At 42.0% G+C, this 288,358-nt stretch overlaps 3 protein-coding genes across 11 annotated transcripts; 1 reads left to right on the top strand and 2 right to left on the bottom strand.

The window, feature by feature from the left end:
* The first annotated feature begins 17,497 nt into the window (after positions 1 to 17,497).
* LOC144681912 (uncharacterized) lies at positions 17,498 to 33,572 on the top strand. 6 transcript variants are annotated; one of them, XM_078544058.1, is made up of 7 exons: positions 17,498 to 17,724; positions 18,864 to 18,941; positions 19,049 to 19,102; positions 20,408 to 20,467; positions 27,545 to 27,603; positions 29,821 to 29,944; positions 30,737 to 33,572. In XM_078544058.1, the coding sequence occupies exons 1-7, from the start codon at positions 17,551 to 17,553 to the stop codon at positions 30,761 to 30,763; spliced, it is 576 nt and encodes a 191-aa protein (XP_078400184.1). In that variant the 5' UTR covers positions 17,498 to 17,550; the 3' UTR covers positions 30,764 to 33,572. The 6 variants fall into 6 exon arrangements, with proteins under 6 accessions (XP_078400184.1, XP_078400187.1, XP_078400183.1 ...); XM_078544061.1 differs by having other exon boundaries at positions 19,046 to 19,102; positions 29,917 to 29,944; XM_078544057.1 differs by having other exon boundaries at positions 19,046 to 19,102.
* A 5,512-nt stretch (positions 33,573 to 39,084) lies between these two features.
* Positions 39,085 to 104,974, bottom strand: pdpr (pyruvate dehydrogenase phosphatase regulatory subunit). The gene is made up of 18 exons (XM_078544051.1): positions 104,857 to 104,974; positions 102,792 to 103,097; positions 100,677 to 100,810; positions 98,496 to 98,577; positions 88,113 to 88,276; positions 82,693 to 82,814; positions 81,279 to 81,396; positions 79,492 to 79,641; positions 77,664 to 77,856; positions 76,034 to 76,158; positions 75,012 to 75,167; positions 69,473 to 69,606; positions 58,567 to 58,715; positions 56,336 to 56,448; positions 46,308 to 46,402; positions 44,975 to 45,064; positions 41,674 to 41,856; positions 39,085 to 41,184 (listed from the first exon to the last, which is right to left on the bottom strand). Exons 2-18 carry the CDS (start codon positions 103,052 to 103,054, stop codon positions 40,780 to 40,782), a joined length of 2,676 nt encoding a protein of 891 aa, XP_078400177.1. The 5' UTR covers positions 103,055 to 103,097; positions 104,857 to 104,974; the 3' UTR covers positions 39,085 to 40,779.
* A 10,244-nt stretch (positions 104,975 to 115,218) lies between these two features.
* glg1a (golgi glycoprotein 1a) lies at positions 115,219 to 283,545 on the bottom strand. 4 transcript variants are annotated; one of them, XM_078544055.1, is made up of 29 exons: positions 283,409 to 283,545; positions 283,113 to 283,238; positions 282,235 to 282,470; positions 188,355 to 188,387; positions 186,944 to 187,030; positions 185,635 to 185,850; positions 171,594 to 171,779; positions 165,477 to 165,548; positions 160,361 to 160,544; positions 159,475 to 159,689; positions 158,592 to 158,713; positions 157,571 to 157,672; positions 156,056 to 156,209; positions 150,593 to 150,730; positions 149,848 to 149,934; positions 146,113 to 146,175; positions 145,781 to 145,894; positions 140,716 to 140,804; positions 138,428 to 138,545; positions 137,638 to 137,730; positions 133,119 to 133,256; positions 126,037 to 126,160; positions 124,189 to 124,346; positions 123,045 to 123,146; positions 122,811 to 122,918; positions 120,117 to 120,237; positions 118,096 to 118,202; positions 117,316 to 117,479; positions 115,219 to 117,207 (listed from the first exon to the last, which is right to left on the bottom strand). In XM_078544055.1, the coding sequence occupies exons 3-29, from the start codon at positions 282,400 to 282,402 to the stop codon at positions 117,138 to 117,140; spliced, it is 3,333 nt and encodes a 1,110-aa protein (XP_078400181.1). In that variant the 5' UTR covers positions 282,403 to 282,470; positions 283,113 to 283,238; positions 283,409 to 283,545; the 3' UTR covers positions 115,219 to 117,137. The 4 variants fall into 4 exon arrangements, with proteins under 4 accessions (XP_078400181.1, XP_078400182.1, XP_078400178.1 ...); XM_078544056.1 differs by having other exon boundaries at positions 282,235 to 282,416; XM_078544052.1 differs by lacking the exons at positions 282,235 to 282,470; positions 283,113 to 283,238; positions 283,409 to 283,545 and adding an exon at positions 255,824 to 256,277 and having other exon boundaries at positions 124,204 to 124,346.
* Positions 283,546 to 288,358: the final 4,813 nt, after the last annotated feature.

Below are 288,358 nucleotides of genomic sequence, written 5' to 3'. Positions count from 1 at the left end.
CTCAGCTGATGTGGTGGAATTTGTCACATTTGTCACATGTGAGCAGTTTTCAGAACAGGTTGTTGGATGTGGGGTTGGTCTGAAGCCTCCTCAATGAGATGGAAGCTCTTAATAAAAAGATTTTTATTTTCAGCTTTGTAGTTATGGAGCATCAACCAGGCAAGGGAAAAACCTCTGAGAAGGGCTGCGTAATTATAATAATGAATTAACAGTGGTCTATTGAGTGCCTATTTGTTTATGACAGATGAGGAGAAAGTTCTTCACTGAAAGGGTTGGGAATCTTCAGAATTCTCTACCCCAGAGGGTTGTGGATGCTCCGTCGTTGAATACAGATAGATTTTTGGTCACGGAATCAAGGGATATGGCAAGTGGAGTGATCAAACAAGCTCTATGGGCCATATGGTCTACTTCTGCTTCTATTTCTTATGAGTGGGGCAGCAGTGGGCAGGGGAGCACCAACAGCATGAGGCTGTGATAGGACACAGACAAGGAGGCTCATAGGGGCAATAAGGCAGGCTAATGTTCAAAGGCCCACCTTGAAGGGTCTACAAACAAAAGCTTAGCTACATGGAGGTACTAGAACACCAGTGTCTCCAAAGACTGTCTGACAAGACAGGTGGTCACTGGAACTCTGGAGGAGTAGAGGCCACTGATGTGATGACCATCCATTGCCTGTGAAGGTGACTGTAGCACTCAATATTCTTGCATCAGGCTTGTTCCAGGGATCACCTGGAGACATTTGAGATCTGTCAGGAGCCTTTCACTGCATCAAGCAGGTAACCAAATGCTTTGTTCCAGAGAGCACCAATGCTGAGAGGGCTATCGTATTTGGGGTCATGGCGAGATTCCCTCAGGTCCAAGGGGTTACAGAGTCATGCATATGGCCAGCAAAGCAGCCAGGCACATTTGATAATGGGAAGGAATTACACTCATTCAATTTTCAAATTATCTGCGACCATTGTAAGAGGATCCTCAAGGTGTTCCTGGGAAGCTGCCATGACTCATCCACCCTGGGACAGTCCCAAGTGTCTCAACTCTTTACTCCACCCAAATGCTTTTGGATGGATCCTGGGTGACTAGGAATAGCCACTGAAAACATGGCTGCTTACACCTATGCAGAAACCTAACACAAAGGCAGAGGAAACACTGCAAATTGGGCTTCTGAAAATGTGGTTCTGATGATTAGTAATATCTGGGGGAGCCCTGGCAATACATCCTATCAAAGGTTTCCTGAAATGTAGTGGTCTGCTGCTCCCTGGCACTCCAGAGAGAAGTTGCATTGGAAACAGAAACTACATTGAGTGCATCATCTCCTCCAAGGATGAACAGAATATGCATCAAGACCAAACAGTCAACAGCTATGCACCTGCGAGGCTGATGACCATGGCTATTGACATGCATGTAAGAGAAATATGCAACTCCCTCATTCTCACACCGTTCACCTGAGATTCTCTCTAATGCCACTGGACATAGAGATAGGTGTCCCTCTGGAAGCCATGGTGGCATGTCATTGAAATGCCTGAAGCATGACACTAGCCCCATGAGAACATTCCAAGTCCTATACTCACCATCAGTCTGCATTCAGTACTCACCATTTCGTGTCCTCCATCTCGATGCCTCAACATCCAATCAGAGCCCAGTGGGGTAGAAATAAACAGACGAGCCATGTAAGTATGCATTTTGACTGATTTTTAAGGTGCATAAGTACTAACACAGTGGCATTCAGTAACAACATGTCGCTCAATGACACCCCAAGTGTTATTAGGTACCTTCACACAAAAGCATCTGAGTGCCACTACATTGTATCAGTAGTAACTGATGCAGAGGCAGGCTGCTGCCCTTGCTGCACCAGCACAAAATACCCACAACAGATGACTTGTGGCTAGCTGAGCCCTAAAGGTCCAGCATAAACTGTGCCGCCTGCATCTGTGCAGGAGTGGCTTCTGTCCTTGGGTCCACATGGAGCCTTCATCTCACTGTCAAGAGTCTGAGATTCCAAGAGCCCTCATAACCTTCAGGCATATGTTCTTCAACCTTTTCAAGATCCACCTGCACTCCCTTGCCTACCTGGTGTTGGATAACTCCTAGCAACTGGTCCATGTGTCTCTAGGCCAACTTTCCCACCCAGCACTCATCATGAGGCCATACTGTGGAAGCTGAGGTATACCTCTGGCATCCACGCAGTGGTCTGATAAATGCAGCTCTCAATGAGGGTCATTGTTCATTGAGAGATTAATGTCATGCACTCAAAGGCCAGAGACATGGAGCCATTCAGGCATTGATGGACTCCTCCATTGCCCACACTGGAGTGACAGCCTGTCAGAACTTGTACAGATGTCCATACATTTTATGCTGCTGCTCCAGTATCAGATGCTTCACTGATGACCCCTGAGGCTCAGCATTTGCTGAGCAATGCGGGACCTATCTTCAAACTTCTGATGAGATTTGATTGGAGTTGACACTGCCTCCATCATCTGCTCCAGTTTGTGTGCTGTGCTCAACAGCTGGTGCCATCCACTCTAAATGCATGTCAATGCCCACCGATGTGAGACTATCTGCACTGGTGAGAGGTTCCACTGGAATGATGTGACATGGCTCCTCCTCTATCTCATGGGTCAGATGACATCAGTGGCACCTCATCGCTATTGGCTCTGGGAGAGAAGAGTGATGATAACAATTTCCTCCTCCTGCCTGTCCTTGATATGTAGCTTCCTGTGGTCATCAAGCACCACGGAGGTGCCAGTACAAACACTAGTGAGAATTTTTGATGCCCAGTACCATCCTTTTTTTTTTTCATTTCCAATGGGCTCCATGCCCATCTTGCCCTCTGGTGGACTGGCCTACTGCAACCTATCCAATTTCCATCACTTCCTCCTCCCATCTGCATGACTAGAGCAATGAGTCAGGGAGATAGTGTTATAGTGGTTATGTCAGTGAATTAGTAATCCAGAGGCCCAGGCTAATGCTCTGGGAACACGGGTTAAAATCCTACCACAGCAGCTGGTGGATTTTTAAAAATCCAGTTAATGAATAAATCTGGAATATAAAGCTAGTCTCAGTAATGGTGCTATGAATCTATTATAAGTTGTTGTAAAAATCCAAATGGCTCACTAATATACTTTAGGGGAGGAAATCTGCCATCCTTACCAGCCCTGACAAGGTCATTTACTAGGACATTTACAGGACAGCACCCATGTTTGTGCGACCACACAGCAGCTACTGACTTCCTCATTTACCTCCAACCATGCCTTCATTGGATTTGCTGGTTTCCTCCTCCCAACCACTGGAAACAGAACATCTCACAGCCTGCAGGAAAACCTCTGAGATGGCTGGGAATTCTGCTGTGAGTAACTCACCACCTGACTCCCCAAAGCCTGTCCACCATCTAGTAGACACAAGTCTGGAATGTGACGGAATACTTTCCGCTTGCCTAGATGAGTGCAGCTCCAACAACACTCTAAGCTGAACACCATCCAAGACAAAGCAGCCCACTTGATTGGCACCCCATCCACCACCTTAAACATTCACTTCCTCCAGCACCGAGACAGTGGCAGCAGTGTGCACCATCTACAAGATGCCCTGCTGCAACTCATCAATGCTCTTTCGACAGCACCTGCCAAACCCATAACCTCTACCACCGAGAAGGACAAAGGCAGAAAATGCATAGGAACACCACCACCACAAGTTTCCCTCCAAGTCACACGCCATCCTGACTTGGAAATATATTGCCGTTCCTTCACTGTTGCTGGGTCAAAATCCTGGAACTCCCTTCTTAACAGCACTGTGGGTATACCTATATCACATGGACTGCAGTGGTTCAAGAAAGCAGCTCACTGCCACCTTAAGGGCAATTAGGGATGGGCAATAAATGCTCACCTAGTCAGCAACACCCAAAAGAATTAGAGGCTGAATGAAATGTGGAGCTGCCCTCCCCCTCACTACAACCATTCCTTCACAGGCTCACTTCTGCTGCACCCCTTCCACCTATATGAATGCTGCAGACTGGCTTTTAAACATGGTGCCAGCAAACTACCAGACGGCACTACCTCCTGCATGTTGCCTGACATTGGCCATCAGGGGGTTTGGAGGGGCGCGGGCAGGTGCATAGCTGATTGCTGCCCGCGATCGGCTGCGCGCCGCCATTTCACATGGGCAGGCCAATTAAGGCCCACCCAGTGTGACATGCTCCCTGTGCAGGCTGAGTTGGCCTATGCTCGTTCATGCATGCGCGAGAGAGCGCAGAAATCTCTGAGGTGCAGAGCTGCTTCGGAGATCAGTTTGATTTTGGAAAGTTTTAATAAAGGAAAAAATTAAGATGTTCCCTCATGTGACAATTAATTTTATGACAAATTTTTATTAAACTTTTAAAAACCTTCATGAAGCCTCACCCCGCCAGTGGATGAGGTTTCATGATAAATGTGAAGGCTGCCTGGGCTCTTTGCCTGCCAACCTTAAGGTTGGATGAGCAGCTCATTTAATTAGTTTTAAAATGGCTTTGATAGACAGCGGAGTCGGCTGCATGCCCACCGAACTGAAGATCTGAATGAGGCGCGGTGACGGGATGCACGCCCAACGTCACTGTTATTTTACGCATCGGCAAGTGGGGCAGTTGATGGGGAAGATTTTGCCCCATTGCTCTCTCTGGCATCTGCCTGAAGCAGACTCAGACTGTCCCTAACCTTGGTGTCATGTTTGGCCCTGAGGTGAGCTTTCAATCACATATCCAGACAATCATTAAAACCTTCTATTTCCATTGCTATATCATTGCCTGACTCCATCCAACCTCAGCTCAACTGCTGATGAAACCTTCATGCATGCCTTTGTTATCCCTGGACTTGTTTATTCCAGTGTATTCCTGGATGGCCTCCCACTTTCTAACCTCTGTAAACTTAATCATCCAAAAATCTAGGATACTGCCCATATCCTAACTTCTAACTACCAAATCCCGTTCACCCAGGGAAGCAGTACCTAAATTTCAAAATTCTCCAAACTTCATTCATACCTCATATTAAAATTCTCATCCCTGTTTTCAAATTCCTCCATGGCCTCGCCCCTGTCTATCTCTAATCATCTCCAGCCCCAGCCCCTTCCATGATGCCTGCACTCCTCTAATTCTGGCCTCTTGAACATCCCTGATTTGATTGCTTCATAAATGGTGATTGAGCTTTCAGCTGCTAAAGCCCTAAGCTCTGAAATTCCCTCTGTAAATCTCCATCTCACTTTCCTCCTTTAAGTTAACTCCTTGAAATCTACATTTAAAATCAGAAAATGCTGGAAACACTCAGCAGGTCGGGCAGCATCTGTGGAGAGAAGCAGAGTTAATGTATCAGACCTGAAACTTTAATTCTGTTTTTCAACACAGGTGCTGCCTGGCCTGCTGAGCATTTCCAGCATTTTCTGATTTTATTTCAAGTTTCCAGCATCTGCAGTATTTTGCTTTCATATTAGTGTCCTTTAAAATCTAGCTATTTGACCAAGCTTTTGGTTGCTGACCCTAATGTCGCCTTGTGTGTGTTGGTATCATATTTTGTTTTATAATGATCCACTGCACTTTGAGATGGTTTATTCTACACTATAAAAACACATTGTTGGTATTGGTTTATCCCAAATTACATCCAATTTAATCATGTTATGGTTGCTATTGCTTAGAGGTGTTACTACCTTTTCTAAGCTAGGCATTGCAAGTTTTAGGTGTGCCTTGCATATTGTCCATAACAACAATGTTGGTCATTTTTAAGTTACCCGAGATCCTTTGCTTATGAATGTGTTCATACTGCCTGTTATCCAGCTTCACAATAGTGTGCCCCAGGGTGCATCAATAGTGACCCCTTGTGATTTGGATTGGATATTCATGTATCTCACACATTAGTTTCTCCAATCTTTTTGAAGGCAGTCTGAGAAATGTTTGGTAAAATGAGACCAGATAGGAATACTTAATTTGCTTTAGTTCACTGGCAGAAAATGAATAACAGTCAAAGCAAATTCCAATTAGCTGGTTCTGATGAAGAGTCATACGGACTCGAAACGTTAATTGTGTTCCTCTCAGCAGATGCTGTCAGACCTGCTGAGTTTTTCCAGCTAGTTTTGTTTCAGATTTCCAGCATCCACAGTATTTTGCTTTTATCCAATTAGCATCATTGGACTTGTCTCAAAAACATGGAAGAAGGTAATAAACTATGTGCCCTATCCTTGTTTGTGGACAGACTGACTTGTTTTTGATGTCATCTAGCTTTCTAGGCAACTTCTAACTGCAAGCACTGATCTCCTACACATTTGTTTCCATCTCATGGCTGTTTATTTAAAACTTTATTGCCCCAACTATAAATTTGCTTTGTTTCCCTGTTAATTCTGATCCCAGGAAGCATAAGGCCGGTTTCTCTTCTATCTCCCCATGCAAGTATTCACCACTAACCCTGTGAGCAAATTAGACAAAAGAACCATGCTGCTGAACCTCAGAAGTATGCCTTTACTATCCTATTTCCCAGACCTCATTTTTATGGCCTCTCTGAGGAAAAACTACCAAGTTAGTAATTCTGTCTTGTACTGTTCCCCTTTGTTCCCCCGCAACAACTGGGCTGAGACCACCTGAAGCTTTCACTTGTGTTCCACTTAGATTTCACTCAAGACTATTACAGCCAAAAATAGTAAATTAGCTAGATTGCCTCTGAACATTCAGATATCCAGTGGAGCACAATAGAGGCAATATAGGGAGAAACAATATGAGGCACTGCAATGAAGTTTAAATAAATAACTGGTTGTGGGATGAAACCACTCTCAAACCATGTGAAAATGGCCTAGAGGATTTCAATGCAAGAGCCAAGGAGATGTTTTCTGGTAGAAACAATATCAAGATCTGAAATGCATTTGCTCCAATATAACAAGCTTGTGGTGTATTCTATTTAATAGGGTCTCCCTTTTGTTCTTTTAATTGTTGCTTAAAACCTGCATCGGGACACTCTTCTGATTTTTAAAATTAATTTGCAGTAACCTTGAAAAATGAGTTGGCCTTTCAGTAACAAATGTCCAATTAACTGCAGAAACTAACTACTAAAAAGCAAAAACACATCTGTTTAATGTCATACATAAACCAAGAATAATCAGTTGTCTTTTTTGTTTAGTGTTGTTTTGACATTAAAATAAAGTTTATTGCTTGGGGGAAAATGGAGAGGCAGACTGATAACTGAGGGGTGTGAACCTGAAAGAAGTAACAAACTGCATGCAAACAGACTTAAAATAGAACTGTATCACTTGACTTCTATGTGACATCTACCTTGAGTTTGACTAGAAGATAATCTGTTCCCTTCCATTTTTAATAGATGAAGTCTATGGGCTGTTTAAAGCATCTGGAAGCAACCCTGCTATAAATTTAATGTAAGTAGGAAAAAGCTTGGTGATATGAAAACATTTCAATGAAGAAACAACCAATTTATAAAATACAATGTTAAATAGGAAAGGAGGGAAAGCTGACTCCACGGTAACTAACATTGTACACTTTGATGAAATAGCAAGCAACACAAGTCATCCTAAAGGGAATAAGGAGAGAGGAGTGGAAAAAGATGGTAAAGGAAGGATAACTGGATTGTCATGCCTCTGTCCATGTCATAATGGATGCAGGGGATTAAATGATAAGTGGAACATGATTCCAGTGTTCCTACCCCATTGCCAGCCTGAAGGATTTTTAAGGCCCCAGGATAAGAGTGGATAGCGAGCCCACATGCAGCAATCCCATCCTTCCCTATTCCATTACAGGGGTGGGGCATTTTAGAACCCTCCACCCCACTACTATTTCCATGGAATTGGGCCTGTTCTTTTCAAGGGACTTGGATCACTACTCCCTGAAGTGCTGTGAACTTTGTGAGAAGTCTGTAATGGAGACAGGAACCTTTTGACAGATGTTTAAAAGGTCTTGCCAACTTCAACTGGCATAGTAAGTGATCATAGAATTCTGCCCTTAAAAGGGTAAATGACCATTTAATTGACCATCATTGTGAAGGTGTCCTCATGCACTAACATACTTTATCCAGTGGATAAAATCTTCTGCTTTCAACAATATCTGACTTTAATGTCATTTTGACATGTGCTTTCATATTTCCATTGATTTAAAGTTCAGAGATTTGTTAAGCCTTTGAAGCACTCTTCCAGTATCCACTATGTGCAGAACTCATGAGCCCTCTAATAACACTGGAAGTCTTTGAAATGCCCATGAGACTGTCAAAATTAACAAATCGGCATTCAAAAACTGTTTCAAACACACAATCCTCTCAGCAGTTCATAGCTGTCAATAAAACAAAGAGCAGTCTCCTTTACAGCTGTGTAACCAACTGCCACGGAGCTGAATTGGGGGCTTGGATCTCAGCCAAGCTTTCATTACGGGATTCCATCTCACAACTGTATAAACAAAGGCTCTAGAGCTTAGTACATTGAAATCTTTGGAGCAGGCTGAAAGGATGGCCATCTCTCTCAACAGATATCTGACTTCTTTTATTGACAGGTCAGCCACCTGGTCAGCCTGCTTCAAAGGTTCCGAAGTCCAAGTGAACAAGGGTGGGCCTGTTGGCCTCGGCATCCACCTGCCTCAGATGTGCTTCCAGAGGCAGCAGCCCCAACTCCAGCCTATCTCCATCACCCCGTGCTGAAAATAGCGTGGGCATGCACTGCCATGCAAGAGGTGGGGGATCATAAGGTCAGGAAATGGCCTGACTCGCAATTTCTGCCTCACGGATGAAAATCTGGACCAAAGTCTTTGCCAATGTTTCTAGCAAAGTATTATTCTTCAGATAAGACTGAGATCAAAATGGTACATTTGGTTAGACACTGCCCTTTCAGCTTTGTGGCCTGGCTTTGAACCTAGCTAGTTCTTGCTAGCTATCTCAAACATGTTCTTAAAGGGCATGAACACACATTGCAAAACTACCCACAATTCAGCACATGTTGGACTAAATCAACTGTCTCACTTGAGGGCAGGATTATGGTTGAAGGAGACAAAAGAAATGACACTAGCTCAGTAGGGAGTGGTCTACCAAATAAGACAGGTTTTTAAAGTGCTTATTTGTCCTGCGCAAAGCCAAACAAAAGTAGGCAGAAACTTTTCTGCTAGGTCTCTGATTTCATTGCTATGCTGCACTGCTCCTCCATATAAATGTAAGAGATCCCACCACACTACTTCAAAGAAGAGCAGGGGAGTTCTTCCCTGTATCTTGGCCAAAAGGTTAGTTGGTCATTTATCTCATTGCTGTTTGTGGGATCGTGCTGTAGGGAAACAGCAGCCAATTTTCACACATCACAACAATGACTACCTCTTCAATAGCACTGTAAAACATTATTGGGAAATCTCTGGCTGTGAAAGGCAATATAAAAATGCAAATTCTTGTACATTTTTTGGTTTCACTTTTCATCCTCAGAACATAAATAGAGAAATTATCATGTGCTCAATGTTAAAATGGGCCAGAAACGGCCTCTGACCAGAATCTAACATAACCAACACTGAGTCCCCTCCCCACCTTCTGTCTCTGGTGCTTTCGGGTGGACTGCTGAATTGGAGCATTCCAGTTGAGATGAGCTTTGAGGGTCAACTATTAGACAAAGAAGGTCAGGTTTGTCACACTCTTGATTGTATCAGCTTGTCACAAGTTATGACTAAACTTCCTGGAAGCAATTTGCAAAGAACCCTGGAAATCTGCATGTGCACAGCTCACTAGAAACATAATGAAATTAAAGGCAAAAGTTAACCACCACCATCCACCTATTAGCTGCTGAATGAATCCACTACCATCTCTTTCTAACAGCAGCCTTCCGCTCTGAACTTGTAACTGTGAAGCAGGACACTAAATAGACAGATATCAGAGATGCTGCTAGACACAATAACACTTAACAGGCATTAGCATATTAAAATCATCTTGTATTACACTGTAAAGTCTTTTTTGTTCTGATGTATATCAGCCAGCCCAAGTTATTTAGTGTAGAATCATAGAATGATACAGCACAAGAGGTTGTCATTCAGCTCATTGGGCCTCTGTCATCTCTTTGAAAGAACTATCCAATTAGCCCCACTCACCTGCCCCTCTCATATTTTTCCATTTCAAGTATTTATCCAATGTCTTCTGAAAATTATTATTGGATCTGTTTCCCACACCCTTTCAAACAGTGCATTCCAGATCATCATAACTCACTGCATAAAACATTGTGTCCTTGTGCTGTCCATGGTTCTTTTGCCAATTACTTCAAATCTGTGTCCTTTGGTCACTGACCCTTCTGCGAGTGGAAACAGTTTCTCCCTATTTACACTATCAAAACACTTCATGATTTTGAACATCATTATCAAATCTCCCCTTCTCCCTCAAGGAGAACAATTTCAATTTCTCTAGACTTTTGATGTAACTTCAGCCCTGGTACCATTCAAGTAAATCTCCTCTGCAACCTCTCTAATTCCTTGACCTCCTTCCTAAATTGTGGTGCCCAGAATTGGCCAAAGTATGTCGGCCGAGGCCTAACCAGTATTTGGCATAACCTTCCGTGCTATTGTAGAGTCCGCCTCTATTTATTTATCAAGGATCCTGTATCTTTTTAACAGCCTTCTCAACACCTTCAAAGTATCCTTACCCCGTGGTCTCTCTATTCTTGCAGTCCCTTTTGAATTGTACCATTTAATTAATATTGCAACCCCCATAATCCTATCAAAATGTATCACTTCACACTTCTCTGCATTTTAAATTTTATCTGTCATGTATCTGCCCATTTCACCAGTCTGTCTTCCTCAAGTCTATTTCTATCCAGTAGAGATTAAAGCAATAAATTGGAAAGAGCAAATTGAGGAAATGAGGATGGAACTGAAGATGGTAAACTGGGAGAAGATCTTGAAAAACAAAAGATATCAAAACCAAGGAATATTTAGAAATATAACCAACAGAATTTAAGAGAAAAACATTCCGCTAAAAGCCAAAACTAAGCAAGCTAGTTACTGAGCACCATAGGTGAGTAAAAATCTAAAGGAAATGATATCCTACAATTATTTAGATACTAATGGAGATGAGAACAAAAGGCAATATGAAGTTAGAGAGAAGTTAAAAAACCATCAGGACTGCAAAGAGAAATTACAAAAATCAAGGAATATGAAAACAAATGTTAGACACATAAATAACAAAAGAAAAAGTAAATTAGAGATAAGGGGGTGGGGGGAGGAGAGGGAGAGGGAGAGGGAGACGGAGAGGCCCAATCGGGTCCATGCTGCCATTTTACGCAGGTGGGCCAATTAAGGTCCACCCAACGTACTTCACGACTCCTGTGCACAGCAGAAGTAGGCGGTGGGTGGTGGGCGTGTGGCGGCAGGCACACTCAGGCTGCCAGGTCCAAAGGCAACCCGTCGGCCTGCATAAAGGAAGGCCCTGGCAGCCTTGAAAAGCTGCTCCCAATGGCTGGGCGAAAGGCTGTGCAGTGGGGCAATGAAGTTCATGCAAGTCCAGAGGGTAGCCCATCGGGATGGGCCAGGCTGGAGGGTAGGGTAGGGTGGGGGGTCAGTGTGCCCCTCATTTTTTAAATAACTGCCTTGCTGTCCTCCTCAGAGGTGGCAGCACGGCAGGAGGTGCTGGTTCCTCATGATGGGAGGATGAGGAGGAGCTCCCCCCCCCACAATGATGAAACGTGCCCGGGAGAACGTAGTGAGCTCCCGTGACGTGGTGTGGTGCACCTGGATCCAGCATCACAAGCACTTCAATGACTTGTTGCACTCTGGCAGGGTGAGTACCATGTTGGCATTGGTCATTTAACCCAGCAAGTTGGCTTTCCCCCACCACCCCACTCCTTTCTCTCTCCGCCACCCCCCCCCCGCCCCCCCACAAAGTCTGAGTGTAGTGACTGCGTTGAATCATTGATGGCATTCGTCCTTTGCTGGGTGGGCAAGCAGATACTGCCCATGCTGAAGTCAGCCCGAGAGGGTGATGAAGAGATGTGTTTTGCCCCTGCAGCATGTGTTACCCTGAGTCCCACATGACTGTTTTGGGGGCAACCTGGAGGAGCTGCACCTCGGTGCTGTGCTTGAACTGCAGGACATGTCCAAGTCAGGGTGATGACATGCTGGGAGGGGAGCTTCAAGGTGGCGTGGCAACAGACCATCTGCTGCGCTCTGTGCTCCACATGCATGCACCTCCTTGCTATGGAAGTATATACTGTGTGGTGCCTAATGTGATGTAGGCAGCATGTGTCCAAGGGGGTGGGGAACTGGCCTAGCATCTTTGAGTGTTCGGCAGCAGCGGGGTGAGGAGGCACTGGAGCCCTGATATGCCCCACTCTGGTTGGGGTGGGCCGTGCACGAAACGAGTTCATGTGCAATTTGCACTAATCAATGTTCATCTCATTTTCAGGAGAAGAATGCTTATAACACGGCAGAGTGTGCAAGGACTGACGGCGGGAAGGTGCAGTTAGCCATTCTTAGCTGCTTCGAGCAGGAAGCCCTGGATTTGGAGAGGTGCCATGCGCCCAGGTCCATTGGTGTCGATGATGCTGGGATGCCACGGGCAGGTATGTTTGCCCAGCAGTGAGGTCACCATTGTTCTCCCAACAGCCATGGCAGTGCTGAATGTTAACTGATTTAATTTTGCAACATAGCTTGACCATTGCTTATGGAAGGATGATCGCATAATGATCCAGGGGACAGGGATGCACTTTGTCATTGTCTCCACATTAACTGATCCATTGTCCTTGTTCTTCCTTTCAGCATCATCGAAGCAGGGCCGGGAGGAGGAGGAGGAGCAGCAGAGGCCCCCTCACACCTGAGGGGCCAGAAGTCTCACCAGCATCTCACCATCTCTGCGAGGCAGGCACCAGTGCAGATACTAGCACCTCAGTGGGAATTTGAACATCGGCTAGTGTCCCAGGGCACAGTGGTGAGGGTACTTCACAGTCGCTGGAGAAGCTGGCAGAGACAGAGTGCACATGGCTCCAGCAGTTGGAGGACTGCTGGGGACCAGGCACATGCTCAGTTGGTGCCTGATTATGTGCCTCTGGAGTCGTCCATGACACAGCAAGGGCAGGAAATGCAGCATGAGGCTATGCTTGGCTTGGTCTCCGTGGTGGAGGAGTCTATGCAGACAATCACCGAAGCAATGAGCCACACGTCCAAGTGCCATGCGTCCTCCATGGAGAGAGTGGTGACTCTTGTGGAGAGGCTTCCTGGGGATGCGCTCTGACCAGCAAGCCCTCATGAGCATTGACCTCTGCTGGTCATTTCCAGTGTGGGAGATGGTCTGGGCATCAAGTTTCCCAGCTTGGTGCCCATCCATCCACGGTGAGCAGGGAGTTCTGAAGCGACCTCACATCGGTGCAGCAGCTGCCTGTTGTCTCTGCAAGTACCACTCAGGGCCCTCTGGAAGAGGGCAGCAGCTCCTCTGCCTCTCTCTCGTAGTGACCGGAGCAGCCGGTGAGGCTGCAACGACTGAGGAACTGGCAGCTGTGGAACTAGCAGCTCCCTCCCAGGCAGGGCCAGCACAGGTTCCATGCGCCAGAGGATGATCACCAAGGTAATTGAGGCCAACAGGACAGCAGGGTCAGCAGGCTGTCTCAGATGCCACTCTGAGCGGTAGGGCAGCACCAAGATGCAGCACCCGGAAACGAAAACATAAGGCACCTTAGGCACACCACAGGTTTTCACTGATGCTTTTTTTGTTGGCCCGAGATGAGGTCCTTGTGATTTTTTCTGATTTGTAACACTATTGTCTTTTTTTTTTGCATAACTTTGTTTGTTTGCTTGACATATTAAATTCATATGTCCTCATGGCTGAAGGTGCCTCTTTTTCTTCTGCATGTGGATGGTTTCCAAAAATGTAGAGTGCTTTGTTGGACATTCAGCTTTATTAACAAGGCCCTTAGTTACTGTTCCTAACCTGGCAGATTTTGCACTTAGGTGTCGAGTATGGAGCCTACAGCCCAGGCTTGTCCTGGAGTTCCATATGTGATGTGCTAGCTAAAGGTTCGTTGGATTAAAGCCTCCCGGGTGTCCCTCCCTCCCTCCCTAGAGTATGCCCAGGTCAGCATCTACCCCCTCAGCATTTCCTTGTGCGTGCTCATCCTCGGACTCACTGCTGGACTCATCGTGTGCAGCCGCAGCCACTGCGTTAACATCTTCATCGTCCACTGCATCGGTCCTCCCAAAGGTGGCTCCCCTGGAGGCTGAATGTGTGCACTCCTGGCCTCCTCCCCACTTCTAGCCCTCCCTTCCACTGAGGAGCTGCCTCCAGTGGTCAGTTCAGCTCCCATTCCCAGGCTAAGGGAAGGCTTCCTGAAACCTGCAGACCCAGAAAAGATTACTCGCTGCAGTGTGTTGACCTGAAGGTTGAGTCCAGTCAAAGCAGTAGAATGCATTTTGAAGTACTGTAGATAACACAGGCAAGTTTCAATAACTTTGAAAAAGAAATACTTGACAGTGCACACTCACGACCCCAGTGAGTCCTCTTATCCCGTGGATGAGATTTATACAAATCTCGCCTGCCCGTTGCACCCATGCGCTGACACGGGTGCCAAAAAATGGCATCGACTGGGGAGTCAAGGGCCTTAAGTGGCCCGTTAATGGCGGACGCGCATCGGACATTGCGCACACACCTGCCCAACGAAATGGCGCGCAGTGATGGGACGCTTGCCTGACATCACCTTGAGTCCTTTTACACGCGGACACGCGGGGCCCGCCCCCGCACACCAATGGGAAAATTCTGCCCATAATTTACATTAATGATTTTGACTAAGGCACAAAACTCTATCAAAAGTTGAAGATGATACAAATGTGGGGGTTACAGATAAGAGCAGCAATGCAACATAGCACAAGATGACATTTGAAAACCTCCAAACAGGTAAGCAGCGAATGAACTTTAGCATGGATAAATTTTGATTTGGGCGGTGGGGGGAAAGAAATTACTTACACCTTAGAAAATTAGCTGAATAAGGAGAAAAGTAAATGGAGCAAGGGATATATAGAACAAATCAGTAAAGGTAGCATCACAGACTTGCATTTATATAGCGCTTGTCACAATCACCAGACGTCTATTTTACAGCCAATTAAGTACTTTTGAAGTCTGGGCATTGTTATGTATTAAATACAGCAGCCAAATATGTGCACAGCAAACTCCCACAAACTACAATGTGATAATGACCAGGTAATCTGTTTTTTTTGTGACAGTGATTGAGGTCACGAGGGATAACTCTCCTGCTCTAATTTGAAATAGTGCCATGGGATCTTTTGCATCCAGCCAAGTGGGCAAATGGGACCTAGGTTTAACATCTTATCTGAAAGATAGCACCTCTGACAGTGCAGTACTCCTTCAAAACTGTACTGCACTGGAATGTCAGCTTTTTTTTTGTACTCGAGGATCAGCAGAGCAAAGATGCTAACAAAGAACTGCAACTTTATTTCAAGGGGTATAGCATTCAAATGTATGAAAGCATGTTTCACTCATATAAGAACTGTATACAGTTCTGGTCTCCATCCTATAAAAAGGACAGAATTACTGGAGAAAGTGCAAAATAGATTTACAGGGGTGTTGCCAGAATTGAGAGATTACAACTTTCAGGAAAATTAAATAGGTAAGGTTTTTTCCTTTAGACCGAAGGTTTAGGGGTAACTTGATTGTTAAAATTGCATGCGAAGTAGGGTAAATGTAGTAAAATGTATACACTTATAGGACACTCCAAAACTAAGGATCATAAATACAAGTTAGTAATAAATCCAAGGGAAATAGGAGAAATTTCTTTATGCAAAATTGTTAAAATGTGGAACTCACAACCACAGTGCTTGAGGCAAGTAGCTGACATGCTTTCAAAAGGAATCTAGATAAGTACATGAGAGAAAAGGAATAGAAAGATCTGCTGAAAGGCTGCGCTGAGGTAGATGGATTGGGAGGAGTCTCATGTGGAGCATAGATCCCAGCACAAAACATTTGGGTCAAATAGCCTGTTTCTGTGCTGTATATTTTAAGCAATTCTGTTACTTTAACAAGCTCAGAAATGAAGCTGGTGTAGCAATGGGAAACGTAGCAAGTTTGCATACAAAACCCAGCATTAATGACTATAAAATTCTGGGGCAATATTTAACGACTTATACTTAGTGTACATCTCCTTCCATTCATGCACTTAAACTTTGCAAAGGTACTGGTGATGTTTGTTTGTACTTATAGCTGACCTATTCTTACAGGAATCATGACACACACACTGGCCACTGTGTCCTCCAGGAGATGATAGGAGAAATGGGCAGCATGGAAGAAGTTTATAGGCGATTGGAGAAACAAAACAACCAACTGGTTAGTACTGGAAAAAAATTATATGGAGGAAGCAGCCTGGGACAATGAGATCAGACAAGAGGCTGACCTGGGCACAGTGTGTAGATACTGAGGTCTGGAGCAGTGGGACCATACATAAAACAAGAGACGATAAACAAAAATGCTGGAAAAACTCAGCAGGTCTAACAGCATCTGTGGAAAGACAGAGTTAATGTTTCAATATTTTGAGTCCGTATGACTTCTTCAGAGTCATATGGACAAAGTCATACAGACTCAAAACGTTAATCTTTCTCTCAACAGATGCCATTAAACCTGCTGAGTTTTTCTTGCATTTTTGTTTCAGATTTCCAGCATCTGTAGTATTTTGCCTTTATAAAAAAAACTTGAGGGGAGTGAAACCTTGTACACATGGAAAGGATGCCAGGACAGTAGGACTGTATAAACAGCCAACACATCTGGCACAGTGGGATCAGGTTCAAACAACAAGGGTGCTTGGTATAATTGAAACTGTGTACAGAGGGAGTAGGACTATAACGACTGAGCAGTGAGTTAGATAGGGGAGCTGATTGGAAGTTTTGAATCTTGATAATTGTAGAATCTTACAGCACAAAAGAAGGCCATTCAGCCCATAATGCACAATCCAGCTTTTTGAAAGAGCTATACAATCCAACTATATATCCAACTTTCTTTTGAAAGTTACTATTGAACCTGCTTCCACCACCCCCTCAGACAATTCCGGATCAGGACAACCACTGTGTAAATAAAAGTCCACAACTCCCTCCTGATTATTTTACCAAAGCACAAAAATTTAGCAGAAAAGTAAAATTTAATCCTTCCACTTATTGGCCGAACAGACCCTATCCCTTATTACTTTGTCGCAGTTGCAATACTTCATTGGTGCCAATCCATTATTTGGTGCTGATGCATAGAAAGCACAAACAACTCTAGTATGAACTCAGGATTAAGGATATAATACTGAGCTCCATTCAGATTCGCCTACTGTAAATTTGTAACATAATTTTAGGGAAGTTGTATCGTAAAGATTTCCAATCCTGAGCGCGCCCATAGATCACTAAAGAGAGGAGACCCCGTTAACTGAAGCATTAAGCAAAATGCTTAATTTGCGCTGTTAGGTCTGTGTTGAATACATTTGGAGCTATTCGCTCTTGTGTATAACACACGGGGGGCTGTCAGCACCGTTTGCTCTATGTATAATACACCGACAATGCATCACGTGCAATTTGGATTATGCATTATACAGTGCGAGTTGTTGGTGCTACGCGGTTTTTATATAATGCCCTGGACCCTCTTTGATCTGTGTATATCAGGAGCTGTCATCATTCGATCTGTGTATTATAAACCGGGAGCTGTTGGTGCTGTTCGGTCTGTACATAATGTTTGTTTAAATTCACGACAGGAGCAGCAAAAGGAGAGACTCCTTTTCCAGTTCAGGTTTTATGAACAGGAGGTAAATGATTTTTTTTCTGTTTTCTATCCTCTGTACTCTATTGCTCTCACTGTCTCATGGTTATCTCTTACCTACAGTTTATCCTGTCCACACATTCTCCCTGCATAGTGCATTCTGTGCTTGCACTCCCCAAAGTGTGCCCTGTTGGCATTTATGATTGCATTTATAGAGAATTTGTGGTGTGTTATGTGAGAAATGTGTTCTGTGTCTCCGACAACTAAACAAATCAACTTTCACTTGCATTGTCTTTCGAGGAGGCCCACTGGATACATCAACATACCCATTGCAGTTCAATAGAATGTCTGCAACACCACTTCCTCTTCATTACCAGTGGCCACACGTAACACACCCTCTTTAATGTTTTCTGTAGAACAGCCTGTTTAGTCACTGCATGATTTTAAATGTTGTTCAATCTGAAGCGGCGATCACCAGTCAGAAACAATGCCTCCAATATTTACTTGGAAGGAATTTCCATTCCAGGAGATGAGTTCTGGTTCGGAATCCAGAAATTCGTTCCCTTGAATTGTGTTTTAACTCCACAGACTGTTTTTTTAAAAAAAACAGCTTCCCCACGCATAAGGAACATGTGACTCGCTTGCCCCCCTGCCCTCGGGCAAGGGACACGCCAGAAGATGTTGCAGTCCAAGAGCGGATAGGCTTCCTGTTGCTTGGGGTAGAGATCACAGGAGGCGGCAGAGGGGTGGTTTGGAGATTGAGTGGTTGCAGTGAAATCTGGGCAGAGTCGGGGTGCTCAGAGGTGAGCCTGGAGTCAGGGATGGGGGGAGTCCGATCACGTGGACTGGGAAACAGATTTGTTTCGATCAAGGACTCCTGTTGGCTCACAAGAAGTGCTGGCAAGGCAATTACTTACTGAGTCCTTGCCTCCCTTTAGCTACTTGGTTTCCCGAAGTTCAGGAAGACCAGCCGGACAAATGTTAAAAGATGGTTGAATTAGAATCTGAGGCATGCAACCAACTTACTTGCTTTCTGAGAACGGGGTTGTCACCTATCCTTCTATTCCACCCCTGTTAAAGGCAGAAGTGAATGGGTTCAACACAGATTGGGTTCTGGTTTGAGTATTTTAACATCCTATCAAACTCAAACCCACCCAAATATTTGTCACTCTTGTTTTAAAACAGATAGAGAAACTAGAGAGTCAGAGATGTCAGCAGGAACACATTGTCGAGGATATGAATAGTAGGGCAAAGTTCCTTCGTGTGAGTTGCATTTCACTGTGACAAATAGAGAGAGTAAATATAGCAGTAGCATTCAGTGTTATTACAGCAATGTTTATTTAAAAATTACTCCTGGTGTTTTACAGAAGGTGCTAGATGAAGTCAGAATATTATCTACAGACAGGGATCACATCATAACTGTGGTAAAATGCCTCTAATCTTTCCTCCGGGTACACATTTCAGTAATAGACCAAGTCCAGACAAAACAAACTACTCATTCAAACTGCCTGCTCTGGTCACTCAATTGCGGAGGTGGAAAAGAAAAATAGATTGAACGTCCAATTATGGGCTCAAGTGTTCAAATGAACAATTCTGCCTGGCTAAGAGTTTCGGGATAACAATGTTATTCCATCCACCTGGGGACGCACAGTTCTAGTCTCTCAACCTGTCGACAGATTCTACTCCAAACTGGAACTGGCAAATCCAGTGGCACCACACAAGGCCCCTGGAAACAGTTTATGTCCATTGCCACTCGAACAAGGCAACTCAAGGATCGATTTCTTAGGCAGCTGATGGTTAGAGAGCTGTGTGGTCTGCTTCAGTTTTATAATTTTAAAAGTGCCTTAAGTTGCACATGAGCACACTGAGTAAGCATGTAGATCATAGAATGGTTACAGCATAGAAGGAGGCTACGCAGCCTGTTGTCTGTGCCAGTTTTGTACAGAGCAATTCATTGATCTCCCACTCCCCCACATTTTCCCCATAGCCCTGTAAATTTGTTGATCAGAGGGCATAACTCTCTGACCATACCAGGCACTTCTAGTTCAGGTTTAGCAGGATTTAAATGCTGATTAGAACTCCATCTATACGATTTCGTCAGGTCAAAATATACATTAGATGCAGGGCTAAACTCCAGCTATTGTGCTCCTAAAACAGGTATTAGCCTGAATCACAGAAGAATACCTCTCTTTCAGCAATATAACTTCTCATTTCCTACAGTAATTAACCAAGTACCAGGTTAGTCTGAACTGTAGCTAAATGCGTTCTATCAAATTACAATCACTTAATTGGGGTTGACACTGTCCCAAACTCAGTCTGTTATCTCAGACATACTTTTAGAAAAATCGTTAGCCGTTATCCAATGCATGTTCCAACTCTCCTAAATCAGGGTTAGGCCACAGGTTACCATTGAGTCTCCATGTAAAGTTTAAATCCACATTCCCATTAATTTGCATTGATCTCTAATTGCTTACAATAACATGGTCTGACAGGATTTATCCATTACACTATTGAGCTAAATGCATTAACAGCCTTTTCCAAACCTCTAAGCCTAAAGTGAGATTAAAACAGAATATTACTAGAAATAGAATCAAGCTCCATGGGATTTGAGGGACAGGATGCTGGAGCTCAGGACCACCTCGTTTTCAGTGTGGACAACCTTGTCCTAAACCCTCCTACTCTTCAGAATTTTTTTCTCTGCACTATATTGACATTTCTTTTTCCTACAGAAAAACCTGTACATTGATCAGCTGATGAACACACTTGAGATGATGTTGGAATCAAACTTGGTAGGTCAGGCCTTAATTATTCAGGCATTCGGGTTAGAATTCAACAATCCTCTAACTACATGGAATCCCAGTAGATACTAACACTTTTTTTAAAAAGTGCTTTAACAGGTTTCAAAGACACTCAGTCTGCTTTAGTGACATACAATGGCTGTAGAACTACAGGAATGATAGATGTGACTAAGAATATAGGAGCAATCAAACCCACTGTTTCTAAATTAGTGTCATTACCAGAGTAGAGTTGGTGAAGCAGATAATTCAAAGGCGACCTGTTGGAATAAGGCCAGTAACATTCCATCTTATACAGGAATGAAGTGAGATGGTGAATAGCCAGGTTCAGATCTTCAAAGAATTACTCACACAAGCAAATTGTCTGTTTTGAGCACTGTGCTTGGTCCATGTACACTAAGAGACAATTGATCTTACTTCTGACTGATAACTGGTACTACTTGCCACACAAGAGGTTATTACACATAACTAGCAGAGATCCACAAAACATTGGCAGTCAAATTAGTATCTTTATTGCAACAGTACTTATTTTAATACAGGATTTCTAGTTGCTTATTCATTCACTAAAGTCTTTAACAGAATTAACTTCTCACTGGACAAAGCTACATAAGAACTAGAAACAGGAGTAGGCAATTCAGCCCCTCGAGCCTGCCCTGCCATTCGATACGATCATGACTGATCTCATTTTGGCCTCAACTCCAATTTGTCTTGTGTGTAAAAACAGGCTCAGGAATATAAATACAAATTTTGTTCAGAGTCTGGCCTTGTGACTTGTTTAGAGTCATAGAATTGTGACAGTCCAATTGGAACTGGTTTTTTTCCCAGAGTTGAAAGGCAAGAAAAGCTTGCATTTATATGGCCCTTTTCACAACCACTGGGTATCTCAAAGCACTTTACAGCCAATGAAGGATTTTTTGAAATGTAGTCACTATTATAATGTAGGAAGTACGGCAGCCAATTTGCACTCCACTCCCACAAACAATGTGATAATGGCCAGATAACTTGTTTGTGCAATGTTGATTTGAGGGATAAATATTCTTCAATGTAGTGCTATGAGATCTTTTACATCAACCCAAGGGTTTATATCTGATGGGCTCAATATTATTTGAGGAATTCTATTTCCTAGAAATCTGCCTGTTATAATTTCAGCATCTATCACTGAAGAAAATAGCTTCCTAACTACCAATCTTGTTCCATGACAATGAAATAAAGTTTCATAGTTACATTATAACTGCTCCTTCCTTGACTTTTAAGTTTGTGCTGTGGAAAACCCATTGGAATTAGACTGTAGAAACTCTGGAGGTAGACTGTTAATATTCTTCATCCATAGACTAAATGCTGATGTATTATTTTAGCTCACCTGACAGCTTTTCTAAAACTTTTTTCAGTCAAATCTAATGAGTTTTCCTTTTTAGCACAGAATAGCTGTTGTGTATGTTGTGTTAAACAATTGTCCCCATCATTTCACCACACTTAACCAATTCTATCATCTCATCCATCTTTCCCATGTCCTCCCCATCCCAATCCTTCCAACCCTCCTATGGGGCTCCCCTTACTTTTCACTGTTTCTGTTCTACACCAAACCACCCCCCACACCCCCCCCCCACCACCCCCACCCCCTGCCAAATACCCTACCACCAACCTTTGGAAGCCACTTTTTTTTTAAATTCATTCATGGGATGTGGGTGTCACTGGCTATACAGCATTTATTGCCCATCCCCAATTGCCCTTGAAAAACTGGTGGTGAGCTGCCTTCTTGAACCACTGGAGACCAGGTACACTCACAGTTCTATTAGGGAGAGAGTTCCAGAACTTGGACCCTGCAACAGTGAAGGAATGGTGATATATTTACAAGTCAGGATGGTGAGTGGCTTGGAGGGGAACTTCCGGGTGGTAGTGTTCCCATGTGTCTGTTGCCGTTGTCCTTCTAGATGGCAGCGGTCATGGGTTTGGAAGGTGCTGTCCGAGGAGCCTTGGCAAGTTCCTGCAGTGCATCTTGTAGATGGTACACATTGCTGCCACTGTGCGTCAGTGGTGGAGGGAATGAATGTTTGTTTGTGAATGGGGTGCCAATCAAGCAGGCTGCTTTGTCCTGGGTGGTGTTGAGTTTCTTGTGGTGTTGGAGCTGCACTCAACATGGAAAGTGGAGAGTATTCCATCACACTCCTGACCTGTGCCTTGTAGATGGTGGACTGGCTTTGGGAGTCAAGAGGTGAGTTACTCGCCCCAGGATTCCTAGCCTCTGACCTGCTCTTGTAGCCACAGTATTTATATGGCTAGTTCAGTTCAGTTTCTGGTGTCACGCATTTCAGTCCTCTGCAGACCCATGTACCTCCGCAAGTTCTAGGCACCACACTCATCAAATGAACCCCCTAGACCCTTAAGCTAACCAATCAAAGCATTCCAGACAAACAAAAACCAATGATTATTATTATAGATTAGAACTTATGGTATTGGGGATAATACATTAGCATAGATGTAAGATTGTTTTCTGTCCATTAATTAGCGAGTAAGAATAAATGGGTTATTTTTGGATTGGCAGGCTGTAACCAGCGAGATACTACAAGTATCAGTGCTTGAGCTTCTGCAATTTACAATCCATATCAATAGCTTATATAAGGGGCCTGAGCAATGTATCCAAGTTTGCCAGCGATAAAGAGCAAGGTGGAAAAATAAGCTGTAAGGAGGAAGCAAAGGGATATCAGACAGGTTGAGAGAGTGAGCAAGAACATGGCAGATGGACTATAATATGGGGAAGTGCAAAGTTAGCCACTTTGGAGGGAAAAAAGCAAATATTTTTTGAATGGTGAGAGACTGGGAACCATTGGTATTCAAAAGGAGTTGGGTCCATGAATCACAGAAAATTAACAAGCAAATTCAGCAAGCGATTAGGAACGCAAATTGTGTTAGCCTTTATTACAAAGGGAATGGAGTATAGGAGTGAAGAAATCTTACAGCAATTGTAAAAGGTGACCACACATAGTTAAGGAGACCAGAACTGTACACTACTCTAAGAAAGGGTGTACTTGCCCAAGCGGGAGCTTTTCTTGAGATGAGGGGATTGTCCTATGAGGAAAGAGTGAATAAATATTGCCTAGAATTTAGAAGAATGAGAGGTAATCTCGTTGCAACATAAATTAAGGGACTTGATCGGATAGATCATGGAAAGGACATTTCCCCAGCTGGGAGGCCTAGAACTAGGGGTGACAGTCTCAGAATAATGGTTGGCCATGTAGGACTAAAATTAGGAGAAATTTTGTTCATCAAAGGATGTGGATCTTTGGAATTCCGTACCCTAGAGGACTGTGGGTTCACAATTGTTGAGTATATGCAAGGCAAAAATTGATAAATATTTGGATACTCAAGGAATTAATAGATAGGGGATATTGTGGAAAGGTGAAGTGTAGGTAGATCATCAGCCATGATCGTATTGAATGGCAGAGGAGGCTTGAAGGGCCAAATGGCTTACTTCTAACCTAGATCATTCAGCAACCTGTCAGACTAGAGATGCAGCATCTATTGGCACACGTCTCGCCTGCAGTCAGATGCTCATGTTGCTGCTGAAGAGCTCCTTTCTAGTCTACCTGCGAACAACTCAGGGTCTGGATCATTTTCTTTTTTACTCCTGATTGCAGGGACATAGTTCCTGTTTTTCCAAAAGCTCTGCTCACACCCAAAATCCTCCAGCTCCATTTTAGTTACTTGCTTAGTTGGAACAGAACTCAGGGAAGGGTTAAAAAGTGAGCGATCTGATGCAGAGGCCCAATGAGTGCAGCTCCACAATTGGAGACAAGCCCAGACTACCTGATAGGCCATCACGTACCTGTTTCTCCACTCTGACTCACTTCTCAAACACTATTGTTCCGCTTGCTTCTCCATGCCTTTGGATTCCTGAATATTATTTAATGGAGAGAGACTGCAGAATGCTCTGGTAGAGAGGGATCTAAGTGTCCTTGTACATTAAATCACACAAAAGTTAGCGTGCAGGGACAGCAAGCAATTGGGAAGGCAAATGAAGGTTGAGCTTTATTGCAAAGGGGTGGAGTATAAAAGTACAGAAATCTTGTTACAACTGTACAGGGCATTGATGAGACAACACATGGAGTACTGTGTAGAGTTTTGCTCTCCTAGAGGAATATACTTGCCTTAGAGAAGGTTCATTAGGCTGATTCCTGGCATGAAGGAGTTGTCTTATGAGGAAAGGTTGATCAGGTTTGGCCTATAGTCATTGGGGTTCAGAAAAATGAGAGGTGATCTTATTGAAACATAAAAGATTCTGCAAGGACTTGACAGGATAGAAGCTGACAGATGTTTACCTGTGTGGGGGAAAATCAGTTTCAAAATAAGGGGTCCCCCGTTTAAGACAGAGATGGAGGAATTTCTTCTCTTAGAATGTCATTCATCTTTGGAATTCACTATCTCAGAGCAGTGGAGGCTGCATCGTTGAATAGATTCAAGGCTGAGTTAGACAGATTTTTGATCTACAAGGGAGATAAGGGTTCTGGGAGACAGACCAGGAAAGTGGAATTAAAGCCACAATCAGGCTCGGGGGCCAAATGGCCCACCCCTAATTCTTATGGGGTAGCAATGTCTCCGTAGCATCTGACACAGCCAACTTCAAACTCATCTGCATCAACAGATCCAGCATTTCTCTTGTAAAGGTCGATCCCCTCTTCTTACTGGTTATGTTGCCAAGGGCCATCACTGCAAGAGATTTTACATTTAAGTTGACAAGATCCAGCTTTACTTCTCCATCACCTACCACCAATGCAAGACTGCCTACAATTCAACATTGATAAGACCATATGCTATCCCTGTTTAGCTCTCATCAAAAACTCCACATTTTGGCACTTAACTTGATCGTGTGAAACTCTGTTTTGTGTGACCCCAAGCTGAGCTTCAAACTCCAGATCTTAATCAATTTCTTCACTGCCTTTTTCTACCTCTGAAACATTGGATGCCTTGGATCTGCCACTAAAACATTTATCTACGACTCTCATACTCCAATGATCTCCCTGCCAGGCTCTGAGGTTTAACCTTTCACAACTCGAACATTCACAATTGCAACCCTATCTTTGGCAGCCCTCTTTGGCTTCCAATCTCTCCACACAGGAATTTCAAAATCTTTCTCATTTAAAAGCCCTTCCATAGCTTACACTTGTAGCTGTGGTCTCTTTTGCATCCCATTCTGGCACAGTCTTCAGCTAATGCAGCTCCACACTATGGTATGTTTCCAAATCTCATCACCTTGCTACCTCTCCTTCAAAACACACCTTATTAAAATTCACCTCTTCCATACTGTAGGGATGGACATAAAAGATCCTTGGAAAAGTGTCCTAGCCAATATTTAGCCCTCAACCACCATCACCAAAGAAAATTCCCTGATCATTTATCTCATTGCTGTAGGTGGGACCTTACAGTGTGCAAACTGGCTGCGTTATGGCATGGCATATAGTAAATGTTGAGCTGCCCAAATCCCAGAGTGAAACTTGAAACAGCTGCCAAAAAGGTTTTTGCAATTTGTATAGTATGAGAGGTTCTGAAATCAAGAAATGATGTCCCCGACTAGTGATTATTTTATAATGAAGTAAATATTTATTAAAAGAATAAAGGGAAAAACACAATTACACTTAAACACAAGAATGGTTTTACACAGTAAATAGAACTTTAAAACAGTTCCACAAGATCTTAACTACCCTCAGAGCTAACCTTTCCCTTTTCTGTTCAGCAACTATCCTTAGATTCTAAAATCTATAGAATTCTAGTAATTTTTACCACACATTGCCCTTTTCCTTGGGATGTCCTCTGAGTCCAACAGCAACTGGGTCTTCAGGTCTGGCCTTGTTCACACTGTCTTCTGGGAGACCTGACCAGCTACCCTGCTGTCTTCTGAGCAATCTGGCCAGCTACCCTCAACTAGGCATCAGTATTTTGTTAAATGCATTCCTTCCTTTTGATCTCTCTATTGTCCCAACCAGTCTCTTCAATTCTGGTAAGAAAGCATTTCTGATTAAACTCGTTTTGTTACCCTAGTTCTTGGACTTGTAAAAACAAACTTACATATCTTTACCTTACACCTTTTACAGCCTGCATATTTTACAGCTTTTGAATTAAAACAGCTCAATTCAAAAACAGCTCCTGCTATTGCTTTATGCAAAACTCTGACTGAAGTTCCTCTTGGTTCATTAATATATCAAAACCACTTCTTACTGTTGGTTTTAAACACTTGTAGTCACTCTGGCTCTTAATCCAATTACCATATTTACACCTGCAACAGCCTGTCTTCCACTACATAAGAAATATGACAGGGTTATTAACAGAAAAAAATACAATTTCTTTGTTTTCTTGACACATTTTGACCACACTTCAAAACTGGCTGTGATGTACTTTGGGACATTGAGGTCTTGAAAGGTGCTATATAAATGTAAGTTTTCTTTATTTCTTAAATCTTGCGCTCAGTCACCACTCCTGATCTAACTCCTACTATTGTCTGGCTGGTTGCTTTTGCTGTCAGGCATGTGAGAATGTTGCATTATATTAAAGTTGATAAACAAATGCAAGTTGTAATAGAGAGAAAATAGTAGGATTGGTTTTGAGAGGCCAAGGAGGAGGGACCTAGACGAATGAGACCTGGAGGAATTATTGGTGGGGAGTGAAGGCCTTTTAACATCCGAGGGGGCCAGGATTGGAAAGAAGAGGGAGACATGGAGGGAAGGAAAGCAAGAAAGAAATTATGATCCTGGGTGCAACTTCCAACAGGCAGAAATTAAGAGAGATCATGCTCTGTAACTAGAAACAAGCAGAGATGATAAAATCCCTCTCCATCTACCAACATACAGTCCCTCACCGAAAAGGCCTTAAGTCATGCCTTTCTGGGCTACAGAACTTCATCCCATCAATCACCTAACCAGTTCCCAACCCCAGAAGGAATCAACACTGGGGGGAAATGAATTAATAAGCTTCACCTAGGGTTAAACAGGTCACTATTCCGCAGTGGCTCATTTTTCAAACGGATGCTCTTTGCCCTGATCTACAGCAGTATTGATTTTATTTCTACAACTTTTCCCATAGCACCTAAAAGATGAATGCACTCATTTGCAGAATGAACTGAACAGTTTGGAAATGGCACAGTGAGTATCTTAACTCATAGCCAAAGCACAACTTCAGGCTACAAAACACCATTTACGTCCTTTTTATGTTGAACAAAACAAACTCATTAAATTGCATTGTACTGGTTATCACCATTTCTAGTCCAATTGAGTGCTTACTCATTGCTGCAATATTAAGAATTCATCATAATGACATAAAAGGCATCAATAAAATCACTCAGCAAATACATAAATAGAGTGCATAATAATGCAAGAGCTGAGTTGCATGAATTACAGTGGTAAATCTGCTTCAGGAAATAATTATACTGCTAAAGCAAGGGTGCTGAGCCAAGTGTGCAGTAACCTAGACATTATCCCTTATTTAGAAAATTCTCCAGTGCACTGCTCACTCTCATCAATTCCGTATGTGTCACCATAATATTCTCAAATATTCACCTGTTGAATCTGATCTACTCAAGTGTTAAAATAAGGGGTTGGGTACATCTGTGTTACAGTTAGAGTGTGTGGCATTTAAGAGTTAAAGTGGAAGTTACAGGGTTCACTAGTGGTTCTCAAACTATTTAAATTGAAGGATCCCTTTTCAAATGGATAAGTAATCACAGACATCCCCCATCTAAATGGATTTATTAGTACATTAAGGGTGTGTTATAACACTTTGCAGTATATATTACTTCTTTCTCACCTTCCCAATTAAACTCTAAGTCTCCCTTTTAACACCTTCTGCTTGTTTGCTGAGAAATTTACAACCCCTTTAGCAGTAATAGAAACTACAAAATTATTTTCCAAATAAAATGCATTCTTTTTCATTCAATCTCCACAAAGAACTTTTGTCAGACCACACCCTGAGAAAAGCACTATGGGTATTGCCAAATGGGAGCTAGCTTAAGACAGAAAGCACTTTAAAAGAAAGTTTGTTTCTAAGGTTCTCAAACTATTTTCCTGCACTGAACTGGGAAGCTAGATGTTATGTAAAGCACACTGTGTGCTTACACAGCAATTACCAATATGAGTGGTTATTATATTACCAAGAGTTGTACTTCGATGCACCTTCCAGTGCTGTATTGCATTAACACAATGATAAAATATTTGAGAGCGTAGGAGATGGGAGCAGGAGAACAAATTCACAAGCACTTAGCCATTTTTCTTCATCTTCCCCCATAAAATACTACCAGATCCCAATATGGTCACATCCTAGGTTCTTCCCCCACCGAAGTTCCACATCCTACCATTTAATCTTCTCATCTCCCAGATTCCCTACTACAATACTCGCCACCCTGTCTGAATCCACAATGGCTTATCAGTGCACCCAACCTGCTACTCCTCTCTACCCCAGAACCCAACATCCTACCCACTGCTCCCAAATCTCACCATCCATTTCCTATTGCTCCCAGATGCCTCACATCACTACAGGTTCTGCCTCTCTTTCATTCTTAATTTTCCCTGAGATTTCCAAACCAGTACGTCTGCAACCTACTTCTCTAATGTTCCTTTACCCAAGACCATCCTCCCAGAACTGCTATGCCTAGCAGCCCCTTTCCCCAAATCCAGATCCTAAAACCTGCTCCCCCCTCTATTCCTTGGACTCCTTATCTAGTACCTCCAGATGCCAATATCTGTCTGCTCCTGCCATTCTCTTCCCTCCCAACACTACCAAATAAACTGCTTATCCCCCTGCATTTTCAAACATCTTCCCTGCCATATTTGTGTATTGTCCTTCAAATAACAAAAAATAGAATTGAATACATAAGTAAACAAAGATGCGATTTCCACAGAAATATGGGCATAGTCATAATACAATTGAAAATGTTAGTTTTCTCATAACACTTTGTAATAAAAGTGAATTATTCAATTACAAGTCAGTGTTAGTTTTATTTTGCTCATTAGTAAAAGATCTGACTGACCATTAGCGATGCCATCGGTGAGCAGCTCTTACATGTAAGTTAAAGTCTTGTAGCTAACACACAGACATTATATTTCAAAACATCAAAAAAGCCAAACATGTCCTGAGAGTTTTACTGATCTTGAGGAAGAGCTCTATGTACAAGCAGTCGACACTCTTCTATGGAGAATGAAGTTTTAAGGGGACACACCACTTTATACACAGCTCCATCTCAGCAGCAGAATAATTTATTGTGCTTTCCATGGCATTAAATATTTCTATGTAAACCAGTATATCCTCCAATGACTGTGATCAACATCATACGAGATGCACTTTTTTCTTAATTTATTCTATTTTAGTCAGAAAGAACCAGAGCAATTCGCAGAGACTAACAAAGTGCAGCCAGAAACACCAAGTGCTTCCCCCATCCCCTTTTGTTTCTCGTTCCTTCACAGAAACAAAGCCAAAGCATCAAAGAACAGGGTGAGTGAGTCGCCTCAAACTCAACATTAGTACTGGGCAATGGTTTTAAAGAGAAATTAGAATAATCTTCCTTAAGATCCTTTGCCAAATTAATCTGGGCTAGTTATCAAGAAATGTGAGCATCAATAGCACTGCCTTCGACAATAATTTAACAACATTTAACTGACTTTATTCAATACTGGTGTTGAGTCGCCATCTGCAGATTCTGTAAGAAACCCTGAACAAATAATGTGATTATTTGACTTTTTTAGAACGTAGACCAAAAATCAATTTTCCCTATCTCTTGAAGACATTGACTTGTACTGAGCAAGCTCCACAGGCATTCTCCAGTATTTCGTGTAAGTGCCTATTATTGTGAATCTTGACAGTAAGCATTGGCAAGCTATTTGACCTTGGTAGGATTTGCAGCAGAGGGTGTGATCCTCGCCTGACATTCATATTATGCAGGCTTTCATCAGAGGTTGCCAGTCAGTAATTAGGAACATAGAAACAGCAGTAAGGCCATTCAGCCCCTACAACCTGTTTCATCATCCAATTACTGGAAATCTTGGTCAATCTGCAAATCCTGAATCTGGTACAGTGACTGACTGAAATCAGCTCAAAGAAACAGGTGGGAGATCAAACCTGGAATCTTCCTGGTCTGTCTTAATCATTAAGTAAACTCTCAGGCATCTGGAGAGCCAAGTTTGGAGGCTTTCAGACCAATTAAATATAGCAACAAACAGAAGCATGTCCCTTTATAACACTGCTAGACTCTTGGGGTATTGACCATGTGCTCTTTTTCACTTGCAGAAAGCTCTCAGTTTGAAGTGCAAATGAAGATCAAAGAGGAGGAAGAGATGCCTGTTTTATTTTATTTTCCTTTCTATCCATTATTCTGTATTTTAAAATTTTTAAACCATGTTTCCTTTTCCCCTGAAGACTTGTGTGCGTGGGTTTTTCTACACACCTGGGTCTGTTTGGCACCTGTTTTTTTGTTTAAAAAGGAATTCTATCATTTAAAAAAAAATCAGTCCATTTTTTCAACCCTTTGAGTTTATTCACATGCCCTCCCACTGAAGGCTACAGTTGTGCCATAAGTACTTTATTTACTTGATACAGTTGGTATTTGAGCTTCACAGAGCCAGTGCAAACAAGATGGACCTATTTCCTATGTTCCTACCAGTGGTTTCTGTTTATCCCTGTCAAGATGAGAGAACTGTGTCAGAAGGGCACATTGCCCATGGAGCCACTCCTCCAAATAGATCACATGCAGTCTGCAATAATGGGGCTCCACTCAGCATGGTGAACATCAACGGGTGGTAGAACCTCAAGATGGGGTACCAGTCATCCTCAAATCACAGCACATAAGAGGACAGAAAGAGAATCCACTCAAGAGGCCAGTGATCGTTTGGAAATATTTTCTACTTCAAAGTCAAACAAAAAAGGTTATAGGTGTTTTTCACATTCACTTCATAGAAATATGATAAAATGTGTCACTGGAGTAGTGACTACCACTAAATCAATGTAAATATTATGCAATTTTTTTGAAACTTGCATTTTAATCACTTTTGTACACACTGCCATGATAAGCTGATTCATTGCTCTCATTTAAAATCACTTGTGTACAACACCAATGCTCAGGGCTTGACCATATGTACATGAAGAAAGCCCCTCGCATCCAAGCAAAAACAGGGTTAAAAGCTAATTGCTGTAGGTACAGGCAGGTCGAGTCCATTTCACATGTGAGATATCCATTACACCTTTCTCCTGAAGTCTCCATTTACTTCAATCTAACCAAATACCGTTCATCTGGGATTAAACTGTATGGTACTTTGACACACCATTTACACTGCACTGCAAGACTGTACATACAATTTATCAATATTAGCTGGACCCATTGCCTGAAAAAAGGATTGAAGGAATTGCTTAGAGGGTCACTAGGTGATACCTAGAAACAGGAACTCACCCCCACCCCACCACTCGCTCTGTCTCAGATGGGAGGAAAAATATTAAGTAATCTTTGAAATTACTTTTCCTCCTGGTGACCTGGAGTGGAACTGAAAAAGGGGTTAGGGGGTTCCACGGCACACAGTAAAATAAGTTGTATAATTCTTCTTTAGTACAGGATGCTGGGCAGCCACATCTTTACCAGCACACAGGTGCAGATAGATCCTCTGCCAGGGCAAAATAAACCCATAATATTTATTTTTTGTAAATTCTCTCTATTGGAAGCAGTTAAGCTGGAAATACATACCTCCTAGATGTTAACCGAGACAGTGTGTCAGTAGCAGGTGGTAGCAGGTTATTCAGTAATAAAGGTGTCAAAGCTCAGGATGCTATTGTCCTCAACTACTATCTGCACATTCCCTTTCCAACAGGAGTCTTGGGACAGCGAGCAGGACCAGTACCCTTCCTCGAGTTCTAGGAATTTGAGGTCAACTGTAGATTGACCCAAAGTCAGCTAATTCAACATAGCAGAGCGCAATCTGAGCGCTTCCTGGTCAGTATGACCTGGTTCCTCGCCCTGCAGTACATTTATCCACTGTCCATTGGAGGACAGTAAGTCAGCTTTATCAAGTGAGTCAATGGAATAGAAATAATCCAGACTGTTTGTGCACAGTATTCCAATGATGTGCACTGTTTCCTAAATTACACATCAGTGCAGTGGAGTCCTCAATGTATGTACTTAGAGCCCCAGAGGTGTTGGGGGGGGATTATGCCCTCGAGTACTGTCTCAGATTATAACAGATTTCCTGTAGATTCCACCTCCAGTGAATTGCCCAACTCAGCAGTGTCAAAGGGTAAGTACACAAGCAGATAATTGGCATTTCCTTGCAGCACAAAGGAAGAGAGAAATCAACACTGACTAGGATTAGATTACCTGCCTCCCAGCTGGATAATAACTGTATTTTGGTAGCTGCAAAAGTTAATCAAAATTAAATGGGAATTTTCCTTGAACTATAAACATTTCCTGCCTCTCAATTGTATTTAATATTCTGGAGTTTTCATGAGACCAATGAGAATATTTCACTTCTCAATCTCTCTTGTAATATCCATTGCTAAAATCAAAGCTATCATTTTTCTAACAAACAACTGGAAATCATGCAGTTCAATAGATATTCAGCCAGTCAGAATAACAACCAGCAAGTAGCAAAGGTTGGAATCTGTCCATAATCAAAATGTTCCTTTTGAATCACTAGATCAAACCTGCCCACTTTATCAAGCTGCATTGGGAGGGACAAAATATGAGACCTCCTGAGAGTTTTTGCCAAATCAAGTGACATGGGATAAAATTAGTATTTGTAAATTTGGAATGACCACAAATTCGACACTGAGACCTGTGCCCAATTCTGCAAACTGCCCTCCCAATTAATGTAGCTCCCCATCAAATATGCCTGCAAGTTTGCATCATACAATTACAGTAAACATCTGCACATTGCAGTGAATGAACACCCTCATCTGGTTAGCCCGAGATGCAAGCATGACTCATTTTTTCAGTTTTATACTTGGGCATAATCTGATCATGGGGTGAGATTCCTCTTTATTCCTTGTAATGTTATTAATCATTCCTGTGGAATGGCTTCCATGTGATACCAAGCTACCTGTGTGACTTACTGTAATGAATAGCCATCATGCTAACTGGAAACCCTGGCACTTTCTTCTGCTAAGAATTTTCACCCTTACAAGAGCCACACAAGCCCTGCGGTCTCTCTCAACCTGCACTTCTGTTCAATTTGCACCTCACGCTCGACAATGGCAGTAGCATAAACAAGCAGAATTAGCACGGAAATAAAACAAGGGCAATTATGGATGGGCAATATATGCTGGCCTAGCCAGCGATGCCCACATTCCATGAATGAATAAAAAAAACTCAACTGCAAGTGAACCAGATGGAAGGTGGTGTCAGTCCTTGAGTGCTCTCTCAGATATCCAAGTGGGCATTGTAATATCCACTTGCCTTGACCAAGCTAGGGCTGGCAGTGCAGTAATGTTCAGTGTTGGTCAGGATCACTGCTGTTGATGCAAATGACACAGGATGATGGAAGAGCTTCACAACCAAGAAATGTAATGCAAGATGAACTCATGCGAGATGCCAGATCCCTGATGACGACAGATGTGTCCTTTACTTCAGGAAAGTCTTGAGAGCAAATTCTTTATCTTAAGGATGTATGAAGGTTTATGACTTTCTGAGCTGTAAGCATACAGATGGTCAGCTCTGAAACGAGTAACCAGGCATGACTACACTGCAATTTGAGGAGGAGTTTCAACGTCTATTTTTTTTTGCACAGCAAATTGTTACAACCTGCAACATCTTCCTGAAAGGTTGGTGGAAGCAGGTTCAATCGTAACTTTCAAAAGGAAACTGGATAAATAGTTGAAGAGTAAACATTTCCAGGGCTATGGGGAAAGAGCAGGGGAACAGGACTGCTTCTGTACTGTATCATTCTACTCTATGATCTGGGAGTAAGTACAGGAACTGCACAAGACAAAGCCAACATGGGCAGTGCCTCAGCCAACTGCTCTAGCAACTCGGGCACCTTTAACAGAAGAGTCAATAGTGAGGTCTATGTCCTTCACTAGACAATGGATTAATGTCAGATAATATAAACCACAGAAGCTACTGGACTGTCATAAAAGCCTCACTAGTATCCTCACGGAAGGGAATCTGTTAACCCTACATGACCTCGTCTACACATACCTCCAGTCCCACATTGTATGGCTGACATTTAATGGCCAGAAACCAAATATCTGGGTTCACATAAGCAATGAAAAGTTCTTAAATTTGACCCTTCGTTTTGAAAAGTCCTTGAATTTCAATTTTTCAACCTTGAAAATGCTTCTCATTGACGGTTCAAAGCTTGACAGGGTTGAAAAAGAAAAATGAAAACAAAACTTGCACTAAAATTGCATTTGATTTGATGCGTTGAAAATCTCACCAGCAGCAGTCCAAGCATGCTGAAGCAGAAGGGCTGTACTCACCAATCACAATGATGCTAAAATGCAAGGCAAGGTGGGCAAGCGTGCTATATAAAAGATAACGTAATGCAATCTTTGATTCTCTTCTTTGCTTACCTGAGTGTTCATCTGTTCATTTGTTTAAGCAAACTTGCAGTGAATGCCACTGCTTATTGAAAATGATTTATTCATCAAAACATCCATTTGTTTGATGCAATCAATAGATTCCCGGAGTGCTGTGATTTGGGGATTTACGTTTAGAAAATCAAATGGGATTGGGAGAGAGGGATCAACTGCAAAAAACAGTGGAGCAGGACTAATAGGAGTCAACAAAATTGAATTGGAGCAGCAGGGGTAGAAATAATGACAAAAAAATGAGAATAAGTATGAACTGGAGGGAAGGGGAGTGGGACAATTGGGATGGAGGAGGTGTGATACAAATGAGATCGGGACAGGGCATGAGTGACATAAACAGGTAAAATAACAGGGGGGAGTGTGTTTACTAAAATAGGACAGGACTACAAAGTCAATTGCATGTAAGATTCTAAGTGGCAATTTGCAACAAGAGTTATTACTACATTATTAAGGTCATTATGGCCATGCCAGCATTTAAATGACAAAAATTATAGACATTAACATAAATGACGTGGTTTGCAACTACATCCTGCACTTCAAGCAAACAATGTTCAATGTTTACTTTTGTTTCAAGTCAACCACACATTTTGTGATCGCACGGGGACTCTCATTCTGCTGACACCGCATGATGCAAAACAGAAATGTTGCTACATTTAATCTAAATTGGGTGGAATTTCCTCAAAGTAATGAAGCACATAAATTTGTATCATGTAGGAATGGAAATTCAGGGTGTATTTCTTCTCATAATTTTTTTCCCCCCCAATCCCTCTTGAAATGAATATACAAGACAATGCTGAAAAGACAGGCATGTTGTGAAAGCTTCTCGTCTTGCACTTGTCAGGAAAAATGCAAGAATGCCAAATTTCAACTGATTACAACAATTTATACCACTGGAGGAAAGGGTGCTGAGTGGCTGATACGTTGCTATGGTGAAAACAATGGGGAACTATAGGCTCCCCAAGCTCCCAGGTAATTCAAAAAGGGAGCAAGGCTTGAACAAATTCCTTTTGTTTGTAAAGAACAGGTCCCTGCATACGAATGCATGTCATTTCTAGCAACTGTAAATGAGCCACATTATGAATTCAACTGATCATGTTAAATTGGTTGTTCATGTAGTTATTAGCACTTTGAGGATTGTTCAGCAAGTGCTGCCCAATTGCAGAATTATATCTAACAGCAGACGTTTTGCTTTTTGTTCTAAGTACAGTCCCTATACCGCCCATTACGAACAACCAAAGGAACCATTCTGAATACCACACAACTGAGCAATGTGTATGAATTTTAGTGCTGTGCAATACCAAGTATGTAGACTGTACATCCCAGTGATTAGCTGATTGAATCAACAGCATGTACCTTCGCTTAAATGAGTTAAATATAGAGCTCCAAGGGCTGAGCGCAACAATGTTCAAGGTCCAGGACAAAATTGAGGTCGAAATCAAAAAGCTGGAATTTGGGACTCGTCGTGTGGTGGAAAACAACACTGAAATATTTCCAATTCTAAATGAATTCCTGACAACTAACAAGTTAAACTTGCAGTGCAGCATGAAAAGGTGATATCAAGCAACATATCACTGAACTGGCACAGATCCAGATGGATAACACAAAGAGCTGGGTTCGTTACCCTTTATCAAATTTCTCTGTAATTCCCATGTTACAAGAAGAGCTGATCATAAAAGAACAAGTAAACCTCCTTGACATGGCAACTAATGGCACACTCAAGATTTGAGTTCCAACAAAAGCACTTGGCAGATTTTTGCATCCAAATACAAACAGAGTGTCCTCAGCTGCCAGACAGAGCTGTTAAGGCTTTTATGCCATTCACCACAATATACCTTTATGAAAGAGCACTTTCAGCATTCACTGGAATTAAATCAAAATATTGTCACCATGTTTTTAGTATTGAAAAGAGTTTGCGCCTAAAACCGTCACTCATTTTTCCCAATGTCATGCGCTAATACTCCAACAATCAAGCTCATCAATCACGTTAATGATAAGTGAAAAAATTATTAAACATATGTTTACCTGTAATGTGTAATTATAATAATCTATGAAATGTATGGTCATTGGATGGGTCGTTAAAAAAGAAACTGCCAGTAGGAGTACGCACAAAGTTGGCAAATCTGAATAAGAGTATGCAACCAAAAACATTTGTAAAGCACTGCTGCAAGGAATAGAGTTGATATATTTTTCCCAGAGTATACGGCAGATCAGGCATACAAAGCTGTCTGATGCTGTCAAGTTACTCCTCAGCTCCAGGGCATCGCTGCAGGAGTTCCTCAGGGTTGTGTCCTCGGCCCAACCATCTTCAGCTGTTTCATCAATGATCTTCCTTCCACCATAAGGTCAGAAGTGGGGATGTTCACTGATGATTGCACAATGTTCAATACCATTCACGGACTGCTTGAGTGTCTGAGGAGTCATGTCCAAATGCAGAAAGGCTTGGACAATATCCAGGCTTGGGTTGACAAGTGACAAGTAACATTTGCATTGCACAAGTGCCAGGCAATGACCATCTCCAACAAGAGAGAATCCAACCATTGGCCCTTGACGTTCAGGGGCATTACCATCGCTGATTCCCCACTATCAACTTCCTAGTGGTGGGTGGGGGGGGGGGGGGGGGGGGGGGGGTTACCATTGACCAGAAACTGGACTAGCCATATAAATACTGTGGTTACAGGAGGTCAGAGGCTAGGAATCCTGTGATGAGAAACTCATCTCCTGACTCCCCAAAGCCAGTCCACCATCCACAAGGCACAAGTCAGGAGTGTGATGGAATACTCTCCACTTGCCTGGATTAGTGCAGCTCCCACAACACTCAAGAAGCTTGACACCATCAAGAACAAAGCAGCCCACTTGATTGGCACCACATCCTCAACATTCAATCCCTCCACCACCAACGCACAGTAGCAGCAGTGTGTACCATCTGCAAAATGCACCGTAGAAACTCACCAAGGTTCCTCAGGCAGCACCTTCCAAACCCATGACCGCTACCATCTAGAAGGACAAGGGCAGTAGATAGATAGGAACACCATCACCTGTAAGTTCCCCTCCAAGCCACACACCATCCTGACTTGGAAATATATCGCCATTCCTTCACTGTCGCTGGGTAAAATTCCTGGAACTCCCTCACTAACAGCACTGTGGATGTACCTACACCACATGGGCTGCAGTGGTTCAAGAAAGCAGCTCACCACCACCTGCTCAAGGGCAACTAGGGATGGGCAATAAATGCTGGCCCAGCCAGCGAAGCCCACATCCCGTGAATGAATAAAAACAAAAAAAAATCACATGGCCAAGCTAGTTCAGAAAGAGGATTTTCATATAAATAAGTTGAAGCAGAAAACTTGAAGGAAAAATCCATTATAGCACAACATGGTCTGTGATCATGTGAATTTTGTAGGTGTGACCAATGTAAAAGCTAGCAAGAAATTACTTGCTTTTGTAGCATCTGGAAGAGAAATCTAGGAGCACATTTGGAGCATAACAGACAAAAGAAGAGGTGTGAAGGAGAAATGCTGAAAAGAAAATCCCAAGTGGAAGGAATTGCATAATTTAAAGTAGAAACAGATTTCAGACGATATAAATGTTTTGATTATGTCAGCAGACAGTCTTAGTGAGAAGCTGAACGTACAGGCAAACTAACATTCAGCATTCATTCGAACTCCTTAAGGAGAACCACCAAAAAGAAACAGCAGGAGTTAGACAAGCTAGAGCAAGAATTAAATGACAAACTGCAAGAATTGAAAAAGCAATCTCATTTGGTGAGTGTTATGCTTAGTTCATTGCAAAGGCAATTCAGAGGGGCTTAAACAAAGGCTGAGGTCTTAACCGCTTACATGACAATTTACCAACCAGCTTAATATCAAGTACTGGATTGAAATGCTATCATAATGCAAGACATTGCCATGGCACTGAAAATGTAAAATCTACAATAAAGAGGGATAAATAAAATTGGATGATAAGAAATAACAGCTAAGTGAAGTGCCAGGCAGACACACATAAATCATTGCTTTATCTATTTTTGTCTTGTATGTATGTCATTGGGAATAAGCATTTAAACATAGCTTAAATGTACCATATTTATTTGAAACTGAGGATTTTGCCATATGTAGGTTGTTTGAACATATTACCTCATGACTGAAATTTTGCAAGGGAAAGAACATTTCGTACTTGACTATCCTTTCAATAGCATGAGTCAGGACAATCCAGATCTCTACTGATTGCATAAGCTAAATTGGCCATAGAAGTTTCCATGACTCTGGTAAAAAAAAAAGGAAAAGCTCTGTTGATCATCAAGGGAGAAGGTTGGCCATTTCAAGTCCACAGATACATTTTCTGACTGTTCAAGGATCTTCATGACTTGAAAGAGTAAATGTAAATTTTCTACAACTCACCCTAAGATGGTTGAATACATATGCTCCATATCAGGCCATTTTGCCCCGAGATAAGTCCTTGAAAATGAAAAATTTACTCAAAAAGTCCTCGAATTTGAACAGACTGAGCTTGTACAATATGGATGGCCAATAAATGCAGTCTTGCCAGTGTTGCTCACAACCCACAAACACAAAGGGAGGATCCTGATTTTCTCCATTCACACCTGACATAGCCCTTGGACACCTTAATCTGCCATACCACAGTTGGGATTGGCTAACACGTTTCAGATGAGAGATGCTCTTGGACTGTATTACAGCGCACTATGAAGTGACTCACTTGAAGAGCAAGTGCAGATTCATTGTATGCAGCCTAAATGCAGATGGGGTTAATGATACAAGCAGGTTGAACCACACAGATGGGACAGGCTCAATGGATCAGCTTTTTCTTTCTATCCTTCACTGTATATTTAGAAATGGCTATTTTGAAGGAAGGTAGTCTAATTTTAATAGAAATAATATCACTGAGCTGTGTTAAACAGTGGCCCATCTCTCCCTTCCAAAACAGCTGTGTGACTATGGGAAAAGTCATTTTCATCTACTTCCTCCTCCTACAAATTCATCACAAAACTGTCATTCTAGCTCATCTTCAAATTGTTATGCAACAAATAATTTTAAAAATTACCTTTATATTTATTGCCTTTAATCACTTCAGGGTGAATATAAGAAACATTCCACTCTGAATGGGTGGAATGTTGACTGGGTTAATAAGCAAGTCAGCTAAATACTACTGTCGTGCTCTTAGAATTTCCCTTTAACAATACCCTTGTAATCAAGCTCTGATAAAAAATCGTGAAGAGGCACTGCAGACTTAGCAGGATCTTAGCCTAGAGTTTCAGGCTGCTTTCACACATTTGGCTCCTGGAAGCTCGATAAAAACTACACTGCTGGCATTATTCTGCAGGGAAAACAAGAGAAGAGAAAGAACATTTTGAATCAGGGTACTTAATTCAGTGTTTCGCTTCCAAATTGGAGGTGTGGTTAAGTACTCCTCAAACTGTGCCCACTATTCCAGAGTGCCTGTGCCATCAGTAAAGGATAGGCCTGGGCGCTAGAAGAGAGAGAAGACTATAAGGTACAGACAACTCTGAATTCTACTCTCAAAACGACACTCGCTTTTCCTCAGAACAAAGAGCAGCATGTTCCACTCAAACGCTTGCGCGCACGCGCGCACACACACACACACACACACACACACACACAGAGGGATCGAAGAAATTAGCTTTGCACACCAACACTGGTATAATGGGCTTCAGCCTCCCCCACTCTCCTTCCTGGGCAGTGCATGACTGACCCATTGCCACCTTGAACTCAAAGGTGCTGCTGTGGCTCTTACTTCCCCTGAAAGCTGCTTAGTTCCATCTCATCCTTCCTCCTCTTCTGTGTAAACAGGGAACTGAATGGGTAAAGTTTGGCCTTTGCCCTGAAGCGCTGTCCAGCAATCTCAATCTCATAGTCGCCACGATTGATGAAGTCTGGGGTCACCACCAGTTTGGCTCCAGTGTCTTCATCATACTGGTGAACGAAGCCCAAGCAGACGTGGCGGGCCAGCGTGTAACTGTAAGCACTACTGGTTGTCATGCCAACATAGTGGCCATTCCTGTAGATAGGCTCTCCCCACCAAGGCCAAAGGTCAAGGTCAGTGTCATGATCATCCAGGATAAACATGGTGAACCGACGGCAAACTCCCTCCTGTCTTTGGTGCAACAGAGCTTCACGGCCAATAAAATCAGTCCCCTACAATTAAACAGAAAGGATGTTAATTCAGAAATACAGAAAACACAGAGACACAATATGAGCAGCACCACTCTCTGTCCCATAGTAGCACATGTGACAGATAGATTTCAGAGCTATCTGTGTTTTATCGCCCCCTGCCCCATTTAAATCAATTCAGATGAGTCTGGCAAGTAGGTCACATTCAGTCACACACTAAGACACAGGGCTCCTTTCCAACCTCTCAGGTTATCTCACATCCCTCTCCACTGGGCTCTTCCAATGTCCTCTTCCCTCTCTCTTTGCCAGTAAAGAGGACATAAGGTGAATCAGCAATCTCTTGTGACATAAGCTGAGCTGAAATAGCACAAAACTAGATCATTGGTGGGTAGACAGGATAGCTAGATACACACACACACATTCACTCCACTTAACCTCACAAAATTAAGAGTATATTCTGACATTTATTTCATGTGAAGTCTTTCCAATTGAACTCCAGACACAGATTGGTACCTTGTCAAACTTGACTCGAAATTCACGACCACACTCCAGTGGTGTTGAAAACGTGTCCAGGTCTTGACCCCAAAATGCAAAGAACTTTTCGATCCGCAGGCTGCGCAGTGCATAGTACCCAGCATTCCGGATTCCATACTTCTGCCCCACATTCATAATTTCATTGTAGACGTGAAGTGCATACTGAAAAATGGAATAGCCGAGTCAGAGACATGACTGCTCAACCACCAGACTGGCTACTGCAGAGTCTCCTGAAGGTATTTAAGTTTGCTGGAGTACAGTTCTATAGCAGGCAGTCATTTCCAGTGTTTCACCCAAGTGGATGTCAATGTGTGTGAACCTGGACAACCAGTGAAGGCAGGTTATTCAAAAACAGTAGAGTCCAATCCTGAGGGCCCCTAATGTAAACACACATCTATTTACCAGCAAGATTCACTGGAGATCAGTCAGGTGCAGAAGTCCGGGCTGATTTTTAACCACTCTCTAGCCCAAGGCACTGAATCCAAGAACAGCTGTGCCTCTATTGCTAGCTCAGAGGAGATTAATATAGCACAGGCTGGGATTGAACTGCTCCACATGGTTCAATGTTTTGCCCACTAAACCATTTTCATGCTGTTTGCTAAATTTGCTAAACATAAATCTACATTCTCATTATGTCCACACTGAGATAGCCCTAGACACCTTCTAGTCTCTCCAAACAAATCCAATTGAAAAGCTGTACACTTAACTGGGTTAGTCATAGCGTGATAGCTTTAGAGGGAGCAGAATTATTAAAATGCATCCAGGAGAGCTTTTTAAGCCAGTACGTAGAAGGTCCAGTAAGAGAGAGGGCGGTCCTGGGCTTAATTTTAGGGAATAAAGCCAGGTAAGTGGTAGTGGTATCAGTGGGGGGGGGGGTGCATTTTGCAGATAGTGATCATAACTCCATTAGATTCAAGGTTGTTATGGAAAAGGACAAGGATGAGCCAGAAGTCAGAGCTCTAAATTGGGGGAAGGCTGATTTTAATAAGATCAGATATGATTTAGCCAGAGTGGACTGGGAGCAGCTACTTTTAGATAAATCTGCGTCACAGCAGTGGGACTCATTCAAGAAGGAAATAGGGAGAGTATAGGGCCAACATATTCCAGTAAAGACAAAGGGTGGGAACAACAAATCCAGGGAACCCTGGATGTCGAGGGATATACAGGATTGGATAAAGAGAAAAAGGGAGACTTATTGCAGATACAGAGGGCTCAAAACATTGGAAGCCCTAGAGGAGTATAGAATGTGTAGAGGGGAACTTAAAAAGAAAATTAGGAGAGCAAAAAGGGGGCATGAAAAAACATTGGCGGTAAAATAAAGGAAAATCCAAAGTTATCTTACAAGGACATTAAGAGTAAGAGGATAACCAGGGAAACAGTAGGGCCCATTAAGGACCATTGCGGTAATTTGTGTGTGGAGCTGGAAGAGGAGGTAGGGTTCTAAATGAATATTTTGTGTCGGTCTTCACAAATGATAGGAACGACGTGGGTATGGAAATCAGGCAGAAGGACTGTGATACAGTTTTTAAAATTAGCATAAAAAGTGAGGAGGTTTGAAGTGGTCTGGCAGGCTTAAAAGTAGATAAATCTTCAGGCCCGGATGAAATGTATCCCAGGATGTTGAGTGAGGCGAGGGAGGAGATAGCAGGGACGCTGGCAATAATTTTCAATACCTCTCTGGCTACAGAAGAGATGCCAGAGGACTGGAGGACAGCCAATGTGGCACTGTTATTCAAGAAGGGAGGAAGGAATGAACCAGGGAATTACAGGCCAGTCAGTCTAACCTCAGTGGTGGGGAAACTATTGGAAACAATTCTGAGGGGGAGAATTAATCTACACTTGGAGAGGCAGGGATTAATCAAGGACAGTCAGCATGGCTTTGTTAAGGGAAGGTCATGTCTGACCAATTTGACTGAATTTTTCGAAGAGGTGACCAGGTGTGTGGATGAGGGCAATGCATTTGACGTAGTCTACTTGGACTTCAGCAAGGCTTTTGATAAGGTCCCGCATGGGAGACTGATAATTGCCTCAACCAGAAGGCAGCCATTGACGGTAAGAGCCCATGGGATCCAAGGCGATTTGGCAAATTGGATCCAGAATTGGCTGAGTGGCAGGAAGCAGAGGGTGATGGTCGAGGGGTGTTTTTGTGACTGGATGCCTGTGTCCAATGGGGTTCAACAGTGATCGGTGTTGGGTTCCTTGTTGTTTGTGGTATATATAAATGATTTAGACTTGAATGTAGGAGGGTTGATCAGTAAATTCATGGATGACATGAAAATTGGTGGGGTGGTAAATAGTGAGGAGGATAGCCTTAGATTACAGGAGGATATAGACGGGCTGGTCAGATGGGCTGATCAGTGGCAAATGGAATTTAATCCGGATAAGTGTGAGGTGATGCACTTGGGCAGGACAGACAAGGTACGGGAATACACGATAAATGGTAGGGCCCTGGGAAGTACCAAGAATCAGAGGGACCTGGGTGTGCATGTCCACCGGTCCCTTAAGGTAGCGGGACAGGTAGATAAGGTGGTTAAGAAGGCATATGGGATACTTGCCTTTATTAGCCGAGGCATAGAATATAAGAGCAGGGAGGTTATGCTGGAACTGTATAAAACACTGGTTAGGCCACAGCTAGAGTATTGCGTGCAGTTCTGGAATCCACATTATAGGAAGGATGTGATTGCACTAGAGAGAGTGCAGAGGAGATTTACCAGGATGTTGCCTGAGCTGGAGTGTTTTAGTTTTGAGGAGAGATTGGAGAGACTGGGGTTATTTTCCCTGGAGCAGAGGAGATTTGACAGGGCACATGATTGAGGTGTATAAAATTATGAGTGGCATAGATAGGGTAGACAGGAAGGAACTTTTCCCCCTTGGTTGAGGGATCAATAACCAGGGGGCATAGATTTAAGGTAAGAGGCAGGAGGTTAGAGGGGATGTGAGGAAGAATTTTTTTCACCCAGAGGGTGGTGAGAATCTGGAACTCACTGCCTGAAAGGGTGGTAGAGGCAGAAACCCTCATAACATTTAAGTAGTATTTGGATGTGCACTTGCGATGCCATTGCATACAAGGCTATGGGCCTAGTGCTGGAAAATGGGGTTAGAATAGTTAGGTACTTGTTTGACCAGCGCAGACCCGAAGGGCCTTTGTGCTGCAGACCTCTATGACTTAGGCAGTTATCAGACATTTATTATAATGGGGAATTTCAGATAACCAAAACAAAAACTAACATAAAAGTGCTTGTCACCCAATCTATCAACTAAACTTCAGTGCGGTACTCACCTCGATCGGGATGTACAACATGAAGCCAGGCTCTCCTGTATGTGTCATGCTCATCACCTGGATACCATTAGCGTAACCCACACTCATCTCCTGTTAATTGGAGGCACATAGTAAATATCAACACAACCAGCTTGCTGTGCAACCCATTAAAACACACAATTAGTATACATGCAGTACATTCTACTCCCTCTCTTCCGCTGTAAACACATACATACACTTGCCTCAGTAAATGAACATAAATACATGCCCCCCCTCACCCCCCGATAAGTATCTTCACTCACACCCACCCCATAATATCAGTGATATCCTTCTTCAGTTTAGTACAGTAGATTTGAATGCCGCAGGATCTGAGCAGCTGTTTGATGTCTATGTAATTCCAGTAGTGGGTAGAAGTTAATGTAGCTGGTTTGATCTAATAGAGGGGCTGGGACAGGTTGATTTCTAGCACCACCTTTGCTTTCTCTCAGTGGAAACCAAGAAATGGCTATTCTTCTGTGAAGAAACAGAAAATGGCGTGTGAAAAGAGTGGATGAGAGGCAGAGAAAATGGTGAAGAAGCTGTCCCTCACCCAACTGCTGCCTTCTGGTTGAGGCAATTGGTTCTGTCACCATCAAGTTGGGCTTTGCAGGTCCTGTTCCTGTTGCAAGTGGCTCTTGGAGACCCAGCACTGCACAAGTTATGTGATAAGACAGCTGCTGTCCTAGCCAGTCTTAGCTTCTGGATCTCAAGAAGTAGAAATCCCAGTATTGCTGTGCTTAGCAGGAATAAGAATCCACAATAACGCAAAGAGATTCTTCTCTTGTCCCCCAAAGCAATAAATAGCCGCATTCCGTCCTTGGACTGGGGTTTGGGGCAGTGGTGGCAGGGGACTGCAGCAACACATCAGATAGTAAGATCAAGCTGGACAGGAACATGGCAACTGCAGGTGCCTTGGGGAATCACTGGAAATTAACAAAACACTATATTAAGAGCGTAGAGGTAAATTTGGGAAGATGCTGTGCTACTTCCATTGAAATAAGCATCCACAACCAAACAGAGAACAAGGGTGAAGACGCCTCTTTCTCAAATCATCACTGTGAATCAAGGAGAAAGCTGATGAGTATTGGCGTGATCAGTTGAACAATGTATTAAGGAGGTAGATGTGAAATACAGACCAGTCTTATGCAGTCACTGCATATCTGACAAGTACTGGGATAACACAATAATTAACAAATCTCAGAGGACCATTTGAAGTTGGCACCAATTTCATTCCAAATGCGTAAGGTACACAATTATTACAGGCTGTTATGTGCTGACACACAACATGTGCTGACAATACAATTCTGTAACCCACCTTACAGAATAACGACGGGAAATGATCTGGAGTCATTGGCACATAAGATAATTCGGAAAGGACATCCATTGCACGGGGGCCAATCAAATTCAATGCTAGAGAAAAAGAAAAGCAAAGGGTTTTCAGACATTATACCGCTCGATTCTCCCCGAGCTAACACCCCAAAACCCACACCACATCTCAATGGTTCCTAATTCACCCCTCTCAATCTGTGCAAGCAAGGCTATCAACCTGAAGCGTTAGATATGCCTGACAAATATCTACATGCAATTTATGCCTTGATGGATCTTTTCCATCAGAATTTCATGCAATGTGGAATGAATAAAGAAATGCCAATAATTCTGGTTATTGGAAACCAATAATCTCAGGACATCGCTGCAGGAGTTCATCATGGGTGTGATCTAGGCCCAACCATCTTCAGCTGCTTCATCAATGACTTTCCCTCTATCATAAGGTCAGAAACGGGGATGCTCATTGATGATTGAACAATGTTCAGCACCATTTGCAACTCTTCAGATACTGAAGCAACATGTATTCACTTGCAACAAATCCTGGACAATATTCAGGTTTAGATTTATAAGTGGCAAGTAATGTTCACCCCACACAAGTACCAGACATTCACCATCTCCAACAAGAGAGAATCTAACCATCTCCCCTAGACAATCAAAGGCATTGCCATTTTCGAATCCTCCACCATCAACATCTGGGGAGCCACCATGACCAGAAACTGAACTGGACAAGCCATATAAATAGTGTGGCTTCAAGAGGTCAGAGGCTGGGAATTCTGTAGCAAATAACTCTCAAAGCACAAGTCAGGAGTGTGACAGAATACTCTCCACTTGCCTGGGTGTGGCTCCAACAGCATTCAAGAAGCTCAACACCCATCAAGACAAAGAAGCCTGCTTGACTAGCACCCCATCCACCACCTTAAACATTGACTTCTTCCACCACCAACATACAGTGACAGCAATGTGCACCATCTTTTCCCAACAGCACTGTGGGTGTACCAGATGGACTGCAATGGTTCAACAAGGCAGCTCACCACCACCTTCTCGAAAGCAATGAGGGATGGGCCACAAATGCTAGCCTTGCCAGCAACACTCCCATCCCATGAAATGAAAGGCGATTGAATGGTTCTATCGTTGAATATGTAAATGAGGTGTCTCCCAATAGTGGCATGAATTCACTCTCTGATTACCCCATCGTAAAGTGAATGCAGTCAATGAGTTTGAAGGGTACAGATTGCCAACCTTCTCTATAACTCAAGGGAGAGCTCGCAGCTTTGCCTTCTGGGCATTAGTGAGCTCACGTAGGACACCAACTCAGTTTCACCTGTGTACAATTGAGACATTTTGACTTTGAAAAGGGTACAGAGGAAGGCAACTAAACTGACACTGGGAATAGGCACCTGACCTGTGAGAAGCGATTAAGGAATCTAGGAATACTCTCACTGGTGAAAACGTATCACAGGAAGACCTTACCGAAGTTTTCAAGATTCTAAGGAGTGCAAATCATCCAGCTGGAATAACTGTTTTTATTGTCAAACTGTAGCTAAGGATCACAAAATGGTGATCAGAAATGGTAACGTGAATAGTTTAAATATAATTTCTTCACACAAACAGCAATGCAAGTGTGGACAACACTGTGCAGGGATGTAACAGAAGTCAATGGTGTTGGCAACTTTGAGAGGAATTGTAAGTGAAGGAAGAGAGTAAAGTGTTCTCAGTGGCTAGCTGTACACCAAGGCGTTTCCAATCCTATATATTCCAAACTTCTAAATCCAATATTATGATCACACGGATGCGTCCTACAGGACAAGTAGATAATATCCAAGTAGAATTGCCGAACAGTAAATTCAGCAAACCTGTAGCTATTTAAATTTATAGAGCCCCCATTGAGGGATCTGATTGTTTTTTCAATAATTGCAGAGCTTTTGGCTTCACTATTGAGGGGCTTAGATAGGGTAGACAGGGAAGACCTGTTTTGCCTGGCTGAGATGTCAATTACATAGATTTAAAGTGATTGGTAGAAGGATTAGAGGCAACATAAGGGAAAACATTTTCACCCAGTGGGTGGTAGGTGTCTGGAATTCACTGTCCAAATTAGTGGTTGAGGCTGAAATGCTCTACTCATTTAAAAGGTACTTGGATCTGCACCTTAAGTGCTGTAACCTGTAAAGCTTCAGAACAGGGGCTGGAAAGCGGAATTAAAATGAGTGACTAGTTTCTTATATTCTCTTTTTTGGCCATTGCAGACAAAATGGGCTGAAAGACCTCTTTCTGTGCTGTAACTTTTCTAAGGTTCTATTCTATTCAGAAGTTAATTTCACATACCATGTGAAAAAACACTTGTTAATACATGTCATAAATTTTCCTTTTACTAGTTAGAACCGGTATCCCTTTAGCCTATTGTTAAGGGTTTAGGGTCTTTTAGGATAAATACTCTATGCAGTAGATGGTACCAATCACTCCTGAAGCTGATCTGAACACATTACATTTAGGGGTGTGATTACACTGCCCAATATGTAATCATGCAATAGCATAACCCAGGGTTGTAACCTTGTGATCTGAACTAGATAGCCTTGTATTTCACATGTCTGCTTCATAAAACTTTTCAAAGGTACACTTCGCAAAAAACGTGGGGCCAAGTCTTCCAGTCCACGGATCGAAGGAGACGGGACATACAACTTAGCTGAGCGTTGGGACCGTGGAAGTCCTGACGTGCGGACCTCTGTGGAAACTGCCTGGGAAGTTTCAACTTCTGATGGGCAATTCCCCTGCTCCTCAGGACTCTGTGAATGTTTCCGACTCTGAGTTAGAGTCGGAGACTTCAGGCAGATCCACAGTACTTACCCGAATAATTACACAGAAAATTGTTAAGACAGATTAAAACCTGGTCTAACTCCTGGGTAACTACAAAACTGGCCCCATCTTACCTCCTCGACCCACAGTGCCCTCTCGACACCCACCCCCCAACTCCGACTGCCCACCTCCCCGCCCACGTTCGCCCACCCACATTCACTTTTTTACGTAGCAAATTGTAATATCCAGAACTCGCTGCCTAACAGAATGGTAGAGGCAGAGACAATGAATGATTTCAAAAGGAAACTGGATGAGAATTTGAGGGAAATAAACTTGCAGGGCTGTGGTATAGAGGGAGGTAATGGGATTGACTGGATTGCTCTCCAGAGCCAGCATGGATTTGATGAGTCAAAAGACCTCCTCCTTTGCCATAATAACCCACCCACATCATTCACCAACATTCACTGACTAACATTCAGACTGGACATTTAAATTACTATACGGTAATTAGTGCCTTAAAAAGGGGTCTTGTTTTTCCATGACTCTGTGATCCAGTGGAGTTCTCCAAGGATGCTGCACTGTGTATTTCTGGGACAGCCAGGTTCAGAAGGCTCTGGTAGAAATGCGGAGCAGTGTCAGATCGGGGAAATGTCTGGATGCCACAGCAATCCAATGATGACTGCTGCTCCTCGGAAAATCCAGGCCATGGTAAATTGAAGCCAGATACTAATCATTCAGCAGTTCATTTCACAGGAAATAAGGGTAGAAATTGCAGAGGTACTGGATATGGGGGGTTGTGGCAGAAGATTGGAGAATTGAAATGTTCAAAAAAAAGGGTGCAAGGATAAACTCAGCAACTACAGGCCACTCAATTTAACCTCGGTGGTGGGAAAACTTTTGGAAACAATAATCCAGGACGTTAACAGTCACTTGGACAAGTGTGGATTGATTAAGAAAAGCCAGCAATTTATTAAAGGCAAATTCTCTTTAACCAACTTGATTGAGTTTTTTTGATGAAGTAACAGAGGATTGATGAGGATAATACAGTTGATGTGGTGTATATGGACTTCCAAAAGACATTTTATAAAGTGCCAGCAAAGTTGAAGCTCATGGTAAAAAGGTACAGTGGCACCATGGATATGATGTTGACTGAGGGGCAGGAAGTAGAAGGTAGTTGTGAACGGTTGTTTTTTTTTAGACTGGAAAAAGGTATATAATGGAGTTCCCCAGGAGTCAGTATTAGCACTGCTGCTTTTCTTGATCTATATAAATGACCTAGACTTGTGTGTGTAGAGTACAATTTCAAAAACTGATGACACAAAACTTGAAAGTGTGGTGAATTGTGAGAAGGATAGTGGTAGACTTTAAGAGAACAAAGGCAGAATTGGTGGAATGGGTGGGTACATGACAGATGAAAATTCAATGCAGAGAAGCGTGCAGTGATACGTTTTGGTAGGAAGAAAAGGGAGAGGTATATTAACTAAAGGACACAATTCTAAATGGGGTGCAGGAACAGAGAGGTCTGAGGTATATGTACACAAATTGCTGAAGGTGACAGGGCAGGTCAAGAAAGTGGTCAAAAAGGCATTTGGGGTCCTGGACTTTACAAATAGAGACATAGAGTACAACAGCTAGGAAGTTATGAAGAATTTTTATAAAGCACTAGTTTGGCCTTGGAGTATTGTGCCCAATTTTGGGCACACTTTAGGCAGGTTTGAAGACTTCAGAGAGGGTGCAGAAAGATTTACAAGAATGTTTCTGGGGATGCTAAAAGGTTAGTTAAGGAAAAAGTGAGACCTATCAGAGATGAAGATGGAAACTTGTGCGTAGATGCAGAGGCTGTGGGAAGGGTTTTGAATGAATATTTTGTCTCCATGTTTACAAAGGAAAGGGAGGACGTAGATATAGTAGTCCAGGAGGAACACTGCGAGATATTGGACGGGATAGTCATAAAGAGAGAGGAAGTACTCGAAGGGTTGAAATCCTTGAAAGTTGATAAGTCACCAGGGCCAGATGGATTGTTTCCGAGGCTGCTGAAGGAAGTCAGGGAGGAGATAGCAGATGCTCTGAGGATGATTTTCCAATCTTCACTAGATACAGGGGAGGTACCAAAGGACTGGAAAAATGTAAACTTAGTTCCATTGTTTAAAAAGGGATCAAAGGAAATGCCAAACAATTATAGGCCAGTTAGTCTTACATCGGTGGTGAGCAAATTAGTAGAATCAATCCTGAAAGATAGGATTAACTGTCATGTGGAAAGGCATGGACTAGTCAGGGATGGTCAGCATGGATTTGTTAAAGGAAGGTCTTGCCTCACAAATTTGGTTGAATTCTTTGAGGAAGTGACAAGAAGGGTTGATGAAGGTAGTGCAGTGGATGTTGTGTACGTGGATTTTAGCAAGGCATTTGACAAGGTCCCACATGGCAGATTGGTCAGGAAAGTAAAAGCCCATGGGATTCAGGGTAATGTGGCAAACTGGATAAAGGGTTGGCTTTGTAACAGGAAACAAAGGGTAATGGTCGATGGATGCCGTTGAGAATGGAAAGTTGTCTCAAGTGTTGTTCCACAGGGCTCGGTGTTGGGACCCTTGCTGTTTGTGTTATATATTAGCGATTTGGATGTGAATGTGGTGGGGGGGGCACGATTGGGAAATTTGCAGATGACACAAAGATTGGCCGAGTAGTGGATAGTGTAGAGGATAGCCATCATCTCCAAAACGATATAGATGGGTTGGTGGAGTGGGCAGTAAAGTGGCAGATGGATTTTAACATAGAGAAGCGTGAGGTCATACATTTAGGGAGGTCAAACAGTTACAGGGATTACAAAATAAATGGGAATATACTAAGAGGGGTAGATGAAGTGAGAGATCTTGGCATACAAGTACACAGGTCCCTGAAGGCAGCAGTTCAAGTAGACAAGGTTGTAAAGAAGGCATATGGAATGCTCTCCTTCACTGGCAGAGGTATAGAATATAAAAGTAAAGATATAATGTTGGAATTGTATAAAACACTGGTGAGGCCACAACTGGGGTATTGTATGCAGTTCTGGTCACTACATTACAAGAAGGACGTAATAGCTCTGGAGAGAGTGCAAAGGAGGTTTACAAGAATGTTGCCAGGGTTAGAAAAGTGTAGCTACGAGAAGAGATTGGATAGGTTGGGGTTATTTTCCTTACAACAAAGAAGGCTGAGAGGCGACTTGTTTGAGGTGTACAAAATTATGAGGGGAATAGATAGAGTGGACATGATAAAATTGTCCCACGGAACTCATTTCTCGCTATCTTGACTCCCTTCTCTCTCCCCTTGTCCAGTCCCTTCCCACCTACATCCGTGATTCCTCTGACACCTTACGTCACATCAACAATTTCCAGTTCCCTGGCCCCAACCGCCTCCTCTTCACCATGGACGTCCAATCCCTCTACACCTCCATCCCCCACCAGGATGGTCTGAGGGCTCTCAGCTTCTTCCTCGAACAGAGGCCCCAACAATCCCCATCCACCACTACTCTACTCCATCTGGCTGAACTTGTTCTCACATTGAACAATTTCTCCTTTAACTCCTCTCACTTCCTCCAAATAAAAGGTGTGGCTATGGGCACCTGCATGGGCCCCAGTTATGCCTGTCTCTTTATGGGGTATGTGGAACATTCCTTGTTCCAGTCCTACTCCAACCCCCTCCCACAACTCTTTCTCCGGTACATCGATGATTACTTTGGTGCTGCTTCATGCTCTCGTCGGGACCTGGAAAAATTTATTAATTTTGCTTCCAATCTCCACCCCTCCATCATTTTCACATGGTCCATCTCTGACACTTCTCTTCCCTTCCTTGACCTCTCTGTCTCAATTTCTGGTGATAGACTGTCCACCAATATCCATTACAAGCCTACCGACTCCCACAGCTACCTCAACTACAGCTCCTCACACCCCGCTTCCTGTAAGGACTCCATCCCATTCTCTCAGTTCCTTCGCCTCCGTCGCATCTGTTCTGATAACGCTACCTTCAAAAACAGTTCCTCTGACATGTCCTCCTTCTTCCTTAACCGAGGTTTTCCACCCACAGTAGTTGACAGGGCCCTCAACAATGTCCAGCCCATCTCCCGCGCATCCGCCCTCACGCCTTCTCCTCCCTCCCAGAAACATGATAGGGTCCCCCTTGTCCTCACTTATCACCCCACCAGCCTCCGCATTCAAAGGATCATCCTCCGCCATTTCCGCTAACTCCAGCATGATGCCACCACCAAACACATCTTCCCTTCACCCCCACGGCAGCATTCCGTAGGGATCGTTCCCTCCGTGACACCCTGGTCCACTCCTCCATCACCCCCTACTCCTCAACCCCCTCCTACGGCACCTCCCCATGCGGACACCTGCGGTCTGTCCGCAAGCATAACCCAGACCTCCCTGTCGCTTGCCATTTTAACACTCCACCCTGCTCTCATGCCCACATGTCTGTCCTTGGCTTGCTGCATTGTTCCAGTGAAGCTCAACGCAAACTGGAGGAACAGCACCTCATCTTCCGACTAGGCACTTTACAGCCTTCCAGACTGAATATTGAGTTCAACAATTTTAGATCTTAAACTCCCTCCTCCATCCCCACCCCCTTTCCGTTTCTTCCCCCTCCTCCTTGTTTTTTCCAATAATTTATTTAAATTTTTCTTTTCCCAACTATTTCCATTATTTTTAATGTATTCCACTGATCATTTATCTATAGCTTTTATGCCCTTTTAGTCTTATTTCACCCCACCCCCACTAGAGCTACCTTGCTTGTCCTGCTATCCATTCTTAATTAGCACATTCTTTTAGATAATATCACCACCTTCAACACCTCTTTGTTCTTTTATCTGTGACATCTTTTGGTTATCTCCTTCTATCACTGCTTGCTTGTCCCAACAACCACACCCCCCCCAACTTAAACCAGCTTATATTTCACCCCTCTCCTATTTTTACTTAGTTCTTCTGAAGGGTCATGAGGACTCAAAACGTCAACTGTACTTTTCTCCGCCGATGCTGCCAGACCTGCTGAGTTTTTCCAGGTATTTTTTATTTTTTGTTTAGGATAAAATTGTTTCCCTTGGTGGAGAATTCTAGAACCAGGGAACGTGATTCAAGATAAGTGGCAGAAGGTGTAAGGGGGACATGAGGAAGAACTTTTTTACGCAGAGGGTAGTGGGTGTCTGGAATTCGCTGCCCAAGTTGGTGGGAGAGGCAGAAACTCTAAACTCTTTTAAAAAGTACCTGGATCTGCACCTTAAGCTGCAGGGCAATGGGCCGGGGGCAGGAAGGTGGGATTAGAAAGGGCACCTGGATGTCCTCGGGCTGGCATGGACAAGATGGGCCAAATGGCCTCCTTCTATGCTGTAACTTTTCTATGGTTTTTTGGATGAGGGACCTCAGTTACGTGTGTAGAGTGAGAGAAGCTAGGGTTGTCTTCTGTAGAGAAGGTTGACAGCAAATTTGATAGAGCTGTCCAAAATCATGAGGGGTCTAGACAGAGTAGACAGAGGGAAATTATTCCCATTAGTGGAAGGGTTGAGAGCCAGAGGACACAGGTTCAAGTAGATCTTCACTTTAAAACTATCCTAACTAACCTGCTTTCTTCTTCTGAATCTGGCCAAAGCCTGCTCTTGCAGGTTTCAGAGTTAAAACCTTGACTGGCTTTACTGCCTTTGCAGACTTGTCAAATTGCCCGTGTCGCTGTCTCTATCTCCCTGTTCACAGCCAGAAAAGGTGAGAGACTTCCTAATGGATGCAAGAAAGGCTGAGGAATTGCTTTTTATTTAAAGTCATGTTGCAATAACACCAAAGTATAGTATTTAACCACCTAGCATCTGAGCTCTTTGAAAGCCCAGTACTTAAAAGTGAAACTCCACCCCAAATAATTCCTGTGGCAACATAGTTGAAAAAATATCCTGAGATGTGGCACCTACTCTTGTCATTTAGTGAGATCATTTTCTAGAATTATCTTCTCTGTACTTTTTAATGTTTTAGATATCTCTATAAAATCACTTTACAGGCACCTCCCCTGAAGTTTCTGACCTATGACCCTAAGGATTGACAACATGACTTTTCAGTGAACTATACTCATCTCCAAAGCATATCTAGTTCTTGAATGTCTGTGTCTCTGTGCCCAGCACTGGGCATAGCACTAGAGAGGAGTCCCATTCAAGTACTACATAGTTTAAGCATTAGTTCCTCCCTGCCAACTCATCCACATAATTCAGTATTCTCTTAGATCTGCTAATTGTTGTTCTGCTCTTTCCATACAAATATGAAAAAGTAGGGAACTTTGGAATAGCAAGCCGCCTATTTGAACCTACTTCCTTAGACAGAGCTCAAGTACAAGCTGCAGCCTACAGTGCCCCATGCATTAAGTAATCCTGCTAGTAGCATTAGCAGGTTCTCAACACTTTCCAGAAAACATGGTCAAAGATAAAAAGTCAGAAATGAGTCCTCCAATGGACTTGGTCACCTAACAGTCAGTAAGGGCAGAAAACACTAAATGACATTGTACTGATGTTAAAATAGTCAATCATTAGCTATCACAAAATATGCTATGTAACAGATTCAGAATTCTTGGTGGAATCTGGAACTCTGCCTCCTGATTTCTAGGCTACTGGACAGTGTCAATATGGGGAAGCAGAAATTTAACATTTTATTACTACAGAATAAAAGTGGAACAAGAAATTATCCACAATTTGAAAAATCTGGATCGATGCCTAAAAACTGGAGCTGACAGTGTGATTCACTACTGCTAAAACACTCGAGTATAACAATAGTGTAAGTCAATTCCTGGCTCAAGTGGAGCTATTGAGGCCACAGACTCCTGTTGCCTCTGTAAATAATGTTAAACCATTCACTCCAGTGTCAAACACAATTACCAGGCTTAATTTTATTTCAAAAAGTTCTGGTAGGAAAGGCAGGTAATCAAATGAAAAAAAGACTTGTTCAAAGTTAGTTTTAACTCCCATTGTGCTGTTTAACTCTCTCTATCTCTCTTTGGTGCCAGGCACTCCATGCAGTCAGCACAATGCTGTGGAGTTCCTGAAAGCATTTCTTCCGCATGTCATAAGACTCAACAGTTTTTAAAATCAGAGCCCACCCTTGCCCACATCCTGAAAGAGCAAGTGTATAGTCAGGTGGGAAATACCTGTCCTAAAAGTAGCTCAGGATGAAAATGTGACTTATGTCTTTAGGAACAGCCAAGTATGTGACTCCAAGCTTGCAATACCTGTGTACTTCCAGGTCACGTCCTCCAGCTGCAGCTGACTGTCTTTGGGCATATGCTGTTTAAGCCAAGACCAACAGTGTACCTGTTGGTCCGTGGGGGAGATGATAAAGAAGCTGAAAATTGAACAAAAGCACATGTTAATTCCAACACAATTTACTCACCACACAGCACATAAAAGACTCAACATTACTGTGGAGAGGAGTGTCAACACAATACTTTCACTGCCCAGCTCACTCGACTCAACAGGTGTGGAGAACAGCTCCAGAACAATGAGGATTACATTTTAATTACCTCAATTACTTCCATCTTGAAAGGATCTTTTATCTGAGACTTCTCCTCTGTTGGCATTTGAATGTTCAGTCTCCATGAATATCCTTTCAAGCAGCCCTCCCCTTACTCTGTTTTATTCTGGTACAGTGCTCCCTCTGTTTGGGCAGGTCAGCAACAAACAGGAAACTAAAATTGATTTTATTGCAACACACTGCACAGAAACTCTTTGCAAAAGCAGAGACCTTTCAAAACTGGCAAAATCTCAACAAAGCTGGCAATAAATTAATGACAAATTAAAGTTTATTTAGTACATGACAAGAAAGCCAAATATAGTGAAACATTTGAAAAAAGATATACTTTACTCCTTTTTGGAGTGAGGTTTCAACTCTCCTCAAATTAGCATCTCAACTACATCAAGCCTGGTTCTATAATGTCAAGCATCACCATGTAATGGATTAGAGTGGAGTGGGACAAAATAGCAAAATTAATCTGAAGGTGCCAGCAAACGATGAGCTCAGTTCAACACAGTGTCCACAGATGACATCATCCAGCATGCCACACTGAGCAAGTCAGGCAAGTTCTGCTGAAAGTGCACAGCGAAACTTGGGGATGAGACCAACAGTCTCTGGACTTGCATCAGGCAAGTACACTAACCGTTCCAATATGTGGTTGATCTCTTAAAATCGGCTGCACCTCTGAGCAAACCAGACTGAATTTCCCATCCTTGTACATGGGAGCGTCCTGTGTCAACATTTTATTTCCCAAATCAAACAACAACTTGTATTTATATAGCATCTTTAATATAGTAAAACATTCCAAAGTGTTTCATAGAGCATTATCAAACCAAATCTGACACCGAGCCACGATATAGTCAAGCAGATGACCAAAGCTTGGCCAAAGAGGTAGGTTTAAGGAGCGTCTTAAGAAAAAAAGTTATATAGACAGAGTGTTTTAGGGAGGGAATTCCAGAGTTTTGGGGCCTTGGTAGCTGAAGGCACGGCCATCAACAGTGCAGCAATTCAAAACTGGGAATGCTAAAGATGCCAGAATTGGGAAAGCGCAGACATTGAAGGGTTGTGAGGCTGTAGTAATTACAGAGGCAGGGCAAGGCCATGAAGGGATTTGAAAACAAGGATGGAGAATTTTAAAATCAAGGCATTGCTCAACTGGGCAGTGAACACAGGGGTGACGAATGAATAGGACTTATTGTGAGTAAGGACATGGGCAGCAGAGTTTTGGGTGACTTCGAGTTTATGAATGGCAAAGTGTGGGAGGCTGGCCAGGAGTGTCTTGGAGTAGTCACGAGGCATGGATAAGAGTTTCAGCAGCAGTTGAGCTCAGCAGGAGTGGAGCCAGGGGATGTTATGGAAGTGGAAAGAGGTGGTCTCAGGGATGTGTGATTGGAAGCTCAACACAGGATCAAATATGATTCCAAGGTTACAAATGGTCTGGTTCAGCCTCAAACTGTTGCTAAGGAGAGGGATGGAGTCAGTGGTTAGGGAACAGAGCCTGTAGCAAGCACAAAGACTTTGATCTTCCTAATATTTAGTTGGAGGAAATGTTTGCTCATCTAGGCCTCGATGTCTGATACAGCAGAGTCAAGAAAGTTGGTGAAGGGGTAGAGATGGGTGCTGTCAGCATTTATGTCAAACGTAAGAACACAGGAAAGATGGACACAGATTTGGAAGCTGACTGCATGTTCAAGGAATTCGGAGAGGAAAAGCAAATTGGAGATGGTAGTTTGCACGGACAGAAGAGTCAAGGGTCATTTTTTTTGAGGATGGCAGAAGATTTGAAGGGGAAACAATCACACTTTCTGTTGAATATTCCTTCAATAAAAACTGTCACATTATACATAAAGGAAGCTGTAATGATATTCTGATGGCAGGTTTTAATTTACAATGTGCATATTCCCAGGTGAGGAACTTTAGTGGCTTCTGGGCAGACACGTGAACAAGTACCTGCGTTTGTTAAGTCGCACGACGCTGCAGTCATTCTGGTAGCCGCCCCGTTCATTCAGCATTCCTGTGTGCACAATGTGTCCCACAGGAACATCCAAGTCATTGGAGCAGAGGTGCTGCAATATCTCTAGTGCCTGGCCACCTGAGGACTTAAGCAGAGTCTGATCAGCACACAATACAAACACTGGAGAACAAACTGATTTTTAAACAGATTTTTACTGATAAGTTCCCACATTTTTAAATTTAGAATCTGATCTGTCTGAAAACTTCCAAACTTGCCGATGGATCTTAATGTTTCATAATTATCAGACCTGTGTAGCCGATCTGATCAATGTTCCCTCTAATTACCTTATGCTGTGTGCAGCCTGCTTGTTGCACTGCTGCATGGTCCCTTTAAGAATGCTGCACAGCTACACAACTTAAAGGAATGGCTTCCTGTGCGTGGCCTGCTTGTTGCCTGCTCGGTTAAGTTCTAGACTTCTGTGCAGCCATGAACCCATGCAGCTCAGAGGAAACGTTGGTCCTGATCAATGTTAGTCTCTCAACCACCAGCTCCAGAGATAGGTTAATGCAGTCTCCTCTACATCAGGAAGAGTAACTGGGAGCTTGTGCTGCGGGATCTTCCTATTCAGAAAGTAGCTGCTGCTTTTACCCACTTAATAGTCACTTCAAAGCAATTCAATGCACACGAAGGATATTCACACACTGCAGAGAGGTGGTAAAGCACTAAAGAAATGCAAGACATCCTTTCTCAGTCATGAGGTTTCGGTCTGCACACCATCAGCTGTGCTTGGAGATGGTAGCTGGTGTAGTCTGAAAATGTCACTCCAGTACACCAAAAATAAATGTTGGCATGACATAAATAAAGCCATGGCATAACTAGTAAACAGGATTACATGAAAAGGTACTCAAAGGCTTTAACTTGGTTTTTTTTTAAAAAAAGAGTGAATCTTCATACCTCGAATTTTTGTCTGGATTTGATCTTTTAAAACAAGGTTGACAATGAAGAATTTCAATTCCACTCCATGTCCCTTAGGCAAATCCACTTACCAAACTGGGCATCAAGAGAAGGGAAAGTGGATGAGTCAGGAAATGAGAGGCCAATTAATCTTACCTCTGTATTGGCAAATTTCTGACATCTATGAGATGAAATGAGCAAACACTGAGAAAGGCTATGCAGGGACAGCTAGCATGGATTTCTGAAGGGCAGGCTATGTTCAAATAAGTTAATTAATTCTCCAAGAAAATCCCAGGGTGTATAGATAAAGAGAATATGATGGATGTGTTCAGGTGGATTTTCAGAAGGCATTTGATAAGGTCCCAATTTATAAGAAATTAAGGCACAGGGTATTAAAGCGAACGTAGCTGCGTGGATTAAGACAGTCTTACCTAAAGGAAATCACTGACAAGCCACATGTGTGGCTACAAAGACATTATTAGTGCATGTGGCTAAAACACTGGTTGACAACCCCTTAGGTACATTCTCACATCCAGTTAAACCTTCCACGTGTGTAGATTTATTTAGCAACACCATTCTGTATACTAGGGAGTAAAGGCTCAATCAAAAAACACTTGCACTCTGCTTTTCATCCCACCATTTTACCAATGAACGTGCATAAAGGTGATAATAAACATTCATATACCATACCAATATGATGTCAATTGCTCATTCTTTTATTTTACTGATCATAAATGCAATTAGCCATACCTGGATTTTCAAATGGCCAATACATTGGACATCACTGCATTAAGAGATAGATGAAGGCAGCTCAGAAAGCAGTGCGTGTGTGTAAACAGATGTCTTTCAGATTGGTGGGACAGGATAGTGCTCTGTGGCAGGAACCTCATTTGTTCCCATTTTCTAAATGATTTTGTCAGACACAAGAGGAAGGATATTTGCTACTGACATCAGATTGGAGGTATGTCAAACTCATGGGGGCTACAGTCCAGCAGACAGTTCATTTGAGTGGCCAGGTGGTTTGCAGGTGCAGTTCAATTTTACAAAAAAAAAGTCAAAAGAAATATACCATGAACAGCAAAATCTTTAATAAAATGAAGGAACGGAGGGATCCAAGGTGCGATGTATATGTCTCTAAAAGGTAAGAATGCACACCAAGGGTCGTAAAGCAGCAAATACATAGGAATAGTGAAAGGTTTTGAGCAGGTAAATAGAGGTAGGTTGTTTCCTCATGACATCTGTAAAGGGGCACACATCTGTGTTATTTATATGTGTTTTCACACAGGATTATTAAAACATTGAACAATTTAGCACAAGTGTTTATTGGGGCTGACGCTGTATCATTTAAAAGGAGCTGGATAAATATTGGAAAAGGAAGATTACTAAAAGAAAAGTCAAAGAAATAGAATTGGATTATTAAGGAGCTTGAATGAGCAAAGGCCTGACAGGCCAAATGGCCACCACCTGTGCTATAATTTCTCAGGTTCTAGATCCTGGAACCCCAGTCACTTCCCATTGTGTATTGCAAATAACAGGTGCAAACTCCAGCACCTCTCTACAATCTCCACCACTGAGTGGAGGTACAACCATTTACAGTACAGGAGGTGGTAATTCAGGCCATTGAATTCATGCCGACTCCCCGCGGAGCAATCCAGTCAGTCCCATTTCCTCACTCGATCCCCATAGTCCTGTAAGTTTGTTTCCTTCATGTGCCCATCCAGTTTCCTTTTGAAATTATTGATTATTTCCGCTTCCACCACTCTAGAATCATAGAATGGTTACAGCATACAAAGGCCATTCGGTCTGCAAGCTGTATCTTCATTCAGAAGGGAGTTTTTACTTTCCATTTTACAATTAAATATGAATAAACTGTTGAGCGATTACAATTATTGACTGAGGTTTTGCATAAATTGTCAATCCCAATAATTTATGATCCTCAGTTGTCAAATGAACACCTTAGCCTTAAACATCCAGAATGTGTCACTGCAGTTTGTTCCTATTGAAGATTCCCTTCCACAAAGTTTATTTCCCAAAAGCACCAGTCATGCATTTACAATCGCGGAATAAAACAGCACAGAAAGAGGCCACTCAGCCCATCAAACCTGTTCAAGGTCTTTGGGGAAAGAGCAGGGTCATGAGATTAATTGGTTATCTGCGCCATATCAATTTTTTTCCCTTCATGTATTTATTCAATTTATTTTTGAATGTTGCTATTGAATCTACTTCCACCATTTCTTCAGTCATTTCAGATCACTATAACACATGTTTAAAAAAATGTTTCCACATGTTACTTCTGGTTTTGTCAATAAACTTAAATCTGTCCTCGAGTTACCTTCTGCCAGTGGAAACAATTGCTCCTTATTTAATCCCATCAAAACCATTAAATTTCATCTGCCACATGTCTGCCCCTTTTAAAAGTCTCTAGAACCTCCTGAAAATTGTTACTATCCTTCTCAACGTTTATTACATTTCTGAGTTTCGTATCATCAGTGAACTATGTTCTACATATGAAAAGATCTGTAGTCCTAATACCAATCCCTTAAGACCACTATATAGCCTCCGTCCAGTCTGAAAAACAACTATTCACCGCTACTATCAGCTTTCTACCCCTTAGCGAGTATTATAATCATATGGCCACTGTTCCTTTGATCCCATGGGTTTTAATTTTGGTAACAAGTCTATTTGGTACTTTATCAAAGTCTTTAGAAAGTCCATATGCACATCAACCACACTACCCTTATTAACCCTCTGTTATTGCAAAGAACCCAATCAAGTTAGTCAAACACAACTTGCCTTTAACAAATCCATGCCGACTTTCATTTATTAGCCCACACTTTTCCAAATGCCAATTAATTTAATCCCAGATTATGGCCTTGAAAGGCTTCCCCACCACCAACGTTAGGCTGACTGGCCCATAGGTTCCAGGTTTAGCCCTCTTCCCTTTTTAAACAGGAGTGTAACAAGAGCACAAGAAATAGGAGGGGTAGACCATATGGCCCATCAAGCTTGTTAAGACCATAAGACATAGGAGCACAAGTAGGCCATTCGGCCCATCGAATCTGCTCTGCCATTCAATGAGATCATGGCTGATCTGATAATCCTCAACTCCATTTTCCTGTCTTTTCCCCATAAACCTTGATTCCCTTACTGGTTAAAAATGGCTCTCTCAGCCTTGAATATACTAAATGACCCAGCCTCTACAATAAACAATTCCACAGATTCACTACCCTCTGAGAGAAGAAATTCCTCCTCATCTCCGTCTTAAATGGGCGACCCCTTACTCTGAGACTATGTCCTCTGATCCTAGACTCTCCCACAAGGGGAAACAACCTCTCAGCATCTACACTGTCAAGCCTCCTAAGAATCTTATATGTTTCAATAAGGTCACCTCTCATTCTTTTAAACTCCAATGAGTACAGGCCCAACCTACTGACCTCTCTTCATAAGAAAATCCCTCGATACTCAGGATCAACCTAGTGAACCTTTTCTGGGCTGCCTCCAATGCCAGTATATCTTTCCTTATATAAGGGGACCAAAACTGTTCACAGTATTCTAGGTGTGGTCTAACCAATGCCTTGTATAGTTTCAGCAAGACTTCCCTATTTTTATACTCCATTCCCTTTGAAATAAAGGCCAACATTCCTTTTGCCTTCCCTATTACCTGCTGAACTTGTATGCTAGCTTTTTGTGATTCATGTACGAGGACCCCCAAATCCCTGTGTGCTGCAGCTTTCTGCATTTAAATAATATTCAGCTCCTCTATTCTTCCTGCCAAAGTGCATAACCCCACATTTTCCCACATTATATTCCATCTGCCAAGTTTGTTCCACCATTCAGTACGATCGTAGCTGATTCTGGGCTTAAACACCATTTTCCCATCTGCTCTCCATATCCCTTAATTCTCTTAGACACCAAAAATCTGTCTATGCCAGCCCTAAATGTATTCAACAATAAGAGCATTCACAATCCTCTGGGTTAGAGAATTTGAAAGATTCACAACCCATTGAGTACAGTAATTTCTCCTTACCTCAGTCCTAAATGATCAATCAGCCTCTTATCCTGAGACTGTGCCCCCATGTTTTAGATTCCCCAATCTCTTAGTGCCTACCCTATCAAGCCTCTTCAGAATTTTGTAGGTTTCAATAAGATCACACCTCATTCTCCTAAACTTCAGGGAATATAAACCCAATTTTCTCAGCCTCCCATCATAGGACAACCCCCTCATCCGAGGGACCAAATCAGAGAACCTTCATTGTCCCGCCTCCAATGCATGTAAACCCTTTCTTAAATGTGGAGGCCAAAACTGCACACAGTATTCCAGATGCAGTCTCAGCGAAACCCTGTACAATTGTAGCAAGAGTTCAGTAGTTTTGTATTCCAATTACCTTGTAATAAGGGTCAAAATGCCATGTGCCTTCTTAATTGCTTGCTGCAACTGCATGCTAACTTTCTGTGTTTCTTCTATGAGCATACCCAAGTCTCTTGAACATCAACACTTACAATTTTCACATCTTTTTAAAAATATTCTGCTTTTCTATTCTTACGACCAAAGTGGCTAACTTAACACTTCCCTACATTACACTCTATCCGTGATCTTGTTGCCCTCTCACTTAACCGGTCTATAACTCTTTGCAGTCTATCTATCTTCCCCACAGCTTACCTTTCCCCTTAGCTTTGTATCATAGCAAATTAGGTACATTACTCTCCGTCTCTGCAACCAAGTCATTCATATTGATTGTAAATAGCTGACATCCCATCACTGACCCTTGCAGCACTCCGCTGTTCACTGTCTGGTAACTATGCCCACTCTCTGGTTTATATCCATTAACCAATCATCTATCCATGCTAAAATATTATCCCCAACTCCATGAGCCGTAATCTTGTCTAATAATCTTTTGTGCTGCACCTTGTCAAATGCCTTTTGGAAATCCAGGTATACTGCATCTACTGATTCCCCTTTATCTACCCTACTAGTTACATTCTCAAACAAGTCTGATAAGTTTTTCAACAGGATTTCCCTTCAGTAAAACCATGCTGACTTGGAAAAGCATAGTATGAATAGAACAAGTGCATTGTTAACAAAACAAAAACAGAATTACCTGGAAAAACTCAGCAAGTCTGGCAGCATCGGTGGAGAAGAAATCAGTTAACGTTTCGAGCCTTCACGGCCCTTCGGCAGAACTGATGCATAGTTAGGAGAGGGGTGAAATATAAGCTGGTTTAAGGTGGGGGGGGCGGGGGGCGGGGAGAGAGAAGTTGAGGGTGTGGTGATTGTGGAGATAAGCAAGCAGTGATAGGAGCAGATAACCAAAAGATGTCACAGACAAAAGGATCAAAGAGGTGTTGAAGGTGGTGATGTTTGTCTAAGAAAAGTGCTAATTAAGAATGGAAGACAGGACACTCAAAGTACAGCTCTAGTGGGGGTGGGGTGGAAAAGACTAACAAGGTTTTAGTTTTAGATTTAAAAATAATGGAAATAGGTGGGGAAAGAAAAATCTATATAAATTATTGAAAAGGGGGGGGGGGGGGGAGGGAAACGGGGTGGGGATGGGGGGAGGGGGAGTTTAAGATCTAAAGTTGTTGAATTCAATATTCAGCCCGGAAGGCTGTAAAGTGCCTAGTCGGAAGATGAGGTGCTGTTCCTCCAGTTTGCGTTGGGCTTCACTGGAACAATGCAGCAAGCCAAGGACAGACATGTGGGCAAGAGAACAGGGTGGAGTGTTAAAATGGCAAGCGACAGGGAGATTTGGGTCTTTCTTGCGGACAGACCGCAGGTGTTCTGCAAAACGGTCGCCCAGTTTACGTTTGGTCTTTCCAATGTAGAGGAGACCGCATTGGGAGCAACGAATGCAGTAGACTAAGTTAGGGGAAATGCAAGTGAAATGCTGCTTCACTTGAAAGGAGTGTTTGGGCCCTTGGACGGTGAGGAGAGAGGAAGTGAAGGGGCAGGTGTTGCATCTTCTGCGTGGGCATGGGGAGGTGCCACAGGTGGGGGTTGAGGAGTAGGGGGTGATGGAGGAGTGGACCAGGGTGTCCCAGAGGGAACGATCCCTACGGAATGCCGTCAGGGGGGGTGAAGGGAAGATGTGTTTGGTGGTGGCATCATGCTGGAGTTGGCGGAAATGGCGGAGGATGATCCTTTGAATGCGGAGGCTGGTGGGGTGATAAGTGAGGACAAGGGGGACCCTATCATGTTTCTGGGAAGGAGGAGAAGGCGTGAGGGAGGATGCGCGGGATATGGGCCGGACACGGTTGAGGGCCCTGTCAACGACCGTGGATGGAAAACCTCGGTTAAGGAAGGAGGAGGACATGTCAGAGGAGCTGTTTTTGAAGGTAGCGTCATCAGAACAGATGCGACGGAGGCGAAGGAACTGAGAGAATGGGATGGAGTCTTTACAGGAAGCGGGGTGTGAGGAGCTGTAGTTGAGGTAGCTGTGGGAGTCGGTAGGCTTGTAATGGATATTGGTGGACAGTCTATCATCAGAAATTGAGACAGAGAGGTCAAGGAAGGGAAGAGAAGTGTCAGAGATGGACCATGTGAAAATGATGGAGGGGTGGAGATTGGAAGCAAAATTAATAAATTTTTCCAGGTCCCGACGAGAGCATGAAGCAGCACCGAAGTAATCATCGATGTACCGGAGAAAGAGTTGTGGGAGGGGGCCGGAGTAGGACTGGAACAAGGAATGTTCCACATACCCCATAAAGAGACAGGCATAGCTGGGGCCCATGCGGGTACCCATAGCCACACCTTTTATTTGGAGGAAGTGAGAGGAGTTAAAGGAGAAATTGTTCAGTGTGAGAACAAGTTCAGCCAGACGGAGGAGAGTAATGGTGGATGGGGATTGTTGGGGCCTCTGTTCAAGGAAGAAGCTAAGGGCCCTCAGAACATCCTGGTGGGGGATGGAGGTGTAGAGGGATTGGACATCCATGGTGAAGAGGAAGCGGTTGGGGACAGAGAACTGGAAATTGTTGATGTGACGTAAGGTGTCAGAGGAATCACGGATGTAGGTGGGAAGGGACTGGACAAGGGGAGAGAGAAGGGAGTCAAGATAACGAGAAATGAGTTCCGTGGGGCAGGAACAGGCTGACACGATCGGTCTGCCAGGACAGTTCTGTTTGTGGATTTTGGGTAGGAGGTAGAAGCGGGCCGTCCGAAGTTGGGCGACTATGAGGTTGGAAGCTGTGGGAGGAAGATCTCCAGAGGAGATGAGGTCAGTAACAGTCCTGGAAACAATGGCTTGATGTTCTATGGTGGGGTCATGGTCCAGGGAGAGGTAGGAGGAAGTGTCTGCGAGTTGATGCTCAGCCTCCGCGAGGTAGAGGTCAATGCGCCAGACAACAACAGTACCACCCTTGTCAGTGGGTTTGATGACAATGTTGGGGTTGGACCTGAGAGAACGGAGTGCAGTAAGTTCAGAGAGAGACAGATTAGAATGGGTGAGAGGAGCAGAGAAATTGAGACGGCTAATGTCACGCCGACAGTTCTCAATGAAAAGATCAAGAGAAGGTAAGAATCCAGAAGGAGGGGTCCAAGTGGAGGGAGAATATTGGAGGTGGGTAAAAGGATCCGTTGAACGGGGAGAGGACTCCTGCCCAAAGAAGTGAGCACGGAGACGAAGACGGCGGAAGAAGAGTTCAGCATCATGCCGAGCCCGAAATTCATTGAGATGAGGGCGTAAGGGTATGAAACTAAGTCCTTTGCTGAGCACTGAATGTTCAGCATCGGAGAGGGGAAGGTCAGGGGGTATAGTGAATACGCGGCTGGGGCTGGGATTGGAAGATGGGGTGAGGACGGAGGGACAAGCAGGGGTGGAGGGTCCCAGATGGGTGTTGGTGTCGATGAGTTGTTGGAGCTTGCGTTCCTTAGCACTTGAGAGAAAGAGAAAAAGTTTCTTGTTGAGGCGACGGATGAGGCGAAGAATAAAATGAAACTGGGGGCACGCGCAGCTTTGAAAAAGGGTGCGGCGGTGCTGTTGGAGGGAGAGGTCGAGTGTGTTCATATGGCGGCGCATGGCACTGAGTGTGGATCTCAGAATGTGACGCCTTTAATCACAGATTCCAGCATTTTCCCAATAACTGATGTTTGGCTATTTGGCCTGTTTTCTCTCTCCCTCCTTTTTTGAAACACAGTGTAACATTTGCCAACTTCCAATCTAATGTGACCATTTCCAAATCTAAGGAATTTTGGAAAATCATAGCCAGCGCATCCACTATATCTTTTAAAATCCGAGGATGTACACCATCAGGTTACAGGGATTTGTCAGATTTTTGTCCCTTAAATTCCTCCTATACTTTTTCCCCTGTTGATATTAATTTCCTCAGTATAACATTTTCAATCCTCCAGGCCCAGACGATTCTTATATTAAAGGAGAATTGGAACATTGTGGTCAGAGCCTCCATAATTTTCCCTTTACTTCCCCCACTTGCTAGCATTGTATTTATTGGCAAACCATATTTCATTTTCTTCAGAAATTTTAAAGGGGAGTCTTAAATCAGCTTCTGAAATGCTATTCGCTGAAGCTGCGAGAACTTCTCATTCCCCGAAATCTCTCAATTTATATCAGCTTCATAACATTCAGTCCCATGCACTTTTGCAACTGCAGGGTATGGAATGCAATCTATTCCTCTCCTGTACAGTGGTGAATTAATTCATGTGATTGCAAGCCTTTCAACTTTCCACTGCCTCTGTGAAGCCCCACTGGAATTACCAGGCCCTCCAGAGATGTTATATCTAGACTGGTTCAACCTCACTGACATACTCAGGGCAGACTCATCTCCCTGCGCCGTCTCATCTCATCAGTCAATAGTTTGAAGCTGACCACATTTGTGAGTTACTTTATTTAAACATAACTCAGACTCAATACACTCAGTATTTGAGCTTCACAGAGCCAGCACAGGCAAGACAGGCCGAATGCCAAAGGTTTTTTTCTGTGCTGTAACCATCCTATGATTATTTGCTGCCTACTAGAGTGGTGGAAGGAAAACAACCAATGATTTCGAAAGGATGGGCACTTGAAGGAAACAAACTTGCAGGGCTACAGGGATCGACCAGGGAAATGGGACTGATTGGAATGCTCTGCAGGGGGGGGGAGGGGGCAGAATGGACTCAATGGACCGAATGGCCACTTTCTGTGCTGTAAATAACTATGACTCCACAACATTCTTCAACTTGCATTGGAAACTGTTCAGAGCAGGTACACTAGGTTGATTCCTGGGATGAAGAGGTTGCTTCATGAGGAAAGGCTCAGCAGGTTGGCCTGTATTCATTGGAATTTAGAAGAGAGGTGATCTTATTGAAACATATATGATCCTGAGGGATCATGACAGGGTAGATCTGAGAGGATGTTACCCCATCTTGGGGGAATCTAGAACCAGGAGCAGAGATTCAAAATAAGGGATCTCCTAATTAAGTCAGAGGTGAGGAGGAATTTCTTTACTCAGAGAGCAATGGAGGCTGGGTCATTTGAGTTAGACAGGTTTTGATCAACAAGGTTGTGGTCAAAAAGTTTTGACAAGGACTAAGTTTATAGGGGGCAAGCAGGAAAAAGTGGAGTTAAGGCCACAATCAGATCAATCATGATCTTATTGACCAGTGAAGGAGGTTCAAGGGGTCAAATGGCCTACTCCTGCCGCTATTTTGTGTTTTCATTTTCTCCTTCCTTCCCACAATCTCTGTGACCATTTTTATGGATTTAAACAGCAAAGGTTTCAGTAGTAGAGTAAGGGCTCTACAGTTCAGGTTCAAAACTTCCAGCTGCTCTGGATGTCGACTGCAAATTCCCATTCCCAGGTCTACTGAAAAGTGTTGCTATATCTCACTTTGCTTAGTTACACACTGACCTGTTGTAATTTTTCAGCCACTGATATATTTTAGCCTTTAAGATATTTTTTGATGGGATCAGTATTGATCCAGCTGTAGGGCAAATTCTTGCTTCAGCAGAAACTTACACTGAGTTCAAACTTGGTGAAAGATGACATATCAATGACGCAAACAGCCTCCTTGCAGCACTTGACCTCTGCTCCTACAATATCAAACCAGTCTGGTTTGTAGAAGGTCTTACTCTGGTCTAATTCCAACAAATCTGGGAAGACAAAAGGAAGAAGTTCAGAGATTGAGATTTCAGACTAATGTGGAACAGACAACTGGAGAAAGCGCACAGACAGAATCTATAGATGGATGTGGGACAGACAAGGGGAGAAGGTGTACAAACTGAGACCACAGACCAATGTGGGACAGACAACAGGAAAAAGCACAGAGACTGATGTTGGATATCAGAATCATGTTGCTCGGACCTGCAAAGAGTTAGAGGTGGTATACCTTAGGGGACAATCCTGGTTCCCATTTTTGCTCTTGGTATATATAGATGTTCTACACTTGGGTATAGACAGTGCCACCATGATATTTTCTAACAAGATAAAAACAAGAGTTTTGGCAAACAACGAGGCGGGCTACGAAGGGCTTTGGAAGAGACACAGTTTAGCCAATTGGGCAGTCAGAAGGCAGATGCAGTTTAATGCAGACTAACATGAGGTAATGTATTTTGAGAGAAAACGTGGAAAAACACCAAGGCGTGAATTAATAGAATAGAGGTTCAAACATATAATACCCAGAAGGAGTGAGAACAAGTACAGAAAACCATTAAAAATGACCAGTTGTATGCTGGGTTTTATAAAGAATGGAATAGACGACAAGAATAAAAAAGTAATGATAAATTTATACAAATCATTGGTTAGCCCAGTTAGAGTATGCAGTTTTGGGTGCTGCATAATAGAAGACCGAACCCTTAGAGAATGTAGATTCACCAGGATAATGCCAGACAATACCAAGGATGGCAACCTGCAACTATGAGGGGAGTCTTTAGATACAGGGACTATTTCCACTGGAACAGGAAAGGATAAGAGAATTTAATGCACCTAAGAGTCCTCCATTACAACAGTGGTTACACTTCAAAAGTAATCCATTGGCTGTAAAGCACTTTGAACATCCTGAAGTCATGAAAGACACTTCTTTGAGATTTAACCACATCCTCTCTGTAGAGCCAGTTGCCAGCGCGAGAGGAGCCGGGGGTTGAAAAAGAGCGCGAGGGGAGCCGGGGGTTGAAAAAGAGCGCGAGGGGAGCCGGGGGTTGAAAAAGAGCGCGAGGTGAGCCGGGGGTTGAAAAAGAGCGCGAGGGGAGCCGGGGGTTGAAAAAGAGCGCGAGGGGAGCCGGGGGTTGAAAAAGAGCGCGAGGGGAGCCGGGGGTTGAAAAAGAGCGCGAGGGGAGCCGGGGGTTGAAAAAGAGCGCGAGGGGAGCCGGGGGTTGAAAAAGAGCGCGAGGGGAGCCGGGGGTTGAAAAAGAGCGCGAGGGGAGCCGGGGGTTGAAAAAGAGCGCGAGGGGAGCCGGGGGTTGAAAAAGAGCGCGAGGGGAGCCGGGGGTTGAAAAAGAGCGCGAGGGGAGCCGGGGGTTGAAAAAGAGCGCGAGGGGAGCCGGGTGTTGAAAAAGAGCGCGAGGGGAGCCGGGGGTTGAAAAAGAGCGCGAGGGGAGCTGCGAGTTGAAAAAGAGTGCGAGGTGAGCCGCGAGTTGAAAAAGAGCACACGGAGAGCGGACCTGCGTGAGAAGGGCAGCGGCGGCAAAGAGGCCCTTCAACCTGCTTCTACCTGTCAGCGCCAAAAGTGTGACATCACATGAAAACAGGTAGGTGAATGGTGGGTATCTCTTTCGTGTCTCTTTTCATTGGCCAAGTGGTTTAAATCAGGAGACATTATTACAGCTGAAGAGTACAGTTAAGAAATTCACTTTTAAAATATTCAACACGCAATTTAATTAATTAAATAGAATAGAGAAGGTTGGGCAGGCGATGTGTTGCAGCTGTACTATGTGGGAGCTGGTGGACGCCGATGCGATCCATGGTGACCACACCTGCAGCAAGTGTTGGCTGCTAGAGGAACTTCAGCTCAGAGTTAATGAGCTGGAGTCCGAGCTGCGGACACTGCAACACATCAGGGAAGGGGGGAGTTACCTGGACACTGTGCTTCTGGAGGTAGTCACACCCCTTAGATTAATTACATCAAATTCGGACCATGGTCAGGGACAGGAGAGTGTGACTGTGAGTGAGGCAGGAATGGGGATCCAGAATTTAGCTTTGGAGGGGCCTCAGCCAGTGCCCTTGTTCAATAGGTATGAGGCTGTTGCTCCCGGTGTGGACGAGGGCACAGACTGCAGGGAGGATGAGTGAACTGACCACAGCACCGTGGTACAGAGTGCCATTCAAGTGGGGGGAGAAAATAGAAATGTAGTAGTAATAGAGGACAGCATAGTTAGGGGAATAGATACTGTTCTCTGCAGCAAAGACAGTGTCCCGAAGGCTGTGTTGCCTACCTGGTGCCAAGGTTAAGGACATGTCTTCTGGGCTGGAGAGGAACATGGAGTGGGAGGGGAAGAATCCAGTTGTCGTGGTCCATGTAGGCACCAATAACATAGGTATGAGGTTCTGCTGAGGGACTACGGGCAGCTCAGGGTTAAATTAAAAAGCAGAACCACAAAGGTAGTAATCTCTGGATTACTACCCAAGCCACGTGGAAATTGCCATAGGGTAAATAAGATTAGAGATGTAAATGTGTGGCTCAAAGATTGGTGTGCAAGAAATGGGTTCTGATTCATGGGGCACTGGCACCAGTACTGTGGAAGGAGAGAGCTGTTCCGTTGGGGCGGGCTTCATTTGAACCATGCTGGCACCAGTGTCCTGGCAAACCGTATAACTAGGGTTGAAGATAGGACTTTAAACTTATTGGTAGGGGGAGGGTTCAATTGAAGGGAAGCTTAAAAAATCAAAAAGAAACAAGAGAACAGAAACACGAGGTGCAGGGTAGTGAAGAGGCGAACAATAATCAAAGTGTGACAGGATGGGGCAGAAAATATAAGCAGCAGAAATTAGAACCAGAATTAGTAACAATGGCAAAAAGTCAAAGCTTAGGGTTCTTTATCTGAATGCACAATGCATTTCTAACAAGATAGGTGAGTTGATGGCACAAATAGAAATAAATGAATATGACTTGATAGCTATTACAGAGACATGGTTGCGGGGTGACCAAGACTGGGAACTCAATATTCAAGTGTTTTTGATGTTCTGGAAAAATAGGCAAAAAGGAAAAGGAGGTGGGGTAGCTTTGTTAATAAAGGAAGGTCAGTGCGGCGGTGAGTAGTGATATAGGTGCAATAGATCGTGATGTGAAATCAGTTTGGGTGGAAATAAGGAGTAGCAAGGGGAAGAAGTCACGGGTGGGAGTTGTCTACAGGCCCCCTAAGAGGTGCCTCAGTGTAGGACAAAGTATAATCAGAAAAAAATGGAAGCGTGTAAGAAGGCCGCTATAATTGTCATGGGTGATTTTAATCTGCATACTGACTGGACAAATCAGGGTTGGCAGGGGTAACACGGAAGACGAATTTGTTGAGTGCATCAGGAATTGTTTCTTAGAGCAATATGTTGCAGAACCTACCCGGGGGCAGGCTATTTTAGATCTAGTAATGTGTAATGAGGTAGATAATGTGTAATAAGAGATATCGCAATTAAAGATCCTCTAGGGGGTAGCGATCACAACATGGTAGAATTTCAAATTCAGTTTGAGGGCGAGCATCTCGGGTCTCAAACCAGTGTCCTCAGCTTAAAAAATGGCAATTACAGAGGTATGAAGAAAGAGTTGTCTGAAGTGGGCTGGGAAAATAGATTAAGGAGAAGGTCAGTGGATGAGCAGTGACAGACATTTAGGCAGATATTTCATAACGCTCAGAAAAATTTATCCAGGTCAAAAAGAAGGACTTGATGAGATGGATGAACCACCAGTGGTTAACAAAGTGGTCAAGGAGAGTATCCAATCAAAAACTAAGGCATAAAAAGCTGCAAAAACTAGTAGTAGGCCAGAAGATTGGGAATTTTTTTTAGGAACCAGCAGCTGATGACTAAAAAGCTAATAAAGAGGGAGAAAATTGATTATGAAAGTAAATTGGCAAGAAATATAAAAATAAACAGCAAGAGCTTCTATGGGTATATATATATATATATATATAGAAAGAGAAGCTAAAGTGAGCGTGGGACCCTTGGAGGATGCGACTGGAGAATTAATAATGGGGAACAGAAAAATGGCAGATAATTTAAACCAATATTTTGCATCGGTCTTCACGGTGGAGGACACTATAAACATCCCAAAGATATCAGATAAGTAAGGGGCTAATGGGAGGAAAGATCTTGTAACAGTCTCTATCACAAGGGACAAAGTATTTGACAAACTAATGGGACTAAAGGCAGGCATATCACCAGGACCTGATGGCCTGCATCCAAGGGTTTATAAAGAAGTGGCTGCAGAGATAGTGGAGGCATTGGTTGAAATATTCCAGAACTTCCTGGATTACAGGAGGGTGCCAGCGAATTAGAAAACTGTTAATGTCTTGCCCCTGATCAAGAAGGGAGACAAAAAGCAGGAAACTATAGGCTAGTCAGCCTAACATCTGTCGGTGGGAAAATGCTAGAGTCCATTATTAAGGAAGGAATAGCAGGACATTTAGAAAAGCTTAATGCAATCAAATAGAGTCAACTTGGTTTTGTGAAAAAGAAATCATGTTTGACAAATTTGCTAGAGCTCTTTGAGGATATAACAAGCAGAGTTGATAAAGGGGAACCGGAAGATGTAGTGTATTTGGATTTCCAGAAGGAATTCGATAAGGTGCCACATAAAAGGTCATTACACAAGATAGGAGCTCACGGTACTGGGGGTAATGTATTAGCATGGATTGAGGATTAGTTAACACACAGAAGACAGAGAGTTGGGATTAATGGCATTGGAGGCAGTTCAAAAGAGATTCACTGGGCTGATTCCTGGGATGAAAGGGTTGACTTAACAAGAACGACTTTATTCATTAGAGTTCAGAAGAATGAGGGGTGATCTTATTGAAACGTACAAGATTCTGAGGGGGCTTGACAGGGTAGATGTTGAGAAGATGTTTCTACTAGTGGGGGAATCTCAAACTAGGGGACATAGTTACAGAATAAGGGGACACTCATTTAAAACTGAGATGTGAAGGAATTTCTTCTCTTAGAGGATAGTGAATGTCTGGAATTCTCTATCCCAGAGAGTTGTGGAGGCTAGATCACTGAAAGTATTTAAAGAGGTGGTAAATAGATTTTTGAAATATCGGGAAAGTTGAGGGCTATGAGCAGCTGGCACAACAAAGGAGTTGAGGCCTGGGGCAGATCAGCCACGATCTTATTAATTGGCAGGGCAGGCTTGAGGGGCTGAATGGCCTACTCCTGCTCCTATTTCTTATGTTCTTATTTATCATAGTACAGATCTCTGAAGTCATCCTGCTCACCAAGTAACTTGCACTATTAATGGTGTAAATTTAGGTTCAAAAATTACATACAACCACCCAAAGCAACATCTGACAGCCACAATACCAACATCAGGGAGGTGCATTGCTTTGCCCACTGATGAAATGCACAAGGTATATCTCACCCTTTCCAGGCGGGACAAAGTGCTTGACTCTCTCAAAACCATGCTTTTCCATCCAACGCGCGCCTTGTGCATCCAGGCGATCGTACAGGGGAGAGGTCCTGAGCTGTCGGCCAGTCTGGAAGTCCCAACGAGGAACCTTCAGTTCATAGATTAGAGCTGCCATCAGAAAGGGAAACAAAAACTGAGCTTTTTTTCCCTAAGGTCTGCAAAGCCCTCAGCTTCTATCTGTAACCCAAGCCAGTCACAGTGGTCTGCAAAGGGGTCTGCAAAAGGATCAGACACCAGGAATTACAGCTGCTCATTTAAGTGGTTTTAAGCAGTTAACTAAGCAAAAAGGCTACAGATTATGGCCATCTTTAAAACAGCAGATAAGCTGAACAACACAGTTTAGATAAAACACTTCCATGCCTGGGGTATCAACGGCTTTTGAATTAAAAGTCATATTAACACAGGTCAAATCAAACAAAGTTGCACCGCATTACTGTGGAAAAAAACATTAGACTGGTTTTTGTGTTTATTTTCTTTCGTTTCTCCATTTCCAACATCAGTGTCAAAAACAACGTATGCAGCTAGACACTGGCAACCATGTGGGAGTCAAAAAGGATAACTGGGCACATCACACTTCACAGTGTCAGGGCAGTAAAAGGTGACTGACCCAATGTGCTCTTGTCCTTCCTCCTCGTGGGCAACGGGGCCCTGGCTGAATTTAGAAATTCATTCTGTGAGGGGCAACAGTCAAGAAACTGCATCCCTACCACCCCATTTTCCCTTAAATCTGGTAATCTCGTAATCACATCCCAGAGCCTCCAAATCAACAGAACCTCTGCCAACAACCCCCAGCCCTAAAGGAACTTCAGCAGAGACTGGAGTTTCAGTGAACATTACTGCCAGATTCCTCACCCAGCCAGTACACTGTTTTCTATATCTGATACATTTAGAGATAAAGGTCTCTTCAACACAGCATCAGGCCCAGCTCCTGCACAGTCACTGTTCCTTTACATATCAGTTCCCTGGAGACTTACGCATCACTTCCATGACGCGATGACGGAGGAATGTGCGGCTGCTTTGAAGCGCCCCAAAGCGTTTGATATCCAATGACCAGACATTTGCTGAGGGGTATCCATGCACCATCCATTCAGCCAAGTATCTAAAGAGGAAAAAAAAAAGATCTAAACAAACAAAAGCTTTCAGGAAGTGGTCACAAAAAAAACCATCAATCATACTACAGGAGCTGCAGAATCACAAGGAACAGGGATCTAACCAATCTAACATGGAAATTAATAAACGACAGTTAAGAAAGGAAACAGCTATGTTCAAGTGATCAGTAGTAACAGCATCCTGATAATCTCATCAGTGAACATCCATATCAACACCAATGAATCAAAAATTCTCTTCCATGATGATTATTTTTACTATATACACCAATGAAGGTTCTTATTGCACAAGAGCAACCTGAACATAGAGCAGCATCTCTATCTAGCCAATGCATAAAGTACTACATGTGACTGCAGGGCTCTCTAAGTCCAGCTGTTCACACTCAGAGCAGAAGATCAATGCAGGTGTCAGGACAAAACAAAAACAGAATTACCTGGAAAAACTCAGCAAGTCCGGCAGCATCGGCGGAGAAGAAATCAGTTAACGTTTCGAGCCTTCATGGCCCATCGGCAGAACTGCTGCAGTTCTGCCGAAGGGCCATGAAGGCTCGAAACGTTAACTGATTTCTTCTCCGCCGATGCTGCCAGACTTGCTGAGTTTTTCCAGGTAATTCTGTTTTTGTTTCGTTTTGGATTTCCAGGTGTCAGGACTGCGGGACGCTAATTCCACCTGTTTGTTCACGGAGGAGCAGCAGTATGTGTCACAGCCCAGTAGGTGTCGCAATCCCAACACATACTGTCCGGGAGTAAAAAGAACAGATGATCCTCAAACATGTTGGTTTGCTGAATTACATTTATGTCTGAACATTTCAGCTTATGTCCAAGTGAAGGCATCTTGGGTCACAAGCTAATCGGTGACCAACAGCTAAGCCTGAGTGAATCTAACACCATGCATTGCAGACTTTCTCCATCTGTATCAACTTTGTGAACTCAAGACATCTATAAACCACTATGCTTTAGGTTCTTCTATTTTAGCAAATCTTGGAGTGGATAATCTGGAGGGACCAACAGCCAAATGGTATCTGCTCGATAAGGTCTGTGAAACTAGAAACAGGTCATGTGTTCTCCTGTGCCAATTCCATCCTAATCTTTGAAAGCTGCTTATTATATATCAACAAAATATTCTGCAGTTTTTGACAGCGAAAAATATACAATTCACCAAGGACTGAAAACTTGACACTAAAAATTCAAACACCCAAGAGCAATTATGAAAATTTAAAATTAACTGGGCTGGGGGAGAGATGGGATATGCGCGATGAGTAAGGATACTTCCACCAATACTACATACAATTCTCTGACACACACACAAGTACTGGTTCCCACACCTGCCAATGAAGCACATGATCAGTCCATCAGTAGGAGCTAAGAGAGAATCATCCAACTTTCCTCTCTCAATGAACCCAATACCCCATCACATCTGCTCTTGCTAGGAAACGTTTCACCGTTCGCATTCGTACATTGTAACTGTGCCCCTCCCAGTGATCGGTGAGCCACTCACTTCCCAGCTCCACCTGCGAAGGATGAGCCACTGGAATTCATTCCTGCCAAAACAAAGTAGTTCTGCACAGCTGCTGACTCTCCCATGATGCACCTCATGTCAGCAGTGAAGGATTCTGGGCAGTTCACTAACTGCAGGATCTCAGTTGACTCTAGGGATGGCATCCGTCGTAGCAATGCACTCAGCAGCGGCTCTGGCAACACAGAACAGTCGCAACAATAAACTGGAGCATTCAACCACATTCATCCTTCAACATCATGTCTCTGGGTCTGATAGTTGAGACCTCCAGAGTATTTGTATTCAGTAATAATCCCATTCACTCCTCCCAGCCCCATTTCCTGGGACACCCCAACCCCCTGAATACGCTGGGGTACATCTCCAATGGCAGAGCCATTGTCAAGTTATCCACCACGCTGTCATTGGATGGTGATGAGAAGCAGGATTCCCAGACTGATCTTTCCCCTTTCTCATCCAAGTGTTCTGAGGCCAACTGAAAAGTCCCCAACCCAAATCAACTAACCCCAGCACAGATTGGGAATCAAATCTGTAATGCTTCTCAGTATCTCATCTAATGCTGATTTTACCCCGACACCTTCTGGGAGCTAAACCCTGCCTATGTTGCAGAGGGTGTATTCAGCGATTTGAAGTTGACCCATCTATGCATACATTTTGCACAAGTGCTGACACAGACTATCAGAAGCATAAACTACAGGTGAATCAATGAGAACCATACAAATGATACCCAGTTTAAATAACCTAACCACACAGAGAAGCTTAAAAAACTGGGTGCATTCACTTTAGAGATGCATAGGTGGCTTGATAGAAGCATATAAAAAGACAAGGTCATCTTCCCATAGATAGACCGGGGAAGGCTGTGGTCAGGCATCAAAGCTACACAAAAGTAGAGCTTGGTTTAAATGTTAGGCTTTCACCAGGGGATAACAGGCCATTGAAATAAGTTTCTAGATCATGTTGCAGACCTTCAAAGAATTCTGTAACAGTTCCTAGCAGAGGCAAAGGTGGCATCTAATAAAAGGCAGGTGAAATTTTAGACAATATAGCATGGTCAACATGGAGTCCAGTCTAATTTAGATCAGGGTCTGAGAGGAATTGGTACTGCATTGAGTTTTTATTCTGATTCTTTGCTTCCCAGGTTACATGGCTGCTGGTGGTAGGGAGGTGTCTAAACACAATGCTACAGGTATGACTGTATTGGGGCAGATTTGATGGAATAGATGGTCTATCTTTGCCTGTCATTTCCATATGTTCACAGCACTTACAATGCCAACATCATGTGGGATAATTGGCCCAGACATAGATACGGCACTGTCAAGTCCATATCACCATCTCTACGGGCACTTCATTATCTTGTAACTCTATGCAGCCCCTTAACAATCAATTTTAGAGATAATGCAGTCTCTACAGAGCTAAAGAGGAAAGTTGTGGCAGCAAGTGGAGGGAGCGTGTCAATGTCTTGTCTATTTATAGAAAAGTCAGGTCGTGGGTCAGCAGCAGTGAATCCAGTTAATCCCATCTCTAAGAGACTGAAAATAAAAGATTCATCTATTTGCTAATAGCTGTCACAACTTGCCATTTTCTAATGACTTTTCAATATTACCCATGTCTTTCATCTCCCATTATGTAGGCTTAGACATGCACATACACAACTATATCACCTGGCGGAGACACACACGTATTGAGATGCCCAGCTCCAGCACTGAACCAACCCCATTCAAGCTGCATTTTCCAATTTCCATTCCCTACACTTAACCGACTTCCAAACCCTGCAAGACCACCACCCACCCCCAAACTCCCCACCACCACGTACCATAGTGATCCCAGTCCTCAAGCATGCTTTGGAACTCCAGCTGGTTTCTGCCCTCCGTGAAGATAGGTTTTGGGTTCTTTTCAAAGCCCCCAGAGAGCACACCACCCTGCCAGTTGCGGACATAGATCCTACCGTCCAGATCCACGATTACTGGGAAAGGAAGGAACACAGTTCATCAGAAAGGACACAGCCCTGTGAAAGATGTGGGGAGGAAAAGATTAAGGGTTGTGCAGGTAAGAGTTCAGACAAAAGATATATCAGTGTAAGCTGCAGCCCGATAAAGACTGTACTGTTCTGCAAGGATAAATTCCTACTATTCAAGTTTTTGAGGCAGCCTGTTTGCCAGCAAGAGGCAAGTTAGTTGGTCAATATATGTAACCAAAATGTAGACCACCCCACCAACTCCCCATGAGGACTCACCCCACCCCACCCACTTCCCTGCAGAGGGATTGGCACCCCCCACAGGAAGGACTTGCCCTGTCCTCCTTCCGCAGAAGGGACTCACTAACTCCATCCCTCTCCCGAGCAAATGCCTGAAGCTGAAACAGACTGTTCGCACCTTGGCGTCATATTTGACCGCCAAGATGAACTTTCACCACATATCCATGCTGTTAATAAGACTGCTTACTTCCACCTACGTTACATTGTACGACTTCATCCCGGTCTCAGTTCATTTGCTGCTGAAACCCTCATCCGTGCCTTTGATACCCCTGGACTTGATTATTCTAACATACTCAAGGCTAGCCTCCTACATTTCACCTTCCATTAACTTGAGGTTATCCAAACCTCAATGTTAAACATCTCATTCTTGTTTTCAAATCCTTCCACGGCCTTGCCCTCCCTATCTCTATAATCTCCTCCAGCTCCACAACTTCTGAGATACCTGCAACCCTCTAACTCTTGAGCATCCCTAATTTTAATCGTTCCATCATTGCTGGCTATGCCTTCAGTTCCTTGGTTGTAAGCTCTGGAACACCCTCCCAAACCTCTCCACCTCACTTTCCTCCTGTAGGAAGTTCCTTAAAACCTCTCTTTGACCAAGCTTTTAGTCACGTGTCCTAATATTTCCTATAGAGCCTATGTGATGCACATTGGCTTGTTTTATTGCATTGAAGGTGCTATATAAATATAAGCTGCCATCGGTCTGAAGTTGACCATTAGTCAGCATGGGCAGAGTTGCTGGTGTGCATCTCATCAGTGCCTCACATGTTTAATGTGATTAATGCTTGATGCTCACATGCTTAAAGTTAGCTTCATTAACTCAAGGACACAGAGCCTTAGCTCTGCCAAACACCCCAGTCATGTGGTCACAGAAGTCAGGAGTGTTCTGGCCTGGATGGCCCAGGTAACAATCCCCAGATATAAGTGGCTACTTCATGCACATCTCTGAAAGGCTGACCACTGGAAGCACAATAGCTACTGCCTTATCTGGCCGAGCAGCAGAGGTTGTGTGGATATAAGAATTCTACTATAGGATGCAAAAAGGGATTTGCTGGGGTGGTCAAGGGAAATCAACAAAGAAAAGATCCCATGGCCTTCAATCCTATTCTCAATGAGATATTTGTCTAGGTCATCTTTAAAGCCTTTAACTGATGCTGTGTTAACTATTTTGAGTATCATTATTTGAGCTAATTTATCAGCTCCAACAAACTGAAAGCAAAAATCACATTTTCCGTAAGTATCTTCAACCCACTTCGGCAAGTACACATTGATTCATATTTAAAAACTGTGGTGTTGTAAACAAGCTGTTAATTCCAGCCAGGCATGCGTAATGTCAGTCTCCCTACCTGGCGTGTCAGGGCGCAGACCCTGCTTGAGTGGCCGTGTCACCAGGTAAAAGTGCTCACAGGGATGCAGTGGGACAGTCACAGGCTCGTCACTCATTAAGCCGAGCTCATAGGCCCACTGGCCAGAGAAGTGCGGGGGGTGGGGGGGTGCGGTGCGGTTGGGGGAGTGGGGGACGAGAGGAAGGGAGAGAGAGAGAGAGAGAGAGAGAGAGAGAAAGAAAGAAAGTTAGCTTCAGATACTAAACCCAAACACATAACACACACTTTGATTCTACACGAGTTCAACTATAAAAGCCTTGGCCAACTTACTCTGCAGATGTTAATCCCTTCACTCCCAGAGCAGTTGATGCTGAATAGTATAAATCCAAAGTGAGAAATGGAAAGAAGAAAACTGGTCCAATATCAATTTTTATAACAACCCACAAATGCTGTGTGCAAGTCATCAAATTCAAAGTTTGAAACACAGAATTGTGAAGTTTAGGCATGGGGTGAAAGAATCCAGTTTACGACTGTGTATTAGTATGAATCATCATAAAGCTGTCAGTCTTGTTCTGCAGTAGGCATCGCTGTAGGCAGCAGAATCTAATTTAATAGGGGAGGCATATTGCACCATCCACCCGAGTTACGCCAGCCTTCAGCTTTTCCTGAAGCACCTTCTCCACGCATATAATGTTTGGGATAGAGGCAAGGGGCCATCAGCTCAGGGAGGCCTCCAGACTAGCAGTTTGTAAACCCAAGGCATGTATGAGTTCCTTTTATGCTTTAACAGGTCTTCCAATGTTAAATGCACCATTTTTTGTGGTTTAAAGTGAATACATGAATTAAGAGCTTTGAGCTTCAGTATCCATCCCTAGTGAGAATTACATTGTTATCTGAAATGGAAGAATGCGCATGGTTGCAGGGAGAAGGTGGGGCAATTTCATTAAGTGCATTGCTCATTTGGAGAGCTGGCACCAACACGACAGGCTGAATGGCCTCCTTCTGTGCTATAACAATTCTGTGATTCTCTGTGAACTAACACAGAAACTACCAACCACACTGACATCTCAAATCTTCAGGCTACACCACAAAGGAACAGTATTACTGTGGGGTTCAAAACTGTAAGTGTGGAGTCAGTCAAAGATCATGGAACATCGTCGTCCATTACTTATGAGATGTAGAATATTTTCCACTGTACTCCGCTTGAAATTGAAGAGCCGCATTCAGCAGCCTTTCACAAATCAAACACACTGTTGAGATATTTATACTGCTGCGATAAGAGAATTCTCAATATTTACAAACTGGGTTGAGCTCTGCTTTTCTGAATGGCAGGGAAGGAGTGGACAGAATGGAGATCAGTAGCTTCATAATTAGTACAAATGACAGAATGCTGAGACAGTGTTCCACTGATCCATGGCCTGTCTCCGTTGCTTACCTGGCCTGCACAGTTCACAAAGTATTCACATTCTATATGCCCTCTGTCAGTTTCAATTCCAGTTACATGACCCTTCTCAACCATCACGTGATTGACACTGGTCCCTTCATATATCTGGACACCTGCAGTAAACATTTAAATAGGTCTCAGAATTCAGAAAATTACATTCAGGTAATAAATCTGTAAAAATAACTTATAAATCGCCTTTAACATAGTAAAAAATGTCTCAAGGTGCTTTACAGGAGTGTTAACAAACAAAATTTGACATTGAAGCACAAAGAGGTATTAGAACATCAAAAGCTTGATTAGAGTAGTAGGTTTGAAGAAGTGACTCGGAGAAGGAAAGACAGGTGGAGAGGTAGTGGAGGTTAGACCGGGCATTCCAGAGTTTCCCCTGATATGATCACAGCATGTATTTATAAGAGTTCCTTTAACGTAGAAAACCATCCCCAAGAACGTGAATGAGGCAAGAGGAGAACAGACCTTGAGCCCAAGAGGAACAGATTCGGAGAGGTGGCCAAAAGACTAGGTCAAAGAAATGGGTCTTAAGGAGTCATAAAAGGGGGTTTGGGGAAAAAATTAAGTTTGAGAGCAACATTCTTGAGCCCAAGATAACAATCTTAAACATAAACAAATTATCTAGGTATGAGAGCTGGCTAAGGTTTATGAGGTAAATAGGCAAAAAGGTATGTGGCAAATAAACAGTAGGAAAAATTTAAATAAATTATTTAAAAAGTTAACAAAATACATTCCATTAAAAAACAAAAAACCAGTGAGAAAGATCCATCCTACGTTAAGGACTGCATTAGTTTAAAGAAGAATATCGAAAAGAATAGTAGTAAGCTTGAGGATTGGGAAAGTTTTAGAAACTAGCAAAGAGTGGTCAAAAGCATGACGAAAAGAAAAAAAGAATAAACTAGCCAGGAATAGGAAAAAAATGGGTTACAAGAGCTTTTACAAGCATATAAAAGAAAGGAGAGAAGCTAAAGTAAATGTTGGCCCCTTACAGGCAGAGACAGGACAAATTATCATGGGAAAATAAGGAAATGGCAGAGACATTGAAAAAATATTCTGGGTCTGTCTTCACAGCAGAAGACACAAATTTCATATGAGAAAGGCAACCAAGGGGCTAACAACAGTGAGAAACTTAGAGTAATTAATATCAGCAGAGAAAATGTATTGTTAAGATATGGCGAATGGTATTTGCCAGGTTGAACAAATCCACAAGGGAAACTTGGCCACGCTATCACAACGATTTTTCAATTTATATTTGTTACGAGAAGGCTTGTGCACTGAAATAATGAGTCCACTATCACCTTTAGAGATTGTTAGGGGGAAATAAAGGAATACAGTAATGATCAAGGGACTTGACTTAAAATATCCCAGGATGCAAAACCACAATTGCTAAGTAGTTAACATTTAAAGTTCAGGTTGGGACAGACAGAATGCTGAACTTTGTACACCCTCAGGATTTGCAATCACCAGCAAGGTCCTGGGAGTTAGACTGGAGTCAGAGGATGGCAATAACATAGATTAAGTGTGCTCTTCAACAGATAGGGGAAGGACAGATGGTCCCAGCTTAGATAGGAAGGCAGGTCTCTGTCTGGGTGAAAGTAGGGTTACCTTTGTACCAGAGACCTGTCTGTTTAATGTAAACCTATATGTTGACAAGATCAGAATTTGGAGGATGTTCTTGTACGTGACTAATAATGTATAATTATGGGGAACACTTATAGCTTAGCAGAGTACTGTCTCAAGCTGCATTGAGATGGTGCCCTCCTTGCAATTGCTCGAACAAATGATCGTAACCTGTACCTGAGTCTCCTGTGGTCCGTTCATCAAAGACACCACAACAAGATTTTAAAGATTAAATTAAAACATGAACAAAAGAAGAAAAAACTTAAACACACACAAGGTTACAGTTACACAGTTATACTAGTTCCCAAAATTTCTACTTAACCAGGCTCCCAACTACACACCCCCTTTAAGGCAACAGTCCAAATAGATTCCAAATTTTTAAAGTCGTCCAGCAATATTACCACAGGCATCCACTGGACAAGGGGCTTCCGAAGGCTTTTAACACAACTTTGGTCACTGGACAGCAAACTTCTGCAGGGTGGCTAGAGGCTTTTCCCACCAGTCTGTTTCACACGGTGTACCTTTCAAGATCTCACATGGCCACACCTCACACAACCTTCCATCTTTCTTTAAATATATTTCTCTCTTTTTAATCTGTAAATCCCATTGTTTCCCCTTGTCTTTAGAAGTTACTTTTCCCAGAATATAACAATCCTTCATGTTATCATTATGGCCAGTACTTTTGGGAAAAATCAACATAATCACTTTGCCTTATTTATCTTGCCAGTTGTAAACATTTTCCATGGCCCTTTGAAAATCAAACACTTCTCCACTTTTCTAAAACTGCAAATTCCATTCACACCGCATCAACTGATTTCACCCTAGCTTTACTCACCTCCATTTCAAACGTCTGTTTTACACCAAACTCCTTTGATAATTTAAACCTTGCAGTCTAATGTCTCTAGTTTAATTAAATTAGCTACACATCCAGAACCATACACACACCCAAACATAAGCCTACTTTAAAGTATCCCATAGTAATATTAGGAAAAATGTGATAGTCCTTTGACAGTATTAGTGAAACTTAAGGAACTAAAAAGCTGACAAATCCCCAGGGCCTGATGATCTACATCCAAGGGTTCTAAAAGAGGTATCTGCAGTGATAGAGGATGCACTGGTTATGGTTTTCTGAAGTTCCCTAGACTCTAGGTCCCAGAGGATTAGAAGCTAACAAATGTAATACCAATATTCAAGAAAAGAAAGCAAGAGCAAACAGGAACCACAGGCCAGTTAGTCTGACAAAGGTCATCAGGAAAATGCTGGAATTTATTATCAAGGAAGTCTTAAGCAGCAGGAATAGGCTATTTGGTTACTTGAGCCTGCTACACCATTCAATAAGATCATGGCTAATCTGATTGAGGCCTTAACTCCACTTTCCTGCCTTCTGAACCTTTCCTCAAAAGACAACATCTTCACCTCAGGAATCAGCTGAGTGAGCATTCTTGGAACTGCGTCCAACTTAAGTAAATCTCTTCTTGAATAAGGATGCTAAACTGTACACAGTGTTCCAGGTGTGGTTTCACCAAAGCTCTGTACAGTTGTAACATGACTTCCCTATTTTTATATTCCATCCTTCTTGCAATAAAGGCCAACATTTCACTTGCCTTCCTAATTATTTGCTTCACCTGCATGTGAACTTTTTCTGATTCATGTATTAGGACACTCAGATCCCTCCTGTCTGCAGCGTTATGCAGTCTCTCTCCATTTAAATAACATTTGGCTTTTCTATTCTTCCTACCAAAGTAGACAACCTCACATTTTCCCACATTATATACCAACTGCCAAATTTTTGCCCACTCACTTAACTTATCTATATCCTTTTTCAGAATCTTAGTTCCTTCCTCACAACTTGCTTTCCTACCTATCTTTGTCATGCAGCAAATTTGGCTACAACACATACTGTCCTTTTATCCAAGTCATTAATATAAATATTAAAATGATCAGAGTCAATTTGGTCTTTATGAAAGGGAAATTGTGCTTCACAAATTTATTAGAGCTTTTTGAGGATGTAACCAGTAGGATAGATAAAGGGCAACCAGTAGATGTAAAATACTTGGATTTCCAAAAGGCAATGTAAACTGTGAAGACACAAAGAGGCTGCAAAGATAAATAGGTTAAGTGAATGGGGCAACAGGTGGCAATGGAGTATAATGTAGGCAAGTGTGAGGTTTTTCATATTGATAGTAATTTTAAAAAGAATATTTTTTTAAAAAGGCATGAAGTTTCTAAACACAGTACTATCAACAGTATTAATCTCAGTGGGGGTATGATCCCTATACCAGCTACAGTCATGGGTATCTGCAGGATGGCACCACCGAGGCAGCACCAATAACCTCTTCCCTAATCACAGAAATGACACAACTGTCTGAGTTTTAACAAGATTCCAAAATTGATTAGAGAAATTTGGGTGTACCAGTATCTGGAACACAAAGTAAGCATGCAGATACAGCAAGAAATAGGAAGGCAAATGGCATGTTGACCTTTATTGCAAAGGGATCAGAGTATAAGAATAAGGACCTTCTGCCACAGTTTGCTCTGATGAGACCACACCTGGGGTACTGTGCAGTTTTGGTCTCCATATATAAGGATATACTTGATGGATGTTGCACAGCAAGGTTCGTTAAGTTTGTTCCTGGGGCGATAGGGTTGTCCTATGAGGAGAAGCTGAGAAAATTGGGCCTACACTCTTTAGAGTTTAGAAGAATGAGTGCTGTTCTCATTTAAACATACAAGATTTTGAAGGGGCTTGACAGGGTAGGCACAGAGGCCATTTCCCATAACTGGGTAATCTAGAACATAGGGGCACAGTCTCTGAATTAGGAATCGATTATTTAGGACTGAGACGAGGAGAATTTTCTTCCCCCAAAGTGTTGTGAACCTTTGCAATTATTTACCCCAGAGGGTTGTGGATGATCCATCATTGAGTTTATTGAATGCTGGGATAGATGGTTTTTGATCTCTCAAGGAATCAAGGGGTACGGGGAGTAGGGTTGAGACAGAAGATCAACCAAAAACACACTAAATGGCAAAGCAGGCTCAAGGAGATGATTGGTCTTCTATGCTCCAACTTATGTTCTTGTGGAATTCCACAGAACGGAACCAAAGTGGCAAACAGCATGTCCGCCAAGGTGGGACAAAGAACCCTGTATCTCCAGACTCAACAGTCCATTCAAAATCCAGCATTACATCATGTGGCCAGCCTGCTGAACTCATCACCCACTACAGAGATAAAGGTGGTTTGAGGTGTTGTAAATAGCATGGTGCATGTTCACCCCCATTTGGAGAATTCATCTAAGTCCTTTCACAGGTATACAAAGTACACTGAAGTTCGTAAGGGGAAGAGGGTGTGAAGACTCTAGGTTCTACTGTATGTGAAAAGCTGTTACATTCTTCTCTTCAACGTCAACGCATCAGTCATATATATAAGGATTCATGAAACAACAATGCGGATTCTTTATTTGAAGATACTACTATATACAGATAGTTTTACTAGGAGGCTAAGTATAGTGCATCTTATCTCTATCCTGCTACTTGCCAACTGTCGACCAGTGTTGGGAATAATACATGACATCCTGTCGAGGTGTGTATTAATTGACAAAAGTGTCAGATAAACTTTCTTAAAAGGTGCATGCACATCGTATCACAAAACGAGCCAAATATCAGGGGTAGCATTTACAATCTGTTATATACAAAAGAGAACTCTTTTATGGAAGTATCATTTGATAAGTCACCATTCAAAAGTTATCAGACTGAAATGCTATTGATTTGGTGTAGAAACTCACCATTGTGTACAGCAGCTGTCACGAGTGCCTGGACAACATCCGGTGGGGAGATGACTGCATCCCCTGGGACATGCATTGCTCCCACCAGGTCATGAATATTTACCAGGGGGTGCAGCTGTGCTACTTGTTTCGGACTGATGATGTCACAAGGGATTTCCATAACCCTGATAACACATACGGAACAACACATTTAATACCTTGTGTAATACAAATCTTACAAAACACACATTTCCAAGTGGGAAAGTAAGCAAGTTGGTGTGCACTGGTGGACATGATCAATACAATTAGACAGCAGTGATGATCACAGGGCCCATCATCATGGACCATCACATCTCAATCTGAAGACTTCTGAATAATTTTCACATACATACAATTAATACAAGATGGTCACTGGTAAAACAGCCCTTTCAAATCTTCACAGTGAATCATCAGCGAACATCTCACATCTGACCTTCCTTCCATCATAAGGTCGGATGTGGGGAGGTGCGCTGATGATTGCACAATGTTCAGCATCTTTCGCAACTCCTCAGGTACTGAAGCAGAGCATGTCCAAATTCAGCAAGACCTGGACAATATCCAAGCTGGGCTGACAAGTGGCAAGTAACATTCATGCCACACAAAGTGCCAGGCAATGACCACCTCCAACAAGAGAGAAACAAACTATCACCCCTTGACATTCAATGGCACTACCATCGCTGAATCCCCCACTAACAACATCCTGGGGGTTACCATTGACCAGAAATGGAACTGGGCTAGCCACTGTTATGACCAGCTGATATTAATTGTTGCACAAGCCAAATCCCAGAGGAAAACTAGGCTTACAGGCCATACCCTTTTTGTTGTATTCTGAAAACGAGAAGGGAATGTACTGATCTCAGCAGTAAGAAGTCCAGTAACACTTGTGGGATTGAAAAAATTAAAAGTAAAAGTTTTATTAACAAGAATAAAAGAAAACTTAAGCACACAAGGTTACAGATACACTGTTAAACTTAGTCTTACAAAACATTCCCCCAAAAAGACACTCTACTTGGTCAGACCCACAAGTAAACACCTTCCAGACAACACTCCCTCACAGATGTTTAGCTATAAAAACAGTAATATTACCCAAGGCAAACTGCTGTAGCTTCAAAATAAAGGAATACCACATGACCTGCAACTCTCTTCCACTCTGCTGTGAAAATCCAAACTTCAGAATAAAACTCTTTTTTTGCAGCCCAAGGCTTTCCTGACTTAACTGGTTGGTTGATTCAAACTACATCCTCTCTCAGCCACAGCTCCAGCTATAGCTCTAGATGCTACATCTCACCGCTCCACCAGAACAGCCCAACAGCTGTGAAAATCCAAACTTCAGAATAAAACTCTTTTTTTGCAGCCCAAGGCTTTCCTGACTTAACTGGTTGGTTGATTCAAACTACATCCTCTCTCAGCCACAGCTCCAGCTATAGCTCTAGATGCTACATCTCACCGCTCCACCAGAACAGCCCAACAGCTCAAACAGCACCCTAAGCTCTCCACAAGTAACTCTAAAATACGTTTTTCCCCTTTCATCTCAGGTACCATTGTTCTCACATCTCTTTGAAACTCAAATCCTTCCAAGTACAAGAATTTTCATGTTTCCATCTTGTCTTTGCTTTCGGGTCAACAAAATATATTATGCCTACTTCTATTTACCCATGGAACTCCTGCAAGATGCAAACACGTTTCTTGTCACCTCTGATTCCACTTTGATATTTAAACAAACTCCCAACTTATCTAAAAAATGCAAATGGTAGATCTAACCTCAAACCTAACATTTCTATCCATTTCATGTTTTAAATCCCCCAGACAACTGTCTCCTATTAATCTCTGCCCAGCTTAATTAAATCATGTACACACCACACACACTCTCTTTTCATAGAATAACACAATATTACTCACAAAAAAAAATCCATTTCTCACACTACATAAATACTGTGGCTACAAGAGCAGGTCAGAGGCTAGGAATCCTGTGACGAATAACTCACCTCTCGACTCCCCAAAGCCGGTCCACCATCTACAAAGCAAGCCAGGAGTGTGAAGGAATATTCTCCACTTGCCTGATTGAGCGCAGCTCCAACAACACTGAAGAAGCTTGTCACAATCCAGGACAAAACAGCCCGTTTGACTGGCATCCTATCCACAAACATTCACTCCCTCCACCACTGGTGCATGGTAGCAGGAATGTGTACTATCTACAAGATGCACTGCAGAAACTCACCAAGGCTCCTTAGACAGCACCTTCCAAACCCACAACCACTAACATCTAGGACAAGGGCAGCAGACATGGGAACACCACCACCTGGAAGTTCCCCTCCTATCCTGACTTGGAAATATATCGCCATTCCTTTACCATCACTGGGTCAAAATCCTGGAACTCCCTCCTAATAGCACTGTGGCTGTACCTACACACATGGGCTGTAGCAGTTCAAGAAGACAGCTCACCAGCACCTTCTCAGGAGCATCCAGCTTCCGATTAAGCATTTTGCACCCTTCCGCACTTAACATTGAGTTCAACAACTTCAGATCATAAACTCTCTCCTCCATCCTCACACCTTTTTGATCCCCTTTTTTCAAATATTTATTTTTTAATTTTTATATATTTTTTCCCACCTATTTTTATTATTTTTAAAATTTATTTCCATAGTTTTATCCCTACCTTTTAGCCTATTTCGATCTTTTCTCCCGCACCGTCCCCTCCCCCCGCTAGGGCCATCTGTCACTTGCTCATTCTGCTTTCTGCTCTTTACGTCACCATTAGCACCTCCTTTAGCCAGTATCACCACCATCAACACCCCTTTGACCTTTTGTTTATGACAACTTTTGCAATCTCTCCTTTGCCTCCACTGGCCTTCTATCCAGCTTCACCTGTCCCACTCCCCTTAAACTGTATATATTTCACCACATTTTTACTTCTCTTTAGTTCTGAAGAAAAGTCATACGGACTCGAAATGTTAACTGTCTTTCTCTCCACAGATGTTGTCAGACTTGCTGAGTTTTTCCAGCAATTTTTGTTTTTGTTTCAGATTTCCAGCATCTGCAGTATTTTGCTTTTACCTTCTCAAGAGCAATTAGGGATGAGCAATAAAAACATTGCTGACCTAGCTAGCAACGCCCAAATCCTATGAATGAATTTTTAAAAAACACAACAATTTGCTGGGTTCCCAAAGTCTCCTCGAGTGGGGCATGTGATCTCAAAGCAGCTCAATAAAAATCCAGAATCTTGCTTCAAGACTGCTCTAAAGATTTCATGCTCATAAGCTAAGTAGCTTAACATGATTTCACATTTAGTCACTGCACGATGTTTGTTTTTGTACGTTGCTGTCAGTGGAAGTTATACATCGATTTCTGCTCTCTCAGCTCCCCCCACAACACACATATCACTATTGTCATGAGGGAAGACAAGTGGCTTGCTTTACTGCCATTCCGCCCACTTACCCACAAGTGCATGACAGTGGGAAACATGTGTCCACTATTCCCCTCTCCAAGGAGAAATGCGCAGCCCCAGCCAAGATTAAGAACTCAGCAGAGTGTGGGTCTTGAACCTGCATATTTGCTACTGTGTATTGGATATGCTTTTAACATAGAACATCATTGTACCAAAATAAGAGTTTTCATAAATTTGTACCTGTACCCCCCATAGATTTTGGTACACGAGTCATACATTCAAGATTAATAACCTATGACTATAGGGGAACATGACTGTAATATGTGAACATTAAAAGCCACATTCAATAATCTATTTCGAAGAACAGGGGAGTCATCCCCAGAGTCCTGGTCAGTGCTTATCCCTCAATCAACATAACAAAAACAAATAACCACCTGGTCATAATCATAATCACATTGCTTTTCATGGGAGTTTGTTGAGCATGCACTGGCTGCTGAGTTTCCCACATTACAAGAGTGGCCACACTTAAAAAAACAAAGTGCTTCATTAGCCACAAAGCTAGTGGTTGTGAAAAAGGCTACACAAGTCTTTCTTTTTCCTTTAATAGCAAGTTGCACATACATACCTTCTGACCTTTGGCACATGGCCAGGACTGGGCAAAGATTCTTATGTATTAACCAATGAACACATCTATATCAACTGAGACCTAGCAGTTTTTAACACTCATAACTTAGTTCCCACGTGGGAGTCTGGTTTGTGTGTTGCAATGTAAGCCATTTACGTACCATTTTGATTAGTTTTCAGGCCCAGCCCTGAATATCTGACTACATTAAACACTGAATACATAGCCCTGTGGAGGTGCTAATCAATTGTCATTGGCAACCCAACACATGCACTCTGTAGGACATTTTAACTCACATGTCCCTCAATAAAGCAACTACTTTATGGACAGTCAAAGAAGTCAATTAGAACAAAGAAGTCTGAAAGAATATGGGCTTTTGGAGGGTATTTTGAGGCATTTGTGAGAGTTATATGACTAAGTTTTATTCTGAAAAGCTTCTTCCTCTGAAAAACACACTTCCTTGGATTTTCTACGGACTCAAGGTTATAGGTGTGAAAGAGGTGGTACTGATGCTGCAAAAACACACATCACTAGGAAAAACAAGGGGAATCCTCTTTTCTGAATGTAGAAATATAAAAGTTTTTATAAACAGTTGAAATATAATTATAAATGCTTTTTACCCTAATTTTCATGCACTAAGCTTTGATATAGTTAGATACAGTTATCAAGATCCTGGATGTGTCACCACCATTGAAATAGAAACAAAGAACAAGGGCAGCTTGTCCTAAAGGAGCCCCAAGGCCCATGCCTGGAAACAGAAATATCAAATCATATAACCAAGTAGAATGAAAGTATTGAAGATACATGATTGGATGCATTTTTCTGTAGTTCCTATTCTTAGCGTATACCCTAGAAGGTTTGGGACATTCTCAGTTAGTAGGGCCACTGATCTGAACAGCTGTAAATACATATGGAAGTGGGAGAAATAAATTACAGGCCATGTCTACAAACCAAAGGACATTAATGTGCAGTATAATTATCATGTGTACTTTGTAAAGCCCTGCTCAAATACTGAGTGTATCAAGTCTCACTTAAGCTTAAATAAAATATGGAGTCAGCTAAAAACCATTGAACTGACAGAACAAGGATACTTCAAATTAATGGACTTCAAGTATTGTGGCCAGCCAGAAGCTGACTAACAGTTATTTATATATTTTGGTCGAAGTGGGAGCTAGGACTGTCATGGTTAGCTGCCTAGTCAGTTAAGGAAGTAAAACCTTCAAAGAGCATAGGGCATTTTGACCTACCAGCACTATTACGGAAATTTACTCAGGAAGGCAAGGTCAAATGATGTTGAGAGGGTTAGAGATAAGAAATTTGAAGAATTACTTGTGGCAGACTCAGTGTCGTTTTTAAGCAGTTTAGACCGGGGCTCATATCTAAAAGTGACAGTTAAGGGTGGCAGACTCAGTGCTGAGAGAGAAAAAATTTGTGAAGTTGTGTGACAGATTTGTCACTTTTCAGCAGTCCAGAAGGAGAGTCGTATCAAAGGCAACAGGCTGGAGCCAGTCAAGCAACTCTGGGCAAAGTTAAGTAAGATAAAAGTAGGCAGGTGCTACACTATGCAGCCCATGTTTGAGCACAACATAAGATAAAAATTCTCAGAAATATGAAAGAGGGGGAAAAAAAAAAGAATGCCAGCAGCTAGAAACCAGGAATGGTGATTTGCACTGTATGCTGATTCAATTCTAGCAGCTGAGGGAGCAGATGCAAAAGCTCTCAGAACTCAGCGAATGAAGAAAAAGGACAGGGAGTTAGGGAACTGAAATGAGCTGCTGAAACAAGAGTTCAAAATGTGAAAAATAAAGACGCTCAAAGTTGAAACCAGCACTGAAGCTGATGGAAAAAGCTGCCAGCTTCTGTGCCAAGAAAATGAAACACAAAAATTATTGAGTGAAAGGAAACTTTAAGGGTGCTGGAATTTCAGTTTGCTTGAAAATGTGTGGAGGTTTCCTTACCTTGAATGTTTAAGAATCACAGCTTTTATTTACAAGTCTCTCTTCAAAAAGTGTGTCATTTTATTTTTGTCCTCATAGGGATCAACATTTCTAAGTTGCATGAAAGTGTGAATGTGGTTAACTAAGTATGTTGATTTTAATTTAAGATTGTACAACCAGAAAACTGAATTACGTTTAATGTTAAGGATGCTGCTGTGAATTTATTTTGACTAAAATTTACTCGTGCATCTGTGAAAGGCAAAGAGCTTGTTTTATAAAAGATAAATTTCAGCCTTAAGGCTATAATTGCCTGGTAGAAATTGAATTTGTATTCTCCTTAACTGGGCTACAGTTTAAAAAAAACTGTCATTGCCTTATGCAATTTAAATTAAAGACACGGTTATATTTTAAACCAACTTGAATGTTTACAAAGCATTGTTACTGCAAGTTTGTTGATGACACAAAAGATAGACAGCAAGCAGTATAGATGGAAGCAAAAAATTAGAGATATTGATAGATTAAGTGAATGGGCTAAACTGTGTCTAATGGATTTCAAAGTAAGCAAATTAACAAAACTGTAAAGTAAATTATCTAAAAGCAAAGACAATATTAAACTGACCACACTTCAGTGTTGCCTTAGTTACTGATGGCCAATCCCAACTGTTTGTTTCATTTTTGCATTGTGCGTGTGTGGAGTGGCTGGGAGGGCGTCACTGCATTTACTCTGGGAAATGTTCCGAAATCCTGGCACAAAAGAGGATTCCTTCCCCCTGCAGCTAATTACTTGGTGTAGAAGGATCTCCACTCTCTCCCCCAACCGCTGTCCAGAGGGGAGTCTGAATACCCTAGTATGCCAGGTCACCTGTCCCCTTACAGGTTGCATGACCTCCCCATACTATTCAACTGCATCTGCAGGTGGAGGGATACTCTGCAGGGGGAAGCAGTAGTTGGAGTTCTGGATGGAAGACAGAATTGGGGGGGCGGTGGGGGAAACCATGTGATTGTATTATTCAAGTTAGAATTCTCTCTCCTCCCCCACCCAGGTACTGTTCAGATGTCAGCCGCATCATGTGCCCCTTGTTCAAGAAAGGTTACAAAGGGGAACCAGGGAATTGTAGGGCAGTTAGATAAACATTTGTTGTTGGAAAATTACTAGAATCTACAATTGAGGATAGGGTGACTGAACTCCTGGACACTTTTCAGCTGATCAGTGAGCCCCAGCATGGATTGGTAAATGGCAGGTTATGCCTGCTGAATCTGGTTGAATTTTTTGAAGAGGGGTCTAAAGTGGTGGACAGGTCAATGCACATGGATTTATTTATATGGGCTTCCAGAAGGCATTTAATAAAGTTCTTCGTAAGTGACTGTCAAGTTGAAGCTCATGAAATTGAAGGCAAATTCTTGACCAGGTTAAGAAATTTGTTGCGCGGCAGTTGATAAAGAGTACAGATAATGAGCAGGTACTCTAATTGGCAGGATGTGACTAGTGGTGTCCCGCAAGGATCTGTGTTGGGGCCTCAACTATTCAGTGTATTTATTAATTTCTTAAATTATGGGATAGAAAACCACCTATCTAAATTTGCCAATGGCACAAAGATAAGTAGTATTCTAAGAGGTGTAAGCAGAAGCATATAATTACAAGGAGGTATTGACAGAGTAAGTCAATGGTTAAGTGTGGCAAGTGGATATCCATATACCTGCAAATGTGAAGTAATCCATTTTGGGCCTAAAAAGGATAGAATAGGGTACTTTCTGAATGGTAAAAAGCCAAAAGAGTGGAGGTCCAAAAGAGGTTTTGAGTTTCAGGCACGCCATTAAAATGTCATGGACAGGTACAAAGAAAATAATCAAAAAGGTTAATGGAACACTGGCCTTAATAGCTCAAGGACTAGAATACAAGAGGGTATAAGCCATGCTTCAGTTTTACAAAGCCCTGGTCAGACAACACTTGGAGTGCCATAAGCTGTTCCAAGCCCCACAGCATAGGAAGGATGCTTTAGAGTTGGAGATAATGCAGCATAAATTTATCAAATCCAAGGGTTAAATTGTGAGGAGAGAGATTGCACAGGCTAGGGTTGCATTCTCTGCAATTTAGAAGATTTGAACAAAGTTTTCAAGATATTAAAGGGAATCTATACAGTAAGATAGAAATTTGCAGACAGATTACATTGGTTCCTTTCAGACTCAGAAAGGTAACCAATATGTCTTGGTTATGATTGACTTTTTCCAAATGAGGTTGGGCAGCAAACAGCTGATATTGAAAATCAGTTTGAGAAAAGAGATGTCTGATGGAATGAAGGGGAGGAAACATTCCACAGTACAGTATCTCAAATCTGGTTGTTCAAAAATCAAAGTTGTCAGAAAAGCAGGCATTTTTATAATGGGCTACATGTCAATTTTAATTGGGAAAAAAAAACTTACCTGGAAAATTCGGCTAGACACTGTATGGCACGGTGTGGGACCTGACCGGTTATCAGCTTGGCTGCTTTGTGCATTAGTCTATTCCCATGCTCTCAGCGAGCCTTGATCCCACCCAACCCAACTTGACCCAAACTGCCCACAGCCTGAACCACCCAACCCGAAATCTGATAGGATCAGAAATCTGGCATCGTCTCAGTCCCAAGGCTGCCAGTTTTAAGACACTACTCATCTCTCTTTTCTCCTGTTAAAGGCTGCAAGATTTCAGTGTACTGTCTCTTTAAAAAAGTGTGTGTGAATGTTTCGAAGTCGTTGGCTACGACTGTGTCCTCTGCTCCCTTTGGTAGAAGGATGTTACAAAGGTTTTGTTTAACTATAAAAGCTAACCTTTTCTTCAATCATATAGTAGTCATTTGGAAAGGCCCCTGAAGAATGAGCTCTGAATTGTCTTTAGTTAGTAAAATATTAGTCGGAATTAAATTGGATTTGGAGATTAACTAACTTATTAAATTGTAAAAACCAGATTCTTATTGTGGCCGCAATGAAGTTCTGATTGTTGTAAAAAGGTATGAGGGTCTCTAATTCCGGACACAAGGATGTCAAACAAATAATTGGCAATTTTGTGTTTCTGGTGAATGCCAAAGGCCCAGTGATTGAAGGCAATCCTGACTATCTATTCATCTTGGTGTGACTGGAATGCGTTAAAAAGGCTACTGCTTTCCAATCGTATAATAATGATCTGAAAAAAGTTAATAATGCTACTGCTAACAATTCCTGCTGTTTTTAAAACTGATTTTTAATTCATAGGGATGGATAAAAATTTAGTAACATTTTTGTGGCTCATGTTTTGAAAACAGTGCATAAGACATGCTTAAATTTATTTCAAACACTTTTTAAAAAGGTACAATGGTTAGGGAAAAAAGATAAATTAGCTTTTTTTTAAGGTTTGTAAGTTTTCTTAAGTTTACATTAAGTGATGCAATGGCACTGTTTTGAGTTTTTAAAAAAAATACCAACAACCTTTGTATTTTTTTATTCGTTCATGGGACATGGGCATTGCTGGCTAGGCCAGTATACATTGCCCATCCCTTGAGAAGGCATTGGTGAGCTGCTTTCTTGAACCACCGTGTTGTAGGAACATCCACAGTGCTGATAGGGAGGGAGTTCCACGATTTTGACCCAGCAACACTGAAGGAATGTATTGCCGAATCTAAATGTATATATTGACATTAAGTTTCTTAATTTAATTGTTTTTTCCTCATGGTGACAGAAGAAAATTATGAACTGAAAAATGAACCCTTTGGGCTCTTAAGCAGAACCACAATGGATTTTCTGTTTTTCTTTCCTTATAAACAAGGGGCTGCAGTTTCTCAGGTTACATGGAGGTTGATGAAGTAGCAAGTGAAATATCAGTTTTAAGAATTTAACTGTGGACATTGACAGCATGGTGAGATTTGGACTCAAGGCTCTGTCATTCAAAGACTTGGCCTTAACCCATTCAGGATCATTTGCTATCTTCTAAGACAGAGTGCTCAAGAAGGGAAGGTATGAAGCTACTTACAAAATAATTTTTGTTGTAAAACCACCAGGCCTGGCATTATTTGTAGAGTTACAGCACCGATGGAGGCCATTCAGCCCACTGAGTCCATACTAGCTCGCCGTGGTGTAATCCAGTCAGACCCATTACATCGTTCAATCCCCATAGCTATGCAAGTTTGTATCCTTCAAATGCCCACACAATATCATTTTGTATTCATTGATTGTTTCTGCTTCCACCACTCTAGTTGGCAGCAAGTTATCATAGAATAATCCATTTATGTGCTGTAACCATTCTATGTCTCATCTGTGCTGGCTCTGCTAAGCTCAAATACAGAGTTCTGAGTGTATCAAGTCTCACTTATGCTTAAAGTGACTGTTACAAATGTGGAGTCAGCTTCAAGCCATTGAAAAGTACAAAGGGACTTCAAATTATTTCTTACAGGCCTGCCACTGGTTTTACTTACTGTAATCGTGAGACGAGACGACGCAGGGAGATGAGTCTGTCCTGAGTATGAGCCAGTGAGATTGAACCAGTCTGGATGTAACCTGGTAAATTCAAGGAAACCTAGTTTAAGCTACACTTCTGTGCTCATTCACTTTGATGGTGCACAATTTGCAAATGTTACAACAACCCCTATGTACACACGTAAACAGAAACACTGTAACCTCTCCCATAAAAAGAAAAAATTGTAATCACACAGCAGCTTTCACAACTTCAGCACACCCCAAAGCATGTTAGAGCCAAAATACTTCTTGAGATGTAGTCACCATTGTAATGTAGGAAACTCAGCAGCCAATTTGCACACAGCAAGCTCCCACAAACAGTAATGTAATAATGATCCGATTATCTGTTTTTGCAATGTTGATTGAGGGACACATATTGGCCAGAACACTGGGAAGAACTCACTTATTCCCCTTTGAAATAGTTCCATGAGATCTCCTTGGGAAAAACAGACAGTGCCTCCTCAGTTTATATCCTCATCCTGAAGAAGGTACCTCCAGTAGCACAGCACACCTTCACTACTGCACTGTAGTTTTAGATGAGAATATTTGCTCAGGTCCCTAGAGTGGGACTTGAACCCTTAAACCTTGTGGCTCAGGGGCAACAGTGCTACCAATGAGTTACAGCTAACACCATGGGAAGGCCGGTTAAGAAAAAAAATTTAGTTCCTTTGGACTGTCTGTTCAATGGTTCCAAGCTGACTCCACGTACTCCCCACGTAAACAAGCAAACAGAAACGCTGTAACCACACCCCAGGCAAACAGAAACGCTGTAACCGCACCCCATGCAAATAGTTTTATGATCCCTGACCAGACCCCCAGGCTTTTGGTAAGATCCGGTTAGGCACCAATAACATTTTGTTTAAAGTAGTCAAAGTTCGAGATTCAAGATGCTTGTTCAGTGAATAAAGCCACAAGATTCCATGGGTTTTGAACAAACAAAAATAAACTTTACTATACGAGGTCAGAAAGATAAAACAATTTACAATATCAATCTTATACTCTAACATTCAGGGTTAATATACAAGGTACATGTGAATTAACAGGCAAATTGTGGTCGACCACACGATACTCCACACTAAATGGCAAATGCAGCCAAGACTGTGTCCATAGATTTCTCAACAACCATCCCAGATGTCAGTAACACTGCGAGTCAACCAATCTCACAGAAACCTAGGGGATCACTCCACAAGTTGCTCCAATATGGACAGCATCAACAATGGTCCACCTCGCAGGGATTCAATCTCATCTCTCGAAATTCTGTTCCCCTGGATTCCGGAGTATGCACTCGAGCCCCAACTCAAGCACAACTTCAGCACTTTGACCACACCAAACAGAACACTACTGCTCCAAAGGGGTACCATTATCCCCAAAGGCCCGCAGCACAGAGTAACCAACCTTCTGCTGCCTTCTTAGATCTTCAGTGCTTCTCCCGAGCCCTCTTCATTTAATGTCTGCTAACTGCAGCCTTTTTCCTCCTTAGAGCCTCTTTCTCTGTTCCTCTCTTTTTTTAAACTTCATTGGGACCTCTCCCAATCCCCTAACTTGGACATTTATCTTCAATGGAGCTCCATTCCTAGTCATATGGTCTGGGTTTTTGCTCTGGTTTCCATCTCTTCGTCAGGGCGCTGGGCCTGTTCTCGGCCTGAAGAGCTCAAAATGGTGAACTGCACATATGAAGCCCACTTCCAGTCTGCGCAGAAACTCCAAGGTCTTTTGGGACTTGAGAGTTCCCAGCCTCTGCTCTCGCCTTTAATGCAAGTTGGGCTTCATAACAGCAGAAACACTGCAGCCGCTCCCCACGTCAACAGAAACACTGCAGCCGCTCCCCACATCAACAGGATAAACAGAAACATTGTAACCAATTACTAAACTCTCAACAATGCCTGTCAAACCTTCCCATCTCCAAACTGACAGTTTATTATTCTCCATCATATATTAACTACATACTTACATAAATTATATTTTTGGATTTTCATGTATCACAGTTACAAAAATAATTGAAGAGCTTTGATAAGTGAAGAGGTAGTCCTGCTCACCAATTAAGATCTACTGAAGCACTCCTCCCCCACCCACCAAAAAGTATGCTGCCCATGTAACCTAACCCAAGAAAATACCAAGTAATATCAAAAGAAAGCCTTTACCTGTCTGGACACCAGTTTCTTGCGCCAATCGCCGATAAAGTTTGTTTGAATAATCAGCCATCTTTGTTTCTATGCTGATGTGCTTGACGGTGCTTACAATGCCGCCACAGAGTCGGGTAGTTCCTGCAGCCAACCTGTCAACATCAACAGAACCAAGGGAGATAGCAGAGGCGCACAGGTTGGAATTAGGTCATCTATCACAATCACCCTCCCCAACTCCCATGCTATGGCACATGCAGGAGACCACTCAAGCATGCTTATATATAACACTATCTCATGCCATTAAATCCATATCAGTTAAAACACTAATGGAATGGCTAAGTTAATAAAGAAAACACACACACACACGGTGGATAAACTTTGTTGGTTGAATAGATTCCAATTGCTCAGTTCACAGAATTAAAGATTTTCTTCAACTAACAAACATAGCAAACAATAAGAGTATATAAGGTACAACAGCACTGACTGTGAACCTAAGCCCAAGACCCAATGTCCAAATTTAATTTTCAGCTGCCCACAGGACTGAGTCCACAGCTCTAACCTCAAGTTTGAATGTGTGAAGTAAAGCTCTGAGTGCATTGCTTACGCAGCACCAAACACTGATCCATTGCAAGTTGATGCTAACAAGCCATATCTATTTAGGGCTGAACACAGAATTAACAGGCTCAAAAAATCACTGCTGCTGCTACAGTTTGGAACAACTGCGGGGTTGGTGGGGTGCGTGGAAGGCAGACTCTCACAAACCCAATGAATTCAGCAAAAAAATTATTGTGCCACCACAGCATCATTCTACTGCATACCATAAAGCCATGCACAACAATATATTGTAACTTATTTTGTTCAAAAGAAAATTTGCCTTGTGAGTTGATAAATAAATCATGTGGTATCACTGAATTATACAAACCATGAAGGTTTGACATCTGATCTGTGGTCAGTTAGATAACCTCAGACAGGACGGATCCGTGAGCAACAGAAATGACCCCACAGTGCCGCTGGATGAAGGGAGAACAAGGGGAAAATCTTGGGGGGGGAAAGAGACGGGAAGGTTGGCAGGAGAGGAGTTGGCCAGTATTCCCATTCCTCACTGTGATGCATCTCAACAGCATCCACTGAATAAAAGCAGGATGATATCCTTATGTAGTGAATTCCAAAATCTATCCTCGCACACGGGAGAATTGTAACTGAAACAAAGCATCAGCGACTGTGGGACAAAAATCACAAGGCAAAACAGGGAGGAGATTAGAAATTAAAATTCACTTAGAAAGTTGTATTGATAACATCCCCAGGCTGCAGTTCCAGACACAGAAAGGATAGGTTTGCACTTACAATCCTACCCTCATTTTAATTCATCCGCATTGTGGTAAAAGGATATAAAATTCTGCCACAATTAACTGAGTGCATGATGTACAGAGATTCTTCTGAATATCTGTTTTACTTCCAATTTTGTTCCCTTCTGTCCAAGAGGAGTACATTTCCCATAAGCACTGATCGACTTCACTTTCTTTGTACAAATAGTTATAATTCATTTTCAAGTCCAGGCCTGGAATAAATGAGTCATTTGACCACAGGAGGCATCATGAGACAGCCTCTTCCAGATGTCCCTGAATGTCCACACACACAAAACACACTTTCCACTGAAGGTCACGGGATACAGTATTAAGAATGGGTACCCATATTAATATTTTCCCTCCCTGGCAGAAATGTAGAGACTGTAGTGTCCCCATTGTCTGAAAACTTCCTGGTCAGTATGCCTTAATATGCGGTTTATTCATATACCAGAGAGACAAGCTTTGCTTAATTTCCATTGTGCTATGTTAGGTGTGCTTAAAACTTCCAGGGCTCATTTTCTTGCTACCTAAGTTGGCGTAACTACTAAGAACAGCGTAAGGTGACAACAAAATTGACCCCGCTCTTATAGAAACAATAATCCCATTACACTGAAATATCAAATTGCAGGTCAAGCAGCCTTATTTATCTTTTTCCTCTCTTTAAAAGTATCTGAATTTTTTACAGTAGTGTCATTCATCCAATATAAAGTATCAAATGCCTACACAGAACTAGACAACAAAAATATTTTTCCACATGCTTAGATAGCCATGCTCCTTTAGTGCTTACCGCCCTTGCTCCAGTAACACAACATCATTCCAGCCCAGTTTGGAGAGATGATATGCCACTGATGAACCAACAATTCCTCCTCCGCAAATCACAACATGGGCCTGGGAAGGCAATGGGCTCACATTTGACACAGATGCTGTTGAGCTTCCCCTCCGGCAGCTACTAGACAGATGGCGTTGCAAGGGGTAGACAATGTCAGTCAGTAGCCGAGGAAACATCTCAGCCCGAAGACAGCTCCTTCCAGGCACAGAGCAACTCCTCATTGTTCACCAAGAAATAGACAGGATGACAGACAGGACAGTAAAGCTGAAACAGCAAAAGACAAATTTTATATCTGGAAATTAAGAACAACTTGCATTCTATAACAACTTCAACTTAATAAAATATCCCAGGGCACTTTAGAGGAGCATCATCAGACAAATATTGGCACAGAGCCAAAAAAACATTGAGCGAGGTGACTAAAGCCCTTATTCAAAGAGGCAGATTTTAAGGACAGTCTTAAAAGGAGTGAAGCAGATAGGTTTAAGGAGGCAATTCCAAAACATAGGCTGAGGCATGGCCATCGTCGATGGGGCAAAGGAAGTGGGAGATGTACAACAAGCCAGAATTGGAGGAGTGCAATCCCTGCAGTGTGAAGGTGGTTACAAGGACAGAGAGGGGTGAGGACATTACAGGGTTTGAACAACTAAATAAGTCTGTACGGTGCTCCAGTTGAAGCTATTCATCTGAAGAAATTCCCTGTATCTTTCAACATACTGTAAATTCAGCTCTATGAGTTACTGCCCAATTCCATAAAAACCCTGTAAAGTGATACACGTGTCAGCCTCATTTGTGTTTATCTTACACAGTATCAGGAATACACAAACCTGCAATTTGTGCAACAAACTTTAGGCAAGCCAATTTCATAGCTAAATATATGCATGTTTTTCAAACTGGAGGAAGGTTTATAGTGGAGTTCCCCAGGGATCAGTGGTCGAACTTCTGCTTTTCCTGGTACATATAAATGACCTAGACCTTGGTACACAGGTCACAATTTCAAAATTTGTGAATGATACAAAACTTGGAAGTATTGTGAACCACGTGGAGGATAGCATAGCACTTCAAAAGGACAATGGTGGAATAGGTGGATGAAATTTAATGCAGAGAAGTGTGAAGTGATCCATTTGGTAGGAAGAACTCTGAGACAATATAAAATAAAGGGGGTGCACGAGCAGAGGGACCTGGATGTATATGTGCATTTATTACTTAAGGTGGCAGGACAGATTCAGGGCACAGTGAATAAAGCATGACATCCTGGGATTTATCAATAGATGCATGGAGTACAAAGGTAAGGATGTTTTGCTGTGCTTATATAAAACACTGGTTCACCTTCAACTAGAGTATTGCGTCCAGTTCTGGGCATCACACCTTACAAAGGATGCAAAGAAATTAGAGATGGTGCAGAAAAGATTCATGGGAATTGTTCTGGAGATGAGGAACTTCAGGTATGTAGAAAGGTTGGAGAAGCTGGGGGTGTTCTTGGAGAAAGTTAAGAGGAGATTTGATAAAAGTGTTCAAAATCATGAGGTGGTCTGGACAGACTAGATGAGGAGAAACTGTTCCCATTGATGAAAGGGTGAGAGCACAGATTTAAGATAATTAGCAAAAGTAGTAATGGTGACATTAGGAAAAGCTTGTTCACGCAGCAAATGGTTAAGATTTGTAATGTGCTGCCTGATCAGTGCGATGGAGACAAGTTCAATCAAGATATTCAAAAGGGAACTGAATCATTAGGAAAGGGGGGGGGGGGTGAGTGACAAAAGGTGAATTGCTCCTTCAAGAGGGCCGGGCCAGCACAGACATGATGGGTAGAATGGCCTCCTCTGTGCGGTAACTAATCTATGATTCAATCACCTGCCCTGAACTGCCAGACCCTGGGCACAGTAACCTGGCCTCCAGGACCCAAAGCCTCGGAGCTCCCAGTCCCGGCCCTCCCAGCCGCTGCCCTTCACGCTGACCCTGTCTCTCCTTCTCCCGGCCCAGGTTCGCGGTGCCTCCCCAGCACTCCAGCCGCTCTCTCACTCACCGAGGCCGCCCTTCGCCCCGATTCCTCCCAGTGCGGGTCTACGCGAGCCGGCAACAAGCCGGCCTCAACAACATAGCACAACCCGCCTCGCAACAGCTTCACCTCCGCCTCCTCCGCCAGCGATATCCGGTCCGATCCAACCAGCCGGCCTGTACCCTGCTGACGTACCAACGTCACCACGCATCTCCACAAACCCCGCCTCCTCCAGAGGGGGCGTGGCCAGAGCCCCCTCCCTCGCAGAACCTGGGTTGGATGATTGGAAGGTTGCGCAGGTGCGGAAATTGTTGCAAAATTTGGGGACTCAGCAACAATAAGCACAACTTACATTTGTATCGCGCCTTTAACATTGTAAAACCGCTCAAGGTGTGCCAGCGGAGGGCTATCAAACAAAATCTGACACTGAGTCTCTAGAAGGAAAGGTGCCGAAAGAGGCAGCTTTTTAGGAAGCATCTGGAAAGACCAGGGTGAAAGAGAGACGTTTCGGGGAGGAAATGCTAGAGCTTCGGGCCCAGGCAGCTGAAGGCATACCTTCCAATGATGGAGTGATTAAAATTGGGGATGCTGAAGAACCTGCAATTGGAGGACCAGAGATATCTCAGGGTAGTGGGGTTGAAGGAGGTTACAGACATTGGAAGGGGCCAAGCCATGAAGATATTTAAAAACAAGGGTCAAAACTTTAAAATTGACTTGTTGCTGGACTTGGAGCCAATGTAGGTCAGATGGATGACAGGTGAACAAGATTTGGTGTAAGTTAGGAACAGGGTTTTGGGTGCACTCAAGTTTATGGAGGGTGGAAGGTGGCACCACCGCTCTGATACATAATAACCTAGACTTGGGTATACAGGGAATAATTTCAAAATTTGCAGTGACACAAAACATAGAAATGTAAACAGTGAGGAGAATAGTAACAGACTCCAGGAAGGTATGGAAAGACATGGCAAATCAAATGTTACATAGAAGTGTGAAGTGTTTAATTTTAGTAAGAAGAATGACAGGAGGACTAAATGGTACAATTTTAAATGGAATGCAGGAAGAGAGAAATCTGGGGGTGTAAGCACACAAATCTTTGAAGATGGCAGGGCAAGTTGAGAAGGCTGTGTAAAAGGCATACATAGCTTTCTTCATGGATAGAGTACAAAAGTAAGGGAGTCAAGCTAAAACTTTATAAATCGCTGGTTAGATCTCAGCTGGAGTATTTTGTTCAATTCTGGAACTACAGTTTAGGAAAGATGTCAAGGCCTGAGAGAGGCTATTTACTAGAAAGTGTTGTGAATATCTGCTTCATAATTCTCTTGTTTTAAGAAAAACTTTAATTCCTAAAACTAAAATTTATAAACTATAGAAAATGGGGGCAACTGATTGAGAAACTGATAAGCAACCCCGAAGTAAATGCAATTCAAACAAACTCGGAGTTAATTATAGTTAAAAGCTAACCTAGTTTATCTTCAAGGTCAGAGTTAGAATGATGAACATTGAACTATAGATGACCCATTTCGGGACCTCTTGGTAGAGCCAGGGTGTCTACTGTTATTTCCATAAAATAAGTTAGAAGCTAGCAATCCTGGGAAAGAGGGTGTAAAACTCCAGAGATAAAAATTATGCATATGGATTGTAGAATCAAAAGAGTTATGTTGAAAGAAAAATAATTTGTTTGCATTTCTGGTTGAATCATCCCAAAGCATGCCATGTCGTCACAGAAATAGTGATTCAGGGTGGAGCCTTGGCTAGGTTCTTTTGTCTAATTTATGTGTACGTGTTTGCTGACAGAAGCAGACCGTTCAGTTTTGGGTTTTGAGAGTGAAAAACAGCTAGAAGATTTGGTTTAGCTTGAAGCTAGTGGAAGAAATATACAGTGGTTCTAATAGGGCCTTGTGGCAGAAAGCGGTCAGCTTGAATAGTTAGCTTGGAAGAAATTGTACAGAAGTTGTGGGAGCAGACTAGGAAAAAGCAATCTACATATGTCCACAGCCAGGACAAGGAGCAGAAGGGTCCACAGTCGTGAGGTCCGCAAAGAAAAATTGGAGAATTGCTTAGAATTGCTTAAAAGCAGGTGGAAGGAGTCCTATAATTTGAACCTCGTGGAATGGCTGCAATACTAAGGAAAATTAAAGTAAATTCCGGAGGGCTGCCTAGGTGGGTGGGTGGAAATTCTCAGAGAAAACAAACTAGGAAATAAAATGTACCGATTATCAGTCGCTTTTTAACTTTTGTACAGTGTGAAATAAAGATTGGAAAATACACGTGAATAATGTAGAAGCTGAAATATCATGACAAAATATATTAAATACCTACAGAAATCTATAGAAATCTGACATTCTGCAAATCTGGGTGGGTCCTAGGAAAAGTGAATGAACCTTCAAGATTTTGTACGGTAAGGAAACTCTTGGAGGTGGGAAGTAAAGAGTAGAACTGAATTTATAGCATAAGTCTTTATAAACTACAGTGTTGTTAGTGGTGCTTGCTTTGTTTAATTTCACTTTATATGCATTGTTTGTTTTTGTTTAAAAACATGAATTCTTGTGGTGTAGTTGTCAATTAATTGCTGGGTGTTAGTATTTCTTCTTTAAACGTTAACGGTGCCTAACCGGATCATAATAAATGGTACCAAGGATGAGGTTTTTTAGTTATGTGTAGACTGGGGAAATTCTTTATTCTTGTTCAAATTGTGCCGTGGGATCATTTACATTCACTCGAGTGGGCAGACAGACTCGGTTTAATGTCTCATCCAAAAAACTGCAGAAGGAATTTTTAGTGGAAAAAGTTGCCAAAAAGTGTAGAAATGCAAAGTTATTAAATTTTGACATATTTGTACACTGTCACACATCCTGTCAAACAATCCAAAGGTATCGACATTTGAGAATGGCCTCCGAGCCATCACTATAATGGGCTGGAATTTGCTGTTCATTAGACTTTTCATGGAGTTTTGCATGGCAGGTTGCTGTCAAGGAAACATCCAAATGGCACAGCACCTGCTTCAGGACATCTGGGACCTCTGTGAACGTAAGAGGTAACGGCATGTTTTAACCGTTCAGATTGGAGGAATTGCTATTAAGCAATAGAGTATAAACCAGGACGTGAAAGTTAGAATAGCAAATTCAACATCAAATCTGATATAAAAAGCAAAAGAGAGAGAGAAAGGAGGATTAGACTGGGAGAGAGCTAAGAGAGACCAAAGAAAAAATAAGACCTTTTTATTTTAAAAAAAACTTAATAAAATTGCCAGACACGCTGCTCAGCAATAATACTTAACATACCATTAAAAGAGTAGTTAGACAGGAATGACTTAACTCTTGTTGACAAGATTAGTCCATATCCACATCAGTATAGGAACTTCATGCCATTGAATATTTTGAATGAAGTGTCTGATAGAGGAACAGTGCATCTCAGACATCAACTTCCAGGCTTTTGCGTTCAACTGCATGTGTGCAGTTGCTATCCAATTTGTTCACTATTAGCTTCATCACTATGTTCACAGCTTGAATCCGTCCATATTTATAAATTGTACCTCAGGGAATTACATGCCTACCAATTTAAGAAATAGGAGAAGTATGCCATATGGCCTCTTGAGCCTGCTCTGCTATTTAATAAGACCATGGCTGATCTAATCTTTGCCTCAGTTCCACTTTCCTGCCTGTTCCCCAGAACCTTCAACTCTCCCACAGTTCAAGCATCTGTCTGATTTCAGCCTTGAATATATTCAATGACATCCTCGCAGCTGGTTCCTGACCCTCCGAGAAGGAATTCCTCTTCATCTCTATCTTAAATGGGAGACCCCCTATTCTGAAAATATATTCCCGAGATCAAGATTCACAACAGAAAACATCCTTTCAACACCTACCCTATCAAGCCCTCTCAATCTTACATGTTTCAATAAGATCGCCTCATTACTCTAAACTCAAATGACTATAGGCTCAAACTTTTATCGAAAGACGACTCCATTTCATCCCAAGTATCAACCTCATGAACTTTCTCTGAACTGCCTCCAATGCAAGTTCGTCCCTACTTAAGAAAGTGACCAAAACTGTACACAGTATTCTAGGTGCAGTCTCACCAATGCCCTGTACAGCTGCAGCAAGACTTCCCTACTTTTATACTCAATCCCCCATAATATAAAGGCCAACATTCCATTTGCCTTCCTAATTAGTCGTTGGAGCTGCATGCTAAATTTTGTGTGTTTCATATACGAGAACACCCAGATCCCTTTGTACTGCAGCATTTTGGAGCCCCTCTCCATTTAAGTAATATTTTGCTTTTTCTATTATTCCTACCAAAGTGGATAATCTCACCATTTTCCCCATTATGCGCCATCTGCCAAATTTTTTCCCCACTCACTTAACCTATTTGCAGACTGTGTTCTTCTCTCAATACAGTCAGCTCCTTCACCCAGGTGATTGTTAAAGATTAAAATAAAAGCAAAATACTGCGGAAGCTGGAAATCTAAAACAAAAATACCTGGAAAAACTCAGCAGGTCTGACAGCATCCGTGGAGAGGGATACAGTTGACGTTTCGAGTTCGTATGACCCTTCATCAGAACTAAAAAATACAGAAATGAGATTAAATATAAACTGGTAGAGGGGGGGTGGGACAGGAGGAGCTCGATAGGGGGCCAGTGATAGGTGGAGGCTAAGAGGAGACTACCAAAGATGTCATAGACAAAAGGGTGTTGACGGTGGTGATATTATCTAAAGGACGTGCTAATGGGGACATTAAGGGTAGCAAGCAGGACAAGCGAGTGGCACTTGGCCCTAGTGGGGGTGGGGTGGGGTGGAGGGATCGAAATGGGCTAAAAGGTGGAGATGAAACAATAGATCGAAATAAATTTAAAGAAAAAATAAAAAGAAAAATATATTTGTAAAATAAATTATAAATTATTGGAAAAAGGGAGATTGGAAAGGGGGTGGGGATGGAGGAGAGAGTTCATGATCTGAAATTGTTGAACTCAATATTAAGTCTGGAAGATTGTAAAGTACCTAGTCGGAAGATGAGGTGTTGTTCCTCCAATTTACGTTGAGCTTCACTGGAACATTGCAGCAGGCCAAGGACGGACATGTGGGCATGAGAGCAGGGTGCAGTGTTGAAATGGCAAGCGACAGGGAGGTCTGGGTCATGCTTGCGGACAGACCGAAGGTGTTCCGCAAAGCAGTCACCCAGTCTGCGTTTGGTCTCTCCAATGTAGAGGAGACCGCATTGGGAGCAGCGAATGCAGTAGACTAAATTGAGGGAAGTGCAAGCGAAGCACTGCTTCACTTGAAAGGAGTGTTTGGGCGCTTGGACGGTGAGAAGGGGTGGGGGGGTGGAAGTGAAGGGGCAGGTGTTGCACCTCCTGCGGTTGCATGGGAAGCTTATTAAAGATTGTTGGGGCCCCAGCACTGATCCCTGTGAAACCGCACTAATTACATTTACCAACCTGAAAATGACCCATTTGTCCCAACTCTCTGCTTCATGTTAATTAGCCAATCTTCTATGCATAGCAAAACCATTAGCTCTTGTCTTATGCACTAACCTTTTAAGCAGCACAATTTTGAATGCCTTTTGGAAATCCAAATACACATCTACAGGTACCCCACTTGTTACATCCTAAATGAACTCTAATAATAATTTGTCAAACAACTTCAAATTACAATCAAGCAGAGCCAACAGGGTTTCAAGACTAAATATCCTGCTACCACTTCCTTAATAACGGATTCCAGCATTTCCCCAATGACAGATGTTAGGCTAACTGGTCAATAGATTTTTGCCTCCTTTCTTGAATAATAGTGTTAAGTTTGCTGGGACCTTTCAATGGAATTTGGAAGATTACAAGCTATGCATCCACTGTCTCTGCAGCCACTTTTAAGACCAAAGGATGCAGGCCATCAGGTCCAGGCATCCTGTCAGCCTTTAGTCTTCCAAGTACTTTTTCTCAAGTGATATTTCTTTTTAGTTACTTCCTCCCTTTTGTCCCCTGATTTTGTACTACTATTGTGATGCTTTTACTGCCATTCACCATGAAGACAGATAAGAGTAAATATTTTGTAAATCTCTGCCATTTCCATATTTCCCATTAATTCCCCATTCTCATCCTTTAAGGAACCAACATTCCTTTTAGCTATTCTCTTCCATTTTATGCTCTTACTATCTGTTTTTATATTTCTTGCTAGTTTATTTTTAATCATTTTTCCCCACCTCCCCTATTTTTAAATAGGACAAAAATTTGGCAGATGGAGTATAATGTGAGAAAATGTGAACTTGTCCACTTTGGCAGAAAGAATAGAAAAACAGCACATTACTTAAAAGGAGATAGATTGCAGAATTCTGAGGTACTGAGGGATCTGGGTGTCCTGGTATGTGAATCACAAAAAGTTAGTACACAGGTACAGCAAGTGATTAGGAAGGCAAATGGAATGTTGTTGTTTATTGCATGGGGAATAGAATATAAAAGTAAGGATTTTTGCTACAGTTGTACAAAACATTGGTCAGACCACATCTGGAGTACTGTGTACAGTTTTGGTCTCGATTTTAGAAAGGATGTAAATGCATTAGAAGCAGCTCAGAGAAGGTTCACTTAACTGATACCTGGGAAGCCCGGGAGAGGGGGGGGGCGGATGGTGGGGCAGGGAGCTGGTTATCTTATGTGGAAAGGTTGGATAGGTTGGGCCTGTATATTCATTGGAGTTTAGAAGAATGAGAAGTGATCTTATTGAAACATAGAATCCTGAGGGGACTTGACAGGGTAAATGCTGAAAGGATGTTTTCCCTTGTGGGAGAGACAAGAACCAGGAGAGACAGTTTAAAAATAAGGCGTCTCCGATAAAGAGTGAGATGGAGATTTTTTTTCCTTTTAGAGTTGAGTGCCTTTGGAACACTCTTCCCCAGACAGTGGTGGAGGCAGGGTCATTGAATATATTTAAGTCAGAGGTAGATAGATTCTTGACTAACAAGGCAGTCAAAGGATATCAGGGGTAGGGAGGAATGTGGAATTGAGGCCACAATCAGATCACCCATGACCTTATTGAATGGCGGAGTAGGCTTGAGGGGCTGAATGGTTGACTCCTGTTCCCAATTTGTATGTAAAATGTCTGTCAACATACTCACCCAATTGATATTTGGGTAAATTATTAGTGCAGTGAATTGACTTCTGCAATTAAGATGTTGAGATTATTTTCATGCATATTAGAATAGTTCATACATGAGTGATTAAAGGAGGAGTTCATTTCATTATAATTTTAATTGCAATTGATCGTTGCCTTAATCCAATCACTCATTGACCTTGGGCCTATCACACCTGGAACTGTCTGCAGTACAAATTTGCAATTCTTCATCATAAGCTTCTGACTGTGCGCGCAATTTAGCATCTTCTCAGTGTAGCCATCATGGACTTTTGCACGTGTGCTATTATCAGGGTGACAGCCAAATGCGAGTGTAGCAGTGTCCGTTAATCATCAAAATAAAATAGTGTGGATTCTGGAAATCTGAAACAGGAATAAAAAATGCTAGAAACACATGTCAGGCATCATCTAGGGAGTGAGAAACAGAATTAACGTTGGAGGAAAATGACCCTTCACCAAGCACTGATGGGTGGAAAACAACAGACTTTATTTAAGCCATAAACTAACAGATTTGAAAAGGTGTATTACTGAGTCGATACATCTGTACTAGGTGTCACACTCACGTCATGTGCCTGTGACCATATGAAGATGAAGGACATTAACATTTTTTTTTTAAGGGAGCATTGAATATAGATAAATTTACCTTAACAAAATGGAGTCTGGATTTTTCTTTGCCGGGGTGGGGGGGACTGTCAGGTAACTTGTGGTTTCTGTAAAGACAGGGACTAATGCACGTCTGGACAAATTACCTTTTGGAGGTCCTTCCATTGAAGATACATCAGGATGCAACAGATCACTTGTAGAATTAACAGTTACTATCATAAAAGCAAAAAACTGCAGATGCTGGAAATCCAAAACAAAAATAAAAATACCTGGAAAAACTCAGGAGGTCTGGCAGCATCTGCGGAGAGGAATAACGTTTTGAGTCCGAATGAACCCCGCCACCCCCCCCCTTAAACCAGCTTATATTTCACCTTTCTATTTTTACTTAGTTCTGTTGAAGAGTCATACGGACTCGAAACGTTAACTGTGTTCCTCTCCACAGATGCTGCCAGACCTGCTGAGTTTTTCCAGGTATTTTTATTTTTGTTTTTAACAGTTACTATCGTCTCGGTATTTGCAGAAACTCAGATAAAATGGTCACCTCAGACTTGGTGTCTGCAAACTTGAAATCCAACAAAGAGTGATGTGAGAACCACGTCATCACAAGGTGGTGCAAAATGCCATCATCCATTCCCCCATTGTGTGATAATGGCTTATGCCATTGAACTATGTGTGAACAATGGGAGTATTGATTCTGCAGTCACATTACAAACTGGCTTTAGATAGCAGAAATTTTATTGTTCTCAGAACAGCCCAGCAAAGTCAGGTCTGGGACAAAGATCTCAGAAGCAATACTTCTCGCTCTGAGAGGAAAAAAGCCCTGCCTCGTAAGTCACCTCAGGCAGAGAAGAAGTGAAGCTTTTCTTACACCTGCAAGATTACAATTTTTTTTTACTATAAAGGGTCAGCCATAGTTTCTATTAGATAAGCTAGAAACCTGCTATTGAGTACCATTGTAAATGCATCACCAGAAAACTCGGACCTTCATTTACCTTCAACGAACCAAAAGGGAATTTTCAGGCCTGCAATGCTTCCAATGAACAAGTTGAAGAAACAGTGTAATAGTGAGTTTTGAACTCTATTCTTAAAGATACCAGTGCACGCTACCCTTTTTTTGGTAATCATCTTTCCTTGTGTTTGTTTATTGCGACTACATCCCGGATGTTGTGCAAATAAATGTTGATTCTTTAGATTTAAATTTTCCAGAAAGCATGTATGTTCTTAAAAGCCACAGCACTCAAAGGGGTTAAAACACTTCTCTAAAATACATCTAGTTGCGGTCAGACGAGAGGTGGGAAAAAGGGGGAAATTATCCCACATCTCTCCTATGGCTAGAGGGGGATTAAAAAATGCATTCAAGATGCATGATGTTAATAATAAGGAACTGTACTAAGTGTTCAGGGTAGGGCGCTCCCAGATTAGGTATGCGACAACCAGACACAATAAAGCACTTTCCTGTACACTGGTCTCAGCTGTGGTAGTACTGTGACTACAGACCTGTTTCCTGCACCTGGATTACTGTTGCCTCCAAGTCAGTTTGCAATCATTGTCAAATAGGGATAGATCTGTGCTGTGTCCATGTCCACTTAGAAATGGATCAAGACTGTCCAATTGCTTGGAACTCTCAAATAGCAGTCCTTCTTTGCCAGATTTGAAACCCACTATGCTACCCAGTCCCTCCAGAGGCCCAGATCACAGACCATGACCACTGATACAAGTGTTGCACATTAAAAACCCAATGGTGCAGGAACACAACATATTTTCTCTCAATGGCTTCAGAAATAACTGCAGATCTACTGTAGGAAGTAGGCAATAGAAAAATAAATGTGCTATAATCATGTAAATAATTTAGAAAAAAAGAGGAAAGGTCTTTAGGAGGGAGAAGAAAGTTTTTGAATATTAAGCAAATAACTGGGAGTTAGGATTTGGAGAGGGAAGAGCAAAGATGTGTTTTGAGAGTTTTTGAAGTGTGGCAAATAGTCTCAATGTTTAAACACCAATGAGGTGTGTAATACATTTACTTTGAGTGATCCATTGCTTCAATAAATTTGCTGTATAGAGCAACAGATGAACTGCTGTCACATCAAGGCTGCAGTGGGGCCCTGGTAAACATTAGACACTATGCTGCAGGTCCTGGATTCCTATCCAAGTAGACATCATGGCCTCAAACAGAATTTTAAGAATTACTTTCAGGTGCAAGTTGGTTTCAAAGACTATTTTGTATTCATTGCACAGCAAATTCAGGAGTAATCGTGAAAAGCATGAACAGGTGAGTTATAGAGGAAACCACCATGGAACAGATGCACACTTGTGGTCTTGTAAGCTAAAAAGCCTGTTGTAAGACATACACTGCTGAACCCTTAATACCTTCCATTGTAATGGAGCACAATTTATTATACTCCTAAAACTCCCTTATTTTGAGGTAATACACTGCTGTACCTCAGCCACTGCCTTTGTTAAACGTTATACTGCAGTGGTCCTAAAATGCCGGCTTATCCTTTACAGTTAAGATCAGGGAAGTGGCCTTCCTCATCTTCTTCAAGTGGCCATCATCATTAGTACATAAACGTCCTTCAGTACAGGGATTTTTACAAAGAAAACTGGTCAAAATCCATGAAGATTCAACTTAGGCAAGAAAAATGCAGCAATGAACAACTCGAAAGGAAAGGACAAAGTTTAAAAACCTGCAGACCTTTTTATTAATAAATTCTGCCATTTCATCTGTACAGAACAAAGAGCCTGTATGTTAGGATTTCATTAACATCTCGAATTACACAGCATGATCGGGAACAAGTATCTTGTACGTTCATGAAGCGGATTTTATACACAAAAAATTTACAAAACCCTACAGTTTGTAAATTTTACTTCAAAGTGACATCGACACCTATAGCAGTACAACGCACGACTTTTCGCGTCTTGTCTGTACAACATGGAGGGCGACGCCAAAGAGTCTCACTGTACACAATTTCACTACAGATATTCTGTATTAAAAAATTTTAAACACCCCTAATACAAAGGAAATTTTAAAAAAACAGATCATCCCAAGTCTGCAACATGCAGGCCACCCCTTCACCATGATGGCAGTCACCAAAGTAACCAGGCAAATCCACACGAGAATTTAAAACAGAAGGCAACAGAAAAGAGTCGATAATTACAGGCTGTGACCCTGCTAGAATTTATTAGTAAACAATAAATAAGGCTGAAGATTAAACACAAAAGGAGAAAATAAAATGTGCATGATACTTGTTAGCAGTCAAGAGATCAGTATTTAAAATGTACATTTCCTGATTAGATTATTGTAACTTGTTCAGAAGCAATTTGTATAGAAGGCTATGGCCATAGAGATTCACAACACAGTCTAGTGGAATGGTGTTGATCACTGGTAGCACCCCCAGGTGCATCCAACAGAGATCCTGTCAACGACTGAGGCTGATCAAAACAGCCAGTTCACTTTGTGCAAATTAACCTTGCATTAATGACCACACTGTACACTTGGAGCTTAAAAAAAGAGACTTCAAAAAACTAGTAGAGTTTGGCAATTGTTCGAACAGAATTTTTAAAACCAGCAAAAATACTGCCACAGAATTTTACTTCTCTCCAGATGTATTTTTATTCCAAATCAGTGTTACTTTCTTACAACATACTAATGTGCAAAAGTTTAATGCTGTACATATTATGCCACCTTAGTATGTACCAATGTGGCTGCATAATTCAGTGTGCATGTGAAAACGCACCTCATATGAAATTATCTTATTCCCCTAAAATTCAACCAAAAGATTTCAGGCTGTCTTGTTTCCCACCAGTCAACCTTTATCCCAGAGTACCATAATCAGAATGCAGCTGTGAAATAAAAGTGCACCCATGTACAGAAATACATAGATATCTTAATGAACCATGGCTTAATTTAGATAAAGGTCAATTCCTAGCCTCATCTAGGGCATAAAAAGTGAGGTAACTTGAATAAATTTGCAGGGTAAACCATTCTTAGAGATTCAGTGGTGAGCTTTATCTCCTTGGAGTGAGTATCGTCAGCCCATGATCGGAAGCTGACAATCCAAGTGGCTCAACCACCAAAGCACAGGAAGCAGATGAAAATGAGTACCACAATTTTATGTAATGCCAAACATGTCAAATATACTCTAAGTTAGTTTTGGCCTCGATACCTCTAGGCGTTTTAAAGGGTGGCTCATACCTCACTATATGCACAGATAAGTCCTTTTAAACTACCAATACTCAGTACTTAATTTACAATGTGGGCTACAGTGGGTGAAACCATAGCTAGCTTTTCTCTTCCTCCTTCCCACCATCACCAAAAGAAAGTGTGAAAAGAATATAATCTCCAAAATAAAAACAAGGCAAGACCAGAAAGTGTTATATGATCATCAAAAAGGGACAAAGCAAGAGGCTGAAGCAGACTGTGTCTATAGCATTCTACATGAACTGATATTATTCTTTGGAGTCATTCCATTTGTGGCAGTTACCTTTCCTACAGTTGAGAATCTCTGTTGGATGAGACTGCTACCAGTAAAACTTGTTTGATCTGGGCGAACGTGATTCAGATACACAATGGGAACCAAGTCTACAGGAAACTAAAGAGAGGAGTCCGGCTGGAGCAGAGGCAGCGGTTGTTGGTTCGCACATTTGTTCTGCAGGTAAAATCTGTGCAGAACAAAGAGAGAAAGTGTAAAGGATTGGATTGCGTCTGCTGCTCTTATTTAAGGAGACTATACAGAGGCTGTACAAAGGCAGGCTTGGGCCGTGCTCTACCTATCCTTCAGTTCCCGTGTCACTCGTTTGGTGATCCGGCCACAGGTCATACCCAGTAGAAACAGGATGCAGACTCCTAGTGCCAACAAGCCCATAAGGTAATTTTTGGACGGAGATGTCATAACTTGATAGGCTAAGTCTGAAAATCCCTCAGCTGGAGCAACCTACAAGAAAAACAATAATGCTGCATTAACTGAGGAGCTTTTAGCCTAAAATGTAAAGCAAGATTATACACCATGGAAACAAGGCAATAGATGCTTGATGAGCACTTGAAATTTTTATAGACATGAATTTCACTGGCATACAGCTATACAGAAAATTCCACCCTACCCATGCAGTGCACCATTGCCCAGAGTCAAAATCACACCCTTAACTCCCCATGGTTTAAACTGACTTGTCACAATTCTATTACTCTCCCCTCAAAATCCATTTTCCAACCCTGCCGAAAAAACTTGTTTGCTCTTTGGCAATATTGTTCACATCAGAAATTTACTGCAAGAAATCAAATTTGTGCCCAACATCCAAATCAGTTTTGAAAGTCAAAGCTTGCTGATGAACAGGGCTGTTCCATAGGCTCCACTCTTGCATACTCACACACTTGGAAAAGAATCCAGGGCTGGAAACAAACGGCAAAGTAAAGAGAAAAAGAAAGGAATTTCAGTTCTGGCTTTATGGCCACCCTCCTCAAGTAGAATGTTTCATTGTTCATTCATAGCCCAACTCCCCAGAAGTGGGATGACACAGGCAGGGATCCCTTCCCCAAACACTGATTCACATTACCTTCGCTGCGTAACTCCACATGTCTAAGCGATCTTGTAATCTCTTCTTACAGTCTGGCTGCAATCTCACAGTTTTATCTTCCAGTGCCTCCAGCAAACATGACATTTCTGAGAAAGAAGAAAAATATAATAAATGACAAACCTTTCCCATGAGTCCACTATAGGAAGCTGGTGTCAGGCAGCAGACTCCACACAGAAGACCCAACAAGACTGCTGCTAAATGAATAATGGGCTTGGATTATCCTCAAATATACAAAAGAGTAATTGAATGCAGAATTAACTTATTAAAAAGCAGAATTATGAGGATTTTTATATAAATAAAATTATTTGGGTGACTGAAGCAGTGTTCCCTATACCAGGCAAAGCAGGGGCAGTCAGAACCTGTTACATCTTGCCTGCTGCATTGGAGCTACCATCAAATGGGAAGTGGAAATCTAGAGTCCTAACTGGTGCCGGAAATACCAAAGCTGGCTGTAGCTTTTAAACAATACCTTTTGTGGGTCTACATATATTAAGAGAGGGGATTACTGATGCATGATCATAGATTAAAGCTCACTTATCTTTCTTTCAAAAAAGGATTCTTGCATTTATATAGCACCTTTCACTATCTCAGGATGTTCAAAGACACTTCACAGCCAATGAAATCCTTTTAAAGTATACAAAAAAAACTGGATGCTGGATATAGTATACTAAATTTAAAGGAAGACGATTTTTTTATTCTTTTGGGGCATGTGAACATGCTGGCTAGGCCAGCATTTATTAGCCATCCCCAACTGTCCTTGAGGTGGTGGTGGTGGAGTTGCCACCTTGTACCGCTGCAGTCCATGTGGTGTAGGTACACCCACAGTGCTGTTAGAGAGGATTCTGACCCAGCGACGGTGAAGGAACGGCAATATATTTCCAAGTCAGGATCGTGTACGGCTTGGAGGGGAACTTGCAGGTGTTGGTGTTCCCATGCATCTGTTGCCCTTGTCCTTCGAGGTGGTAGATGTCATGGGTTTGGAAGATGCTGTCAAAGAAGCCTTGGTGAGCTACTGCAGTGCATCTTCCAGGTGGTACACACTGCTGCCACTGAGTGTCAGTGGTGGGGGTGTTGTTGAAGATGATGTTTGGGGTGCCAATCAAGTGGGCTACTTTGTCCTCTGTGTCAAGCTTCGAGTGCTGTTGGAGCTGCACTCATCCAGGCAAGTGGAGAGTATTCCATCACACTCCTGACTTGTGCCTTGTAGACAGTGGACAAGCTTTGGGGAGTCAGATGAGTTTCTCCGCAGAATTCCCAGTCTCTGACCTGCTCTTGTAGCCACAGTATTTATATGGCTGGTCCAATTCAGTTTCTGGTCAATAGTAACCCTGGATGTTGATAGCAGGGGATTCAGAGGCAGTAGTGCCATTGAATGCCAAGGGGAGATTGGTGGATTCTCTCTTGTTGGAGATGGTCATTGCCTGGCACTTGTGGCGAAATGTTACTTGCCACTTACCGCCCAAGTCTGAATTAAGTCATTGTTTCACCTGGAAGAGTATCTGGGGTCTTGGGCAGTGGGAAGAGAGGAGGTAAAGGGGCAGGTGTTGCACCTCCAGCACTTACATAGGTAGATGCAGTTTTGGCAGGGGCGGGGGAAAGAAGAAGTGATTGAAGAGTAGGAAAGGGTGTCACAGAGGGAATGGTTCCTTCAGAATCAAAAAGGTGGGGGAGTAGGGAGATATGTTAGGTGGTGGCATCACGCTGGAGGTGGTGGACATGGCAGAGGATAATCTGTTGAATGTGGAGGGTGGTGGGGAATCCATTCCATTTCCAGCACTACCGCTTAGAGGGGCCTTTGAAACCTCCTCTTCAGTTTCAAAATTTTTCTAGCACTTTCTGCATGAATTCCTTTTCCTTGCCTGCTGCATAACAGAAACACAGATCATTATAGTTAAGTAGTGAGATTGTGGTAACCTTACTGACTGGCCAAATTATTAGTTTGAATAACAGCTTCTCCCTTCACCTCTTTCCCCTCACAGCCACTAGTCTGATTCACTTACGGCGTCCCTTGCCAGGTAGGATCGAAGCACACTGGTGTTTGAGATCTAGGCCACAGGCTGCATGTAGCACTGGATCCACAAAGATGTCCGCTTTACTCTCTTGCAGCATGTTCAACACCTCCTACAGGACAAATGGTCATTCCATTAAACAAAAACAAAGCAATCTCTGCTTTCCGGTCACATCCTGAAACTGATTCACAGCCTCAACTCCCCTGCTGGCTCTGACGCAAAATGATTATTAATAAACACACCAGGAAAGAAAAATCACCATCCGGCACTTCCGAAACTGGGAAGGACATTGATATTAACCATATGGTGGATGCAGTGCCATAATTTGTCAGCAAGAACAAATAAAATCAACAGCTACATCCTTTCACAGCAGTATGAACATATAGGCAATGACAGACAAGAAAAGACCCTCTGGGCCAGTCTGTCCCGTACAATGAAATATCTTTTTCATCGTGATATATATAACTCCTTAACCCATTTGTAATACATATTATTTGGTATAGTAGCCTGTTCAGTCTTTCCTGAGCGGTGTCATTTTTGCAAATCTTATTTGCAACTTCTCCAGTACCTCTGTATCCTTTTTGTAATATGGAGACCAGAATCATGTACAGTACTTCCAAGTGTAGTCTAACCAAGTTTCCATTTAAGTATCACATAACCCCTATTTTTGAATTCTATTTCTTTGGAAATGAACCCAAGTGTATTGATTGCAATTTTATGGCTTTGCTAACCTGTGCTGCTACTTTTAATAATTTGTGAATCTGCACCTAGGTCCATTCACTCCTCTTTCCTTGAAGTACTTGTTATGATCCTAGACCAGACCACCAAGTTGTTGGTAAGATCCAGTTAAGGACCAATAATATTTTGTTTAAAGTAGACAAAGTTTGAGATTCAAGACGCTCACGAAGAGAATAAAGCCACAAGATTCCATGGGTTTTGAACAAACAAAAATAAGCTTTACCATACAAGGTCAAAAGAGAAAATAATTTACAATAGCTATCTTATATTGTGACATTCAGGGTTAATATATAAGGTACATGTAAATTAACAGACAATCTGTGGTCAAACACAAGATATTGCACACTAAATGGCAAATGCACCAAACCAGAGTCCACGGATTTCTCAACAGCCCACCCAGACGTCAGTAACACTGAATCAGCCAATCTCTCAAACTCTTGTTTCTCTCACGAGGGATTCCAATACTTACCTTTGAAGACCTAACCTGGGAATTCTCTCCAAACATCGCTCCAACTCGGACGGCATCAACAACAACCCACCTTGCTGGGTTCTAATCTTAAACAAAAACAGAATTACCTGGAAAAACTCAGCAGGTCTGGCAGCATCGGTGGAGAAGAAGAGTCGACGTTTCGAGTCCACATGACCCTTCAACAGAACTGAGTATAGTTAGGAGAGGGGTGAAATATAAGCTGGTTTAAGGTGGGGGGGCGGGGGGAGAGAAGTTGAGGGTGGGGTGGTTGCAGGGACAAGCAAGCAGTGATAGGAGCAGATAATCAAAAGATGTCACAGACAAAAGGATCAAAGAGGTGTCGAAGGTGATGATATTATCTAAGAAAAGTGCTAATTAAGAATGGATGGCAGGACACTCAAGGTACAGCTCTAGTGGGGGTGGAGTGGAAAGACTGACATGGTATTAGTTGTAGATTTAAAAATAATGGAAATAGGTGGGAAAAGAAAAATCTATATAAATTCTTGAAAAAACAAAAGGGAGGGGGAAGAAGCAGGGTGGGGATGGGGGGAGGGAGTTTAAGATCTAAAGTTGTTGAATTCAATATTCAGCCTGGAAGGCTGTAAAGTGCCTAGTCGGAAGATGAGGTGCTGTTCCTCCAGTTTGCGTTGGGCTTCACTGGAACAATGCAGCAAGCCAAGGACAGACATGTGGGCAAGAGAGCAGGGTGGAGTGTTAAAATGGCAAGCGACAGGGAGGTTTGGGTCTTTCTTGCGGACAGACCGCAGGTGTTCTGCAAAGCGGTCGCCCAGTTTGCGTTTGGTCTCTCCAATGTAGAGGAGACCGCATTGGGAGCAACGAATGCAGTAGACGAAGTTAGGGGAAATGCAAGTGAAAATGCTGCTTCACTTGGTTCTAATCTTGTCTCCCAAGATTCTGTTCCCTTGGATTCCCGAGTATGCACTCAAGCACCAAATCAAGTTCAACTTCAGCTCTTCAATACTGCAGATCAATACTGCTCCAAAGCAGTACTTCGCCACAACGACCCACACCATGGAGTCACCGAACTTCCTGAGCCCTCTGCAATTACCAGGACTTCCCTGAGCCCTCTGCAATTACCAGAACTCCCCCTGAGCCCTGTTCACTTAAAAGTCCCACAGCTCTTTTCCTGTTTTTTGACTTAACTGGGGCCAGTCTCTGCCCCCTCCCCACTTTGGGACACTTGCTAGCAATGGTGCTCCACTCCCAGTCCAATGACCCATGTTTTCACACCTTTTCCATCTCTGCACAGGTGCACTGGGGCCACCCTCAGCACTTAAAAGATGCAGATCTGCACATTTCAGCTGCTCCCGGTCTGTACATGTGTGAAAACTCAAGAAAGGTCAATCGGGATTTGGAGATTCCGACCTTGGCTGTCGCTCTTAAGGTAAGTTGGACTTCATAACATACTTGAATGATTAACTTTTAAAATCAACAATTCATTATGAAGCTGGCTTTACCTTTTTGCAAGATTCTCCTGTAATCTTCAACAGGTTGATTTTCAGGCACTCCTCCACCTGGCCAGTCTGTTCCTGTGCTGCCGCTTCCTCGGCACACAGAGTATTAATCTGCCAAAATAGTAAAAGATGGTCACAGCACGATCCCACTGGTACTCCCAACCTACACTTCGTCATTCCAGACATTATTTCCTACGTTACCTCCCTACCATCTCATGTCGTCACAGTCTCACCCACCTCTTTAGTGCAGTGTATCTGGAGTTGAGGGTCCAGCCTATAGTCCAGGGCTGACTCCTGGATAATCACACGGATCTGATCTTCACAGTCAGAAGACAAACGCTGCCAAGAAATGAGAACATTGTCAGATGGCACTCAGTCACAAACACAAGCTACTGTTAAATTCATGCTCTCAGCACATTCCCAAAGGAAAATTGAAGATTCATAATAGCTTAGATCAGGTCACTGCCAGGCTGACTAAATATAGTTTAGAAATAAAGCAAGAAATGTCGATCAGTGGAATCAGCCCACTATTTCTGCTCACTGCAGGGCAAGTAGAAAGGCTGTGCACAGTAAACACAGGCAGAGCCTCAGAGTGGAAACAAAATCTCAGAGTGGAAACAAAATCTGTCTATCAGCACAACTCCAAAAGGCATGTCAGTACACTAAGGTGTAGTGGAGCTGGTTGATTTCAAAAAGATCCAGGCCCTAAGCAACTTCTGTTCAACACACTTCCCTTATTCATCTAAACCAATTTACTATTGCACCCTTTGATCACTATGGAAACATTAGCTGCTTTCAGTCATCAGTTAATAAGGGATTGCAATAAACAATTTGGAAATCAAGTTCTGTGCACTCAGTTTGTTTTCTTATAAATGTCAGGATAGGGTGGCCATTAACACACAGAAAGCTCCTCTGCTGTTTAATCGTTGGTAGGAACTACTGTTGATGAAATGTCACACGACGAGAGGTTTTCCTCGCTTACTAAATGTAGCTTCTGCAAATAAATGCTCATCTGTCAAACAATGGGAAGCCTGCCTCTAATTAACAGCTTTTGCTCTCACTGAGCAATGTGTGCCTGCATGAAATATTTAGTAAAACAGAAAGCAAAATAGTGCAGCTGCTGAGTGCTTAAGTGCAATCCACTTTATCCCATTCCCTTCAGAAGATTTTTTTCAGCCATTCTGTGTCCTAATTCCTCCTTTTTAATAATTCTAAAAGTACAACCTCTAGTTATTGAACAGTGAAATTAGTTTGAGTTTCTGATTTACTTTATCAAAGCTTCATTTCCTAGTTATGATATGGAACAACGTGCAAGGGAAGACATGGAGAAAGAGAAATGACCAAAATATAGTTCAGGAAAACGGTCTCCTTCGTGGCCCACCTGTCCTGTCAGTACCTGGTCAGCATATTTCAGTTTCAGACAGGAGACGACCTGACCCTCCAGCTCTTTGCCATCCTTTACATTATTCAAAACAGACTGGCAAAACTTGGGGATGTCAGCCTTGCAGGCTTTCCTCAGAACTGGATTTAAACGGTAATCTGAAACGAACACACAAAACTTAAATGAAAAATGCATAATAATACATGGAGGAAGAACTGATTAAGGTGTGAACTCCAGTCATATGGCTATGCTTGCTTTGATGGTAGAGGCTTTTTGAAATCTGTGTGGAATCTCTGTACTGGGCTGCAATAAATGACCTGGATCCATGTGTAAGTTACCATTCTCAGCTATGGTGGCATGGAAAATTGTCTGAGACCAGGGGATTTTCAACAGGGAGGAAAAGAATGATAAAATTATCCTACGCTCTATGTGTAACTCGAGCTCATTTAGGCCCAACCAGCATTGACAGTTCTGGAAGGCAGACCATAACTTTGGCTGAAGACGGTCTGCACAAAAAACCCCAAGAAAAAATGAAATAAAATGCCATAAAAGCCCAAGGAAAAACAGCTGCATTTACTAACATGACATCTGCTAAATTTGGCAGGCATTTGAAGTCAAGGTTTCATTGACATTTTCATTTAGACCAGTATGACTTTTATGAAGTTGCAGAATTAAGAGAGTCAAAGGATAGTGGAAATTTCTCTCCCACAAACCTCTGTTGAGATTCGGCGTCAAATGAAAATTTCAAAACTGAGATTGTTTTTTGTTAGGGGAGGGTCTTAAGAGATATGGAACCCATTTGGTGGTGGATGAATGGAATTAAGATACAAATCAGTCATGACCAAAACAAATGGTGGAACTGTGTCTCTGGGGACAGCCTATCTGTAAACGCAGTTGCAATATTACTCTAAAGCCCAACTATGAATAACTGGAGTCATTTTCAGGCAACTCTAACAGGCTCCAATGACTCAATTCATTCATTCTGTTGAGAACAAGATCGGTGGGTAACATACTCCAACTTTATAAAGCGAAAGTGAACCCCACTGCAGATGAATAACTCTCACTTCAGAACAAAAAGAAACTTGTGACATCATTAACTGTCCTAAGAGTTCCAACATGGAATCAGATAATTTCTGAAGCACCGAGAAACCAAACACCTACACTGATAAACCACTAAAAGCTTTGTTAGACAGGCATGCACTAAATTACCTTGCTACACATGGAGCATTGGATGTCAAGTGATTGCACAAAACCCATTTGTCCATGAAAGGACTAATTCCAAAGGCAACGCTCAACTCTTGTCAAGAAATTATATTTTTCATCTAATATTACTTTTAGATATTTTAAAGCGTGTGTGTGTGTGTGCCCGCATGCGTGTGTCTAATTTAATTAAACTAGAGACGATTAGACTGCAAGGTTTAAAGTATCAAAGTGAGGTGTAAAACAGGCATTTGAAATGGAGATGAGTAAAGCTAGGGTGAGGTCAGCAGATATGGAGTGAATGAGATTTGCATTTTTAGATAACTGGAGAAGTGTTTGATTTTCGAAGGGACATGGAAGATTTTTTACAACTGGCAAGATAAAGAAGGCAAGGTTATTAGGTTGATTTTTCCCAGAAGAGCTGGCAATAATGAGAACATGAAATATTTTTATATTCTGGGAAAAGTAACTTCTAGAGACAATGGGATTTACAAATCAAAAGGGACAAAATATATTTATATTTAGTATAGCATTGCCCATAATTCCACATAAAACTGCAACAACTTCACAGACAAGGATGCAGTTCCTGAAAATGAGGATTCCAATCCTACGAATCTTGCCAGATTTTCTGCGGTCAACAGCACATACCAGTGTTCTGCGTGATCTGTCGCTTGGTTATCATCTGCTTGCACTTGGGGTCCATCAGTTCAGCATTCTTATTCTGCTTCAGACACTGCAACACGTTCTTTGGGTCAGCATCAGCACAGTAACGCTGCAAACACAAGGGAACATGCAACTGGTCAGTCAACTAGTCTTGGCCACCTCCTGAAATCCTCAAATTACAGATGCTGTTCTTCAGCCAATTCAATTCACCTCACGTGATATCAAGAAACGGCTGAAGGCACGGGATACTGCAAAGGCTATGGGACCCGACAACATGCCAACCATAGTAGTGAAGGACTTGTGCTCCAGAACTAGCTGCACCCTTAGCTAAGCTGTTCCTACTATTCAGCTACAACCCTGGTCATCTGGCTGACACTGGAAAATAGACCAGGTATGTCCTGTCCACAAAGATGTCAAATCCAATGCAGCCAATTACCATGCCAGTCTGTTCTTGATCATTAACATGATGGAAGGCATTGTTGACAGTGCAATCAAGTGGCACTTATTCAGCAACAACTTGCTCACTGATGTTCAGTTTGGATTCTGCCAGAATCACTCAGCTCCAGACCCCATTACAACTTTGGTCTAAACATGGACAAAAGAACTGAATTCCAGAGGTGAGGTGACAGCATCTGATCAAATGTGACATCAAGCAGCCCTAGCAAAATTGAAGTCAATGGGAATCAGGGGGAAACTACTTCACTGGTTGGAGTCATACCTAGCACAAAGGTTGTGGTTGTTGGAGGCCAATCATTTCAGCTCCAGGACATCACTGCATGAGTTCCTCAGGGTAGTATCCTAGGCCCTATCTTCAACAGCTTCATCAATGACCTTCCCTCCATCATAAGGTCAGAAGTGGGGATTTTCACTGATCATTAGTGTTCAGTTCCATTTGCAACTCCTCAGATTACTGAAGCAGTCCATACCACATACAGCAGGAACTGGACAAGATTCAGGCTTGGGCTGATAAATTGCGAGTAACATTCATGCCAGACCAGTGCCAGGCAATGACCATCTCCAACAAGCGAGAATCTAACCTCTTCCCCTTGATGTTCAGTCATATTACCAATGTTAAACACTCCACCAGCCTCTGGACCAGCCACACAAATATTTTGGCTACAAGAGGTCAGGTCAGAGGTGGGTCTTCTGTGGCAAGTAACTTACCTCCAAAACACCCAAAGCCTGTCCGCCATCTACAAAACACAAGGAATGTAACAGAATACTTTCCACCTACACAGATGTGTGCCATTTCAACACCACAAAAACTCAAAACCATCCAGGACAAAGCAGCCATTTGATTGGCACCCCATCCATCATCTTAAACGTCTGCAACCTCCAACATTGGTGCACAATGGCAACAATTGGAACATCTACAAGATGCACCGCAACAACTAACTGAGGCATCAACAGAACCTCCCACACCTGTGACCTCAACTGCCTAGAAGAACAAGAGGAGCAGACACATGGGAACACCAACATGATTGGCAAGCTCTCCTCCAAGTCACACATCGTCCTGACTTGGAAATATAATCACCATTCCTTCCATGCCACTGGGTCAAAATTTTGGAACTATCCTCCTAATAGCACTGAGAGAGCATCTACACCACTTGGACTCCAGCAGTTCAAGAAGAGTTCATCACCACCTTCTCATGGGCAATTAGGGAGGACAATAAATGTTGGCCTTGCCAAAGAAGCCCACATCCCTTGAATGAATAAAAAAAAGATATACTTAGATATTAAAAAGTAACATACCACAAATTTATGTACAATAGCAGCAAATGGCCCAATCGTATGAGGCTACGATATGCTCCCAATAGCAATGCCTATAGTCAATGCTCTAACAGACATCAGCAGTCAGTTTAGGTTCAAATACACCTGAGCATCCTTGCTTTCATGGTTCATTTTTTCTCTTGCAGACTCACACTACAAGCTTGAACAATCCATTGATCTTTGGATGTTATACATTCCCTGGTAGCATTGTTGCACATGGGTGGACAGGTTGCCTGGTGAGCAGAGACAGAACTGGCTTTGAGTTTGAGTAAGTTGATATATTGTGTCCTGTATAAAGATCAAGCTAAGACAAGCGAAGATTCCCAATCCCAGCATGTCTAGTTTCCAGAAGGCAGCTTTCATCATCTTTGGCTTCCAAACAGCATTAATGTGTTCATTAAGCAAGTAAGACTGCTGTTAGGGACCCAAACGCTATCATCTGGTGGATCATTCAACCTGGAAATAGTTGCAACTACTTTCTGCGTTAGTTCATATCTCCCTGCATATTCAGCGTGGACTCTTTGCAATTCAGCCTCTCATCTGAGAAGTAGGAGACATGAACAAACCGGGTTATACCCAGCTAAGATTTAACTGAAAGCGTGCTGTACAGGCTGTTAAAGAAATTGAACACCTACACTGCTGAGAACAACACAATTCAGTTTGAAAAGATCAGGCCATTGTCCATGAGCTTGTGCTGCTCTGTAATGATTTACTTGCCTGACATCTAAATAAATCCAGTTAGTTAACATGGATAAAAGCAAAAGAAGAGTCTGAAGAGTCATATGGACTCAAAACGTTAACTCTGTTTTTCTGTCCACAGATGCTGTTAGACCTGCTGAGTTTTTCCAGCATTTTCTCTTTTTGTTTAGTTAACATGGAAACTGAACCCAACCCAAGTGTGGCACTGATAATCACAAGAGGCTCAAAAATAAAAAATTCAGCTGGCAATAAAAGGCTCAATACAAGAGATCTACAGCAGTCAAAAACTGCAGGCAGCAGTTTCTCATTTATAAAAGGTACTGATTGGCAGAAGTGCAGTGGGACCACATTTGAATACCTCAAAAGTACATCAAACAAGCAAAACAGAGTTGGGCACTTTCAGTCACACCTTGGACAACATTGTAACGTTTTTCACATTTGTCTCAATCCATTGCCCTTTTGAGGAAGTTCATCCCATCAGAATGTGAACATATCCTCAGGATACAGATCAGGGATGGTATCCATTAAGGAATGCAGACATTGGATCACACAAAGTACCAGGGCGCAGTTTTCACTAACAAACACACTGCTCCCTCCCAAAAAGGGAACATTTTTTTTTAAGTGATAGCACATTTCCAATATAGCAACCACATGCAGAGCAGTGAGGCGGGGAAAGAGTGCAGCAATGTTAGGTTCTTGCCTGGACTCGAAGCTGTTACACTACAACTGCAGGAGTTCAAGGATACAAAGTGGCTTCAAAGTTACTAACATTTCCAGACATCGTCGTCACCAGCATCCTTCCATTTACAAAAGACGATGGACATGCAGTGAACAAATCTGTTTCAGATGGGGTGTCTTCATATAATGCACCTTTGCTGATGGCCGAAGAGGCCAATCCTCAAGATGCAGTTTCTGCCACAGGTGTCACACATGAAGCTACTAACTGTCATTGTGGGTTGTTATTTCCGGCCTTGGTGTCTGTTGCCAAGTTTCTGCAGCCACTGGTCATCATGGTGGTGCACTAGCCTACAGGGGGTGTCACCATTTCCTGTAAGCTAGTGATTCCCAGGTGCGATAAATGGTGTTTAGGCCTTCTTGTCAATGCTTGCAAGCAGCCATGAAGTGTCTAATGATCTGGCTCCAACTCCCTCAACATATGGGAAGTCTTTGGGTATACAACCGTCTTCCATCCTGCGGATGTGCCTGAGCCAGTCAGCAAAGATGGAAATTGTTGTTCTTGTCCTGATAGCTGCAAGTTGTCCATGTTTCACAGCCATACAACAAGGTGCTGGCAACATAGGCCTTATAAATATCAGCTTGGTCCCAAGAGTAAGCTGATGTTATTCCATGCATGTTTCAGGAGTTTGTCAAAGGTAGGACCTGCTTTCAATACATGTGTATCAAATTCTGCATCAAGGGACAGATTGGCTGTCATCATGGATCCAAGATAGCGGAATCTGCTAACCACTTCCAGTGGGGTGTTATTTAGCATGATCAGGGGCCTAGATGCAATACCTTGTTCCATGTCTATGGTTTTCTTGACATTGAAAGCCAGGGAGAGCAAATTACAGGGGTAGGAAACAGTCCATGATTCTTTGTGGCTGAGTTTCCACATAGATGAATAGGTTCGTATAGTCAGTTTAAGGGAGGAGATGGCATAGGGGTATTGTTGCTGGACCAGTAATCCATGGTAATGAGACCAAGGGTAATGCTCTTTGGGACCCGGGTTCAAATCCCGCCACAGCAGATGGCGGAATTTGAGTTCGATAAAAAATCTGGAAGAATAAGTCCAATGATGACCATGAAACCATTGTCAATTGTTGTAAAAACCCATCTAGTTTACTAATGTCCTTTAGTGAAGGAAATCTGCTGTCCTCTGAACAAGGGCAATTAGGGGTGGCCAATAAATGCTGGCCTAGCCAGTGATGCTCACATCCCACGAATAAAAAAATCAGCCCTCTGATCAGGATATGATGTGTTGTCTTCGCTTTTGGTCCTCATAGATTGTACAGCTTGCCATCTGACATAGTATGCAAGTGGACTCCTTCCAGGTCTGCAGGGCAGGCAAAGGTCAGGAGCATGTAGGAGAAGAATAGAGTGGGGGGTGAGGACACAAAACTGTTTCACTCCATTCTTGACTCAAAATGCCAGAAAGAAATGTTGGGGAACACAGGGTTTAGTGAGAGGGAGGAACTGAAAGAAATCAATATTAGTAGGGAAATGGTGTTGGGGAAATTGATGGGATTGAAGGCCGATAAATCCCCAGGGCATGATAATCTACATCCCAGAGTGCTTAAGGAAGTGGCCCTAGAAATAGTGGATGCATTGGTGGTCATCTTCCAAGATTCTATAGACTCTGGAACAGTTCCTGCAGATTGGAGGGTAGCTAATGTAACCCCACTATTTAAAAAGGGAGGTAGAGAGAAAACAGGGAATTATAGACCAGTCAGCCTGATGTCGGTAGTGGGGAAAATTCTAGAGTCCATTATAAAAGATTTAATAGCTGAGCGCTTGGAAAACAGTGGCAGAATCGGACAGAGTCTGCACGGATTTACGAAAGGGAAATCATGCTTGACAAATCTACTGGAATATTTCAAGGATGTAACCAGTAGAGTTGATGAGGGGGAGCCAGTGGATGTGGTTTATTTGGATTTTCAGAAGGCTTTCAACAAAGTCCCACATAAGACATTAGCATGTAAAATTAAAGCGCATGGCATGGGATTGGGGGTAGTGTATTGAGATGGATAGAAAACTGGTTGGCAGACAGGAAACAAACAGTAGGAATAAATGGGTCTTTCTCCGAATGGCAGGCAGTGACTAGTGGGGTACTGCAGGGATCGGAGCAGGGACCCCAGCTATTCACAATATATATTGATGATTTAGATGAGGGAACTAAATGTAATATCTCCAAATTTGCAGATGACACAAAAGCTGGGTGGGAGGGTGAGCTGTGAGGAGGATGCAGAGGTGCTTCAGTGTTATTTGGACAAGCTGAGTGAGTGGGCAAATGCATGGCAGATGCAGCATAAATGTGGATAAATGTAAGGTTATCCACTTTGGTAGCAAAAACAGGGGAAGGCAGATTATTATCTGAATGGCTATAAATTGAGAGAGAGGAATGTGCAACGAGACCTGGGTATCCTCATACACCAGTCGCTGTAGGTAAGCATGCAGGTGCAGCAGGCGGTAAAGAAGGCAAATGGTATGTTGGCCTTCATAGCGAGAGGATTCGAATACAGGAGCAGGGATGTCTTGCTGCAATTATACAGGGCCTTGGTGAGACCATACCTGGAATATTGTGTGCAGTTTTGGTCTCCTTATCTGTGGATGGATGTTCTTGCTATAGAGGGAGTGCAGCGAAGGTTTACCAGACTGATTCCTGGGATGGCAGGACTGACATATGAGGAGAGATTGAGTCGGTTAGGATTATATTCGCTGGAGTTCAGAAGAATGAGGGGGGGGATCTCAATAAAACCTATAAAATTCTAACAGGACTAGACAGGATAGAATGCAGGAGAGATGTTCCCGATGGTGGGGGAGTCCAGAACCAGGGGTCACAGTCTGAGGATACGGGGTAGACCATTTAGGATTGAGATGAGGAGAAATTTCTTCACCCAGAGAGTGGTGAGCCTGTGGAATTCATTACCACAGAAAGTAGTTGAGGCCAAAACATTGTATATTTTCAAGAAGGAGTTAGATATAGCTCTTGGGGCGAAAGGGATCAAAGGATACGGGGAGAAAGCAGGAACAGGCTATTGAGTTGGATGATCAGCCATGATCATAATGAATGGCAGAGCAGGCTGAAAGGGCTGAATGGCCTACTCCTGCTCCTATTTTCTATGTAAATAGAGCCATCAAACTCTACAGTGCACTGCCTGTTGTTTTAGGAGGAGCATGCAAAACATAGCAAGATACTGCACAAATAAACACTGGATCATCTTATGTCAAGAAATCCAAACTGCCTGTGACAATGGAAATCCATGAGCTATGAGGGATCACGAGGGTGCGAGGTACTACCATCACCCAAGTTTCCCCCATGAAGTCAGCAAATGGTGAGGTGCTCACTGAACAGAAGTAAACAAGTATCCCGCTGGGCTCAACACTACTGTGAGCTGCACTTCTGTGAGATGGACATGTCCCATGACATACATCATCTACTTGCAGACCAAATGTGCCCAGAGTGTAGTTTCTGTGCCAGCAGATCTACTGTGGACATGATCTACTCCATGTGCCAGCTACAGGAGAAGTGTAAGAAACAGGGTACACTTCTTCACCTTACTTTCATGGATCTCACCAAGGCATTCAAAACCATCTGCACACCAGGACTCTGCAAGATTTAGGAAAGGAGATTGTCCACCTTAGCTCCTCAGTCTCATCCTCTCCTTCCCTTTCCAGCCAAACTCCTCTCCACTCTCAAAATAAAGTGAAACACTGCCTTCAGTAACATAGCAATGCCCTTCAAATCCAAACCACAACTTCTCTATGGTGACAAGATCAGGCTCACATTGTATACAAGCCTGACCTTCCATACAGTCTTTAAGGAGTATAATAGATGAAGTCACTAGGCTGAAAACTTCTCTGAACCTCTAGCCTCATACCTTAATCATTTGCTTGCAGACTCTCATGAGAGTATAGTCCAGCTCAGGGTCACTCATTTCTGTCTCCTGCAGTTTGAAGATTTTGTCATGACAGCGGTTGGACAGAAGCTTCTTCACATCTTTGAGACACTCAACCACCTAGTTAGAGGAAGAGCACACACAGGATTACTCAGTCAGACAAAGCCAAAGAAATCTGCATTTTAACTCAGAACTACATGAATTTCTTAAATAATTTTGTTTAGTTTTGCAGATTTTCATTAAAAATATATACAAACAGGGACCAGGACACAATAAGGCAGCTAGGAGGTGAGGGAAGAGAGATAGAAAAGGTCAAATGGATAGGAACAGGGGAAAGCCATTCAGCCTGTCAAGCCAGCTCCACCATTCAATTCACTCATGGCAAATCGAACACTTCAATGCCTTTTACCCACACTATCCCCATAACCCTATACGTTATTGTTAATCAGGAATCTATCAATCTCTACCTTAAACACACTCAATGACTGAGCTTCCATGGCCCCCTGGGGTAGAGAATTCTAAAGATTTACAACTCTCAGAGTAAAGAAATTTCTCCTTATCTTGGTCCTAAGTGGCTTCCCCCTTATTTTGAAATTGTGTCCCCTGGTTCTAGACTCCCCAACCAGGGGAAACATCTGACCTCATCTACCCTGTCTATTCCTTTATGCATTTTGTAGGTTTCAATGAGAACACCTCTCATTCTTCGAAACTCGAGAGAATACAGGCCCCGTTTCCCCAATCTCTCTTCATAAGGTAGTCCTGCCATCCCTGGAACAAGTCTGGTGAACCTTCGTTGCACTCCCTCTATGGCAATAATATCCTTTGAGGTAAGGGGACCAAAACTGCACACAGTGCTCCAGGTGTGGTCTAACCAAGTTTCTATAAAGTTAAAGTAAGACTTCACCACTGGATACAGTGGTGAAGTCAAAATGGGCAATCTCAGGACTTAGGCTGTGCTGGATTTATGAACTTGCCAAATTTCAGGTTGGGCAGCTCGAGCAGTGGGCAGTTTTGGCCAAGCCAGGTCAGGGAGGGTCAAGGGTTGCTTGCAGCACAGGACTAGACAGGCATGCAAGCGGTAAAGTGGATAACTATCCAGTGTCACGCCGTGCCAAAGCAGCATCTAGCTGAACTGTCGAGGTTAATTTTTTTAAAAATTTTACTCAGTTAAAATTGATGCATGGCACATTCTAAAAGTGCCTAGTTTTCAGACAACTCTGGTTTTTGGACAGCCAGATCCAAGACTGTACCTGTAGTTGATGCAAATTACATTTAATAGTTAGGATGCAAAACAAAGTCATGACGAGGCAGCTTAGACCTGCAGGTTATCATATTTATCATTAAATGTGTCACTGAGCAGGTTATTTATTTAGATCTAGTAAATCTAGAAATAGCTAACCATCTCTCCTTGACATTCCCATTACCATCACTGAATTCCCCCACTAACATCTTGGGGGTTACCACTGACCAGAAACTAAACTGGGCCAGCCACAAAAATACTGTGGCTACAAGTGCAGGTCAGAGGCTGGGAATTCTGTGACGAGTAACTCACCTTGGCTTCCCGAAGCCTGTCCACCATCTTCATGGCACAAGTCAGGAGTGTGATGGAATTCTTTCCATTTGCCTGGGTGAATGCAGCTCCAGTAACACTCCAGAAGCCTAACACCATTGAGGACAAAGCAGCCCGCTTGATCGGCACCCAATCCACCACCTTAAACATTCCCTCCTTGCAACACTGATGCTCAGTAGCAGCAGTGTGTACAATGTACAAGGTGCACTGCAGCAACTCACCAAGGCTTCGTCAACATGACCTCCCAAACCACGGTCTCTACCACCTAGACGGAAAAAAGGTAGTAGTACGTGGGAACATCACCACCTGCACGTTCCCTTCCAAGCCACAAACCATTCTGACTTGGAACTATATCGCTGTTCATTCACTATTGGGGAACAAAATCCTGGAACTCCCTCCCCAGCAGCACTGTGGGTGTACCTGCACCCAATGGACTGCAGCAGTTCAAGAAGGCAGCTCACCACCAACTTCTCAAGGGCAATAAATGCAGGACTTGCCAGGGACACCGATATCACATTAAATTAAAAAACAAACTTGAGAAATTGAGGTTGGTTTTGGGTGATGGGGGTGCTAAGAGGAGAGAAGGCAGCTCTCAGAGTTGCACCTGGGTGCAGTTACAGGGCCCCAAACTCAGCTGGACATTTTGTACAAATGTGAGAAAGCAGTAATTTATTAATGAGACCAATTGGTGCCAGAGCACAGGAGGCTAAAAATACCCTTGCCAGCTTTTCTTTCATATATACTGCAAGCCCTGCAGTCCAAAGCTCCAAAATCCGGAAACATCAGTTGCCCGGAATATTTTCAGCAGGCCCCACGACTCTCAAACTCATCAACCGCAGTGCTCCAGCAGCCCTGGGCCTACTGGATTGATGCCACTAAATAGCAAGGGGCAGGAATCCAAAGAGCTGCTTAAGCTTTGAAAGCACTTCTAACGACGAGTGCCGAGTGGTCCGGGATGTTTGCGTGCCAACTTTGGCGCAGACAAGTGCAACTTGCTGACTGACCTGTCCGGCGCGTGGAGAAATCTGAGGTCACACGGCTGAGCCAAGAGCCTATGCTCTGGAATACCCTGCACACACCTCTCCTCCTTTGTAGCTCACTTTCCTGCTTTAAGCCACTCCTTAAAACCTACCTCTTTGACCAAGTCTCTGGTCATTTGACCTAATATCTCCTCTGTGGCTCAGTGTCATTTTTTGTTTTATAATGCCTGTTAAGTGCCTTGGGACGTGTTATTATATTAAAGTCACTACATAAGTTGTAGTGTATATACACCCCAGGTCTCTGTTTCTGCACCACCTTTAAAAATTGTAACGTTTAATTTAGCTTTCCTCTCCACATTCTTCCAAAATGTACTACTTTACACCTCTCTGCGTTCTATTTCATCTGCCATGTGACTGTCCATTTCACCAGTCGACATCCTCCTGAAATTTGTTACCATCCCCCTAATTTGTTAACTGCAATTCTAAGTTTCACATCATCTGCAAGCTTTGATATTATGTATACCCAAGTCCTGGTCATTAAGATTTATCAATAAGAGCAGTGGTCCTAATACTGACCCTTGGGGAACCCTACTTATATGCAAAAATAGCCTCACAAACAAGCACTTTGACTTTGAAGTGCAGCTTGTGGTTCGTTCTGACTTCAACTATGAGCAAAGCCCACATTGAAAATGTCAACTAAATATGAGGAATTTTTTTGGGTTGGTATCCAAATACTTCCCAGGTCATCAACTGGATCTGCAGGTGAGTCCTCAATGCACCAATTCTTTCATCATCCCTTTTGGAATTTGAATCTTTCTATATTTAAGGCAATTCTGATTTGTTTTCAGCAATTCACACATTCAGAAACCTTTCAGTCCCAAGGTTTGCCCCTTGCTAACTTTCAGATATATACTCATTACCTGGGGTCTTATTGCTTTTAATTTCCATTTTTCTCCAAGTTCATTAGCTTGCACAGATGCACCAAATCTACATTTCATAACCTCAAAAGCCTGAAGATGAAGAAATCTGTCCAAAATGTATACAACAGTTGCTGGAGGAGTTGAGGCCCACACTGATATTATCTACAAGATCTAAAAGATTGCACTAACAGATGTAGAGGCAAAACAAACACAATCATGACAGCAACAGCAATGCAGAAATCCCTCAAGTTGAACACTGCTTTCTGGCTGCTTGCATTGCTTTTGAGACAAAGGCCCAATAGGATTTGGTGCTGACTCTCTGCAGGTCTCCAAAGATTTTCATATTCTTCATTTCTGGCTGCACCAAAGGCTCTCATCTGATAGCGGGATGCCAAGAGTATCAGCAAGTATCAGCTCACAAATTCCAAGCTTTATCCAAATTAAAATTCAAAGGATATGCTTAACAGCATCACTTGGGGAAATAAAATCAACAACTTATTTGAACAAAATGGATGATCTGAAATTGATCAGCTCCGCAACCCTGTCAGAACTAAAATCAGGTTCAGAAACATTTCATTTTCCAATTTGAAAAGACTCACTTGACACAGGCAGCTTCAGAGTGGCTAAATGACTAATTTCAGAAACAATTAAGAGCAATCCATCTCACTGTTCACCCTTATTTCAAATGTTTTACAGGAGATGCTATTTTCAGAAACAATCAATTCATTTGGAATGTGTAGACTCCGGATTTGCAAAGCCATTTGCCAAGGTTAAGGGAATAATTTGTGCTCTTGACCAATGCTCCCTCTTAAACAGGGCAGCAAATTGAAAGTCCCCACGCAGGCCATGCACAGGTCAGCTCCTGTAAACTACCGTGAGTGCAGCAAAGCAAAAAAGGGCCTGTGTATGACCAAAAAATTAGAGGTAAGTTGCTCCTGACACCTAAAAATGTCTCCCTTTTCTCCGACATTGGCTTTAAAGCCCTGAAAACGGTTTCCCAGGTTAAGACCCTGGGTTCCTCAGTTACTCACCTGTGCATTCCCAAATGGTACATTCTGACAGTGCGTTTCAATGTCAGTTTTGCAAGATACATATAGCTCAGGCTCTAAACGGATGTCCTCGGTCTGTGGAGAGATAAGAGAAGCGTGAGTAAAATTACATGACTTCCCTTTATATAGGCAAGTTTGTTTTAAACAAACTTAGCAAAGGTCCACTCCTTTTAATTACTCCATTTCTTCTTCCCAAAGAACAAATTGAAATTCTGGTCAACACACTGAAATTTCTCAGCCATATTTTCGATTTGTACAGGTAGCAACATGGGAAAATGTCATGTATTTTCACAGTCACCTCAACACACATATTTTACAGCCGGGAATTTTCTCAAAGTTCTCAATTTGCAATACAGCCATGCCCAACAGGGTCTCAATATTTCTTAAGATGATTCCCCCAATAGCCCATCAGTTTCCAAACAAAGTGACAAGGGCCCAAGAAGGTACTATTTTAGAAACAATGTCCCACACAGTAGGCTCAGGGCAAATTTCCCATTACTCATCCCCCTTCAGTTGGATGTGCGATAAATCAAGCTGCTGGGAAGATTTCAGATGAGCACCCAAAAGGTTATGATGATTTTGGTGAGCGAATTTGCCTTTAATTTGTCACTACCTTATGTAACTTGGTCCTGTTGCCTAGTGTCAGACTCCAGATGATATTCAAAGTGATGAGCATGCCAATCACTTCCCTACTTAACAGACTATTCATTAGAAATGCAAGACAAGTAAGGAGCAATGGTACTGCCAGAGCTATACATTGAGCAGCACTCACCATTTCCAGTTCCTCCACACGCAGCTGTTTGCGACATTTTATAGAAACACGCTGTTCCTTGTTGTCCTGAAGCGTATCATTCCGAACTGTGGTACTCAGACAGATCACAACATCCACCCTGCACAGAATCGTGAGGGTGAAGGGTAAGAATTCTTTTACAGAAGGTTCCTCTCATCACTCTTGTTTGTCAAGTTTCTCAGTCAGACCTTTGTAGTGTGTGGTTCCAGAAGCATCCTTTGATATCTCGTCCAAGTGGCTGTTAGTCATGTATGCACTTTAATAGCAACTGTAAAGAGGCTATTTGCCTGTGGGCACATCAGTCAAACCATATCCTTGCTTGACTTACCCACGATTAGGGATTAGAGTAAAAATTCTGACCACTCTTCCTTTCCTAGCTAAGATGTACATACAGGATAGTGTGACAGTTACGGTATTGGATTAGTCATGTAGAGGCTGAGACTAATAACCCAGAGGACATAGGAACATTGGAGTCACCGCCATTTGGCCCCTCACGCCTGCTTCGTTATTTAACTAGATCATGGCTGATGATCTACCTCAATGCCATCTTCTCACACTATCCCCATATCCCTTGATGTCATTGGTATCTCAAAATCTATCAATCTCTGCTTTGAACATATGCAGTGATTTGAGCCTCCACAGCCCTGTAGGGTAGAGAATTCCAAAGATTTAGGACCCACTGACTGAAGAAATTCCTCCTCACCTCAGTCCTAAATGGTCTATTTCTTGTTCTGAGACTCTATCCCCTGGTTCTCGATCCTCCAACCAGGGGAAACATTCTTCCTGCATCCACCCTGTTGAGCCTTTTAAGAATTTTGTACATTTCAATGAGATCACCTCTGATTCTTCTAAACTCTAGAGTACCAGCCTGGTCTCCTCAATCTTTCCTCATAGGACAATCCCACCATCCAGGGATTAGTCTGATGAACCTTCATTGCGCTCCCTCTATGGCCAGTATATCCTTCCTTAGGGAAGGAGGCCAAAATGGCACACAATACTCCAGGTGTGGTCTCATCAAGACTGTACACATCTACAGCAAGACTTCTTTCCTCATGTACCCAAATCGCCTTGCAATATAGGCTAACATACCATTTGCCTTTCTAATTGCTTACTGTATCCGCATGTTAGCTTTGTGACTTATAGACAAGGACGCCTAGGTCCCTTTGGACATCAAGACATCCCAATCTGTCCCTATTTAAGAAATACTCTGCATTTCTAATTTTCCTACCAGGATAACTTCACATTTTATTCCATCTGCCATGTTCTTGCCTACTCATTTAGTCTGTCTAAATCTCCTTGAAGCCTCTTTGCATCCTCCTCAACTCACATTTCCACCAACTTTTGTGGCATCATTGAAAGTATTACATTTGGCCCCTACATCCAAATAATTGATATAGATTCTGAATAGCTGATCTTTCCGGTATCCCACTAGTCGCAGCCTACTAACTTGAGAATGATCCGTTTATCCCAACTCTGTTTTCTGTCCGTTAACCAATCCTCAATCCAAGTTCCAATTTTGCTTACTAAGGTCCTGGTGGTACCTTATTGAAAGCCTTCTGAAAAAAATCTGAATTCACATTTTTAAAATCTGGAATAGCAATAAAAGTGACCATGAGGTTGTCAGATTGTCATTAAAACCCAAATGGTTCACTAACATCTTCAAGAAAGGATACCTGTTGTCCTACTTTGGTCTATATGTGAACCACCTACATGGTTGAGTCTTAACTGCCCTCTGAACTGCCCTATCAAACGCTCAGTTGCATTAAACTGTAACAAGAATACTCAAGACGTTTACATTCGGCCCACTGTGTCCGTGCCAGTCAACAAAAATCCGACTGCATTAATCGTATTTTCCAGCCCTTGGCACATAGCCCTGGACTCTTCCTGACGGCATCATGGGAGCACCATCACCACGCTGATTGCAGCTTTCAAGCTGGCCAACCATCACCTCCTCAGGGTAACTAGGGTTGCACAATAAATGTTGGCTTTGCCAGCCATATATCCAGAAAATAAATTTTTCAAAAGTTGGAGGCCAACTGCTATATCAGTTGACACCAGTAAATTCGGCACTGACTGGGTATTGGGCTGAAACACGCCTGCTCTGTTGAGTCTGTTGCTTACTGAACCACTGGGGAAGTCAGAAAAATGAAGATTTAAATTAGTCCTTTAAATGATTATGTTGAAACCAGAATCAGTGTACAGCTGGCAGAGTTCCACAGACACAATGAGGAGCACTGGTGGGAGAACATTCCAGAAAGGCATGAACTTACTTCTTCTTAATGTTTGGACACAGTTTCAATACATCTTCTTTACACGCCATCTTAAACTTGTAGGAGAAGCGGAAATCTTTCATTTGGATCTGTAATACAAGCAGAAGTTAAGGTGTGCAGTCAGATACAAAAGGAGTCAGATTTTCTCAGCTTTTATCATCATCAGCTTGGTTAAATGTACATCAAAGAGAAGGTTTGGGTTTGTCTGCAAAGGACAAAGGGGACCCTGGCTTCTCTATTAAATACCTTAAGATTCCAGACCTGGGAAAATACATTTTTTGTTCAACAACCAGGAGCGACCCCCCCCCCACCCCGCCCCAACACCCCTCAGCTGCCAGAACCTGTAATATTGCAGTGTGAATCTGAACCCAGGCACTCTCCCGTTGTACCATCTACCAGGTAACAGCAGGAAAAGCTTTGTCCAGGTAAAGCTTTGTCCAGGTAAAGTGTCTGGCCCTCATCTACACTGTGAACTACTGAAACTTTGAAACTTTTGTGTCTGTGCTATCAAGGCTAATTCATCTTGACAATGCCTTCTCCCACCGTGGAAGTCCTCACTTCTGAAAAGTCTGATCACCCTGCAAAAGTTTCAGCCTGCAAACCTCTGAAGGAATAGGCCACTGGACTTTTGATTCTGGACTCACGCAAAGCCATAATTCTTATTTTTATTGTAGTCTTGTCCTGTACCCCTTTCTTTCCCTTATCCCTCTTTTATTGTATGAGTGCAAAAAGAGGCTGACATTACGAAACCCCTTTCCTGCGTTTAGTGCATGTGTAAAATAAGCCAACCCTCTTATTTCAACTTATCTCAAATTTGCTGTGGGGTTATTAATAGAAGAATGGGTCACTTCAAACAGAAAGGCTGTGGAAAACACCACTTAAAAAAGGCGGGAAGTGGAAACCAAATCAAAAACACCTTTCTATTTACAGACGGGCAGAGAAAGGAGAATTCAGGGCTGTTTAAATTAACCCCCCTTTGCTGTGTAACAGAAATTGGGAGCTCAAGTCCAGGAAGACCCAATTTGAAATAAAAATGTAAAATGCTGGAAAAACTCAGCAGTTCTGGCAGTGGAAAGAGAAACAGTTGGCGCTTCCAGTCCACATGACTCTACTTCAGGTGCTGCCAGACCTGTTGAGGTTTTCTAGCATTTTGTGTTTTCATTTCAGATTTCCAGCATCTGCAGTACTTTGCTTTTACAAAACCCAATTTGAATTTGGCCAGAGTCCAAAATTTTAAAACAACCCTGAACTGGTTACTGAAAAAAAATAATTGGAAGCCGGGGGAAAATTCAGTGTCTGGAACTAATTAGAAACAGACACCTGGAAAATAGGAGGGGCAGGTCATTCGGTCCTTCGTGCCTGCTCCGCCATTCAATGTGATCATGGCTGATCCTCTATCTTAATGCCGTACTTTCACTCTCTCCCCATACCCTATGACACTTTAAGAGTCTAGAAATCTATTTCCTTCTGAAATATATTCAGTGACTTGACCTCCACAACCTTCTGTGGTAGAGAATTCCACAGGTTCACCACCCTCTGAGTGAAGTAGTTTCTCCTCACCTCAGTCCAAACTTGCTTACCCCGCATCCTGAGACTGTGATCACTTGTTCTGGAGTCCCCAGCCAGAGGAAACATCATCCCTGGCATCCAGTCCTTCGAGCCCTGTCAGAATTTTCTATGTTTCAATGAGACCTCCTCTCATTCTTCTAAACTCCAGTGAATACAGGTCTCGTCGATCCAATCTCACGTCATACAACAATCCTGCCAATCCAGGAATCAGCCTGGTGAACCTTCGCTGCACTCCCTCTATAGCAAGTACATCCTTTCTTGGGTGAGGAGACCAAAACTGCACACAATGCTTCAGGTGTGGTCTCACCAAGGCCCTGAACAGCTGCAGTAAGACATCCTTGCTCCTGTACTCAAATCCTCTCGCAATGAAGGCAACATACCTTTTGCCTTCCTAAATGCTTGCTGCATCTGCATACTTGCTTTCAGTGATTGGTTTACAAGGACACACAGGTCCCTTTGCACATAAACATTTTCCAATCTCTCACCATTTAAATAATACTCTACCATTCTGTTTTTCCTACCAAAGTGGATAACTTCACACTTATCCACGTTACATTGCATCTGCCATGTATTTGCCCACTCATTCAACTTGTCTAAATCACCATGAAGCCTCTTAAAATCCTCCTCACCACACATTCCCACCTAGTTGTGTCGTCAGCAAACTTGGAAATATTACAATTTGGTTCCCTCATCCAAATCATTGATATATACTGTGAATACGAAGCTGGGGCCCAAGCACTGATCCCTGCGGTGCCCCACTAGTCACTGCCAGCTACTCCAAAAAATGCCCATTTATTCCTACTCTGTTCCCTGTCTGCTAACCAATTCTCAATCCATGCCAATATATTACCACCATTCCCATGTGTTTTAATTTTGCACACTAACATCTTATGTGGGACTTTATCAAAAGCTTTCTGAAAATTCAAATACATGTGTCCACTGGTTCTCGCTTATTTATTCTGCTAGTTACGTCCTCAAAAAACTCCAGTAGTTTTGTCAAACATGGTTTCCCTTTCATAAATCCATGTTGACTTTGTCTAATCCCATTGATATTTTCTAAGTGTCCTGTTATCACATCCTTTGGAATAGGCTCTAGCATTTTCCCTACTACTGATGTTCAGCTAACTGGTCTGTAATTCCGTGTTTTATTCCTCCCTCCACTTTTAAGTAGTGGGGTTACATTTGCCACCCTCCAATCTGCTGGAACTGTTCCAGAATCCACAGAATTTTGGAAGATGACAGCCAGCGCATCCACTATTTCCATGGCCATCTCCTTTAGTACTCTGGGGCGCAGATTATTAGGCTCTGGGAATTTATCAGCTTTTAGTCCCATTAGTTTCTCCAGCACTATTTTTTAGTAACACTAATTTCTTTCAATTCCTCCTTCTCACCAGATCCTTGTCTCCCCAGCATTTCTGGCAAGGTCTGTGCCTTCCTCCATGAAAACAGAACTAAAGCAGTTGTTTAATTGCTCTGCCATTTCCTGGTTCTCCATTATAAATTTGCCCATTTTGGACTGTAAGGAACCTACATTTGCCTTCACTAATTTTCTATTTTTACATTCTTCTAGAAGCTTTTACAGTCCGCTTTCATCTTCCTTGCAAGTTTACTCTCATACCCTATTTTTCCCCTCTTAATCAATCTCTTGGTCCTCTTTTGCTGAATTCTAAACTGCTCCCAATCCTCAGGCTTGTTACTTTTTCGAGCAACTTTATATGACCCCTCTTTGGATCTAATAATATGCTTAATTTTCTTTGTTAACCATGGTTGTGCGTCTTTTCCTGTTGTGTTTTTGTGCCGGAAAGAAATGTATAACTGTCGCAACGCATATGTTTGTTCCTTAAATATTAGCCATTGCCTATCCACCATCATGCCTTTTAATTAAGTTCCCCAATCTATCTTAGCCATCTGACTCCTCGTACCTTCTTAGTCTCCTTAGTTTAGATTTAGGATACTAGTTTCAGAAAGGACAACTTCACTTTCCATCCTAATGAAGAATTCTATCATGATGTCGTCACCATTCGCTAAAGGACCCCACATACAAGTTTATTAGTTAACCCTTTCTCATTGCACAATATCAAATCTAGGATAGCCTGTTCCCTAGTTGGTTCCTCGACGTGCTGGTCTAAAAAAAAAACCATCTCATACACACTCCAGGAATTCATCCACCATAGTATTATTGCTAAATCAGTTTGCCCAGTCTATATGTGGATTAAAGTCACTCAGGATTACTGTAACCCGTTACATGCACCTCTGATTTCCTGTTTAATGCCATCCCCTACCTTACCACTACTGTTTGGCAGCCTATAGACAATTCCCACAAATGTTTCCTGCCCCTTGTTGCTTATGAGCTCCATCCAGACTGGTTCGACATCTGGATTTTTTGAGCCAATGTCTTCTCACTATTGCATTGATTTCATCCTCAACTAACAATGACACCCCACCTCCTTTTCCTTTTTGCCTGTCCTTCCTAAATAGAATACCCTTGGATATTCAGTTCCCAGCCTTGGTCACCCTGCAGCCAAGTCTCCACAATTGTTATCAGATTGTACCCGTTTATACACATTTGCACTGTTAATTCGTCGACCTGATTGCAAATGCTCTGTGCATTCAGGTACAGTGCCTTCAGACTTTCCTTTTTAACACTTTTACACTTTTTCTGTACTATGGCCCTATGTGCTGCTAACTCATGTTTCCTCTGCCTTCCACTTTTGCTTTCTACTTTTCTGCCTTTCATTCCTACCTTTGTTTCCCTGTCTTGTGTCTCCCTGCTCAGGTTACCATCCCTCTGCCACTCCAGTTTAAACCCTCCCCAACAATACTAGCGAATACCCCTGCGAGGATATTGGTCCCCGTCCTGCTGGGGTGCAATCATCTAGCTTGTACAGGTCCCTTCTTACCCAGAATCAGTCCCAATGCCTCAGGAATCTAAATCCCTCCCTCCTACACCATCTCTCCAGCTACGCATTCATCTGGTCTATTCTCCTATTCCTGATCTTGCCAGCACATGGCACTGGGAAGAATCCTGAGATTACAGCCTTTGAGATGCTGCTTTTTAATTTGTTTCCAGCTCCCTACATTCTGCTTTCAGGACCTCATTTCTCTTTTTACCTATGTCATTGGTACCAATATGGACCATGACCTTTGGCTGTTCACCCTTCCCCTTCAGGTTGCCCTGCAGCCACTGACTCCAAACTGAAGAGTTGGGGAAAACATGGCACCACTTATAAAGGCTTTGGGGGTGGGGGGGGATTCAGAAATCAAAAACACCTTTCTATTTACGGACAGGTAATGAGAGGAGCAATCAGAGCTGTTTAAATTAATTCCCCTCCGGTCCGTAACACAGGCAAGAAGAAAGTTTCTGAAATGTACATAGTCTGCAAGGAAACTAAGAAGCTATGAGTTTCAGCAATAATAAACGTCACCTTTTAGAAGAAGAAAACTTCACCCATACCATTCATTCTCCAACCAGCCTGATGAGAATGATTTCTCTTACCAACTGGAAGTGTGTGACTCCAACAATACACTTCTCGTTCATCTCCTTCTGATGTTTATTTTGAACTAGGCACTCCATCAAGTCCCCGCTATCAATCTGATTATCTGCTAACTCCTGCAAGAGACAACCACTGTTTAAAATGAGCAACAAGGGAACTGGACACTAATATTATTGCTACTGCACAGGAGACACTGAATCATCACATTTTAACAACATTGTTACTTCCACTGTAATAAATGCAGGGTTTAGGAATAATACTTTAAACATCAACTGCAGACTATGTTCAATCTTTTGGCTTCTGGTAGCTATCAAGAAACACTTCAGTTACTCACGTGACAGTACGCTTGAATGACAGGGTCACAGGCTCTCATCAGTAAGGCTTCAATCTGAATATCCTAGAAAGGGGGTGGGGAAAACAAGACCAGTTCATTTAATTTCACACCTTTGCATTAATAGATTAGAGAAAGGATGCCATGATTCAGGTTTTCAAAATGACGGAAGATAGGCCTGTTATTTAACTTGTCAGTGATGAGAACTACAATACACCCAGGACAAAATATACAGAGACCATGTGAATTTGAGATGAAAAGAAATGCTGCCTGTCTTTACAATATATGCATCAGGCTAGTTGATGCAGTCCCTTCTGAACACCTTTTGCTCAAGAAGGGGACTGAAGGTCAGTTAAAGATGATCAACACTTTTATAGCTCCCACTGTGCAGGGACCATGGAAGCGTTATGCAAAGTATTTGGCCAGGGTCTAACATGCAAGTTCTACTGTTATGCTAATATCTTAATATTTTTGTTCAACTGCCTTCAGGGGTTAGGGAGCAGGTTCTCTCTACTCTTATAATTTATTTGTGATTATGAAGATTCTGAAAATGGAAGAAAAATCCTACTGAATATTTGTAATTCCAAGTAAAAATTATTTTTTGTCAAAAACATCAACTTCCTCACCATCAAATGATGCCTGCCTCAGTCAATCAGCTAGAGTGACATCAACAGGGAACAAAATTCGCCGAAGTCCATTATTTTGCTCTACATACAAAATGGGTGAATAATTTGAATCAAGAGTGGTCACCAAGGTCTGCTTTCTCTCCATATCTGATCGGGTTAGTGTACACAATTCACTTGAAGCAGCAGGCACAATGGATTGAGCAATCCTCTCATTGCATCTTTCATAAACTTAATTAACAGTTGCACAGTATGATGGATCATTGCAAGTCACAGTTGATATATCACACAGTCACAAGTGTTAACTCAAATTTTACAATATTCCCCTACCCTACTGATTGCAATAGAAAGTAATGAAATGATGATTGGTGTATCTCCTTGCACAGAGTGCTGAATGTGTGAAATGGACTTATGGATAAGGTTGCAGTGGGAAAAGCCTTGAATGTTGGAGCATTTAATTACTGTGATAGAGACTATGCATCCGCTCAAGATGGGTGAGCCGAGAGGGACTGAATGGCTCCCAACTCATATCCACCTTGTGATCTGGGGAAGGGTGACAATTCTTTGTGAAGTCACAGTCTAAGGGTTTCCCTTAGTACATTACAGAAATACCTTGCATAGGTATAAGGGTTTGGAAATACCAATCAACAGTGACACAAACAAGGTGAAGCATTCAGACTGAACAGGCTAAGTGAAAAAAAGTGCTACCACATTAGGTAGACTGAATATACAGACAACGAATTACAGAAGGGCATCAATAAACTTGCAGAATACGCAAATAATTGGCAAATCAAATTCAACACAGATAAATGCAAATTTAGGAGCAGGAATAGGGAGGTCACATATTGCTTGGAAGGTGAAAGTTGAGGTGGAATAAAGGAACAAAAGGAATACAAATATATCAAACACTAAAAGTTGCACTGCAGGTTTAACAAGGCCACATAAAAAGCAAACCCAAGCAAGAAGTTTTATTTCTCAAGGGGCAGGATTAACAAGTAGTGAAGTTATGCTAAACCTTGGTTTGACTACACCTAGTTTAGTACATGCAGATCTGGTCACCATATTATAAAAAGAGGCACGAGAGAGGGTGCAGAATATTATAAAGATGATTACAGAAATGCTTGGGTATACATATCAGCAAAGAATTGACAAGCTGGGTGGGTTTTCTCTTCGAAAATGAGCTGAAGGGTGACCTAATAGAGGTCTTTAAAATTATCAAAGGCTTTAATAAGAATGGATAGAGAGAGAATGTTTCCTCTTGTGGGGAACAGTATAACTAGGGGCGATCGATAAGATAGTCACCAAGAAATCCAATTGGGAACTCAGAATGTGGAACTCCCTACCACAGGGAGTGATTGAAGCAAATAGTATAGGTGCATTTAAGAGGAAATTAGGCAAGTATTGAGGGAGAAGGGAACAGAGGGTTACATGATAGATTTAGGATGAGAAAAGATGGGAGGAAGCTCGAATGGAGCATAAACCTGCTGGGTGAATGGCTGTTTCTGCACTGTAACCCTAAGTACTGTAATCCTATGAATGAGATTGGGTCTTTGGACTGAGCAGTAATTATAGACCAAAACAAAAATAAAAATACCTGGAAAAACTCAGCAGGTCTGACAGCATCTGCGGAGAGGAACACAGTTAACGTTTCGAGTCCGTATGACTCTTCAATGTTGAAGAGTCATACGGACTCGAAACGTTAACTGTGTTCCTCTCCGCAGATGCTGTCAGATCTGCTGCGTTTTTCCAGGTATTTTTATTTTTGTTTTGGATTTGGATTTCCAGCATCTGCAGTTTTTTGCTTTTAATTATAGACCAATAGCTATTAAACAGTTCTAAATGACATTATGATGTATTACAAATGTGATAAACGAAACAGGTCAATACTAAGAACACAGTGGAACAAACTGCACATAATTTCTAGGATGCTAAAGTGCCGATAAGAGTGCACAGCAGATTCCAGGAGTCCAAACATCTTAAAGGGGAGGCAACTCTGAGGGATCAGGAGCAGGGGGTGGGTGGGTAAAGGGAGACAGTGCTCTTTATCAGAAGTGCTCTCCTTCTTATTACATCATTTTAGTGGTTTCTAGTGGGATGTCACAAAGCAGACTGGGAGCAGAATCTATATTCGCAATGATCTGGTACCGGCAGCATTTCAGCTGCTCAAAAGTCACAGTCACCATAGTTCAATGCAGAACCACTCTGGGATGCAGAGATTCACTCAGTGACACCAGTGAAGCACCCTCACAGGGTTAGAAGCTTAATTAAACATTGGAGGAATTTCTTGTGCACAAATTATATTTCCTTTAATGAATCAAGTAGTACAAAAATCTCTCCCCTTGTAAAACGTAGAGAATGCTAGGATCCAATGAAGGTCACATGAGTCAGGTTAGAAAGGGTCTTTAAAACAGTAACAGATCAGGAAAAAAAGTCTCAAACCATCAGACCCAACTCCTCATGTGCTCTCTCTTATGAAGGACTCGAAGCACTGAGGGACTCAACTGCAATTTAGGAGCAACAGTTGACCTTGGGTCATTGAATGTGCAGCTAAGAGCATCAAGTACAAAGCTGTTCAAGTGGATGAGCTGAATACACAAAACCAAGTTGTCAGATTATGGATTCAGTGCTTAAGGAAGGCCTCTTGGTTAAGGCAGAGCCCATCCAAACAGTCAAAAAGCATTCCAGAAAGAAGCAATTATCACAGTAAAAAAACAGTCCAAGACATAGCTGATAATACATTCTGCACCTTAGGAATGAGCCATGGCCACTGGGTGGGGGTAGGAGAAGAGAGCCCGAGAGCGCAAAGGTGGTGATTGGGGTTGGGTGGGGGGAGGAGGGGGGGGTGCGTGCAGAGAGAGGGGAAAGGAAGGAGCACCAGTCCACTGTAGAATCCAAGGGAGATACCTGAAATTTGCAACCACTCAGTATAAATATAGCAGGAGGATATCTAATATACAAAAATAATTACATGATCAATTTAACACACTAACACCAGCAATAAGTTTGACAATAGCTCTGGCAAGTAAATAAAAGTCTCAAAGGATAATATTTTCATTAAAATTACATGAATCTGGTGGCTCATTTTATAAAGTTACTTGCTGCTGGTCTCACTTACCTCTGACTCCAGCTCCGTCAGGTTACCCACAATGTCTCTACAATCCACTGCCAAATCATCAAGATGATCCTGGAGACACTCCAGTTCCTACAAACACAGAAATGCAAACCAGCAATGAACATCAAGGGATGCACCATTTAGTGATCAATGGGAAGCAAACACTGGCCTTGTGCCCATTCCAGGTTCAGCAGCAACGCTGGGGAACAGTTCCTGCAGCAATCCCCCAGGGAGTCTGCATGTGGGTCACTTTCCAATGGAGTCAGGTAAAAGGGCTTAGGAAAGAGTGTTTTATAAGCTGTATAAATTTACACCTGCCCAATCTCAAACTCCTATTTTCTTTGTGTGGTCATTCAAAACATGTCAATTATCAGTTTTCATTTTGGACAACATACATGACAAACCCAAGCCCAAAGTGTTTCAGTAAGATGCTGATTGCACCCACACCATGCCCCAGGGCTGTCCACACTACTCTTCACATCTCCATGCACAAGGCAGGTACGTACTAAGCAACTACGAAGTGCAACAGTGGGTTAGGGATAGTAAATTTTCTACACTGCAGTTACTTTTGTCAAGTGGACACAGCACTTCCTCCGAGCAGCCAGATTGAAACCAGTTAAATTATTAGGCTAATCCTGCAAAAACCTCCCAACTGAATGCGTACATGCCTCTTCTGACCTTCTTGCTCCTAACTCTCTGGGTCACACCCTGATAATACTGCATATGAGTAGATCTGGTCTGGCTTTACCTGCCCAGGATCTGTCTTTTCACTGCACCACTTCCCAAGGTCTATTATGCATCGTTCTTGTAATGCAGGCTCCAATTTCACATCCAAGGCTCGTTGATGAAGAATTCGCTGAATCTCTGCTCGGCAGTCTCTGGATAACTGGATGGAGAAAAAATCGTTCTAGTCAGTTTGCCTTCTATCGTTTTCAAATAATATTTTGCACTGATGCAGCAGATAAACAGGTCATTTGGCCCACCAGGTCTACACTGGTGTTTATGCTACACACAAGCCTCCGCCCACTTTACTTCAACTCACCTCAAGATATCCTCTATTCCTATTTGCCTCATGTGCTTAGCTAGGTTCCACTTACATGCATCAGTACTATTCACGTCAATTGCTAAATCAATCTCTACACTGCTCATCTTTTTCTGTGTGACTAGTGACTTTAACAAACATGATTTTGAAGCTCCAAAATACATGAACGAACTAATTTCTTAAAGGGTGGTTAATAATTCAGTACACTATAAGGCACAAGCACACATCAAGTTAGCATCCAATATTAAAAGCACTTACTTTAAATGTACACAAAGTCTATAATACCAAAGAATATAATCCTTAAAATGAAACCTCAAGACTCACTCTTCACAATGTACCTTTACAAAGCCCAGCCAGGAGTTGAGGGACTTTACCATTACAAGTTAAGCACAATGGATTTTTGTTATAAAATAAAAGGGCTACCATCTGAATTTGGTAACCATAAAGCACATTAACTCCAAAACAGCCACACTTCAGCTTTAATAAGTGGGAGCTGAGGACATCTCCACATGTAGAAGGTTCCAAATAAGAAGCGTATTACACTGAATGATTTAAACACTGAAAGTATACACAAGGGGGCAGTACAGATTACAACATGCAGCACATCAGTTAATTTCCCTTATGGTCAGTAGGAAAACTGCACTGTATACAAAGGTTATTGAAGTCTTCAGCTGCCATCAGTAATAGAGGAGCAGAGACAATCAGGCACTACTCAACTCCCATAAGCTTAGTGGTGCAAACAAACGTCAGCGTGTAAATGCTCATTGGTTTCTGGAAGGTATAATCATGTGGAAATGGCTTACTGAAGGCCACACTAAAAAGCATCCGAGCATTATAGCCCTGCCTCAACATTTTTAAAGGTTTAATGCTCACAATGCTGGAGGCCCTGCCACTGGCAAGCACTGTGCCTTTTTGCTGTATTTATTTTGGAGATCATTTCAACCTGTTCAGCTCTGGAAGAGTCATGTCACACTAGAATGCATCACTTCCAATAACCTCTCCAAGCTGCAGGTACAAATCTACAAAGAATGTCAGGTGTGGGAAATCAGATAAATATCACAGTAATTCAAAAAAATAAAGCTCCTAATAAAAGGCGTTGTTCTTTCAATTTAATTTACCCTACAAGATGGTATCTATCTGAAACAGAGGCAACCACTAGTGTATCTCATTTTGTGGTCACATTGCATTACGGGGAGGTGGTGGCATAGTGGTAATGTCACTGGACAGTCCAGAGACCCAGGCTAATGTTCTGGGGACATGGGTTCAAATCCCACCACAGAAGCTGGTGGAGCTTAAATTCACTGAATAAATCTTGAATTAGTAGCTAGTCTCACTAATGTTAACCACTGTCGTAAAAACCCATCTGGTTCACTGATGTCCTTTAGGGAAGGAAATGTGGAAGTAGAAAAAAGGTGGAAGCAGAGTCTTTGAATATTTTTAAGGCAGAACTAGATAGATTTGTGATTAACAAGGGGGTAGGTCATTCCAATTAGCCATGATCTTACAGAATGGTGGAGCAGGCTCGAAGGGCCTACTCCTGCTCCTAATTCATATATTCGTATGTATCTGCTGTCCTTACCTGGTCAGGCCAAAATGTGACACCAGACCAACAGCAATGTGGTTGACTCTTAAATCTAAGTTGTATCAAACCACTACAAAGTCTAAAAAAAACCAGACAGACCACCAGCATCTACCTGGGCACCAGAAACGACAATGGCAAATCCAGCTCTGCGAAGTCCTCCTTCCTGCCATCTCAGGTCTTGTGCCAAAATTGAGATAGCTGTCCCACAGACTAGTCAAGCAATAGCTTGACATAGCCATACTCACCAAATCATAGCTTACAATGTCACAGACACCACTATAACCATCCCTGGGCATGTCCTCTCCCACCAGCAGGACAGACCAAACAAAGGTGGCAGCACAGTGGTGAGTTGCCCCATGAGTCCTCAACATCGACTCCAGACCCCATGAAGTTTCATGGCATCAGGTCAAACATGGGCAAGGAAACCTCCTTCTGATTACCACATACCACCATCCCTCAGCTGACGAGTCAGTGCTCCTCCATGTTGAACATCAGTTGGAAGACTGAGGGTGGCAAGGGCACAGAACGTACTATGGGTGGGGAGCTTCAATGTCCATCACCAAAAGTGGCTCGGTAGCACCACTGCAGACCAAGCTGGCCAAGTCCTAAAGCACATAGCTGCTAGACTGGGTCTTTGGCAGGTGGTGAGGGAACCAAGAGGGAAAAACCTCATCCTCACCTGTCACAGATGCATCTGCCCATGACACTATTGCAGAAGTGACCACCGCACAGTCCTTGTGGAGACAAAGTCCCATCTTTACATTGAGGATACTCTCCATCGTGTTGTGTGGCACTACCACTATGCTAAATGGATAGATTTTGAACAGATCTCAACTCAAACATAGGCATCCACAATGCGCAGTGGACCAGTCAGCAGCAGAAGTGTACTCAACTACAATATGTAACCTCACAGCCCGGCACATTCCCCACCCAACCATTACCATCAAACTGGGGATCAACCCTGGTTCAAAGAAGAGTGCAAGAGGGCATGAAAGGAGCAGCACCAAGCATACCTAAAAATGAGATGTCAACCTGGCGAAGCTACAACACAAGAATACTAACATGCCAAACAGCAAAAGCAGCATGCAATAGACAGAGCAAAGCAATCCCAAAACCAATGGATGAGATCTAAGCTCTGCAGTCCTGCCATATCCAGTCATGAATGGTGGTGGACAAGTGAACAATTAACAGGAGGAGTCTCCACAAATATCCCCATTGTCATTGATGGGAGGTGGGGAGCCCAGCACAGAGACAGGGTATTTGATACTAACTTCAGCCAGAAGTGCCAGGTGGATGATTCAACTCTGCCTCCTCCAGAGGTCCCCAGTTTCACAATTGCTGATCTTCAGCCAATTCGATTCACTCCACGTGATATCAAGAAACAGCTGATGGCACTGGATACAGCAAAGACAATGGGCCCTGACAATATTCTGGCAATGATACAGAACACTTGTGCTCCAGAACTAGCTGCGCTCCTAGCGAAGCTGTTCCAGTACAGTTACAACACTGGCATTTACCCAACAATGTGGAAAATTGCCCAGGTATGTCCTGTACACAAAGAGCAGGACAAATCCAACCCGGCCAATTACCACCCCATCAGTCTACACTCGATCATCAGCAAAGTGATGGAAGGTGTCGTCGACAGTGCTATCAAGTGACACTTACTCAACGATAACCCACTGACTCACGTTCAGTTTGGGTTCTGCCAGGTCCACTCAACTCCTGACCTCATTACAGCTTTGGTGAAAACACAGACAAAAGAGCTGAACTCCAGAGGTAAGGTTAGAGTGACTGCTCTTGACATCAAGGCTAGAGTCAAAGGGAATCGAGGGAAAACTCTCTACTGGTCAGAGTCATACCTAGCACAAAGGAAGATGGTTGTTGGAGGACAATAAACTTAGTCCCGGAACATTGCATGAGTTCCTTAGGGTAATGTCCTAGGCCCAACCATCTTGCTTCATCAATGAACATTCCTCCATCATAAGGTCAGAAGTGGGGATATTCACTGATGATTGCACAATGTTCAGCACCATTCGCGGCTCCTCAGATACTGAAGCGGTTTGTGTCCATATGTAGCAAAACCTGGATAATATTCGGGCTTGGGCTGACAAGTGGCAAGTAACATTCACGCCACAAAAATGCCAGGCAACAACCATCTCCAACAAGAGGATCTAACTATCGCCCCCCTGACATTCAATGGCATTACCATTGCTAAATCCCCCACTAACAACTTCCTGGGGGTTACCATTGACCAGAAACTGAACTGGACCAGCCATATAAATACTGTGGCTACAAGAGCAGGTCAGAGGCTGGGAATTCTGCACTAGTTAACTCACCACCTGACTCCCCAAAGCCTGTCCACTGTCTACAAGGCGTAAGTCTGGAGTGTGATGGGATAATCTCCACTTGCCTGGATGAGTGCAGCTTCAACAACACTCAAGAAGCACGACACCATCCAGGACAAAGCAGCCTGCTTGATTGGCACCTCATCTACCACCTTAAACATTCACTCCCTCCAACACCGATGCACAGCGGCAGCAGTGTGTGCCATCTACAAGATGCACTGCAGCAATTCACCAAGGCTCCTTCAACAGCATCTTCCAAAAACGGGTGGCCTTCACCACAGAGAAGGACAAGGGCAGCAGATGCATGGGAACACCACCAACTGTGAGCTCCCCTCCAAGCCACATACCATCCTGATTTGGAGCCATATAATTGTTCCTTCACTGTCACTGGGTTAAAATCCTGGAGCTCCCTCCCTAACAGCACTGCGGTTGTACCTACACCACATGGACTTCAGCAGTTCAAGGCGGTGGCTCATCACCACCTTCTCAAGAGCAATTAGGAAAGGGCAATAAATGCTAGCCTAGCCAGTAACACCCATGTCCAGTGAATGAATAAAAAAAGTAGTAAGCCCTGTGCATTAACTGAACACCTTTTAGACCACACCCCAGAACTCAGTCAGCACCTACTCATAAAACAAAATGCAGAGCACCACTGAGCCCTTGAAAGCTCATCTACAGAAATCAAGGCAAGTTTTAGTATAAAACGAAACAAACAAGTGTTAATGGGTGAATTTATTTGTGGACATACCTTTTCATCCTCAGCAGTGCAGTGCTGAACAGTTCAATTAAAGTGACTTAAAGTTCCAAGATTAAAACTTTATACCATAATGAAGGAGGTCAGTGCCACCTCAGCCAATAATGAAATACTATTTAGCTACTTAGAGCGGAGAAGGATTAGATGGTTTATGAAAGTGGCTGCTTTAGACATTAATCATCTATGCCCATGATTACACTAATTACCCCATGCTGGATGAAAACATTCGCCAGTCAGTTTCTTTGTGCATCGCCCTTTGAAATGAAGATTTTGCAGGAAATTACATCTGGATAATCCATGGCCAAGCTCAGTTGTGATGCCACTCCATGTCCAAGGTCTCTCTAAAGGAATGACCCCTGGGCTGCAGACACCTTCAGCATAACTGGTCTACGAGGGGTGTATGGAAAATTTTCTGAACCAACTCTTCCCTCCAAAATGGTAAAAGCATGCTTAACGTTGCACAGAAATGGAAGATCCATCATTCTCACCCTGCGTCCTTGTTCTTCTGTACGATAAGCATGACGATATAGACAAGAAAACACTGCTCCAGGGGGCAGCATCTCACTGGTTTGATTCCAACCCTGAGTATGGCAAAGTCTGGAAGCATCACCCTGGCACTTGCGATAAAGAACGGGGTCCAGTCTAAAGATGGAAGCCAGAAGATATTGTTAGAAACCTCAACAATTCTATTTTACAATCGAGATTCCCAATAAAATTACCACCCACTCTTTAATGGCACTTGGGTCATTTATGCAAAGACAGTCTACAACCAGAACACTGTGCATTGTATCGAGCTCTTAACATGCAAGAGATCCCAAGGCATCTTGCAAACAATGTCTTCCGTTATATTTCACTGAAATGACATTGGCCTGCGGACTGACATATACACACACATTTTACAAGGATAAGCTGAACACTAATTTTCACACAATATCATCTCATGATCATTCCATTCCTACTCGTTCTTGGCATTTTCAGCACAAGTCAGCATCTTGAGGGGTGCATGGAAAATTAGTAGAAGCTCGTCCTTTTCAAAATATAGTAGTCGTGGTCCTGCTTAGTGTCCCACTAAAATGGACATTATCCAGCTATCATTAGAACTCTGTCTCCATGTACCTCTGTACAGCCGGCAAGCCCACCCCAATATAAACCTACACATGACAAGGGAACAGGCAATTCAGTGAAGTTCTAATCTAATTCTCAATTGGATGAATTCAAAATATTTCAAACCAATACTTTTATATTTAAAAGCATTAAAAAAAATGGAGTCAATGCAAATATCACTGGCAAATCTGCAACACTAATCGTACAGTGCTGCTTATTCATCAGGTATTGGTTTATCAACTGTATGGAGCTCTTGCTTGTTCATCAGGAAAGGATTAATCACTGTACAAGCTGCCCTTCATTCAGCATTTATCAACCATTTTCAATTAGGTTCAAATGGGTTCACAATCTAATAGGCATGAAAAATGCCTATTTACAGTGAAAGAGGTCAGCATCATCAGTATGTTTCACCTGTCCCACTCCCCACTCCTCTTCTGTAATGATCAGCCTTTCTCTCCTGATGCTTGTGGTAAACAAATGGAAGGTAGATGGGCCATAAGGAAGTTCTCTAAGTCACCACTGTCTCTTGGAATTGCCTGCTTGCCTTTGGAGGTCAGAGTAATTTTCCCAAGCTTCCCCCCACCCTTAACATTTGCCTCACACAAGGAGATTGCCCGGTTGCACGGAGGTGATAGCATACAAAGGTGACACACCATGCCAGGAGGGAAGAGGACAGGCTAAATTGACTAGCTGGTCTTTCAGTCATTTTCCATATATTTCCATTTTCATTAAATATTTGCCTTTCTTTTTTGTATGCCACTGATATTTACAGCATTTTTGTTTTGACTTTGACTTCAGATTTCTAGCAGTTAATGTTTGAGTTGTAACAAGCTCAGTTTGGTTACAATGTACTTAGGCATATAACTTTACACATGGGCAGGACAGACGCTAATGCTTACTTCCAGTCACGGGAGATGAAGTACTGCAGCTCAAGCAGGCGATGTTCACACTCCTCCACCATCTTTTCTGTGTACAGGTGCTCCATCAGGCATGAGAGGATCCTGCCAATAGAAAATACAGTGAGTGTTAGAACAGCTTGGTTTAATCCATCCTCAAATACAGGACTGTCACCGGTAAAGCACAAAAGTCTGTAAATTGAGCAGCTTGCCTCAGCCAGCTGAAAATAAGACAGTATTGAAGCTTTAGTTACAATCACACAATGTTACTGGTGTTAATCTGCACATGCATCCAGCAGTTTTCCGTTTAATAAAATGCACTTGGCTTCTGTCTATATATTGCTCCTCATCTTTTGAAAACGTGACTCTTGCTGGACTACGGTTCCGTAGGCAATGGCAGCTCTTTCATACAAAACTCAAGACTAGAAATAGAAAGCATAAAAGCTGAAGCCAATGCAAAAATTCTGTTAACATGCATACTTTCCATTGAGAGTCATTGGATAATGAACAAGAACAGTAACCCTGACTAGCTAATGGTACTGAAGCACCCCAATTAATTCGCTGGTTGAGACTCAGCATGGATCAGAAATTGAACCTAGGACACTGAGCCTGTGGGGCTTTGTGCTTCTCTGGATGATGCCTTTACCCAAATGGCTGTTTAGCACAGGAGAAGGTCATTCAGTCACTCAAGCCTGTTCCATCGTTCCATTAAATCAGTTCCTCACACCATTTACCAGACTTTGTTCAATATCCCTTGACCCATATCCACAGTCTTGTGGGGAGCGAGTTCCATATTCCCACTGTGATATGTGTGAAATAGTGCTTCCAGAATTCACTCCTAAATGGCTTAACTATAATTTTAAGATTATGCCTTCTTGTACACTTTTATCTGGACTCGAGATTCCCAAATTTTGTTGCAGTTAAAGGCACAGGCATACAAACAGAAGCCCAAGTCTAGCATCTCATACATGGACTCGACATACCCGAGATTAGAGCAGCAAACACCATACTTTCTCTGACTTACATTGGATCTCCATTGCGGATGTGTTTACAGGCTGTTTGGATGACAGACTCACAGGCTTCATTCAGTGCTCGATCAATACGGTAGTCTGCACCAGGGTCGGTTTCTTGAATTAGGGACTGAAGCTGGAATGGGAGCAGAGGGGGCATTAAGCATGCACAGACTAACTAGAAATCTGGTCTGGGAGGCAACAAAGGACTGTTTACAGGTTATAATCAATTTCTTTCAGCTCCCAAGTTCTTTGGCCCTCAAGTACTCAAACAAAGCCCCGCACACCCCACAAAACTGACTGAGGTTTGCGCTACATGCTATTAACGATGTAAACACATTAGTACACCTCTGGCTGCATTCTCTGTACAACTAAGGAGAAACTTTTGAGGTGCACTGTTTCTGTGCAGCACATATATGGTATCCCAGGTCATGACACTGATTTTCACTACAGTCAAACACCTATTTCACTATTCATTAAGGCATGGCATGCTATTTGCTGACATTAAGAGGTTTGTGTTGGGTTTTATTTTAATTTTTTTTTTTAAAAGTCCAGAACAGCCACACACGCAGACGCACAATAAGATTAGCCACTAATGAAAAACCAAACATCTCATTAAAAGTGCACCCTCCTGTGTTGACATTTAGCTTCCCCATGTAATCTCATTAGAGGCAATGTGGCGTCTTCCACTGACAAAGGCCAACAACATCTGCAGAACTGTCAACATCTGCTCTTGGTGTGCTGGAAATGTTCCCTTTGAAGGTGCCTTTCCTGTGCGGTGCAGTCACAAGTAGAAAATGATCCAACATCAACATTGCCAAATGATATGTTGTAACTTAAAAATACCCAATCTACAGGTTAAAAGACCATGGTTTTTCTACCTATCAAAACACTTACTGACTGCTGGCAGTTCTGTCCCAGACTGCCCTTATCACCTCGACCCATTCTCATCAAACAGTGTAATGTCCGGCCTTTCCGGTGCAGGCCTGAACAGTGCAGTTCAATCTCACTGCGACAGTTGAGGACAATTTCAGGGCTCAGTGAAAAATCCTCCATCAGCATTCTACGATAATCCAACATCTCTCCTTGACATTCGCCGCTCACCTGTCGACCTGTCCGGTCGGGGAGATAATCAGTGAACATCAGCATCATTACACATAACACACACCCATGAGCAGGAATTATTGGAGGTACACCCCATTCCCTAGCATCCTCTTATGGATTGCAAGACTACCACCCCCCTCCTTTTCCATGGGATGTACACAGAATCAAACTTAACAGTTCATGTACTATGACTTTTGTTGAGCTCTCTCTGTGGCCAAAGGGCATACATCAAGTTCCCATGATTTTTCAATGGCACTAACATTTGTTTTCCAGAAGGTACAGAATTATGATCGAGTGACAGAGCTATTACTCGCCACATGCTAACAATAGTGTCTGGATTAGGAACTAGGAAAATCACACATCAAAATACAAATGCTTTATGGCAACTTTAAAGTGCGAACTCAATCTTGGCAACCTGTCTGATTATTAATCCAAGTGTCTGTTTTTTCACTGGGTTGTCTGTCATCTTTTAAAACGTTACCTCGGATTTCCTGAAGTCCCTTTTTTTGGTTGGGCGTACAGGCATCAACGAGCAAAGAAAACATCAGAACTCAAGCTATGATCCCACCACTGATCCATTTCTATTCTCCCTGCTCCTCAGTTTCAACCTTGGTAAAAAGGTGGGAGATCAGACTACATGCCTGAATGGAGACCATTGCCACTAACAGTTAACACTTACCTCGATGCACTGAAGATTCCAGACAGAGCAACAAGTAGGAAAGTCGAGCCTCGCGGGCACGCGGCAAGTTCTCTGCATTGCACCGATATTTCCTGAGGTCATTTTTACATGCCTTGGCCAGGGAGTAACTCACTTTGTAATCCTGAACGATCAGTTTCTGTCGTGTTGTGAGTGCCTCACGACACTGGAAAGGGAATAGAAATCATCATACTGCGGAAGTCCTCAAAATGAAAATACATTTTTACAGAACAATGTGACTTTTAACGAGGTCAAGCAGCAGCACGAAGAATGCACCCCCGGCTCACGCAACAGGAACAAAAATTCCAGGATCCAAACTCCTATTTAATACACATAATACTCCTTGAGCACCTGACTTACCTCAACTTCATTTAATTTTGTAAATAAAACTGTCCAATTCCTGTTAAAGCATTTCACACAGCTGGTGAAAATAGAAATATTAAACTAGTAAGTAGTACATTCAAAATCCTTGATCTTGATATTAAAATCTTCTCTCACGTTTACAAAATTCCTCAATGGTCTGACTTCACCCTAGTCATCTAGTCCTCCATCCCAGCTCACATGGGCCTGTATGCCCCGGTTCCACTGTCAGTGACACAGCCCTCAACACAACCCTGCCTCTCCAACTCTCTTTTGAACCTAGTCCCACCTAGTTACATCTCTCATGACTCCCGTTACACCTAGTCCGCCTCCCTTTGGCCCTCCTCCTGATTAGTGTCTGTTCCCCTCTCTTTTTTTGTGAAGACTTTGGGATGCTCTGCTATGTCTGAGATGATACTCAAGTTCAAGCTGTTAATGCTGAAACTACAATTGTGACTTAGTGCAGTGAATTTCAGTTACTCTCAGCAGTGCAATTAAAATTCAGGACTAGAAGGGCTGAAACCAAAGCACCCATCAGCAAACTCGGTCTCTCCGGTTAACAAAATACAATGGGTCTCCAGCATTGAAAGGCTTAATAGAATTACTGTTTTCTAACTTCATGATATGTCCTCCAACCCTAAAAAGGTGATGATTAAATTTCTAACAGCCATTTATTGAATGAAGTGACCAGAAATGAATCTTTACTCAATTTAGATTTATTCTCAAAGTGAAACAAGTGTTTAGCTTCTCGCCCTACTCATCACCCCAGTGTCAGTAAGCATCTATGTGCGCTCAACTGATGAATGCCCTCCACCTGTTTATCCTTACCCTTAATTTATACAATTAACAACAATTCTTGCTGCTAAGCAGTATAGCTCCAAGATGATCTATAATTTCATACATATTAAAAGGCAAAAAAAATCATAATTGTAATTCCTATTAAGGCAGCAACAAGGCAATCTCCAGTCAATACCCAACCGCTGGATTGAAATAAGTCAGGTCCAAGGGAAGCCTTACCACAGGATTGTTTGCCATTGATTGCAAAAGGTCATGGCTTTAGAAAGGATCTAAGTTTGTCCATGAGAATTTCATGGCATAACCAGGTTTAGTTGCAGTCACTGCAACAAGGAAGGATATCTCATTCAAAAATAGAATTACCTGGAATTGCTGCATTGTTCCAGTGAAGCCCAACGCAAACTGGAGGAACAGCACCTCATCTTCCGACTAGGCACTTTACAGCCTTCCGGGCTGAATATTGTATTCAACAACTTTAGATCTTAAACTTCCCCTCCCCCCATCCCCACCCCGTTTCTCTCTTTTCCACCCCCCCCCTTTTTTTTCAATAATTTATATAGATTCTTCTTTCCCCACCTATTTCCATTATTTTTAAATCTAAAACTAAAACCTTGTTAGTCTTTCCACCCCACCCCCACTAGAGCTGTACTTTGAATATCCTGTCTTCCATTCTTAATTAGCACTTTTCTCAGACAAATATCACCACCTTCAACACCTCTTTGACCCTTTTGTCTGTGACATCTTTTGATTATCTGCTCATCTCCACAATCACCACACCCTCAATGTCTCCCCCCCACCAACCTTAAACCAGTTTATATTTCTCCCTTCTCCTAACTATGCTTCAGTTCTGCCGAAGGGCCATGAAGGCTCGAAACGTTAACTGATTTCTTCTCTGCCGATGCTGCCAGACCTGCTGAGTTTTTCCAGGTAATTCTATTTTTGTTTTGGATTTCCAGCATCCGCAGTAGCTTTTAGCTTTTTGTTTTTAGGATATCTCATTAATTTAAAAGGAGCAGACTTGGAGAATCTGCACAGGGCTTTGGTCAGGCTATCCTGCTATGAGACAGGACTAAACCAGGAATGGTGATGGGAGAATCTGGGGCATTGATTATAAGGTATGATTCTGAAAATATGACAGACTGTTGCTTGTGGGAAAGCTGTCCCAATTTTGGCACAAGTCTCCAGATGTAAGGGCTTTGCAGGGTTGATTGGGCTGGAAGTGCTTTTTTGTATTCAGTGCAGAGGCTGATGCTGGGTAGGCCATTCGGTTTTCTTTTTATTAGACTTTTTCATAGCAGTTTAACACAACTGAATGGCTTGCAAAGCAATTTTACTTTTACAGGTGTTGAGGCCTGGAGTCACATATAGGCCAGCTGGGTAAGGATGGCAGGTTTCCTTCCCTAACGGATGAGTGGATTCTTTGGACAACCCAGCAGTTTCATGGTCACCATTACTGATACAGTACTAGCTTTTTGTTCCAGATTTTATTTTAATTAACTGAATTTAAATTCCCCTCTTGCTATAGTAGGATTTGAACTTCTCTCCAGGTCATAGTCCAGGTGTTTGGTTTACTAGTCCATTAACATAACCATTATGCTACCATACCAGCATTGATAAGGTTATTGAACTTACTGTGTGCATTATAACGTATTAAATGCCTCAAAGATTGGGCTTTGTGGCCTGCTGCTGAATGTTGATTTGTAAAGTGCAGTCAATTAAAAGAATTACATCCCTAACAATCATCTCCTCTGAAGCTGATCTCACTCTGCAGGTGGGAACTTGGTTGTCTGTATATGTGTCATATTTGCCCTCGTTCAACATTCCAAAATTCTCTTCAAGTATAACACTTGCATCTCAAAAACCTTGTGCACACAACAGCAAAGCAACAAATTCACTTTAAATAACGCCCAGTAGCAGGATGGCCTCCTATGAATTTGTTTTTTGTACACGGGGGAAGTAAACTCCAGTGAATGAGTGAGTTTTTATGCAGACAACGTGAACGTTTCTACCAGCAACCGATACAAAATGGTTGAGTGATTAAAGGGTCTGAATTTGCTCCATAATGGGAGAATATGAAACGGGAGAGAGAATGTTCGATTACTGCCTCTTCTCTTTGCTCCAATAGCAATCTTTATTTTACTGTTCATCCTTCAAGGCATCAAATTGAATAATTATAACAGAAACTAGATATCATTTTCATTTAAATCTAGATTGTATTGAGCATCAGAACAGGAAACTAGATGGGATTATCTAGCTTTAAATCAAGTCTCATCATGCATGCCTGTTTTAACAATTTAAAATGTTGTGCCTGAAAAATTTCAGGTTGAATCTGGCAGCCATTTTGTAAATGTACTCTTGGTGCTGCTCCTTGACCAGGCATTCAATTAAGTTCCACAATTCTGGGAGATTGTACTTAAGCAATGCTTACTCTGGAGGAACACTGCTAATGACTTCCAGCATCTAAAACGTGGCACATGTAAAGCTGCAAGCAACAACTTTGCAATTTAACAGGCATATTGCAAACAAAACCCATCTGCTTTTCATTTCCTTAATAACTTGGCCACATTTAGAACGGTATGAATTTAATCTTTCTGTGACTCAGTGGTCACTACATTACCAACCACTAAACTTAATTTTGGGGACGTAGGTTTTATTTCTACAAAGAATACTCTCCCCATCTTTCAACACACAGCAAAGTGAAGCACTTTCATATGCATGAGTACGCATCAATCCAACTCGCTTATATGAATTATGCAAGCAAGCAGTAAAAATACATAAAATCCAGTTATATAGCAAGTGGGCACTGATTCTGGGCCAGTCCAGGATCAAAGGTGAGTGCTAGTGCTTTAAGGGTGTAAAGTTATATCCAACATTCCCACAAATAACACCGTAAATTTGGACACCACAAAAAATTGATACATAAAATTCTCAACCAACAGCATCAGCAATAATGGAAGATAAAAGGTGGAGTTGTGCTCTGAAGCTACGAAACTAGGAGTTTATCGGGGCAGTCCCAGCATTCGGTAATTTGGAGCTGTTCAACTATCAAAGAGTTGCAGTTTAATAGAAGGTCAGACATCCCTTTAGGCCTTACTGATTTTGAGAAGTGATAGTTGGTCATTCCAGGTCCAATTTCTGAATCACTATTATGGGCACTGATTCTTGTGCAGGAGCTGAGAGCAAACACCTGTGTGTCCAGGGCAAGATTCAGGTATTGATTCCTTACTCTTCACTCATCTTTGTTGAAGGCAGTACATAGGTGATGCAAAAATACAAAAGCACTTATTGTTAGATCTTGTGAAAACTTATAAGGAATGTGCGACCTGCTAAACTTTCTAACGTGCATCTGCCCGGCTCAACTTTGTCCAAATAAAACTGAGAATATTTCTTGGGAGTAGAACACTCTAATCCAGAGATGTAGACATGCAAGATGACTAATTTATATACACATGGGAGTGTACAATACCAGGTCACTTTGCAGTCAGTTATTATTTAGTCAGCTGCACAGGTGTACATCTAACCTGCAGGTGAGTGTTGAAGGGTAACAGATATTCAATGAAAATACAAAACAAACATTACGCTTCAAAGAACAACTTGGAAACCAAATAAAATATTCCACTAAAACAGCAAAGGACTCCACTGCGGCAGGATTGAAAAGATTAACTAGACACATGTTAAATGTTACAATTCAAACAAAAATATAAAAAGCAGAGTAATACTAAACAAATGGGAACTTCTACATGTTCAGAAACAAAGGTTGCAATCCCTGCAAACATAACATGTCAGTGGGAAGTGGCAATTGGAACACATTGAACCAGCAAGTGGAAATGTGCACTAAAAAAATGACTGGCAAATCATTTCAAATGAGGCCAAGATATAACAGCATACAAGTGGATGGCTTGAGGGGGGGCAATAAGGATGCTCAAACCAACTGGCTGCTTACCTTATCACTCATGGCTTCTTCGAATTTGTGGTTGAAAAGGCACTTGTATACACGGCCCTCTCCACCCTGAATCTATGGAGTCAACAAAAAGGCAGAAGGATTAATGGCCAATAGCAAGGCGTGGTAGAAAATTGCACCAAACAGGTGCAATTTAAAGCTGAATGCCATTTACAGAATGAAACCAAGAAGAAACTGAAATTGACAAAGATGCAAGGCTCTCAAGTATCATATAAATGCAAGCTGTTGCTGCACTGTCCTGGTTGCTCAAGGATTAAAGGACACCTTCATAGAATTGTACATTAAAACTGAAGCTGAAGCTAAATGTTACAAGAAATCCTGAGGGCCCCACCACCGCCAAGTTGATACTCCAGGGGTTTTTCCTAATTACAGGGTGGTGGGGGGCTAAAATTTTCAATGCCAACCACACAGGTTGAACAATCAGCACAATACTGCACAATGTTATGACAGGAGCCCACACACATTATTCCTATTTACAATCATCCTCTACAGGTCATCAAGGGAAACTGAATGGAGATTCCTCCAAACCACAAAATGGCAAATCAAGTTGCTGCTCTTCTCTCTCCACCCTCCCAGTTAACATCTAGCCATCTCAGAGTAGATTGCCTTGCCCAATTCCCCTCAATTTAAAAGAAAATAAGGAATGACATTAAATATACAATTTATACAATGCTTTGGAAAACTGCTTTCCAAATTTGTTGTGAAACAATAGCTGAACTAATTCATATATAATGGAGTTTGCTTCCATAATCAGGAGTACATTAATAAACTAAGCCAGTATTAGATTACAGGGTTGTCACAAGATAGCAGTTCCAAATTGGTGGGTATACAATGCCTTCTATGATGTTAGTAGTGGAAGCAGTTCTTCCAATGAGCTTGATATTTCCCTCTTCACTTCCCCCACGCTTCCAAATGGAGACTTGCTTCAAATCGTGACATTATAAGATATTTATTTGAAACTCACTCCAGCCACATCACCACTCCCAATAAAAATTAAGTTATTGAAAGTTGAAGCCTTATGTTTAAAAACATAATTCCCTTCACAAAGAAGCTGGAGCTTGCAACAGTGCACAATTATCTCCCCTACCTCTGTTAACAGCCAACAATTGAAACAAACTGCAAATTTATTAAGCTCAAAAATCTGGAAAGGAAGTAAATGTGCGGCAACAAAAGCAGGGTCATAAAGGCATTTAAGATATCCAGTTACCTACCAGATTTAATATTGGTGAAAACAATAACAGTTAATAAGAAGAAGTTGTGAGCAATTCACATAGGTATCCCACATAATAAGCTCCTTGGGAATCAACATCTTGAATTATCAATTTTTGAGCACTCTATGGTCTGGGTATCTTGTGATTTAATTGAGAACATTTCTCAACTTTTGATTCTTAGGGGAAACAAGACAGATTAAATGTGTGACATTAAAAATCAATTCTATCAGTTAGTTTGTACTCAAATCTTTTATTTTGAGAACCCAAACATCATGGAAATATTGTGCATCCAGAACTTGCTGTCCCTTCTCCCAGTTTTGACTATTACATGCAAAAATATATCCACATTTTTAAGTTCAGTTCTTTTTCAGAACTTTTTCAGTTCTGTTGAAGGGTCGTGTGGACCCGAAACGTCGACTCTTTTCTTCTCCACCGATGCTGCCAGACCTGCTGAGTTTTTCCAGGTAATTCGATTTTTGTTCCACATTTTTAAGTCTTTCCAGAGTTATTGGTTTTCAAAACATTGCCAAATGCCCACTTTTACCAGCTATGGGGCAAAAAGTACCACACAGTCAAGCATCCCATCAGATTATCCTTTTCCTCTCCCACTGGAAAATGCCACGGCCTTCTCTGATCTTGCCAGCAAGAACCAGAAACTCTACAGTAGGATTCAATCTTGTGACCTGCCACCACACTCAAAATCAACAATCAGCACCATCTCTCAATTTCATAAACTTCAGCTGTTGTCCATACCCTTACCCACTGAGACTATGTTCTGGAAATCCCTAAATGCCACTTCATCTCCATCCCCTGTTCTTCATTTAAGCCCCTCCTTAAAACAGACTACCTCTTTCGTCAAGCTTTTGTCCACCCCAACTATCTCCTCCTTTATCCCAACATTCATTTTTGCCCAATTGCACCAAGGGCTTCACAGAGGTGTATGCCTCAATGGTCAAGGTAATTTGTAAATTAAGACAGTTTTGTTAATTTTAATAGCACCACTTAGCTATACATTAATGAATGCAACACAAAGATTAAGAAAATATCAACCAAATCTCTGAAGCTTCTGTCCAAGTTATGAACGAAACTCCTAAGCTATTTACACAAAAGGTATGGACTCAGCAATCTGAAGCGCATTACAAAATTTGCAGGTGACACCAAATTTGAGAGTATAGTTATGACTGAGGAGGGCTGCGTCAAAATAGAAGACAATATTACTAAACTTGCAGAATGGTTGTGGAATTGGCAACTTAATTTCAATATAGCTAAGTCTGATGTGGTGTATTTTGGTGGGAAAAATAAAGAAACCACACAGTCCTTAGAAAATAAGTGTGTCTAATTGGGATGGAGGAGCCAAGGGATTAAGTAGTACAGATAAACAAATGACTTAAAGCAGCAAGGCAGGTTAATAAAGCTAATTAAAAAGGCAATCAAAACATTGGGGTTCAATTCTAGGAGAGAACTGAAAGTCAGAAGTTACATTAAACTTGCACAGAACCTTGGTTAGGCCTTACTGGAGTACTGTGCACAGTTCTGGTCTCCATACTTCTAAAAAGGATGTAGAGACATTGGAAAAAATGTAAACATGTTTACTGGAGTATTTGAATTGAGAGGTTGTACCTTTCAGCAATGATTTAACAGGCTGAGTGAGGTTCTTTACTCGAGAAAAGGGAAGGCTGTGGCGTGACCTGATGGACATCTTTAAAATTATCAAGGGATTTGATGGAGTAGATGAGAGGACGTTTTCATTTACAGAAAACACAAAGTAGTAGCCATAAATACAATAGCCACTGGTGAATCCAACAGGGATTTCAAGAGAAATTTCTTTCCCCAAAGAGTGGCTCAAATGCGGAATTTGCTACCATAAGAAGTTGAGGTGAATAGCATCAATGTATCTATCAGGAAAGTCGATAAATACATGAGGAAGAAAAGGTTATGCTGAGATAGTTCAATGACAAGAGGCAGGTTTGTGTGGAGCATGAACACTAACTAATGGGCCATGTGGGCTGAGGGCCTGTTTCTGTGGTGCATATTCAATGTATTTTCTACATAGGAGGCCACTTTCCAGTTTTGAAGCCAGTCACAATGCCATTTTATAACTTCCCCATCAGAATACCCCAAAGCATAATCAGTGAACAGGTGGGTCACAGTCTCCTGCCTGGTGAGACATGCAGTCTCTAGAAAGCTAACTGCCAACCAGGTAAGTTGGTCTTTATTCTGTGACCATATATTTTTCTTACACTGCAGATGTATGGCCATGCTCTCAAAAATATCTGGATGCTACAAATAGAAAATCCGCTAATTTTACATACATAAACACCACCATTGCCCCAAATTATTTGCACTTGCAAACCTGCTAAACAAGTAGTATTTAAGAGTATACGGAGAAAGGGTGGGGCGGGGGTGGGGGGAGAGAGAATTGGAATATGTGAATAGCTCTTTCAAAGACTGCTCAGGCACAATGTGAAGAACAGGTGCAAAATTTCATAACTGCTCCAAGGACAATCTGTACTTTATCCCTTTCATGCTGATGCTCAATTATTTTTTTGCCAACCTTATTTGCTCTCTAATAGAAAACATAGGATTGGTTGCTGTGTTACTGCATGACCTAAAGAGCTATCCTTTTTGTAACTGTCCCAAGATGTCAGCCTATTTTCAAGAACCAACAACTTGGTTGATAAATATTTTTTTAAAAATTAAAACCCCAATAGGCCAGATAAACAATGCTTGATATCCTGCCCTACTTATTTCAGCTTTTCCTGTCAGCAAAGAGTACTTAGCTGTGGAAAAACAAACTGCCAATTTATGACATGGAAATCAGGCATGATCTTCAATGACACAACCCCCTTTTTACCTGCATGCTCAGCACATGGATTCCAGAATTTTCCAAAGTAGAATTACACTCTTACAAGGTGAGAGTGATAAAAAAATGTATCATGGCTTTCACATACTCCTCTTTCATGCTCATGATCCCTTCAAACATCCTTGCATGCAAGGTAACATCCAAAATATTTCTCAATGGGGTTTCAACACTGGGTCAAGTTTCATATTCCAATAAATGCTAGTGCAAACTGAAAGCAAATGGTTACCGTACATGGGCACTTCCGATTCTTCTTCTCTGCTATTCCTTTTTTCTTTCCCTCCCAGCCCAATTCAAACCCTTCACCATTTTGCTCCAGCAAGGTAAACTCTACAACATATAGAAAACCTAATATTCAATGTTACCCTCAGTGGACAGCATGTTCTGTAGGATAGCATGTTTTGTAAAGAGCATATCCTTTTTATTTTTGCTGCACTGTGGGTTAAAATTACAATGGCTGCAGTTTGAAAGACATTTCTACTGGAACAGTGTGAGGGACATAGACAATGTTGCTGTCCTGGAACAGTGTTCGCCATGAAAGACAGGATGGTGCCGAGGAGGAGTCTGGTCTAACAGGGAACTGCCTGGCAACATTTTAATTGGCTCCTAACCAGGTTTGAGAGAGCAGTGCAGCACAAAAGCTCATAGCCTGAAAAAAGAAAAGACCTAAAACCTCTTTCTTACGTAAGATTCCAGTAATTCTACAATAATAGCCAGCTGTTTTTATTCCCTCATATCTTTATAACCTGTTCTCTCTGAAAAAACCCCTGTCAAGAGGAAAAGGGGAAAATCACCATTAGAGACATTGAAAAGCAAGTGCTCAACCAGTAAACTAAAGACTGAAAGTGCTTGGAAGACCACCTCATGTCATCAACAAAGAACTGAAAAGAATTTGGAAGACATCAATCAAAATCAACCCATCGAATCCTGTACTCCGGAATTGATGTTATTGAACTGTTTTATTCTGCCCTTAAAATCCATGTTTTTGTGTACCTGATGTGTCTTGTAGGTGTATGTATAGGGATTTAAGATGGGGTAGAGGTTAGGTTATAGAGCTAGAAATTAGCAGTTCATATTTCTTTTGCTACTGGTTAAAGACAATTTGTTCAATAAACAGCTATTTATTTATTAAGCTTACAAATCTGGTTTTCATATTCTGTTAACCTAAATTAAACAATTACGTGGTTTGATCAAACTTTTCACATTTGTCGTGGCTCGGGGAACTGTGGGCCTTGATAGTGCACTGCAATATCCCCAGTGAGTCGTGAGAGTTTCTAGATTTAGTCACCCCACCATTTCAGGCTAAGTAGCCAGAGAGGGAATGGGTGACCACAGGCAGTTAAGAAAAAGATAAGTATTGCTGGAGTCCCTGAGTGCATCTCACTCTCCAACCAGTATTGAGTTCTGATTTATTTCCTGACTTGAAAAATATCTCTGTTTCTTCACCGTCACTGGGTCAAAATCCTGGAATTCCCTTCCTAACAGCACTGTGGGTACACCTACACCACATGGGTTGCAGCGGTTCAAGAAGGCAGCTCACTACCACCTTCTCAAGGGCAACTAGGGATGGGCAATAAATGCTGGCCCAGCCAGCGAAGCTACCATCCTGTGAGTGAATAAAAAAATTTTTTTAAATAATGGTGAAACTGACTATTTCTCTGGGGTGTGCAGCCAGAATCCATGGCACAATAGCTGGCTTGGCTGTACAGGTGGAGAGAAGATGATTGGAAAAGCAATAGCGATAGGCATTTCAGTGGCCATGGACATGAATCCAAGATCATGCCAGGGTCAAGGATGTAACTGAGCAGCTGCAGAGCATTCTGAAGGGACGGGGCGAACAGCACATGGTCATGGTCCATATCAGTGCCAATGACATAGGGAGAAAAAGGGATGAGGTCCTACAGGCAGAGTTTAGAGAGCTAGGAAAGAAACTAGCAAGCAAGTACCTGATTCAGAGGTTTTTTTCCCCCAGTCAGAGCACTAATGGCATTAATGTACAAAATCCAAGCAATTAAAACACCAACTTACATCTTCACAAAAGCGCTCTCGATCATCTCTGCAGGAGAAGTACAGATGTCTGTCTAGGTGGAAATCATCTGAAGAGAGTTCAGCTACACGCAGGATGGCCTTCTTACAGTTATCAGAAATTATTTTGTCTTCGCTCACCAAAGCCTTTTCCAAACAGGATACCACCTCTCCTTGTGAATGTACATCCTGTTTTGAGAACATAGACAGTTTAGAAATGTCCCACACCTCTCCAGGGCAGCCAATCTGTTTTAGCTAATTGAACATCTTTGCCCACTGGCCAATTGAGAAAGGCATCTCCATGTTGCTCCCAACTAAAACACCCATCTGCCCTCTTACCACGCCCCTCTGCTCCCCACACAAGCAAACAATGTTCAGCATATCCATGTGATGGTACACTGCAGTATGTCTCATCCTTTGGACTGACTCAAAATGAACTGTGAATCAGACAATAAAATAAAACTAAATTATCAAAAATAATGAATGGTTTAAAGGTCTAGGTTTCAGAGCTTGAGGAGCAGTTGGCATCATTGAGGTTCACCCACAAAGTTGAGAATTTTGTGAAGAGCACGTTTATTGATGTAGTCACCCTGCAGCTTAAGGCTAGGTAGTCAGAGGGGGAATAGGTGACCACCAAGCAGTTAAGAACCAAGCAGGTATTGCAGGAGTCCCTGAATGCATCTCACTCTCCAGCCAGTATTCAGTTTTGAATAATAATGGTGAGACTGAGGGTTGCTCGGGAATCAGCAGCCAGAGTCCAGGCACTATGGCTGCCTCAGCTGTACATGAAGGTTTGGGGCGAGGGAGTGGAAACAAAAGGAAGATTGGAAAAGCAATCGTCCAATTAATTTACATTCAATTTCACTTTATTGTCCATATGGAAATTCTGATGGATCGCTCGTTCATTCAAAAATTACATAAAAGTGAATAAAAATGAAAAGATAGAAAATTAGCCTATCACAGAGGTCTAACTTTAATTGAAAAGTATTAAAACTATTCCAACACATTAAAATAATCAGTTAGCCCCATGAGTGCATATCCTCATCCATTCAAACTCCTGTTGAAAAAGGGCACAAACGAGTTTAAGAATCGATTTATCTTGCATCTTGAGGGATTGTAGTCTTTTCCATGAACACATCCAACAATAATACTGAGGAAAAAGGGTGATTCGCATTGTTCATGACACTCTCAACTTTCATTCAAAGTTTGAGAGCAGATTTCATCAGGGAAGATCTGCTCATCAAATATCCTCCCTGCCTGGTTCAACAATATCTGTCCTCTTAAAAAGAGTCTACTTTCCTCAGATCACAGTACCAGGAGAGATGCCAAAAACAATGTCACTCAACAACAGCCATACAGAAGAGTTTCACGATTGTGGGACCTACTGAAAAGGATTTTAATTTTGCGATAGTATAATCTGTATGTCCCTTGGCTAGCACATCTGTACAACGTTCCCTCCAATTCAACTTATCATCTACTTTGACATCTAGTTATTTGTAGCTGGTAACTACTTCAATGCCCACATCATGAATTTTCACAGGAACAATATAATTAACTGGCTTTTTCCTAAAGTCTATAACTAGTTCTTCCAACTCATTTTTGTTCAGTTTAAGAGAATTGTCACAGCACCATTTTACGAACTTCTCCGCTGAGTCCCTATAGTTTACTTTGTTAATCCTTATAAGGCCCACAAGTACCATATCACCAGCATACTTCAGGATCATTTCATCACGTGCTCTGATCACCAATCATTCATGTAGGGGATGGAAAACAAAAGTGAAAGTACATGACCCCGAGGAGATCCAATCTTCATTAACATGGGCTCCAAGTAAATCTGGGAAACTAACATCCACTGGGTCCTGTTGTGAAAGAAATCATTGATTCAAAAGTTGGAGAGTGGGACTGACATCAAAGATTTTCAATTTCTCAACAAGCTTAAATGGTTGCATCACATGAAAAGCTGAAAAGAAATCAACCAAGGTAGCGCAAACATAGTTGCCTAATCTATCCGTGTACTATTGGATCAAATGGATCAAGGCCAGAACAGCATCGCCCACTGACTTGAGGTTGATACGCAAACTGCAACTGATCAAAATGTGGAACAAGAGGATCTAAATGACACTTTGACACAATGTGCTCAAAATACTTCATGCTTAGTGATAAGGTATAACGATAGCTATATTTGATTCAATAGTTGGAGGAAAAGATAGGCATTTCTGTGGCTGTACACATGAATCCAAGATGGCATGTTGCCTGCTTGCTGCTAGGATCAAGGATATCATTGAGTGATTGCAGAACACTCTAAAGGAGGGGGGTAAACATCCAAGCATCATTGTCCACATCAGTACCAACCACATAGGTAGTAAGAGGGATGAGGTCCTGCAGACAGGATTGAGAGAGCTAGGAATCAAACTAGCAAGGAGGACTTCAAAAAGGTAGTTCCGGATTACTCCAAAAACCACACACGAGCAAATATAGAAACAGGGGAATAAAGCAACTGAATGTGGTTGGAGAGATGGTACAGGATGGAAGGCTTTGGGTTCTGGGGACACAGACTGGTTCTGGGGGAGGTGAGGCTTATACAGGCTGCGTGGGTTGCACCTGAAGGAGCTGGGACTAATGTCTTTGTGAGGGGTTTTGCTTTTTTTAGTGGGGAAGATTTAAATTAACTTGGTAAGGGTGTGGGAATGAGGAGCTAGTACTTGAGGAAAATCCAGATGTAGAGAATTGTTAGACAGACAGATATCCCCAAGTAGGAAATAGAAAGGTATTAAGTGGAATTAAAGTAAGAGAGAATGTAATAACAAAAACAGAATTACCTGGAAAAACTCAGCAGGTCTGGCTTTGTTTTGGATTTCCAGCATCCGCAGTAGCTTTTTGTTTTTATCTAGAGAATGTAATAAGGTTAATTTAAGATTATTGTGGATGTATGTGAACGCAATTAGTGTGGTAAATAAGGTTGTTGAGCTGCAAGTGCAGATAGCCACGTGGAAATAATGTTGTGGCGGTAACAAAGGCCTGGCTCAAAGGGCAGAACTGAATACTAAACATTTCTGGATTCAAGGTGTTCCGGAAAAGATAGTAAAGGAAAGGCAACAGGGAAGCAAAAGTTGATTAAGGAGAATATTACAGTGCTGATAAGAGGGTGTCCTAAAGGAGTCAAGGGCAGAACCTATTTGGTTAGGGATAAAAAACAATTGAGGTACCATTCCATTATTAGGTGTATTGTATAGGCCATCAACTAGTGGGAAAGATAGAGGAATTAATATGAAAGGAAACTACAGAGAGGTGCAAGAATTATAGAGTAGTTATAATGGGGAACTTGAATTATCTAATACAGACAGAGATAATAAATAGTATAAAAGGAAGAGAGGGGCAAAAGTGTGTCAAGAGAACTTTCTACACCCAACAAGGAAGGAGCTGGATTTTGTTCCGGGGAATGAGATGGGTCAAATGAATCACGTGTCATTAGGAGAACATTTAGAGGAAAGTGATCACTATCATAACTAAGGAAGTTAAAGATAGTATCAAATTGAAAGAAAAGGTATGCAATGCTATGAAGATTAGTAGTAGGCCAGAAAATTGGGAAAATTTTAGAAACCAAAGGATGACTAAAAAAATAGAAACAAAAAGGGAAAAATTAGAATATGAGAGTAAACTCGCAAGAAATATAAAAACAGACACAAAGTTTCTACAAATATATAAAAAAGAGGTTAAAAAAAAAAGCTGCTAAAGCAAGCATTGGTTCCTTAGAGGATGACACTGGAGAATTAATGGGAAACAAGGAAATGGCAAAGAGGCTTTGAACAAGTATTTTGTATCTGTCTTCACAGTGGAAGAAACAAAGGGCATCCCAAGAATAGGAGAAAATCAAGAGGCAAAAGGGAGGATGGAACTAAAACAATCACCATTGCTAAAGAAAAAAATACCAGGAAAACGAATAGGACTTAAGGCTGACAAGTCCCTAGGTCCAGATGGCCTGCATCCTAGGGTCTTAAGTTGTTGTTGCAGAGATAGTGGATGCATTGTTCACAATTTTCCAAAATTCCCCAGATTCTGGAATGTCCCGGCAGATTGGAAAACTACAGAAATAACAACTATATTCAAGAAAGGAGGGAGGCAGAAAGCAGGAAACTATAGGTCAGTTAGCCTAACATCTGTCATTAGGAAAATGCTGGAATCATTATCAAGGTGGTGGTAGCAGGACATTTAAACAATCATATCAGGCAGAGTCAACATGGTTATGCAAAAGAGAAAGTGTTTGAAAATTTATGAACAATTGTTTGAGGATGTAAATAGCAGGGTGGATAAAGGGGAATCAGTAGATGTAGTATATTGAATGCCTTTTGGAAATCCAAGTAAGGTGCCAAGTAAAGTTACTTCACAAGAGCTCACGGCGTTAGGTATAATATATCAGCATGGACAAGAGGGTTGGCGAGCTAACAGGAAACAGTTGGGATAAACGGGTCACTCTCAGGTTAACAAACTGTAAATAGTGGGGCGCCACAAGGATCAGTGCTGAGGCCTCAACTATTTATAATCTATATTAATAACTTAGGTGAAGGGACCAAGTGTAGTGTAGTGTAGCCTAATTTGCTGATAGAACACAAAGGGTCTGCAAAGGGATTATAGGTCAAGTAAGGGCAAAAATTTGACAGATGGAGTACAATGTAGAAAAATGTGAGGTTGCCCATTTTGGTGGGAAGAATAAAAAAGCACATTATTTAATGGAGAGACACAACAGAATGCTGCAGTAGAAGGATCTCGATGTCCTTGTAGATGAATCACAAAAAATTAGCTTGAAGGACAGCAAGTAACAAGGAAATAAAATGGAATATTAACCTTTATTGCAAGGGGCATTGAAGTAGGGAACTCTTGCTACAACTGTATAGGGCATTGCTGAGGCCGCACCTAGAGTGCTGTGCAGTTTTGATTTCCCTACTCAAGAACGATATACTTGCACTGGAACTGAGTTCGGATGAAGCTCACTAGGTTGATTCCTGGTATGATGGGGGTTGTCTTATGAGAAAAGGTTGAGCAGCTTGGGCCTATAGTCATTGAACTTTAGAAGAACGAGAGGCGATCTCACTGGAACAGATACGATTCCGAGGGGGCTTGATGCTGAGAGGATGCTTCCCCTCATGGGGTCTCTAAGCTAGGGGGCACAGTTTAAAAATAAGTGGTCTCCCATTTAAGATGGAAAGGAGGAGGAATTTTTTCTTCTGAGGGTCGTTAATCTTCGGAATTCCTTTCCCCAGAGAGCAGAGGCTAGTTTACTGCTTAGATTCAAGGCTGAGTTAGACAGATTTTTGATCGACAAGGATGACAAGAGTTATGAAGGCAAAGTCTGCAGGGAAGTAGACTTAAAGCCACAATCAAATCAGCCATGATTTATTGAATGAAGTAGCAGGCTCGACTGGCTGAACAACCTACACCTGCTCCTATTAAGATTTAGGGTAGCTATGGAAAATGACACACAGCAATCTGGAGTAAAAACAAATTAATTGAGGGAAGGCTATCTTAAATGGGGTGATAACGGTTCTGGCCCAGGTAAACTGGAATCAAAGATTGGCAAGCAAAACTGTAACTGAACAACAGACTGCCTTTAAAGATGAGATTGTTAATCAAGGTATATTCCCACAAGGGGAAAGGTAGGGCAAACAAATCCAGAGCACCTTGGATGACAGAAGAGATTGAGGGCCTGAACTTCGAGTGGCAGAGTTGGATCGCCACTCTGCTGCTCCTTTCTTACCTGAAATTTTATTTGATCCTGTCTCGCCTGACCTTCCGACTCAGGCCGGACAACATCCAGGCCGTGCAGCACATCCCTGGGGCCTAGCATCAAAGGCAGCTCTGTCGGATGCAAGCAGGCCACACTCCCTTCTTTACAGCGGTAGCTGCCGTAAACCAGGTAAGTTAGAAGGTCCAGCTAACTCTAAAGGTCCTTGACAGGCCTGGAAGAAAGTGAGTGGGTTCGATTTGGTGTTTTGGGGAGGGTGGGTGCGAAGAGTGAGAGTCTGGCCTGGATGTGGGGTGTGTCTGAGGGAGGGTTTTCCCGTGGATGTGGGAGGAATCCTGTGGGTCGGAGAGCTCCCAACGGGAGGTGTAATCCTTTAGGGTGGGGGGAGTCCCATGGGGGTTCAGGAATGTGGGAGGAGTTCCGAGGAGGTTGGGGGGGGTGGGGTCGATGTGAGTCTGTGCAATTGTTACCTATAACTTTTTCTGGGCAATTACTGATTTAACCCAGTCAAAGTCATCCGAGGTTTGCCATTTAAGTCGCATTTTTGGATGATTCCTAGCGCAGGGGAGTTTTGCACTTCCAGGTAATTGCTGTGCACACCTTACCTGGGAACCTCCACTGAGGGTGGTGGGGTTTCCCCCCCAGCACACGTTTGGGGTACCGCCCCAATAAGACGCCCTGGATCTCGGAAGTTACGGCCCAGAAGAGTAAAATAAAGCAGGAAAAGGGGTGCCTATGACAGGTGTCAGGTGGATAACACAGATGACAACGAGGTTGAACGTAGATGGTTGAAAACGGAATTGAGTAAAGAAATAACAGAATCAAAGAGTATGAAAGCAACTCGCAGCTAACATAAAAAGAAACTCAAAAGTCTCCCATTAGATATAAATTGCCAAAGTGTAATAAAAGAATGGGCAGGGCTGATTAGGGACCTATTGAAGGGGATTTATTCATGGAGGCAAGGGGCATGGCTGAGGTACTATATAAGTGCTTTGCATCTATTTTTTCCAAGGAAGACAATGCTGCCCAAGTCAAAGGGAAAGGGGAGTTGAGACACTGGATGGGCAAAAAAGAGGAGACATCAACTTTAAGTAAAGCCAGCCTATCCAATAGGTCACCAGGACCAGGTGAGATCCACCCAAGGTTACTGTGGGAAGCAAGGATAGAAATTGCAGAGACACTGGTCATAATCTTCCAAACATCCTTTAGATACATAAATAGTGCCAGAGTACTGGAAAATTGCAAACATTACACCCTTGTTCAAGAAAGGCTGCAAGGATAAAGTTCAGCAGCTCCAGGCTGGTCAGTTTAACCTTCAGGTGGTAGGAAAATGCTAATTCAAGATACCATTAATAATCACCTGGGCAAATTTGGATTAATTAAGGAAAGCCAGCACGAATGTGTTAAGGGCAAATCTTGCTCAACTAACTTATTACCTCATTGAAAAACTCAAGCAAGTGGGTTGATGAGGAGAATGTGGTTGATGTGGTAAACAGGGGCTTCTGGAAGGTATTTGATAAAATGGCACATGGCAAGCAAAGTTAGAGCCCATGAATAAAAGGAACAGTAGCAGTATGGATACAAAACTGAGCGACAGGAAACAGAATAGTTGTGAAAGGTTTTTCATGCCGGAGAAAGATATACAGTGGGGTTCCCCAGAGTCAGTACAAGGGCCAAGGGCCACTTGCTTTTCTTGATATATATGAATGACCTAGGCTTGGGTTTGCAGGGCACAAATTCAAAGTTTGTGGATGACATAAAACTTGGAAGTACTGTGAACTATGAGGAGGATAGTGTTACATTTCAAGAGGACATAGACAAAATGGTGGAATGGGTGAACATGTGGCAGATGAAACTTCATGCAGGTAAGTGTGAAGTGGTTTATTTTGAGAAAGTGGTTAAAAAAGCATACCAGATCTTGGATTTTATAAATAGGGACAGAGAGCATGAAAACAAGGAAGTTATGATAAACTGTATAAAACACTGGTTCAGCTTCAAATAGAATAGTGTGTCCAGTTCTAAGCGCCACACCTTGAGGAAGGATTTGAAGAGGCGTTGCAGAAAAGATTCACGAAAATGGTTCCAGAGATGAGGATACAGCGAATTATGCAGATAGACTGGAGAAGCTGATGCTGTCGATCTTGGAGAAGAGGAAATTAAGAGGGGATTTGATAAAGGCGTTCAAAATCCTGAGATGTTTGAACAGAACAGACAGAAAGAAACTGTTCCCATTGACAAAAGGATCCAGAACCAGAAGACACTAATTTAAGGTGACTGTCAAATACAGCAGCAGCGACGTGAGAAAAAAAATCTTTTACATGAAGAATGGTTAGGACTTTTAAAAAGTTTGATAATTATCTGAAAGGAAAAATTTTTAACAGCTATAGGGAAAAGGCAGGGAGTGGGATTAGACCAATTACTCTTGCAGCGAACCAGCACAGGTACAATCGGTCAAATGATCTCCCCTTATGCTATAACCATTCTGTGGTTCTATGAAATGCCTATGACACAACTGCCAGCAAGAAAGAAGTGGCCAAAATATGCCCCAATGAAGTTAGTGGGCTTAAGCCACATAGGAAAATGAGATGAAGACATGAAACTGGCAGCATTCCCTGGTGGGTTTCCCCTTGAAGATAATGAAATGAGTTATTTATAGACACTGAAAAATTAAGTATTTAATTTCAAGCACAGTTGTGTGAACTCCTGCACTCAAATGGGCTAAATTTTAGATTCATCTTCAGCATCTGCACAGTGGGCTATTAATAGATTTGTGCACTATGTTAGTCTCTTTTTTCTTGTGGTACTGCCCATGCTTTAAAATTGATGACACATCCAATAGATCAGTCAGAAAAAAATACTGGCCAGCATGAAACAGAGCCATTCAGACCAGGAAGGTTCCAAGTTCAATCCTCAGTCTGCATTGAGAGCACTAAATGGTCCCTGCTTGTTTTCTGAGAATGGAGAAAAGAATACAGAACTAAAACTGGAGTTGTCATTCCTCCTGAGTAAAATCAAGGAGGAACAGAAGTTACATTGCATTTCAGGAAGGATGTGAAAGCTTCAGAGACGGTGCAGTAAAGATTTATGAGAATGGTTCCAGAGATGAAGGACTTCAGTTACATGGATAGATTGGTGAAGCTGGGGTTGTTCTATATAAGGAGAGGGTTCAGATAAGATTTGATAGGGGTGTTCAAAATCATGAGGAATCAGTAGATAAGGACACTGTTGGCAGAAGAGTCGAGAACCAGAGGACACAGGTTTAAGGTGATTGGCAAAAGAAACAATGGCAACATGAAGTTAGGAATGCACCGAGTGTCACAGTGGTGGTTTCAATTGTAGCTTTCAAAAGGGAACAGTATAAGCTTCTGAAGAGAAAAGATTTGCAGGGCTATATGGAAAGGGTGGGGGTGTGGGACTAGCTCAGTTACTCTTGCAGAGAACTGGCATGGAGACAACAGCCCAAATGGCCACCTTCTGTGCTGTAACCATTCTATGATTCTACACTGCATGAAGAGATCTATTTAGTTCTGATCCTCAGAGACGACCATTAAGAGTACATTTAATTTTTCTGACAAAAATAAACATTGCAAAAATAAATTGAGATACCTTTGACTGTTTCAATCCTATTTTTTGATAAATCTGCAGATGTATTGTTTACTCTGCAGTTATGCCCAGGAACAGTTGCCAACATAGAAGAGGGAAACAGATGTCACCAATGCCTTTAATCATTTTGTACCATCAGGGACAGCAATGCTTCTCACCTTTGTAAAGATTTGGGCTTTGAAGGATCACATCACCACTACAGGGCATAGCACGGGTTCCTAAAAAAACTTAAATAATGACCACACATATGCGTAACCATCAAAAAAATGGGAAATCAAAGGCACACCTAACTGCCTTCAGCCGAGGATTGCTCAAGTCCATTGTCACTGCCAACAATACATTTGAACAAAAGCATCTGGATCAGTGCTCATTTCAACTTTTCTTGGGTTAAGTCTGCAAAAACAAAAGCTCTGTCTCTCACGCTCCTCTAGCTAAGAATATTAGAAATGGCCAGCCAGCAAATGTATCTTCTTTGTTTCCCATGCGCCATTTTCCTTCACTGTCGTTTTCCTGCTCCTCCCTTACTTTCATCTTTCTGTCCCTAACACTTTCCCTTTTCCTCCTCTGCCTTGAACAAAGCAGGGGAAGCTGATCATGGAGAAATAAACAACACAACTGAACTTTAAAAAAAGGACACGGGGGGCAGAAAGTTGACCACTGACCTCCCTCCTGAATGTTAGCTGAGCAGTAACTCAGTTATTGCTATTTTGGTGAACCTGCCCTCAATGGGACAATGCTAAAAGAACACATCAGAGGGGCAGGCTTCAAACTAACTTGGATCAGGTGAAGACAATAACATCTCAGGTCAAGTTAATCAATGGTCATTTACCGTAGTCTATCAAGGAATGGCCAACAAGTGCAATAGATCCAAGTTTGCTGACGATTCAAAGTTAGGTGGGAAAGTGAGCTGCGATGAGGACAAAATGTCTGCAAATGGATAAAAATATGTTGAACGAGAGGATCAGGTGGCAAGTGGAGCATAATGTGGGCAATGAGATTATTCAGTTTTGTAGGAAGAACAGAAAAATTGGATTTTATTTTTAAATGGTGAGAGACTATTAAACGTTGGTGTTCAAAGGGATTTGGGTGCCCTTGCACAAGAAACCATAAGTTAACATGCAAAGTACAGTAAACAATTGGGAAGCAAATTGTATGTTAACTGTAATGTTAGCAATAAAAGCTAAATAATATTTCTTGTGTGGGTGGAATTAAGGTTCACCAGGTTGATTCCTGAGATGAGGAGGTTGTGCGTTGAGGATGGGCCTGTACTCTCGAGTTCAGAAGAAAGAAAGGTAATGTCTTTGAAGCATACAAGATACTGCGGGGGATTGACATGGTAGATGCTAACAGGCTGATTCTCATGGCTGGGGGAGTCTAGGAATAGGGGCTGTAGTCTCCTAATAACAGGACAGGTATTTAGGGCTGCGATGAAGGTAGATTTTTTTCAGAGTTGTGAAGCTTTGGATGCTCAGTTGAGTGTCATGAAGGCTGAGGTCAATATATTTTTTGACCCTGAAGGAGTCAAGGGATAGGAGGATCAGTCAGGAAAATAGAGTTGAGGTAGAGTATCAGCCATGATCTTACTAAATAGCAGAGCAGGCTCAAGGGGCTGTATGGCAAACTCTTGCTCCTATTTCTCAAGTTCTTATGGGTGAACTATATTTTGAGTTTAGCCAAATCATTTTATTGACAAGAGTGGGCAGCTGGATCCTGGAAAAATATTTTCATGCACATAAGTAGGCAACAATAAAGTTTGAGCCTTAATCTCAAAACATCATTCTCAATCCTTGGTTTTAGAGATCAGAGTACATAAAATCCTGAAGATACCAAAGGCACAGCAACATACAACAGAGAATTTGAGATTGGGACCACAATGCAGTACTTCAAGAATCAGCTCAAACACAGCCACAGGCACAGACCAAGGGTTGATCAATCCTTCTCGCTGGTCATAAGAGTTTTGTTCCGGGAGGCTGATAAGGAGCATGCATTAGAGGCTGAAAGCTCTCTAATCCATCTGCTTTCAGATAAATTGGCGCCACTGAAGTCGTATTTCATCTCTACCATGCATATAAAGGACGATTTGCTCAGCACCAAAATTCTGATTACAAGTTCATATATTAATGGGACAGCCTTTACACCAGCCTTGATGTTGTATGGTAGGAATTAGATTAGACATTAGAGCAAGCAATTAAAACCATTTTGAGTTCATCAGCCACTCTAATGGGCTATAATTAGGTTTGCGCCTATTGTCGAGTAGCTGTGGTTCCATAGGGTACCTCCCCAATTAATGCACTGAGTTTCATAACACAGCTGGTATTTTCCATTGGGAAATACCAAAACTGCTCTTTTAACTGGGTATAATCAGGGCACTTAGATAGGAAGGTGCAATGAGATCGTATTTTAAAAAGGAAATTAAAAATTAAGTGAAGACGACACAATTAGAGAGGAGAAATTGGTCTCAAACAAGAGCTGGCCAGTGAATGGTCAGAAGGAATTGCACTATGGCACAAAAATATGAGTATTCAACACCCAGATCAGATTGCAGTACTTTTCCAACAGGCTGGTAGAATATGTACAAATCTGACAAAAAAAAATGATTCCAAATACAAAGTTCTGACATGGCATCAGCCAGCAATGGCTTACACATTTGCCACATGGCTTCATTCTTAGTCTAATTCAACGGCCCTTCCTGCAAAACATTTAATCTCCACATACTTTTAGTCCATTGGCGACAATTCATACATTAATAAAATTACATATCTGCATCTGAAAACTAGCTTTATTGCATACTCAGCAGATTGTCTGTGAAAAGTATCCATTTTATAAAACACAATAACATTTGTACTCGACAATACCAACAACTTGTAATAATATAACATTTCTAATGTAGTAAAATGTCCTAAGGCACTTCACTAGAGCGTTATAAAGCAAAATTTGACACCAGGTCACAGGTGACATCAGGGTAGATGAGTCAAATTTTACTCAAAGAGGTAGGAGCATCTAAAAAGGAGGAAAGCGAGGCAGAAAGGTGTAGGGAGGCGATTCCAGAGCTTGGGGCCTTGGCAGCTGAAAGCAAGGTCACCAATAGTGGAGCAATTAAAATAGAAAATGCTTAAGTGGCCAATGCCCAGGTATCTCAGAGAAACATGAAGCAAGAGGAGATTAGAGAGCGGAGGGAGGCATTGTTTTACCAGGAGTCAACATAGGTCACCGAGCACATGGGAAATGGGTGACCAGAACTTGGTGCGAATTAGAACACAGATAACAGAATTTCAGATGACCTCAAATTTATAGAACCTTATACTTTGTAACATTTTCAGCAATCACTGGACAGTCATCTTTTTTAAGTATCAGGCAGATGGGTACCCAGTTCTATTTAGATTTATAAACACAAACTACTTAGGAGGCCCAAACTAAAGCAGCAGTACTCCTCACACAGCAGAAGTAATCATACAAGTATTCCCCAATTGCAGGCACTTCAGTGTGAGGGAGAACCGAGCAGAGTCAGGCATTTAACACAGGAGGTGCACCTCTTGGATGTTCTTGCATGCGTCTACTGCAAAGCAGCATGAGCAGAGCTCTGGAAGCAGGCCTCCCACCCACTCATCTACAGAACATAGGCTGGGGATATGGAGTGAGAAAATATGGTAAGGATGCTGCCCCCAAAACAAAATTAAGGCAATTCACTGAACCATTAAAGCAGCATCATTTTCCAGAACAAGTGTTCAGAAATAAACGGAAAAACATCTGCCAAAGGTACACTAATTTAATCGCACAGAAACTAGCCATTTAGTCCAATGGGTCTGTGCCAATGTTTATGTGCCTCACGAGCCTCCTCTCAACTCTCTTCGTCTCACTTATCAGCATATCCTTGGATTTCTGCTCCCTCATGTGTTTATCTAAGTTGCCCTTAAACACATCCATAGCATTTTTTCAACCTTCAGTCAGAAGACTGAGATTTATCATTTTATATCAAAGTGCATCATGTGCCTCTACTGATGCAAATAATTTGTCTCCCTCCATGAAGGAGGGGAGAGAAGTCAAATTGCTGTATTAAGGTACCACCCATTTAAGTCAAATACAAAAGTAAAAGAGAAGTAAACTTGAATGACAATGGTAAATACTTGCAACAAACAAAACCTAAAGCTAACCAATATTCCTCCATGATTGACTGATTTATGTAAGACAGGGGTATAGGTTGTTGTGTATTTATTGATCCAAAGCAAATGTCCTCCTATCCTTTTAATAACTCACTCCAGAGATGGAAAAAGGATTGGCATAATTTGAAAAAAACTGACACTCCAATCTGAATGTTGGTGTCAGTTGCATACTTTACTGCCTTCAAGTTCCCTGCACCATGCTCAAAATGACAGGCTTATGATGCCTTGCAATTAACAGATGCAAGCCCAGGAACAGAGGAAACAGCTAAATATCAAACTACACTCAATATTTTAGTGCTTGGACACCAAAGGAAGAAAATTTCATAATCTGGCTCAAAATAGCTTCAAACAAACATACTTCAGATCATAAATAAGCTGGTTCTGATTAAATTAGTTCCATGTTTAGCCAGAGTACGTTCTTGCAGTAACCGTTTAGAAACCATAGCTTCATGAAGACAACACAACCCCAACCTGCAAACAGCCAGCACAATCGTGACCTACAACTTGGCTAGTGGTCCTAGCTACGGAAACAACGCAGTACCTTCTCGCCAGGCCGAATGCTACCACATTTGAGCTGGTTGATGTCATTCTTGCAGCTGTCCATGAAACCACAGATGAGTTGGTAATCACTGAAAATGATGGCTGTCATTTTGGTTATGAACTGGCGGCACTGGTATTCAGTAATGTTTGCACGATGTTCGATCAAGCAGGAAATGACATAGCCTTTCCCCGGCTCCTGATCAGCACATTCCTTCACCTACACAAGAGAAAGGAGGCATTATAAGGAACACACACCTAAAAATATTGTTGCATCATCTAGCAAATCTCTTGCATTTCTATTTCCTGATATCACTGTAAAGGTCCAAGGTTTAACTGCAGCTTTCCCAGACAGGTCCAGTCCAGTGGACTTGTACCAGCAGTGAAAGCCCATTAAAGGTTCCTGAATATGCAGCCTTACCTCTCTTTTAAGGACTCTCAGTGACATGTGCATTCCATAAAGCAGATAGAGGGACAACTGGGTTCCTTTCCTCCAGACAACTCACTGGACCGGTGCTGCCAATGTGTTCTTCCACCAGTCTCATGGAGGTGCCAGACACTGGTTGACTTAGCAGGCCCAGGTCCCTAGACTGGGACGGTGCTGATGACGCTTGAGGGTGTTGACTATTTGCTTTACAACAAACTGAGTAATATGAATGAAAATTGTCAGATTAAATTCAGCTCAAAAGGAATTAAATCCACAAAACACACCCTGCTTCAGAGATCACAGATTCCATTTGGGAGAAGCACCTGTCCAGGGCTGTTTCATTTGTGACATGACTTATTAAATACCTTAAGGAACCCCACTGTTCATATGGGGGAGGGGGGGGAGGTGCAGTGGGCAGAGAGAATGATCATGTTTGATTGGTAGCTCAACTGGCCAAGATATAAACCCAGAGCAGGAAGGTGAGAGATCAGAGACAGGAAGTCTTTGGCTTCCTGTTGAGCTGAAAGGAAAAGAAAAGATCAATATGCAGAAATTAAGAATTAGAACTTAGAGAGCCTGCTTCCTAAAGTTAGATCAACAAAATCCCTTGCACTAATTAGTTCTATGAAATTATATTTAGCCAATGTGGAAGAATACTGCCAACCCAAATTTAATACAGCAGCTAGCAAAATCCTGAAAATCCTTTTGAACCCACAGAAGCTCACTGTACCAGACTAAGGATTAATGTCGAACACTGGGTTTCAAAAGCATCTTCACAAAATATTAAAATATTACCATGTCCAATTTAAAAGCATCTTTTTATTTTTGATCAGTCATGCTTTGAGGTACAGAGATTGGCCATTTTAGATTCATGCACTTTACTTACTTCACCTAGGGTGGCTTTGCAAACTTCCCCTGCTGCAGCTTCAAATTTAGGGTCTGTAGTCAGGTTAAATTTGTAGTTCCACAACAGCTGAAAGATAAATTGAATTAAGTTAGGGTCTATGATAAAGCACTTCATTAAAAGTGCTAGTATCAAAAATCTGTTTTACATCATCATATGGCACCTGCGCACTTATGAAAAACAAATCCTGTGTGATAACATTGTCTGTTGATACTAGATATATGCTAACAGCAAGATCAGTTTCTCAACCAGGAAGCAAATTATTTACTCAAGGGCACATCAACTCTTAATGCAGATTCCAACCAGATACCCACACTCAGTGACTTCCATTACACAGCCCAGTGCCAGGCAGCTCAGTGACTCCAGGGCCACAATTATCAGACTCTCAATTCTCATTAAAAATAGTAGCGGTGATTGCCAGAGCAGGTATGAGAACCTGTCTAAATTGACAACATTCAAAAGGTCCTCAGCAAGCTGCGCACAAAACAGCCTACTGGGTGAGTGCCATGGTGCTAACAATGCAAAATTGAAAGAATGGCTCATTTCCACATTCTCTTAGGGGATCAGAGCACGATTAGGGGATGTGGAAATGAGGAGCAAGTGCTACTTTTTCTCCTCCCCACCCCTGAAAAAAAGAGCTGATCCAGAAATGTGTAATGGTTCTCGATGCTTGAAAGAATATTTAATGGAAATCCAAACTTCAAGTGATGTACTTTCCAATTCACAAAACTGTATAAACAAAAGCTCAAACTCATCCTTTGCTCACCAACAATTTTCTCGCACCTCACCTGAAGACATCATTGCATAATGGTCTCATTAGGTTCATCAGGTCTCAGCTACCTTCCAGTGCCTCAGTGATACAAGTCTACAGACCTCAAACTTCTATTATCCAATGTCTTATATCTGGTTGTTCTTTATCTCATACAAGAGAATGCTTTTCATCTATGAGCCTACATAGTCAATGTTGGTTGGCTATCCTTCAGTAGAGCATCACAGCCAAACTCAACCCTGTCTAAGCAAGTATCACCTAAAACAGATGTCCCTAGGTAACAATTTGGACTGGGACTGCCAATGGTCTTTCCCTTTCTGGTCCAGGTACCAGGTCTAATTGGATCGTCCCACTGGCTCTGGGAAATTAACCTGGAATCTGCTGGTCTGGATAACGAAACTATAAGCTGTCTTAAGCAACTGAGCAAATGGCTGAACAAGCTTAAATTACTATGACAATGAATAACGGTTGTATTTATTCAACATGGTTTCTGACATCGCCCTCCAATAAGAAGGATTAGCAGTTAAATGTCAAAGCCAAAAATGTAGAAATCTTAAATCAACAGAATTTGACAGAAGTTTTGACATGTATAAAAGCGAGGGTCTAAAGACTTGGTTTACTCACATGGTTGCAGTCAGAGGAAATCTCATCATCAACCTGTCAAAGAAAATAGAAAACATTAACAGTTGCTAAATACATCAGCCAATTATGTGTTTTTAAACATTTGGGGGTGGGGGAGTTGCTGGGTCAGTAGTCAAGATTCTTGAAGACGTCCAAATGAAACATTTGACTCATTCCCTCTTTGCTGCATAAATTTACAAACTAGAACAGCTTTTATAAATAATTAGGCAGTTGTCTAAAGAACCCATATGAGATCTAAAAAACCTAGTATCACAAATTGGAATGCTTACTACAAAGCACATTATGAATGAGATAAGCAAAATACTGCGGATGCTGTAAATCTGAAATAAAAACAAATGCTGGAAAAACTCAGGTCTGTGGAGAGAAAAACCAGAGTTAACATTTCGAATCCGTATGACTCTTCTTCAGAGTTAAAGAGAGGTAGAAATGTGATGGTTTTATACTCTTTAAGAGGGGGTGGGGCAAAATAGAAGGTCAGGGACAGGTGGGAGCAAAGGAGAGATTAGCTTTAAAGATTGAAATCACTCAAGAACTTGGGCATAAGTTAAATTCCAGCACAAAAATCGACCAAACCAGTGCAAAAAGAGGAAGTTCAAGCACAAAGTACGTCCAGCACAAATTAAGTACCCACAATCTTTTGCATTAGCTCAAAAAAAAAACACATCCTAGAAATCAGTACCACCCAAAAAAATTAATCTCCAGATTAAATTACTTGCCATGGCCAATGTCTGCAAATTGTGCCAATTGAGGGCCTTCGAGGAGGCTCTTAAACATTTTTTAGGTGCAACACTAATAAATACCTAAAAAAATTTTTTTTTTTAATTTACTAAATTTACAAATAAACCAATTACTGTACACCAATATAACTGTGATGGCATTTTCAGTTGTGTACAAACTTGCTGGTGGCCAACTCCAACTAAAAATGTTTTTTTGTTGTGATAATCCCATTTAATTGTAATAATAAAGCTGCACTATTAGCACTGAAATATATCAAGGAATACTTTAACGCAATTTTTGAATAAAATCATGTTCTAAAATGCTGTCCAATTGCGGTAGTTCATGCAGATTTTACATTCAGCGACGTGCACGAGTTTGAGTAGAAACTTGATTTTAAAAACATTTCTCAAAACCAACACAATTCTGAGCAAAATTTGCACTCAGATCGTCAGCTGTGCCCAAAGTAGAATATTTACACATTATGACCGTTACTCTCGAATCTTGCCCATCTCCTCCACATGGAAGCATAAAACTGGCAACAAGAATGAGATCACTGCAATTGAGAAACTCAACATATCAGTTCCCTGACTATTGCAGACCTCAGTTTACATGAAAGGGAGCTTTTTTTAAAAGGCTGGAGCCTTTTAGAGGGGGTCTATCAATAGTACACTGCTATGTTAAATACATAACACAAAAAACAGGCCTTGGAAGTATTTACTTGAAGTGGCGCTCTTCAGCTTTTAAGGGAATGTTAAATGTCACCTGTAAGCAGGGGCTGCCAGCCTGTGGGTTTAATTAAAGATCAGCAGTGAGTGACTAACTTGATGGAACTTCACCCCATCTGTGATAACAATTCAGACATACAGCAGTTGACTTGTGAACAAAAAAAATGCATGCAAATAAATTCCTGCGTATTTCTGCAGCCATGGTTTCATGCAGATGCAAGCTGCTATGGAGTTACCCTTGTTAAACATACCAAGTGAAAGCAACACATCAACTGGCTTTAGTGAACAGCTGTTATTGCATTTTAGCAATAATTGTCGAAATAACCAAATCTCCACTTTCTCTGATACACGCCCTCTGGGTCAGATTTCGGATTTTTAGTGCTGGCTGTGTCCCAAATGATGAGTTTCGATATTCTAACTAAGCTCAATGGCTGACTAGACACAAGGAAGCTGAACTGGAATTACTCGGTAAGAGAAACATGCCTCAAGAGTTTTGTAAGAAGCAGGGGAAAGTCAACAGTATAACATTAATTGTACATCTGCTTCCACTGAAACAAGACAAACTCCTTGAAGCCAAGGATTTGTCACCAGTTGTTGTAGTCTTACAGTTAAAGCAGTGTTACTGGCCATACGTCAATTCTTTTTAACATTGTTGATATTCAGGGATTTCAAATCATAAAAGCTTTCATCAAATGTTATTCCAATAATGAAATGGAGTCCATAAAGGGCAATGACACGTATTTATTAAACAGAAGTATGTTAGTAGCAAATTAAAGTGTGAAATATCAGAGGAGTGCTTAACTATACTTGGAAGCATTGTATGATTTGATACTTACTAAGCAACCTGCTTATCTTTTACCTGTCAAAAGGAACAACTGGGGGAAAAAGTGCAGAATGAGAAGGGGTCAAATGGCCGATCATGCAAGTTCCTCGAGAACATGTGGAATCACCTGGCATCAACATCGGAGAATAATCCTCATCATTCGTTGCTGTTTTGACATTGTTCTGCCCCAAATGCCACCTGATGACTCACTGCATCCAAAACAAAAACAGAATTACCTGGAAAAACTCAGCAGGTCTGGTAGCATCGGCGGAGAAGAACAAAGTTGACGTTTCGAGTCCTCATGACCCTTCAACAGAACTAAGTAAAAATAGGAGAGGGGTGAAATATAAACTGGCTTAAGGTGGGGGGGGGGTGGTTGCAGGGACAAAGGGACAAGCAAGCAGTGATAGGAGCAGATAATCAAAAGATGTCACAGACAAAAGAACAAAGAGGTGTTGAAGGTGGTGATATTATCTAAAAGAATGTGCTAATTAAAAATGGATGGCAGGACACGCAAGGTACAGTTCTAGTGGGGGTGGGGTGAAATAAGACTAAAAGGGCATAAAAGGTATAGATTTAAAAATAATGGAAATAGATGGGAAAAGAAAAATCTATATAAATTATTGGAAAAAACAAAAGGGAGGGGGAAGAAATGGAAAGGGGGTGGGGATGGAGGAGGGAGTTCAAGATCTAACATTGTTGAACTCAATATTCAGTCCGGAAGGTTGTAAAGTGCCTAGTCGGAAGATGAGGTGCTGTTCCTCCAGTTTGCGTTGAGCTTCATTGGAACAATGCAGCAAGCCAAGGACAGACATGTGGGCAAGAGAGCAGGGTGGAGTGTTAAAATGGCAAGCGAGGGAGGTCTGGGTCATTCTTGCGGACAGGCCGAAGGTGTTCTGCAAAGTGGTCGCCCAGTCTGCGTTTGGTCTTTCCAATGTAGAGGAGACCACATTGGGAGCAACGAATGCAGTAGACTAAGTTGGGGGAAATGCAAGTGAAATGCTGCTTCACTTGAAAGGAGTGTTTGGGCCCTTGGACGGTGAGGAGAGAGGAAGTGAAGGGGCAGGTGTTGCATATTTTGCGTATGCATGGGGAGGTGCCATAGGTGGGGGTTGAGGAGTAGGGGGCGATGGAGGAGTGGACCAGGGTGTCACAGAGGGAACGATCCCTACGGAATGCAAGAATCTATCCGCAAGAATGATCCAGAAACTACTGCATTCGTTACTCCCAATGCGGTCTCCTCTACATTGGAGAGACCAAACGCAGACTGGGCGACCACTTTGCAGAACACCTTCGGTCTGTCCGCAAGAATGGCCCAGACCTCCCTGTCGCTTGCCATTTTAACACTCCACCCTGCTCTCTTGCCCACATGTCTGTCCCTGGCTTGCTGCATTGTTCCAGTGAAGCTCAACGCAAACTGGAGGAACAGCACCTCATCTTCCGACTAGGCACTTTACAGCCTTCCGGACTGAATATTGAATTCAACAACTTTAGATCTTGAACTCCCTCCTCCATCCCCACCCCCTTCCCATTTCTTCCCCCTCCCTTTTGTTTTTTCCAATAATTTATATAGATTTTTCTTTTCCTACCTATTACCATTATTTTTAAATCTATACCTGTAATGCCCTTTTAGTCTTATTTCACCCCACCCCCACTAGAGCTGTACCTTGCGTGTCCTGCCATCCATTCTTAATTAGCACATTCTCTTAGATAATAACACCACCTTCAACACTTCTTTGTTCCTTTGTCTGTGACATCTTTTGATTATCTGCTCCTATCACTGCTTGCTTGTCCCTACAACACCCCCCCCACCACCTTAAACCAGCTTATATTTCACCCCTCTCCTATTTTTACTTAGTTCTGTTGAAGGGTCATGAGGACTCGAAACGTCAACTTTGTTCTTCTCCGCCGATGCTACCACACCTGCTGAGTTTTTCCAGGTAATTCTGTTTTTGTTTTGGATTTCCAGCATCCGCAGTTTTTTGTTTTTAATTCACCGCATCCACCTCTACTCCTTAAGCAGCAGCTCAACCCAACTGCCTCTAGGAATGGTAAAGCATCCAATCCTTGTGAATGGGAATGTGGGAAAACTCTGATTTTGATCTGACCACCCAAGGAGCTGCTGGAATATCAATACATCAGTTGTGTAAAGCTAATTAACAGATGACTGGAGAAATCAGGGGGTGGCCATAACCGTTAAGTGAATAATCTGGTACTGCATGAAACCTTTTGGAGTAATGTACTGTAGGCAGACAGCATGGTGCGATAACGAATGCAAGGCATGACATGAAAAGCAGATAAGCGTCTTATCAATTGATTCACTGTCGCATAGCATTAGCTGCTGTCCCATTATATGCAGTGTCACAATGTTGCATTTACAGTGTGACCAAAAGGCATAATACTTTCAAATGCTGAGACCACTCATCGCTTTTAATAGGAAATAAATCAATACCTATATTAAGAAACATTGATCTAACATATGCTAATTAACTTTTTAAACCCTAGCCAGGGAAGCAGGTATGCATCTGAAGGTCACAAGGACAATATAGAAATAAGGGGGACAGTTTTCTACTATTTTTCAAGGCTTTGAATGAGGTGGTTGGTCCACTTCATTCGTATAATGGATAGGGGAACAGCATCTAATTAAGCTCAACTGATGGGACTAGGGGCTCCAAGCAACTATAGCTCAATTACTTTCCAAATTGATCAGGGTAGGAGGGTATGGTGACCAAAAATTGTCAGAAATATGCTCAGTTGGCTAGGGCAAGAGAAGGGGTCGGGGAGGAGGATGCACAAGAAATGGGTTCCGCTTATCATACAGCTGTTTCGCAATGCAAGAGATTTTCCAGTTTTCCGAATCATGCTGTCAGCCTACAGTCCATTTACTCCAAAAAGATTATTGCAATGCAGGATTACTCAGTGGTCAGATATAAATCAGTTTTCCACATTCCCATTAACAAGTTGACCATTCCTAGAGGCTTCAGGTTGAGCTGTTGCTTAAGCCGCAGAGATGAATAGAGCAAGTCAGCAGGTGACATTTAGGGCAGGACAATGTCAAAACCAGTGCTGTTTTACCATTGGTAATGTTAATTAATTTTTTTTCTATTCAGAATGGATATCTGGACTAGGAGATAGTTCAGAATTAAGTCTTCCTATTTAGCTTTACAAAGATATCCACCACATTCCAGTAAGAACATTAGTGCAGCAGTAGGCAACACAGTAGAAAAACAGCTTATCAACTGATTCACTTTCGCAGTGTTAGTTGCAGGCCATGTCACAGTGTTGGGTTTCGTGTTACCTAAAGGCATAATACTTTTAGAATTCTTTGGCCGCTTATTTTTAATTGGAGATAAGTATTGAAACAATTCACTAATCTATTTTTTTTTATTCTTTCATGGGATGTGGGTGTCGCTGGCTAGGCCAGCATTTATTGCCCTTGTTCAAGAGTCAACCACATTGCTGTGGGTCTGGAGTCACATGTAGGCCAGACTAAGTAAGGGCAGATTTCCCTCCCAAAAGGACATTAGTGAACCAGATGGGTTAAATTAAATTAAAAATTGATACGCTCAATACAGTCAATAGCACATGGGTCTAGTGAATGAATGCAGCCACTGATTGAAGAATGCAGCAAAGTATAGGCTACTCTTTAACAAAGCATTGGACATGCAGCAAACAGGAAATTTCCTGACAATACAGAATTGAATTTGAAGAGCACCATGGCCTTGTGCAGCATAGGTGATGCAATTCAAAATCAAAACAGCACATTGAAGGTTACATGAAGTACAAGCACCCACATTCAGAATATCCAAAAGCATTAAAACTACAATTCTGTGCAGCTCAGCTGTCTTGAGCAGCTAAATTCATCCCAGAATAAAAGAAATAGGAAGAGTGGACCATATGCCTGCTCCATCATTCAATATGATCACAGCTGATCTTGGGCTTCAACTCCATTTTCCTGCCCAATCCCCACATGCCTTGATTCCCTGAGACCCCAAAAATCTGTCTATCCCAGCCCTAAATGTATTCAAAGGTGGAGCATCCACAATCCTCTGGGATAGAGAATTCCAAAGATTCACAACCCTTTGAGCGAAGTAATTTTTTCTTATCTCAGTCCTAAATGACTGGCCCCTTATCCTGAGACTGTGTCCCCATATTTTAGATTCCCAACCAGCGGAAACAATCTCTCAATGGCTACACTATCAAGCCCCTGCAGAATTTTCTAGGTTTCAATGAGATGACTTCTTATTCTTCTAAACTCGAGAATATAAATTCAATTTACTCAGCCTCTCGCCATAGGTCAACCCCCTCATCCCAGGGACCAATTTAGTGAACCTTCGCTGTGCCACCTCCAATGCATGTATGACCTTTCTTAAATGTGCAGCCCAAAACTGCACAGTACTCCAGATGCGGTCTCAAAGCCATGCTTTAGAAAAACTTGTTTATTTTTGCACTCCAATCCCCTTGCAATAAAGGCCAACATGCCATTTACCTTCCTAATTGCTTGCTGCACCTGCATGTAACTTTCTGCATTCCTTGTACAAGCACACCAGTCTCTTCGAACATCAAGTTTCACACCTTTTAAAAAATATTCTGCTCTTCTGTTCTCATCGCCAAAGTGAATGCTTTATATTTCCCTACATTATACTCCATCTGCCTACTCACTTAGCCTGTCTATATCTGTTTGCAACCTCTGTGTCCTCCCCACAGCTTTCCACCTAGCTTGGTATCATCACTGTCTCTTCATCCAGGTCGTTATTGGGATTGTCAATAGTTGAAGCACCAGCACTGATCCTTGCGGCACTCCACTATTCACTGCCTGCCAACTTGAAAAAGCAATATTTATGCCCACTCTCTGCTTTCTATTCATTAACTAATCCTCTATCCATGCTAAAATATTACCTCCAACCACAAGAGCCCTTATCTTGCCTATTAACCTTTCGTGTTGCACCTTATCAAATGCCTTTTGGAAATCCAGGTATACATCATCTACTGGTTCCCCTTTATCTACCCTACTCGTTACATCCTCAGAAAACTCAAATTTGTCAAACAGGACTTCCCTTTAGTAAAGCCATGTTGACTTTTCTAATCATACTATGCTTTTCTAAGTGCACTGTTGAGATTTCGCTCATAGATTCCAGCATTTTCCCAACAACTGATGTTAGGCAAATTGGCCTGTTTTCTCTCTCCCTGCTTTCTTGAAAAATGGTATAACATTTGCCAACTTCCAATCTAATGGGACTGTTCCTGAATCTAAGGAATTTTGGAAAATCAAAGCCACAACATTCATCATCTCTGCAGCTCCCTCTTTTAGAATCCTAGGGTGTAGACCATCAGGTCCCAGGGGTTCGTCAGGTTTTAGTCCCTCAAGTTTTGCCAAAACTTGATCCCTGCCACTATTAATTTCCTCATTCTTTTTAGCACCTAGGTTACCATCTATTTGTGGTACAAAACTAGTGTCTTCTACGCGGAAGACAGTCACAAAATATTTGTTCAATGCCTCTGCTATTTCCTCATTTCCCCATCATAATTTCTCCTGTCTCTGCTTCTAAGGAGCCAACGTTTACTGTAGCTGCTTGCTTCCTCTTTATATATTTAGAAAAGCTCTTAAATCATTTTATATTCTGTTTTTTTCCTTTAACATTTTGGTGGCTCTTAGCTGGTTTCTAAATCACTCCCAATTCTCAGACTTGACTTTTCTGTAACATTATAAGCCTCTCCCTTTAATCTAACACTATCCTTAACTTTGAGTGAACCATGGATGGGTCTTTCTCATTGAGGTTTTGTTTTTCAATGGAATGTACTTTGTTGAAGATTTTGAATGATTTCTTTAAATGTTTCCCACTGTTAGTATACCTCCCGACCTTTTAGTTTATTTACCAAATTGACCTTAGCCACTTCTCCCCTTATAAATATGCAATTGGCTTTAAGTTCAAGATTATGGTTTGCAATTGGAGTATGTCACTTTCAAACTTAACATGGAATTCAATGGTATTATGGTCACCATTTCCCAGTGGATCTTTCACCACAACATTACTGATTAACCCTGCATCATCACACAACACTAGATTTAAGATGGCCATATCCCTAGTTGGTTCCACAATGTATTGCTCCAAGAAATTGTCATAAAAACATTCTACAAATTCATCTTTCAGACCATTCTTGTCAATTTGATTGTCCCAGCCGATATGAAGTTTAGAGTTCCCCACAATTATTACATTTCCTTTGTTATAAACTCCAATAATTTCTTCTTTAACGTCTAACAAAATGACTCTCACCAGTGTTTTCTGGCTCTTGCTATTCCTAATTTCTACCCATGCTGATTCTACTTCATGATCTTCTGGGGCCAAATCCTTTCTCACTATTGTCCTTATGCCATTTTTTTAACCATCCGGGCTAACCCACCTCCTTTGCCAGTCTGCCTGTCATTCCTAAGTATTGTGTACCCTGGAATATTTATTTCCCATCCTTGATCATCTGGCAGCCATGCCTCAGTGATGTCAATTAAATCTAAATCATTTACCCCTCTATCTTATTGCAAATGCTTTGTGCATTCAGATAAATAACCATTAATTTCAATTTTTTACTTCTATTCCCTGCAATGTCCTTATTGTGGAGCCCCTCCCAATGGAATAGCTCACTCTGCTCCCAGAATGCCAGTTTCATGATATCCAATTACCCTCAAGTGCACACTCTTCAAATTCCTTAATTTTCAAGGCAAAAGTTCATAAAATATCAGTTTTGGCATTGAGGTAAAAATGTCAACCTGAAGTTCCAACACAGGAGCCAGAGAACATGATAATTCACAAGTATGAGAAGGGCTAATATGAGCGAAGGATAAGGGGAAACTGTTTTTCTTCGGGGTGACTCCAGAACAAAGGGTAGATGATGTCCACAGACAGATCAAATATAGAAGTCAGGAGGAGTTCCTTGACACACTGATGAGAATGCGCTATCACATAGAATGTTTGGAGCAGATAACATTAACACATTTAAGGGAGTTTTGATGCATAGGTGTCTGAAATGCAAACACCAGCAAAGGCCAGTAGATCAAATGACCATTTCGGTACTGTAAATTCTGATTTTCTACGTAATGTGAACTGATTACCTCAGATTTGCTCTATTTGGCTGTAATATAAGAGGAATATCACTTGATCTTTCTCTAACAGTATCACAGGCTCATTGCAAACTCATCTACTGGTCTGGGCAACTTTACTTTGTGGCCAAGAAGGACATATGCCACTTTACCTGACCTGTAACTAAACATGCCTCGCTAAGGCTTTCTGAATTGAGTCGGAACGGCAAAAGTCAAAATGGAGTAAAAAGAACAGTGAGGATATTGACACTCAATTTACTCATTCGAGTAAATTGGACAACAACTTCTGGTGAACTTGTGTGTTTAGTTCAATGCAGGAATCAGGGAGCTGCTTTCCATTGCTCTGCTCCTCCAAAAGCTGTGCTATACTGGTATTTCACTGAGACGTTCAGCATTTGAACACATGGAAGCTGTGAAGTTACTGTACCTACCCATGAGATACCATTAAACGCACCAGAAAAATTTACAGCTTGTACAATCTAGTGTAAAAGGATTTTAAATGGCATGTTACGTCTTATTTCACTCAAGCAACCTCTCTTGCACCAAAAATTAACTTTTACAAGTATGGAGTCTCATCACTTCAGATTTGAATTGTTAGTGATTGGATTTTTTTAACCTTATATCTCCAGTCTCTGCTTATCCTATCTTTCTTTCCCCCTTGATTTCTCTGTACATGAATTAACTATAAGTTAATCTTCCCTGCTTGGGCTCGGCACAATTCATTAAGAATTCTTCAACCTGATTGGTTAAGGATATACAAATTTGTTTTCCCTGGTCACACAAGTCCCAGATCCTTTAGAGGGTGCCATGCTGAAATAGAACTCAAATTACTGTGTTGCAGAAGTTCCAGTGCAAAAGCTCAGAGAAAGTCTGTGGTCAAGTGTAATGAACATCCAGCACAATTCATTCACTGATCACAAAATGCAGGCCATTGAACTGTGAAGTCCTTTGCAATAACAGGGAAAAGAAGTTCAAATTCAATTTCACCACTTCGAAAGTGTAAAGAATTACCACTGCCTTCAGAAAGCTAACCAACTCTTCGGACACAACTAACAAGCAATGAGGGACAAATTAAATTTTACGCTTTACATGTCAGTGCTTCCTCCACCATTGGAACAACTTACAGCCAGTTTAGTTACATTGGATTGCATGCAGGCCAATACCACAATAAAAATCAAATAGCCTAATCCTCCTGCAGTGAAAATCTTTTTAGATCCCAATACATATATTTTATATTCTATTCACATGTGCAGCTTAGTCACATATCAAACAGGTCTCCCATTGCAATCTACACATTCCAGAAAGCATTCCAATCAGCAGCATAATACACACACTTAATTTGGGAAAAGTATGCAATTCTTCCCCACCCCAAGTCCACTCTCTGGAAATCTAGGATAGGGAAAGCATCAAACAGATTGAATAGATCTGTATCTGAATCAATGCTGTATCACCAACTGAAATAAGAACAACAAATAGTGAAAATACTCAGGAGGTCTGGTAGCATCTGTGGAGAGAAATAGTTAACAGTTCAGGTCAGTGACCTTTTCATCCTGACCTTTCAGTTGCGAAATAAGGTCACTAATCTGAAACATTAACTCTCTTCACAGATGCAGTCTGACCTGCTGAGCGTTTTCAGCATTTTGTGCATGAGTTCAGATTTCCAGCACAGTATTTTGCTTCTCTGAACCATAAACAGCCTCCTCAATTAATTCTCTCTACTAACCCATTCCTGGATGTCACCTCTACAGCAGCCACATGCAAGCTTTTTAGGGTTATTTCATGAGGTGCAGTCAAACCTCCTTGTATAATACTCTAGTTACAAAGAACACAAAATAATCTAGTTACAAAGCATTCTCTTCTCTGCTGATTAAAAATTAACTCAAAGCCTTAAGTTTTTTTTTAAAAAAAGCTTTATCCACGTCACTGCAGTTTTAACAGTGATTGCAAAGGGCAGAAATCAAATTGAAACTTGATGGCTGAATGAAATGCAATCAAACCCATGGCCCTGTTGCACAAGTCTCAAAAAAACTATGGCAACCTTTATAATCAATAACAAAAACAAAAACTGCTGGAAAAACTCAGCAGGTCTGACAGCATCTGTGGAGAGAAAGACAAAGTATGCCGTGTCTTTCTCCACAGATGCTGTCAGGCTTGCTGAGTTTTTCCAGCAATTTTTATTTTTGTTTCAGATTTCCAGCATCTGCAGTATTTTGCTTTTATAATCAATAAAGGAGTTTCAAAACAAAGGGCAAACAGACTTGATGTAAATACTATAATGTTCAAATTCTGCAAATAACAAACTACACAATGTTGTGTTAATTTATGGATAAACAACTGATGTATTTGGTTTTCCCAAAGAGTCAGAAATTACATACTTTTTCATTGTCCTAATGTACCAGTACAGAGTTGTTTAGTAGTGCTGAGAGGTGACAGCATTCGGCAAAGCAGTAACAAGTTTACTACTTTACCGTGCAATAGTCTAAAATATTATACATTCATCCTATGCATCTTTTGATTTACAATAGGGCACTTCCACATTCCAAAAATATCTCAGCCGGGATAGGAAAAGAATGTACATTAATGTTACAGTTGAAGCAGTCATTTATTCAATTGGCTCAAATTAGCGGAAACCCATTGTCAGAAACAAACATTAATGGAGTCAGTGCCGCATACTTGGTCTTGCAAGATCCGGAGATATGAAACTGCAAACCAATTTATAGACAAGTCCCAAGATTTTTATTGAGGTGTGATTCACAATGATTCTGTGACATGGCACAAGGTAATTATCTCAGCTTCAAAGGACATTTAGAAAAGCTTCACACAATCAAATAGAGTCAACATGGTTTTGTGAGAGAAATCATGTTTGACAAATTTGCTAGAGTTCTTTGAGGATATAACAAGCAGAGTTGATAAAGGGGAACCGGTACATGTAGTGTATTTGGATTTTCAGAAGACATTCGATAAGGTGCCACATAAAAGATTATTGCACAAGATAGGAACTCACGATATTGGGGGTAATGTATTAACATGGAGTGCTTAACATACAAAAGAGAGTCGGGATTAATGGGTCTTTTTCAGGTTGGAAAGACGTAACGAGTGGAGTGCCACAAGGGTCACTCCTAGGGCCTCAATTATTCATTATCTATATTAATGACTTGGAGGAGGGAGCAGAGTGTAATGTATCCAAATTTGCTGATGATACAAAAATAGGCAGGAAGGCATGTTGCAATGAGGACATAAGGAATTTGCAAGGGGAAATAGGTTGAGTGAGTGGGCAAAAACTCGGCGGATGGAGTTTAATGTAGGAAAGTGATACCTCATGCACTTTGGTAGGAAGAATCAAAAGGCAGACTATAATTTAAATGGAGACTACAAAAAATGCAGCATAGAGGGATCTGGGTGTTCTTGTGCATGAAACACAAAAAGTTAGCATGCAGATGCAGCTCATAATTAAGAAGGCAAATGGAATTTTGGCCTGTATTGCTCGGGGGTTGGAGTTTAAAAATAGGTAAGTCTTGTTACGACTGTACAGGGTGTTGGTGAGGCTGTACCTGGAGTACTGTGTACAGTTTCGGCCCCTGACTTAAGAAAGGATATACTGGCATTGGAGGCAGTTCAAAAGGGTTTCACTAGGCTGATTCCTGGGATGAAGGGGCTGACTTATCAAGAACGGCTAAACAGGTTAGGCCTTTATTCATTAGAGTTTAGAAGAATGAGGGGTGATCATATTGAAATGTACAAGATTCTGATGGGGCTTGACAGGTTAGATGTTGAGAAGATGTTTCCACTAGTGGGGGAATCTCAAACTTCGGGACATAGTTACAGAATAAGGGGACACTCATTTAAAACTGAGGTGCAAAGGAATTTCTTCTCAGAGGGTAGTGAAAGTATTTAAAGAGGAGGTAGGCAAATCAAAAATCGGAGGTATGGGGAAGTTCAGGGCAATGAGGAGCTGGCACAAAAGAAAAGTTGAGGCCTGGGACAGATCAGCCATGATCTTATTCAATGGCGGGGCAGGCTGGAGGGGCCGAATGGCCTACTCCTGCTCCATTTCTTATGTTCTTATCATCGCCTGAAAGAATTATTGTAAGGTATGTAACCAATTATTAGAAAAAAATCAAAAAATGCTGGAAACACTCAGATTAGGAAGCATCTGTAGGGAGAGGAAGGTAGAATTAACATTTCCAAGTTCATGATTCCTTATCAGAACCCCAGATAACCCACACTTAATTTATGGCCTCAATATTTGCGCAAACTATCCTTGCAGCTTGTTGACCATAAGTGACGACAGATGTGCAAATTCTGACCAAATGCTTATGAACTGTATGAGAACAGCAACATAGGATTCAAATGATGAAACCATGGACCAAAAAAAAACACTCCTTTCTGCTATGTAGCTATTCCTTTGCTACCATATTGGTTGAATAGGACGGGCCACAGGGCTGCTAAGCAAATATTTCTGGTGATTCCAGGTCAATAGCCAAGGCAATTAATCACTACACAGCAACACAAGCTGCCTGAAGGAGAGTCAAAGCCGTTCTGGAGCAGGGTTCACGCTGAATACTGATATCAAATGTCTCTGGGAAAGTGGGAAAACGATTGAAACCATTACAGTTAGATTGGCACTGCACAACTTAGTCCTGCAGACCAAATCATTTGAGATGGCACAGTGGGACACTAATATGTAAAACTAAAGAGTGCAATCTAGAGGCTGGCACCACAGGAAAAGTGTCGCATGTTAACCAGCAGCCAAGAGAGCAGAAATGAGGGGGGCCTGGGAACATCTAAAAGGTATATGGAGGAGGGGAAGAGAAAGTGCAAATCATATATTAAATAAACAGCTTTCCTGAAAAAAAAAATCGAACTGGGTCCTTCAGTGTCTCAGTTAAGGCAAGTAAATGAGCCAAACAGATCAGAAACCTACTAGTCACCACGAAGGCTCAACATGATACCAACTCAGGAATAGGGCTGCTGAAGAGTATCCATCGAACCTCATCTCAGCAATTAATCAATATCTTCAAGGTTGCAGAAAGCGGACAGGTCAAGGCAGGAAAAACAAACTGCCTGTGAATGTATAACCAATACATCACTGATAATGAACTTGAGCCGTGATTGTTCATTATTTCCATAGTTAAGCTAGATTAAAAACTAGAAACAGGTACTGTATAGTGATTTGCTAAAGCATTTTAAAATCTGAATTCAGCTAAGTGAATAAGGACAGTTTTAATAGTACACTCAAAAATCGAAAAGTAGCAGCCCTAAGCATCAACACTGCATTGTTCAGACTCACTTTGAGGGAGCTTGATGACAATTTCCAAACCCACAACTACTATCATCTAGAAGAACAAGGGCAGCAGACACATGGGAACACCACCACCTGGAAGCTCCCCTCCAAGCCACTCACCATCCTGACTTGGAAATATATCGCTGTTCCTTCACTTTCGCTAGGTCAAAATCAGGGAACTCCCTCCCTAACGGCACTGTGGGTGTACCTACACCACATGGATTGCAGCGGTTCAAGAAGGCAGTGCACCACCACCTTCTCAAAGAGAATTAGAGATAGGTAATAAATGCTGGCCTAGCCAGCGACACCTGCATCTCATGAATGAATAATAAAAGAAAACTGGAAGCCAGCTCACATAGTTAACAGCTGTTTATCCAAGTCTGTAATATGTGTCTATGTCTTGAGGAGCTTTAGCTCAGGGTCATTAAGCAGGAGGCTGAACTGCAGACACTGTCACATCAGGGAGGGGGAAAGGTTACCAAGACACTTTGTACCAGGAGGCAGTCAGAGCCCTTAGGATTGGGTCTTCTGATTTCGATGGCCGGGGAAAGGAGGCTGTGGCTGCGAATGAGGCAAGTAAGGGGACCCAGAGGCCAGGAGTGCAGAAGTGTCAGCCTCTGCAATTGTCCAACAGGTTTGAGATTCTCTCAGCTTGTTTGGATGGGAGTGGGGGCTGCAGGGAGGATCAGCTGACTGACCACGGCACTATGGTACAGAAAGCCATTCAAGTGGGGGGAACAAAAAGGAATGTAGTGGTAGTAGAGGACAGTATAGTGAGGGGGATTTACACAAAGAGCAAGAGTCTAGACGGCTGTGTTGCCTGCCCAGTGTCAGGGTTCAAGATATTTGCTCAGGGCTGGAGAGGAACATAAAGTGGGAGGGGGAGGATCCAGTGGTCATATTCCATGTAAGTACCAATGACATAGGCAGGACAAGGAAGGAGGTTCTGCTCAGGCAGTATGAGGGTCCAGGCACCAAATTAAGAAGCAGAACCTCAAAGGTAATAATCTCTGGATTACTTGAGCCATGTGCAAATTGGCATAGGGCAAATAAGATGAGAGAAATGAATGCTGGCTCAAAGAGTGCCGCACTAGTACTGGGGAAAGTGGGGCATGTACCATTGGGACAGTCTACACTTGAACCGCACTGGGACTGATGTTCTAGTGAGCCACGTAATTAGGGAAATGGAGAGGGCTTTAAACTGAATAGTGGGGGTAAGGGATCAAATTTGGGAAGATGTGGAAATTAAAGAGTAGAGATAAAGCAAGAGAGAAAGGTATTAACGTGGAAAACAATAAACAGAATGTAACAGGAAGGGACAGAGAGTACAAATCTAAGAGTAAATCAGTTGATAAGGCCAGACATTGGCACTGTATCTAAATGCACACAGCAATACAAACAAAACAGATGAACTGATAGCACAAATAGAAATAAACAAGAACTATCTGATAGCCATTACAGTGACATGACAGCAGGATAACAGATTGGGACCTGAATGTTGAAGGGTACGTGACATTTAGGAATGACAGCAAGTGAAGAAAAAGTGGAGGGGTGGCTCTGTATTAATGATGGTATTAGAGCATTAGAGAGGGATGACCTAAGTTCAGGAAACCTAAATGTACAATCAGTTTGGGTTGAGGTGAGAGATGATATAGGCAAAAAGTCACTTGTGGGAGTAGTGTACAGGCCCCCTAATTATACTTTGTCCTACCATGTAGTTACAAAGGAAGAGATAATGGGAGCTTGTCAGAAAGGTACAGCAATAATCATGGGAGATTTGAATCTACAGATAGACTGGAAAAATCAGATGGGCAAAGGTAGCTGAGGGCTTCATAAAATGTTTTCGGGATAGTTTCTTGGAACAGCACATCCTGGAACCAACCAGAGAGCAGGCTATGTTAAACCTGATACTGTGCAACAAAATGGGATTAATTGATAAACTCATACTGAAACTCTTTCGAGTTATCAACAGTCACAGATTGCAACTCTTTCGAGTACAATCACAGTTCTTGGTTTCCGGGAGTGGGACATGAACCCACAACCCTCTGATTCAAAGGCGAGGGTGCTATGAACTGAGCCACAGCTGACACCTCCTAAACTCATACTGAAGGTGCCCCTAAGTAGTAGCGATCATAATATGATTGAATTTCACATTCAATTTAAGACAGAGGACAATGGGTCCAGGACTAGTATTTTAAACTTAAATAAGGGCAACCATAAGGGCATGAAAGCAAAGCTAGAGTGAACTGGCAAATGAGGTTAAGGGATAGGTCCATATAAGTGCAGTGGCAGACTTTTAAAGGGATATTTCAGAATACACAGGATAGATACATTCCAATGAGAAAGAAAGAAAACTTCCAAGGGGAGAACCCAACATCCATTGTTAACTAAAAATGTTGCAGACAGTATCAAACTTAAAGAAAAAGCATATAATTGTGCAAAGATGGGTGGCAGGTCAGAAGATTGGACAGAATATAAAGAACAGCAAAGAACAACAAAAAGATTAATAAGAAGGGAACAATTAGAGTATGAGAGAAAGCTATCTGGAACATAAAATGGATAGTAAGAGTTTCGATAGATATTTAAAGAAGAAAAAAGTCAAAGTGCACGTTGGTCCCATAGAAAATAAGTCTGGGGAATTAGTAATGGGAAGTAAGCAGATGGCAAATGAATTGGAAAGGCATTTTGCATCAGACTTCACTACAGAGGATGCAAGTAACACCCTGGAAATAGCTGTAAAACAGGAAATGGAAGGGAGGGAGGAACTCAGGAAAATTACAATTACCAGGGAAGTGATATTGAGCACATTGTTGGAGCTGCAGGCTAACAAATTATTGGACCTGATGGACTTCATCCTCGGGCCTTGAAAGTGAGTGAAATAGTTTTTGCATTGGTTTTAATTTTCCAAAATTCCCTAGATTCATGGATGGTTCCATTAGTTTGGAAAAAATGCAAACCTAACTTCTTTATTCAAAAAGGGAGGGAGAACGAGCAGGAAATTACAAGCCAATTAGCTTAACATGTCATAGGGGAAATGTTCAAAGATATTGTTAAAGATATTATAGCAGGGCACTTAGTATAATTCAAAGCAATGAGGCAGAGTCAACATGGTTTTGTGAAAGGGAAATCATATTTAACCAATTTATTGGAGTTCTTTGAAGGAGTTACATGTGCTGTGGATAAAGAGGAACTGGTGGATGTACTGTACTTGGATTTCTAGAAGACATCTGATAAGGTGCCACATCAAAAGGTTATTGCAGAAAATAAAAGCTCATGGTATATGGGGCAATATACTGGCATGGACAGAATATTGGCAAGCTAACAGGAAACAGAGTAGCCATAAATGGGTCTTTTTCTGGTTGGCAGGATGTAACAAGTGGTGTGCCACAGGAATCAGTGCTGGGGCTTCAAAATTTTTTAAATTTATATAAATGACTTCGATGAAGAAACAGATGGTATAGCTGCTAAATTTGCTGATGACACAAAGATAGGTAGGAAAGTCAGTTGCAAAGAGGATGTAAGGAGGCTACAAAGTGACATTGATAGGTTAAGTGAGTGGGCACAGACATGGCAAATGGAGTATAATATGCGCAAATGTGAAATTGTCCATTTTGGCAGGAAGAATAAAAAAGGAGCATATTATCTCAATGGAGAGAGAATGCAGAGCTCTGATGTTCAGAGGGATTTGGCTGTCCAAGTGCATGAATCACAAGAGGCTCATATGCAGGGACAGCAAGTAATTTGGAAAGCTAATAGAGTGCTTTTGTTTATTGCGAAGGGAATTGAATACAAAGTAGGTGAGTTATGCTTCAGTTTTACAGCGCACTGGTGAGACCACATCTGGAGTACTGTGTATTGGTCTCCTTATTTGACAAAAGATGTAAATGCATTAGAAACAATCCAGACAAGGTTTACTAGACTAATACCAGGAATGGCCAGGCTGTCTTGAGGAAAGGTTGGACAGGTTAAGGTTTATATCCAGTGGAATTTAGAAGACACCTTTAAGATCCTGAGTCTTGACAGAGTGGATGTGGAAAGGATGTTTTCTCTTACAGGAGAATCTGGAACTAGGGGTCACGGTTTAAAAATAAGGGGTCGCTCATTTAAGACAGAGATGAGGAGAATGTTTTTTCTCTCAGAGGGCCTTTGGAACTCTCTTCCTCAAAAGGCAGTGGAAGCAGGGTCTTTGAATATTTTTAAGGCAGAGCTCAGTAGATTCTTGATTAACAAGGGCTTGAAGGGTTATCAGGGGTAGGCAGGAGGTTACGATTGGGTTAGCCATGATCTTATTGAATGGCAGAGCAGGCTTGAAGGGTCAAGTGGCCTACTCCTGCTCCCAGCTCTTATGCATAAAACCAGCCAGAACAACCTTCATACTCCATCATTTACCGTAGCTTCTCAAGGAACATTTAGCAAACCAGCAAGACAACCGCTGCTTTCAATCTTGTGTGGGTTCTGGGATCACATTTTAGGTGATGCATTCAGGGATAAGACATGGAACAAGCCAGGTTTCCAAACACCTCAACAAATCAGCAGCATTTGCTCAATCTACAGCAATGGTTCTCAAAGAGCGGTCTATGGGCACAGGTGGCCTGCGAGGGTCCTTCAGGTGATCCGCACGCTCGTCCAAAGTGCAAGTCATTGATGCATAATGCCATGGCTGAGGCCAGACAGAACAGACCAGAACCCACATCCCCACTAACAGCATGATATCACACAACTAAACCATTTCTCGTGTGTGCTGCAGGAGTTGCCATAAGCATGAGCAACAATCCATAATACCCAGTTTTTGTCAGTTTACACTTTTCTGACTGGTCTGTGTGTTGATTTTGTGTGCAGAGCCTGAGGCATGTGGGGCTGCACAAGACAGGAACATGTGAAGCACATACTGTATTAATTCGGGAGTCACAGCGAGCAGCTAAATTCAGACATCACGAAACATTTCCTTTGTTATATTTTCATTTGTTTCAAATAATTTCTGGTTGGCTGAAGACCCTGCAGCTGACAAAACAAGGTCTCAAGCCTGATTCCCCTGCCACTACTAAAGCCCCTGCAGCCAGTAAAGTCCAATGCCTGCCTGATGTAATTTTCCCATCTAATTTTTCCCTCTCTCTGTCCCCTTTTCCTCCCCCTTCCACCAGGGAGAAATTTAAACTTCTCCTGATGAACATAGGCTGAGAGATCAGATACTGAGAGAAAGCAGTTTTCAAAATGGTGCCTGTTCACATGCTCCTTTCGACACCCACCTCCTAAAAAGAAAAAAAAGTTAGATGTTTCACTGAGCTTTTGTTAGAGATTGTGGCTTTGAGCCCTAGCTGTTCCGATGTGGTGTCAATGTGACGTTGTGTGCCTGCCAACCAAAGCGGGGAAGTGGGACAACACAGGAGGGGGACAGCATGGGTCAACATGTCATGGAAGTGGCGGTGTGCATGTGTGGGACAGGATTGCAAGGAAAAGGGGTGCTGGAATGATGCGAGAGGGGTTAAAGGAATGGGACAGTTATGGCGTGAGAAGGATGAAATGATACGGGACAGGGATTTAAACAAGTACTGTTGCAATAAAAATACTAATTTCACCACAACTGTGATATCATGTTTTTAAACACCTGTGGAGCTGAAAATGAACATGAACTGGCTAAACATGAGACCGAAGCTCTCCAGCTTGGAAACTCAAAAGCAGCATTTTTCTACCTATTAATTCTAATAAGTTTGTGACAACAAACAAAAGTGGATGGGGTAGGATCAACAGGTGGTCTGCAGAGGCCTTTGCTCTGGCTAAATGGTCCACAGATGATCAAGTTTGAGAACCATTGCTCTCCAGGATAGTTGCCAAAGATTTTGCATCAATTTGCCACAATAATCAGGTGCTAGCTGCTATAACTCTAAACATATGACGACACTTTCAGTTCAATGCTATAAATGGACTTTTTAGACTAGTTATTGCCTCATTATCCACCCTAACATTTCCAACTGCCTCAGTTTTGTTTCAGAGAATACATATGGCTTACAATGCCCTGTAAGCACTAACAGCTAGCTGTAAACTACAAAGCTGAAATTCAGAATCTCAAGTGCTGTATCATATTTCAGTGAACTGATTACATACATTTACAAATAATTAAAATTCAACACTGGCCTATTCAGTATTCATGAACATAAAGTGGACAGTGCAGGAGTCTCTGGGAATAAGAGCAGTTGCGGAATGGACTTGAAATCTTAATTTTACTCATGTAAATTCTTATTACTCCATTGAAGTTGGTAGATTATAGATTGATGAACAGCTTTCCTTTTGTTTGGCCAATCTTCAATGATACAGCATGGAAGTGTAGGCCTGAGGCAGCCACTAATTTTTGCAGTTTTGTATTTTTGCATTTTATTTCTCCTTTGCTCTTGATTTTAAGCCTATAGTGACTATTTAAAGCTATTTTGTATCAAATCTTTCTTGGTAGACTTTGATCTTAACTCATGATTGCACTTTGATTAATTAATCAATAATAATCAGTAGTGACCTGCTTTCCTAGGCCTTGTTTTTATCCATACTGGTCATGCACAGCTGGTATTTAGACTAGATCTTTGTTATCCATTTTTCAAGCTAGAATACTAAAATAACTTATCTTTTGTTTATCAGAAGTCCTTTTTCTTACTACATTCAGGCCAGGACGATGAGTAACGTTATGGTGGTCACCTAGCATGATCATCAGAAGATGAAGTTTGATTGATGGACATAATACTTGGAGGATGACAGATGGGAAGACACCATTAAAAGATGCTTAAACGAATTGGATATTGTGAGGTCTGCATGGCCTTCTACTGCCCGTGAGGAGAATTGATAAGAACTGAGACTTGTTTTAGGAAAGGACTGCACCAGGCCTCGGAAGGCTGGAATGGAGCCAGAAATTTGGCTTAAAGGGACACTACTTCGAGGAGATGAGGAGAAACTTCTTTAGCCAGAGTGTGGTGAATCTATGGAATTCATTGTCACAGAAGGCTGAGGAGGCCAGGTCATTGAGTGTATTTAAGACCGAGATAGATAGGTTCTTGATTGGTAAGGAGATCAAAGATTACGGGGAGAAGGGGGTTGAGAAACTTATCAGCCATGATTGAATGGCGGAGCAGTCTCGATGGGCCGAATGGCCTAATTTCTGCTCCAATGTCTTATGGACTCGCTGCTGCAGCTGTAGTGGAATAGTCACCACCGAAGACGGGAGGAAGCACCAGGAATAGTGGGACTGACCGTAATGCCCACCCATAGGTTACTCAGCAACTTGGTAACGTATGCACCAATTCAGAGTGCTGTCATGGAACAGACTATAAGTTGGAGTTATCCATTTTGGGGAGCTGTTGAGGAACAGACCAAATTGGGGTTATTCTTTGTGTTTAAGAAAAATCTGTCATATGTATCAATTATAATTGTCTTATTATTATAATCGTTAAATAAAATTGTTATTTTAACATATAACAGGATAGAGTGACTATGACAAGTGATGTCCAGAGCACAGCTCCGAACCTAAGTGAGACTTTGAAAGGGTCTCTCACGCCCCTCCCTACAAAAGGCAGCTATTTGGCCTATAATGCCTGGGCTGAATCTTTGGTCGACCTATCAACCAGTGCCACTTTCTCACTCTTTCCCCAGACCCCTGCAAGTATTTATCCAATTTCCTCTTAACAGTTACTATTGAATCTGTTTTGACCGCCATTTCAGGCAGCACATTCTGCATCATAACTTGCTGTGTAAAATCTTGTGTTCAAAATCACAAGGAGTTTATTCTTGACAAAGTAAATAGGAGAAACTGTTCCAGTTCACAGAAGAGTTCAGACCCAGAGGACACCAGTTTAAGGTGTCCCATTTAATAGCAAAGGAAGTAACAATAATATGGAAAATCTTTTCTTTATGCAGCAAGTGATTAGGATCTGGAATACACTGTCTCAAAGAGGAGGAGGCAGGTTCAATTGTGGCTTTCAAAAGGGAATTAGATGAGCACCTGAACAGGAAAAACAATAGCCAGGCTACAGGGAAAGGGTAGAGGAGTTGGACCAGCAGATTTGCTCTTGCAGAGAGCTGGCACAGACAACAGGCTGAATGACCCTTATCTGTGCTGCAACTATTCTATCATTGTATGCTTCGTCTGGTTCTTTTGCCATTTATTTTAAAGATGTGTCCTTTCGCCACACACAAATTTAAACACCCCTATTAAACCTCCTTTAATTAGAACAACCCTAGCTTCTACACCTAATTAAAGATTCTCAACCCTGGCACTATCCAAGTAAATCTCTTCTGCATCCCAAGGCCTTGGTATCCTTCCTAAAGTATGATACCCAGAATTGGATATGCTACTCCAACGTAACTGCTTAGCTTTTGTACTTAAAGCCAAGGATCCCATATCCCTTTTCCACAGGCTTCACAACTTGTCCTGCCACCTTCAAAGATTTGCGTACATACACCCACTTGTAAAATTGTATCCTTTTTTCTACTAAAATAATCACTTTACACACCTTGCATTAAATTTTATCTGCCATATGTTTGCCTATTTTGCTGGTCCATATCCTCCTGAAATTTGTTTTTATAAGCTGTATAGTCTATTACTATAGGCTTTAAACTAATGAAGGGAGTGGGAGAATTCAGTAAAGGGTAAATTCAAAAGCAATAAGAAATATTGCAACTGTGGAGCATAATAGCAATTTGGGTCAAAATAAGCAGAGTGGGGCAATAGATTGAAAGTTCAACACAAATAATGGGGCATTGGCGACAAGAATGGCATTAGGGAACAGAAAAAAATAAAGCCAAAAAACACTATTTGAGCCTGCAAAACATTTGCAACAATATATGAATTAATAGTACACATAGAAATTAACAGGTTTGATCTAATAACCATTATGGAGGTGTGGTTTCAGTGACCAAGTTGGGAATTAAATATTCCAGCATACTTCAATTTTAGGAGACAGAATCAAAACAGAAAAGGAGGAGTAATACTGGGTGGGATAAAGACAGTCGAGGGAAAAGGTCTTAGCTCAGAAAATGAAGATGTAGTTTGGGTGGTTTGAAGAAACAAGGGGCAGAAAAACAATGGTAGGAGGGCTTTATGGCCTCCCTGACAGCAGTTGTCATGTTGGGCAGAGTATAAATCAGGAAATCAGAGGTACATGGAACAAGAATAGAGTGATCATGGGAGACTTTAATCATCAAATAGATTGGGCAAACCAAATTTGCAGTAATAGTGCTGAGGATGAACTCATGAAATGCATTTAAGATGGTTTTCTAGATCATTGTGTCAAGGAACCAGCTGGGAGCAGGCAATTTTATATCTGGCATCATGTAATGAGACAATGTTAATTAATAACCTTGTAGTAAAGAAGCCTCTGGAGAAGAGTGAACATGATAGAATTTTATAGTGAGTTTGAGTGTGATTTAGTTAATGCTGAAACCAGGGTTCTAATCTGAAAAAAAGCAAACTATGTGGTTATGAGGGGGGTGTTGGCTAAAATAGGTTGGGAATCTAGATTAAAAGATGGTGGAGGAGAGGCAATGGCAAATATTTAAAATAATAATTCATAATTCACAACCATTACACATTCCCATAAGGAATTAACCTCACTGGCAAAGTGATCCTACCATGGCTGACAAGTTAAAGATAGTATTAGATTAAAGGAAGAGATTTATAATGTTGCCACTGAGTGTATTAAGCCTGAGGATTGGGAGGATTTTAAAAGTCAGTAAAGGATGACAAAGAAACTGAAGAAAAAGAAAAGAGTAAGCTAGCTAGAAACAGACTGTAAAAGCTTTTATAGGTATGCAAAAAGGAAAATGAGCAAGAATAAACCCGTATTTGCTTAAAGGCAAAGACAGGAGAAATAATAGTGAAGAAACGGCAGAGATATTAAACAAAAAACTTTGTTAAGTGTCTTCAGAAGGCAGCACAAAATCTCTCCCAGAAGTTGTGGGAAACCAAGAACTGAGTAAAATGAGGGGCTTAAGGATACAAGTTCAAAAAAAGTAATGGAGAAACTACTGGGACCAAAAGCCATCAAAATCCCTGAACCTGGTGACCTATAGTCAAGCATTTTAAAAGAGGCAGTTACAGAGACAGTGGATGCATTAGTTTTGATCTTCCAAAATTCCCTGGATTCTAGACCCATCTGTGGAATGGAAGGTAGCAGACAACCTTAATATTCAAGGAAGGAGGGAGAGAGAATGGGTGCTATAGGTCAATTAACGTGACATCATTAATAGGAATATAATAATGAGGTGCTTAGAAAATCATATAATTAGATGGAGTCCACATAGTTTATGAAGCAAAATCAACTTTGACAAATTTGTTAGGGAGTAGGGTAACCAGTAGGGTAAATAGGGAAATATAATGTCTTTGGATTTTCAAAAATCATCTAATAAAAGGTGGCCACACAAAATTTAGAGCTCATGTTCAGGGGATGGGGGTTGCTGACAGCATGATTTGAAGATTAGTGAACTGATAGAAACCAGAATAAACAGGTCATTTTTGGGTTGACAGGCTGTAAACTGGCAGGGTACTGCAAGGATGACTTTGATATATTGCATTCAATTCTCCTCCTCTAAGTTCACCAACAATACAAAATTTATAGGAAAGTAAGCTGCAAGGAGGACACAAAGTGGCTGCAAAAGGATTTAGACAGGCTAGGAGAATGGGAAAAAATGTGACAGATGGAATAGAGAGAAATATTAATTTACCCACTCTGATAAGATAAATAGAAAAGCAGGGGGTTTTTTTTAAGTGAAGAGAGACTGAGAAATGTTTGTGCACAAGGCATTACATCCTTCTGACTACCAAGCTAACATGTAGGTACAGCAAGCAATTGGAAAAGCAAATACCATGCTCACTTTACTCTGCTACAATTATATAGGGCCAAGGTGAGATCACACCTGGAGTAATATGTACAGTTTTGGTCTCCTTACTTACAAAAGGATGTACCTGCCTTATAGGGAACAAAATTGAGGTTCTATAGATTAATTCCTGGGGTGAGGGATTGTTCAAGAAGGGATAAATAGATTAAGCCTATATTCCACATTATAGACTTTAGAAAAATAAGAGGCGGTTCATTGAAACAAAGATTCTTAAGGAGCTTGACAGGCTGGAACGATGTTTCACCTGGCTGGAGTATAGAGAATTAAGGATCACAGTCTCCTGAAGGGATTGGCCATTTAGGACTGAGAACAGGAAAAAATGTGTTCACTCAAAGGATTGTCAAGCTTTGGAATTCTCTACCCTAGAGAGCTGTGAACGCTCAATCATTGAGCATACTCAAGTCAAAAAATCAACAGATTTTTTTGATACCAAGGGCATTAAGGGATATGGGAATAGTGTGGCTAGGCATAACTAGGATAGATGGTTGGCCTTGATCTTATTGAATGGTGGAGCAGACGAGGGACCAAAAAGGTCCACACCTGCTCCTATTTACAAACATAGAAAATAGGATGTTGTCATTCGGCCCTTTGAGCATGCTCCGCCATTCAATATGATCATGGCCGATCCTCGACCTCAACACCATACTTCCACTCTCTCCCCATAACCCTTGATGCCTGAGGACATGCACATTCCCAACTTTCCTGGGGTTTCTTTTAGTTCCTCCTGTTATCTTAACCATTTCTGAATGTAAGTGCCTGCACTGGTTTCAAAACAATTAAGGATGAGAAAGGTCAATCAGCCCACCTTAGTTCAACAATCCAAGATCCTGCATTCCCCTAATGAAGTATCCTATTGTTTTCACTATCATTTTATTCAGAAGTCCATTCCATATATTGATCACTCTGCCCTAATTACTTCTTAATTGCAGTTCTAAAATTGCCTTTTACTGGTTTGAACCTGTAGCCTTGTCCTATTCTTACAATTTAATTTTGTTTTCTAGCATGACCTTTTCCATACAGAATGCTAGTTTACTTAATCAGTAAGATCTTTCAGATTTATTCTTTTTTTAAGACTGAAAAGCTCAATTGCATCCCGCTTTCCTCCAAGACACACATGTAACACTAAGTCTATGTACTGCTTTCAACATTTTGATTTTCACTTACCTTGTGTCTCAGTGATCAGAACTGGACACAGTTCTCAAGATGTGGTATAGAGCATTATATAGTTTCAGCATAACTTCCTTTGATTTGCGCTATTCCGTTCATCATTTAATTGCCTTCCTTGATCACTCTAAATTGATTGGACATAAGTATCAAGGCTAAGATGCTCAAGTCTCTTTCAACTTTATTTGCTATTTCAGCTTCCTTCTTGGTGCAAATGTATCAGCCAATTTCCCTTCTACATACAGTACATTCTTTTACCGCAGTAAACTTGTTCTGTCATTTTTCTGACCACGTTTTGTCCAAGCCATTCTGTATTTTGAGCTACATCCGCTGAAATTGTTGCCTTTCCTGGTTTTGTATCACCTGCAGAAAATTTGGCCAATTTGGGTTGAATGTTTAAAGTACCTTATTCCAATTATTAGAAACAATTACAGTTTCAACGCTAATCCCTGGGACATCCAACTCAATAATTCCTTCCACCCCATTGCAACTGTCTTAACATGTATTCTTTATTTTCCCACCCAGCCTGTTTCTTAACCATTCCAAAGATTTAGCCCATCAAGTCCTTGTCAGCTCTCGACTGAGGAACCCTATTAGTCCTATTCCCCCGCACTATCCCCAGAGCCCTGCAAGTTTATTTCCCTCAAGTGCCTATCCTAATTCACTTTGAAATCATTCGTCGCCTCCACCATCCCCATTGGCAGAGAGTTCTAGGTCATGCCATATTTCATATTTGGAGCTTTTCTAATAACGCTTCATGTGAAACATTGAAAAATTCTTTTCTAAAGTCTAGATAAAATATATCACTTCCTCAGTAATTAAGGAGGAAGGCTGGTTAACAAGCATCCACCCTCCCCTTCTGAATTCATGCTGACTGTTTACTTGGTCATTGTACACAGAATCCACAAGTTATACTTGATAATTGATTCCATTATCTCAGAGGGCTGGTACCAATCTAATGGTTCTGTGCTTGTGTCTACAATATGGGAGTACCTTCACTACAAAGGTTGCAACAGTTCAGGAAGCTGGTTCATCACCATCTTCTCAAGAGCAATGGTGAATGGGCAATGCTGCCCTCACCAATGACACCCATGTCCTTCGAATGAACTGCTGATCTAATGCTTTGAAATCAACACTATGTCAAAGGGGGGTAGAAACATTTCTTCTTCAAACACCTCCGCAGCATATAGGATGTGTTAACATTACTTAATCCAGCCAATAATTTCATATACCAGTCTGAATAAATACAGCATGCTGCAAGGACACACGCATCAATACAGGGCACACAGCAACATCAGGGATAGTTACACTCACAAAAGAGTTGCATTCAGTTGTGTATTTTGCTCCAACACTGCATAGGCTCAGTGCCTTAACACTAAACACCTCAGATTCAGAAGTGATTCCCTACCACCGTGAACAAATCACTCATCAGCAAACAGGTATGAGTGCCAGCTTGATTTGTTTTTCTTGCATGGAGTTGTTGTTCAGCATTCATTGGATTGCTTGTTACATAAATGTGCAGAATTGCAGTTTACTTTTGGGGCACAAATTCAACATAATTGAGGTACTGACTTGAAGGAGATTCAGGGAGGGAACTATGTTATTAGTAAAATCCTAGCCTACCCAAGTTGCTACACTAATTGTCAAATCATTCTTTTTCTTCCCTCTCCTGGCAGAGCACTCTGCTGGTGTTGGCGTAGGGATCTATAAAAACTAGGAGTGCATTGATACCTCACCCAAAAGCTTGTTTTCATCTGCAGAGGCTGTGTGCCCAGCTATTCTCATTTGCCAGGTCAGACTGGGAACCTTGGGTGATTTTTTTTCTTTCCCTCCGAATTGTTAAGGAAAATCAAGAACAAACTGCACCACTGCCACCTAGCCAAGATCAGGTGAACCACCACTGCACAATAATCAAAGTTAGGACCTCCAGGGTCTCCATGCCAAGTACATCATCAAAATACATAACTGAACGCAACTCTTTTGTGAGTGTAACTATCCCTGATGTTGCTGTGTGCCCTGTATTGATGTGTGTGTCCTTGCAGCATGCTGTATGTATCTTTGCTCACTGATAGCACCCTAGCCTCGAGTCAGAAGGTTGAAAGGTCAGAAGCGTCCAAGCCCCACTCTAGAGACTTGAGACAATCTAGGTTGGTCCCTCTGTGCATTACGGAGGGAATGCTGCATTGGAGGTTATGTTTTGAAGACAAGACGTCAAACGAGGTCCGTTGGAAATAGGGGAAGTAGGCCTTTCAGCCTGTCAAGCCCATTCCGTCATTCAAAACAGATCATGGCTGATCACTTACCTCTACACCACTTTTCCCAATATCCCTTGGTATCATTGGTATCCACAAATCTATAAATTTCGATCTTGAACATGCTCAATGCTCAAGCTTCCACTGCCCTCTGGGGTGGAGAATTCCAAATATTCACCATCGTCAGTGAAGAAATTCCTCATCTCAGTCCCAATTGGCCTGCCCCTTATTCCAATACCATATCCCCTGATTCCAGACTCACCTGCCAAGGGAAACATCCTATCCATATCTACACTGTTACACCATGTAGGAATTTTTAAAGTTTCAATTAGATCACCTATCATCCGTCTAAATTCTACAGAACACAGGCCCAGTTTCCTCAATCTCTCCTCATAAGGCAATCCTCATATGCAGGGATTAATCTGGCGAACCTCTGTTGCACTTCCTCTTGTGACAAGTACATCCTTAAGGAGACCAAAACTGTACACAATACTCCAGATGCGATCTCACGAACACTACATAATTGCAGCAAGACATCTTTACTTCTGTGCTCAAAACCCCTTGTTATGAAGGCCAACATACCATTTGCCTTAAAAACAAAAAACTACTGCGGATGCTGGAAATCCAAAACAAAAACAGAATTACCTGGAAAAACTCAGCAGGTCTGGCAGCATCAGCAGAGAAGAAAAGAGTTGACGTTTCGAGTCCACATGACCCTTCAACAGAACTGAAGTATAGTTAGGAGAGGGGTGAAATATAAGCTGGTTTAAGGTGGGGGGCGGGGGGAGAGAAGTTGAGGGTGGGGTGGTTGTAGGGACAAGCAAGCAGTGATAGGAGCAGATAATCAAAAGATGTCACAGACAAAAGGATCAAAGAGGTGTTGAAGGTGGTGATATTATCTAAGAAAAGTGCTAATTAAGAATGGATGGCAGGACACTCAAGGTACAGCTCTAGTGGGGGTGGGGTGGAAAGACTGACAAGGTATTATTCGTAGATTTAAAAATAACGGAAATAGGTGGGAAAAGAAAAATCTATATAAATTATTGAAAAAAAACAAAAGGGAGGGTGAAGAAACAGGGTGGGGATGGGGGGGAGGGGGAGTTTAAGATCTAAAGTTGTTGAATTCAATATTCAGCCCGGAAGGCTGTAAAGTGCCTAGTCGGAAGATGAGGTGCTGTTCCTCCAGTTTGCGTTGGGCTTCACTGGAACAATGCAGCAAGCCAAGGACAGACATATGGGCAAGAGAGCAGGGTGGAGTGTTAAAATGGCAAGCGACAGGGAGGTTTGGGTCTTTCTTGCGGACAGACTGCAGGTGTTCTGCAAAGCGGTCGCCCAGTTTGCGTTTGGTCTCTCCAATGTAGAGGAGACCGCATTGGGAGCAACAAATGCAGTAGACTAAGTTAGGGGAAATGCAAGTGAAATGCTGCTTCACTTGAAAGGAGTGTTTGGGCCCTTGGACGGTGAGGAGAGAGGAAGTGAAGGGGCAGGTGTTGCATCTTCTGCGTGGGCATGGGGAGGTGCCATAGGTGGGGGTTGAGGAGTAGGGGGTGATGGAGGAGTGGACCAGGGTATCCCGGAGGGAACGACCCCTACGGAATGCCGCCGGGGGGGGGGGGGGGGGGGGGGGGGGGTGTGAAGGGAAGATGTGTTTGGTGGTGGCATCATGCTGGAGTTGGCGGAAATGGCGGAGGATGATCCTTTGAATGGGAAGGCTGGTGGGGTGATAAGTGAGGACAAGGGGGACCCTATCATGTTTCTGGGAGGGAGGAGAAGGTGTGAGGGCGGATGCGCGGGAGATGGGCCGGACACGGTTGAGGGCCCTGTCAACGACCGTGGATGGAAAACCTCGGTTAAGGAAGAAGGAGGACATGTCAGAGGAACTGTTTTTGAAGGTAGCGTCATCAGAACAGATGCGACGGAGGCGAAGGAACTGAGAGAATGGGATGGAGTCCTTACAAGAAGCGGGGTGTGAGGAGCTGTAGTTGAGGTAGCTGTGGGAGTCGGTAGGCTTGTAATGGATATTGGTGGACAGTCTATCATCAGAAATTGAGACAGAGAGGTCAAGGAAGGGAAGAGATGTGTCAGAGATGGACCATGTGAAAATGATGGAGGGGTGGAGATTGGAAGCAAAATTAATAAATTTTTCCAGGTCCCGACAAGAGCATGAAGCAGCACCAAAGTAATCATCGATGTACCGGAGAAAGAATTGTGGGAGGGGGCCGGAGTAGGACTGGAAAAAGGAATGTTCCACATACCCCATAAAGAGACAGGCATAGCTGGGGCCCATGCGGGTACCCATAGCCACACATTTTATTTGGAGGAAGTGAGAGGAGTTTAAGGAGAAATTGTTCAGTGTGAGAACAAGTTCAGCCAGACGGAGGAGAGTAATGGTGGATGGGGATTGTTCGGGCCTCTGTTCAAGGAAGAAGCTAAGGGCCCTCAGACCATCCTGGTGGGGGATGGAGGTGTAGAGGGATTGGACATCCATGGTGAAGAGGAAGCGGTTGGGGACAGGGAACTGGAAATTGTTGATGTGACGTAAGGTGTCAGAGGAATCACGGATGTAGGTGGGAAGGGACTGGACAAGGGGAGAGAGAAGGGAGTCAAGATAACAAGAAATGAGTTCCGTGGGGCAGGAACAGGCTGACACGATCGGTCTGCCAGGACAGTTCTGTTTGTGGATTTTGGGTAGGAAGTAGAAGCGGGCTGTCCGAGGTTGGGCGACTATCAGGTTGGAAGCTGTGGGAGGAAGATCTCCAGAGGAGATGAGGTCACTGACAGTCCTGGAAACAATGGCTTGATGTTCCGTGGTGGGGTCATGATCCAGGGAGAGGTAGGAGGAAGTGTCTGCGAGTTGACGCTCAGCCTCCGCGAGGTAGAGGTCAGTGCGCCAGACAACAACAGCACCACCCTTGTCAGCGGGTTTGATGACAATGTTGGGGTTGGACCTGAGAGAACGGAGTGCAGTAAGTTCAGAGAGAGACAGATTAGAATGGGTGAGAGGAGCAGAGAAATTGAGACGGCTAATGTCACGCCGACAGTTCTCAATGAAAAGATCAAGAGAAGGTAAGAATCCAGACGGAGGGGTCCAGGTGGAGGGAGAATATTGGAGGTGGGTAAAAGGATCCGTTGAACGGGGAGAGGACTCCTGCCCAAAGATGTGAGCACGGAGACGAAGACGGCGGAAGAAGAGTTCAGCATCATGCCGAGCCCGAAATTCATTGAGATGAGGGCATAGGGGTATGAAACTAAGTCCTTTGCTGAGCACTGAACGTTCAGCATCGGAGAGGGGAAGGTCAGGGGGTATAGTGAATACGCGGCTGGGGCTGGGATTGGAAGATGGGTGGGGACGGAGGGACAAGCAGGGGTGGAGGGTCCCAGATGGGTGTTGGTGTCGATGAGTTGTTGGAGCTTGCGTTCCTTAGCACTTGAGAGAAAGAGAAAAAGTTTCTTGTTGAGGCGTCGGATGAGGCGAAGAATAAAATGAAACTGGGGGAACGCGCAGCTTTGAAAAAGGGTGCGGCGGTGCTGCTGGAGGGAGAGGTCGAGTGTGTTCTTATGGCGGCGCATGGCACTGAGTGTGGATCTCAGAATGCGACGGGAACAGCAGTCCGAGAAACGTCTTATGTCCCGGAGATACCTGTAATCCTGGGTGGGTTCGAAACAAGAGGGATGGAATTTCAGTTGAAATCCACGTGGGGTGAGTCGGAGACGGAGACAGTCACTGAGAAAGGAAATATGGCTGTGAAAGCGGGTTTTAGTAAACACCTTGTCAAACACCATGAGAGAAACGGAAAGCAATGAAGGTGAACAAGGCAGAAGAGACAGGCGGAAATCCTGTCGGAGAACAGAGCAATACTTCTTCAAGGAAGGCATTTCTCGAAGAGAAGTGGCAGTCAATTAAACACAGAGATAAAAACAAAAAACCCCCACCCCGTTTCTTCCCCCTCCCTTTTGTTTTTTTTTCAATAATTTATATAGCTTTTTCTTTTCCCACCTATTTCCATTATTTTTAAATCTACAACTAATACCTTGTCAGTCTTTCCACCCCACCCCCACTAGAGCTGTACCTCGAGTGTCCTGCCATCCATTCTTAATTAGCACTTTTCTTAGATAATATCACTACCTTCAACACCTCTTTGATCCTTTTGTCTGTGACATCTTTTGATTATCTGCTCCTATCACTGCTTGCTTGTCCCTACAACCACCCCACCCTCAACTTTTCTCCCCACGCCCCCCACCTTAAACCAGCTTATATTTCACCCCTCTCCTAACTATACTTCAGTTCTGTTGAAGGGTCATGTGGACTCGAAACATCGATTCTTTTCTTCTCCACCGATGCTGCCAGACCTGCTGAGTTTTTCCACGTAATTCTGTTTTTGTATACCATTTGCCTTCCTCATTAAAAGCTAGCATGCAGGTGCAACAAGTAGTGACTCATTAACAAGGACATCTACATCCCTTTGGACATCAATGGTTCCCAATCTCTCACCATTTAGGAAATACTCTGCCTTTTTGTACTGCTATCAAAGTGGATAACTTCACACTTAAATTATATTCTTTCTGCCATGCTCTTGCTCATTCACTTCGCCTGTCTAACTCCCCATGAAGCCTCTTTGTACCCTACTCAAGTCTCATTCCCAACAAGTTGTGTCATCAGCAAATTTGGAATTACAACATTTGGTACTCATGTCCAAATCATTTATATTTGTGACCTAAGCACTGATCCTTGTGCTACCCCACCAGTAACAGCTTGCCATCCGGAGAATGACCCGTTTATTCCTACTATTTTCTGTCTGTTAACCAATTCTCAATCCATAGCAGTATATTACCTCCAATCCCATGTGTTCTAATTTTGTTTACTAACCTCCTGTGTGGGGTTTTACCCAAGACCTTCTGAAAATCCAAACACACCACAAGCACTGGTTCGCTTATATCTGCCACAAGTAACATGCTCAAAATAAAACTCTTAACAGGTTTGTCAAACATGAATTCCCCTTCATAAATCCATGTTGCTGCCCAATCACATCATTGTTTTCTAAGTGCCCAGTTATCACATTCTTTATAATAGATTCTAGCATTTTCCCAACTACTGACTTCAGACTAACAGGTCTGAAAGTTGGCAGTTTTCTCCTTCCCTCCCTCTTAAAATTGCGGGGTTATATTTGCTACTTTCCAGTCTGCAGGAATCTTTCCAAAATCTATATAATTTTGAAAAATAACCATCAATGCATCCCTTATCTTCTAGCCACCGCCTTCAATGCTCTGGGATGTAGCTCATCTGGTCCAGGGGGTTTATCAACCTTCAATCTAATTCATTGCGAGGACTACCTCTTTCATTAATACTAATTTCTTTCAGTTCCTCATTTCACAAGGTCCTTAGTTCCCAAGTGTTTCTAGGGGATTTTCTGTATCTTCCTCCGTGAAGAAAGACAAAATAATTTAGTTTCTCCATTTCCCTATTCTCCATTATAAATTCTCCCGTCTCTGCCTGTAATGGACCCACATTTGCCCTTGCTAATCTTTTCCTTTTCAAATACCTGAAATTTTTTTTTTGTTTTTCTTTTACAGTCGGCCTTTATGTTACTCGCTAGCTTGCATTCATATTCTCTTTTCCCTTTCTTCGTCAGTTTGTTGGTCATCCTCTGCTGGATTCTAAATTGCTCCCAACCCTCAGGCTTACCATTCTTCCTGGCATTCTTATAAGCCACTTCCTTTGATCTAATGCAACCTTTAACTTCTTTTGCTAGTCACAGTTGATTCACCTTTCCTTTTGGGTTTTTGTGTCTTAGAGGAATGTATACTTGCCATAAATCATGTAATCCTTCTTTAAACACTAACCATTGCCTGTTTACTGTCAAATTTCTTAATATATTTTCCCAATCCACCACAGCCAACTTTCCCCTCAAACCTTCATAGCTTCCTGACTGACATATGAGGAGAGATTGAGTCGGTTCGGATTATATTCGCTGGGAGTCAGAAGAACGAGGTGGGGGGGGGATCTCATAGAAACCTACAAAATTCTAACAAGACTAGACAGGGTAGATACAGGAAGGATGTTCCCAATGGTGGGGGAGTTTAGGACCAGGGGTCACAGTCTGAGGATACAGGGTAGTCCATTTAGGGCTGAGACGAGGAGAAATTTCATTACCCAGAGAGTGGTGAGCCTGTGGAATTCGCCACCACAGGAAGTAGTTGAGGCCAAAACATTGTATGTTTTCAAGAAGGAGTTAGCTCTTGGAGCGAAAGGGATCAACGGATATGGGGAGAAAGCGGGAGCAGGCTATTGAGTTGGATGATCAGCCATGATCATGAATGGTGGAGCAGGCTCGAAGGGCCGAATGACCTACTTCTGCTCCTATTTTCTATGTGTCTATGTTTCCTTTGTTCAGATTTAGGACCCTAGTTTCAAAATTATCTAAATCACTTTCAAATTTATGTAAAACTCTATTAGATTATGGTCACTGTTTCCCAATGCTTCCTTTACAGCAAGGTTATAAATCTCATTACATAATACTAAATCCAAAATAGTCCGAACCAGAGTTGATTCCTTAACATACTGCTCCAGAAACAAATCTCGTACACACTCCAGGAATTCATCCTCCACAGCACTAGTGCTTATTAGGTTTACTCAATCTATATGCAAATTGAATTCACCCATTATTAATGTATTACCCATGTTACATGCAGCTCAAATTTCCATATTTATACTGTGCCCAACATTACGACAGTTTGGTGACCTATAAGTAACTCCCAACCATGTTTGTTGCCCCTTGCTGCTTCTTAGCTCCACCCAAAGTGATTCTACATCTTCATCCTTCACTCTAAGATCCTCTTTCACTAATGTACTGATCTCATCCCTTATTAGTACCTTATTTTCCCCTCCAAAATGATAAATATTCCTTAATATTCAGTTCCCAGTCCTGGTAACCCTGTAACCACCCCTCCGAAATGGCAATTAAATTACACCAATTTACCTCTATCTCCACCTTCAAATCATCTACCTTCTGGAAAATGCTGCATGCGTTCAGATTGAGTGCCCTTAACTTTGCTTTTTTAACATTATTCTGCATTCTGATCCTATTTGATGATTGTCTTTGTTTTGTCTGCTTTCTAATTTCGCTTACTATTTTTCTATTTCATGTTACCAGTTTTGCTTCCGTCCAATCTGAGCTCTCAGGCTCCCATCCCATCTGTTCTCACTTGGCATTATTTCTAAGAGTGTGGGAATTTTTTTTCCGTGCACTAGCCAAGTTTTATCCTCAACCAATATCATGAAGATTGTCTTGTCTTTATCTCATTGCTGTTTGTGGGACCTTGTGTGCAAACGGGCTACCATATTTCCCTCATTACACCAGAAATTACAGCCAATTAATTTTTTGGTACAAAGCACTTTGGGACGTCCTATGGTTGTGAAAGGTGCTATATAAATATTCTATTCTTCCCTTTACACGCCAGAGTTGCAGTATCACAAAAAAAATTCTTATTTTTCTATAAAAACAAACCAGGGAAAATGTTTATCACAATTTTTAAGTAATATACTTTAGCATTCACACTGACGTCTTAGGGGATTTTCTAGATTGGAGCTGCAGCACACCTACGGCAGTGTACAAGGAGCTAACCATGCAAATCTGGTCTCAAAAGTACTGCTGGCTACAAGGCTACAAAAGACTTGCATTTACATAGCACCTTTCATGACCCCAGGATATTAGAAATGCTTTACAGGTTAATGATGTACTTTTCAAGTGTGGTCACTGGATATCAAGAATGAAAATTTCAAGGAAGGGGTAGTCAGCACATAAGAATACAATAAAAATACTTAATTAAACTTCAGAGGACAAACTTAGTCTAGGTAAAACAACTATAGAACAATAGAAGACAATGCCAGCCCATATTTTTTTTAGAAAGACAAACTTTCATAGGTGCTGGAACAAAACCTCTTCCAATTGCCCCAATGCACAACTTTGATGCATTTTGCACTACACCAAGTACTGTATACAAGCAAAATGAAAGCTTTCATGAAGCTTAAGAGCATATTACTCGTAGCTTAACACTGATCTTTTCAAATCCTTAAATAAATCCTGCTGCAAATAGAGCTTGAACAACTCGCGTGCCTTTCTCCTTTAATTCACTAAAGTAGCAAAGATGTATCTATCCCCATTAGATTTTGAGACAAGCGCAAGTTTAGAGCGACTGCACATTTTTGGGATAGTTGTAACTTGATGTTTTGTTGAAGATGTATCTTTAATGAGCCTAATCTCAGAGGCCATCTCAACTGCATTCCCCCAGCAAAACTCTCCAGCCTTGAGAACACAAAAACTCCCAATGGCCACCCTAAATGACCTGCCAAAATAACATTCAATACCAAGCATGAGAAATAAGTAAAGATTGTGACTGTGTCAGGATTTCTTTTAAACAGAAGTGTGGCAGGTCATTCACCTCTGCTGAAGGTTATTACCTACCTGCACAGCTATCATTAAGTCTGCTTTTCCAGCTCATGAAAAGAAATACATGGCCAATTGCTTAGTCAATCAGATCCTTAGCAGTTGCAACCTCTCGCTGTTACAGCCATAACTATGAACATGACAGGCTTGCTGCTTTCTTTTCATGGGGTGGAGGTGAGAACCATAATGCACCACAGCATTAACTGGACTAAGGCCCAACTGGGATTTCTTCACGTTGTTTTCCTGTTTTATTCAAAGTATTGACTTTTGGTTGAGTTTTTTACCAAAAGAAACCCAGCATCCTTACTCAAACAACTGTTGTGAGCCTGAAAAAGTATTGGTTGACTATTCATCAATGGTAGTATCACACTTAACCCCAATTCCTTCCTCGCACAATACCCACGCTTCTGGTAGGTAGCTGAGATCACTGATCATAATCCCCAGTAAGGAGCCTGTCTATTATTAGTAGGTTGGAATTTTGGAAGTTTGAGGGTAAAATTAGCTCGACTGATATTTTGCAATCCATTCTTGGCACAGGGGCACTGAAGCCACACTTTCCATCTTAATGAGTAACAGCCACTGATCAAATTAGTCAACTGAGCATGAACAGCTACAGCTCAATGCCTGATTGATCACAAATTAAATGGTTAAGAATAGAGCATAAATACAGAATACTAATGGCAACACTGTGTAAATACAAACCTTGGTAACATAAATATGTGGTCTTTCAGATACTGATTTGAGACTTTAACAGCCTGAAAAAAAACTTTCAATAGTTGCCATTATAATTGAAATCTTATCTGTGCACCAGTAAGAAGTTTGTTAAATAGGGAGAGGCTCTGTACAGTTGACACTTGAACCTTTTCTCCTTAGCCAGGCGTTAAGCTGCTTTTTCACAAAAAGCTTTTTTGAAGGTTTAAAGTCACAGTTGACGTTGCTCTTGATGCCTTTTTTAATCTCCTTTGCTGACACAAACAGACTAACACAGGTGTACTCAGCCTTGAGAAATCAAGTTGCTTCTCAGAAAATTCTCCCGGTGCAAATTGAGTGTTAAACCTCAGTGGATAATTGGAGTCAGGACTCAAATGAATGGAGTCCAAAGTCAAAATGCTCAGGGCACCACCTCCAGTATCCATTCTCTGCAGGGGCTGGCTAAGTAAAACCAACTGACCCATATCTCTGGCTATGGAGATGAAAATTTGTTAAGGTTTCTGCTCTGCTGGCTCTCTGGTTGCTCCTGCTGGAAACGTAAATTCAGGACAGGACTGCACCACTCCTATACAGTGGAATTGAACACCAATACTCACCAGCATGGTTCAATCAATTAAGCATAGTTCTCAAAAATGGCAATTAGAAATTAGATCCCACTCTCATATTGATACACTTAAGCCAGTCCCAGCAATTAGTGTCAAACTGCTGCTGCATGCACAGGCTAAGGGTTGCAACCTGTGGTTTTCTGGTCTGCACAATGCAGTACCACACCAAGTGCCTTTAACTCCAAAAAGGCCAAGGGAAGTTACAAAATATTATATCTAGTTTTAACTATAACTTCCCACACACCCAGATTAATAAACACCCGCACTTCTAAGTTATCCAATTTAAAGTTCAAATCAGTTCTTCTGCTCTTTCTCGTGCTCAAAAAATCATACATAAAGAAGTTCTACATGGAAATAATTGATTGTGTCTTACTTGATAAGTGTCATCCTTATCCCAAAATCTCAAAGTAATTCCAAAACTGGCTGTACAAGTATTTTATTTCTCAATAGATCTGCATTTTTAAAATTCATCCAGAACATACTACATAGCAACTTGAACCTGCATACAATTGGTGGAACTTTCTGACTTTATAACAATTCCAACACATCTACTTGACCAGAGGATGGTAAGGAAAGCATTCACACCCACACCTCAACACATTAAGAATGCTAAAATTTAGCCCTAGGCAGCTATAAAACCAAATTAACACCTCACAAATTATTAATGATTTCCAGTTGGTCTCATCATTGCCCCTAAGGTGCAACATGAATAGTGGACACAACTTGCCTGCAAGAGATGGCCTCTGCATGTGCTGGAGTGTAATAGTTCTACAGTGCAAGCTGAAATAGAAATTCTGTGTAAAGGCTGATCAGTGCTTTAGCACAACAACGCTTACCTGGATATCAAACAAGCTTTGACCCTCTGCCATCAAAACTGAACCATTTAAATGCAATCCAAATTAAATATTTACATAAATGTCATGTGGAACATTCATGATCACCCAAAACAAAAAAAACCATAAGATCCATGAGACTCTCCATACACAATTGATCATCTAAAATTTCTATTGTTCAAAATATATATGACAGGATCATTAAACATCCAGCACTCTGCAGAACCTTTAAATGATCTTCAGATAAACCTTTAGGCCATGTTTGCCTGTTTAGTTAGACAGTGGGATATAAACAGAAAATGCTGTAAATGTTCAGGTCAGGCAGCATTTGTGGAGAGAAAAATAGATTTAACCTTTCAGGTCGATGACCTTTGTTCAAAATTGGAAACAGCTCCCTTCACAACACTCTGGTCCACTATTCCATCACCCACCTCACCCCAACCCCCTCCCACCCATCCCGAATTCCAAAACGCCCACTCCTTTCCCGTCCAAGCACAGGAGATGCAACATCCGCCCTTTCACCTCATCGCTTCCCATTAAGTAGGGTCCCAAATACACCTTCCAGTTAAAATATGCAATTTACTTGTTCTTTCAATTTAATATTCTATATTGGCTGCTCATGATACAGTCTCCTTTGTATTGAAACGACCAAATACAAATTGGGTGATCACTTTGCTGAACACTCCTGATCAGTTCATAAGCATGACCCAGAGTTTTCAATCACTAGCCATTTTAATTTTTTTATTCTATCCGCACTCTAACCTCTCTTTCCTCAGTCTCCTATTCCAATGATGCCTGGGGAACAGCACACATCTTTCAATTAGGCACTTCACAACATTCCAGACTCAATAAGTTCAACAAATTCAGATCATAACCTCTGCCCCCACTTTTTTGGGCAACAGACGCTGGTAATGATTCTGTTGTCATTTACACCTCCTCAAGACCCAACTTGTCTCTGTATTTGTCCCATTATCACCCCCTTTAAACTTGTGCCATCATCCCTTTTGTCATTTAATTTTCCTGCCTGCCACCCTAGTACAGGCCTACCCTTTTATTTTTTTCCTCCCCTTCCTTGCCTGTACACTTGCTTAAAACCTACATTTCTAAGTCTGAACAATGGTCATTGACCTGAAATGTTAACTCTTATTCCTCTCTCCATAGATGCTGCCTGACCTGATGAATATTTCCAACATCTTCACAGAATTGTTACAGCACAAGAGGCAGCCACTGGGCAGTGGGTTAAGCTTTCTGAAAGGATGAGATAAAAAGGTGCTCAACTGGTCTTAACATGAAATGTTATACAGGAAAAGACAACCCCAGCACAACACTTTCCCACCTTTATATGCAATGTTTAATCCATTTTCATTTGTTTTAGGGCAGATGTCTGTAAAACATTTTACTTATGCTATCAGACCCTTCAAATACTGTCCGCCACTATTTTGCCTGGACTTTTCCCAGTTTTTGCCACTTCTCTTTCGAAGCAGATAACCAATGCAAAAACAAGTGTGCAACAGGCCTGGGATCTTCATGCCATCAGCAGTACTAAGCTGTAACTAATTGAGAAAATAGTTCCTTAATTCTGGTTTCTGGAAGTTACTGCTGGTCACTGCCCATGCAATGCAACCACTGGGGCTACTTTGTAAGTTTACACTGACAGCTTTACCCCTTTCCATCCAGGCACCCATTTATATAAATTTCCCTTAAATCATTATCCAGACTACCATTTCAAACTAGTACTAGAGTTGTTCATGCAGAGTGAAGCTGCATCTTGAATATAGGATTGCTTAATTTAACTCCAACATGCGTGAACTTTGCAACTCCAAGATGAGTCCTTGGGGCAGAAGGTTTGCAAGAAACCTCTTTAAGAGAGCACGCAGTTTTTATATTGTCAGTGCATTAATCATGACAAAACTCTGCTATAAATCTAGCTGGGGTCTGATAATAGGCAAATACGTGTGGCCTGTACTGACTATACAAATATCTGGTCTATGAACTAATCCATCCCACCTCAGAGCAGCAGTGGGAACTGTACATTGCGCCTCAGGCTGGTAAGGAAGGGACACAAAACAAAATATCTGTTCTCGGAATCCTATCAGTCACCTCAACAACAAATATGTATATAGCATCTTCAATGTAACAAAACAAAAAGTAACACCCAGCCACATAAGGAGATGAGGTCAGATGAGATAAGTTTAAGAGTCTTAAAGGAGGAAAGTGAGATGGAGAGGTGAAGGGAGGAAATCCAAGAGCTTCGGGCCCAAGCAACTGAAGGCACAGCCACCAATGGTGAAGCTATGACTGGGAATGCGCAGGTGGCCAGAATGACAGGAGCGCAGGTATCTCAGAGGCTTGGAGGGGAATACGGAGGTATGAAGGGGCATGGCCAGAGAGGGATTTGAAATCTAGACATTGGCTCCTGGTCAATGAAGGTCAGCAAACACGCCTGTGATAGGGGAACAGGGCTTGCTGAAAGTTAAGGCACAAGCAGTGTTTTGGATGACCTCATGTTTACAGAGGATAGAATGTAAGAGACCAGCCAGGAGTACATTAGAATCTCAAATCTAGAGATAACAAAGGCACGGATGAGGATATCAGCAGCAGATGAATAGAGACAGGAGCGAATGTTATGGAAGTGGAAATAGGCGGTCCTAGTGAAGGCACTAAGAACTCACCTCAGGATCAAATATGACGCCAAGGTTGTAAACAAGGAAAGGGATGGAGCCGGTAGTTAGGGAATGGAGTTTTCAGCAGGGACCAAGAACAATGGTTTCAGTCTGGTCAATATTTAGTTGGAGGAAATTTCTGCTCATCCAGGACTAGATGCCAGATAAGCAGCCTGGGCTTAACAGTGGAGGGGGTCACAAGAGGTGGTGGTGAGGTAGAGCTGGGTATTGCAGGTACATGTGAAAATTAATGCCATAACTTCAGATATGTCGCCAAGGGACAGCATGTTTATGAGAAATAGGAGGTGCCCAGGGTTGATACTGGGGGGATACCAGAGCTAACAGTGCTGGAGCAGGAAGAGAAGCCATTGGAAGTGATTCCCTAGCTATGATTAGATAGATAAGAATGGAATCACCTGAGAGCAGTGCAACCCAGCTAGGCGACAATGGAGCGGCACTGGAGGATGTTGTGGTTAAACTTGTCAAAGGCTGCAGATAGGTTATGAAGGTAAAATTTACCTTAGTCACAGACATCTCTACTGGAAAATGCACAGGACTGGACTGAGCCATGATGTTTCCACAGCTATGCATCCTACCAACATCCATCATTTGGCATCTCACTAAGCCTAAGAGTGCCAGTGGTTTTGGAATCCTATGAGTCACTATTTAATTGGAGGGAAGGGTTTAGGTGGGCCTGGGCAGTTAGAAATTAGTTCAATTTGACCATTTTTATACTATATCCATTGTAATAGCTAACAAGGTCAAGGAAGCCATTTTAACACTAACATGTGGCTGGAGAAGCCATTTTGTATCCTGCATTAATTACATGTATCAAAGTATTGTATTGAATAGTGAATGAAATAGTCATGAAATAGATAATTGTAAAAGTAATGAATAATGATTGAGCTATAATTAATGTAATCAAAAATATTAGAAAGACCGGGTTTTCACTTAAGTAATGAATACGTTTTAAATTTCTCTCATGAGAAAGTGCAGCAACTGCACAAACAAGGAAGTCTTCAGGAACCCTGATAAAGTCCGTGAGCCAGTACACCATGACTTTGCAAGAGTTTAATTGAGAACTAACCCCATTGTATCCCTGTTAGAGATACAGAAGCCAGGTGGTCTCAGGAGGTAAGATACAAGTGAAGGCCAACTAAATTCATAAAGAACTAGAGCCAATCATTAAACCAACAACAGCCTGACTCTACAACTGTATGATAGTCATACAGAAGTTAAATACAGGGCTTAAATACAAGGGTTCCCGAAGGCTTCATTGCTCATCACATATTGAAGACTCTCAAGGCAAGAGCCACATGTCAATGTGCGCAAGGGGGATCGTGTCTGAGATGGAGTCATGAGGGTGAAACCTAACATACAATTCAACAGAACGTGGAACTGAATGAAGCTGTAAAAGCCGTTGTCCTATAGTTTAAGTATACCTTGTTCGTTTAACTTTCTAAAATTTATAATCCAAACAGTCCTATTTTGCCTTAATTGGTTAAGTCTTCTGCAAACAAAAGTAGATTTATTAAGTCGCTGGCAAATTGGAATGGCTGAATTTAATCAGGAAACAAAGTAAGTTACAGATAACAAAATCAGATTACAAGGGGAATGAAAACACTAAATCAACTCCAAACATTTGAAGTTTACACGAGTGCAGATCCCGCCAAGATTATTTCCCAATTTCATAACCACAAATTTAATCCAACATGGAGTCAGCAGATTTGGATCCACACCGCTCCAAAATTGCATTCACGCTACATTGATCAAAATTCAGACAAAGGCCAACAGGCACCGCAAGAAGGGATATTACTTAGCCTACTGAGCATGAAGAATTTCAATCAAACTGATGTTAACTTAAAAACAATAAGAAGAACTAAAGAATGGCACAAAAAGTAATGCAAAGAAAGTGACTGCTACAGAATGATCCCTGGCCATGTAAGAAATAAATGCAAGTCTGTATGCCAAAGAGGGGCAAAATGATATCTTCAGAATAGCAGCTGCTAGATATAGGTTAACAAAACATGGGAGAAATAATGTATAATCAAGGGTGCAGGTGGAGGAGCCTTAGTGGAAGAGGATGAAATCAAAGAGATTGATTGCTTGTTTGGGGGGCGGGGGGCCTACATTAACTGGCTAATGAATGAGAACAAAGCAGAAGTAGCTGGAAATCAAGGAATGACACCTAACATCATAATATCAATCTGGAAGAAATCAGAACAGCATGAAATGAATGAAAAACGGCAAAGCAGGAGGAACGGATGAGATAACAGAAGTATGGACCTGCCTGGGTGAATATGGGGTCCAGGTGCCGAATAATGTCATGTCCCTAAGACATGAAAGAGATCATAAACTGTTCAAAACAAACCTTATCTTTTTGCTTATTTAAAAAGTGGACCTTGCTAAACCAAAAAGCTGCTGCTTCAGGTCACGATTCACAAATTGGCTCTAGTTTGAGAAATTTCAATAGCAGTTACAGGACAAAAACTGAACCCTCATACTTGTGGAATCTTGCACCTCGCATTGTGAGGACACATTACAATCAACAGGGACCAGACGATTTGTTTCCCCAGCCTGACTATAACAAAGGGAGAGCCATCGAAACTTGTTATACCTGCAGAGGCACTAAAAGCCACCATCTATCTCCTGGGCTAAACAATGGATTTTGGCCAGAAGCATAGAAACTGATTGTTAGCCTGCAACTGGCTCATTAATGGACAACATCACATGGCCTAAGCTTCTGGCCTTTGTAAAGTTTCATTCTTATATTTCTAGGCTCGCAAAGTCAGTCTGCTGTTTACACTCCAGCCTGCAAACATCAGAGCAGGACTCCAGGTCGAACAACAGCCTGCATCAAGTCCTCAAAGCCTATTTCTCCGGAAGATTCCTGCCATCATCTGTGAGCAGATCAAGTTTCTGTACACCAACCTCATCTTGCTGCATCCCCATCAACTTTAAAGGAATTCTGCAAAATCCTGCTTCAGCTAGCTGAACCTGCTTGAACTGTAGCTCCTCTGAAGAAACCCTCACTGAGCTGGCTTTCTGGACTTTGACAATCACATGAACTGATTTCCATATCTGTGGTGCTTTTTCTTTCAAGTTATTCATTGTTGTAAAACTCCTCTTTCCTATCTTCTTATTATGTGCTTGTGTATGCAGTTGATGTGTGAATGAACTATACTTCTGATCTCACCCTAAAGAGAGTTTGCTGCGAGCTACTTAGAAAGTTGACTTCACAAGCAAAGGGTTTGGGGAATAGGCCACAGCCTATTACAAAAATTAAATCAGATCTGCTTGAGGACAGATGGCAAGAAATAAAGGGATTCAGTTTTGCCTCCCCCCACCTTCATCCATAACAATACGCTACTCAATTGTGCTATGATAAGAGAGAAAAATCCCAAGGGAATAGAGGCAAAGAAGTTTGGTACCAATATTCAAAATAAAGGGAGACATTCAAAATTGCAAAAACTATTGAGGAATTAAACTCCTACTGCATACCTTCAAGATGTGGGAGGGGGTCATAGACCAGAGATTAAGAAAAATAATGGAAATCCATGGAGGTCAGTTAGGATTCACACCCGGAGGAAGCACCATCAATGAATGCCATTTTTATTTTGTGACAAGTGATGGGGGCATATTGGGAAAGCCAATGCAACTTGAGGATTCTATTAATTGATCTAGAGAAGGCTTATGACTGGGTACCTAGGGCGAAAGTCTGGAGGTGTGGCAGAATTTGTGGAGTCCCTGGAAAGTACGTATGACTATTACAGGATACGTACAAGGAGTGTTAGGCAAGTGTAAGAAGCAATGTGGGGGAAGTGAGAGTTTTGAAGCCGAAGTTGGATTGCAACAAGGATCAGCACTGAGCCCGTTCCACTTCCTGATTGTCACACATGTTCTAACTGAGCAAGTACCATGATCAATGATATTTGCAGATGACATTGAGTTATTAGGTGGGGTTGATAAAACCATGCCCAAACATCTGGAGAATGAGAGAAGCAGCATTGGAAGACAGGGGCATGGAGATCATTTGAACGAAGACTCAAACTATGGACACTCGGTTTGAGCCTAGAGAAGAGGGTCAAGTGAAGGTGTAAAGATTATGAGTGATGACTTGGAGAAGTGAGTAGTTTCAAGTACCTAAGGTCAGTTGTCACAGAAGATGGATGCATAGAAATAGAAATTGGCAGTGGATTATCACTAGTTGGAGTAATTGGAAAAAGTGTAGAATGTAATGTGATAGAAAAGCAGTGCCGAAACTGAAAGGAATAATCGACAAGACAGTCAAGACACCAGCATTGTTATCTAGTGCAGAAACTTGGACATCAAGTGAGGAACGACGACCGGACACTAATGAGATGAGGATGCTGTGATGGATGTGTTGAGTAACAAAAAAGGACAAAATCAGAAATCAGCAACCAGCACATCAGAGGGACAGTGAAGATTGTGGGAGCATCCAAGAAAGTAGCTGAGCAGAGATTAACAGGGTATGGTCAACTGTTAGGGAGAGAAGAAGAGAAAGAAAGAAAATGTGATGATGCGAGTAATGGAGATGGGACTGCTAGGAAGGAGAATAGGAACGCCAAAGACCAGATAGAATGATGCGGTGGCGAGAGGCTTAAATGCAGTGGGATTGGAAGAAGAATGGGTGACTTGCAGGAGGAGATGGAGACAGTTGATCAACCAGCTTTATGGAGACCAAGTAAAATGGGGGAAGTCGAAAAACGATGACGAAGACAACAACTGATGTAAACTAAAAACAGCAGAGCATAGTGAAAATATTAATGGCCATGCTAAATTCACAATTTTCACAGGGGTTATGTGACTTGCTTAGATTTTAACAAATGCAACTTTGTTTTACAGGATGCAATTGAGAGAAAAGGGAGAAAAAACAATGCACAACTCAGACCATCATCTCCTTCCCGTCTCAGATTTGGACTGCAGTTCAAAGGACTGAGCCAGAGTGATGATCATGAAATTTGTCTTGGTCTCTTTGCCTCAGCCTGATATTTTCAACCAATTTCTCATTAATGGGTCACATTTTGCCCGAGTGTGGTGTTGAAACTGAGGCTATCAACATTTTTCTCAAGTAATTAAATTACAGCAATGCACCTGTTACAATCCCAGCTAATGTTAATACAGAAAAAGTCAGATCCCAAAGTGAAACCTGGCTTGACAGGTCCTAATTTTTTTTTAAGAAACCGTGGAGGGAGGTTACTGAACAAATTCCCAGGAGTCTGCTAATGAACTTTTAACAGAATAAAATATTTATGAAACAAGGAAAATGAACTATATTACACCAGACAAAAAGGCTGGAAAGATCTCAATACAAACACAAGTAAATGATTCAAACACACTATTCCTTTTACCCCAACATCTTTACGACACATACAAATTCAGAAAGATAAAACAATTTACCATTTCTATCTTATACTCTAAGTATGAGGTACATGTAAATTAACAAGCGAATTGTCGTCAGACACGCCACACTCCAAAGTAAATGACAGATGTGACCAAAGCAGATTCCATGGATTTCTCAACAACCCACCCAGACGTTTGTCACATTATGAGCCAACAATCTCACTGAAACTGTCCCTCTCTCATGAGGGGTTCCAATCTCCACATTTGAAGATCTTGCCTTGGAATTCTCTTCAAATGCTGCTCCCACCTGGATGGCTTCGACAAGGATTCACCTCTAAGGCTTCAATCTCAGCTTCAGAGATTCCTTTGCCCTGGATCTCCAAGTACACTCAAACGTCTCCTGCCCAGCACATGTTCAGATCCTCAGTTATGCCAAGCAGAGCACCTCTGCTCCAAAAGGCCTACAGTAAGCAGTCACCAACCTTTGGCTGCCTCTGTGGGTTTTCAGGTCTTCTCTCAAGCCCACTTCGCTTAAAGTCTGCTCCTCACAGCTCTCTTTCAACTCCGAGCTTATTGCTCTGCTCCTTTCTTTCAATTTGACTTCTGGGGCTCTCTCTGATCCCAGTCTTTGTCCCTACCTAGGGCCTCTCCATGTCCCCCTCCTAGTGTCCTGCTCCTTGGGACACCTTCCTCGGTAATGGTACTCCATTATCAGGTCACCTGACCTGCTTTTCTTGCTGTTTGTTCTTCCTTGCTTCTGCACAGGTGTGCAGTGTCAGTTCCTAGCCTGAAAGCAATAAAATAAACGAATTGCGCATGTGCAATCATTTCCCAACCGACGCGAGCACAAAAGGCCCGAAATTCGTTGGGAACTGGAGTTCCTGACCTCTGACTTCAGATTAAGCCAAGTATTTGAGTCTTGCCTTGAGGCAAGACCTTTTAAATTCACTGCTTTGGAAAGAGATTTATAATATTGACCTAAACACATTTTTAAATTTAACCACCTAAAGTCTAAAGATGACACCACAGTTTATTCCTCAATCTAAAACTGTTTAATTACATTCTGTTCAATTGAATTTAAATTACAGAGAAAGAAGTACTCTGTATCATCTTCAGTAGTTTATACTACTGAATAATTTATTTCCCCCCCACCCCCTACAACCCCAAAGTAAATATCCACTTTGAACATATAGCAACAGATTAGGAAGCAATCATGCTTACTGCCAATACAATCAGCAGACTGGTGAGAAAGCACTACCTGCAGTATTACATTTCTTTTTGGCCTGTGGGAGAGCAGGATTTAGTCTGAATCCACGATCTCACAACACTGCCCTTTTAGCAGTTGCATTAATAAACAAACTGGAAGCAAAAGCACCCATTTTTCACATCTTCAATCAGAGGACCCAAGAATATGTGGATTTCCAGTGTGTTTATATTACAATTTATTGTTGATGGAACTGGAAGTGCAAGTTTGCTGTCAAAACCATGCATTACAAATGTAAAATGTTAATAAAGAAGTGTCTAACAGTCAAAAAGGAGAATTGCAGAGATGTTTTCAACTTTCAAAATCTAAAACTACAAATGTTCTTATGTAGAAATGTAGCAATGTTGGGGACTACTGCTCTTTTTTACATATTAATGACCTGGGTATACAGGGCATAATTTCACAGCCTGCAGATGACCTAAAACTCAAATGTAATAAACAGTGAGTAACAGACTACAGGAGGACAGAGGCTGGTCAAAAGGGCAGACAAAATTTAACCAAGTATGAAGTGATTCATTTTGGTTGGAAGAATAAGAAACAATATAAAATAAATGGTGAAAACAAAATACTGCAGATGCTGGAAATCTAGAACAAAAACAAAAATACCTGGGAAAAACTCAGCAGGTCTGACAGCATCTGCAGAGAGGGCTACAGTTGACGTTTCGAGTCCATATGACCCTTCATCAGAACTAAGACATAGAGAAATGAGATGAAATATAAGTATATAAATAAATGGTACAATTTTGAAGGGGGTGCCAGAATGGAGACCCAAGCTTGTATGCACACAAATCTTTGAAAAGCAAACAACTTATGTTAAAGCTTGTTAAAACAGTGCAGTTGCAGCATTATGTCCATTTCTGGGCACCACAATTTTGGAAGCATATCATGGCCTTAGGGAGGGTTCAGAAGAAATTTACTTGCATGGTACTAGGGATGAGGGACTTTAATGAAAGGCTGGAGAAACTAGGATGTTCTCCTTCAAGTGCAGTAGGTTAAAGAGGGATTTAATAGTGTTCAAAATCAGAATGGTCTCATTGAGTAAATAAAGAGAAAATGTTTCCAATGGCAAGTAGTAACAAGAGGATACAGGTTGAAAAGGTGATTGGCAAGAAAGTCAGAGATGGTCTGGGGGAAAAAAAATTATGCCATGAATTATGATCTTGGATGCATGCCTCAAAGTGGTGGTAGAAAATTTGATAGCAACTTCCAAAAGTGAACTCAATAAATACTTGAAGGGGAAAAAATTGCAGGCTATGGGGAAAGAGCAGGGGAATAATTGGATAGCTCTTTTAAACAGCCAGCAGCACAATGGCCTGAATGGCCTCCTTTTGTGCTGTACCTTTCTATTATGGTGCTGTCAGAGATTGCAAAAAGACAAGGAATTTCTACCCATCAATTTCTTTACACTTAACTATAAAATTTCAAAGGAATTAAAACAAGCTGTGGACGACAAAGTGAATGGAATAGGCATGGGTTAGGGACAGCACACAATCCCATACTTTGTCCAACACAGATTTTCATACTGAACATACATTCTTGTTTTAATGCTACAAACTCAAGGATTCTGTACTGGTGCAGGCAGATCAACTAGTTCAGTGCGGTAAATGAATTGCACAAGCTTAAGAAATCATGTGCCATGCTCACACATGCATGTTTTCTGATAATTTTACATCCCTGATGTTGAAAGTTGCCATAGACTTACCCACAGCAGAAGCCAGCAAGGGCAAGGATAATACCGTACTAGTTTTGGTAACCACCCCAGTACAACAGATCCATTTAACAATCCAACAGGAAAGCGGTCTGATCGCAATATTGTATGTGGCACTAGCACCACAAATTAATTTTCAAATAAATTTAAGCAAGAGAATAAACAATGCGTTTAACAGAACAACAACCCATCACAAAGTAATAAAATCTCTGGACAACACAATGCCTGTAGAAACTAAATATCAACTGCTGAAGCACGCCATACTTCAACCTTAGTACTAACCACAGTTGATAAAAATCTGCATACTGTAAACAAATGAGAAACCAAAGAGACAGCCAGCACCTCCTACAAAGTGCAATGTGCCCCTTCTATTTTTCTGCCACACTGGCTCAACATAGCCCAGAACTGATAATTGGGTTGCAAACAAAGAAAACTCACATTCCCCATCATCGCAGAAGATGGTATACATAACACCTTTCGACCATTTTGCACAGACTGCCCAAGTCGGTTTTAAAACTAAGTCATTCACAGAAGAAAAAAAAACAAAGTGCAACCAAGCAGTTACAAACAGCTGCACAGTTTTAAAACATCCACTGCTTGCCCAAACCTTTTGACAAATTCTTCAAAATGTGGGATGCACACAAAGAGCTTCACCCATCTTCCACAGATCGAACAACGCTAAACAGAAACTAAAGAGCAGTAGGAGATTCCTGTGTGAAAAGCTTCAAGTGATTTTCTCGAAACATCTGAACATCCGCTAGTGTCTAACAAAGTGCTAGAAGTCCCTCTTAGAATGGAGTTATCATTACTTTTTAGAAGATAGATGTGTATGATTAAAAAGATGAAATTTCTATTTTCATCACAGTCAGTTCTGTAAGAAACACAGCAAATTATCACAGTTCAAAATGACAGTAGCTAGTCACCTCAATGCCCACAGTAACAGAACATAGCATTTGACTGATTAATGTGTCACATTTTGCTTCAGTTCTTTAGATTGCCACCCAACTGGGTCATCAGTATTGTTTTTGTTCATTATTCAATTAAATCATTCGGCTACCTCAAGAGTAAATCTACACACTCATTAGAAAGGAAAGGAGGAAGCAACTTCTAATAAATGGTTCTGAGATCAGCCTGTTATCAATCTGCTCAACATTCTAGGGACCAATTGATTGTTCCTCCTTCGGCCATTTGAAATACAGCTGATGGAATCCAGACCACTGGAATGAACTTAAAATAACTGGAAAAACTAAAGAACAGCTACAAAGCACATCAGAACTGTTCAAGTAGTTTAGAGCCGCAAGATTCTCACAATGACACCTACACAGAATCATAGATTAATACATCACAGAAGACAGCCATTTGACTTCTTTGGTAGAGCTATCCAATGAGTTTTTCTCCATAGCGCTATAATATTTTGAAGAATTTATCCAACTCTTCTTTAAATGTCACAACTTAATCTGTTTCCACCACCCTTTCAGATAGTATAGAATCATACAAACAAATTAGGAGGAGTAGGCCACTTGGCCCTTCGCACCTGCTCCGTCTTTTAATAAGATCATGACTGATTTGACTGTAACCTCAACTCCACAATCCTACCTAGCCCCGATAAGCAAGAGGGTGAAAGGTTATCAAGGATCTATCTTTGCCTTAAAAATATTCAAGGACTCCATTTCCACCACCTTTTGGGGAAGACAGAGTTCTCCAAAGACGTTCAACTCAGAAAAAAAATTCTTATCTCTTTCCTAAATGAATGACCCCTATTTTCAAATAGTGGCCCCTCGTGCTACATTTTCCCACAAGAGGAAACATCTTCTCCACATCCAGCCTTCAAGATCCCTCAGGATCTTAAAGGTTTCAATTAAGTCACCTCTTACTCTACTAAACTCCAGCGGATACAAACCTAGCCAGTCCAACCTTTCCTCACAAGTCGTCACACAATCCAGGTTCGTTTAGTAAATCTTCTCTGAGCTGCTTCCAATGCATTTACATCCTCCTTTAAATAAGGAGACCAATGCTGCATACAGTACTCCGGATGTGGTCTCACCAATGCCCTGTATAACTGAAGCATAACATCCCTCTTTTTGTATTCAATTCCCGTTGCAATAAATGATAACGTTCTATTAGCTTTCCTGATTACTTGATATACCTGCATACTAGCCTTTTGTGATTCATGCACTAGGAGACCTAGATCCCTCTAGATCTCAGAGCTCTGCAATCTCTCACCATTTACATAATATACTCTTTTACTTTTCCTGCCAAAATGGACTATTTCACACTTTCTCACATGATATTCCATTTGCCAGGGCTTTGCCCACTCACTTAACCTATCTATATCCCTTTTTAGCCTCCTTGTGTCCTCTTAACATCTTACTGTCCTACCTGTGTCATCACCAAATTTAGCAACCATACCTTTGGTCCCACATCCAAGTCATGAATATAAAGTGTAAAAAGTTGAGATCCTAGCACTGATTCCTGTGGCATATCACTTGTTACATCTTGCCATTCAGAAAAAGATCCATTTATGCCTAACCTCTGGATAGCTAACAGGAAACAATCTTCTATCCATGCCAATATGCTACCCTCCTAGATTATGAGCTTTTTATTTTTCCACAATAACCTTTGATGTGACACCTTACCAAATGCCTTCTATAAATCTAAATACAGTATATCCACCGGTTCCCCTTTATCGACAGCATATGTTACTTCTTCAAAGAAGTTGAAAAATTTAAACCACAATGCATCAACTATCGCACTCACCATTTCTTTGAAGGCCCTTGGATGAAGCTCATCAGGACTTCAGTCCACAGCTTCAGCAAATTGCTCACTACCACTTCCCTGGTGATCGTAATTTTCCCAGTCCTCCCACCCTTTTCATGATTAACAGCTATTTCTGGGATGTTACTTGTCTTCTCCATAGTGAAGACGGATGCAAAATTCCTGTTCAATTCATCTGCCATCTCCTTACTTTCCATGATTAATTCCCTAGACTCACATTCTATACAATCAGTGCTCACTTCGTTACTTTTTTTTTTAAAAAGGAATCTATAGAAACTGTCTTTATATTTCTAACTACCTTTCTCTCGTACTTTTAATTTTTCCCTCCTTATCAATCTTTTAGTAATGAGAACACCTCAAACCTGTTGGACAATTGCAAAGGCTGAGGCTCCTGCACTCCTGCCCTCTGGGTCCTCTTACCTGACTCACGCAGTCACACCCTCCTGCCCCTGACCAGTGACTAAATCAGAAGACCCTATCCTAAGTAGTGTGACTGCCTCCTGGTACTTCTCCAGGTAACTTTCCCCCTCCCTGATGTGCTACAGGGTCTGCAGTTCAGCCTCCAGCTCAATGATTCTAAGCCGAAGCTCCTTGAGCCACAATCACTTACACTGCAGACGTGTTGCCCTGGATCACACTGGCATCCAGGAGCTCCTACATGCTGCAGCCTTGGCATCACCTATCCTGCCATCCTTAAAATGTGTTTTAATTAATTACTTAATCATATTATTCACTTATTTATTTTCCTTTTTGATATATTTTATTAACCTTGCCATCGATTCATATAGTATTTTAAACCTTAGGACTGGACTCCTTTCTCTGCTAAATTTCATCTGCCATGTGAGTGCCCATTTCACTAGTCTTCCTAAGCCCTTCGGAAGTCTGTTACCACCATCCTCATTGTTTACTACATTTCTAAGTTCTGAATCATCTGTAAACTTTCAAATTGTGCCTTGTACCCAAGTCCAGGACATCACTGTACACTATCTTCCAGTTTGAAGAAATATTCATTACCACTACCTATTTTCTGTCTCCTCAATATTTTATATTCATGCCACCACTGTCCCTTTAATCCCATGGGTTTTAAATTTGCTAACAAGTCTATTATGTGGACCTTTCACAAATATCTTTTGAAAGTCCATATGCCCAACCGCAAAACCCTGTCAAAGCTAGTGCAACACGATTTGCGTTTACCAAATCAGTGTTGGCTTTCATTTATTATCCTATAATTTCCCAAATGCAAATTAATTTTGTCCCAGATCACTGCCTCTAAAGTTTACCCACCATTATTAGGCTGGCTGGTCTGTGGTTGCTGGTTTTATCCTTTTTCTGTCAGGTGTAAGGTTTGGAATCCTCCTTTCCTCTGGAACCACCCTCATATCCAAGGAGGACTCAAAGATGATGGCCAGACTCCCTACAATTGTCACCCTTCTCTCGGTAACCTATGATGCATCCCATCCAGACCAGGTGACTTATCTGCCAACCTTTTTAAGTATATTATTTTTATCCTATCCAATATTGCTGCTGCCTCCTCCTTCATCTGTACTTTACATCTATCTTCACTAGAGAAGAGGATGCTGCCAAAATTCTCATTTAGTACCTCAGTTATGCCCTCTGCCTTAATGAAAAGACCTGTCCATCCTTTTACTACATGCGTTTATTAAAGGCTTTTGGGTTCCTTTTTATATTGGCTGCCAATCTATTCAGTCCCGCTGCCTCTCTTACATAAAACCCTTGCAACTGCACTCACTTGCTCTACTGTCATGTTTTTGTCAGGCCTGGAACTCGTGCATCAAGTCTTTGAAAGATTTTTTTAAAAATCTCAACCGCTTAAAATTGTTGGAATATTTTCCTCATGTGACCAACCTTCTCCTTAGCCTTCCGACATGCACCCAACTACTTCTGAGCTAACATTCCTGACACCAATAACTGAAACAGGACAAGCCATTTGTAAAGCTTTTCTTCTAGATATAATCCTTTCCTACTGCTTCTTTGAACAGCATTACAGCAGAATTTCTAAGTTTGTGTGTGAAAATAGTTATATGTACTGTAATCACAATCACCCGAATACCAAAAGCACTTGCAAAGCCATCCAATCAAACTCATAGACATCATTTATAAAACAACGCCTGCAAATTTGGTTGGAAATATTCATCAAATTAGTTCAAAGTTGTCATATCACTCAGGAGTCATATATTGTAAGCTGCTTCTATTGTCAAGCTTTGACCCAATTGTCTAAACTGCTAGAAAAAAGCCTGTGGTTCAATCTGTATTTGTTTCATATACCATTTCCCCAAGTTCTGCCTTTGCAGAGCCTCGCACATTACTGCCCCAAGGCTCATTCTTCTAAGTTGAGATTTGTTCATTTTTGACTTTCAAGCCTAGGTAGTGTAGATCTTGACATTGCAATGTAAGCAAGGAGTGCTGGGTGAGGAACCACAGCAATTTCCTACATTTGTGGCATATTTGCCTTCAATAGCAAGAGCTCAACACATTGCCCCTTTCCCAAGCCAGACATCAGAGGATTAGAATCTAATTAATTTCCACATAGACATGTAATAGTTAGCACAATGAGATGAGCACACAAACAGACTGCCTGAGCACTTTCATCTCAAACAGGTTCTATTGGTAAATGCACCATGAAGCCTTACATAGCCATTAGCTGCTGCAGCAGTAATAAAAACAAAAAACTACTGCGGATGCTGGAAATCCAAAACAAAAACAGAATTACCTGGAAAAACTCAGCAGGTCTGGCAGCATCAGCTGAGAAGAAAAGAGTTGACGTTTCGAGTCCTCATGACCCTTCAACAGAACTGAGTAAAATTAGGAGAGGGGTGAAATATAAGCTGGTTTAAGGTGGTGGGGGGGTAGAGAGAGAAGTTTGGGGGGGGTGGTGGTTGTAGGGGCAAGCAAGCAGTGATAGGAGCAGATAATCAAAAGATGTCACAGACAAAGGAACAAAGAGGTGTTAAAGGTGGTGATATTATCTAAGAGAATGTGCTAATTAAGAATGGATGGCAGGACACTCAAGGTACAGCTCTAGTGGGGGTGGGGTGGAAAGACTGACAGGGCATTACAGGTATAGATTTAAAAATAATGGAAATAGGTGGGAAAAGAAAAATCTATATAAATTATTGGAAAAAACAAAAGGGAGGGGGAAGAAACGGAAAGGGGGTGGGGATGGAGGAGGGAGTTCAAGATCTAAAGTTGTTGAATTCAATATTCAGTCCGGAAGGCTGCAAAGTACCTAGTCGGAAGATGAGGTGCTGTTCCTCCAGTATGCGTTGGGCTTCACTGGAACAATGCAGCAAGCCAAGGACAGACATGTGGGCAAGAGAGCAGCACTGCACATGAAATTAAAAGCTCAAGAATCAACCTGAAAGCAGCATAGCCACACTCAGAACTTTTGCTCCAGGAGTATGCATGCCCATTACAGCTCTCGAAATAATCATTTTTTTAAATTACATTTGAAAGGATAAAACTCTTGTAGGTAAGCATGCTTATCCTGTTCAACAACAGAAAATCCAATCTAACTCTCCAATTGATTTTACACTGCCACTTTCAAAACATTTTCCAGAGATGTGACTTTAGAGAGGATTGGGGAGAAGTTAAAACTTGGGCTCATCCTGCTTTAAGTCCAGGTTGCATGCTGCTAAAGTTCCTCAAGCTTGTTTACAAAGCAGAATGTCTGATAAATTATGCCCTGACCCTTGAGCATCAAGAAGCACCTTCCATCAAGAGATGCTGATGTAATAAAAATAGCAAATACTCAAAATGCTCAAGCACATCTGACAGCATCTATGAACAAACGGTTAATGTTTCAGGTTGATGACCTTTCATAGTCATCGGCCTGAAATGTTAACTGTTTTTCTCTCCAGGGATGTTTCCAGGCTAAGTGTTTCCAGCATTTTTTTGTTTTTATTTCGGATTTCCAGCATCTGCAATACAGTATTTTGTTCCAAGATTAGTTGGTTGTTCCTTCTTCACACATTCATATGTGCACATACAGAATGTCACCCAGCTTCAACATAAAAAAGTTGTCAACAGGATCATACCTCACAGCTAGCAGCCTTCTGATCATTAGTTATCCTTTGACCAATTTTATCCTTTGCTGTTCCTCTGCCCAAGTACAGTGACTTACACTTGAATATAGTTCAATGGGTACTACACACATTCTCGGCCGCATCAAAACACAGACTATCCACCAAAAGTTATTTGATAGAAATCAGTACTGTGAAGTCACCAAGGGGCTTGAGGGAAATTGCCATAGCCTCACCCCCTGGCCCAGCTCAGACTAGATAAAACCCAGCAGCAGCTAACCCTGCAATCTCCCTAACCTATATGGCTTAATACCACACCGCAGTAGTGTGTACTTTGTACACCTCCAGATACGAGGTGACTCTCTCCCGCAAAACAAAAGAACCAAGTAATATCACCACCTTCAACACCTCTTTGTCCTTTTGTCTATGACATCTTTTGGCTATCTCCACCTATCACTGGCCCTCTATCCTGCTCTACCTGTCCTACCCCCCCTTAAACCAGCTTATATTTCACCTCTTTTCTATTTTTCCTTAGTTCTGTTGAAGAGTCATACAGACTCGAAACGTTAACTGTGTTCCTCTCCATAGATGCTGTCAGACCTGCTGAGTTTTTCCAGGTATTTTTATTTTTGTTTTGGATTTCCAGCATCCGCAGTTTTTTGCTTTTATCCAAGTACATAAAGAAACTTTCATACTGGAAGATATCACAGGGACAAGGGTTCAGCTGTAACCAACAGATAAACAACTTGGCCAAAGCCATTAAAGATGAAATCAGACTGACAGTTAACTCACCCTCAGACCAAATAATAAAGGGGGATTAAAGCAAGTGAATATACCACAAAATAGATTATCCTAAAAGCAGACAAGACAAAAATCAAGGTCCACAAGCACTCCCAAAGTATTAACAGAATTACCAGCAACACTGATATGCTGCAATCTGCACAATACAGCAGTGACATGGACCAAAAGCAAACCAACCCAAGTGCAAAGGACAAATTTATGGAGGAATAAACTGGAAGTAATTTTAGTAAGGACACCAGAATAACCATATGTTCTCAGAAAAGATCAAAAATAGCAAATGTTCTAACAACAGGAATGAATCAGAGGTTTGGACAGATCAGGATAATAGGTCTGAGAGAATACTTCTGACCAGCAATTTAGAATTTTGTAAATTTGCACAAACCATCCTTTCAACTGAAAGAATAAAACCAAGTAAACCGAATGACTCGCTATGAATGCACTGCAACTTTCAAAACAGGCAAGTTGTGAATTACCATGAGGTTTGCCTGACAGTAAACAAATTAACAATATTCATAATTAAGAATGAGGTACGGTTATGATCCTAGCTGATGTTACCACTGGACAAGTCTGATCCCAGGGTAGAACCTGGCTTGCTCGATCCTAACTTTTATCTATTTTTTTTAGATACATGGAGAACAGAGTCACAGAAGTAAGCTGGTGAACTTTTTAAAAAAAAGAAAACATTTATTTAACAAGAAAAGATGAACTATATTACAATACTCCTTCACCCACAACTATACCTTTACATATGTATACAGATTCATAAGGATAATACAAGTTACAAAAGCTATCTTATATCCTAATCTTCAGAGTAAGCACACAGTCCAGGCAAACCAATAAGCGACCTGCGGTCAGACACACCACACTCTGAAACCAAGTGACACATGCCACCACAAACAGACACTATGGATCTTTCCTCAACTCCCCCCAGACGCTTGTCACACCATGAGCCAACCTGTCTCATCGAACTCCATCTTTTACATGAGGGCTTCCAATCTCCACTCTCCAAGAACTCCCTCTGGAATCTTCTCCCAAACCGACACTTTCTCTCAGATGCCTTCCACAAGGGTCCACCTCCAGAGTTTCGAACTCTCCTTCCAAATGTTCCTCTCCCGAGTTACCACATGCACTCAAGCTTTCTTCCACGCACTCTCATCGACTCAGCCATCAACAGTGCACCATTGCCTCACATGCCCACAGCAAAGAGTTACAGGCCTTCAGCTGTCTCTTTGGGCCTTCTGACTTCTCAAGCCTAGAAAGCTTTGAATCTGCTTCCTAAAGCTTTCATCTCTCTGAGCCTGAAGCTTGGAGCCTTCCTCTGTTTTTCACTCTTAACTTCACTTAACAGGACCTTTTCCAGGTTCCCGTCCTTCCTTTGACTAGAAGGACATCTTGGTACTCTCCTTCGTCCCTCTCCTGTCCAGCTTCTCTTGAGTCTTGGCCTCAACTTCAGTTTGGGACTTGCTATCTGCCCCTCTGCTCCACTTTCTCCCTGGCAGCTGTTTTCAACTGAACTCAAACTGTGCGTGTGCTTGCATGTGTAGGGGGTGGGGCCTCCCTTGCTGGACCCCTGTTGCTAGGCAACAGCACAGTTTTTTCCACTCGTGTTTGCTTCAACTTCTCCCCAAGATCGCAAAACTAATTCAAATTGCAGGTATATAAAGAGCTTTAGGCCTGCTGTCTCCCTCAAAAATGAAACTAAAATCCCAGGTTTCACCTTTTAATGTAAAATTAAAACTAAACTTGACCTTTTCTTAGCACACAACTACAGAAATACAAATGAAACAAACATTAAAGCTAAAACTCATTCCTAACACCCACAAATACAAATATAACTTAAGCTGTCTCTATTTCCTAAAAGTAGTGTCCAGATTCCTCCTGTTAGAAGGTACAAGCTGCTTACAAGGATTTAATGTATTTAAATCTGACTTCCTTAGACATGTTCAACTGGAAGCTCGACAATGAAGGTTGCATTACAGGTCACAAATTTATGTTAATATAACTTCAACACACATTCTACAGGGTTCCATCAAATGGATTCAATTTCTCTTGATTATTCCTCTCACTTCAGCCACATTCAAAGTAGCCCATTGCCAGAATTAATTATGGCTCTCAACTGACCGCTTCATATTATTACACATCCATCATTCTATGGGGTAGAGTCTATAAAAGAGAATTGGACCTGGGCACCTTTATTTTCAATGAATGTCAGCCAGCTGGTTGGACCATCCCTGACTGAAGGACATCCATACAGTTCAATGATCTAGATGGCATACCTACAATACATGCAAATGATGGGAAAAGTTAATTTTAGCATGGTTGGCATTAAGTCAACTGATGTACCTTGACATTCCTCATCAGGCTTTGGTGCATTCGATGACCTTATGGACACAGGGTCATCTTCAGGAGGAAATACCTCAAAGTAAGCTGACTTAAGTGAATTTATGTAAATTATAAAATATTGAAGGCAAACATGCCTAGAGCAAAATTGCTATATAAAGAGGAGATGCAAGAGTCTGATAGTCTACTGTTTTCTAACGTCATGCCCAAGTCCACAGCACCTTCACTTTTACAGGTCACCTGCAACAAACAAATTTAAAATTATCAAACTATCTGAAGTGGGTACATGAATCTGCATGTTTAAAGGTGCTTTTCTAAAAAACAAATTGCTCAATAGCTCTCTTGAATAACTGCACTACTTGGTTGGAATTAATCAGTTATTCCACAGTGAAACGGTCTCTTGCAAACTGGTGTAGGTGAGTTGGGGATGAAGTGAAAATCCAAGTTCTGTCTGAAGCAAAGTATATCCCAGGGAAAAGATTCAAAGAATCTCAATCATGGCACAGGCCAAAAGATTATCTAGTTGTGAGTTAGCAGTTGTTAGGACAGTGACAGAGGAAACGGAACAGAATTTTGGTTTTGAGGAACAGTGAGGGGGGTTGGGTGGAAAAGAGGAGCAGTTGGGAAGAAAAGTAGCCAATTTTAACAAACAGATTTAATATTGATAAAGCAACTAATTATGGTGAACCATCATAACACAATGCAATGAATAGTTTTTGAAAGGATGTTATCTACATAGAGAAACTACTCTGCATGTGCAACATTTCACAAACAATGATCAACCAGTTTTCAGTGCTGTAAAAGATCAAAGAATTAATTGCTCTTCCAATTAAACTGTCTGAGCAGATGTTTAACCCCTGATCCAAAGGGCTAGTCTAGATTATCTGAAACCCTACATTCGTTGCCCAAACACACTACTTTATGATTGCACAACAAACTGGGCCAATTCAACTTGGGTGGGGAAGACAATTGCCAAGGTCTTTTACTTCATGTACTATGAAGGTGGTCAAATTGTTTGGACATGCATGCAGCAAACTGAGCTGTTTAAGGACATAATCCTTTAAATCACAAACATCATACTATTTGACTTGGCAAATGAGGGCATGTCCCAACGCTTAAGAATTGTTAAAACTGTCAGTGGTGGCACTGCTGTTAAGATAATGCTTCTTCCTTGCTGCTGACCCACTCATTGCAACCAGCCACAAACAAGTAAAATATACAAGGCACATGATCAATGTGGCAATGCTTGGACACTCATTGGGTCATTCATCCAGCTTTGATGCTGGAATCAGTCCTTGCCTTTGGCTCCAACAGAACGTCATGCATCTTCTTCCAGGAGAGAAAAATCTTTCATGCAGGATTTATGGATTTCACTTTTTGAGGGCAAACTCAATCATCAGTAACATAAAACTAACATTTGGACCCACCGCTGGAATACTGAAAAATTGATTTAAGAGTCTTTGAAGATACAGTTTATATGGAAAAGGAGGAATATTGTACTGCTCAGTATTCCTTAAATCCAGATCAACTGCTGAATTTGGCAAACAGGTATATCTCCCAGCATCCATCTGGATTCTGCCAAGCACTCCACCACACTGCGGATTCAGAAGTTGATACTACTACACAAATGGATTGCTCAGATAAGCATCAGTGCTGGCCTTGCCTCACTTCGTCAGCCTCAGTGGTTGTCATGAGCTCATAACAGTCTAAATTTTAAAAGCATACACAACTGCTAGATCGATCAAGGGGTGGTAATTATTTCCTGAAGTATCGCAATTAGTGCCAGGGTAAATAATCTAGATGTTGCTTAAAAACAGTGAGCACTGTATGAGCACACAGCCAGTGGAGTCAAGCCTTCACTAAACATAATGTGGGTGGATGGGGTGGGGTGGGGGGGAAATATTCAAATGCTGGAAATCTGAAAAAATAAAACTGGAATCATACATACAGATCAGCCAGTATCTGAAGAAGGAACATTTGTACAATTTTTAAAAAAGCATAAGGCTCAAAGCTTGATTGTTATTTCCATAGGCATTGCCTGTAAATCAGAAAAACCGTGAAAGAATACAAATTGAGACAAATTTTTCTGCAAATCTGAAGTAATATCTAGAAGTTACAGTTCAAGTACTAACAGTTAACATACACAAGTCAATGCAGATAGTGTAACAGAAGTATTGAGAATCGCACCAAAACTCCAATCTGAAACTTCAGCATGCACGAAAACCACAACACGGAAAATGCCAGCTCCTGACAAGGACAAATTCAGGAATCCCTCACGCCGCTGGCAAAATTGGCTGAATTCATAAAACATACAACTAAAGAATCAAAGTGGGTTCTTGCAGCAGCTCGAAGGGAATGCAGTGGAACCACCTTCAGAATTACTTTCAACTCTCAACAAACTGGCCAAATACCTTTTTAGTCTATAAACCAGCAGAAGGTGCTAAGTGGCTTTACAGAATGAATCAAAGCCCCTGACTCGCATCCTTGGACTCCACCGAGAAACGGATGGTTCTGGCCTGAGAAGGGGGCAGCCTTTCTGAACTGGAAAGGAGGAAATCCCACATTTGCTCACTGCCTTCCTGGCACCGTGTCTGTCTGTACATCTGGTGTCAACACTGAGTTCAGCTGTGGTGCTCCCTGCCCCCATCCAGCTGAATAATCTACCACTGTTCGTTGTGTAAACTCACAGACAAAGAATGACCATTTGACTAAGGTACCAACAATGAAAGCAGTCAGGGAGCAGCAAGGGAAACACTTGGAAAACGAGGAAAATCTTCAAAAGTGACAATAAGAGTATTTTGAAAACGGCAAAGGTCAACTGGCCATTTGAGGGCAAACTTTAAATCTCTAACATTAAGCAAGAAATTGGAATAAATCAGGTGACAAGATGCAGGGAAAAGGATGAAAACAGAAAATAGGCACAAGTGGTGGTGAAACACATGGGTTTACAGGGCAAAACAATGAAACATAATAATACAGAAAGCTAGATAGAAACAGTTAGAGTTGTACTATATTTGTGATGTTTCAACCATCAAGAGAGTAGCAATTTATGAGTAGTCATATCCCCTGGAGAAATGACAGACTCAAACCATTACCCCCGCAAACCCCCACCCCCAAACCATAGTATCACTTGCTTTTGTCTGGTTTATTTTTGGAATGTCTGTGCCACTTTTCTATAATGGTTTCTCACTCACGCCTCCTCAATCTGATACTGAGTTATTCCACTGGTGTACACAATGAAAACAGTGTACAGTACCAAGTCTGTGTTTACACAAAGGCTAGAATATGTACATCAGTAAATTGAAATCAAAATTAACTCCAAATCCACATAGCACCCCTAGATTAATGGATGCAAAAGCAACCTGAATCTCTTCTTGGTTAGTAATCCCCATGTGAAGACACCCAGCTGAGGCAGTTAGTTGAGAACAGCACCAGGTTTACCTGCGATACCCATCACCAAACAGCACATGAACAAACACCATTTGAGGCAGATAATGGAAGTAGGCCACACTGCCCGAGCAAGGTGTCATTGCCGTCAGCCTAGATGCTGAGGGGCAAAGAGAAAAAGGAAAAAATATTTTACTGTGGCTGCGAGCAAACAATTTTTGCACTGCGATTCCAGAACTCTGACATCCTCTCATGCACCCCGCCCTTGCAGAATAGATACTGAAGTGCAGAAGATCCAGTTATTCAAGGTCAATTGAATGGCCAAGTGCACATGCTGGTCTTCATTCACAGCACAAGACTACTGCTCACTGTACAAAAACAGAAGGTCTATCTGGAGTTATTGTGGTCATCCACTTGAGAAAATAATAGCCAACACTGCATTTGGGAGCCAATTGCACAACTACACCAACAGCCCAAATCGGCAACATTATCCATAAAGATCTACAATTAGTATGCAGCAAAATGAATTGAAAGCTGCAGCTCAAAAATTTCCTTTAAAAAACGTTCAATTCAAAACTCTTATCAATGCACTGATCTTTTAAGTGACCACATTGATGAAGTATGTAATTCTAACCAAACTGGGATGACAAATCAGTTCCAGTAACATCGTAAACCAACTTTCAGCATGGCTGCTGGTCTGATTTAGGAGGCACCATCCAGTCTAAGTCCAGCATGTAGGAAGGGAAGAAATCTAGATTCTGGTTGCTCCAATCATGTGTTACTAAATCAGTTCTTCCATCCAACTATTGCAGACTCACTCATTGCCTATTGGCATGACAGTTCTGAGTCTCTGGCATCAAACCCAAGAATTTTCAAACCTAGGCAATTGGATTAAAAACCCTGCAATGCAATTTCTGGAATTTAACTGCTGCAGAATCAGCATCAAAACTCTGTCAGAGCCATCATCTAGAAGTTGACTCTTGGGATGTGGAATACAGGATAAAAGGATTGCACATCACAAAATACTCTGCAACTTTCATAAAATAACGCAAATGTAAAGTTGAACTCCAGATGCTGGAATCCCTAGGTAGTTATGTCTAGGATTGGAATGTGTGGAGTGCTACAATTTCCAAGCACTTCATTTGTCATTTATTACTTGCGTGCATAATAGAAAGACCATTTGCTTGTTGTGGTTCCAACTTCCACACCCAAGAACTACAAAATAAAATGGGCCCCAGACAATGCAGGAGATTTGCATATTATCTGCATATGGCGCACTGCCAGCAGCAGGAGTGCCATACTCCTCCCAATATAATAGTGTCTAAAGATGCACCTAATGTGGCCGTTCTGACTGATTCATTATACAGTTATTTGCATTTCAGAAGAGCATCTAAACCCTGAAGCAGTAAGATAAAAGCAAAAAACTGCAGATGCTGGAAATCCAAAACAAAAACAAAAATACCTAGAAAAACTCAGCAGGTCTGACAGCATCTGCGGAGAGGAATCCTGAAGCAGTAAGATCAGTTTTATAGTGTACACAGTATTCAGCATTGGGCAAGCAAGTCACTGAATTACAACCATGTGTGCAAAATTTATCAGCACAATGCAAGGTATAGGTACATACTGCAGCTACTAGCAACTATAGCTCATTAGAAGAGTCCAACTAATGGAATTTACAAGCATGCAGGGTTTTCCCATGTCCCACTATCAGACACGGACCATTACACGAACATTTTCCCCACAAATAACACCATGAGAATGAGAAATTTTGTACAGAACTCCCTACTCTTCAAAGTACTGTACTGCAAAATTGATTACTGCAAAATTCCATCCTTTTTGCCTTAGATAACCAAATTTTATTCAATCTGGTTTAACCTTTAACTTATTCTGAAAGAGGACACGTTTCATTACAATATACAACATTGTTAGATCCCAGTGCTGGGGTTTGCAAATGACAAAATAAGTCTCCTTCCAGGTAGATTCATCTGTACTAATCTTAAAACACTTCTCCAGCTCGTCGACCACAACCTCGTCAATCACTTACGAAGCAGTCTCTTTATTTTCACTGTGTTGACATGGATTCTATTCAACTGGTGCTTAACATTCTCCCAAACAAGGTATCTAAGTTCTGGTGAAGAGTCATACGGACTCGAAACGTTAACTGTATTCTTCTCCGCAGATGCTGTCAGACCTGCTACCTGCTGAGTTTTTCCAGGTATTTTTGTTTTTGTTTTGGATTTCCAGCATCCGCAGTTTTTTGCTTTTATCTTGAGGTATCTAAGCCCATTTGATAAAGGCCAACGTTTTGACAAATTCAGCACAAGCATTTCAAATCTGGTCATAGGAAGGAGCACATTATTCTCCCTCGTGTGCTGCCACAATATCCAGATCATTTTGAAAAACTGGTGAGTGTTGTGGCAACACTTAGAAAAATTAATTTTAGGGGAGATCAGAATTAAACAAGTAGTCTTGAAATAAATGGCACCTGCATCATCTAGAACATGTAACAGGTGAAGAAAAACACATCTGACACCTGCAGACCCTAATCCATACAAGGTCTATACAAATCCCTCTGGACAGAGACCATTATTAGATAGTGTAACGAGTAGTCCTGGAAACATACCTTGATTAACCAGGAGAGTTTCAAACTCTAAACTTCTGGGTGTGAAATTATTTCAAAAGAATTACTTGTCTAAAAATCCTCCATTCTCCGTACGGGGCCAAGGCTACACCATACTGGTGAAGCATGTCCAATACTAAGGCATAGGCACATTTGATGAATTCTAAAATTTAAAAGTAAACAATTTTGGCCCATGGAAACATGCAAGATTCTGGCACAGCTTGGCAGGGTTAGTGCTGACGGGATATTTTGCAAAGCTAGTGTTTGGATCTGGGAATGTACTGCCTGAGAGTGGGTTGGAGGCAATTTCAGTTGAGGCTTTCAAGAGGGAACTGGATCATTATCTGAAAAGGAAGAATGTACAGGGCTACAGGGAGGTGGGGGAATGGCATTAGGTACATTGCTCCTTTGAAGAGCTGGCACAGACATGACAGGTCGAATGGTCTCCTTCTCTGCTGTAATAATTATGTGATTCTGTGAATTCAATTTGGTTGGTAACCCCAGCCAGGAGAACAATTAGAGGTGAATATCTTAAACTGCAAAATTCAGAAAGATAACGAAATAGAAGTAAACGTCAAGTTCAGAGTAGACCATTTGACCTGCAGTACTGGCCAGCAATTGATATGCTCCACGTATGCTTCACAATACACAACAAACCCCACCCACCACAACTGTTGACTCTGGAGTCAGAATCTCCTCCATGCAAACTGCCCACTTTGGAGATACTCTACAGACAGCCCAGTCCCCCGTAGTGGACTGAGGGCAGCCTATATGTCTGCCGGTGATCAAAATCCAGTCTGATACTTCAATGCCCACTCAGGAACAGTGTCTGTCAACCGGGCCGCTCTCCCAGGCTGGTCGTTCAGGAGCGAGGATCAACAGCCAGTGAATACCCCCCTCAACCCCCAGGTGTGATGCTCAGCAAACTCCAGTACCAGGATAAACCTGCCCGAGGCCGCCGCTTACCTCCCGCAGGTCCTGCAGACACTCGAGCACCGCGAAGTTGTTCTGCCAGGTGTGTTTGGGGCAGAGCCGAACCACGTCTTCGTGACACACCGGCTCCTCCGAAATCCGCCAAATGTTCTTCCGCGAGGCCTGGGCCTGGAACTGGGCCTGACCCTGGCCCTGAGGACGGGGCTGGAACTGAGCCTGCACCTGAGGGTAGGCCTGGGGCTGCAACTGAGCCTGGCCTTCGCCCTGGCCCTGGAGTCCCCCATCCAGCTGTTGGTTTTGGTGAACCAGCGAGTTCGGGTCCCGAAAGCGGCTGCGATCTAATGCCGGTTCCGCAGCGCAGTGACCCGGGGAGAGTAACGTGAGGGCCGCCACCACCAGACAATGCAAGGCCAGCAGCCATCGCCAGTCCCCAGCCGCCGCCAACATGAAACTCCCACGTCCACACGCCGCCATCTTGTAGTGGCAGCCGCAGCCGCTCCGTCCTTTTATAATGTGCGACGTTGTGACGTAAGCACGTCGCCAACGTTTCTCACATCGATCCTACACGTCACACGTTTCGGACATGCCACCCCCGAGTGGTCATGATGCAGCCAACAGCAACATTCACCTGTGGTAGCAAGTTCTACATTCTCACCATTCTCTGAGTAAAATAGTTATCTTTGATTTATTGCATTTGACCATCTTTGTCCTAAACTATTAATTATCAAAATTTGATTAAACAACAAAAACATTTGCTAATTAATAATTTGGGTTATCAGTTAAATTGAATTAAGCTGCTTTGAATTAAGAGACCGTAATGGCAAAATTTGTAATTTTAAAAACTAAGTACCTTTTAGTTATTGACAAATTACAATAGGTTATTTAGTTCCACTATTGGTAAGTGAATGGTTGTCTCTTTCACACATTGGTAGATTGGATAGTCATATAACACTTGCAAGAAAAACATCTCAGGCAACTCTTCTGCATATTAAGATCTAACAAACGGCAATAAATTAAATAAAAACAGACAATGCTGGAAAAACTCAGCAGGTCTGGCAGCATCTGTGGAGAGAGAAATAGAGTTAATGCTTCAAGTCCGTATGACTTTTCTTCAGAGCAATAAATTAAATGTTTGCTTCGCTGGCATTAGTTGTGGGGGGAAATTATGAATAATGGTTTTGAAGCTTTTCATCCTACATTCATCAGGCTTGACAAGAATGCCAAAATTCTAAGGGAGCAACAATTTATCCTGAAGAAGAGTTAATGTTAACTCTGTCTTTCTCTCCACAGATGCTGTCAGACCTGCTGCATTTTCCCAATTTATCCTGCATGGGAGAACAGTCGTTCCCTGGTGCATTCCCATTGGCCACACCTCAACCAGAATTGTCTTGCCAACCGATCAGCATCCTTTTCTCATACAGTATAAATTGTTCCTCCCTATGAATTTTGGCATTCTTGCATCTTTCCTGATGAGTCCATGGTGAAAAGCTTCAACAGCATGTCATAAAAACAAAAAACTACTGCGGATGCTGGAAATCCAAAACAAAAACAGAATTACCTGGAAAAACTCAGCAGGTCTGGCAGCATCGGCGGAGAAGAAAAGAGTTGACGTTTCGAGTCCTCATGACCCTTCAACAGAACAGTTCTGTTGAAGGGTCATGAGGACTCGAAACGTCAACTCTTTTCTTCTCCACCGATGCTGCCAGACCTGCTGAGTTTTTCCAGGTAATTCTGTTTTCGTTTTCAACAGCATGTCTCTTTTTTTCAGCAATAGTCAAGCTAGTACTACTGAGTAACTAATTATGAATAATGTCATGGGCTTTTTAATGTCCATTTTAATGGGACAATCAAAATACATTGGCTACACTGAGTTTATTTAGGATGGAATATTTTTGAACCAGTTGGTCAATACATTCTGGCAGACAAATGTCAAATGAATTTTAAAAGTCGTGATGGATCACATGACTGCAGATTGAAATTAACCTTTTCAGCAGTGATCTTATTGAAACATATAAAATCCTGAGGGGACTTCACAAGGCTGAGAGGATGTTTCCCCTAATGGGAGAGACTAGAACTAGGGGACACAGTTTAAAAATGTGTCCCCCATTTAAAACAAAGATGAGGAACAATTTTTTTCTCTGGCGGTCATTAGTCTGTGGAATTCTCTTCCCCAGAGGTCAGTGGAGGCTGGGTCATTGAATATTTTTAAGGTTTAATTTTATAGATTCTTGATTGACAAGAGAGTCAAAGGGTATAATGGGTATACAGGGAAGTAGAGTTGAGGCTACAATCAGATCAGCTGTGATCTTATCAATCAGTAAGAGGCACACAATCAGTGAGGGGAGACTTCAGCCTGAGTGAGACAGGGACCAAGTGAGTATATTTGTGAATTTGTTTCAAAGTGGGATTTTTGTGCATGGGGGTAAGAGGTGCTTTAGATAAGGTTTACTTCAAGAAGTGTGACTTAGAATAGAGTGCTGGGAGTTGGGTAAAGAAGGGAAAGAGGTGTTCTTTTGTTTTCTAATTTTCTCAGCCTTCAGCAAGTGGTCATACTCTGCTACAGGAGAAGAAGCTAGTTAATTGATGAGTATGTGGTAAGTGACTAAGGTTATTCTATCCCTGATGATCAATATAGTCTAGCATCTGGTGGTAACGTTAATAAAATACATAAAAACAAAAGTAAAATATATAATTGCATAAAATAAATAGTTAATTAAAACACATTAAGGATTTCAGGTCAGGTGATGTGTCACAGCTGCAGCATGTGGGAGCTCCTGGTTGCCAGTTTGATCCAAGGCAAACACGTCTGCAGTAAGTGTTTGAAGTTTAAGCAGCTTTGGCTCAGAGTTTATGGGGCTGAACTACAGACACTGATGCATCAGGGAGTGGGAAAGTTAACTGGATTCTTTGTACTAGGAGGCAGTCACACCTCTTAGGACAGGGTCTTCTGATTTGGTCAGTGGTCAGGGACAGGAGAGTGGTGACTGCAAGTGAGGCAGATAAGGGGACTCGGAGTGCTGGAGTGCAGGAGCCTCAGCCCTTGCAATTGTTTAACAGGTTTGAGGTTTTTCAGCTCGTTTGGATGAGAGTGGGGGCTGCGGGGTGGATGAGCTAATTGGCCATGGCACCATGGTACAGGAAGCCATTCAAGTGGGGGGGAGCAAAAAGGAATGTAGTGGTCGTAGGGGATAGTATAGTCAGAGCAATTGATACCGTTCTCTGCAGCAAAGAGCGTGAGTCTAAAGGGCTGTGTTGCTTGCCCAGTGCCAGGGTACGGGGTATCTGCTTGAGGCTGGAGAGGAACTTGGAGGGGGAGGACCCAGTCATCATGGTCCATGTAGGTACTAATGACATAGGCAGGAAAAAGGAGGTTCTACATAGTCAGTATAAGGACCTAGGCACCAAATTAAGCAGAACCTCAAACATCATAATCTCTGGATTATTACCAGACCCATGTGCAAATTGGCATAGGACAAATCAGATTAGGGAGATGAATGTGCAGCTCAAAGACTGGTGTGGGAGAAGTGGGTTCTAACTCATGGGGCACTGGCACCAGTACTGGAGAAAGTAGGATCTGTACCATTGGGACGGTTTACACCTGAACCGTGCTGGGTCCGGTGTCCTTGTGAGCTGCATAACTAGGGAAGTAGAGTGAGTTTTGAACTAAATAGTGGGGGTAAGGGATCAAATTTGGGAGGAGCAGAGACAAGGCAAAAGAAAAAGGTATTATTACAGGAAATGAAAAACAGACCGTGACAGGAGGCTTAGAGAGTACAAATCTAACAGTAAATCAACAGATGAAACTAGAGGTTATAAAATGATAAGGATAAAACTGAAAGCTCTGTATCTGAATGCATGTAGCATTCAGAACAAAACAGATGAACTGAGAGTGCACATAGAAATAAATAATTACGATTTGATAGCCATTACAGAGACATGGTTGCAGGAGGACATGGATTGGGACCTGAATATTGAAGGATACAGGATATTTAGGATTTACAGGAAGCATGGAAAAGGTGGCGGGGTGGTTCTGCTAGTTAATGATAGTATTAGCACAATAGGAAGGGGATGACCTACGTAATGAAATCAGAGTGTAGAAACGGTTTGGGGAGAGATGAGAAATGGTCAAGGCAAGAAGTCACTTGTGGGAGTTGTATACAGGCCCCCTAACAGTAATCACATGGTAGGATGGAGCATAAAGGAAGAAATAATTGGAGCTTGTCAGGAAGGCACGGCGATTAGCATGGGAGATTTTAATTTACATATAGACTGGAAAAGTCAGGTGGGCAAAGATAGCCTAGATGAGGAGTACATTTAATGTTTTCAAGATAGTTTCTTAGAACAGCATTTTCTGGAGCCAACCAGAGAGCAGGTTATACTGGACCTTGCATTATGCAATCGGATGGGTGTAATTAATGGCCTCATAGTGAAAGCGCCCCTAGGTAGCAGCAACCACAATATGATTGAACTTTACATTCAGTTTGAGGGAGAGAAGAGTGGGTCCAAGACTATGTTTTTAAACTTAAATAAGAGCAATTATGAGGGCATGAAGGCTGAGCTGGCTAAAGTGAATTGGCAAATTAGATTAAGGGATAGGTCAATAGAGATGCAATGGCTAATATTTAAGGGGATATTTTAGAATGCACAGAATAGATACATTCCAATGAGTAAGAAAAAGTCCAAGGGACGGACACACCATCCATAGTTAGCTAGAAAGGTTAAAGATAGTATCAAACTTACAGAAAAAACATATAATTGTGCAAAGACAGGTGGCAGGTCAGAAGATTGGACAGAATATAAGGAACGGCAAAGAATGACTAAAAGACTAATAAGGATGGAAAAATTAGAGTATGAGAGAAAGCTAGCCAGAAATATAAAAACAGATAGATAGTAAGAGTTTTTATAAATATTTTAAAAATAAACAAGTTAACAAAGTTAGCATTTGTCCTATAGAAAGTGAGTCTGGAGAATTGATAATGGAAAACAAGGAGATGGAAGATGAATTGAACATGTATTTTGCATCAGATTTCACTATAGAGGATACAAGTAACATTCCAGAAGCAGCTATAAACCAGGAAATGGAATTTGGGGAGGAAGTCAGGAAAATTGCAGTCACCAGAGAAGTGGCACTGAGTAAACTGTTGGAGCTGTGGGCTGACAAGAGCCTGGGTCCTGATGAACTTAATCCTAGGGCTTAAAAGAAGTGTCTAGTGAAATAGTTGATGCATTGGTTTTCATTTTCCAAAACTCCCTAGATTCGGGAAAGGTCCCATTAGATTGGAAGATAGCGAATGTAACTCCATTATTCAAAAAGGGAGGAAGACAGAAAGCGGGAAACTACAGGCCAGTTAGCTTAACATCTGTCGTAGGGAAAATGTTAGGGAATGTTCAGAAATGTTAAACAGTAAAGACTTGTTTCCCCCGAGCTGAGAGGTCAATTGCCGTGGGGTATAAATTTAAGGTGATTGGTAGAAGGATTAGAGGGGACATGAGGAAAAACCTTTTTACCCAGAGGGTGGTGGGCATCTGGAATTCACTGCCTAAATTGGTGGTTGAGGTTGAAACGCTCAACTGATTTAAGAGGCACTTGGATCTGACCTGCAAGACTACGGACCAGGTGCTGGAATGTGGGATTAAAATGAGCGGCTAGTTTCTTTTTCTGGCCAGCATAGACATGATGAGCTGAAAGGCCTCTTTCTGCGCCGTAAATTTTCTATGGTTCTAAGCTATAGAAAAAGAAGTTATAGCAGGGCACAAGGTCGTCAGGAAGAGTCAACATGGTTTTGTGAAAGGAAAATCGTGTTTAACCAACTTATTGGAGTTCTTTGAGGAAGTAACGTGCTGTGGATAAAGGGGAACTAGTGGATGTATTGTACTTAGATTTCCAGAAGGCATTTGATTAAGTGCCACATCAAAAGTTAGAGTTGTAGTCATAGAGTTATACACTACAGAAACAGGCCCATCGTGTCCGTGCCGGCCATCAAGCACCTATCTATTCTAATCCCATTTTCCAGAACTTTTCCTATAGCCCTGTGTGCTATGGTGATTCAAGTGCTCATCTAAATACTTCTTAAATGCTGTGAAGGTTCCTGCATCTACTACACTCTCAGGCAGTATGTTCCAGATTCTAACCACCCTCTGGGTGAAAAAAGTTTTCCTCAAATGCCCTCTAAACCTCCTGCCCCTTACCTTAAATCTATAAATTAGTTACTGTGGAATAGTTGTGGGAAAAAAAAGCTCATGGTACGGGAGTAACATATTGGCATGGATAGAAGATTGGCTGGCTAACAAGAAGGAGAGAGTAGGCATAAGTGGGTCTTTTTCAGGTTGGCAAAATGTAACAAGTGGTGTGCCACAGGGATCAGTGCTGGGACATCAATGGTTTACAATTTATTTAAATGACTTGGATGAAGGGATGGATGCCAAATTTGCTGATGATACAAAGATAGGTAGGAAAGTAAGTTGCGAAGAGGACATAAGGAGACTACAAAAAGATATAGATAGGTTAAGTGCGTGAGCAAAGATCTGGCAAATGGAGTATAATGTGGGAAAATGTGAAATTGTCCATTTTGGCAGGAAGAATAAAAGAGAAGTATATTATATAAATGGTGAGAGATTTCAGAGCTCTGAGGTGCAGAGGGATCTGGGTGTCCTGAGTGAGGGAAAAAAAATTGTCGAACAATTGAACATGGACAATTGTATTTTTATGCCAAAACAAGAGTCAGTTTCACATAGGGTGGTACTTACAGTACCTGTGTGTAAATTAGACTTCCATATGTTGCTCATTCAGGTAGTTGAATATTATTGAGTCTTATGACAGAAGCTGAGCCCTGGTATCCACCTATATATCCACCTATAGAGCCGGTGGACAAAGTCTCATCTTCTGATGGCTATGTGAACGTGTTTCTTGTGAGGACCCAGTAGACGTTAATCAAAAGCATTGTGAACAGAGAAAGCAGCCAGGAGTTCACCATCAAGGCCAAAGTTCTGCTGGAGAGGCAGGAGGAACAAGTACAGGCTGGTCTGAATGCTCTGCCAAAAGACTTTGTGGCAGGGCACACAGAACAGTAGACCTCCAGTTGTAATAACAATCTCGTCTCATCCGAGGCAGCGGTACGTTGGGAGCACTACAATTGGCCACAGTACCCCATCATCTCTTCTGATCACTATCTACTGACTCCTACTGGAAAACTCATGTATCAACATCAGATGAGAGTAGAATCAGACATAGTTGTGATTCTCCAATGGAGGGTGATCTGCTCTGTCTAAGCTTACACATGGCCATAATAGAGCCACATCCAGCAAGGGTCAGCACTTTGAGCAGAGATAAAGATGTAAGGCACTGAGGCACTTTTGGCTCAGTATGTTCAAAACTCATCTCTGATGTGAGTGCTGGCTGGTGTGTTAGACTGGAATTCAATCTCAACATTTTAAAGATAATCAGGCACAACAGAGTTGTGTTCGGGTGAGGAGAGGCAATATAAACTAAATGGTATCATTTTAAAGGATGATCAGGAATAGAAATCATACACACATAATACTCCATTTGCCAGATCTTTGCCCACTCACTTAACCTATCCATATCTTTTTGTAGCCTCCTTATGTCCTCTTCACAGCTTACTTTCCTACCTATCTTTGTATCATCAGCAAATTTGGCAACTATCCCATCCATCCCTTCATCCAAGTCATTTATATAAATTGTAAACCGTTGATTTCTCAGCACTGATCCCTGTGGCACACCACTCGTTACATCTTGCCAACCTGAAAAAGACCCACTTGTGCCTACTCTCTCCTTCTTGTTAGCCAGCCAATCTTCTATCCATGCCAATATGTTACCCCCCATACCATGAACTTTTCGTTTTCTGCAACTATTCTGCAATAACTAATTTATAGATTTAAGGTAAGGGGCAGGTTCAGATACACAAATCTGAGGGAGAGCAGCACAGTCAAAGACACTGTCTCTCAAATGAAACATTAAACCGAGACACCATCGAGCCTTGCCAATAGACATAAAAGATCCCACATCAACATCCTGAAGACCAGCAGGGGAGGTTTCCTGGCCAGAATATTACCTGGCCAATATTCATCCCTCAATCGACATCACAAATAACAGATTATCTGGTCGTTCATCTCATTGCTGTTTATGGGACCTTGCTGCCTTTAAATTGGCTGCCTTGTTTCCTACATTCCAACAATGCCAACACGTCAAAAGCATTTCATTGACTGTAAAGTGCATTGGGCATTCCTGAGGTCATGAAAGACATGATATAAATTTATGTCTTTCTTTTCTTTGAAGGTGGCAGGACAAGTTGATAACAACAACTTGCATTTAAAAAAGCCCTTTGAACAGAGTCAAATGTACCAAGGTGAGGCAAAACATATCACAGGAGTGTTATCAGTCAAAATTTGACATTGAAGCATACAGGTGATTAAAAGTTCAGTCAAAAGTAGGTTCTTAAGTAGTGTCTTAAAGGAGAAGAAGGAGGTAGAGGTGGAAATGTTTAGGGAGGAAATTTCAGGCTTAAAAGCTGATGACATGGCTGCCAGTGGTAAAGTGATTAAAATTGGGGATGTATAAGAAGCCAGAATTAAAGTAGTACAGAGATCTGAGAGTGTTGTGGTGTTGAAGGATGTTACAGTGAGAGGAGGAATTTGAAAACAAGCATGAGAATTTTTTAATTGAGCTATTTCAAGACTGAGAGCCAATACACGTATAAGATGATTAATGAATGGGACTTGGTGTGAGTAAATTTATGGACAGCAGAGTTTTGGATGAGTTCAAATTTGTGAAGGGTGGAAGATGGGAGGCCAACCAGGATAGCATTGGAATATACAAGTCTGCAGGTAGGAAAGGCACAGATGATGTTTCAGCAATAGATGAACTGAGACAAGGCAAAGATCAGTGAAGTTGTGGTGGTGAAAGTAGGTGATCTGAGTGAAGGAACAGATGTATGGTTCTGAGGTTCATAGCTAGGGAATGGAGTCCAGGGCAGTGACCAAGGACAATGGCTTTGGCCCGAGCATTATCTAGGTGGAGGAAACTTCTGCTCAACCAACACTGAATGTCAGACAGTGTGACAAACCAGAGGCAATAGAGGAATTGAGAAAAATGGTGGTGAGGTAGAGCTGAGTATTGTCAATGTACATGTGGAAACTAACATTGTTTTCATATAATGTCACTGGGGGGTAGCATGCAGATGAAAAATAGGAGGGGACTAAGGATAAATCCTTGCTGAACACCAGAGGTAACAGTACACATGCTGAACACCAGATATAACAGAAAGAGAAACCATTGCAGGTGATTCACAGGCGATGACTGGATAGATAAGAATGGAACCAGGTGAGAGCTGTCCAACCCAGCTGGACGATGGAGGAGAGGCATTGGAGGATGGCGTGGTCAACTCCAAAGGCTGCAGGCAGGTCAAGAAGGATGAGGAGAGAAAGTTTACCAAAGTCATAGTCAGATATGGTTTCAGTGCTGTGGCAGGGGCAGAAACCTGATTTGATGTCAAACATGGAAAGATGGACATGAGTTTAGGAAGCAGCAACATGTTCAAGAGCTTTGGCAAGGAAAAGGAAGTTGGAGATAAGATTGGAAATAGGATGGTAGAGTTAAAGATGGGTTTTATGGCGAGAGGGGAGAAGACGACACATTTGAAAAGAGGGACAATACCCAAGGAGAGAGAAACATTAACAATATCAGCAAACATGGAGACAAAGAAGAGAAGTTGGAAGGCCAGCAACTGGGTGAATATAGAGCAAAAGAAACAGGAAGTCAGTCTCATGGGCAAGATGAGTTCAGAGAAGGCATGAGGGTAGTTGGGAGAGAAACTAAACAAAGGTGCAAGCTCAGGGCTATGGCAGGAGGGAGCTTGAGAGGAAGGTTGTCTTGGGGAGGGAGGGAAGCAACAAAGGCAGCTGTATGGATGGTCTCGATCTTAGGGACAGAAAGATCCATGAGCTCCTGGCACTTGTTGGATGTAAGGGAGACAATTGAGAAAGTCCAGGGGTTGAAGTGGGTTGGAACCCGGCAGAGGTGAGGGTAGGGTTGGGTGTTTGGGGGAGGTGAGGTGGTAATTGGGTGCCTAGTTACAGGGCAGAACAGAAATTAAGGATTGCGGGGGATTCAGCCAGTTGCAGCACTGAGGTAAACCGTGATCAGTAGAATGTTAATATCATGATGTGGCATTTGACAAAGTGCCATATCAAAGGTTATTACAGAAATTAAAAGCGTATGATATAGGAGATAACATATTAACATGGATAAAAGATTGATTGGTTAGCAGAAAGCTGAGAGTATGCATAAATGGGTCTTCTTCAGATTGGCAGGATGTAACGAGTGGAGTCCCACAGGGGTCTGCGCTGGGGCCTCAACATTAGTGACTTGGATGAGGGGAGTGAAGAGACAGTAGCTAAATTTGTAGATGACACAAAGATAGGTAGGAAAGCATGTTGTGACGAGGACATGAGGTTGCAGATGGATATAGATAGGTTGAGTGAGTGGGCAAAGATCAGGCAAATGGAGTTTAATGTGGGAAAATGTGAAGTTGTTCACTTTAGCAGGAAGAACAAAAAAGCAGACTATTACTTAAATGAAGAACAACTGCATAATTCTGAGGTGCAGAGGGATCCAAGTGTTCTAGTACATGACTCACAAAAAGTTAGTATGCAGGCACAGCAGGTAATTAAGGCCAATGGAATGCTATCCTTTATTACGAGGGATTGAACATAAAAGTAAGGATGTTATGCTTCAGTTATACAAGGCATTGGTGAAACCACACCTCGAATACTGTGTGCAGTTTTGGTCTCCTTATTTAAGGAAGGATGTAAATGCATTGGAGGCAGTTCAGAGGAGGTTTACTAGATTGATACCTGGAATGAGTGGCTCTTATATGCCAGCTCTTCTTGTCCGTCCCCCCCCCCACCCCCCAACTTAAACCAGCTTATATTTCACCCCTTTTCTATTTTTCCTTAGTTCCATTGAAGAGTCATGTGGACTCAAAACTCAAAACATTAACTGTGCTCCTCTCCACAGATGCTGCCAGACCTGCTGAGTTTTTCCAGGTATTTTTGTTTTTGTTTTGGATTTCCAACATCTGCAGTTTTTTGCTTTTATCCTGCAATGAGTGGGTTGTCATAGAATCATAGACATAGAGTCATACAGCACAGAAACAGGCCCTTTGGCCCTTCGTGTCCATGCCGACCATCAAGCATCTATCAATTCTAATCCCATTTTCCAGCACTTGGCCTGTAGCCCCGTATGCTATGGCATTTCAAGTGCTCATCTAAATACTTCATGAGTCTTATGAGGAAAGGTTGGACAGACTGGGCTTGTTTCCACTGGAGTTTAGAAGAATGAGGGGTGATTTGATTGAAATATACAAGATCCTGAACAGCCTTGACAAGGTGGACGTCGAAAGGATGTTTCCTCTTGTGGGTTAGTCCAGAACTAGGAAACACTGTTTTAAAATTAGGTGTTGCCCTTTTAAGGCAGAGATGAGGAGAAATTTTTTCTCCCAGAGGGCTGTGCAACTTTGGAGCTCTCTGCCTCAGAAGGCAGGGGTCACAATATTTTTAAGGCAGAGGTAGATAGGTTCTTGTTAGGCAAGGGAATCAAAGGATATTGGGGGATAGATGGGAATGTGGAAATCGAAACACGAGGATCTGCCATGATCCTATTGGATGGCAGAGCAGGCTCGAGGGGCCAAATGGTCTACTCGTGTTCCTTTTTCTTATGTTCTTATCAATCATAAGGAACAAAAACAAGGGAGTTATACAAAACATTTATAAATCACTGGCTAGGCATCAGCTGGAGTAATGTGGCCAATTTTGGACACCACACTTTAGGAAGGATGGGAATGTGCTGGACAGGTTACAGAAGAGATTTACTAGAATGATAACAGGGATGAACAAGTTATGTGGAGAGACTGGAGAACCCGGGGTTGTTGTCCTTAGAGCAAAGAAGGTTAAGAGGAGATATGATGGAGGTGTTCAAAATTACGAATGGTTCTGATCAAGGAGGAGAAACTGTTCCCAGCGGCAGAAGGATCAGTAACCCAAGGACACTGATCCAAAATATTAAGAAAAAGAACAGCAGATTATGAGAAGGATTTTTTTTACACAGTGAGATATGATTTTTAATACATTACATAGGAACATAGGAGCAGGAGTAGGCCATTTAGCCCATCAAGCCTGCTCCACCATTCAATATGATCATGGCTGATCATCCACTTCAATGCCTTTTTGCCCACACTTTCCCCATATCCCTTTGTTATTGGCATTTAGAAATCTGTCAATCTCTACTTTAAACATATTCAATGACTGAGCTTCCACAGCCCTTTGGGGTAGAGAATTCCAAAGATTCACATTGCCTTGAAAGGGTTATGGAAGCAGATTGAATAGTAATTTTTCAAAAGAAATTGAATGTATACTTGGAAAGGAAAATGTGCAGAGTTATGGGGGAAAAGAACAGGGGAGTGGGACTAATTGGATAGCTTGTTCGAAGAGCTTTTACCATATTCCATTTTAGATCATTATACGATTTGGCACAACATGTTGAAGCAGAATTCACAGAACTGTTACGGTGCAGAAGGAGGCCATTTGGCCCATCGTGTCTGCACCGGCTCTGTGAGCATTTTAACTTAGTACCAATCTCCTGCTTTTTCCCCATAACCCTGCACATTGTTTCTATTTAGATAATCATCCAATACCATCTTGAATGCCTCAATTGAACCTAACTCCACCACACTTCCAGGCAGTGCATTCCAAAGTCTAACTACTCACTGTATGAAAAAGTTTTTTCTCACCTCGCGTTTGCTTCTTTTGCAAAACACTTTAAAACTTTGCCCTCTGGTTCTCGATCTGTTTACAAGTGGTAACAGTTTCTCCCTATCTACTCTGTCCAAGTCCCTTGTTATTTTGAAAACTTCTATTAAGTCTCCTCCTAGCCTTCTCCTCTCCAAGGAAAACAGTCCCAACTTCTCCAATCTTTCCTCATAACTGAAGTGTCTCATCCCTGGAACCATTTTCGTAAACCTCTTCTGCATTCTCTCCAATGCGTTCACATCCTTCCTATAGTGTGGCACCCAGAACTGTACACAATACTCCAGCTGAGGTCTAACCAGTCTTATATAAGTTCATCATAACATCCCTGCTTTTGTACTCTATGCCCCTATTAATGAAGCCTAGAATACTGTATGCTTTTAAAACAGCTCTCTCTACCTGTCCTGGCACCTTTAATGACTTATGTACATATACACCCAGGTCTCTCTGCTCCTGCACACCCTTTAGAATAGTATCCTTTATTTTATGCTGTCTCTCCATGTTCTTTGTACCAAAGTGTATAACCTCACACTTCTCCGCATTGAACTTCATCTGCCATCTATCTGCCCACTCCACCAATTTCCTTTTGAAGTTTTACACTGTCGTCAGGGTCCCAATATCGACCCCTAGGGAACTCCACTACAAACCTTCTTCCAATCCAAAAAATACCCATTAACCATTCCTCTCTGTTTCCTATCCCTCAGCCAATTTTGTATCCATGTTGCTACTGTCCCTTTCACTCCATGACCTATAACTTTTCTCACAGGTCTGTTTGTGGCACTGTATCAAACACCTTTTCGAAGTCCAAATACACCATATCAACAGCGTTGCCCTCATCAACATCTCTGTTACCCCTTCGAAACAACTCCAACAAATTAATTAGACACAATTTTTCTTTAATAAATCCATGCTGACTCTTCCAAATCAATCCACATTTTTCCATGTGACTATTAATTCTATCCCGAATAATTGTTTCTAGAAGTTTCCCCACCACTGAAGTTAAACTGACTGGCCTGTAATTGCAGGGCAGATTTTTACAACCTTTTTTGAACAAGGACATACAATTCTCCAGTCCTCTGAATCCAGGGAACATTGAAAGATTATTGCCAGTGCCTCTGCAATTTCCACTCTCACTTCCTTTAATATTCTTGGATGCATCTCATCCAGTCCGGGTGCCTTATCAACTTTAAGTACCGACAGCTTATCCAATATCTCCTTCTTATCAATTTTAAATCCTTCTAGTGACTGAGTTTCCTCCTCTGTCACCATGGCCTGGGCAGCATCTATCTCGTAGGTAAAGAAAGATGCAAAGTATTTATTTAACGCCTCAGCCACGCCTCTTGCCTGTATGTGTAAATCACCTTTTTGGTCCCTAATCGGCCCTACTCCTCCTTGTACCACCCTTTTGCTATTGATGTACTTAGAGATTACTTTGGGGTTTCCTGTTAGCTGCCAGTCTTTTTTCATAATCTCTCTTTGCTTCTCGTATTTGCTTTTTCACATCCCTTCTGAACCTTCTGTCTTCAGCTTGGTTTTCAATTGTATCTGTTGCCTGACATCTGTCACAAGCACACTTTTTTTCTTCTTTAACTTAATTTCTATCTCCTTTGTCATCCAGGGAGCTCTGGTTTTGTTTGTCCTACCCTTCCCTTTCGAGGGAACATACCTTGACTGTGCCCAAACCATCTCCTCTTTGAAGGTAGCCCATTGTTCAACTGCTGTTTTTCCTGCCAACCTTTGGTTCCAGTCTATCCAGCCCAGCTCCGTTCTTGCCCCATTACTTCAATGGACTTCCCGCTCTGTGCCAGTTGATTATTCTTACTCTGGATTGACAATATCCTTTTCCATCATAATCCTAAACCTTATGATACAATGATCACTGGCCCCTAAATGTTCCCCTACTGTCACTTGATCTACTTGGCCCACCTCATTCCCAAGAACCAGGTGTAGCAGTGTCTCCTTTCTTGTTGGACTGGACACATCCTGCTGTAGGAAATTCTCCTGAACACAGTCTAGGAACCCTTGTCCCTCACTGCCCCTTACACTACCACTATCCCAGTCTATATACGGGTAATTAAAGTCCCCCATTATAACTACTCTACGATGTTTACACCTATGTAATTTCCTTGCAGATTTGTTCCTCTGTATCCTTCCCACTAGCTGGTGGTCTATACATAACACCAAGCAATGTAATTGCACCCTTCTTGTTCCTTAGCTCTAACCAAATTGATTCTGTCCTTGAATCCTCTGACACATCCTCTTTTTCCAGTACTGCAATACTCTCCTTAACCAAAAATGCCACCCCTCCTCCTTTTTTCCCTTCACTATCTTTTCTGAACACTTTGTAATCAGGAATATTTAGCACCCAGATCTGCCCTTCCTTAAGCCAGGTCTCCGTTATCGCCACAACATCATAATCCCACAAGGCAACCTATGCCTGTAACTCCCCAATTTTATTAACTATACTCCGTGCATTCACATACATGCAGTGTAACCCCGAATTAGACTTCATTACTTGCTCCCTTATTCCAACTCCATCTATTACCTTACTATTCTCTATTTTAGTGCTATCTACCTCTCCCAACATTCCGTGCACCCTGGTATTACTTTCTAATATTCTCTCCTGGTTCCCACATCCCTGCTGAGTTAGTTTAAACCCTCCCCAACAGCACTAGCAAAATGACCCGCAAGGAACTCAGTCCTGGCTCTGTTCGGTTGCAACCCATCCGGCTTGCACAGGTGCCATCTCCACCAGAGCCAGTCCCAGTGTCCCAGGAATCTAAAGCCCTCCCTCCTGAACCGTCTTTCCAGCCATGCATGTCTTATCTTCCTATTTCTGTACTCACTTGCACGTGGCACTGGGATCCGGAGAATACTACTTGAGAGGTCCTGCTTGCTAATTTTCTACCTAGCTCCCTAAATTCCGATTGCAGGATCACATCCCCCTTCCTTCCTATATCGTTAGTACCAATGTGGGCCACGACCTCTGGCTGTTCGCCCTCCCCTACAAGAATGTCCTTCAGCTGTTCTGTGACATCCTTGACCCTAGCACCAGGGAGGTAACAAGCCATCCTGGAGTCACGTTGACGGCCGCAGAAATGTCTGCCTGTTCCCCTAACTAAAGATTCCCCTATCAGTATTGCCCTACTGCTCTTCTTCCTCTCTTCCTGGGCCACCCGTGGTGCCATGGGCTTGGCTCTTGCTGCACTCCTCCAAGGATCCATTGCCCTCACCGATATCCAGAATGGAAAACTGGTTAGAGAGTGGGATCTCTGGGGACTCCTGCACTATCTGCCCGGTTCTCTTGGACAGCCTGGTGGTTACCCATTCCCTGTCTGCCACCCATTCCCTGTCTGCCTGTTTCCCCCAATGTGCGGTGTGACTACCTCTCAATGTGCTATCCACTTAGGTCTTTGCCTCACAAATGCACCTCAGTGAATCCAGCCACTGATCAAGCTCTGAAACATGGAGCTCAAGCTTGTGAAGCTGGTGACACTTCCTGCACGTGGGCTTGTCTGGGTCATGAGAAGTGTCCACGACTCCCCACATGCCACATTCCACTTGGCTAAGTTGTCCGGCCATGCCTCAACCTTAAACATTTAAATCACTTAAGCTTTTAAATCCTACTTAATAAACCTTCCCAAAAAGTACAGTTCCTACTTAATTCTAAACCGAGGAATAGAAAAATCTTAAACACTTACTAAATACTCACCAGATACTCACCAAACAGCTAGCTGTTTCTTCAACCCATCAAATTGCTTCTTTCTTGTGATGTCACAATTTTTTTTCACTTTCCTTTCAAACTCAGTGCGGTTCCGAGCAGCTGACAGGTCCCTGGGCTGTATTTATTCTCTCCCCACTCCGTGTATCTCCCGCAGATTCGTCTCTCCAACTGCTCTTGTCCAAGGTGATCTCTCAATCTTCTCCTCTGGCGTGAGAACTGGATGTCATGCCAGTCTAGAATTCGATCACCGTGCTGAAAGAATAATAACCAGACACTGGACACGAGTGAATGGTATTCAGGCAATTTTCACAGTGTCTCATATTGGCAGGATTGCAATACAGGATGTGAAGGAGAAGGATATTATTAATCTCAGAGGTCAAAGGTTGGAAATTCTGTAGTGAGTAACTCGCTCCAGACTCCCCAAAGCCTGTCCACCATCTACAAGGCACAAGTCAGGAGTGTGATGGAATACTCTCCACTTGCCTGGATGAGTGCAGCTCCAACAACACTCAAGAAGCTTGACACCATCCAGGACAAAGCAGCCACTGGATTAGCACCACTTCCGTAAACATTCACTCCCTCCACCACCGACACTCAGTGGCAGCAGTGTGTACCATCTACAAGATGCAGTGCAGAAACTCACCAGGCCTCTTTAGGCAGCACCTTCCAAACCCACAACCACTACCATCTAGAAGGATAAGGGCAGCAGATACATGGGAACACCACCACCTGGAAGATCCCCTCCAAGCCACTCACCATCCTGATGTGGAAATATATTGCCGTTACTTCACTATCGCTGGGTCAAAATCCTGGAACTCCCTCCCGAACAGCACTATGGATGTACCTACACCACATGCACTGAAGTGGTTCAAGAACTTGGCTCACCACCACTTTCTCCAAAGGCAGTTAGGAATGGGCAATAAATGTTAGCCAGCCATCATGCCCACATCACATGAAAGAATAATTTTTTTTTAAATCTTGCTGGGATCAGATGTAGGAAAGCTCATATATAGCAAAAATTGACAGCAATATAACATCGTCAAATAAAGGCAAATAGGTCAGATGCCTAGTTTAATTTAATGGTTGAACATGACATTTATTCAGTGAATCTTTGACCCACGTACTTTTGTGACTCTCCCTTCGTCTGGCACCCGAGGATCTGAAGTCGCGTCTGCACTGACTGTGACCTTCCAGTGCACTTGGTGACAAGAGGTAAGTATGAGGTCATAGGGAGGTGTCCACAAAAAGAAAAGAGAAATAACATGAGTAATTGAGCATAAGAATTACATTCTCTGCAGCCAAATGAGTGAGTTCAATTACCAAAAGTAGCAGAAGTGGTGAGATGAGTGGTGCAGTTTGAAAGGGAAATTGAACTCAGGCATTGGAAACAATCCTCATATTACTTGTCACACTTTTCCCACGTAGTGTTCCCCATTGTGGTATTTTCTGCAGTCAGATTATGTATATTTAGACCTAAATGCTTTCTCTGGCATTTCTTCCTATTAATATTCTGGGTAAATTAATAAGGCTGAAGGTTACATGTTTAAAAAAAATCTCCTTTGATGCTATGCTCACTTGATTGGAGAAAGGAACATAGGCATTCTGAAGGATGACAGCAGCGGTTACAAGTGCACATCCTGCATTCATATGGTCGATGAACTACAAATGTGTGTCACCCTGGTAAAGGTGCTTGATAAGTAGGTTCTCTAATTTTGTTTAAGCCTCTTGCTGGGCATGCTGTACTCTCTTGAAATCATCTCTTGTGCTCTGCCTCTCCATCTCTCTGTCTATGCTTTACCTTGCTTACCACTCCAGGTCTTGAATGCATATTGTAGATTTTAGTGCTAGATGAACAGGCCCCATCTGTGTGTAATATATAAATACACACACAAACACAAACATACGAATTAGGAGCAGAGTAGGCCATTCGGCCCCTTGAGCCCACTCCACCATTTGATAAGATGATGGCTGATCTGATTGTGACCTCAACTCTACTTTCCTGTCTACCCCCTATACCCTTTGGTTCCCATAAAAATATTCAATGATCGAGCCTCCACTGCTCTCTGGGGGAGAGAATTCCACATGCGATCCTCTGTGAAAAAATTCTCCTCATCTCCGTTTTAAAAGGGAGGCCTCTTATTCTTAACAAAAACAAAAATACCTGGGGAAAAAAACTGTGTCCGCTAGTTCTAGTCCTCCCCACAAATGGAAACATCCTCCCAGTAGACTCCAGATCAAATCCCCTCAGGATCTTATATGTTTCAATAAGATCAACTCTCAATCTTCTAAACTCCAATGGGTATAGGCCCAACCTGTTCAACCTTACTTCATAGGATAAGCCCTTCATTCCAGGTATGAGTCAAGTGAACCTTCTCTGAACTGCTTCTAATGCAATTATATATTTTTTCAAATAAGGAGACCAAAACTGTACACCGTATCCCAGATGTGGTCTCCCCAATGCCCTATACAGCTGCAGTAAAACTTCCCTACTTTTATATTTGATTCTCCTTGCAATAAATCCCAACATTCCATTTGGCTTCCTAATCACTTGCTAAACCTGCATACTAATTTGTGATTCATGTACAGAATACCCAGATCCCTTTGTACCACTGAGTTCGACAATCTCTCTCCATTTAAATAGTATACTGCTTTTCTATTCTTCCTGCCAAAGTGGACAAGTTCACATTTTCCCACATTATGTTCCATCTGCCAATTTTTTACCACTCATTTAACCTGCCTATGTCCCTTTGCAGACTCTCTACCTCCTCTTGATAACTTACTTTCCTGCCTTATCTTGATGTCATCGGCAAGTTTAGCTACCATACATTCAGTCCCTTCATCCAAATCATTGATGTAGATTGTAAGTAGTTGGGGTCCCAGCACTGATCCCTGTGGTAATCCACCAGTTGCAGCTTGCAAAAAGGACCCATTTATCCCTACTCTCTACTTCCTGTTAGCTAACCAATCCTTTATCCATGGTATTATGTTACCCACTACATCATGCTCTCTTATCTTATATAGTAACTTTTGATGTGGCACCTTATCAAATGCCTTTTGGAACTCCAGGTACACTGCACCTTTATCCACCTTGCTTGTTACTTCCTCAAAAAACTGTAATAAATTAATTAAACACGATTTCCCTTTCACAAAGCTATGTTGACTCTGCCTGATCACATTAACATTTTCTAAGTATCTTGCTATAACCTCCTTAATAATGGATTCTAGTAATTTCCCTATGACAGACGTTAGGCTAACCGGTCTGTAATTTCCTGCTTTCTGTCTCCCTCCTTGCTTGAATAAAGGTGTTACATTAGCCATTCTGCAATCCACTGGGATCCTTCCAGAATCTAAGGAACTTTGGAAGGTTATAAATAATGCATCCACTATCTCTGCAGCCACTTCTTTTAAGGCACTAAAATGCAGGACATCTGGTCCTGGGGACTGGTCAGCCTTTAGGTCTAATAATACTCCCAGCACCTATTCCCTAGTGATGGTAACTTTCTCCCTCACATTCAATCTTTTGATCTTCAAATATCTTTGGGAAGTTTTCTAAGTCTTCTACAACAAAGTCAGGCACAAATGTTCAATGCCTCTGTCATTTCCTTGTTTTCCATTATCAATTCCCCAGGACTCTGTAGAGGACTAACACTAGCTTTAGTTATAATTTTCCTATTTAAATATTTGCAGAAGCTCTTACTATCTGTTTTTATATTACTAGCTAGTTTTATTTCCTCCTCTTCTTTCTCCCTCTTTTTTTTTGGTCATGGTTTGCTGATTCTTAAAACCTGACCAATTTGTAGTGTTTTGTTCAATTTTATACAATGCTTAATTTCTCAGAGTTTTTCTTTCATACTGGGATAAATCTTTAAGAATGATTAAATATCTCCTTAAAAGTCTGCCACTGCATCTCCACTGTCCTACTTCTTAAGGAAAACTAGGTTAAGAGAAAGTCTGGAGAGTATTTTATACAAAATTAATCTTTTTGAAGTAAAGTTGCTATCTTGAAAGCAGCAGCCATTTGTGCATTGCAAGATCCCACAAACAGACATGAATCTGTTTTCTTTTTGTTGAGGGAGGAATGTTGGCCCAGAAACTCCTTGGTCATCTCCCAACAGTGCTACACAATCTTGAGCATCCACCCAGACAACTTCCCCAACATTCCAAGAGGTAATGCCTTCTCACCCTTCTGATCTCTTCCACAAGGTCTCTGAACTTCCTACACCCACCATCCCCCTTCCCCGCAATATGAGCCCTCCAATCTGCCTCTGGCCATGGTTGCTATGGGAGAGACTAGAACTAGGGGGCACAGTTTAAAAATAAGGGCTCTCCTATTTAAGACGGAGATAAGGAAAATTTTTTTCTGAGAGTCGTTGGTCTGTGGACATTTCTAAGTAAAGTAATAAGGGACTATTTAAATTCAAGTTGTCTCCATGCCATTTCTCATTATCTCTGATCTTCCTTTGCAACTGTGCATATTTTATTTTTTTCCAATCCTTTACTTTGTCTTAAAGTTCATCATCTCTTTATGATCTCTCTTGTTTCTTTTTCTCCATCTCTTTACTTCTGTCACTCTTTGACATGGTGCTATATCATAGTTCTTGATACTATCTATCTGAGTTTCTCTCTGTTTTATCTTGGATCTTCATTGTTCATCCCTCAATCAGGCCCTGCTGTATTTAATGGAATGCCTATGTTTCCAGGCTACTGGAGCTGTCTGTCTGGATGATGGGTGAGGCATTTGGCACCAGGTCACCAGAAGATCAGCTGGGGAAGATTGGGGTGGGTAGGAATGCTGTTGGTAGGAAGGAAGACCAGAGTCTGGAACTGGGGAAGATCAGGGAGGCTGGAGCAGGGATTGATCAGAGGTCAGGCAACATTGGGTAGGCCAGGATCGAGATAGATCACAAGGGTGAGGGGCAATTGGAGGTCAGAGGCAGACAAGAGGACTCATGGGCAGGGTGGGGGAAGGGTGGTGTTCAGAGGCCCCAAGCGGGATCAGAATGGTCAGTTGGGTGAAAGGGTGTCATATTGTGGGATGTTGGGGAAGCTGGTACACTGGATCCAAGGTCCAAGGAAAATTCAGCCAGCTATGGTTTTGAATTTAAAATGGTAGATGAATATGAGTCTTGCTGCCTCATTATTATATTTAAATTACCAACCCCTCTCCTGCAAGTGCGTTGATTGGCTGTCCACTGTCTAACCTTCATTAAGAGAAGTAGGCGGGTTAGGGTCAGGATTCAGATATTTAACATTTTAACATCCTGCTTGACTGAAACCCTCCCTTTTTAGGGGTTAAAATTACTCCCCTATTATGTCAGTCTTACTTTTGATTTCCGTTACTTACTACTTAGTTTCCTCTTTCCTTGCTTCACTCAAGTGCTTTATTGTGTTTTCTTTCTGCTATTATCAAAAGTCTGCAATAGTGAAGTTTACCTCCTCCATCATTAAGAAAAGACTTGCATTTATCTAGCACCTTTCATGACCACAGGACATCCCAAAATGTTTTAAAACCAATTAAATATTTTTGAATTTAGTCACTGTTATAATATAGGAAACAAAAACAACCAATTGTACTCAGCAAGCTCCCACAAACAGCAATGCAATAATGACTATATAATCTGTTCTCATGGTGTTCATTGAGGGATAAATATTGATCAGGACACGGAGAACTCTCCTACTCTTCTTTGAAATAGCGGCAAATGATCTTTTACATTCATCTGTGGGGGCTGATGAGACCTTGGTTTACCCAAAAGACAGCGTCTCCGACAGTGCAGCCCTCCCTCACTGGAGTGTCACCTAAGATTACTTGGTCAGATCTCTGTAGCGGGCCTTGGACCCGCAAACTTTCTGATTTGAGGTGAGTGCTACCACTGCTGACACACTTTCCTTGGCACATCTCAAAACTGGGGCCCAAAGCAGATTGTTTTCTCTTCCTGACACTGGCTGACCTGCAAGTACTGCATTTTCTGGTTTTATTTCAGACTGTCAGCATTTGTAGTTTTTCACACTAATGAATGCTGCAGTGGTACATTGGTGTACTGGCACATTCTGTGAGGCACTCAGAGTTCTCACAAAGGCTCTCATCTAGAACATTGACCTCTCTTTCTTACAGGTCCTGACTGACCTGCTGTTTGTTTCCAGTTTTATCTCATTAAAACATCATTCTTTTGACGTTGTTTCTGAGCTTTCTTTGATTTAATCTCGAGGCCTGGGTTAAAATTTAATTAGCTCACTGTTGGCATTATCTTTTAAGTAAGGATCAGTTTTTCAAAAATACATGATTTTCCTTGCCAATTTTCTCCCCTTCCTCCCCCAGGTGAGTTGCCAAGATACCATTTCACAAGCACAGATCATCCTTTAATATCTCACCCAAGTGAAAGTTGACAGTGGGACTAATTGGCTGGCATAAGTGGAAAAAACCTCATAGCGAGGCCCAATCCTGCCTTCATTGGACTTTCAATTAAGATCACTGGATAGCAATCAAGCCACTTTCCACCCATCCCACCACCAGTAGTCTGCAGACACTGAGGCCATTTGGGCACTTCTGCTATCATTCCAGCTAAGGACAGTGAACCCAGCATGGAGCCTTCTGATCAGTATGGTTTACTTGACACAATTACACTGGATCAGAACAGAAAATCCAGTCAATACAGTCAGCACCCATAGAGACAAAAGACAAGTTAAATTTTCGTAGTTATACCCTTAATTTGACATTAATTTGTCATTCGTTACAGATGCTCACTGCATTATTACACATACAAACATACAAGCATACAAAGCAGGAGTCGGCCATTCAGTCCTTCAAGCCCACTCCGCCATTCAATAAGATCATGGCTGATCCAATTGTAACCTCCCACCCACCCCCGATAACATTTCACCCCTTTGTTAATTAAGAATCTATCTAGCTCTGCCTTAAAAATATTCAAAGGCCCTGCTTCCATTGCCTTTTGAGGAAGAGTTCCAAAGACTCACGACCCTCTGAGAAAAAATTTCCCCTTTCCGTCTTAAATGAGCAACTCCTTATTTTTAAATTTTGACCCCTAGTTCTAGATTCTCCCACAAGAGGAAACATCCACGTCCACTCTATCAAGACACCTCAGGATCTTAAAGGTTTCAATAAAGGCACCTCTTATTCTTCTAAATTCCTGTGGATACAAGCCTAACCTGTCCAACCTTACTTCATAAGACAACCGCCCATTCTTGGTATTAGCCTAGTAAACCTCTGAACTGCTTCTAATGCATTTATATCTTTCCTCAAATGAGACTAATACTGTACACGGTACTCCAGACGTTGTCTTACCAGTGCCCTGGTGAGCACAACCTCCCTACTTTTGTATTGAATTCCCCTCACAATAAACAACAACGTTCTATTAGCTCTCCTAATTACTTGCTGTACCTGCGTACTCAGTTTTTGAGATTCATGCACTGGGACACCCAGATCCTTCTTAACCTCAGAGCTCTGCAATCTCTCACCCTTTAAATAATATGCTTCTTTTTTATTCTTCCTGCCAAAATAGACAATTTCACATTTGCCCACATTATACTCCATTTGCCATGTCTTTGCCCGCTCACTTAACCTAACTATGTCACTTTGTAGCCTCCTTATGTCCTCTTTACAACTTACTTTCCTACCTATCTTTGTGTTATCAGCAAATTTAGCAACTATAGCTTCGGTCCCTTCCTCCAAGACGTTTATATAAATTGTAAAAAGTTGAGGCCCCAGCACTGATCCCTGTGGCACACCACTCGTTACATCCCACCAACCAGAAAGAAACCCATTTATGCTTACCCTCTGTTGCCTGTTAGCTAACCAATCTTCTGTCCATGCCAATGTGTTACCCCATACACCATGATCTCTTATTTTCTGCAATAACCTTTGATGTGGCACCTTATCAAATGCCTTCTGGAAATCTAAGTACAGTACATCCACTAGTTGCCCTTTATCCACAGCACATGACTCCTTCAAAGGATCCAGTAAATTGGTTGAACATGATTTTCCTTTCACAAAACCATGTTGACTCTGTCTGATTGTCTTGATTTTTTTGGAGCACCCTGCTATAACATCTTTAAAATGAGCTTCTAACATTTTCCCTATGGCAGATGTTAAGAGGCCTGTAGTTTCTGACTTTCTCTCTCCCTCCCTTTTTAAATAAAGGAGTTACATTTTCTATTTTCCAATCTCATGTAATCTTCCCCAAATCTAGGGAATTTTGGAAAATTAAAACCAAGGCATCAACTATATCACTAACCATTTCCTTCAAGGCCCCAGGATGAAGTCCATCAGGAACCAGGGATTTGTCAGCCCGCAGCTCCAACATTTGCTCAATACCACTTCCCTGGTGATGGCAATTTTCCCGAGTTCCTCCCTCCAATTTCCTGATTTACAGCTGTTCCTGGGATGTTACTCGTATCCTCTATTGTGAAAACCGATGCAAAATACCCGTTCAATTCATCTTCCATCTCCTTACTTTCCATTATTAATTCCCCCGACTCAGTTTCTATAGGACCAACGCTCACTTTGTTAACTCTTTTCTTATTTAAATATTTATAGAAACTCTTACTATCAATCTTTATACTTCCAGGTAGCATTCTTTCATACTCGAATTGTTCCCTTATTAATCTTTTTCTCATTCTTTGCTGTTCTTTATATTCTGTCCAATATTCTGACCTGCCACCCATCTTCGCACAATTATATGCTTTTTCTTTAAATTTGATACCGTTTTTAATTTTTATTCGTTAACCACTGATTGTGGGTTCTCTCCTTGGAAGTTTTTTTTCTCATTGGAATGTATCTATTCTGTGTATTCTGAAATATCCCCTTGAAAGTCTGCCACTGAATCTCTACAGATCTATCCCTTAATCTCATTTGCCAGGTCACTGTAGCTAGCTCTGCTTTCATGCCCTTATTTAAGTTTAAAATGCTAGTCTTGGATCCACTCTTCTCTCCCTCAAACTGAATATAAAATTCAATCATATTATGATCGCTGCTACCTAGGGGTGCCTTCACTATGAGGTTATCAATTAATGCCATCTCATTGCACAGCACAAGGTCTAGTATAGCCTGCTCTCTGGCTGGGAGAATTTTCCCACATTCTGCCAATTGACGGAACTTTATTTTAATTTCAGATTTCCAGCATCTTTTGCTTTTCTTTTTAAAAATTCCCTGAATATACTGGCTGAAATCCTACATAACAGCTTTTAGGAAGTCAGGGGTCATCGGAACAGGAGTAGGCTGTTCAATCTAGCCTAGGATCATTACTGATTAATAGCTCAACTCCATTTAGCGCCTTAACCCTTAATGCTCAACCCAACAAAAATCTAAATTCTCCCAGAATCCACAGTCTTTTGATGGGGAGAGTTCCAAATTTCTATTCCCCTCTGAGAGAAAAAATGCTTCCTGATTTCTCTCCTAAATGGCCTGGTTCTAATTTTAAGATTATGTCCGCTTGTTCTTGATATCCCATTAGAGGAAATGGTTTCTTCGTATCCTATCAAATCGTACTAACATTTTGAACACCTTGATCAGATCACCCCCTCAAACTTCTATACTCAAGGGAATATAGGACAAGTTTATGCAGCCTATCCTCATGATTGCACCCTCTAAGTCTCTGAATCTGTGCTACACCAATGTATCCTTCCTGGGGTGCAGTGACCAAAACTGAGCACAACACTCCAGAGGTATACTTGGAATCTCAAACCTCTTTGCTCTTCTACAGTTCCTAGTTTCTCACCATTTAGAAAATATTCCAATTTATCTTTCTTAGGTTTAAGGTGGATTACCTCACACATTGAACTCCATGTTTCATTACGGTTTTGGAGGGTTCTTCCCAAATAATCTTATTCCCATTTGATCAATGCAAATTATTAGCCTTTAATTTTCTCTGAAAATGTTCCTTACCTCAATGGATTGATGGCCTCCATCTGTGCTGTATGCTTCTGATTCAATAACTCCTGAAAAGCTGAGACTCTTTACTGTGATACAGTTCGACATGTGCACATTGCTCTCCAATGCCTTTCCCCAGGGACCATTTCTCACATGCGACCCCAGCCTGTTGTTCCACATCATTAGCCTTGAAAGGTCTGAGAAGAATTACAGCTTTCAACTCATTAGAAATGACATGAGGCGGCGTGGACCTTAATAAGGTACAGATACAAGAGAGGAATCAGTATGGTGCAGCCAAAAGATAGGCATAAAGTGGGGTAATCTAATGGAAGAGCAGAAACGAACCATTGCTGAGGAGTCATAGGAGAGAGAGGCACAAATGGGATACAGCTTCTGAGGTGGGGAGTGGTGGATGAATTACAGGGGAGGATCACACAAAATATATCAACAGTGGGATAAGGCAGGAGGAGGATTGCCATGTTAGGAATATAGGTAAGGGGAGGACTAATTGAATACAGTTATAAGGCAGGAAGAAATGGGAAATAAAAACAGAAAATAAAAAGAAAAGTCTTACATTTATATAGTACTCAACAATCACGATCACTAGAAAAAAAGTATGAGGCAAACTAATGGGTCTAAAAGCTGACCAGTCCCCTGGACCCGATGGCCTGCGTCCTAGGATTTTAAAGGAAGTGGCTGCAGAGATAGTGGATGCAATGGTTGCAATCTTCCAAAATTCCCTAGCTTCTGGAAAGGTACTCAAGCAGATTGGAAAACCACAAATATAACACCACTATTCAAGAAAGGAGGGAGAGAGAAAGCAGGAAACTATAGGCCAATTAGCCTAACATTTGTCATTGGGAAAATGCTAAAATCCATTATTAAGTACGTACAGTAAGTCCTCACGAAGTTCTGGTTGCATTACTGAAAATCAGGACTTTAAATGAATCATCGGTTCCCACCAGAATCAAAAGCCAGAGTTAGGTTCCTTCAGATATTTGTCACCCAGAAAAACCAACCTACAAGTTGAAATACTTTATTGTACATGTGCAGCACTGTGCATTCCTAGCTGAAATAACTGGCAAAATAAAATAAATCACTGAATATAATAGAAATACTGTATAAATTCAAATTAGATAACACTAAATCACCCAAACAAGCCCCGACTAGCACAGCTTCCGTGTCTTACCTGCAGCATTCCTAAAACTCAGCTCAACATTTTGCTTGATTTCCTTTAACACTCTGTCTGTCTGTATGTCACTCTCTCTCTCTCCATTCCCACTCTGTCTCTCTTTCCAGACCCTGGACCCCTTCCTTACAGTCTGTAGGATCCAAGCCCCTTTACCAGGTGGTGCCTTGGATGGAGCTTGGGGGGGTGGCGGGGGGGGTGCTGCGAATGGAACCGGTGAGGGGAGCTACAGAAAGAGTTGGGGGAGGGAGGACGGTGAATGGTGTTGGGGGTGGGATGGTTGGGTGAGAGGGGGGGGCACCAAAAGAGCCAGAGGGGCCGATAAAGGAGCCAGTAGTGGGTGGGGGGAATGGAGCCAGAGATCCCAAGCTCTCCCCCCAAATGCCCTGGGTTACTCACACTTCATCACCCGATTGCTGGTGCCAGCTTCCCATCCCTACCTGGCGCTCCTGTTCCTGGATCTAGGGCCTCGCGCTCTACCCACAGCCTGGGCCTGCAGTGATAGTGGCAATGGTTCTGGCATCAGAACATGGTGGCAATTGGCCCAGAGTTCAGTGCAAGAGGGGCGGAGCCAGAAAATGACGACATAAATTTTTTAAAAATGTCCTAAAGAATAGTTAAATCAAAACTATTTTAAGCAGGACAACTTAAAGTGAGGACTTATTGTAGTAGCAGAACATCTAGAAAATCATAATAAAACCATGTTGACTCTGCCTGATTGTATGAAAGGGAAATAGTATTTGACAAATATATTAAAGTTCCTTGAGGATGTAACAAACAAGATAGACAAAGGAAGCCCATAAATATAGTATATTTGGATTTCCAAAAAGCATTCGATAAGGTGACATAAAAGGTGACTACAAAGATAAGAGCTGATGGTGTTGGGGATGATATATCAGCGTGGATGGAGGATTGGCTAACAAAGAGAAAATGGAGTCAGAAAAAATAGGTCATTTTCAGGTTGGCAAAGAGTAACTAGTGGAGTGCTGAAGGGATCATTGCTGGGCCCCAGCTATTTACCATCTATATTAATGTCATGGCTGAAGGGACCAACTGTATTTAGAAAACTTTGCTGATGATACTAAGATAGGTAGGAAAGCAAGTTGTAAGGAGGATACAAAGAGTCTGCAAAGGGATATAGATAATTGAGTGGGTGAAAAATTGGCAATCATGTGGGGAAATGAGAAGTTGTCCACTTTAGCAGGAAGAATAGAAAAGCAGATTATTTAAATGGAGAGAAACTGCAGAATGCTGCCGTACAGAGGGACCTGGCTATCCTTTTATATGAATCTCAAAAAAGTTAGCATGCAGGTACAGCAAATAATTAGGGAGACAAATGGAATGTTGGTCTTTATTGCAAAGGGGTGGACTATAAGGGAGGGAAGTCTTGCTACAACAGTACAGGGCATCGGTGAGACTGCACCTGAAGTAGTTTTGGCTTCTTACTTAAGGGATATACTTGCATTGGAAGCAGTTCAGAGAAGGTTCACTAGGCTGATTCCTGGTATGAAGGGGTTGTCTTATGAGGAAAGGTTGGGCCTATACTCATTGGAATTTAGAAGTCTGAGAAGTGATCTTATTGAAACATTTAAGGTTCTGAGGTGGCTTGACAGGGTGGATGCAGGAGGATATTTCCTGTCATGGGGGAATCTAGAACTGAGGGCCATGGTTTCAAAATAAGAGGTCACCCATTTAAGACAGAGATGAGGATTTTTTTTCTCTGAGGGTTGTTAGTCTTTAGAATTCTCTTCCACTGAGAGCAGTGAAAGCTAGGTCATTGAATATACTCAAGCCGAGTTAGACAGACTTTTAATTGAAAGAGAGTTAAGGATTCTGGAGGACAGGGAGGAAAGTGGAGTTAAGGCCACAATTAGATCAGCAATGATTTTATCAATGGCAAGGCAGCTTTGATGGGCTGAATGGCCTCGTCCAGCTCCTATTTCTTATCTTATTTTCACAGTTACAGGATGTCTCAACACACTTTACAGCTAATTAGGTACTTTTTGAGGTGTATTCACTGTTGTAATGTAGAAAACATAGCAGTTAATTTGCACTAAGCAAACTCCTGCAGTCAGCAACGTGGTAATAACTAGACAATCTGTTTTTTGAGATAGTTGATAGAGGGATAAATATTGGCCAGGACACCAGGGATAATATTCCTGCTCTCCTTTGAAAAAAGAACCACAGGATATTTACCTCCACCAAACAAGGCAAACGGGGGCTTGGTTTAACATCTCCTCCAAAAGACCACGTCTCCAAAAGTGCAATGTTCCTCAGTACTGCGCCGGAGTGTTAGCCCTGATTTTTGTGCCCAAGCCCTAGAATGCATCTCGAACCCGGAATTTCGTGATTCAGAGACAAATATGCTACCAACTGCACCAGGGAAGTGGCGGCTTAGTGGTAATGTCGTTGGACTAATAATCCAGAGACCCAGGATAAAGCTCTAGAGACATGGGTTCAAATCCCACCATGACAGCTGGTGAAATTTAAATTCAATTCATAAATCTGGAATATAAAAATTAGTCTCAGTAATGGTGACCATGAAATTATTAGTGATTTTCATAAAAACCCATCTGGTTCACTAATGTCCTTTTAGGAAAGGCCATTAACTGTCCTCTGAAATGACCTAGCAAGGACAATTAGCAATGGGCAACAAATGCTGGCCTTGCCAGTGACATACATGCCCCATGAAAGAATAAAGAAAAAAGCTAGAAATTCAAATGCTGGAAAACTCAGCAGGTCAGACGGCGTCACTGGAGAGAGGAACAAAGTTAACATTTAGGTTGACTACCCTCCATCAGAATTTATGGAAAGAAATGTGATTGGAATTACAGGGAAGTATAAATGACATTGATTTGTCACAAAGGGGATTGAAGCTGTATGAAAAGTCAAATGGGACAACGATACTGGGGAAAATATATAACTTCTTGGTCAAGTCTCTCTCAATTTTGGATTAATGTCTCCTTGTGCTGATAGTTCAAATTACATGACTTGCTCAGTTGAGTGGTACTCATCCATTTTAGCATCAAGTACATGATTTTCATCTATTCTGCACTGGCCTCTTCCCAGCGAGGACAAGTTGAACCAGTCAGTCTCTTCTCATTTGAAATACTTTGGCTTTCAAACACCCATTTTGCTTCTGTGAATCTGACTGGTCAATGTGATATGTTCTGCTTAACTTGATATCTCATCACATGTAACTAGTTGTTGTAAATGGGACATATGATAGTTATTGACATGCCTTTTTAACACATAACTGGTTGCTACCCACAACTGGTAATTGGCTTCCTTTGTTCATCTGCCTGGAGTGAAAAATGTGTATGCAAATCAGCAGTCATTTTACCATGGCATGAGGAAGTTTTTGCAACAAGTAGAAACTGCTTCTCTGATCTTAATCTGTTCATCTGAAAACAATGAATACTTTGAGATTGTGTTCCAGCTCAACTTTTAACGAGAGCTCCTACTACCACTAGTTCAGGAGTACTGCTGACCCCACTTTGAAAGAATCAGACCTCTGCAGTTCCCTCCCTCCTTCTCGTGTCTCTCATTTTGTAGCTGGTCTGTTACATCGCTTCAAGTCTGCACTTCAAACTTGCAAGGAATTCCAAACAAATGGAACAAACTGACCTTAGATTTGGGAGATATTCAAAGTCTAGTCAATGCTCAGTTTATGATCTCTTCCAAGGTATTCATTAATAACCCACTGTTCCAGTGCGAATGAAGGTTGCTGCTGCACTTTCCAACCGTCTATCAAAGCTTTGCACAAGTTGGCACTTATTTTGAATCAAAATTAGCAAAGCTGAAGTCATCCCTTTTCATCTCCCACCAACTTTGAGTTTGGACTGTCTACTTCATCTCCCCTCACACAGATGGCCTACTTAACCCCAAATTAGACAGGTGACTCTACATCTGGCCCACTGCCAGTATATTGTCCGATTCACACTCATTCCCTTACTCCCCGCTGATGCTGGAACTCTTAATCTATATCTTCCTTACGAAGCACTCTTCACCACACTCCCAACCTTTCCCCAATTCAGAACTCTGCAGTCCACAACACCCACCCCCTAGTTAAAAGTTTAATCATTCCTTTTCTTGCCAACTGCATTGGCTCCTGCACATTAATAAACACCAAAATTCTTACCTACAAATCCAAAACTAAAGTTCTACCCTATTCAAACAATTTCCCTCAGATGCCCCAACATGCTTACTGATATTCCTTGTTTATTTCATCAGTAATGCCAAGACATAAGAGTGTACTGTATACACTTTTGGTCCCCACTTGATATAAAAAAAGAGGCGATCGAGGTGGAAAAAATACAATTCTACTCGAACTGAGAGGTCATAACTATCAGGAAAACAGACTGGGTCTCTTATCTTTAAGAAAAATGGTGGCAGGTGGGGAAGGGGTGGTGGCAGGTGACACGATAGAGATCTTTAAAGAGGTTTGAGAGGATAGACTAAGAGGATGTTTCCACTTATTGGGGAGTCCAAAACTATGGGCCATAAATATAAGATAGCCACTAATAAATTCAGTAAGGAATTCTGGAGAAACTTAGTTACCCAGAGAGGGGTTGGAATGTAGAACTTGTTATCTCAAGGGCTGTTTCAGGCAATAGGATGTGTTGATCAAGCAGGAAGGAGTAAATAGAATGGGAGGAGACTCATGTGGAGAATAAAGATGAACACAGCTAGTTGGGCCGTATGGACTGAGCCACTGTTAAACTAAATAACCCCACTACCAGCGTCATCAGAAATGAGGCCACTTGGCTAGTCTGAGAATATTCCTGGTGCTACCTTCCTTTATAATCCTTAGAACCTCACTCATAACCCCAAATATTCCCTTTGTTTATTGCCAAATATTTCTAATCTTCTGTATCTTGCCAAAGTGGCCATTATTCACATGAGCCTCAAAAGGATTAACAGGCTAGCCAATCATGAAATATCTCAGTT

The sequence above is a fragment of the Cetorhinus maximus genome, chromosome 6 (assembly GCF_964194155.1).
Source record: "Cetorhinus maximus chromosome 6, sCetMax3.hap1.1, whole genome shotgun sequence".
Lineage (NCBI taxonomy): Eukaryota > Metazoa > Chordata > Chondrichthyes > Lamniformes > Cetorhinidae > Cetorhinus > Cetorhinus maximus.
The sequence above is the reverse complement of the archived record's forward strand: the minus strand, read 5'-3'. Positions and strand labels throughout refer to the sequence as shown.

Bases quoted from the DNA above. Each gene is read 5' to 3' on its own strand.
- LOC144681912 (XM_078544057.1), top strand. From the start codon at position 17,551: ATGCCCTGGACCCTCTTTGATCTGTGTATATCAGGAGCTGTCATCATT. The intron at 19,103-20,407 runs GTAAAATGCCTC...TTTTTCCTACAG, and splicing joins GGGATCACATCATAACTGTG to AAAAACCTGTACATTGATCA. The intron at 29,945-30,736 runs GTGAGTGAGTCG...TTTCACTTGCAG, and splicing joins CCAAAGCATCAAAGAACAGG to AAAGCTCTCAGTTTGAAGTG.
- glg1a (XM_078544052.1), bottom strand. From the start codon at position 256,264: ATGGCGGCGTGTGGACGTGGGAGTTTCATGTTGGCGGCGGCTGGGGAC. The intron at 159,690-160,360 runs GTAAGTGTTAAC...CCGACCGGACAG, and splicing joins GGAATCTTCAGTGCATCGAG to GTCGACAGGTGAGCGGCGAA. The intron at 140,805-145,780 runs GTAAGAGAAATC...CTTGTATTACAG, and splicing joins GAGTCACACACTTCCAGTTG to ATCCAAATGAAAGATTTCCG.
- pdpr (XM_078544051.1), bottom strand. From the start codon at position 103,054: ATGAGGAGTTGCTCTGTGCCTGGAAGGAGCTGTCTTCGGGCTGAGATG. The intron at 100,811-102,791 runs GTAAGCACTAAA...TGATGTTGACAG, and splicing joins GTGTTACTGGAGCAAGGGCG to GTTGGCTGCAGGAACTACCC. The intron at 56,449-58,566 runs GTACTTGTTCAC...TTCAATTTTCAG, and splicing joins GTGCGACTTAACAAACGCAG to CTTCTTTATCATCTCCCCCA.